Source organism: Phacochoerus africanus, chromosome 13 (assembly GCF_016906955.1).
Source record: "Phacochoerus africanus isolate WHEZ1 chromosome 13, ROS_Pafr_v1, whole genome shotgun sequence".
NCBI classification, from domain to species: domain Eukaryota; kingdom Metazoa; phylum Chordata; class Mammalia; order Artiodactyla; family Suidae; genus Phacochoerus; species Phacochoerus africanus.
Window position 1 is genome coordinate 21,836,765 of NC_062556.1, and position 275,225 is coordinate 22,111,989.

At 42.5% G+C, this 275,225-nt stretch overlaps 2 protein-coding genes and 1 long non-coding RNA gene across 3 annotated transcripts; 1 reads left to right on the forward strand and 2 right to left on the reverse strand.

The window, feature by feature from the left end:
- Positions 1–42,488: 42,488 nt before the first annotated feature.
- On the reverse strand, positions 42,489–193,965 carry GTF2F2 (general transcription factor IIF subunit 2). The gene is made up of 8 exons (XM_047755778.1): positions 193,707–193,965; positions 178,405–178,478; positions 167,883–167,901; positions 166,276–166,420; positions 114,280–114,361; positions 72,695–72,794; positions 60,658–60,801; positions 42,489–43,538 (listed from the first exon to the last, which is right to left on the reverse strand). Exons 1-8 carry the CDS (start codon positions 193,770–193,772, stop codon positions 43,419–43,421), a joined length of 750 nt encoding a protein of 249 aa, XP_047611734.1. The 5' UTR covers positions 193,773–193,965; the 3' UTR covers positions 42,489–43,418.
- Positions 128,690–130,332, forward strand: KCTD4 (potassium channel tetramerization domain containing 4). Its single transcript, XM_047755777.1, has one exon. It carries the CDS (start codon positions 128,875–128,877, stop codon positions 129,652–129,654), a length of 780 nt encoding a protein of 259 aa, XP_047611733.1. The 5' UTR covers positions 128,690–128,874; the 3' UTR covers positions 129,655–130,332.
- Positions 193,966–213,506: 19,541 nt separating the features above from the next.
- On the reverse strand, positions 213,507–217,254 carry LOC125113587 (uncharacterized). Its single transcript, XR_007131503.1, has 3 exons — positions 217,156–217,254; positions 215,018–215,293; positions 213,507–213,984 (listed from the first exon to the last, which is right to left on the reverse strand). It is a non-coding gene; the product is annotated as an uncharacterized LOC125113587 (long non-coding RNA).
- Between the last annotated feature and the right edge of the window lie 57,971 nt (positions 217,255–275,225).

Sequence of the window (275,225 nt, forward strand, 5' to 3'; positions counted from 1 at the left end):
AACCCCTAGCCTGGGAACCTCCATATGCTGCAGGTGCGGCCCTAAAAAGACAATAATAATAATAATAATAATAATAATAACAATAACAATAATAATAAAAAAAGTGCAAACGTGAGCTTCAACTAGGAGGATTTTGACATTTGGCTCTTCCCCAAGGGAGACGTGTGAGAGCAGCCAGGGACTCCTGAATGGCGCTGGAGGTTGGAGGGGGTGAGCGCACTCCACCAGCCACCACATCCCAAACTCAGACTCTTATTTTCTCTAAATCATAGCTAAGGCCCCGGAGCACCCAGCCCAGGAACGACGCATTTGATGGAAGGACCAATAGGGAATTTCAATAGGGCTGTTCTGCATGAGGGTGTGCCCGGATTGCCAGCTGGGCACTGTGCAGTTAGCCTTCTACTCTGTGTCTGCGTGTAGAACTTGGGAAGGTGAACATGGGAAAGCTGGGTTGGCTGGTTTGTTTTAAGGAGGAAACTCATCATTTCCTTCAATATACACTTATAATGAAATTCTGCACGAAGCCCTTCGTAACCCCGGCCACTTGCTTACCTGTCCAAGCTTACCTGCCTCCCTTTTCCGCCTGCCCTGAGCTGCCAGGGAAACCAGGGGGCATGGCTCTGACCCTCAGCATGAGTTCTCGCTCCTCAAAGGCCCGTCTCCATCTTTTCTACAAGGCAGCGCTGTGTTTTATCCTGGAAGAGGGTACCGACTCCTCCAACCGTTCCTGCCATCCGCACTCGCACTCCGGCGAGGTGACCGCCTTCCATTTAACCGAGGCCACCGGATTCCTGTCTGCGTCACTGCTACTCCTGAAAGCAGGGATGGGCTTTCCTCAGTCTCGCGTCTTTGCCATTGCCATTCCTTACAGATCTGCTGATGCAGTCAACAGTGAGCTTTCGCCCGTCCCTGAAGGGAAACCCCCGACCACATTTCTCCATGTTGCTCCTGTTTTCAGACACAGTCACGACATTTATATGGAGGTTCCCTGGCTAGGGGTAGACTCGGAGCTACAGCCGCCGGTCTAGACCACAGCCACTGCAATTTGGGATCGCAGCCTCATCTGTGACCTACACCAGAGGTCAAGGCAACGCTGGATCCCCGACCCACTGAGCAAGGCCAGGGAACAGACCCGCATGCTCACGGATACTAGTCTTAATTCATTTCTGCTCCGCCACAAGGGGAACCCTAAGAAGAGCAGGTATCTTCTGCCTGAAGGGCTTTCCACACAAACCACGGGTCCTGGCTGTCACGAAAGGAGCAAAGGTTAGGTACCTAATCTCCAAGACTGCAAAATGTTTTTCTGCCTTAATGATGAAATCATTCTTTTTCGGAGAGCTCTTCATGTCTGTGTGTGCTCAGCTTTCCCGAGTGTCCGGACTTAAGTGTATGTGATGCTCTTTGCATGTGCTGCTGCCTGATGGACTTTTTCTTATCCTCCACCATAGAAAAATGGGGGGAGGAAAAATGGGCAAGGGGTATAATCAGAGAGTTCACAGAAAAGAGACTCCACCTCACTCAGCAGACAAGAAACAGAAGTTAAAATTGCACTCTGATACTATTTCTGACCTATCAATTGCAAAGACAAAAACATTGTGCTCCCCCTCTGCCATGGAGGCGGCCGGGGAGCACCCCCCCCCCCACATCACAAAGGTGTAAAATCACTGGACCAAGTCCTTCCACGTCTAGGAAGTTATTCTACTTATAGAGTCACTGCAAATGAACTAATGTGTATACAGAGTTGTTCTCTGAAGTAGCATTTGCGACAGTGATGGAGGGCTGTTTGAATACGTTACGGCATCCTCTCAGTCCATTTAGGCTGCTATAACAAAGAATCATAACTGGGTGGCTTGAACAGCACAGCTGTCTCCCACAGTTCTGGAGGATGGCGCATAATTGGGTTCTGATGAGGGCCTACTTCCTGGTGTGTAGACAGCTATCTTCTCACTTTGTCCTGACTCAGTAGAAGGGTCAGAGAGCTCCCTGGGTTCTCTTCTCATTAGGGCACTAATCCCATTCCAGAGGGCTCCATCCTCATGACCTAATCACTTCCCGAAGGCCCACTCTTGATACCATCACACCGAGGTTAGGAGTTCAACATATGAATTTTGGGAAGGCACAAACATTCAATCCATAGTAGGCATTGTATAGATTAAAATATTCTGTATATTGAAATATATATCAACCATAAGTTTAAAGAACTCTTTATGAACTGCTGTGAAATGATCACCAAAAAATTTTTTTTTCTCTGAAAAAGCAAAGTTTAGGATAATATGTTTGGGGGAAAAAAGCTTATTTGCTAGGATAGGCATGGAAGGTCTCTAAAGGAGGCATAAAGGAGTTCCCATTGTGGTGCAGTGGAAAAGAATCTGACTAGCATTCATGAGAATGTGGGTTCAATGCCTGGCCTTGCCCAGTGGGTTGGGGATCCAGCATTGCTGGGAGCTGTGGTGTAAGTCGCAGATGTGGCTTGGATCTGGCGTTGCTGTGGCTGTGGTGTAGGCTGGTGGCTGTAGCTCCAATTTGACCTCTAGCCTGGGCACCTCCAACCTCCGTATGCCTTGGGTGTGGCCCTAAAAAGCAAAAGAAAGAGAGTGAGAGAAAGAGAGAAAGGAAAGAAAGAAAGAAAGAAAGAAAGAAAGAAAGAAAGAAAGAAAGAAAGAAAGAAAGAAAGAAAGAAAGAAAGAAGGAAGGAAGGAAGGAAGGAAGGAAGGAAGGAAGGAAGGAAGGAAGGAAGGAAGGAAGGAAGGAAGGAAGGAAGAAATACATAAAAAGGATACATGAAGGAGTTCCCATGGTGGCTCAGTGGTTAGTGAATCTGACTAGGAACCATGAGGTTGTGGCTTCTATCCCTGGCCTTGCTCAGTGGATTAAGAATCCAGCGTTGCTGTGAGCTGTGGTGTAGGTCACAGATGCAGCTCGGATCTGGCGTTGCTGTGACTCTGGTGTAGGCCGGCGGCTACAGCTCCGTTTAGACTCCTAGCCTGGGAACCTCCATATGCTGCGGGTGCGGCCCTAGAAAAGGCAAAAAGACAAAAAAAAAAAAAGGATACATGAAGATAGAACATCTCTTGAAGGAAACAGGAAATACCCCAGAAGGGAGACTCTTCACGGTGTACCTTTTGTGATATTTTTTCTTTCTTTCCTTTTTTTTTTTTTTTTTTTTAAGGGCCGCACCCACAGCATATGGAAGTTCCCAGGCTAGGGGTCTAATCAGAGCTACAGCTGCTGGACTATGCCACTGCCACAGCAACGTGAGATCCCAGCCGCATCTGCAACCTACACCAGAGCTCACAGCAACGCCGGGATCAACCTCTGATTTTTTTTTTCTTTCTATGGCATATGGAAATTGCTCAGCGATAGGGGTGGAATCGGAGCTGCAGCTAAGACCTACGCTACAGCTTGTGGCAACGCTAGATCCTTAACCCACTGAGCAAGGCCAGGGATCGAACATGCATCCTCATGCATACTATGTTGGGTTCTTAACCTGCTGAGCCACAATGGGAACTCCACCTTTTGTAATTTTGGAATCATGGGACTGTACCACCTACTCTTTAAATGAATGCAGCTTTTTACAATGCCGAGCCCCACACCACACCTACTGAGTCAGAATGTTTGGCATTTCAAAAGTCCCTCTGAGATTCTGCTGCCTCCTGGGGGTTGAGGAACTACGCCTGCAGCAGGAATATGGGCAGGAAATGACTTCATCAGATAACCGAATGGGAAACAGCCAACACAGCTGGCCTGCAGTTCCCGTCCTCTTGCTGGAACAAAATATAACACATCTGGGTGGAAAGGAGTCTTTTTTTTTTTGTCTTTTTGCTATTTCCCTGGGCCACTTCCGAGGCATGTGGAGGTTCCCAGGCTAGGGGTCTAATCGGAGCTGTAGCCACCGGCCTACGCCAGAGCCACAGCAACGCGGGATCCGAGCCGTGTCTGCAACCTACACCACAGCTCACGGCAACGCCGGATCGTCAACCCACTGAGCAAGGGCAGGGACCGAACCCGCAACCTCATGGTTCCTAGTCGGATTCGTTAACCACTGCGCCACGATGGGAACTCCCTTTTTTTACTTTTTTTTTTTTTGGAAAGGAGTCTTGAAAGCCAACGAATGCTTCCACCCAACGCTCAGGACCCTCTTGACCAAGTGCCCTGAGAGCCTGGCATTTCTGCAGGTGTGTCTTGGCCGCATTTTCCACATGCTATGTGAATGTGATAACATTTTAATCCAGCCTACACTTATATTTTGTGTGTAGGGTGTTGTTACAAGGTCACACAGGTGACTCATGTTGAGCTTTCTACCAGCTGGCACGCCTAAGTCTTTCTTCCTGACTGCCACCGCAAGCCAGGGGTGCCCCACACAGACACGGGTGCCACTGGGCTTTGGACTCACACACAGGGACTTGCATTGTAAAACTTTTTTTTTTCGTTTTTGTCTTTTTAGGGCTGCACCCGTGGCATATGGAGGTTCCGAGGCTGGGGATCAAGTCGGAGCTGCAGCTGCCGCCCTACGCCACAGCCACAGCAATGCCAGATCCAAACCGCGTCTGTGACCTACACCATAGCTCACGGCAACACCGAATCCTTAACCCACTGAACGAGGCCAGGAATCAAACCTGCAACCAATCGGATACTAGTCGGATTTGTTTCCGCTGAGCCATAACGGGAACTCCTGAAAGCTTTTTCTCACTTTGCACACCAGATGTTTCAGCATCTGATTTGTGCTGCACACGGTCTCCTTCTTAATTCTTCTTTCTTTTTTGAAATTCCACTTTAGATTTGCTAAAATAAATGAAAGATGATACCGTTTTGCATCAGTTTGGCAAACATGAGAAAAAGTAATTATTTCAGTTTCTAGAAGAAAGCATGTGGGATGATTACTGCGCGGTGGTGACGTTTTGAAATCTGAGTTCTAATTAAAGCCCCACCGATCTAACTGTGAAAACTGCAACATCTCAACTTCTCTAAGCTTTAGAATATTCATCTAGAAAACAGAGACTAATACTTAAACCTCATTGGCTGGCTCAGTAAAAGGAGGTTATCATAGGAGCCGCTTTACTGTGAGGAATTCTTTTTTTGGCTTTTTAGGGCCGCACCTGAGGCATATGGAAGTTCACAGGCTAGGGGTTGAATCGGAGCTACAGCTGCCGGCCTACAGCACAGCCACAACAACAGGGGATCCAAGCCATGTCTGCGACCTACACCACAGCTCATGCATGGCAAGGCTGGATCCCCGACCGAATGAGTGAGTCCACTATGCCACAACGGGAACTCCTTCCATGAGAAATTATTATTTTTTTTTTGTCTTTTTGCCTTTTTTAGGGCCGCTTCCTATGGCATATGGAGGTTCCCAGGCTAGGGGTCTAATCGGACTATAGCTGCCAGCCTACGCCACAGGAACAGCAAGGCCAGATCCGAGCCACATCTGTGACCTACACCACAGCTCACGGCAGCGCCAGATCCTTAACCCACTGAGCGAGGCCAGGAATCGAACCCGCAACCCCATGGTTCCTAGTCGGATTCGTTAACCACTGCGCCACGATGGGAACTCCCCATGAGAAATTCTCAAACACTGGTCTTTACTGTGAATCAGCTGCAAAATACGGGTGTCTGTTCACATTCTCTTCTATGTAGTCCTGAGAAAATGTTTCAGGAATATGTTTCAGTCCATGTGCATTACCTACTGCCTGGTCATCGTCCTCAAACACTGTTTTCACTCAAAATCTCCTGGCCATCACACATTCAAGGTTTGAGAGAAGGCTGGGAGCACAGATCTGTGGAGCAAACCCTGGATGGGGAACCGTGAGTCCCAGCTCTGGTGTTGGCCTAGACCCGCAAGGCCACAGAGCTGTCATCCAAAATGAGATGAGTCCTTGCCACCTTCTGTACATTTATACTTCCTGAGCCTTCAGAGTCTTTGCTTCTTTATTAAAAACTCTGAGGAGTTCCCACTGTGGCGCCGTGGGTTAAGGAGGCAGTGTTGCCACAGCTGTGGTATAGGTCACAGCTGCAGCTCAAATATGATCCCTGGCCAGGGAACTTCCATATGCTGCCAGTGCAGCCATAAGAAGAAAAAAATTAGGAGTTCCCATCACGGCTCAGTGGAAACAAATCTGATCCCGGCCTTGCCCAGTGGGTTAAGGATCTGGCGTTGCCATGAGCTGTGATGCAGGTTGCAGATGCGGCTCGGATCCTGCATTGCTGTGGCTGTGGTGTGAGCCAGTGGCTACAGCTTGGGTTCCAGCCCTAGCCTGGGAACCTCCACATACCTCAGAAAAAAACCCAAAGAAATAAAATAAAAATGTAAGCTTAAAAACAATAACAAAAAACCCTCTGCGCCATTCGGAGATTCGCATTCAGAGTTAACAGGTAGTAAGATGGCACATTAAAATGGGCGACCCTAATGCCTTCCTGGACTGTGTGAATCTTTTCTCTCTGTACTCATGTTCTTCTTGTTCCCAAGAGAGAGGATGGAAAATGCAGGGCTGATGCCAGTCCTGAAAGCTGGTGCCATTGCTCTTGGCCTGTTTTTGGAAGAAGCGCTGGGAAGGTGCACGAAATGCCACAGCCACAGCCACTTGGGATCCAGCTGTGTCTGCGACCTACACCACAGCTCATGGCAACATTGGATCCTTAACCCACTGAGCGAGGCCAGGGATCGAACCCTTGTCCTCATGGTTCCTAGTCGGATTCGTTTCCACTGAGCCACGACAGGAACCCCCTTGCTTCCTAATCTTGTAAGGGGCCAGGATGACCCCTGACCAACCACTCACTTTGTGGTGTAGATCTGGATTGTGTAAACTGTCAATAACACATCGTGTAATGGACAGTCCTCTGTCTCTATAACTGTGCCTTGACCGCTAATGGGTGGAACAGTCTGCAGAGCTTCCTGAGAGGCTGTTCCCAGGTCATGATACTCATTTTGGCTGGAATAAAATTTTCCATTTCTTTCTTAGATTGACTGATTAATGTTTTCGCTGACAGGACATTATGGAGAATAAACACCTCATTGGATAACGCTAAAGTCATCTCATGCAATAAATACTGTTGTCCTCTCCCTTCTGAGAATCTGAGGTCTAAAGAGACCGAGGTTTGGAGGGCTACAGAAACAGGGATTTATGATTTGAAAAAAGGAAAAATCTCCTAACGGCCAGGCATTCAGGCACTGACACGACTTGCTCACAAGGTTTTATGGGCTGATTAATGTGGCAAAGCTGGATATCATTCTGGAATTTTTTCACCTATCCCTTCAAAGAGGCCTGGGGTTGCATGAAAGTGCCAAGTGACAGATGGGGTCTTTCAGCCTCTTCAAGGTTGACAGCTCCTCCAGGCCTTATGATGTGGTTATGGAATATTGTCTTCTCCTCTTCTTGCTTGGGTCCCGCTTCAGTCTGTCCTGGTGTTCTTGGATGCTGCCTCCTTCCTACACTGAGCTTCTAACAGAGGCCAAAAACTGGGCCAAACTCATTCATTTCATACCTATCACAGGCGGATCTGGTTTTTGTTTGTTTGTTTTCGGGCAGGGGAGGGGCTCATGTGAAAGTTCCAGGGCCAGGGATCAAACCCATGCCACAGCTGTAACCAGAGCCACAGCAGTGACAACGCGGGATCCTTAACCTGCTGAGCCACACAGGAACTCCCACAGGCAGATCTTTTCATAGTCTTTTGAAAAGGTGACTCTGAACTTCAATATGGCTGGGCTGAAAATGTTTCAGAGTTGGGACATGTGGGAAACTGATTGAGTGAAGGGCCCCGAGGCCCGTCTGGATCCCTGTCCTTTGTAAAATGTGACTCGGTAGCTGCTCCATCAAGAGAGGAAATCTCGAGTTCCTGTTGTGGCGCAGTGGAAACGAATCCGACTGGTAACCATGAGGTTGCGAGTTCAATCCCTGGCCTCAATCAGTGGGTTAAGGATCCGGTGCTGCCGTGAGCTGTGGTGTAGGTCACGGATTCAGCTCAGATCCTGAGTGGCTGCGGCTGTGGCACAGGCCAGCAGCTGAAGCTCCAATTCAACCCCTAGCCTGGGAACTTCTATATGCAGCGGGTGCAGCCCTAAAAGACAAAAAAAAAAAAAAAGAGAGAGAGATAAAATTTGTTGCCCACCCCTCCCCCTCCAGTCTGTGACTTGCTTTGACTATGAGAACGTGGCAGGAGGGTCAGTGTGGCAGTTCCAGGTTCGGGCTTCCAGAGGCCTTGAGCACTTCTGCTCTCTCCCGGGGAGCACCGCCTCCAGCAGAACAATCCTGGCTATAGCTGCTGGGAGATGGGAGACCACGCAGAGGAGAGGTGAGTCTGTTCAGCTGAGATCACCCTAGAATGGCCAGCTGACCCGCCAGCTGACGCAGATGCATGAGAAAGTCCAAAATGAAACAAGACCAGACCTGCCCAGCTAAGCTCTGCCTGAACTGCTGAGCCACTAAATCTTCTGCTAAGCAAGTGGTGGTGGTTTGAAGCCATTAAGTTTTGTTAGTTGATTCTGCAGTCGGTTTATCGTGCAGCCTTATTTCAGTAATTGTTAACTGTTTCAGGAGAAGACAAAGGAATTAGAACTATGATAATTAGATTCCCACACTTATACCACCAGCCAAGGCTTCTCCCTTAAATTTCTGACCCATGTAGCCAACCACCACCCCATAGTACGCCCAGATGTCCTCCTCCTCTGGCCACAGCCTTCGCGAGCTCAGCAAACAAGTAACAATGCCATCTTGCCTGAGGTTCAGACTGAAACCCTGACCTCATCTTTGGCTGTTCTTTTTTTTTCCCTAGGGCCTTGCCTGCAGTATATGGAAGTTCCCAGGCTGGGGGTCTAATCAGAGCTGCAGGTGCCTGTCTACATGACACCCACAGCAAGGCCAGATCCGAGCCACATCTGAGACCTTCACCATGGCTCACGGCAACACCGGATCCTTAACCCACTGAGCGAGGCCAGGGATCGAACCTGCAACCTCATGGTTCCTAGTCAGATTCGTTTCCGCTGAGCCACGACAGGAACCCCTGGACTGGATTCTTAAAAGCAGCCTGCTCACTGAGTTCCCTGCTTCCAAAGTGACCCCTCTACAGGCTAATCTTAACGCTCGTCAGAGTGATCTTTCTGGAACAAGTCAGAAGATGCCTCTTCGCTCAGGACCCTTCAGTGACTTCCCATCTTTCTCAGAGTAAAAAGCCAAAGTCTTCACAGTGTCCTAGGAAGGTCTTCAGGGGCTGGGCCCTCACTGTCTCGACCTCATCACCTTCCCTCTCTTGACTGCCACACTCTTCCCACACCAAGTATTCCTAATGCAATTTGGGACATGCTTATACTGAAAAATTCTTCCTCTTTTACCAGAAAGTCAGATTTCACTGGGCATGCTGCACTTGACCGGGCAACCCTAACTGGGCATGCTTCCACTGCAGTTTGTGCACTGGCTGTCTCCTCTGCCCATGTGTTTTCCCAGCCAACCGCAGGGCTCATCTGTGACCACCTTTAAGTCCCCGCTCAAAGGTCATCTTGTCAGAATCAGAAAGGCCTTCCCTGGAGTTCCTGTCGTGGCTCAGCAGTTAACGAATCTGACTAGCATCCATGAGGACGCAGGTTCAATCCCTGGCCTCCCTCAGTGGGTTAAGGATCTGGCATTGCTGTGGCTGTGGTGTAGGCCGGTGGCTACAGCTCTGATTCGACCCCTAGCCTGGGAACCTCCGTATGCTGAGGGTGTGGCCCTAGAAAGACAAAAAAAAAAAAAAAAAAAGGCCTTCCCTGACCACCACACTTACACCTGCACCCCACCCTGGTATGTCCAACTCCCTTCTTTACTCAGTTTTCTCCAGAGCACTTATCACCACCTTTTTTTTGTTTTGCTTTTTTCTAGCTCTGCATCTGTGAGCATATGGAGGTTCCCAGGCTAGGGGTCTAATCGGAGCTGTAGCCTCCGGCCTACACCACAACCACAGCAAAGCGGGATCCAAGCCGAGTCTGCAACCTATACCACAGCTCATGGCAACACCGGATCCATAACCCACTGAGCAAGGCCAGGAATTGAACCCACAACCTCATGGTTCCTAGTCGGGTTCGTTAACCGCTGTGCCACAATGGGAACTCCTATCACCATCTATTTTTAACTTGCTCATTTATCACCAAGAGGGCAGAGGCTTGGCTTTACTTCGGTTTGCTCACTGCTATCTTCTGAGTGTTCAGAACAGTGACATTTAGCTGGCAGGTGCTGCATGCATGTGTGTCACAGGATTAAAAGAGTGAAGGGATAGACTACACATACTGTGCTCGACGTAGCCTGGACACGTTACTTTTCTTTTATTTGGGGGGGGGCGCTTTTTAGGGCCAAACCCGCGGCATATGGAGGTTCCCAGGCTAGGGGTCTAATCGGAGCCACAGATGCTGGCCTACACCACAGCCACAGCAACACCAGATCCGAGCCTCGTCTGCCACCTACACCACAGCTCAAGGCAACGCTGGATCCCCGACCTACTGAGCGAGGGCAAGGATTGAACCTGCTTCCTCATGGGCACTAGTCAGGTTCCTTTCCACTGAGCCACAGTGGGAACTCCCTCTTCTTTTTTTAATCCTTTCTACCCCTCCTCCCTGCCTCCCTTCATTTGCCACATCCACGGGGCATGTGGAAGTTCTGGGGCCAGGGATCAATCCTGTACCACAGCAGCGCCAATGCTGGAGCCTTAACCCACTGAGCCACCAGAGAACTCCTAATCCTTGTTTGTGAATAACTTGCTTCAAGTGTAATTCCTTTCTTTCTTTCTTTTTTTTTTTTCTTTTTGGGGCCGCACCTGTGGCATATGGAGGTTCCCAGGCTAGGGGTCTAATCAGAGCTCTTGCTGCCAGCCCACACCGCAGCCACAGCAGTGCCAGATCCGAGCCACGTCTGCGACCTACACCACAGCTCATGGCAATGCCGGATCCTTAACCCACTGAGCAAGGCCAGGGATCAAACCCGCAACCTCATGGTTCCTAGTCGGATTCGTTTCTGCTGCACCACAACGGGAACTCCCCAAGAGTAATTTCTTGACCTTTTGGTTTCCGAGTTTAGATTTCTCCTCTGAAGCCCAGGATCTGGCTTTCCGGCTGCCCTTCACTCCGATCTCTCCTCTCTCCGAGCCTTGTCACATCTCCCTCTCCATCCGCCCATACGATTATCTCACAATTTAGTTACATTAACATTCATGATATGGCTGGGTATTTTTCCAAACTGAGCTGCACAGTACAATTTTTAATTTTGCTGGAGTTAATATCTCTCACATTCCCTGCTGCTTCATTTTCTAGGCACTCGTCACTCATCCATCCCCCAAGCTCTCTGCAAGAAATGTAAATTTCCTCTTGAAACCTGATGAGCTCCAAGAACCTCCTAGCCCACTTTTTATTTTCTCGAAGGCCTTCCTGCTTCAGCCCCACCTGGTGTCCACACCTGCTGCCTGAGGTCACGTGGAGACTTCGCTCCCCTCAGCCTGGGATTCCCTTCACTCCTCACCTGAATCCTGTTCTTGGTGAAACTGCTCTCTAATGGCATATTAGGAGGCTGATTTTTTTTTCTCCATTTATAATGATTTTTATTTTTTCCATGATAGCTGGTTTACAGTGTTCTGTCAATTTTCTACTTCGCAGCAAGATGACCCAGGTATACATACACGTATGCATTCTTTTTTCTGAGATTCTCATGTTTCATCATAAGTGACGACATAATTCCCAGTGCTACACAGCAGGATGAATTTTTTTGAGACTTTGCTTGTATAAAAAACCCTTAGGCTCCCCTCACACTTGATTGATAATTTGGCTAAATTTGGACTTCTAGATTGGGAAGAATTATCTGTCAGATTTTTGACATTGTCCAAAAATCCATTGTTGGAGTTCTCGTTGTGGCTCAGTGGTAATGAATTGACTAGTATCCTGAGGATGTGGGTCTGATCCCTGGCCTTGCTCAGTGGGTTAAGGATGTGGTGTTGCCGTGAGCTGTGGTGTAGGGTGCAGACACGGCTCGAATCTGGCATTGCTGTGGCTGCAGCATAGGTTGGCAGCTACAGCTTCCATTCAGTCCCTACCTTGGGAACCTCCATATCCCGCGGGTGCAGCCCTAAAAGGAAAAAACAAAAAAAATCCATTGTCTTCTAGCTCCCAGTGTTGCTCCTGGGAAGTCTGCTATTCTAATCATCAGTTCTTCGCAGGTGACTTGCTTATCTTCCTTTCTGGGCGTTCTTAGGCGCTTCTCTTTGCTGCTGGTGTTCTGAATTTCCTTGGCATTTGTCTTTGTAATGCCTGACATAGTTCAAATGAGTATGTTTGTAATTTCTTGAGAATTTTCTTGAAAAAAATATGTATTTTCCTTCCACTTCCTCAGTTCTTCCTTTCCAGCTTTCTTATTAGTCAAATGTTGGGCCTCCTGGGCATGCTTCTCCGGGGTGAACTTCAGTGTCATCTGGGTGTCACAGAGCAGACAGGGCCAGGGAGGAAGCCAGGGCAAGTTCAGGGTCAGGAGGCTACAGCGTGACAGCAGCACGGCAGCGCGTCCCTGCTTCTAGTTCGTGACTCAAACGTGAGGAGCCCGCCTCGTTAGCACGGGGCTGAGTGCTGAGAGTCTGCAGGTAACGGGGTGGGGGACGAGGGGTGATAAGAGCACGCAGGGCAGCTTCTGAGAACAGCAGGTAGGGAACATCGGAATATCCTCGTCATGTTTGTTCCATACTTTATGGATTGAAACACTTTTTTTTTTTGTCTTTGTAGGACCGTACCCGTAGTATATGGAGGTTCCCAGGCTAGGGCCTGAGTCGAAGCTGCAGCTGCGGGCCTACACCTCAGCCACAGCCACAGCCACAGCCACAGCCACGAGGGATTCCTGGCCCACTGAGCAAGGCCAGGGACTGAACCTCGTCCTCATGGATTCTAGTCAAGTTTGTCACCGCGGAGCCACGACAGGAACTCCTGAAACGCATTTTTGCATATGTCACATAACATGGGTCAGAACCTCAAAATCGTGGCTGCCCCCGCAGAGTGCAGGCCACTCAGTCTCCAACCACTGAGTGGCAGTTCTGCAGTCCTCAAGAAGATCACCTGCTCCCTCTGTTCAAAGGTCTGCTTGTTGCTTACTGATTGTCTTTTTGTCATGGGAATGTGCCTGCTCCCCTGGTTCTCCGTGTGCTCTGCCCTGGCACAGTGTGTTGCGGGTTAGGGCAGCGAGGCTTGAGGAGGGCATAGGTTATTATCTAAGGACACAGGGCACTGTCAGGTGCATAGCCCCATACCTGCCACCTACCCCAGAGGAGAGTTCTTACACAGTGACGATTCCCAGCAGTGTCTTGTTACATTAGCCTTTCCTTTTCTTTCTAGATTTAAAACACTTCCCTGATGTATAAATAATTTCTTTAAAAAATCTGGAAGTAGCTACAATGTTACAGCAGGAAGTTAGCATTAGGAGACCAAAGTTTCAATTTCCCCCCATTATTTTGTTCTTCATTTATTGAATAGCAGCCTAGACTTTAATCTGTAGGTAGCATAAAGTTCTGTGCCCCCTGCAGGAGTCTAGAGCCAATAGTGCCATCATTCAATTGCCACTTTAAGGCTCCGCTTATTCTTGCAGCTCACACTCCTTCCCCATCTCCACACCTTGGGCAAATCACGTGTTTCTTAACAGCCAGATTTGTTTATTATTATTATTATTATTATTATTGCTTTTTATAGCCGCACCCATGGCACGTGGAGGTTCTCAGGCTAGGGGTCTACACCACAGCCACAGCAACGCAGGATCCGAGCCACATCTGCAAACTACGCCACAGCTCACGGCAATGCCAGATCCTTAACCCACTGAGCAAGGCCAGGGATTGAACCTGAGCCAGGATGGGAACTCCTTAACAGCCAGCTTTTAATTAGTTCTCTCTCTCTCTCCTTTTCCCAATAATCTAATGTAACTGTTAGAGAAAAATCTTGCTTTGTTTTGCTCTGACTCTAGTCTAGTGCTGCCCAAACAACCTATGGTAAAGGGCTGATTTCTTTACATTTCCACTGTAACTTTGTAAAATTTAATTAAATGTAAATTAGCAGAAACGTGAATTTTAAAATCTAAAGGAAATGGGAGTTTCCACTGTGGCACAATGGGTTAATGATCTCTCTTGTCTCTGTGGTGGTGCTGGTTCGATCCCCAGCCCAGCACAGTGGGTTAAAGGATCTGAAGTTGCTGCAGCTGTGGTGTAGGCTGCAGTTGTGGCTCGGATTCAAGCCCTGGTCTGGGAACTTCCATATGCCACAGATGTGGCAATAAAATTTAAAAAAGAAAGAAAAAAGAAATTGCTGCAGCCACCCCAACCTTCAGACACCACTGCCCTGATCAGTCAGCAGTCATCAACACTGAGGAAGACTCTCCAGCAGCAAATAGATTACAATTCCCTGAAGAATGTAGCATAATGACAGGTAGCGTTTTTTAGCAATAAAGTTTTTTTTTTTTTTGGCTGCACCAGCAGCACACAAAAATTCCCAGGAAGGGATTGAACCTGCACCACAGCAGCGACAATGCTTAACCTGCTGTGCCAAAGGAGAACACCAGCAATAAAGTATTTTATTTTATTTTTTTGCTTTATTTATTTATTTTTTTTAGGGTCAAACCCTCGGCATATGGAGGTTCCCAGGCTAGGGGTCCAGCCACAGCAATGCAGGATCTGAGCCTTGTCTGTGACTTACACCACAGTTCACAGCAATGCCAGATCCTTAGCCCGCTGAGTGAGGCCACATCCTCATGGGTACTAGTAGGGTTCATTTCTGATGTGCCACAACGGGAACTCTCAGCAATAAAGTATTTTAAAATTAAGGTATGTATGTTGTGTTTTGTTTTGTTTTTTGTCTTTTTGCCATTTCTTGGGCCGCTCCTGCGGCATATGGAGGTTCCCAGGCTAGGGGTCGAATCCCAGCTGTAGCCGCTGGCCAACGCCAAAGTCGAAGCAACGAGGGATCCGAGCCAAGTCTGCGACCTACACCACAGCTCACGGCAATGCTGGATCCTTACCCCACTGAGCAAGGCCAAGGGATCGAACCCGAAACCTCAGGGTTCCTAGTCGAATTCATTAACCACTGAGCCATGACGGGAACTCCATATGTTGTTTTTTTAGATATAATGCTACTGCACACTTAATAGACTATGGATTAGTTTAAAATTTTTCTTTCATTCCTTGTAATGATTCTGAGATTCATCCACGTTGTCGGATGTATTGGTGATTGTTTTTCCTTTATGTTGCAGTGTGGGATTTCCGTTGAAATTCTGGTGATGTTTCTAGTGTTTGGTTATTGTAAATAAACCTACTATGAACATTCATGTACAAGCCTGTGAGTGGACATATGTTTCATTTCTCTTGGGTAAACGCCTCAGTGTAGAATGGCTGGGCTGTGTAGTTGGTAAAGGTTTAACTCTAAACCCCTTTCTTTTTTTTTTTCTAGGGCTGAACCTGTGGTATATGGAGGTTCCCAGGCTAGGGGTCTAATCAGCTGCAGCCGCCGGCCTACACCAGAGCCACAGCAACTCGGGATCCCAGCCTCGTCTGCAACCTACGCCACAGCTCACGGCAACGCCGGATCCTTAACCCACTGAGCAAGGCCAGGGATCGAACCTGCGTCCTCACGGATTCTAGTCAGATTCATTGCCACTGAGCCACGACCGGAACTCCTGTATCATCCTTTTCATCTTCGAGCTCTTGTCTCCTCTACTAGATCCTAAGCATCCCTTACGGCAGGGAGTGCCTTTCATCCACTCCCATATATTCAGTTCTTTGGATAGCGTGGGTACTCAGCAAATGTTGGTTGAATTAAGGACTATCATTTGTAAAGCATGGAAAGGGTGAGCAGAAGGCTGTTTGAGAATAGGGAACGGGTAAATTACTTGGAGAGAAGAAACCAACAAACAAACAAACAAACAAATTGGTTACAGTAGATCACTCAGGACCACCTTCTTTGAAAAAGACCAAGGAGTCCCTGTGTGGCTCAGCAGGGTAAGGATCTGGCATTATCACTGCAATAGCTTGGGTTGCTGCTGTGGTACGAGTTCAGTCTCTGGCCTGGGAACTTCTGCATGCTGAGGGTGGGGCCAAAACCAAAAAACAAACAAAAAAAAAGACAAAGACCTTGCCCACCTTATGTGATGTGAAGTGTTATTTAAAGAGTGCCAAGATGTCCCGGTTCTCTGTACCCTAAAACAGTCCTCCCCCAACGGACCTGCTTGCAGATCTGAAATTCTGACGTTAAATGTTCGTCATATAGACACTGAGTTTCAACAATCCGCAATATCGCAAAAGAGGCACAATCAGGCATTAAGTGCTTCCTGATGGAAGGCCACACCACCTCCCATGAAGCGATTTTGTCGCAAAGATCACACCTGAATCTGACTGACAGGCAACAACCAACATCCTGCAACTTCAGGGGCAGTGGACGTATTAAACTACATTACCATGATGCCACTGCCAAGGCTGGACTGCGGGGCAGTCTAAAGGACAACTCGCCTATTTTATTTATTTTTTTAAACAAATAAATGGAAAAGGAGTGAGAAAGGGAAATATATATATATATATGTATATATATGCACATATATACATACATATATTTATTATTATTGGTTTTTTTTTGCTTTTTAGGGCCGCACTCACAGCATATGGAGGTTCCCAGGTTAGGGGTCCAATCAGAGCTGTAGCTGCCGGCCTATGCCAGAGACACAGCAACACAGGATCTGAGCCGCATCTGTGACCTACACTACAGTTCATGGCAATGCCAGATCCTTAACCCACTGAGCGAGGCTGGGATCGAACCCACAACCTCGTGGTTCCTAGTTGGATTCATTTCTGCTGCCATGACGGGGAACTCCAGAAAGGGAAGTATAGATTAAGAGACTAAAAAGATCAACCAATTGCAGTTTGTAGAACTTTTTTGGATCCTGATTGAAACCAACTGTAAAAAAAGTTATCAAAAAAAAAAAAAAAAAAAGGAGTTCCCATCGTGGCGCAGTGGTTAACGAATCCGACTAGGAACCATGAGGTTGCGGGTTCGGTCCCTGCCCTTGCTCAGTGGGTTAATGATCCGGCGTTGCCGTGAGCTGTGGTGTAGGTTGCAGACGCGGCTCGGATCCCCCGTTGCTGTGGCTCTGGCGTAGGCCGGCGGCTACAGCTCCGATTAGACCCCTAGCCTGGGAACCTCCATATGCCGCGGGAGCGGCCCAAGAAATGGCAAAAAGACAAAAAAAAAAAAAAAGTTGTGATATTGATGACATTGCATTTTTTAAAATTATTTTTTATTTTTGGGCATGGTGTGCAGCAACTCGACGTGGTCTCAGTAGTCTCAGTTCTCAGACTAGGGACTGAACCCAGGCCACAGTGCTGAATCCTAATCACTAGACCACCAGGGAACTCCAAGTTATTTTTCTAAAGAGTCTTAAAAAAAAAAAAAAATAGGAGTTCCCGTCGTGGCGCAGTGGTTAACGAATCCGACTAGGAACCATGAGGTTGCGGGTTCGGTCCCTGCCCTTGCTCAGTGGGTTAACGATCCGGCGTTGCCGTGAGCTGTGGTGTAGGCCGCAGACGCAGCTCGGATCCCGCGTTGCTGTGGCTCTGGCGTAGGCCGGCGGCTACAGCTCCGATTGGACCCCTAGCCTGGGAACCTCCATATGCCACACGGGAGTGGCCCTAGAAATAGCAAAAAGACAAAAAAAAAAAAAGAGTCTTAATCTTTCAAAGAATATTATATCTGAGTTTTGTTTCAAAGCAATAGAGGAAGTTGGTGGATGGTGAAATAGATGAAACAAGATTGTCAATGAGTTGACAATAACTGAAGCTGGATGATGAATATATGAAGGTTCATTATACTACTTAAATTTCCCATAATCAAAAGTTAAAAAAAAAATTGGGGAGCTCCCTGGTGGTCTAGTGGTCAGGACTTGGCACTTTCACCACTTTGCCTTGGGTTCAACCCCTTGTTTGGGTACAGAGGTCCCACATCAAGCCACTGTACACCGCAGCCAAATTAAAAAAAATTTTTTTTAATAAAAAAGACTGCCTTTGGATCAGCATTTGAGGGGGGCTCCTAAAGGCCTTTTTGAAAATATAAGCGCTTCCAACAGGCTGGCACATTAACACATCACAACCGTTAACATTTTTGCCCTTGATGGTTTCCAACAGCTTAAATAAAACGTCTTCCTCAGGTGGATGGATGCCGAGCATCTCATAATTGAAATGCTTGAAGGCTAAGTGGAGAGAGGCAGTTTTGCTTCCAAATATGTCTTTGCGGAAAGCTACCAAACACATTCCTTTGGGTATAAATGGAAGCGGAGTCTAGTTCTGCTATTAATTTATGGTGTGGGCATTCTCAGATGGCCGAAGTGGTAGGCACATTTATTATGAATTTGTTCCTTCTGAAGATATTAAATACAGCACAAAGTGCCATGTGCATCACGACGGAACCGCCTTCATTTATGTGGAGCGCTTCATGCCTGCATCTGTTATCACCCTTTCCTATCTTGTGATTCTGTTTTGCTCTCTCTATCCTGCCCTTTCCTACTCCCTTAAAAAAGACAAAGGCAGGGAAGATGATGACTTGGTAGGGATGCAGGGTGGGGAGGATAAACAAACTGAGAGTTAATACCTCAAATCTTGTGCCAAGGGCTTCGGAAACCAGCAGCATGAAAATACAAGAGAAGCTGAGTCGACTGTCGCTAGTCTAGCTCTCAAGAAAAATTTAATAAACTCTGCAAAACTTTCCCAAGAGAATTCGACTGGGTGAAGGGATTGTTATGATTTTGTTAAAATGTGTTCAGCCAATAACCATAAACCACTAGTTGCACCACTGACGTACAGATGAATGTGGGAAGGAATGAAAAATATCTGCAACTGGTTACAAAAAGGTATGTAGGTCAATTTTTCTTTTTGGGGAAGTCACACTCCCAGCTGCTGCATCCATAGTGTATGTCTAGAAAATGGACTTCATTGGAGTTCCTGTTGTGGCTCAGAGGTTAACGAATCCAACTAGGAACAAAGAGGTTTCGGGTTCGATCCCTGTCCTTGCTCAGTGGGTTAAGGATCCGGCGTTGCCGCGAGCTGTGGTGTAAGTCGCAGATGCAGCTCAGATCTGGCGTTGCTGTGGCTCTGGTTTAGGCTGGTGGCTACAGCTCCGATTAGACCCCTAGCCTGGGAACCTCCAAATGCCGCGGGAGCGGCCCTCAAAAGGCAAAAAGGCAAAAAAAAAAAAAAAAAAAAGGAAAAGAAAAAAAGAAAATGGACTTCACTAAATCCATAGGAATGTGGCCAAGGTACTTACAAAGGGCCCAGAAATGTTTGGGTGGTGTAGTTCCTTATGGCCACCAGAGGGCGTCCAAGCTTGCATCCTAAAAACTGCAAGTTGCAGTTCAAAACCCAGATGGACCCCATGACAGTTTCAACACTTAAGAGGTCACCTTCCTGGAAAGTGGCATGGAGAAGCAGGACTGACTTAGGACCATCAGTAGGAACTGGAAGATGGCTGGGCTAATGCTCACTGGGGGGATTAGAAGATCTGGACTTCGTCTCCATTTGCGGTGTGTTGCTATTTAGTCACAAGTTTCCTCTCAACTTGGCCACCTTCAATGGTTCTTAGAGAGACCGTGGAGAATGGAAATCCCAGAAAAGAGATAGCTACAGCCCAACAAATGGACAGGTATGAATGAGGGGGAGTGTACATCCACGGAGGAGAACAATGCTTGAAATGAGCTCTACCTAATCAGGAGAACCGTGTCATACGTTCTAAAGTTAAAAGTTCCAGAGTTCCTGTGGTGGCTCAGTGGTTAACGAATCTGACTAGGAACCATGAGGTTGCGGGTTCGCTCCCTGGCCTTGCTCAGTGGGTTAAGGATCCAGCGTTGCCGTGAGCTGTGGTGTAGATTGCAGACTCGGTTGGGATCCCGTGGTGCTGTGGCTCTGGTGTAGGCCGGCAGCTACAGCTCAATTCGACCCCTAGCTTGGAAACCTCCATACACCGCGAATGCGGCCCTAGAAAAGACAAAAAAAAAAGTTCCAAATAAATACTGGGATTCTTTTTATTTTCAAATACATTTCAGAATCTCTTTCATCTTATTTACTGTGATTCATTGTATTAATTATCTCTTGTTGGGTTACAAATAACACTCAAATGTAGTGTTTTTAAACAAGAGGAGTTCCCGTTGTGGTGCAGTGGAAACAAATCTGACTAGGAGCCATGAGGTTGTGAGTTTGATCCCTGGCCTCGCTCAGTGAGTCAAGGATCCGACGTTGCCATGAGCTGTGGTGTAGGTTGCAGATATGGCTTAGATCTGACGTTGCTGCGGCTGTGGTGTAGGCTGGCAGCTGTAGCTCCGATTAGTCCCCTAGCCTGGGAACCTCCATAGGCTGTGGCTGTGGCCCTAAAAAGCAAAAATTAAAATGAAAAAAAACCCAACAGGAAACATTTATTACCTTGCAGTTTCCATAGGTCAAGAATTCAGGTGTGACTCAGCTGGGGGGCCTGTTTCATGAACATGTTGTTGTCAAAATACGAGCTGAGTTTGCAATCATGCAAATGTCTGACTGAGCTGGAGGATCCACTTCCAAGAGGCTCATTCTCGTGGTAAAAGGCTTCAATTCTTGGATTTGGTCATAGGGCTATTCGAGCGTCCCCACAACAGGCAGCTGGTTTTCCCCACAGTGAGATCGAACAGAAAGTGAGGTAGAAACCACACTATCTCCAGTGGCCTATCTTTGGAAGTCAACACCCTTATTTCCTCAGCATCCTAAAGGTTTTGTGAGTCAGGCCCATGCGGTGCCAGAGGGGACTGACAGCTCAAGGGTGTGACCCTCAGGAGGCCAGAGGAGAGCCTCTTGGAGGCTGGCTGGCACTCACTTGGTTTTCAGTATGCATATTTAAACTTTAACTTTTTTTTTTTTTTTTTTTTTTTTTTAGGGCTGCACCTGCGGCATATGGAGGTTCCCAGGCTAGGGGTCACATCGGAGCTGTAGCCGCCGGCCTATACCACAGCCACAGCAACGCGGGATCGAGCCTTGTCTTGGACCTACATCACAGCTCATGACAACGCTGGGTCCTTGACCCACTGAATAAGGTCAGGGATGGTTGAACCCGTGTCCTTAAGGGTGCCAGTTGGGTTACTGCTGAGCGTGACAGGAACTCCCCAGAAAACAGTTTCTGAAGAGGTGTGTGTTGGTGTGTATGTTGCCCTATTGCGTATACGTATGACATCTCACAGTGTAAAAACTGATGTCTTAGGGGGAAGCTGTCTCCCTTCTGGCTGGGCATGGTTTCATCGCCTTCGGCCTGCATTCTTTCCAGAAAACAGGTTACACTACACAATGAAATTCAATAAAGTCATTCAGGGAGTCATGGATCACTTTGCCAGACTTTTCTTGTAGGATCTGCCACTAGCCATCCCTGACTAAGACCTGGAGTGGGTTCTTAAGCTCTCTTTTCACAAATGAGGGCTCAAGCAGAGAGGCTCTGAGCAGCCTCAGCACTGGCGAATGGCTGAGAACTCACGGTTCTAATTCACAGTGACTTTGAGTGACATTAAAAAGCTAAGAAACGCCAGGACAATCACTCAGCAGACACCCCCCTCCCCCCGCGCACGCGCTTCTGTCAGCAGCAGGGGCAGTGCCCAGGCATCTGACAGCTTTGTCATTGACCCCAGCACAAAACCGTGCTGCAACAGTCCGAACAGAGTGGCCCTGGCTTCAGAAACATACCTGAGCACAAGGCCCTCTGCAGGGACCTTTGGTGGGAAAGGGCCTGAGAAGGCCAGGCCAAGCCAAGAGCTTCGCTTTGTGTCAAGAAAGTCCAGCTTGGAGTTCCCGTTGTGGCGCAATGGTTAACGAATCTGACTAGGAACCATGAGGTTGCAGGTTCGGTCCCTGCCCTTGCTCAGTGGGTTAACGATCCGGCGTTGCCGTGAGCTGTGGTGTAGGTTGCAGACTCGGCTGGGATCCTGTGTTGCTGTGGCTCTGGCGTAGGCCGGTGGCTACAGCTCCGATTCGACCCCTAGCCTGGGAACCTCCATATGCCGTGGGAGCGGCCCAAGAAATGGCAAACAAAAAAGACAAAAAAAAAAAAGAAAGTCCAGCTTAACAAACACGCAGGGAATCAAGCTGCTTCTTCAGAGGATAAAGAATAAGGCTGAATAGAGGCTAAAGGCCAAAGGACTCTCTGAACACGGAGACCCTCCAGTTTCTCTAAGAGACCCCAACAAAAAGCCTCTGTGGGGAACGGGGGTAAACTAAGCTCCATCTAAACCGTCCACGTCTCGTGGTGGGAGCACGTGACTTCTGGAGTTCGAGAGACCCGAGCTTCATTCTCCCTTCCCTTCCCAGGGGCTGCGTGACCCTGGAAGCTTTACTGAACCTCTCGAAGGCTAAATGTATCCCTCTGAAACATGGGGATAACCCTTACTTTCCCAGGTAGTTGTGAGGTGATCTATCTCTCCATCTAAAACACATGACATTGCATGGGACGTTTCTCTTTAAAAAATTGGATGTGCAGTTCTCTTCATGGCTCAGCAGTTAATAAACCCAACTAGGGTCCATGAGGACACAGGTTCGATCCCTGGCTTTGCTCAGTGGGTTAAGGATCCCACGTTGCCGTGAGCTGTGGTATAGGTCGCAGATGTGGCTCGGATCCCACGTTGCTGTGGCTGTGGTGTAGGCCAGCAGCTACAACTCTGAATTGACCCCTAGCCTGGGGACCTCCATATACTGTAGGTGCAGCCCCAAATAGCAAAAAAAAAAAAAAAAAAGGATAAACTCTAGGAACATCAGGCAGAATGTGTGATGTCTCAAATTTAGGTCCACATGCTGGCATTTCAGGATCCCCAGAACCATGGCCAGCTTCCCACCTGATGGCCACCAAGCAGAGTCTGTTAGTTGAAAGTCCTGCCCCCCGCCAGAGCCCCTAATCAATCGTGCAATTCCCTTGTTTAAAAAATGTGAACAAATAAGCAAGAATCATCCAGAAAGTCTTCGGTGGAAAAGAGAAAGAGGAATTTCACAACGAACAGAGAAGAGACCTAATTCAGGGGACAGAAAAGAACCACAGCAAACAGTGCCTTCTAATTACTGTCCTGAGAGGAAGTGACAAAGATAGAGCATCTGTAAAATCAGCACACGAAGCTAGGAAACATGAAAGGGCAAAGAAGAACCGAGTTTTTGGAGATGGAAATCTTCTTAATTGAAGGATAGGAAGGTAAAGATGAGGAAATCTCTCTCTATATATATATATTTTATTTTTATTTTTTTTTTTTGCTTTTTAGGGCTGCACCTGCAGCATGTGGAAGTTCTAGGCTAGGGGTTGAATCAGAGCTGTAGCTGCAACCTCATGGTTCCTAGTTGGATTCCTTTCTGCTATGCCCCGACGGGAACTCTTTTTTTTTTTTTTGAGCCAAAATATTTTTATATTTTTATTTATTTTTTTTGTTTTTTAGGGCCATGCCCATGGCATATGTTAATTCCCAGGCTAGAGACCAAATTGGAGCCATAGCCACAGCAATGTCAGATCCGAGCTGCGTCTGCAACCTACACAGCAACACTGGATCCTTAACCCACTGAAGAAGGCCAGGGATCGAACCCGTGTCCTCATGGATACTAGTCAGATTTGTTTCTGCTGAGCCACAATGGGAACTCCCCTGAGGTATTAATTAATAAAGGAGACCACTTACTTCCTTTAAATCCTTTCTTAGGAAGTTACTTACGGATGAAAACAACAACAAGGAAAAGAGTGATGAGAGAACTCCCAGGATGACAGAGGGATAATCTAGTTTGGAGAAAGATGACTGACGGTTCCAAATGGGAAAGAGGAACTCTGGAATTATTGAGAACTTGAAAACACTTGAGGGTCAAGATATGGAGGGGAACCAAAAAAAAAAAAAAAAAGGCATTTTAAACTTCAGGAAAACAAAAAGTTGCGGAAGTCCTGGTTTAGATAAGAAGAGACTGGGGAGGAGGCGGCGGGATGCTCTAGGGACTGCTGCCTTTCCTCCTAAGTCCTCGGTGCTAGTTGATCTTCTCGCCTTACGCACAGTGGTGTGGTATCAATATTTATAGCTATGACAAGACACAATTTAAATTTTTATTTTTATTTTTACTTTTACAGCCTCACCTGCAGCATATGGAAGTTCCCAGGCTAGGGGTCAAATCGCAGCTGCAGCTGCCAGCTTACACCACAGCCACAAAAACGCAAGATCCGAACTGCACCTCCGATCGACACCACAGCTTGCCACAACACTGGATCCTTAACCCATTGAGGGAGGCCAGGGATTGAACCCTGACGCTATGTTGGGTCCTCAACCTTCTGAGCCACAACAGGAACTCCAAGGCCTAATTTTTCAAATGAGTTAAATGTTCACAGTTGTGTGGGTAGAAAGAAGGAGAAGCCTTTATGTAGGAGTGGATCCTACAGCAAGATTCTGAACCAAACAAAAATATGAACAGGCAGGAGTTCCCCATGGCACAGTGGGTTAAGGATCCACTGTTGTGGCTTGAGTCACTGCTATGGCATATGGGTTCAGTCCCTGGCCTGGGAACTTCTACATGACACAGAGAGCCCCTTCAAAGTCTGAGGAGAAAGTACAAAAAGTAAAAACCTGAGCTTTCTTAGGTAGAAATAAACCTGTTTTTGGTTATCGGCGAAGGGAGAGAGCTCACTGCGTGGATATTTGACGGTGGGTAAACAGGCGAGGGTGCGACTGCTAATCCCTGGTGTTTAAGGAAACGTGGCTCTTCATGCTGTTCTCGGAGTTCTCTTCGTGATGCAGCCGAAACGAATCCCACTAGGAACCATGAGGATGCTGGGTCGATCCCTGGCCTCGCTCAGGTGGTCAGGGATCCGGCGTTGCCATGAGCTGTGGTGTAGATTGTAGAGGCGGCTTGGATCCCATGTTGCTGGGGCTGGTGTGTAGGCTGGCAGCTGTAGCTCCAATGCGACCCCTAGCCTGGGAGCTTCGATATGCCAAGAGTGCGGCCCTATTAAAAAAAAAAAAAAAAAAGTGGCAGAGGGCCAAGCAGTGATGCACAGAGGTTGGTGAGGATGAGCAGATAGAAAAGGATCCCCAGGCCCCATATGTCTGGAGAGAGGCCACCAGCATTGCGGGACCCAAGTCTACTTGTCCACCCCCCAACCGGGAGCTTGTTTAAGTCCAGAGGCATTGTCAGCACCGCGGCAGCAGTTACTCTGTTGTCCTGCCCAGAGCGCCCGCCCCCAGGGTGCTGAGTGGGCCGTGGATGACAGCAACTGGCACACCGCCCATGTCCCGAGCATCTAATCCCAAGAGCAACTACCATTTTTTTTTTTTTTGGTCTTTCAGCCTTTTCTAGGGCCACTTCCCATGGCATATGGAGGTTCCCAGGCTAGGGGTCGAATCCGAGCTGTAGCTGCCGGCCTACACCACAGCTCACGGCAATGCGGGATCCTTAACCCACTGAGCAAGGCCAGGGATCAAACCCACAACTTCATGGTTCCTAGCTCCCCCTTCTGAGGCCCCAGCTTCTCACCTAGACACTGTTTCTTTTGTCGTTGTTGTTGTTGCATGGTCATTTCTCTTTTTTGTTTTAGGGCCGCACCCATGGCATATGGAGGTTCCCAGGCTAGGGGTTGAATCGGAGCTGTAGCCACTGGCCTACACCACAGTCACAGCAATGTCAGATCCAAGCTGCATCTACGACCTACACCACAGCTCACAGCATCCTTAACCCACTGAGTGAGGTCAGGGATCGAACCTGCCTCCTCATGGATACTAGTTGGGTTCGTTAACTACTGAGCCACGATGGGAACTCCAACCTTTTTTTTTTTTTTTTTTAAGGGCCGAACCTGAGGTATATGGAAATTCCCAGGCTAGGGGTCGAATTGGAGCGGTAGCTGCTGGCCTACACCACAGCCACAGCAAGATCTGAGCTACATTGTAGGAGAAAATGTCCCAGTAAAATGTAGGAGAAAATGTCCCAATAAAATGTAGAAAGGAGAGACCCCAGCCATGATGACTAAGCAAAGTCTAGCCAACTGCCCCAACCAGTCCTCCCCATGCATCTGCTTCTGTAAATTTGTTTCCGCATCGACTCCCTTGCCTGACGTCACTCCAGTCCAACTAGCCAAGCTTGGACCCGGAAGACGTAGCCCATAAAAGCCTTGGGAAACCCTTCTTCCGGGCTCAGACTCTGGAGAGCAATCTCATCTGAGCCCACCGGCGTAATAAACCTGAGTTCTCCAACTCTCCGAGTGCTCGCTTGGTTTCTTGCCGGGTAAAAGAGCTGATCCACTGCGGCCACAGAGCTACTGGAGCTGGTACGCTACAGCCACAGGGCTGTCGCCAGAGCTGATACGCTGCAGCACAGGGCTGCTGGGTATCTGCTGTAACATGTGTGACCTACACTACAGTTCATGGCTACACCAGATCCTTAACTCACTGAGCGAGGCCAGGGATCAAACCCAAATCCTCATAATTCCAGTCGGGTTCACTACCGCTGAGCCACGACGGAAACTCCCCAATAAAAACAATTTTCACCACCAGTCTCATCAACCACCACCACCTGCCAAACTCTCCCAGTCTCTCTCCTCTGCTCAACTCCTCCACTTCCAACAACTGTCACTTCCGTGTCACCGACTGCTGTCCCTGGACTTCCAGTCTCTAGTTCCGCACCTTCAACATGAGTGCCCTGACTGCAGTTCAGAGTCAAGTCCAAACAATTGCCAAGGCTTTCCCCTATCAATCCACAGTAAATAAAGAGAAAAACCACATCATTTCATTTTGGATCTTCCTTCTCCCTCCTCCCCTGTATAGGTTACAAACTCTGGCTCTTTCTTTCTGCAGAACATCTGTGTTCTACTGTTCCTGTCCATTTCCATCTTAGCTCTCAACTTTATCAGTGTGTTCATTTAACACGTATTTATCAGATGTCTCTTGTGGGCCAAGCGCTGTGCCAGCTAAGGGTCAAACACTGATTCCACTTGCCAGTTTGGTAGGGGGAGCAACCCATGCGTGCCCTCCCCACGTGGCCTCTGGTGTCCCCCTCCTCCCCTTGCCCGCTGGCCCGCCAGGCCGGGCAGTCTGAGCTTCAAGAGCAGATGCCATCGCACGAATCCTTCTCAAGGGCCTAGGAGTTTGAGCAGGGCCAGTACTGGATTATTCTCACATCTCTCGGTAACTTGTTACTCTAACAGCGCTTCTTAGAGAAGGAAATTTAAAACAGCAGCCCGACCAACCCTCCAGAGTCCCCTGGAGCATGTCTGCCAGCAGAGTGACAGGACACCATGCCGCGGAGAAGGAGGAGGTCAGAGCTCTGAAAGCGTGGGGATCTGGGAACCACGGACAGGACACGTACCAGCTCTGTCGGATTTGTAAGCCCAGTGTTTGGACTGAATTAGTCTCAGAATGTGATGACCTGCACGGCGTGAGCTTAGCTCTTTATTGATACGCCTCCGAGAAATTACGACATTGTGTAATGAGTGTTCGAGAAATGGGGCCATAAAGTACATCAATAAACCACTGCGTTTGTATCCCACGGGGGCAGAGTTGTTCTATTTTTTAAGGCGGTTTGAATGTCTAATAAAGTCGTTAACACCTGCGTGTTGGCTGACAGCCTGGAGTGCTCTCCCCTCGCAGGAAACTAGGTAAGGTAGGAAGAAGTGCAAATGCAGAGAGAGGCTGTCCCCAAACAGCTGGAGGCTGAGCCAAGGTTTCTGCCCCAGAGCCCCGCAACTTCCTCTCAGCCCCTCCTCAGGAGTTTTCAGGGATCCCCAACATTTTCTGAGATCGGGGTGGTTCACAGTGCGTCTGCAAGCTAAACTGAAGTAGCGCGATTAGGAGCTAGGTTTTCTTTAAACATTAGTTTGAATATTTCCACAGCCTGATTCCTAAAGTTTCTTTTAATTTCTTCCAAATTCTGGACCATGAGGCCTGACATAAACGGAGATTTTTGCCAGACCTCAAACTTCCCTTTACCCAGGTTAAAGAAAGCCTGATGGGAACCCCTAACTTCTCAGCCAGCACTGCCCCCCTTCACCTTACCCCTCTAGAGGAATGAGCTATTTCTTTTTTTGGTCTTTTTGCCTTTTCTAGGGCCTCTCCCGCAGCATATGGAGGTTCCCAGACTAGGGGTCGAATCCGAGCTGTAGCTGCCGGCCTACACCACAGCCACAGCAACTCAGGATCCGAGCCGCGTCTGTGACCTACACCACAGCTCACGGCAACACCAGATCCTTAACCCACTGAGCAAGGCCAGGGATCGAACCCGCAACCTCATGGTTCCTAGTGGGATTCGTTAACCACTGTGCCACAATGGGAACTCTGAGGAATGAGCTATTTCTGCAGCCAGGTGAGGGGATGGTGCCAGGTACCAGAAAAACTAGAGGAAGCCTGCAGGCCTGACTGATAGAACATCTAAATCTCCTTTGTCAGGTCCCCGAGCCAGACGCTTAGAAAGACAGCCCCCGGGCTGACCCCGCTGCCTCTCAGCTGTTTTCCACCACCTCGAGCTCCGAGGGCGGTTCGAGTGTTTTCAGCCCGCCTGCTGGACTGACTCTTCTCCCCGATTTAGATGAGCTTGGCGAGTCAGTCCTCCTGAGCTGTGGCAGCCCCACCCTCTCCAAACCCAAAGTAGATCGTGTAGGTGTAGCCCCTGCTTGGATAAATAACCGAGTTGTGAGCTTGGTTCCCAATGTGGATGGAAGGCAGCAAATAACTGCTTTCAGGAAGGTTTGTTCATCATTAAACAAACATGATCTGGAATAAGTTCTCCTATCAGGCTCATTCAAGGAGTGAGAAACTAACTACAGCATCAAAACAAAGATGTGCCCAGATTCCTTGTTCCCCAACGTGCGGAGGGTCCCCCAGTTCAGAGGCATCTACTTCTCTGTGTCAGGAAAGCGAGTGAAGCAGGGACCCAGGGAGAGCTCCAAACATCACACACCTTCTGGTTTTCCCCCACTCCGTGTACCCGTACCCGGAGCAGGCAGGGTACCACTGAAAGCGCCTGCCCTCCAAGGGGTGACCTGAAGACGTGTTTTCTCCATCTATTCTTAGTGCTCTTATCTCCTCAGACATGAGTCAGACCTTGACGAGGAAGGACACTGGAGCAGACGTTGAAGGAAACCGAGGGACCTAAAATCCCAAATGACTGGCCTGGTGCTGTGGAGGCTAAATTAAGGCATAGCCCACAGGGGGCCCGTCTCCCTGCTCCCACTGTTTACACTGCGACACTCACCCCTCCGAGGCACTTGGTAGGAAAACCGGCAGGAGGTGGGGGATCCAGGGCAGGTTCTCCCCCTGCGGTGGCCCCGACGGGGCAGGTGAGTGTCCCAGGCAGGTAAGGGGAGACCTGGCCTTGGGGCACCTGAACCCACAGGGTTGTAAACCAGTCAGCAAGGCTTGAGGGCCAGTCGATATTTACCTTTTCTTTATCTTACACTGAGTTGCTATTTGGCCTGTTTGATCGAAAACAATTGCCGTTCTCCAGTACTGCATTTTCCTAGGTCTTCCGCTTTCATCCCTGTTAGTGCTTTGGGCCATTTCCTGTGAAATGGCTAGAACTGAAAGATGGCAAGTGCGTGTTCCCTTTATCGTTTGGTGACCACTCTCTGGAACCAGATTCCACCATAAACACTTACTGGACACATACTATCGGCAGGCACTGAGCCACAAAAGCCGCAAACTCTGACCTCACCCTCCGGTGCTGGCAGGGAGGGGTATTCTCGTCTTTGTTGCAGAGGAGAGCAGGGAGGTCCCCTAAGGTGTCCATGTCCTACGGGCAGTGTGGATTCATTCTCCTGTTCTCAGGGCCAGCGGTGTGTGGGTGTGGTGCGTACATACCACCAATTCGATTTGCTTTCCTATGCCCAGGAAAACACAACCACCCTTATTTATTTCTGGGTTGAGTGTCTTGATGGAAATGCTATAAATTTGGATTGTGATGATCACTGTACAACTATAAATGTAATAAAATTCATTGAGTAATAAAAAATAAAAAAAGACCCCCCCCCAGTTTATTTTTCATAGGTGTAACTTAAAAAAAAAAAAGGTCTTGAGGAGTGCAACTGTTTCCAGACCTGGCTGATCATCAGAAATAACTGTGGAACTGCATTAATACAAAGAGCGAGAGCTCCCTTCCAGGGGTGTTTCGATTCTCAGGTAGCGCCAAGGACTCCGCACGCTGTGTGCTCGCCCCCCAGTGATTCTGGTGGCGACTAGATGGGCTTGAGAGGCGGTGGCGCTGGGCAGGAGCGCTCAGTGGCCCCAGCTCGGCCACAGAAAGCGGGGGTGGGAGTGGAGGCACGGTTCACCTCTCTGTGCCTTTGAAGTCTCTGGGTCTGTAGATTGGGGACAGAAGAACCGCTCCACTGCGATGTTCACAGCGCGTTGTCAGTGCACATTCACAAACGGTGTGAATCGAAGTAGCACCTCAACCTTCTCAGCCGGGAATCACGTATTTTTATCGTTGCTAATTGGATGTGTGAAATGGTCCTGTATTAGCTGAACCTGCAATGTAAGCACGTCACCCTTTTATCTTTACAGGAGAATCACAGGAACGTTAAATCTGGAAGGCCTTTTTCTTGTAATTTTCCCAGCCATTAGCCGGGGCCGCTGGTGAATCTTGGCAGGGCTCTCTCTTCAGTGTGGAACCTGAGGCACAGCGATACACCGCGGCGGCAGCGAGGACCCCCGAGGTCGCTTTGGCCGGAGGGCTTGGCTAGACAGACTGGCTTCCTTGGGAACCCCTCCTGTCCTTGTACCGGAGGGGGCTCTGTGGATGGGAAGCAATCAGATTCTTGGAGGAAATCAGGAGACGGGACCCAAAGTTAGGTCCCCGAGCTGCAAAGTCTGGAAGAGGGAGGCTGGAGCAGGAGACAACAGAGCGCATGCGGCAGCTCTGGGGGGCGGGGCAGGCAAGGCTGCGGAGCGCAGGGCGGAGGCAGACGGCGGCGAAGACCACGTGGCCCCCGAGAGGGAGGGAAGAGGGGCGGGTCCTTCCTGCCTTCTAGCCCGCCTGAGTGGGTTTCTCCTTACAAGTAAGGAGCCTGGAGTAGAGCGGAGCCGAGTCAGGCCTGGGCGACGGACAAGAGCAGGCAGGGGGGCCCGCAGCGGAGCGGCGGTGCTGCAACGCCAAGTCGTGAGATGGTCTTTCCCCGGGCCCACACGCCTGTGTGGTGCCTGCCATCCTGTCCCCAGCGGGAAGTCCATGTGTCCACGCAGCGTGTGCTGCGGCTGTGGCCCATGCCATGTGCAGAAGCTCCGAGGGGAAACAATAAACCCCTCTCTGCTCCTGGGATGGGCAGGAGCAACAGGCAAGCGCCGGGGGGACAGGGTGTAGAAATAGGGAATCTTGGCAGAGCCTCCTTGCCTGCCTGCGGCTCTCACAAGCGCCCTATCTTAATAAATCTATTTCTTGCCTATCACTTTGTCTCTTGCTGAATTCCTTCTGTGTGGACACATGAAGAACCTGAACCTCAGTGAGTCCAGACACCAGTACTGTTATTCCAGGCAATAACCCAGAAAACCACCACCAGGATCATGCTGAGATCTCCTGATGCCAGCTTGGAGGACTAAGATTCCCCCAAAGAAAGAAGAAAGCATGTCTGCCCCAATCCTGATTCTTATCTTAAAACCTGTTTTTCTCATTTTAGATTATAAAACTCCTGCAATGCTTCCCCAAAGGGGTGGGCGTACAGTCTTTAGGGCATTAGCTTGCTGTGGCTTCGCCTGGCAATACAATAAAAGCTATTTTTTCCCCTTCACGATCCCACCAAAAAAGAAATATGGAATCTTAACATCGGAAAGGACATCAGAGATCATCTTTGCCAACTTCTCCACATGTACAGATACCCTTTTCTGCTGAGCAGTGTCTCTCTAGCCCCTTCCCCTAAACCACAAGTTTCTCCATCCTAGAATACTGGGGATAGCAACTGCCTCAAAACACCTGGCAAAGGAGTTCCTGTCATGGCGCAGCAGAAACAAATCTGACTAAGAATGATGAGGTTGCAGGTTCGATCCCTGGCATTGCTCAGTGGGTCAAGGATCTGGCGTTGCCGTGAACTGTGGTGTAGTCGTAGATGTGACTCGGATCTGGCATGGCTGTGGCTGTGGCATAGGCTGGCGGCTACAGCTCTAATTCAACCCCTAGCCTGGGGACCTCCATTTGCCGCGGGTGCGGCTTTCAAAAGACAAAAACAAAACAAAATCTGGCAGAAAAAAATAAGTACTAGATGCAAGAGAGAACATGGAACCCCAGTTCTAACTTCCTGGCCCCTCTCGTTCTTTTCTAGCACATGCAATGGCCTCGCCTTGACTGACATATTCAGGTTTTTTTCATGGGGAATCAATAATTGGGCCCAATACAAAAGTGTTTTCGCAAAGTGTTTTCAGAGTTCCTATCATGGCTCAGCGGTTAATGAACCCAACTAGCATCCATGAGGATGTGACTTTGATCCCTGGCCTCGCTCAGTGGGTTAAGGATCCAGCGTTGCTGTGGCTGTGGCGTAGGTTGGCAGCTGCAGCTCCAATTCGACCCCTAGCCTGGGAACCTCCACATGCTGCAGGTGCAGCCCTAAAAAAAGACAAAAAAAAAATTAATACTGTTTTCCTTTCTTGTCCTTTTCCCAGTTGATTACTTGGTATCCATCTGCATTTAACCAGAGACGTCCACATGCTGAAGTGTTCTCATCTCAGTGTTCTAAGCTTGCAGGCAGAGGTTTACAGGCTTTTGGATGAATCTCTGTGTAGGTGGTTAACAAAATGCAATCTCAGAGCTGACTGATGCTGCTCAGAGCTCACTTGCCAATCCTGTCTGAAGGTGATTAAGAGTCTTCTGTTTTTGATACAAAGCTTGGTGAATAATAAGTACTACTTCAGAAGCTGCTTCTGAACCGGTCCATTTGCCCAAGCCTGGGCCCCCCTCTCCATCCCCGACTCACTTGTGGGGATCAGACTCCTCACCCTGAGGCATGAGACGTGAGAAAGTGGTTGTTGTGGGGCTGGTGACATCAGCTGACTCCAGTTCTGCCCTTAGCTTTTCCACAGTCTCAGGGGGACATGGTCAAGAACTGACCTTGTTCTTTCTTTTTTTCCCCTTCCTTTAAAAACAGTAGATCTCTCACTTCCACTACAGTAGGAAATAATTATTCAAAGTTGCTTTTTCATGCATTCGGCAAATCAAAGCAGCGATGGGTTTCTCCTTCCTCAGTGACACCCATCTTCCCAATCTACTGTGGGCGTGTCAACAACTCAACCCACTGTTGGCATCCTTGTCCCCTTTCGGCTGCACCCGCAGCACATGTAAGTTCCTGAGCCAGGGATCGAATCTGAGCCGCATCTGCAACCACGCCGGATCCCTACCCCACCTCGCCAGGCTGTGGATCAAACCGGCAATGCCAGAGAGACAAGCCAGATCTCTGACCCACTGCGCCACAGCAGGAACTCCCCACGGCTGATTTTTGGTAGACCCTCTTCCAGTGCGCTTAATTCAAGGCCTGCGTTGTTGCACCCCGGCACTTTCTTCCCTTTTGGAGCTGGAACTGACCCACTTCCTTCTCACCTCTCTCCCTGACAGAAGCGATCTGCACTCCCGGGCTGAGGACTGAGCCTTGCCCAGCTCCCCAGCGTCAGCAGTTAGGGTGGCACCTAGGGCACAGCAGGCGAAGTTCGTTAAATGTCTGAGGAAGTGCAGTCCAGCTCTCTCCCACACTGAGTCCTCCAGGGAAAGGTTCTTCCTTGATGGCAGGACTTAGGTATGCCTGACCCTACAAGGCTCCAAACGGAGGATTACATACCTTTGGAGTTGGCCTTAGCTTCGTTTAATTCAGAGCAGGCATGCTCTCCTTTTTAAACATATAAACATACACGTGTGTGTGTGTGCGCGCGCGCATGTGTGTGTGTGTGTGTGTGTGTGTGTACACATTCAAATATTCAAATCATTCGTATAGTCCCATTACCAAAGTAGGGCCATCTCTCAGGATCTGCAGACTGGTTCCAGGAGCCTCCTCAGATGCCAAAATCTGGGTGCCCAAGCCCCTTATAAGGCTGGTGAGGTACAAGGAACACTCCTACAGAGGACTGACTGTGTGCAAATAAAGACAAACTCCCCCCTTGCCCTTCTCCCTATTCTAGTCTCCTCCCTACAGGTAGCTGTTAAGAATTTGGTGTGTGTTCGTGCATCCTTTTTCTTGTGTTTATATACAAGTGTGTTCATGCAGAAACTACTTTTTTAAAAATTTTGTTATTTTCTACTGAGATGCATCTGACATAAAAACACTACGTTACGGCACATAACATCATGTGATAACTTACATCTTGTGATATATTTGCCACTGTAGTGACAGTTAGCGTCTGTATCACATAATTACCTTTTTGTAGTTTTATAACTAAGATGTAGTCTCTTAGCAAGTCTGGTGATTATTAACATAACAGTGTTCTTTACTCTAGGTCGTATTTACTCCCAGCTACAAGTCTGTATCCTTAAACATCACATTTCTCCTACCCCACCCCCACAACCATGGTAACCACCATTTTCCTGGTTTTGAGTTTAGCAATTTTTTTTTTCCCCCCAAGAGCCACACCAGGGGCATATGGAAGTTCCCAGGGTAGGGGTCAAATAGGAGCTGTAGCTGCCAGCTTACACCACAGCCACAGCGATGCAGGATCCGAGACTTGTCTTCGACCTACACTGCAGCTCACGGCACTGAGCAGGGCTAGGGATTGAACCTACATCCTCATGGATACTAGTTGGGTTTGGTTCTGCTGACCCACAACGGGAACTCCAGAGTTTAGCTTTTTTACATTCTACGTGTATGTGATATCATACACTATTTGTCTTTCTCTGACTTATTTCATCTAGCTTAATGCTCCAAAGGTCCATCCATGCTGTTGCAAATGGCAGGATTCCTTTTCTCTCATGGCTGAATAACTTTCCATTGCATAGACATATATACACCGTACCTTCTCTATCCGTTGATGGGTATTTAGGTTGTTTCCATTTCTTGGCTACTGCGAATAATGCTGCAATAAATTAATACCCTGTTTTCTTTCTTTCTTTTTTAGTATATACACTCAGAAGTGGGACTGTTGCATCATATGGTAGATCTGCATTTACTTTTTTGAGGAACCTCAATGTTGTTCTCCATAGAGGCTGAACCAATTTACATTTCTACCAACAGTGCACAAGTTTTCTCCACCTTCTCACCAACACGTCTCTTGTCTTTCTTGAGGACAGCCACTCTACCAGGTGCAAGGGGAAAGCTCACTGTGGTTCTGACCTGCCCTTCAGCTCACTGATCTGCATTTCCCTGATGATTAGTGATGTTGAGTATTTTTTTCATGTACCTGCTGGCCATTTGGATGTTTTCTTCCAGCTGCTCCAGATTTTTCACCTGCAAATGGTAAGTCAGGCCAACCTCCCACCAGTGGCCAGCCAGTTGTCAGCGAGGAACAGGGTAAGTAGAGAAAATTCTACTTATACTTAAGTCTCAGCTCTTAGCTAGGTCCTCCAGTCCAGCTAAGAGTTACTGGGCCTCCAAAGCCAAATCATTTGACCCCATTTAGCTTTTATTCCCTATTTATCTTTATTGGTTAGAGTTTGTAGTGGTGAGGGGTAAATGACTGGGACCTCCAACCTCTAACACGTAATTCACTGAGGCTGGTTTCATCTTCTGCTTTAATAGGACTACATTAAAGAAATGTGTTCAAGGGATGAATCAAAGTGAAAAGCATGATACAAGGAGGGAAGCGACTGGGTTGTTTGCATCCTTTTGAGCTTGTGGGTACAACTGAAGGAGGTGAGCCCTGCCCAGCTCCTCGTCTGTTCCACGTCCGTTCCACCTCCGGGCCCCTGACTTGGAGGTCAGGGTGCGATTACCTGACCTCCAAGTTCTGCCATCAGACTCAGGCTGGATTCAGCCTGCTCAGCCTCACTCCTTTGCTACTGAGTGCTATGGGTAAAAAGAGTGAAGGCGTGTGTGGGTTCTCATTCCAACCACCTTGAAAAAAAGGCTTTCCCTAAGGTCCTTGTTCTTTGTGTATTCTCTGCCTCTTGACTTGTATTAAACTCCCAGACCCTTCAAAACCCACTTCAGGAGTTCCTGTTGTGGCTCAGTGGTAACAAACCTGACTACTATCTGTGAGGACACAGGTTCGAGCCCTGGTCTCGCTCAGTGGGTTAAGGATCTGGCGTTGCCGTGAGCTGTGGTGCAGGTCACAGACGTGGCTTGGATCTGGCATTGTGGCGGTGGTGTAGATCGGCAGGTACAGCTCCAATTCAACCCCTAGCCTGGGAATCTCTATATGCTGCAGGTGTGGCCCTAAAAAGCAAAAAAAACCCAAAAAACCCCGAAAACCCCCCAGCGCCCCCAAACCCACTTCCGATACCAACTCCTCTAAGAAGACTTTCCTGATTTCCCAAAGATGTAATTAATCATTTTACACTCTGAGCTATTTCCATATTTACATTTTTTTTTTAAATGGCCACATCTGCAGAACATGGAAGTTCCCAGGCTAAGGGGCTGAATCACCGCTGTGGGCTACACCACAGTCATAGCAATGTCAGATCCAAGCTACATCTGTGACCTACGCCAAAGCTTGTGGCAACAGCGGATCCTTAACCCACCGAGTGAGGCCAGGGATCAAACCTGCATCCTCACGGATACTGGTTGGAATATTAACCTGCCAAGCCCCAACGGGAACTCACATTTTACATATTTTGTATATGATAAAGCTGAAACCAGTAAAGGACTTTCTATGTGTCACACAGTATACAAGGTAAACAATTTTGCTCTAAGTCACTGACTTTGTTTTTTTTTTTTTGCCATCTCTTGGGCCCCTTCCGCGGCATTCGTTAATCACTGAGCCATGACGGGAACTCCCTAAGTCACTGACTTTGAATCCAAGTAGCTCTTAAAACATTCTGCCCTATATTTCTACTGATGCTCTTACTACACTATGTTGCCATATATTTGCTTCCAAGTCCTCTTCAACACTGTTTCTCTCTCCTTTTTTTTTGGTCTTTTTGCTATTTCTTGGGCCGCTCCCGTGGCATATGGAGGTTCCCAGGCTAGGGGTTGAATCGGAGCTGTAGCCACCGGCCTACCCCAGAGCCACAGCAATGCAGGATTCGAGCCGTGTCTGCAACCTACACCACAGCTCACGCAACGCCGGAAGTTAACCCACTGAGCAAGGGCAGGGATCAAACCCACAACCTCATGGTTCCTAGTTGGATTCGTTAACCACTGCGCCACGACAAGAACTCTTTTTTTTTTAACCACTGAGCCAGGACACTGTGAGTTTCTGAAAGAAAAGACCTGTCTTACTTGCTCAGTCCCATACCTGTGGTCTTATGCTAATGAACCTTTGTGCTCACTGGACCATGGCAGAGCCCCTCAACTGTCACCAGCCAAGGCAGCATCTCTTTCCTAAGCCTGGGACTGAACACTCACTGGGCTCAGGGATGTATGCAAATCAGGTGCACTGGCCATCTGCATATTCATTCCTGGGAGATTTCTCATATGAATCTATAGCAAAAACAGACGTCATCCCACAAGTAAGAAACTCCAGGACCTGAACAAGGAGTGAAAACAAATCTCTAAAGGCAAGAGACTTTGCTACCCATGAGTTAGTGAGAAGTCAAGCATGAGCTATGTACATCAATTACATCTTGATAATAATAACAACAACAAAACACCACCTCTCAAACATGAGAGACTCTGAGCAGGTGCATTACAGCTTTGGGTATCCAGCAGCATAGCTCCCATTATCTGCGCGTAATAGTAACCAGGAGCCCGTGCTGCAGAGTGCTGCTCTGTGGTTTGAATCGGACTCTGCCTGGCTACTGCACGACCTTGGTCAGGCTTGGTAACCTTTCAGTGCCTGGAATTCCACATCAATATAACAAGGGTGATAAGAGAACCCATGCTGTGGGGTTGTTGTGGGGACTAAGTGAGTTAGCACAGTGCCTGGCACACAGTAAGTGTCTAATAAACACAAGCTATTCTGCCTGTTTAGTGACACAGGCAGAGAACTGGTGGCATGGAAGGCACGCGATCACCATCGTTACCCCTGGAGTGGGCACTCAATGCGTTTTCATTGAATGAATGAACAAATAAACGGCTAAAGCAGTTCAGAAGCTTTTGTTCAAGGAGAAATTAGAATGGCAAAAAGAAGTAAGGCTTAAATGTCATGAGGACTAGCCCAGTAAACACTTTAATTTAGCATTCTAGTAACGAGATCGATGTATCACCAACATCCACTGTATGTACTCATAACGATGACTCAGGCACTGCAGAAATCCTTTTGTCCAGGAATTATCAATGGTTGAATTATTTTCAATTAAAAATTTTTTTTTTGTCTTTTTAGGGCCACACCTGCAACATATGGAGGTTTCCAGGCTGGGGTCAAATTGGAGCTGTAGCTGTTGGCCCACACCACAGCCACAGCAACATGGGATCCCAGCCGTGTCTGCGACCTATACCACAGCTCACGGCAACGCCAGATCCTTAACCTGCTGAGCGATGCCAGGGATCAAGCCTGCGTCCTCACGGATCCTAGTCAGATTCATTTCCGTTGAGCCATGACAGGAATTCCCAAGGAAGTGTTAAAATTAAGTATGTACTACTACATTCAAATGCTTTAAAAACTGGAAATCCATGTAAAGCATAAATGGCGACAATGAATTAACTGAGATATTCTGACTGATTGCAACTCGTAGTTCACACTTTTGTGCCCACATGCTGTTATTATCCATCTACATTCTCTATTTCCAACTAGATTTTGAACACCTCTAATGCCTAGTACTCCTGTATCCACAATGTCTGGGATCAACTAATACTCGCCAAATAAACAGTCGCTGTGTTCTATGACCACATCACATTAAAGATTTAGGCCAGCAACATATTCCTTTGGTGTATTTATATTTATAAAACAATTAAAAACTCTTTTATCTTTAAGAGTTTTTAAATACATACCTCAACATTTAAAGATAGGATCTACTCTAAGAAGTCATTCTTTTTTTTTTTTTTTTTCAAAGGGTGATGCATGACTTCCGAGGCCACTTTATTATTATTTCCTTTTCTAGGGCTGCTTCCCACGGCATGTGGAGGTTCCCAGGCTAGGGGTCGAATTGGAGCTACAGCCACCGGTCTATGCCAGAGCCACAGCAACACAGGATCCGAGCCGCATATGCGACCTACACCACAGCTCACGGCAATGCCGGATCCTTAACCCACTGAGCAAGGCCAGGGATCGAACCCGCAACCTCATGGTTCCTAGCTGGATTTGTTAACCACTGCGCCACGATGGGAACTCCAAAGAAGTCATTCTTTAAAGCTGTAAAATTTAAGACTAAATGACTTGACAGCATCTAGTTTAAATTGGCAGTTAAAGCACTGAAAGAGTCCCTTTTATTTTTTTAATTTTTTTGTCTTTTTAGGGCCGCCCCTGTGGCATATGGAGGTTCCCAGGCTAGGGGTCAAATCAGAGCTACAGCTGCTGGCCTACACCACAGCCACAGCAACTCGGGATCCAAGCCTCATCTGTGACCTACACCACAGCTCATGGCAATGCCAGATCCTTTAACCCACTGCGTGAGGCCAGGATTGAACCCGCGTCCTCATTGGTATTAGTCGGGTTTGTTAACTGCTGAGCCATGACAGGAACTCCCAAGAGTCCTTTTAATTTACAGGATTTCTAACAAAATCAGACAGAAGTTGTTGATTTTCTGTACTATTTCTGCTGGGCTGTCTGTTAGATGTTACGTCACACTGTTGTATAGTGAACGGTGGTACCTGCTCAGAGGAAAGAAGGAGGAAGACAGGATGGGAGCATGTGAAGCAAGTAAGGTGCCAATGTGCTCTCTGGGCCCTCCTCTTAAGTACATTAAGTTTAGGAACCTACTCTGGACTCACACGGCAATGAAAACTGAACCAAAAAGATACTCGGCTTACCACATCCTGGACTGTCACACAAATGCCAGGGAAAATGACCAATGCATTGAGACAACAGCTGGCTTTGCAGTAGGTGAAGGTGGAATCTGAGGCAGCATCGCTTCAGCTAGTGCCCCATCCTCCTGTCACCTTTCACTGTGGATTCTTCACTCCGACGGAGCTCAAAGAGTCTACTCTAAAGGTGCACACCCTGTCTGGGTACCTCAAGTGTAACAGGGAGGAAAATTTCACCAAAAGGAACTTGACCTTAAAGGCGGGAATTTAATCTCCATCCTGTGGGTAAGGGTCGTTTCGGTGTCTGGATTCAAGCAGGGAAGCCAAAGACAATTTGGCTGCCATGCTGCTAACTGTTTTCCTGGTCTGGAGGTAAGATGTGTGGTTGTGGGCAGAGGGACTGATGGGCTCTTGAGAAAGTGTCCTCAAACAGTCACTCTGCCCCAAGCGCAGTCTCCCCCTGTGGCGGGATCAGTACGCATGGTAATATGTGCAGGAAACGGTTCTATATAACGGATATTATCTACCTCTCAGCACTAACGCTGAGGATTAGGTGAGATAATATTTTAGGGCATTTAACACACTGCCAGTCACTTTTTACTCTTATTTTCACTAATATGTACCAACAACGATGAAAACAGATTCAAAGAAAATGCGTTCATAGACTGTAAGGAACAATTGCAACTCTGCTGAAATTGAGAGCTGCTTCTGATACCATAGAGCAAACCTTGTTTACTTTTTAAAAGATGTATCAACTTTAGATGCTACTGTGGAAACACGTGATTTCAAATCTTTCTAAAGCTCAGCAACCATGATCTTATTACATTTTGTCAGTTAAGCTATCGCTAAGTGTGTGCAGTAGGTGAGTTTAACAACCTCATTTATCACACACGGCCTTCCTGTCCTCTTAGGACGTGACATCTTACCAGATGTGCATCTCCTTATCAGCCTTCCTCTCTCTCCATCTCACCGTGGTCCTAAGTTCAGGATTTCTGGCTGCTAAAACCATGTTTATCAGAGCAAGAGAGTCCTGAAATAAAGAAAAAGGGAACCCAGGTGGAAGGAGAGTCTCCTTCATGACCAAGAGCTACATTTCTGTACTAAACAAGAACACAATTTCAAAAAATCAATCAAGAATGGCACCAGTCTAGGAGTGCCCATCATGGCACAGTGGTTAACGAATCTGACTAGGAACCATGAGGTTGCAGGTTTGATCCCTGGCCTTGCTCAGTGGGTTAAGGATCTGGTGTTGCCGTGAGCTGTGGTGTGGGTTACATCCCGTGTTGCTGTGGCTGTTGTGTAGGCAGGCGTCTACAGCTCCGATTAGACCCCTAGCCTGGGAACCTCCATATGCCACGGGAAGCGGCCCTAGAAAAGGCAAAAAGACACACACACACACAGACACACACACACAAAAGAACGGCCCAGTCTACCACGTAGATGAGCTATCCTACTGAACAGGTAAGTCTTTAAGATACTGTCAAGTGTGATGAGGCACAAGGTAACCAAAATAAGATGGAGAAACCGGCTTTGTAGAAAATACTAAAGCATAGCTTTGAATGAGACAAAGCTCTGCCCTGGGAACTCTACCAGTCGCCAGCAAGTTCCATCTGGCAGGTGCTGTCACCACAAAAACAAAAGGTGGGTCAGGCAGAGGAGACACAGGTCTGCTCAGGGCAGCACTATCCATCCAAAAAGATGAGGTTTGGGGAGCAGATGTACACTATGAACAAGGCGTATGACAGGTGTCCTGAACTCTCAGCTCCGCAGATTTATCACACCATCCCCACCTGCTTTCTGCCACTGAGCTGTGAGGAACTGGGAAGTGAAAGGTAATGGGGAAACAACATTTGGTTCCCGCACCACAACGAGGCAGAGGAAGACCACTGGAGGCGGGTGGAGAATGGGAACACCCTTCTCCATTGACCTGATTTTACAGTGGGAATGCAAGGACAAAAGTTTTCTTAATGCAGTGGTACGCAGCCTCCGCATTCTGGTGTGCCATTGCTAAAAATCATGTAACATGGGAAAAACATCGATCTCAACGCAAAGATTATGTCCTTGGTTTGTTTTAGTTACTTAACATTTAAAATTGTTGGCATTTGCTGCTTTTTGGTTGCAAGCATACAGAAGCAGCTGATAAACTGAACAAGTAAAAAGCAACTTGCCAGTGTGTTTAGTTTGCTAAAGCTTCTTCTTTTTTTCTTTTTTTTTTTTTTAAGTGCCGCACCCACGACATATGGAGGTTCCCAGGCTAGGGGGTGAACTGGAGTTGTAGCTGATGGCCTACATCACAGCCATGGCAATGTGGGATCTGAGCCGCGTCTGCAACCTACACCACAGCCCATGGCAACACAAGATCCTTAACCCACTAAGTAAGGCCAGGGATCGAACCTGCATCCTCATGGATTCTAGTCAGATTAGTTTCTGCTAGGCCACAACAGGAACTCTTAAAAGCTTCTTTTGTTTTGATGGTCTTGTTACGAGGTATGCTTTTGGATTGCCTAATATATAATATTTTGTGCTGGAAAACCTTTAACCATGGACATGTATTGCTTTTACTTTAAATTAATTAAAAAAAGAAAGATAAAAGAAACATTTTTATTCCCCAGGAAATGACATGAACCTGTCTGTACACATCAGCCTTATCCCTCCAATCTTCCTCTAGTTTATAAACAGCATTTGTCAGTCAATACATGTCTCCTGAATGTGCAGTAAAATTTGGGGTCAAAGACAGTCTTTTTTTTGGCTGCGCCCGCAGCATGCCAAAGTTCCCCGGGCCCTTAACCTGCTGAGTCATGAGGGATTCCTAAAGCCAGTCTTTGAGAAGCTTATAATCTGGATAGACTATATACTAGAAACAGTATTTAATTTCTAATTATTTTAAGAGCCTCCCCAACAAAAAAAAGGAAGAAAGTAAGACCGAGTGACCATGACTTTTTCCATTTCTCATGTCACTGGGGTAAACTAAGCTAGTGACGAAAACTGCTGTCTTAGTACAAACACAAATGCTATCCTTTCATTAACGTGTGTGAAGATGAAACACAACCATCTGTTAAAAAAAATAAAGACAGCTTCATTCTTGGACCATTTCAGAATAAGGAACTTTGGCTTTTTAATTCCTTTTGAGAGTCTGTGGCTGACTGCTTTTCTCCTGCTATGCCATTCTCTTGGCACAGAGAGAAACAGGGACGGGGAGGCATCTCCTAATTTTACATTTTAAAAGTAAACATTTAAAAAGAAAAACCTTCTTCAACCCCCAACCTCGAACCCCATCATGAATAATCTGGTTTAATACAAGTTAAGTCTATAAATAAATGTGTTCTTTTGCCTCAAAAATCAGTTAAGCAACTTTACAAGAATTCTTGTTTAAAAACTTTACCTAGAGAAATTAAAGTACCAGTCATTCTCCCCCTACACAGACGGTGCTCAAGTCTTCAGGTACCAAGGCCGCTTGCCTATTATTATTAGCGCGTCACCCTTGAGTTGTTCTGTTAACAGGCGGGCCTGAGTCTTCTTAATCACTCTTTTCTTCTGCTTGATAATGTCTGTACTCTGGCTTCAGCTCCCATGTGTTTTTGTGGATCCCTTTTACATTCTGAATACCGATTTCTTTTAAGATTTCCTTCAGGTACGACTGGAAAACAAAAAAAAAGTTTGACAGATGAGATTATGAAAGCAGGAGACAAAATTTAAAATAAAATGATAGGAGTTCCCGTCGTGGCACAGTGGTTAACGAATCCGACTAGGAACCACAAGGATGCGGGTTCGATCCCTGGCCTTGCTCAGTGGGTTAACGATCTGGCGTTGCCGTGAGCTGTGGTGTAGGTCGCAGATGCGGCTCGGATCCCGAGTTGCTGTGGCTCTGGCGTAGGCCGGTGGCTACAGCTCCGACTCGACCCTAGCCTGGGAACTTCCATATGCCGCTGGAGCGGCCCAAAGAAATAGCAAAAAGACAAAATAAATAAATAAAATAAAATAAAATAAAATGATACACCAAGTCACATTTACAAGTCATAAAAACTATGATCCAGAAAGCTTAACAAGATTTCTTAGAGTTCCATTGTGGCTCAGTGGTAACGAACCTGGCTAGTATCCATGAGGATGAGGGTTCAGTCCCTGGCCTGGCTCAGTAGGTTAAGGATCCGGCACTGCTATGAGCCACGGTGTGGGTTGCAGACGTGGCTCAGATCTTGGAGTTGCTGTGACTGTAGCATAGGCCAGTGGCTGCAGCTCTAATTTGACCCCTAGCCTCGGGACTTCTGTATGCTGTGGGTATGGCTCTTAAAAAAAGAAAAGACAAAAAAAGATTTCTCTGCAAAGAAGTTTACCAAACTGCATCGTTTGATTTTATACGTACAATATGTAATAACTGCATTAAATATATGATCATTGCATTAAAGGGGTTGGAAATCCTGAATGCCAGCAACCTTGAAAGCTTAAAAAAAAAGTCTAGATGAAAATATACTAGAGGAATTCCCTCTGTGGTGCAGTGGAAATGAATCCAAGTAGTATTCATGAGGATGCGAGTTTGATCCCTGGCCTCACTCAGTGGGTTAAGGAATCCAGCATTGCCATGAGCTGCAGTGTAAGTTGCAGAGTGACTCAGATCCCGCATTGCTGTGGCTGTGGCGCAGGCCAGCAGCTATAGCTCTGATTTGACCCCTAGCCTGGGAACTTTCATATGCTGTGAGTGTGGCCCTAAAAAGCAAAAAAAAAAAAAAAAAAAAAAAAAAAGAAAAAGAAAAAAAGGAGCAGGAGCATATATTTAAAAAATGACATATATCTTTGGGACATTAATATTCTATGAAGCAAGCACATGACAGATACTCAGAATGCTCAGTTCTAAGGTGAATTCTCAAACTCGCTATTAGGCCACTTATTTTTCTTGGGTAATAAGGTAAGTTATCATGTGGGTTTACTATTATTTGTATCTGGGCCCAGCTTGCCGAGAGAGGGTGAGGCATAGTAAGACACATTAAAAACCCCGGCGGGCGTGGCTGTGGCTTTCTTGTGCTTGGCCAGCACAGGAGAGGGGAGTGACGATGGAGGGCAGAACTCACCCTGCGGTACTTTAGGCACCTGACAATTCAGTGTGGCCCAGAGGACTACATCATGGAAAGGAAGGCTATTCAACAGATGAAACACCAAACCCCACCTTTGCCTGCTGATGCCCGAGGTGAAAAAGCACTGCATCATAAGCTGACCCATACGAGTTACAGTACCTCCTTTTTGGAGAAGAGAGACAAAAGTTCACCATTTAACACAATTTCTTTTGTGTGTGTGCTGCTTCCAGTTACAGGTACGTTACACTGACTCATCCCACTGATAGAAGGTGTGATTTTTTCCTATTCATTGAAATGAGGCACTAATTGGATAACTAGCTGAGAGCATTCACCTTGTTTAAGGCAGTGCCTTTCTTGAGTGTGGTGCTAGAGAGACTACGTGCGTCCGAACCTCACGGGAGCCTGTGAGATCAGCCTCATTTCAGGTCCCGTCAATCAGAATCCTGGCGCCAGGCCTGGGAATCTGCATTTCACAAGCGCCGCCCCCCCCCCCCCCCCCCCCCCCCCCCCCCGAGCCTGGCTTAACGGAAGTTCCGGAGCATCTGTTTCAAGGAGTCTTCTGGCTCTAAGACTCTAGGATCTTTGGGTCCTTGAAGTGCCACTCGTTTTCTGAGCCCGACAACATCTACCACCACCTGACAGTGACTGTACGATGCTCTATGGTTGATAAAGTACTTTCTTTTAAGGGCTCCCGTGCAGCACTGGAACTACATATGGGCCCCTCAAACAGCCCCCGCTGGCTCAGCGCTCACCTGAGCCGCTTCCCCATCCGGGCAGCCAGGCCCCAGCAGGTGGCAGCAATGAATCGAAGGAGGCCTGGATTTCCTCAGGAGGAGGCCGGCCTGCCTGCCTGCCTCCCACGTCTTTGGTAGCTGGCTTCATAGAAGGACCCCGGTAAATGAGTAAGCATATTACTCAAGTAAGCTGCAGACAACCAGGTAATATGGCACGCCTGCCATCTGCTACTTCAGATTGCATTAAAAAACAGGGACTCTGTTCATTAATTACTTTCTAATTAAACATGATTCATAAATGGAAAATGATGGGCTAGGCTTTGATTTTCAGTTGAGGTGCCAGAATGACTTCTTTGTAAAATTCCGAAGAATGGTTTATTGTGAGAATGGCGAGACCCTGGGCACCAACAATCATACTACTGTGGAGGCACTGCAATGGGTCAAAAATGAAGAGAGCAAGTGCCACTAGCACTGTGGTTGCCTGACAGATGCTCTCTCCACTTCAAGTCTAGCACACTCATTTATAATGTGGATACAGAAGATGAAAAGCCTAGAAACGGTTAAATACAAAATATTAGGAGTTCCCCTGGGGCACAGCAGGTTAGGGATCCCGCTTTTTCACTGCAGTGGCTTGGGTCACTGCTATAGCACAGGTCTGATCCTTGGCCTGGGAACCTCCACATGTTGTGGCACGGCCAAAAAAAAAAAAAGTCTTAAGTGTACAAATTCAGCTGCCTTCATGTATAGTGCATTCTCATTTTGGTGAAGTAGTATAATGAGGCTATGGAGTTTTTGGGTTTTTCATGAAGACACCACTCTTTTCTTCTTCTAAACAATAAGAATGGAATGAGGGAGTTTCTGTAGTGGCTCAGCAGTAATGAAACCGACTAGCATCCGTGAGGATGCAGGTTTGATCCATGGCCTTGCCCAGCGGGTTAAGGATCCGGCGTTGCCCGGTGGCTACAGTGCCGACTGGACCCTTAGCCTGGGAACCACCATATGCTGCAGGTGTGGCCCTAAAAGGACAAAAAAAAAAAAAAAAAAAAGGAATGGAATGAGAGAGTCACAGTCTCCATCTGCCAGGTAACATGATGGGATGAGGGCCACCATATCCAGGCATGGTACAGAATTCTGTTTGCGGGGGAGGGAGGGACAAGCTTCTGAAGTTTGAGAATGCTCCAAACTGCGACCCAAGACCTTTCAACTACAACTAAATGAATTAACTTGGCACAAAGCCTTAGCAGAGAAAGTGGTAGTAATAATGGAGAGAAACAAGGTCAGGAAAACCTTGAAAGGAGGTCACAGGGGAACAGTGACATCATGTCATTTCTGTTTAAAACTTTTCGGACTTCCCCTTTGGCCTACAGGTTACATTCCAAACAGGCATCCAGGGGGCCTCCTTCCCCTGGGCTGCAGTTGCATCCCTGAGTATGCAGGCCTTTGGTTTTCTTTCTTTTTGTTTTTTTTTGCCTTTTTGCCTTTCCTAGGGCCGCACCCCCAGCATATGGAGGTTCCCAGGCTAGGGGTCGAATCGGAGCTGTAGCCGCCGGCCTACACCAGAGCCACAGCAACGTGGGATCCGAGGCATGTCTGCAGCCTACACCACAGCTCACGGCAACACCGGATCCTTAACCCACTGGGAAAGGCCAGGGATCGAACCCACAACCTCATGGTTCCTAGATGGATTTGTTAACCACTGGGCCATGACGGGAACTCCAGGCCCTTGGTTTTCTTCCACGTGCTCTTCCCTTGGCCTGCATGCTTACCTCCTTCCCTTGAATCTCAACGCCTCATCCTTTAAGATTTAGTACAAATGTCACACTCTTAAGAGAAATTTTTCCTAACAGTCCCACCTCTTAGACCTACATTTCACACTACGTCCTCCAGGGAGAGCCTCAACCACCTAACAACACGAACCCGTGCTCCCACTGCAGGGCCTGCCTGCACATCACAGAGGTGCAGGCGCTTACGCTGAATGGATCATGCGTGCTTGCGAGTACCAGAAGGCGCTAAGAGGACTTGTGTGTGTTTGTGGAAGGGGGGACAGTGTGGTTGAAGGGAGATCACTTCGAAGGCCCAGAGGCATCAACCTGCTCACTCTAGCTGTCTTCCGTTTTCATCTAATTAATACACATGGCAATGTCCCAGTCTGAGAAATAAATTGATTAAACTGTATTACCTGAACGTGAATGACGCTAACTACTTAAAAAATCTGTACTACAGTGCTAAAATACTGTTTGAAATAAAGCCAACAGAGGTGGAAATTTTAAAGGCTCTAGAAGGACTGAAAATTAATTGGTTATCTAACTTTCCTTTTAAGAAATTTCTATCTTCACACAAATATTTATTTTAGCACCAGGTAGTGGCACATAGCCTGCTTTTATCCTCACAGAGCTCACAGTTTAAGAACAGAGTGAGTGCAGGGCAGACAAAGGCATATAAGCAGGAAGCCATACTGAAACAGAAGCACAGAACTAAGGATGTACATGCAGGACACGATGGGAAACTCGGGAAGTGGCACCTGACCCAGCCGGAGTCAGGACGCTGGATTCCCGGAGGATGTACATTTGGTCTTTTGAACTGAAAAACAATTCTGTGCAGGGATTGAACCAAATCAGTTCTCCTTCTCTTTCCTATTCTATCCACTGATTTTGCAATTTAATTTTTTGCCTGACCACTTGTATTTTAAACAAAAGATTCTAGAACTGAGTAAATCACCCACCCTTCGGTCACAGACGATCAGAAAGATTTCTCATTGCTGGCAATGGGCAGTTTTGCAAAACAAGATCTGAAATAATAAACTGGCACAGGTCCAGCAATTCTTCCTCAAAGGGATGTGTGGGGGAGTATTTAAAGCCAGTCTGAATGCAGAGGGGAAAATGGATAGAACATTACTGCTTCCTTGCAAGGAAAAGGCAAAGCACCTCTTTCTGCAGCTGGGAGGTCGAGTAGGATGTGGTTTGATTTGTGGGTCAAGATAAAACTGTGGTGGCCAAAAAGCCAGAAATCCACAGATCAAATTCCTAATTTCTCCCCCAAGATCAAGACAAACCTATGTAGAGTCATAAGGCACAGGAACCCCCTATTCTGGCCTCTCTTTTTCCTTCCTGCCTTTACAGCTGCCATTTCTCATATCTTTTGTTCTGTCAACCAAAGGAAGGATTTATCTGCATTTGCTTTGTCAGTAATTTTAGTGTCAAGCATTCACATACATAATAATAAATTAACTATATCTAAATTTCTACAAGTTGATAAAAAAAATACATCTTTAGCAGAGAGCTGATCACCAAATATAATGCTTTAGGTAAGCTAATGCTACAACCTTCCTAGACTTCTCATCACAAAATCTTCCCCAAAAGGTTGGACTGAATATGCATTTTGTAAATCCATACCAAAGATGGTGCTGATTAACGCAGGCACCAAAGGGAAACAAACCGCTAAATGCTTTTTATAAAGTGAGCCAGCAGCAAGGGCACTCATTATCAGTCCTGTGATAATTTCAAAGTTATCACTTCATGTTTATGTGTGTTTTGTGTGATTGACTGTGACTCCTTTAAGCAAGGTTAACAGAATAGAGGACTCACTGATGAGAATCTTAGTGGCTCCAAGGCACAACATTCTTTCATTAAAAAAATAAACAAATCACACATTATGCATAAGCTGTGCGCCAAGGCAACCTATGTTTTCACCCCTTTAGGCAGAGAGAACCATGAACAGGGGAGGGAAGATGATGCCGAGGACTCCTCTGGAACATGGGCCATCTCAGCATTCTGCTCCTCTTTCCCTTCTGCTTTCATCTCTGTTGTTCTACGATTCCTGCCCTATCTTCCTCTCAGGGTCCCACAGGCTGCATTTCTCCCTTTGTAAAACTCCAGGAAGCAGAGAGATGATGGCTAATGAAATGGCCAAGCCACAAACCCTACCCACTGCCCAAGCCCTATGTTATGGCTTAATGCAAATTCTAAAAAAGAAATGTATTGCTGCATGAACACTTGTGTGCTGGTGAAGCATCTCACTTTTAGTACACTTCATCTATCCAGCTCTGGCACTTCTTCTTCTTCTTCTTCTTTTTTTTTTTTTGTCTTTTTGCCATTTTCTTGGGCCACTCCCACGGCATATGGAGGTTGCCAGGCTAGGGGTCGAATCCAAGCTGTAGCCGCTGGCCTATACCAGAGCCACAGCAACGTGGGGATCCGAGCCGCATCTGCAACCTACACCACAGCTCACAGCAACGCTGGATCCTTAAGCCACTGAGCAAGGCCAAGGATCGAACCCACAACCTCATGGCTCCTAGTTGGATTCGTTAACCACTGAGCCATGACGAGAACTCCTAGCACTTCATTTCTATGTTTGTATATTTCAGATAAAGTGTACTTCCTTTCGGACAAAACTTGATTATTTTTTTGGCCATGGCATGCAGTGGCTTGATGATGTGGGATCTCAGTCCCCAGACTAGGGACTGAACCCAGGCCATAGCAGTGAAAGCCACCAAATCCTAACCACCAGACTACCAGGGAACTCCCCAAAACTTTTCATTTTAACTATCTGTTTAAAGACATGCTTTCTAGACTCTATTAGTTTATTTCTATGCTAAACATAACTTAACCTTGGAATACTCATGCTATTCCAAAGCTGGGATATGATGGCTTCTAATTGGGGGAAACAAACATACAAGCAGACATAAAGTTCATGTTAAAAATGTTAACTAGGAATAATACGACCAAAGATACCAAAACTTAATAAAGATAAAAAAATCTTACTGAAAGATAAATATAAATTCTTGCATTTAGAACCATGGAAACTACCTATTAGTACCACTGTTGTGTAGTTTAGAATGTACAAAAAAATAAGGTATCAATTGACATAGTTACTATTAGTCCACTTGAAGATACTTCTAGAAATTAAATGGCAAGCAAAGAGAATCTTTAGGTATGTATTTTACCATAGAACATTTTTATTTTATTTTTTTTTATTTTTTAATTTTTTTGTCTTTTTGCCATTTTTCTTGGGCTGATCTCGCGGCATATGGAGGTTCCTAGGCTAGGGGTTGAATTGGAGCTGTAGCCACCCGCCTACGCCAGAGCCACAGCAACGCGGGATCCGAGCCGCGTCTGCAACCTACACCACAGCTCACGGCAACACCGGATCGTTAATCCACTGAGCAAGGCGAGGGACCAAACCCGCAACCTCATGGTTCCTAGTCGGATTCGTTAACCACTGCGCAATGACGGGAACTCCCTACCATAGAACATTTTTAGAAAATTAGCTGGCATACTCAATGATGAAGCATTATGCGCCCTTAAAATATTTGGAACAGACAGGAAAACTTTATCTCAGTAGTACATAAAAGTTTTTGCTGGCTAAGGATTACAAAAGGATTGATGACAATGCAGTTCCTCAGCTCAAACAGTTATTACCAACTGACCCAGCAATACTACCCCCAAGAAAAATAAAAACACACGTTCACACAAAAACGTGTACATGAATGTTCACAGCGGCTTCAGTACAGTAGCCAGAATGCGGAAACAACGAAGGTCCTCCTATGTGTGAACTGATAAAGAAAATGCTGTCCATCCAAATAAGGATATACTATTTGGCACTAAAAGAGAAGGAAGCACTGATACATGCTACGACATGGATAAAACCTGAAGATGCTCTGCCTAACAAAAGCAGCCAGTCATAAGAGACCAACCACATATTGCATAAATCCATTCATATGAACAGTCAGGAATGGGCCCATCTTTAGAGACAGAGAGCAGATTAATGGTTCTCTAGGGCTGGGCGGGGGAGGGGTGTGTGTGTGCAAGGGAGTGACTGCTAATAGGTACACAGTTCCTCTGAGAGGCGAAGAAAATGCTCTAAAATTGATTATGTCAATGGTCATACAGCTACGTGAATATATTAAAATCCACTGAATGGTAACTTGTACTGAAAATAAGGTTTTAAATTGATAGGAAAAGAAAGGAGACCTTTCCCGCTCATAACAAATAAGATAACACCATTTTTTATTACCAAATTGCTACCGGTAGAGTAACACTTCCAATTCCCACTGATTAGCGCTGTGGATCAGCCCCTGTGTACTGGAAAACAGATGGAATTAGGATCTCTGACGCGGGACATCCGAGAAAGAACGAATGGCTCTAACCTGCAGTACAGATCTGAAGGTGGCACAGCCTCTGGTATCTCAACTCCCCTGCTGAGTTAGAGAAACCGGAAGGCTTCAAACACTTATCTAAATCCACAGAATAATGTTTTTTCTAATGCAAAGAAAATGACTTCTTTCCCAAGATAATTCACGTAAGGGTGGCAAGCTTAAAAAACGTCCTTCCTTCTAGCTTGCTCAGGGACTAAAGAAATCAAGAGAAGACAGTTAATGAGCTTAAACACTTACTTTTATGTCCCTTTAAAATCAGATGAGACTTGGAAGGGCAGAGAAGGTGATTTTATGGGTAATAACATTTTTCAGAACAAATATAAGTTCTGTGGCCTACTGCTTTAATTAAAAACTCTACATAGGAGTTCCCGTCGTGGCGCAGTGGTTAACGAATCCGACTAGGAACCATGAGGTTGCGGATTGGATCCCTCGCCTTGCTCAATAGGTTAATGACCCGGTGTTGCCATGAGCTGTGGTGTAGGTTGCAGATGCGGCTTGGATCCCGAGTTGCTGTGGCTCTGGCGTAGGCTGGTGGCTACAGCTCCGATTCGACCCCTAGCCTGGGAACCTCCATATGCCGCGGGATCGGCCCAAGAAATAGCAAAAAAGACAAAAAAGAAAAAAACAACTCTACATAAAATTTTTACGTCAAAGATGCCCTGGAGTTCCTGTAGTGGCTTAGCAGGTTATAAACCCAACACAGTGTCCATGAGGATGTGAACTGACCCCTGGCCTCGCTCATTGGGTTAAGGATCCTGTGTTGCCACAAGCTGAGGGTAGGTCATAGATGTGGCTTAGGTTTGGTGATGCTGTGGCTGTGGTGTAGACTGGCATCTGCAGTTCTGATTCAACTGCTGGCCCCCGGAGAACTTCCATATGCTGCAGGTGCAGCCATTGAAAAAAAAAAAAAAGATGCCCAATTTTGTTTACTGAGAGCCTATTTCAGATATCACTTTACCTACATAATATCTCATGTAAAATCTGGACTCAATTGGTTACGTTAGTAAGTTCATCTCCAATTTTACCTCATTAAGAAATAAGGTTAAAAAGAAAAAAAAGTAAAAAGGCTGAAAGGAACCATGTAAGTTAAAGAGAAAATATTAGTATTTCACAATAAACTTGGTAGTAAATTATTAGTTATTAGAAACTTCTGTTCATAAGGAAAGCATTAAAATTTCATAAATGTGTTTAAATTTTACCATTTATATTCCACATAGTTAATAATTTATTTTAGTATGACACTTCATATCTAAAACTTTTAATTAAGACTCAAATTCATAAGATAGCAACCATAGCCTAACTGATTACACGACAAATAATTTCTTTTTCCTTTTTTTTTAAGGCACTTGTGGTATATGGAAGTTCCTGGGCTAGGGACTGAATTGGAGCTGTAGCTCCAGCCTACACCACAGCCACAGCAACGTCAGATCCGAGTCGCATCTGCAACTTAGGCTGTAGTTTGCGGCAACACTAGATCCTTAACCTTCTGAGTGAGGCCAGGGATCGAACCTGCATATTCATGGACACTAGTCTGGTTCTTAATCTGCTGAGCCACAACGGGAACTCCATAAATAATTATTTTTTAAAACTGAAGTCTCACAAAGGGCTGTCATTAATTAACCCCCTCTGCTGGAAAACTGGCAATCTTTTTAGTTTTAGTAGTACCACTCAAAAATAAAAACTTCCAGCTATAGGAAAAATGAAGACAGAACTGAGAGGGGACTATGGGAACAGAAAGGAAATGATAAAGACTTAGGAAAAATAAAAAGAGAAAAGGAATCAAGTAAAAAAAGGAAAGCTACGTCAGAACAAAAGACATTATAATAAAAATAATACTGATTTAGTCATAAATATGGGAATCAACTTCAAACATTAGAAATATCTATTTTTATCTTGAATTAGGAACGAAATGAGCTAAGATAAAATTTAGACTCCATTCTCTATGTACCTGGCTTACATTAATGATGATGATTCTTAATAATACAGAAATTTGAAAGAAGCCTGCCTGAGAGAAATTAGCCTTTTCCCCCCTCATTAAACAGGGTTCATTGTCAGAAAAATATTTTCCTTGCTTGTCTTTTTTTTTTTTTTGTCTTTTTAGGGCCACACTTGCGGCATAGGCACGTTCCCAGGCTAGGGTCCAATCCGAGCTATAGCTGCAGGCCTACACCCCAGCCACAGCAACGAGCACCACGTCTGTGACCTACATCACAGCTCTGGCAAGGCCAGACCCTTAACCCGCTGAGCGAGGCCAGACATGGAACCCGCGTCGCGACCTCAGGGATGTTAGTCAGATTCATCAACCACTGAGCCACGACAGGAACTCCTTGTTTAAGCTTACTGTGAGTCGAGTTTCTCTTTCTTGTAGTCTCAACCAATTCGCAGATCTATCAGAGCATACACCTGTAGATAAACTTTTATCTTTTGACAGGAGAAAGGCTCAGTAAATCAAATTCTCTAGCCATTTTATCCTTTAAAAAAGCATGTCTTCTTTTATCATACTGATGCTAAATCTCACTTCACTTATTTCAATTCAAGCCTTTATTTACGTATGCCTGGAAACAAACTCTGAGGATTAGGTTAACATTACCTAACTGCAGCACTGGCTTTATTAAAAAAGGCTACTTTGTGCAAATAAACAACAGCTCGTTGAGCAATATTCTGTGCTGGGCAACCTGAAGCATGGGCATCAAGCTGCTTCAAAAATCAAAGCCATGCAAATCTTTGCTTCACTGTCCTTGTTGGTTTGAGCTTACTTTTATCAAAGTGTGCAAACTGTTCAGTTATATGCTCTGAATCAAAAAGTAAACAGCCCACTGGATCAACATGATTAGGGACTGCTGATTTAGAAGGCGCCATCAACAATTAAAGATAAACTTCCCTGAATACTGACCTGAAACTGAGTGCATTTAGAGCGCAAGGAAATGAGAGGTTCACTTAAAATCAGCGCTGATTTTCAATGTCACTTTTAACAGAAAAAGTGTGTGCTTGAAGAAACACTGGTAAACGGATGCTGTGCTGCAGAACAGTAGCTGGGGCTCAAGGTGGCCTGGCAGTGTGGTGATTCAAAGGAGCAATGACAGTGTTTCCAATGGTTTGTATTTTTGAAGGAAATGCTGTTAGGCTTCTATTTTACAGATATAATAAAATATAAAGAAAGACTAGACTTAACACATTTAAGGTGAAAGAGCAAAGATTGTCAAAAGAGAAATAATTGGTTTACTCTGATATTTCACTTCCAAGGGGGAAAAAAAAGCCAAAATTTAAACTGCATAAAAGCACTCCTTTAAATGGATACCGTGTTTCTGACTTTTTAATCAGTTACCAGAGCTTGGCCTTTTAAAATTGGCTCATTTGCCCTTAATGAGTATCTTTAATTCTCTGATTGCTTATGCAAGTCACATACTGGAGCAGAAGAGAAAAAACCCGGCCCTAAGGCCAGTTTCCCTAATCAATCATTTTGCCTGTAGAAGTTAAAGTCTTTAGGAAGAAGAGTGTAGAAGGGAAGGAACTGGAAAACAGAAGACTCTGGATTCACTCAGAACGTCCAAATGACATACTAAAGGTCAGAAAGCAGATGGTAACTTAGGAATATACCAATAGTGTTACTAACAAAAAGAATGTTATATACTTCATGGTTAGAAATGTGGGGGCCATCAGAAATTAGAGAATGCCATTAAATGCAGCTACTCAAGAACTGATTACACCAATAAGACCTTTTTTCTTCCCTTTTCCACAGGGCTCAAAAACTTCTTTAATAATACTAGTAATGAATATTAGTAAAATACTCTGCTTTGACAATGCAGCTTTCATAAGCATTAATTATTATGAGGATCCTGAAAACGAGGTATTTTTTAAAACATATTTATAAAGTAGCTTATAATCATAAAATGTGGACCTACTGGTAAATTTTATATTAAGCTTGTCAATTAAATACTAATAATGTATTAAACATTACATGTATTTAAGTACCAAGTGGCTAAACGGCAGGGCTGGAACCTGAATGAGATCCTATTACCCCAAGTGCCACACGCTTAACATTATACCAAGAAGTCTCTTTTCTGGCTCTCTGGTCTTCAGGCTGCACTGGGTGCCTTCATTCTCTTGGTGTTGCTCAGACAAAATCCAATTAGTAAGGGTACCAGTAGACGACCGTTAGCGCAGACTGACCTCTGAACCTTTAAAGGGGGTAGTAAAATACACAGAGGAGAGATGGGCTCCAGCCACTTTCTGGGTCAATGGGCTTTGCCAGCTCAGTTCAAATGTGAGTGGGAGGTGGACAGGAGGAGATGAAACAGGAGAGGGAGAGAATCGCAGATTGAGAGCTGCAAAGACTGGGAACGATTATCCAGACCAACCCCTTCCATTTCAGATATGGAAGCGACTTCTCCAGATCCCACTGAGACAGGACTGGAACCCATGCTGACCACTTCCTGCCCTCTTCTCTAGGCAAGGACAACTGTAGCTCCGGCCTTCCATGCTTTCTGGAGACTGACCCTCTGTACTCCATGTCTGCCTCAAAGCACGTGAGGCCTATCGAAATCCGTCTGAGGAAAGTACGGCGGTCCTTTAAGATGGAGGATGTGACCACTTGCTTTATCTCCAATCAATCTGTCTAATAGTTACTGAATTTCTACTATGTTGTGTTGTGGAATGTAGGACTATTTAGGTATACGAATAATATACAAACCTGCCTTCAAAAACTTTATGCTTGCTGAGGCAGTTTAGTCCTTTGATGATAAAACTATTTTAATTTAGTTTCTTTCTAGATCAGTGGTTCTTTTTTTTTTTTTGTCTTTTGTCTTTTTTTGTTGTTGTTGTTGTTGTTATTGTTGCTATTTCTTGGGCCGCTCCTGAGGCATATGGAGGTTCCCAGGCTAGGGGTCCAATCGGAGCTGTAGCCGCCGGCCTACGCCAGAGCCACAGCAACGCGGGATCCCAGCTGCGTCTGCAACCTACACCACAGCTCACGGCAACGCCGGATCGTTAACCCACTGAGCAAGGGCAGGGACCGAACCCGCAACCTCATGGTTCCTAGTCGGATTCGTTAACCACTGCGCCACGACGGGAACTCCCTAGATCAGTGGTTCTTAAGCTCTGCTCCCTAGAAAAATCCACACACTTTACCTATATTCAGGAAATTACTGGATCTGAAGAATCAAGATTGAGAGAAATATCAGTTATTCCTTTTCTTTGACGCAAAAAGAATAAACTTTAAAAACAGTATGTCATTCCATATTAAGGCAAAGAAACTGCTTCCCCTGGAACTGTCTGAATGTTCCTCTACAAACATTTTCCCATATCTAATTTTGTGTGCATGTTAAAATTCACGAGAATACATTGTTTGCATTCAAAATTTGTAGAATGGCCTTTTCATGCATATATAAAACACAAAGATAACCTTCATTAAAATCAGAAGAAACAGAGCTTAGCTTATGAATTATTCTATTTCAAAATTTTTATCTAGCTTGGAATGAATGCTGTTTCTAAACCTTTGATGCTGAAGGGAGTGAAGTCATTAAGATGAGCTGATAATACTGCTGAAAGCATGAGCACTTTCTCCTCTGGTTAAAAAAAAAGGTATTTGGATCTTTTAGGATTCAAATCTCTTAATGAAAAAGTGAAAGGATGTAATATACCAATAAAGAAATCTCTACAGAAGTAGGAAACTGTATCATCAACACTGAACTTTCAGAAATCATTTCCTAAAGCTTCGAACAAATCAGAAAAAAACAAAACAAAACCACGCTGTTTATGTTAAAATATTTTATAAAACTGGTTTTCTTGTTATATATTCTGAAGCAAATAAATGGAGCAGTTACAATTAACCTATTCTTGAGTATTCTGGCTACAAAATGATAAAGGAAAATGGAAAAAAGGATAGAAAATAAAGGGGTTTCCAACTGATTTTTTTTTTGTCTTTTTAGGGCTGCCCCTGCAGCTCGTGGAGGTTCCCAGGCTAGGGGTCAAATTAGAGCTGTAGCCATCGGCCTATACCACAGCCACAGCAACGGGGGATCCAAGCCAAGACTGTGACCTACACCACAGCTCACAGCAATGCCGGATCCTTAACCCACTGAGCGAGGCCAGGGATTGAACCCGCAACCTCATGGTTCCTAGTCGGATTCATTAACCACTGAGCCATGACGGGAACTCCTCTAACTAATTTTTTAAAACTGTTATGTTATAGGTTTTATTCCGTTATAATTCAATTTGATACTCTGCTAACTTTAGGTGTGAGAAAGTTAAATAGGAGGAAATGTGACTCAAAGGCTGGAGAAAGGATTCAGATCTCATTTGTTACCAACATTTTAAATGGATTAGAAACACAATTTATTAGCAAATAGGCACAAGAATCTGGATAAATGATAAGAACAAAAAAATTTTTTTTTCTTTTGGTCTTTTTTTGCCTTTTCTAGGGCTGCTCCCGAGGCATATTGGATGTTCCCAGGCTAGGAGTCCAATCGGAGCTGCAGCCACTGGCCTACACCACAGCTCACAGCAAAGCTGGATCCTTAATCCACTGAGCAAGGAAGGCCAGGGGTTGAACCCACAACCTCGTGGTTCCTAGTTGGATTCGTTAACCACTGAGCCACAGATGGGAACTCCAAGAACAAAAACTTTCTAAAACCTTAATTTATTAAAATTTTCCTTGAAAATGGAGACTAGGCCAACCCAACCACAATCTCAGTGAGCACTGTGAAGCAGTACAGCTCAAGTTTAAAGGAGCTAATGTTAGTGCTATGTAGATGCTGATTAAATTAAAAAAAAAAAAAAAATCCACAGATAATAGTTCACAAAATGGGAAGAGACCAGTATGGCTTTTAAAACAATGTGATTCTATGAGGCACAACCTTTACCTCCATTCCCTCCAAAAAAGCTGAATTGTGTAGGGATGGAGGGGAACAAAATACAAGAAATGATACAAATAGACTTCGGGCTTAAGGTCAAGGATCAATCAAAAGGAGGACAAATCCACCTTTTTCCAGATGAAACTATCGGTAGTGAATGTCTTTAAAGTTTAAAATAATGGGCACTGTTCCAGCTGCTCCTAGACGAGCATCACCTTCTGCTCAGCCAACCGTGACCCGGCCTGGCCTCCACCATTCCTTTGAGGCTGCCCCTGCCAGAGCACAGCTACACATGGAGTTGCCCATGAGAGGCACTGATCAACTGCTAATCGAGTTTTGTTGTTTAGAATGTGTACCCTGGTGACTTTCCACTTGGAGCTCATTTTTAAAAGTCACTTTTAGACAGAAACGAAGAGACATTTTTCAAAAGAGGTAGTGCACAGGGCCAAAAGGCTCATGAAAAGATGCTCAACATTAATAACCATTAGGGAAATGAATGTCAAAACCACAATGAGATATCACCTCACACCAGTCGGGAACAGCTATCATCAAAAACAGTAACAAAAAAACAAAGCCCAAAAACCAAAAAATTCCAAAAAACCTAAAGCCCACAAATAACAAATATTGGTGAGGGAACCCTCCTACACTGTTGGTGGGACTGTAAATTGGTGCAGTTGCTGTGGAAAACAATATAGAGGTTTCTCCAAAAACTGGAAAAGAACCACCACATGATCCAGCAATTCCACCACTGGATATACACATCTAGGGGGGAAAAAAAACAAAACTCACCAACTCAAAGGATATGTGCACCTCAATATTCATAGCAGCATTATTTAATTTTTCTTTTTATGGTCGTACCCAGGGCATATGGAAGTTCCTGGCCCAGGGACTGAATGTGAGTCACAGCTGCAACCTTTGCCAGATCCTCTAACCGACTGCGCCAGGCCACAGATCGAACCTACATCTCCACAGTGATGCAACCTGCCCTAAGTCAGATTCTTAACCCACTGTACCACAATGGGAACTTTTTTTAAACTTCGTATTTCATTTTTTTGGAGTGGGGGGTAAAGGAGAAAAAGATAGCTTTATTGCTTTGCCAGGCAAAGGGGGCCATAGCAGGTTAGTGCCTTAAAGACTGGCCCCCCTTTTTAAAAAAATAATTGCCAAGATGTGAAAGCAACCCTAGGTGTCCACCAACAGACGGATGGATAAAGATGTAGTGTCTATATACACACAGTGGAATACTGCTTGGCCATAAAAGTGAAAGAAATGTTGCATCTGCAGCAACATGGATGCACCTGGAGAGCCTTACACTAAGTGAAATAAGGCAAAGGGATAAAGACAAACACACTACGTTATCACTTATATGTGGAATCTGAACAATACAACAAATTAGTGAAGATAACAAAAAAGAAGCAGACTCACAGATACAGAGAACAAACTAGAGGCTACCAGTGGGGAGAAGGGAGAGGGGAGGGGCAATAGAGGGGGAGGGAGTAAAAAGGACAAACAATTAGGTGGAAAGTAGGCTACAAGGACATACTGTGCCACACAGGGAGTATAGCCAATATTTTATAACACTCTAATGAAGTATAACCTTTAAGAATGAAACAAACAAGCAAAAAACCACAGGTACCATTTTTTTTTTTTTTAATGAAAACGAGTTTCTAGCACAATGCCTGGCTTACAGAAGGACACAATAAATATGAATTGAATGAATGAGCTTTCATAAAAAATAAATAAATAGATTTCACAACAATGAAGCTAAAGTTACCAAATAAATAATTAAAAATAAAAACAAAAAGGAAAGACAGAGAAAAAAGGCTACATTCAGACATCTCTTCTGTGCTGGAGTAAAACCTGGCATCAGTGTGGGTGTGAGTGAACTCACTGACAAGGCACTTCTCAGGAAAGCCGTATGAGCGAAGGGTCAGTGTGAGCAGATACATACCACAGGCTGTTTCGTGATGTCCACCAGGTCCTTCAGGTTGTAATATTGGTGTTTCTCAAAAGCCGAAAACAGCATGTCTAAAACATATTGCTTATCAGCTCGGGCTCGTTTTCCATCTTCTTTCTTTTTCCTTTCATATTCAATCTACATGCAAAAAGAAAAAGAAAAAAAAGAAGATGACGTCAATCCAAGACGCTCCCTCTGAGACGGAGCCCTGTCTCTTCAGCCGTTCACACGACTGTGAGACGTTCAGTCATGAGGCAGCAGGTCCAAGAGCAGCGTTTGGAACCGGGGGCTCACTGCTCGCAGGGCTCCTCTCACCTTTCAGGCTCTAAGAAGGTGTGCATGCCCACTGGAAACCATTTTCATTATTTCCTAAAGCTTTAGGGAATGTGTCCATTTCCCCCTAAACAGCCTTCTTTGCTGAAATTATATCAATGCAGCATGGCTACTGGTTAGTACGATGCTGATCACAAGGTCTAACTGCAATTCTTTGTTTCTGATTACCCACAATACAGTAAAAATAGTTTATCTGATGGATACAGTTTGGTAGGTAACATCTTTCAAAACTGGAGTTTTCTCAGGGCAGGAAGAGGGCTAAGGGGCAGGTGGAACGTGGAACCGGTTCTCTAGGAATGAAACATTGGGAAAAAGGAAAGAACAAGGGCTGTGACAGAAGCCTGTTTCTCTCTAAAATTGGTGACCTACCTGAACTTGTTTCTTCTGGAAAATGAAGCAAGCACGGGCAAAGAACGTGTAAACTGTCTGCTAGCATTACCATCCAGAGATACGTACACTTGTAAAAAAAATTACCTTCTTACTGAAAGCGTGCAACTTACATTCATGTTAGTTGATTAATCTTTTAATTCTTAAAGAAAATATTATTTTGATAAAGCCTCAGGAACTTGTTATAGGACATAAACTGCAGCAGCCTACCTGGTACATAAAGCATCAGGGGGCTAGGTGAAAGCTGCCAGAGAATAATCTTCTGTGCATCAACTGGAATTACTATAATCTAGAGACCAGCTTCAAAGACAGTGCAATGCCTGTCAAAACCTATGATTAAAATTATGTACAAATTCTAGCCTCATAGTTAGGCTTATTTTCTGTATTTTTTTTTTTTGTCTTTTTGCCATTTTTTGGGCAGCTCCAGCGGCATATGGAGGTTCCCAGGCTAGGAGTCGAATCGGAGCTGTAGCCGCCGACCTACACCAGAGCCACAGCAACGCGGGATCCAAGCCGCGTCTGCGACCTACACCACAGCTCACGGCAACGCCGGATCGTTAACCCACTGAGCAAGGCCAGGGATCGAACCCGCAACCTCATGGTTCCTAGTTGGATTCATTAACCACTGAGCCATGACGGGAACTCCTCTCTGTATTTTAACAATAGAGATTTAAAAAGATAAAGTCTAATTTCTACTGGTGTTAAGAGTTAAAAAAAAAAAATATATATATATATATATATATATTTTACTTTTTAGGGCTGCACCCTTGGCATATGAAGTTGCCAGACTAGGGGCGGAACTGGAGCTGCAGCTGCTGGCCTATACCACAGTCACAATAATGCCAAATCTGAACCACATCTGCGACCTATACCACAGCTCACGGCAACACCGAATCCTTAACCCATTGAGATAGGCCAGGGATCAAACTGGCATCCTCATGGATACTAGTCAGATTCATTTCTGCTGCGTCACAACAGGAACTCCCAAAAATATATTTTACATGTAATCAGAAATTTTCAAACTATAATTTGCAAGAGGAAACTTTGACAACAATGGGTATCTGCCTTTCGATTAATAAAATTAGGAGATGTGGAGAAAGGACCAAATTAAAATGTCTTAATTTTTGTGATATGTACACCTTGGGAGTAAAACTCAAAATCCATTTCTCTCCATAACATATGAAGCACGGATGATGTACTCGGTATTGCACTAAAATATGGGGAAAATAAGATACTCTCTTTTAAAAGACACTCCTTAGAGCTTGTGCATTACTAGGTATACCGAGGGTCTTGGGCATTTTAAACGCAGTCAAAGTAACAGTAACAGCAGTAATGTAGTAAGCGAACCACGGAGCTCCCCAGGCAAGACTAGGATGCTGAAAAAGTGTGCAAATGTACAGCACAGATTATATTGTTGGGGAGGAATGAAATCCAGCCAGCCTCAAGATTTTCTGGGTGGGAAGAGCCTGAAAGAAAGCAACTATGGGCAGCTGCGAAGGAATTATTAAAGAGCAGAGTGACTAGAAGAGCTGGATTTAAGACTGGAGAGGAAGAGACCAGAAAAATCCATGACCAAGGGGAAAATTCATGCCTGCTCAATGTGCGGAAGATGGAAAAACAGGTGAAAAAACATGCACATTAAGGACAAAGGCAGAAGTACAGAGTCTGCCCCAATTCTTCAAGAAAGGAGGCTGTATGGATAGCCAAGAGCAAAGGCTTGGACCTGAGGGCCACTCAAGGGAGAATTTTCTTTCTCTTGGGTCAAAAGTAGGACAGAACTAAGAGAGTGTCTGTATGTGGAGAAACAAAGTATGATACACCAGGACAAAACCCACAACTCCAAGCAGGAGGGTCTTTGGACTAAAAAGAGGAATGATATCATGGAACACCTTAAAGGGATTCATATATATATACACACACACACATATATATACACACATACATATACATATTTATATATATATATATATGTCTTTTTAGGGCCACACCCATGACAGTATGGAGGTTCCCATGCTAGGGGGCACTGGTCTATGCCACAGCCGCAGCAACACAGCATCCGAGCCGCGTCTGCGACCTACACCACAGCTCATGGCATCGCCAGATCCTTAACCCACTGAGTGAGGCTAGGGATAGAACCTGCATCCTCCATGGATGCTAGTCAGATTCATTTCTGCTGAGCTTCTACTCAACAGGAACTCCCAAGAGATTAATATTTTAAGTCTTGCTTTGTGGACCAATGTCTGAAATATGTCATATTTTTCTCAGTTTACAACTGTACTTAGTTTGCAGCCTGAAAGTTCAGATTTTTAAAAAAAACTTTTATTTAAAATCTAACTTTAAATTTAATTAAAAAAATCTTGGTTTACATGCTTTGATCTCAAAAATACCACGCTTAACACTGGTGCTTTCCTACTTTAAATTAGAGTGACAAGAGACTAGAATTGTATGCTTATTTTCTGTATTAACCATGTCTATCAATGGCTCAATAACCCAGGGGACAGGGAAGCCTAATTTTATTTTTTGACTAGTGAAATAAAAACATTTAGAAGTGTAATCTGAGAACAGACACATAAACCCCCCCCCCCCAGCAATGACAAAAATGGAAATATTCTTTCTTAAAGAAATTTAATTCTACATTTATTTAAAAACAAAAAAAGTAAACTGGAAACATCTCTTTAATGCCCTCAAGGTCTGTGCCTATAGGATTACCTACAGAAAAGATTGTTGTAAAACAATTTTTTTTTTTTCAATGGCCACACCCACAGCACATGGAAGATCAAGGACCAGGGACTGACTCCGAGTCTAACTGTGACCTAAGCTGCAGCTGTGGAAATGCAGGATCCTTTAGCCCAGCGCATCAGGCTGGGGATCAAACCCATGCCTCCGCAGTGACCTGAGATGCTGCAGTCAGATTCTTTTTTTTTTTTTTTTGTCTTTTTGCCTTTTCTAGTGCCTTACCCTCGGCATATGAAGGTTCCCAGGTTAGGGGTCTAATCAGAGCTGTAGCTGCCGGCCTGCACCAGAGCCACAGCAACGGGGGATCCGAGCCACGTCTGTGACCTACACCACAGCTCACGGCAATGCTGGTTCCTTAACCCACTGAGCAAGGGCAGGGACCGAACCCGCAACCTCATGGTTCCTAGTCAGATTCGTTAACCACTGTGCCACGATGGGAACTCCTGCAGTCAGATTCTTTTTTTTTTTTTGTCTTTTTGCTATTTCTTTGGGCCGCTCTCAAGGCATATGGAGGTTCCCAGGATAGGGGTCGAATAGGAGCTGTAGCCACTGGCCTACGCCAGAGCCACAGCAACGCTGGATCTGAGCCGCGTCTGCAACCACACCACAGCTCACGGCAATGCTGGATCATTTAACCCACTGAGTAAGCACAGGGACTGAACCCGCAACCTCATGGTTCCTAGTCGGATTCGTTAACCACTGCGCCACAACGGGAACTCCTGCAGTCAGATTCTTAACCCATTGCGCCACAGTGGGAACTCGGTAAAACAAAATTTTTGAAGTAGAGCACTACAAAAAGTTAAATCTTTTTTGATAATGTCCAAGACTGGCTCATAACCTATATTCTGTTCTGTGGTGTCAGGTAGCTCCAACGTTTGTGTAATTATGAAAATGGATTGAAATGATTTCCGTGATCATTAAGTTACTAATAACTAATCTTACACTCAAGACAAAACTAAGGTCCCCGAGGTATCTTTTCTTTTTTAAGCCAAACAGTAGAAACGGCAATCTTATTATTACAATTACAGCTTTGTACTACAAATAAAATTAATTCTACAAATAAACTACCAACGATATTAACTAGTCTACCTAGGAGAAGAGTACTGTTTTGAGATAATGCTACTTCTCATTTTAGCTCTTTGGGCATTTAGTTTTGCACTGACTTTGTAAGGAAATAACACTCAAAGTAGTCCGATATCTAACTTGTTAGCAGGATATTAGTAGGATAGTTAGTAGGATATTAGTAGGATAGTTATAGGACTAGAAATAGCTTTTATATTACATGAATTTTAATTACTGATCTTACATCAGAACCCAATGACCATATACTACTACATAATCTGCTGCACAAAAATAAATGTCAAGTTGGAAAGAACCTTATTACAAATTTTTACAGTCCAAGAAATCCATCACATACCATTTTACTTTCGAAAGAGAAAACAAATTATTCAAGACTAGAATGCAACCAAATGCTGAAAATCCACTGTGGATGTGGTATAGAGCTGTTCACTCGTCATTATTGAAACAATAATCACTGACTAAAATTATAAATGCCACCCACTGCTAATTAAAATATTATAATACAGATGTCTGTAAATTTCTAGATTGTTGTTTGCAGAAATACTTTGATTGCTTTGTCAAGGCAGCCTTTGTGGAGGCTTTTATTTTAACTTTTGAAGTGAGCACGACAGCCTTGAATATCACGGTTTGCATTTTAAATTCTTATGAAAGATTCCCTCACCCCCAAAGCTTCTATTTCTGCCTAGTGTGTCGTTATCTCTTGGGAGGAAATTAATTTTTTAGAGTTGATCAGCCCATGGTGTGCAAATTCAAATGGACAAAGCATGCAGTATTCTTACTCTATGCCATGTATTACAGTGGGCAAATACTGCTGAAAGGCCTTTAGACACAGTCCTGCAGGCATCTATTTTCATCAGTAAAAGTCTAAATTTATACATATACATAGAAACAAAACAAAAAGCCAAACAAACAAACAAACAAATCTTAGTTCCCAATAATCTTAGTTCTGAAAACTAACACAGGTAGTTGCCATGCAGAAGAAAACAGAGCATGCATTAAATAAGTTTTCCTTTTGGTTCCTGGGGGTTTACCTCAAGCTGGTACATAATAGTTCTATTCCCTCTACCAATAGTTTTCTTTTTTCTTTTTTTGCTTTTTTTTAAGGCCACACCTACGGCATATGGAAGCTTCCTGGCTGGGGGTCAAATTGGAGCTGCAGCTGCCAGGCTAGGCCACAGCCACAGCAATGCCAGATCCAAGCCTTGTCTGCAACCTACACCACAGCTCACACCAGCAAGGCCAGATCTTTAACCCACTGAGTGAGGCCAGGGATTGAACACACATCCTCATGGATAATTAGGTTCATTAACACTGAGCCACAATGGGAACTCCATTTTTAGAAAAATCAAAAAAAATTTTTTTTCTAGTTCAACTTTTCTAATTCTCTATCACTTTCAGATTAAAGGCTCTTGATAGGAAAAAAGGGAAAGAGAAATCTTTTTTTCAAGCTGGCTAAGGGGGATGAGGGTGGAGGAGAACATAACAGAGGCAAGAAGATACTATTTCTTTTTAAAAACCTTAGGTCTAGGAGTTCCCATCGTGGCTCAGTGGAAATGAATCTGACTAGTATCCATGAAGATGCAGGTCTGATCCCTGGCATCACCCAGTGGGTTAAGGATCTGGTGTTGCCGTGAGCTGTGGTACAGGTCGCAGACGTGGCTCGGATACCTTGCTGCTGTGGCTGTGCTGAAGGCCAGCAGCTGCGGCTCCCATTCGACCACCAGCCTCAGAACCTCCAAATGCCGCAGATCCAGCCCTAAAAAGAATCCCACCCCCCTCCAAAAAAAACCCCAAAACAAAATACAGTCATCAGTCTCATATTTAGGATGTCTAGTTTTTTTGTTTTGTTTTTTTGTCTTTTTTTAAGGGCCCACACCCGTGGTTTATGGAAGTTTCCAGGCTAGGTGGTCGAGCTACAGCTACAGAGCTATACCACAATCACAGCGATACCAGATCCGAGCCACATCTGCGACGTACACCACAGCTTGTGGAACTGCTGGATCCTTTTACCCATTGAGATAGGCCAGGGATGGAACCAGCATCCTCGTGGATACTACTAGGGTTCTTAGTTGAGTCGCAACAGGAAATTCAGTGTGCTTAGTTTTTAAATGAACTGCAAACTGTGATAGCTTCAAACCAGCAATAGCTAATACAACTTAACATATGACACAGAGGTCAAGGGTCACTATGTTAAATTATTTTCAACAAGCCTTCGGCTCCTGGCCTTGGAGGTGGTGGTGGCATCAGGGGGACCTGCAGGCCATGTTTCCAAGACTCCCTTGCCAGCAGCTAGTTTCCAGCTGGGGCTCTGCCAAGGGGAGAAGGAAAGAGGAGGAAGGGCTGTGGGAGCGCCTCTGGCAGCAGCATCCTCATCACTGGTAACCAACCCCTCTGACCCTCGGCGATGCCAGCCCTCCTGTTTTGTGCTCCATTTTGTAAACACCTGTAATCAATTCTCTACTTTAAGTCCCGTTCTGACTGAAATATCTAGAGTTGCTTCCGCTTCCATGAGCAAGACTGAGTGAATCATCATCAAAGATGGGGAATCACAAGCCGTATTAAAAATGACAGTGATGAAATTAGAACACTCCCTAACACCATACACAAAAATAAACTCAAAATGGATTCAAGACCTAGATATAAGACCAGACACTATAAAACTCTTAGAGGAAAACACAGCCCAAACACTCTCTGACATAAACCACAGCAACATCTTCTCTGATCCACCTCTTAGAGTACTGACAACAAAAAGAAAAATAAACAAATGGGACCTAATCAAACCTCAAAGTTTCTGCACAGCAAAGGAAACCCTAAACAACACAAAAAGACAACCCACAGAATGGGAGAAAATCTTTGCAAATGATGCAACTGACAAGGGATTAATCTCCAAAATTTATAAACACCTTCTGCAGCTCAATACCAAAAAAACCAAACAACCCCATCAAAAAATGGGCAGAAGATCAAAACAGACAGTTCTCCAAAGAAGACATACAGATGGCTGAGAAACACATGAAAAGATGTTCAACATCACTCATTATTAGAGAAATGCAAATCAAAACCACTCTGAGGTACCACCTTAACACCAGCCAGAATGGCCATCATCAAAAAGTCTACACACAATAAGTGCTGCAGAGGGTGTGGAGAAAAAGGAACACTAGTACACTGTTGGTGGGATTGTAAATTGGTGCAACCACTGTGGAAAGCAGTATGGAGATGCCTCAGAAAACTAAACAGAGAACTACCATTTGATCCAGCAATCCCACTCCTGGGCATCTATCCAGAGAAAACCACGACTTGCAAAGACACATGTACTCCAATGTTCACTGCAGCACTATTTACAATAGCCAAGACATGGAAACAACCTAAATGTCCATCGACAGAGGAGTGGATCAAGAAGATGGGGTACAGGAGTTCCCGTCGTGGCGCAGTGGTTAACGAATCCGACTAGGAACCATGAGGTTGCGGGTTCGGTCCCTGTCCTTGCTCAGTGGGTTAACGATCCGGCGTTGCCGTGAGCTGTGGTGTAGGTTGCAGATGCGGCTCGGATCCAGCGTTGCTGTGGCTCTGGCGTAGGCCGGCGGCTACAGCTCCGATTGGACCCCTAGCCTGGGAATCTCCATGTGCTGTGGGAGCACCCCAAGAAATAGCAAAAAGACAAAAAAAAAAAAGAAGAAGAAGAAGATGTGGTACATATACACAATGGAATATTACTCAGCCATTAAAAAGAACGAAATAGCAGCATTTTTTGCAACATGGATGGACCTAGAAACTATCACGCTAAGTGAAGTCAGCCATACAATGAGACACCAACATCCAGTGCTTTCACTGACATGTGGAATCTGAAAAAGCGACAGACTGAACTTCTTTGCAGAACAGATACTGACTCACAGACACTGAAAAACTTATGGTCTCCGGAGGAGAGAGTTTGGTGGGTGGGGGGATGTGCCTGGGCTGTGGGATGGAAATTCTGTGAAATCAGATTGTTATGATCATTATACAACTACAGATGTGATAAATTCATGTGAGTAACAATAAAAAAAGTGGATGTGATAGCTTTATATCCTAACAAGTTCAAAATACAATGTATCTGTATTTATTTTAGCAGTAAAAAGAGAACAATGGAAAACATTCTAAAAACATGACATTTGGAATCTATCTTCTATATCTGCCAAGTCAATATTGGATCAATGTCACTCTGAATATGAATTAGAGGTCAGAACTTTGATATCAGCAAAAGTGGCATCTTTGATTGACCTAAGAGAGACTGTCCTTTTGCTTGAGGAATAATGGATGCAGCAGTACAACAACAGTGACTCCTGCAGTGGAATTTAGGGAAAAAAAAATTATAATATACAAATTTGACTAAGTCAAAGGAAATATAGATTATACCCTAACTGAGGTCTGAAAAGGCATGACCAGAGAAACTGAAAGAAGTAGTAGCTCCTTGAAGACAGAAATTTTATCTATTTGGTTCACTAAAAGTAGGTAATTTCAGGCACAAGGCAAGCATTAAAAAATTGTTGTTGTGGAGAGAAGACATGTATCATGTAACTGTGGTAGGACACTGGCATGGCCAAGTGCCAATACTCTTCCCTATCCATCCCAACGGAAAAGTTCTACTGCCCACTCGGACAGTTCAGACAATACATGCTCATGGTGACAACCTCAACAATTCGAAAAGATTTCATCAAGAAGAACGCTAGGATAAAATCACTCTAGCACCTACCATAAAAAAATAACAGTGGTTAGAAGGACTGAACAAATCCTCATTTTTGGACATTTGTTTCCAACCTTTTCCTATCTTAAACAATAGAGAGAAACGTTACCATATTATACTCCTTTGGGCACTTGTCTCACTGAGATAAATTCTTAGATATAGGACTGCCAGATCAAAGGCTGTACCCTTACATAGTGCTTTGGACACAAATGACCACACTTCTCTCCGTGAAGGTATATTTTTTTATAGCCTACAAAAAGTGTGGTCTTTTTTGTCCTCACTGCAAAACCAATGTATACAAGAGTAGAAATGGTATACAGTAGCCTGGCCTAAAGGGAAGAAAAAAGCTAGTCCGGGGCTACAGGAGAAGCCTACTGATGAAGAAGAAAGGCAAAGAGAATTAAGATTTATCCTACTTTACTCCTCTATTCCCACTTAGCTTGGAGAAGTTGTATATATTCTCTTCTAAGAGTAGAAAAGACTAGAATAGAAGAGGACAAAGTAGTACACGTCTAGCTACTTGTCTCAACCAAGAAACATCATAAAGATCTGTCTCTTGGATTATCTGATACTTATGATGTTTGCCCCCACTTACCCTGCGTATCCCCTTTAGTTTACTTTTCTCCTGAAGCATCACCAGAGGCTGTAAAACAGAAGCCTTGGTGGATGCAGCTGAATTTTGACTTGCTTGATTTATAATCCACACAGGGTAGCAATTCTTAAAATCTGTGTCTTCAGAAGGAGCACACGCACTCCCGGTCATCACCGTTCCTGGCATTTACCTTCTTGAACTTCAGGATCTTGTTCAGGAAGATGCCTGCTTGGCCCTGGAGGCATCTGCATTTGCTACCCCTCACATAAAAGCACTATGAGAATATCAAATACCATAAAGTAGCAGTTTGGCAGATACCATTCTGCGTCACTTAATAAGCCTGGAACTTAAGGCTAGTCTTAAAGGGAGTTTATTTCTTCCTAAACTCAGTATCAAAGGGAATCTTAAGCAACAAAGTAGGACACAAGGCACCAACTGTTATTTGCTACTTGACTTAAATGAGGCTTTCTTTTACTTTCAGAAAATCATCACATTTCTCCTTACATTGCCTCTACTTCAAGACCCAAAACCTTCAGCCCTCTTAGCACTGCTAATGCCTGCAGCCACACAGTATAGTGGTTCATTAAGAGTAAGGCTTCTTCTCACAGATTGCGAAAACAAACTTATGGTCACCAAAGGGGAAGGCAGGGAGGATAAATTAGGAGTGTGGGATGGACAGATATACACTACTATACATAAAACAGGTAGACAACAAGGATTCACTACAAAGCACTATATTCAATATCTTATAATAACCTCTGATGAAAAAGAATAAAAGTATATATGTACGTATAACTGAATCACTCTGCTGTAAACCTAAAACTATCACAATATTGTAAATTAACTATACTTTCATTTAAAAAAAAAAAAAAAGGTAAGGCTTCTAAACCAGACTGCTTGTTTCAACACCTGGACTAGTTAATTACTGAGCTGTGTGACCTCAACTAAGCTAACCTGTTTGTGGCTCAGTTACCTCCTCTGTGAAACAAGGAAAACAGAAGTAGTCAAAGTAGTTAGAACAGTATCTGGCCAAAGGTACACACAACATGTATACAATATATTTGTGTACTATGTTATCTGTGTATGTATAGGTACACACACACAGAATATACTGTATATATTAGATATAATAAATGTAAGATATGCTGCAATAAAAAATATTTAAGTATAGATAGAATGGCAGTCCTCACTTTGCATAGTAGTGTGAGTCCATAAAAATGCTTGTGAAAGCTGAAACTATGCAAAACAATCTTAATAATCAATAGGAAAAATTACCATCGTTTCATGACCTTTAAAATTTTCTGTCGAAACAGTAAAAACTCCCAGTTCTAAAGGTATAGAAAAAATAGTAAAGCTAATATTTATGATTTTTCCACTACAGTTGATTTACAGTGTTCTGTTCATTTCTACTGTACAGTAAAGTGACCCAGTCATACACACGTACATATTCTTTTTCTCACATTATCCTCCATCATGTTCCATCACAAGTGACCAGATATAGTTCCCTGTGCTATACAGCAGGATCTCATTGCTTATCCATTCCAATGCCATAGTTTGCATCTATTAACCCCAGACTCTGAGTCCATCCCACTTCCTCCCTCTCCCCTCTGGCAACCACAAAGCTAATAGTTTTAAGGATACTGATTTAGGAGTTCCCATCGTGGCACAGAAGAAACAAATCCAACTAAGAATGATGAGGTTGCGGGTTTGATCCCTGGCCTCGCTCAGTGGGTCAAGGATCCAGCATTGCCATGAGCTGTGGTGTAAGTTGCAGACGTGGCTCGGATCTGGCATTGCTGTGGCTGTGGAGTAGGCTGGCAGCTACAGCTCCAATTGGACGCCTAGCTTGGGAACCTCCATACGCTGTGGGTAAGGCCCTAGTAAGACAAAAAAAAAAAAAAAGGATACTGATTTAAAACATTAGCAACACTGAAAAATGAGGTGTTTTATTTCTTTGAAACACTTTTTTCAAGAGGCATTTGAAAAGTGGTTGCCCTCTTCTCAGAGTGACTTAGGTTACAGAGTGAACTTTCTTTCTATGCTTGGCAAATGGTTATATTATTCCTCACTTAGTCTAGATAACGCAAGCACCTGACAGCACGGGGTGTGACTGCTGAGGTCCTTTCAAAACCTAAGAGTCTGTGATAGTCAAGATGGAATAGAATAAAAGAAACATGAAGACTTACATTGTATTGATGATTAGCAACAGGTTTGTAATTGGTTGTCACGACTTTGTCCAGTTGTTGTGAGAGCCTTACAGGTTTAGAAGATTCTTCTATTTGTAATCTGAAAAACAGAAGGCACTGTTAACAAACTTGTTTATTACAGTGAAACTTTATGAATTATTCCTGTTGTTTTTCTTATTCAAGATCTAGTACTTAATATGAAAGGAAGATACTGGCCTTAATTCTTCAAAAACACACTCAATATGTATGACTCCAATATAGAAATCAGATCATAAACTAAACACACAAACCATTTCATTTTAATTCTACAACGTCCTTCTAAATCTACACTATACAGTTAAACCTAGGTAACTTTTAAAATGAAGAAGCTAATCAGTTTTAAATTCCTGGAAAAAAAAATCTTCATGTAAAAATGAATTAAATTACAGGGTCTAAAACTAATGAAGGTATTAATTCAAAACTTCTATTCATTTGGTAAGAGAGAAATATATGATAAAAAGATGACACACCTGCCCTCAGGATCCCAGCGGCTAGCAGCTGCTTTGCTGGACAGTGCAGGCAAATAACATTTCCATCATCACAGAAATTTCTACTGGACAGCATTCGTCTACAACTATTAGAGGACTCTAGCCAACTAAACTTAAAAAATAACTAGAATTCCCTTGTGGTGCAGTTTGTTAAGGATCTGGTGTTGTCACTGCAGTGGCTTGGGCTGCCGCTGTGGCATAGGTTCGACTGCTGGCCTGAGAACTTCTACACGCTATAGGCGTGGACAAAAAAAAAAAAAAAAATTAAAAAGTAACTAAAAATACCACTTCTGCAAAAGAGCTATAAAATAAATATATGACACTACATACAGCAAAACATAACATTTTTAACTAGTACACGTCTGAGAAGATTTTGTTTTGGACTAAACAGTATCATGCCCAGTGACTCACATTCAATTATTTCTTTATTTATGTGTATATGTATCTGCACCTGCAGCACGTGGCAGTTCCTGGGCCAGGGACTGAATCTGTACCAAAGCAGCAACCCAAGCTGCTGCAGTGACAACACTGAATCCGTAACCTGCTGTGACACAAGAGAATTCTTCATTTGCTTCTTATTTTTAAAATTAGATTAATTCTTTTGGTTTATGAGCGCAGCAAATAAAACAAATTTTAAGAGGAAAAAAGCACAGCTTTCTAAAGAGGCTATTTTTAAAGGACAGAAGGTATCATTTGTACCTTTAGACTTCTCATCAGCAAGATATCAGAATATAAGACTATATTCAAAGCACTACAGGAAAAAAAAATTGCCAAGCATGTCTAAGTAAATTATAATCGAAGAATGAGAGTAGAAGGAAAGTATCTTTGTACAAAAACAAAGTTGAACATTCATAGATCCCCACAGGGAGAACTATTCAAGGACTTCCTTCAGTAAGAAGTAAAGTGAACCCAAAAGAAACCAGTGGGATATAATAGTCATAGCAAAGAAACTGAAAACCATGTCATAAAACTGCATACAAAAAAAAGTGTTGTTTTTTTTTTTTTTTCCCTAAAGAGAGTGGAACTAACATGAAAGATGAGAAGAAAGAAATCAGAATGAATGCATTTAAGATTTCTGCATGTTTTCTAAATTTCTGTTAGGCATCTTATCACTTTTACCATGAGATAAGGAAGTATACTTTCATAAAGGAAAAAGAAATATCAAACTAAAAGGTTAGTTTGAAAGCCATAAAAAATTGGTCATTTATCATGTATTACTTCTTTTAATGGGACTTCAAATTCTTTAATTCAACAGAATAGGAACTAAAAATAGTTTTCATCTGAAATTTTTTCAAAGGGAATAAAAACAAAGGTACCTGCTTATACAACATTCTTACGATTTAATTCCTTGGATGAAGTCATTTCTGTTTATTTCTGCCTATTTTTTGGTACATAATACCAAATTCCTCAGAGGATATTAGATATCTACCAATTGTTTTTCTTTTTTTCTTTTTTCTTTTTTTTTTTTTTTTGTGGCCACACCTTTGGCATGGAGAAGTTCCTGGGCCAGGGATTGAACCCACCTCCACAGCAGCGACCTGAGCCACAGCAGTGACACCAGATCCTTAACCCGCTGTACCACCCGAGTACAGTCATTTCTGTATTAAAATATAAATATTTTAATTCTTCCAATTATTTATAAGTCATATATATTCTTTAAATACATAAATCATTACTTTATGAAGTATAAAAAAAGTACTCTAGAAATGTCTTTAGAAACTTACTGTATATGTAAACATAAATTGTATGTGCTTTGTTTTTCATGTGCTAAATAAACTTTCTATGAACAAGGAAGACGGCACTAGTTAGACTTCTAGAAGAGAGACGTCCACCCAAAGGTGGACTTGGGCTTACAACCCTTCAATGGCCTCTTAACTGTTCTTGGGGGACACACAAGCTCCTTTCCATGACTGCATGTCCCTCTGGGATCTATTCTGTGCATATCTCTCCAGCTTAATACACCCTTCTCCCACGTCTGCATCCAGCTGCAGCTGTGCTACAACCAGACTTTAGAAGGGCCCTCTTACTGGAAATCATCTGTCATATGCTTACTGGGTACCTATCTCTGTGAAGAAAAAACTGGCTCTGGTGGAAGACAACTGTTAAACAAATGTTTATCTCTAACCAATTATCTGCAGGACTAAGGAGGGACGGGGTTGGTATTATGACTACTGACCGTGTGCTGCAAAGAAGCAGGACAGTTCCTGTTTATAAAGAGGTAAGGCAAAAAAAAACTGGCCAGAAATGACTCCACCGAATTGAGATGTCTCAAAGGGACTAAGAGATAAACCTTTAGAGAGAAAAAGTGACTGAAAATAGATAGAAGAATGTTTACAAAGAAGTAGACAAACCAAGCATGTGTAATGCTTTGAGCTAAAAAACCAAAAACCAAAAAAACAACACTTAACTAAGTGGCAGTCTGTTTCTGAACACCTCTCTGTGTTCTAACCTTAGCCCTATCCCTTAATGCAATCACTTCTCAGGGGTCTGTTCTCTCTAAATGATAATCTACCTGTTATGCTGCCACTAAATTATCTTTCCTGTTTCAATCACCTCACTCCACAATTCAAGCAGGGAGGCATGAGCTAGCTTCCTCCTTCCATGCTAAATGATTATTCCATTACTTCACAATTTGAAAATTCCTTGGGGTTTCAGTTTGTTTAGGGAAGTATGTCTTTATAGACGGCAGCTTATTCTTGTCATGCTCTTGTACTAGAATTTATTTCCAACCACTGCATCTTGATTCAGGATTATGTGGCATACATTCCTTTCAATTCTAATGAAAGAGTTCTAAAAGCCAATTTTATCATCCATTGAGTGCCATGCCATTTGCATCCTCAAAGTATTTAGTCTTTTAAATATATAAAGGAAAACAATGACTTAACTTTTCAAAACTAAAGAGCTCATATAAAATTTAACCTTTTTATTATAAATTTCGAAAGTCAATTCCAAGGGTTTTATTTTAATTAAAGGAGGCTACCTTATGATTCAAAACTCAAAAGGTTAAACTATGGACTGAAAATGTAACACATTTTTAAAGAACTAAATCTCAAAATACTTTAATTAATCTGAATAGTTTAAAATAATTTAGCAGGGTTCTTTACTTAACACTAAATAATTCATTTAACATGATCTCATGAAGTGTCAGAACAATTTGCAACTCCATTTCACCACCCAACAATGTACCAAATTCAACAGCCCTGACCTCAACATGGCTTCAAAGTCAAAATATGGTTTAGCTGGGCTTGTAAAAAAACAACATAATTTGGAAATACTTGGTTTGTACAGCTGAACAGCAAACTACATCCCAAAGTTTCAGGCTGGACTCTGAGGAAGCTAAAAGTTTTACTATCACAACCATTAAAAAAACGGCTCAACTTTTTCGGAAAAATTTAAAACATGGTGTTATTTTCAAGAAGTAGTAATAGGGAGTTCCCTCGTGGTGCAGTGGGTTAAGGACCTGGCACTGTCACTGCAGTGGCTCAGGTGTCACTGCTGTGGTGCAGGTTCAAACCCTGGCCCAGGAACTTCCACATGCTGTGGATGTGACAAAAAAAGAAAAAGAAAAGCTCATTGAGTTTATTTCAAAATTAGCAGTTCTCTTATAATAACTATAAACAGACTATAACCTTTAAAAATGGTGAATTTGGGTATACTTTGTTTTACACCTGAAACTTATGTAATATTGTACATCAACTGTATCTCAAAAAAAGTAATTCTCCTTGATGCTCATTAATCTTTCAACTCGACCAATTCTACACACGCACAAGCACAGGCAAAGAAGAGCACTTTCTCCTTTGTAAAACTGACAAAAAGATGCCTATTAAGTCAAATATCACTGGTCAGTAGGCTATAAATCCTGGTGCACAATCATCCTTCTTAAAGTTACTTAAAAAGATCTTCATTATACTTTACTAAGATTCATGTGCTATAGTGGGAATTCAATTCTCAAATTCTTTAGTATATTTTCAAAATTAAAATTCATTAAAAGTCAAATTCTATTGCTCTAAGCTGTTGGCAGATTGGGGAAGAGAGGTCTACAAATTTTAGTCAGTAGATCCTTCATTTACCTCGGTGCTAAGTACAGTGCCTCTTATGTAAAAGTAATTCAATAAATATCAGTTAAGCAAATGAACAAATGACACCTTTACTGGACAACTAGATCACAAAGGAAAGGCCAAATCCCATATTAACAAATGCCTGATTTTATACATGGCGACTACTCTCTTGCCCAAGTGAAACACCCTGATACTGCCTTGCTAATCTGGTTATCGACTATAAAATTTAACCACAAAAACAGTGACGAATGTTTCCATAAGCAACTGCCAATGTAGAAGTCATTTTATAATGTAAATATCATTATTTTAGCTCTCATCTATCCTTTGTACTCTAGCTGCATTTGACTGCAATTTATGCTATTCTTAAAATGACAGCTTTCACAAAAGAAGGTCAATTTTCTCAAGATGTTGATTTCATTTTTGAAAGAGAGAGAGTAAAGCAGTGAAGGAGGTAAACACTGCCTTCCAAGGACAGAAGGAGGCTGACATTTGCAGGGCGAGAGAGAAAAGTCTCCCAGCAAGTAGAAACAGGAACTTCCTGTGACGAGAGCACACACGCTTGGCCCAAAGTCAGACAACGAAAACTGAAGTTTCAGAAGGCCCAGCTTGGGAGCAGGAGGACAGAAGGCTGGGAGAAAGGCCAGGTGAGGTAATACCCAGGTGTGTGCTGAGCTGACTGACTAATGCAAAAAAATGTTCTAATGATGCCTAGTGTTAAGACATTTACAGCAAGTTTTACCAGGACAAAGAGAGCTTCTCAGAGGAATAGTAACAGTAGTAAATGTTAGTCAGAATGTGGATGCGAAAAAATTTTAACATTTGCAATTGATAAGTAATCAAAATATATCTGGCAGGACTACTAGAATAATTATAGATATTACATATTAAAATTAAGTAATTTAAGTATCTCTTACAAATATTTGCTAATTATTTGTAAGCTTCATGAGAACAGGGACCTTGCTCATATCCCTAGGGCCTAGAAAAGGCATGCAATTTAAATGTGCTGAATAGATAAGAAAAAAGGATGAGAGGAAGAAAAATTTTAGGTTGCATTTATTTTAGGGTTGCACCCATGGCATGTGGAAGTTCCCAGGTTAGGGGTCAAATTGGACCTGTAGCTGCCAGCCTATGCCACAGCCAAAGCAACGCCAGATCCGAGCTGCGTCTGCGACTTACACCACAGCTCGAGGCAACACCAGATCCTTAACCCACTGAGCAAGGCCAGGAATCGAACCTGCGTCCTCATGGATCCTAGTCAGATTCGTTACCACTGAGCCACAACGGGAACTCCTCGGCTCCTGCATTTAATCAGGGATGGTAATTTGGTTGTCCAATCATAAGATTTACAGTAATAAATGCTAACACTTGAGATCTGGCATTTAAGAGAAGAGAGTGTAAAATAAATTAAGGTTTAATTTTCACTCTGTAGGAAATACCCAATAAAGGAAAAAAGTCCATTATCTACTTGCACTGTCCAGTGCAGTAGCCACTAGCAATACACAACGATTTAAAGTTAATTGAAATTAAAACCCCAGTTCCTCAGGAACACCCATCATCGTAACTGTTCACACACTGGGTAACACATACACATATAGAACACCCCTGACCCTGCGGGTCGTTCTACTGGATAGCGCGAAAGGATCACAAACGAATGTCTACACGGGTCTGTAGCACAGCAGAGAGTAACAGGGAGAGATGGGGGCTGCGGAGAAACAGAAACAGAGCTGTGGGCAGCAAGCCCTCAGCACCAGCTGACTGTTACTCTGCAGGAAAGCAAGACCATGACCACCAGGTCTTCCAACTGCGTAAGAAAACGCAGAGTCAGATTTTTATGTGAAATCATTTATTAAACACTGCCAATATAATACAATTTTTTAAAAGGTCAATCCTCCTCTCTCCCCAAGCAAAACAAAAACCCCTCAAATCCAAAAAACACAAATACTAACCCTATCAGGCCACTAGTTAGCAGCCCTCTGATCTATACACCTGTATCCCAGGGGCCTTTTGTTTGTTTGTTCGAAGCAAAGCAGCAGCAAAGATTTAAGAATTATAACTAGAAACAGGAAAGCCATGACACAACTGCATCATAACCAACTGGCATCAAGACCACGCGGATTTGTGGAAGGACCAGCAATTTTCAACTGCCATCCCACGCCGCCATCCTGAGATCCATGGGCTGGCTGATGGGCTCGCCTAGACTGCTCTTAGGGGAGTGCCTTTCAGCTGGTGCTCGGACTAAGAGTTGACTATATCTCCTATATAATACGGCAAGCTGTTTGGTTTTGGCTTTTTATAAAACTAGCAATTTCAGGATTCAACCTCACAGCTTCCTCTTAAGGAAAGACTTAACACTGAGTTGAAGTCTTCTGCATGAGAATAGTATAATTCAAATTGCTAATTAAGTCCCAGTATAAGGGTGACTTCCTCATGATCACAGAGCTTGTCAGAGGCAGAGAGGGGGAACCCCCCCCACAAGATTCCTTGTCCCGTGCTCTTCACTTACATCACTGCTTCGTAAATAATAATGAAGCAATCCAGATGTCTTTTCAATGTGGTAAATATATACTATCTCAATTAAAATTTTTTTTTTAATTTTTTTTAACATTTTTTTGGTCTTGCCTGTGACATATGGAAATCCCCAGGCCAGGGATGAAATCAGTACCACAACAGCAACCCAGACTGCTGCTGTGACAATACCGAATCCTTAACCTGCTGTGCCCCAAGGGAACTCCATGCCCATTTAAACTATTTATAGCTATTTAAGAAAATATATTATGTCCAAAATATGCCCATTATGTTTGTTAGCAAGTTGTCCAGAGGAACCTACACCTAGCGACGGAATGCTGATGTGCAATGGACTTTGTTAATTCATTAGAAATTAACAGACACCCACAAGGTTTCGGTACGTACTGAATAAGGTAAAATAAATCGCAGTGTAATAAAGACATTTTATAGGTGTCTTGGTATTCTTTTTTAATTGCTGCCTAATTTTTATTTTTCACTGAAACCCTGTAAGACTGTCAATCCCTTAATTTTCACTTCTCCAGGAAGAGCATAAACCATCAACATTCCAGAGAGTTATTTAAGCTCTGTTGGCTAATGACAAAGAATTTCTGCTCAGTAGACCAAAAAATAATTCTCTTACCTGATGCCCAGAGCATTTTTACTATCTTAGGTAGCTTTCTTTCCTCTCACATTCTTTCCTTATTATCCTGAACTTGAAAGCATGTTCAGTGGATACATGTAGCCTAAGCAGTAGCATCACTTCGCAGTCACCAATGCTCTGGTTGCAGGCAAGTACTACAGATGCCCAAACGGGAGCAAGGCGGTCAGGGAGAAGCACACACAGCTGGTTCTTGTGAGTTTTGTGCAACAACCAGTATCTAAGCTTTGCACTGCCTGAAGTGTTCAAGTAATTATAAATTTTGGTCACTTGCAACTTATCCATTGCAATGTGTTTTTTCTTTAGTCCAAGTCAGGCATAATTTCTTCACCATCTCATTAAAGCCAATTGTTTTTCACCCTGGCAAGTTTGGACTGCAGTGTGAGTGTGTGTGCAATGGGGAAGGGGAAGAAGCGGGGCAGGCAAAAAGGAAAGATGCGGCAGAAGGAAGCAACAGCAGTTGACATAAAAAACCCTTTACTGCTTATGCTTTTCCTGTTAATCAAATCGCCCAGTCAATATTTTAGCACAGGAAATAAAGTAGAAACACATGAGGAAAAAAAAGTTTAGCTAATCAGAGACCATTTATTACTTCTCAATACATGACTAAGTAGCTACTCTTTCTATGCTAGAAATGAAATTACCATAAATTCCAATGGATGATGAATGACAAAAACACAAGTTTTATCTTTAAGAATTTTTCTTTTCTTTAATTTTACGGCCGCATCCGAGGCACATGGAAGTTTCCGGGCCAGGAATCGAATCCAAGCCACAGCTGCAGCTGAGGCAGGAGATAGATGGGCTCCAGGACAGACAACGGCAACTAGCCTCTTATACTTCCTGAGACAGGAGCTAGGTGGACTCCGGGAAAGACACTTACTACCAGCCACCCATCTCTACTACAAGACAGAAATGACAACAGGCATAAGGCAAATAACTGCTACCCGCCTTCTGTGAACTTGTTAGACAATGGTGATGACGGGATCAGAAGAGGGGCCGAGCCTCGCTGGGGCAGAACAAAGAAGTCACGTACTCCCCATCCTTAGCATCAGGGAGACCCCCAACTACGCATGCGCAGAGAGATGCCTCTGGGTCAAAAAGGGAGGGGGTGCCAGGCCATAATAAGTCTGGATAACCTTCCCATCATGTTCTGCTTTGAAATCCATCTTGGCCAAAATGTGTGCACACAGATTGGGGGAGGGTCACAGATCTGGTGGGGGTGAAAGATAAAACAGGTTAACTGGCCCAAGGAAGACAAAGACCCTACAGAAGTCATTTAAATCACCTCTCTGGTGTGCGCCTCATTCAGGGGGATGCCCGCACCCTCTCCTTTGGCTGTGTATTACAGCTTTACTTGTGCCTCAGAAAAACAGAATAATACTCTGTATTTCTGTGCTCTCCCACATGTTGTGCTGTGTTTCTAACAATAAACTTTATACCTGTTTTCGCAGTCACCCTCCTTGAAACATTCTCGCTTTCAACAGGAGCAAGAATCAGGCTAATTCTACTTCTAGCCTCTAGCTGGTTTAGTGGCTAGAATTCCTGGTTTTCATCCAGACTGCCCAGGTTCAATTCCTGAGCAGAGAATTAGGATGTCACTTTAAGCCATCACCCACTGCTGGCTCTCCGAAATCACAGCAACAGCAGATCCTTTAACCCACTGCATGGGAGACAGCCGCCGGTGGGACGCGCCTCCACGATGACCTGAGCAGCTGCAGTTGGATTCTTAATCCACTGCACCACAGTGAGAACTCCAGAAACTTTTCACTTTATTACCCTTATCCATACTCGGAGAAAAGTAGAAAGCCTAAATAATTTGGTATGATTCCTGGGGGATGAAAGCTTATCTATCAAAAGGACTAGAAACAGTATTTTTAATTTATACGGTCAGTCCTCTGTATCTGAGGATGCAAAACTCATAGATAACAAGGTCTAGCTATACCACATCATTTTACTATTTTTTAAATGTAAATTTTTTGTTTTTGGACATCCTGCGGCATATGTCGCTCTCAGGCCAGAAATCAGATCTGAACCTCAGTTGTGACCTATGCTGTGGCAATGCCAGATCCTTTAACCCACTGTGCCGGGCTGGAGATCCCTGGCCTGGTGCTGCAGAGACACCACCCATCCCGCTGTGCCACAATGAGAACTCTTTATACAAAATGGTAACCATGAATTTTGGTGCCCACAGGGGATTGTGGGAGTCCTGGAACCAATGTGGCTACCCAGGGACAACTGTATTCAAAAAAGTAATAAGAAATATCTTCTGTATTCAGTTTCATGCTAGTAATTTTGCATTAAAAAAAAATTGGAGGAGTTCCTGTTGTGGTGCAGGGAAAATGAATTCGACTAGTATCCATGAGGATGCAGGTTCCATTCCAGGCCTTGCTTAGTGGGTTGGGGATCTGGTGTTGCCATAAGCTGTGGTGTAGGTTGCAGATGCAGCCTGGATCTAACATTGCTGTGGCTGTGGTATAGGCTGGCAGCTGCAGCTCTGATTCAACCCCTAGCCTGGGAACTTCCATATGCCTTGGATGTGGCCCTAAAAAGCGCGCGCGCGCACACACACGAAAAAAACAACCAAAAATGGAGAGTAAAGCAAACTATGGCACACAGAATGACTCTGAATAATGCTTATCTTAGAAAGACAGTACCTACCATATCATGGTATGGCAGGGTCTGAACCCAGACTCTGGTTTTAAGGTCCAGTTATATATACCACTAGGTGTTACCCTGGTTAAGTTAATCAATCTCTTTAACACCTTGGTGCCCTCATGGGAAAAAATGATTATAATAATAGAAATAGGAGTTCCCGTCGTGGCGCAGTGGTTAACGAATCCGACTAGGAACCATGAGGTTGCGGGTTCGGTCCCTGCCCTTGCTCAGTGGGTTAACGATCCGGCGTTGCCCTGAGCTCTGGTGTAGGTTGCAGACGCGGCTCGGATCCCGCGTTGCTGTGGCTCTGGCGTAGGCCGGTGGCTACAGCTCCGATTCGACCCCTAGCCTAGGAACCTCCCTATGCCGCGGGATCGGCCCAAGAAATAGCAACAACAACAACAACAAAAGACCAAAAAAAAAAAAAAGTGAGATAATATTACAAAACGCTTAGTAACTAACACTTTATAAAACACCAGTAGGGGAATTCCTGTCATGTCAGCAGTAACAAACCCGACTGGTGTCCATGAAGATGAGGGTTCGATCCCCAGCCTTGCCTAGTGAGTTAAGGAACTGGTGTGGCTGTGGTGTAGGCTGGCAGCTCCAGCTAAGATCTGATCCCTAGTTTGAGAACTTCCATATGGCATGAGTGTGGCCCCCAAAAGACAAACAAACAAACAAAAACACACATACTGGGGGGAGGAAGGGAAATTTAGGGGGATGGGAATTAGAGATATAAACTATTGGGTATAAAATAAGCTATAAGGATATCTTGTACAACATGGGGAATATAGGCAATACTTTATAACAACTATAAATGGAGTGTAACCTTTAAAAATTGTGACTCACTATACTGTAAATCTCTAACTTATCTAATATTATACAGCCATTACATTTCAGGTGAAAAAAAGCAAAAAACAGAACAAAAACCCCCATTTAATAACCGGTCTGTCCCACAGTATTGTATCCAGTCCATTTTAGCTACTATTATACTTACTGTAATCACTGAAGCACCCTCACTAGACAGAAATGCATGGAAGTTATTTGAATAAACATGACTTCTAATAATTCTCTGCTTCACTGATTAGATTTTAAAATCAAGACTCATGGAATCTGTGCTCATTCTTTTTTCTGATGGAGAATATTGGATATTTGGCTACGACAGATTAAAAGCACTTTCTCTGATCTCATCTGTTGTTTTCAAGGATAAGAAAATTTCTTTCTAAATGCCACTCAGCTGCAGGTAAAATGTGTAATGCTCATGGAAATGCTAATAAGAACTAATTATACTTTAACCACAGTACCAAAAGACGCATTAAAAATACGGTAGCTTACAGTTTGGGGTAACTATTCAGATATCAGATTTTAAATATTCCCTGAATTTTAGATGTAGTCAAAATATTTTTTGGAGTTAAACCTTAGGGCATTCAAAACCAGTCTCTCATCTATGACTTTAAGCAGCAGTGACTAGAATGTGTGTCTAAGTTTTACAAAAAAAAAAAAATGCATTTGAGCAGAACATTAACTCATAAACCTAAAGCTAAAACTAATTTAAAATTAAAACTATTAAAAATTAAATAGTCTCAAAAATTATCTTTCCCCATCATATTAAAACATAATTCAAGGTGCTTATGTATATTTCTTCCCAAAAGATAGGGTCACATCCAGACAAACCGCACAGTGGTTTGCAACCAAAGAAAACTTATTCCTCTCTTTTCCTTCATTGCATCTCTTTGATTGAGGCTAGTATCCAATTTTTCACCTCCTTGACCTTTTTGGCTGATTGTATCTAGATTTTCTATATAGCTCTAGGTTATTCCATATGCGTTATTTTACCTCAATGGCCATATAGGCTAATGCATTCAGAGAAAATTAAACAGTAAAACTTGGGCTCCTTTTTGCCCACAATCTTTAGGGATTAGTTTACATTTCTATATTCTTTAAATACTTTGTCCAACACTTATCTACACCACCCTCATAAACTTCTGTGTGAGGTGGATCCACTTGGACAGGATTCAGAGAGCTTTCTGACATCACCGGTTCGCTCACAGCATTCAGAGGTCACCATCCATCTCTTCTCCCCATCCCTTCCCCCCATCCCTTCCATCAACAGAAGGTGCGTTCTGCTGAAGTACGATTTCCAGGGATTCTCGCTGCTTATACTCTCTGCCCATCTAGGGAAGTGACTCCTGTCTCTGCTTCCCTGTGGCGCCCTCACACACCACAAGAGCCCACAGAATCCCACAGAGACCTGTGAGCCAGAGGGACGACTGGGTGAGAGAACACGAGCCAAGCCCTCAATATTCTCAAATCATATCATACACATCTCGATTAAAAATATTTTAATAATCAAGTATTTAATAGAATGCAAAAGCTTTTTCTCTTCACTAAGGATTGACATGTATCCAACAAAAAGACCAAAAAAAAAAAAAAAGGATTGACATGTACCCCTTATTTTATTTATTTATTTATTTATTTTTTGTTGCTATTTCTTGGGCCGCTCCCGCGGCATATGGAGGTTCCCAGGCTAGGGGTTGAATCGGAGCTGTAGCCACCGGCCTACCCCAGAGCCACAGCAACGTGTGATCTGAGCTGCGTCTGCAACCTACACCAGAGCTCACGGCAACGCCGGATCGTTAACCCACTGAGCAAGGGCAGGGACCAAACCCGCAACCTCATGGTTCCTAGTCGGATTTGTTAACCACTGCGCCACGACGGGAACTCCTTTATATATATATATATATATATATATATATATTTTTTTTTTTTCCTTATTTTAAAATTGAATTTGGTTTGGGGAGTTCCCGCTGTGGCGCAGTGTTAACAAAGGATCCGGTGTTGCCTTGAGCTCGGCTGATTCTGATGTTGCTATGGCTGTGGTGTAGACTGGCTGTGGTGCAGCTCCGATTCAACCCCTAGTCTGGGAACTTCAATATACCACAGGTGTGGCCCTAAAATAATAATAGCAAAAAAAAAAAAAAAATTGAATTGGTTTTGAAAACTTACAAAAGTCTCACACAGGTTTTACCCTTGTGGTCAAATTCTTTAAAAATAAAAAGAAAAACTGCTAAAAATTACTGTTAATAAAATTAACTCAGTTTCATAACAGAAACATTAATGCTCATGTGTTTACTACACTGATAAAATGCTGAGAGTAAACAGTAAATATACTAAGATTTTCTCTTTTCACAATTTTGTCCGTTGTGTTACCAGTCCTCTCAAGAGACATTCAACCCCTACTTCTGTAAGCTCCCCAAACTTCTAAACCAATGACTGATAAAAAGGCTTCCTCTTTGTTATCATTTGATGGAGAATTCTGAACATTGACATGAAGCTGGCAACAAGCAAATTTTCTCTTACACAGAGCCTATGGCTAGATTTATTAAGAACTGAATATATATCATTTTATTAGTTTAATAAAATAATTTTTTCTTGCTATTAGTGGAGGGAAGAAAGCATTATATGCTTTTCCTAAATATAACATTACCTGGTTCAATTCCAACCTAGACTTTTTTAAAAATTAATTAATTAATTAATTTATTTTTTTGTCTTTTGTTGTTGTTGTTATTGTTGTTGTTGTTGCTATTTCTTGGGCCGCTCCCGCAGCACATGGAGGTTCCCAGGCTAGGGGTTGAATCGGAGCTGTAGCCACCGGCCTACCCCAGAGCCACAGCAACGTGTGATCTGAGCTGCGTCTGCAACCTACACCAGAGCTCAGGGCAACGCCGGATTTTTAACCCACTGAGCAAGGGCAGGGACCGAACCCGCAACCTCATGGTTCCTAGTCAGATTCGTTAACCACTGCGCCACGACGGGAACTCCCCTAGATTTTTTTTTATAGCTGGTCTTAATATAAAGACAAAAACTTAGCACATAGGAAAGGGGTTTCTAAACAAGATGTGGGCAGAGACAGTTCTGATGCTTTATAGAATTGCAGGCTTTATGAGTTATTTTACTTGCATAGCTAGCTCTATTTAAAAGCAGCTTTACCTTCCAGTCACTTATTCTATAGCTTATAACTCCTAGAAAAGATGAGGGACATTAGGCTATTCTTCATGTAACTCTGGTTAGTCACAGAAAGACTACCACTATGAGCCCAAAATAAATTATAACAATGGTTTTTGCATCATCAACATTCATGGATGATTTTACATAGACTACTTATGGCCATGGTGCATATTCAAGAAGGATGGACAAAATCATTTTATTTTGCTAAACTGTTGATGTGATGATCTGGGCCATTTATCTTTTTTTTTTTGTCTTTTTGTCTTTTTTTTGCCTTTTTCTAGGGCCGCTCCCGCGGCATATGGAGGTTCCCAGGCTAGGGGTCGAATCGGAGCTGTAGCCACTGGTCTATGCCAGAGCCACAGCAACTCGGGATCCAAGCCGTGCCTGCAACCCACACCACAGCTCACGGCAACACCAGATCCTTAACCCACTGAGCAAGGGCAGGGACCAAACCCGCAACCTCATGGTTCCTAGTGGGATTCCTTAACCACTGGGCCACGACTGACGGGAACTCCGAGGGCCATTTATCTTTTTAAATTTTGCTTTGGCAGACATCTTTGTTGAGGCTGAATACCAGTAGGAAGCATAAACCCCTACATTATTTTTTCCAGTTGCTGCTGCAATTTTTTTTTTTTTTTGGTCTTTTGTCTTTTTAGGGCTGAACCCTCGGCATATGGAGGTTCCCAGACTAGGGGTCTAATTGGAACTGTTGCCACTGGCCTACATCACAGCTCATGGCAACGCCAGATCCTTAACCCACTGAGCAAGGCCAGGGATTGAACCCGCAACCTCACGGTTTCTAGTCGGATTCATTTCCGCTGCACCATGACGGGAACTCCTGCAATGGTTTTATACAAAGCTCTTTTCCTGTAGTAAGAGCAACGTTTATGTTCATGGAAAAAAATCCAAGGCGACGTACTCAATCAGCAACTGACCCTACAACCTTAGTCTCCCGGTGCAATCCATTCAGCAACTGAGTTAGGCAGGAAAAAGTGAACACCATACGTACGTACGTCTATGTACATACGTACATTTGAATGAACACATTCTAAAATATGCCCATGTTTCTTTAGGTTCAGTATTTACACCAAGAAAGAAATTAGAATTTGAACTTGCTGTTTTTTTCTGTAGATTAAAATAAGAACATAGATGACTAAAGGAAAGCAGGTTTCTGTGAGTTTCGTTCACACACAAGGTGGGGGTTAATACGGTGTGTGTGTGTGTGTGTGTTTGGTCTTTTTTGTCTTTTCAGGGCCGTGTGTGTGTGTGTGTGTGTGTGTGTGTGTGTGTGTTTGGTCTTTTTTGTCTTTTCAGGGCCGTGTGTGTGTGTGTGTGTGTGTGTGTGTGTGTGTGTGTTTGGTCTTTTTGTCTTTTCAGGGCCGCATCCACGGCATATGGAGGTTCCCAGGCTAGGGGTCTAATTGGAGCTACAGTTGCCAGCTTATACCACAGCCACAGCGATGCCGGATCTGAGCTGCTGCGTCTGCGACCCACACCACAGCTCACAGCAACGCTGGATCCCCAACCCACTGAGTGAGGCCAGGGATTGAACCAGCAACCTCATTGTTCCCAGTCAGATTCGTTTCTGCTACACCATGATGGGAACTCCTCTTTTTTTTTTGGTCTTTTGGTGTGCGTTTGATAAAAGCGATTTAGGTGTGAAATAAACTTAGTGGTTTAAAGTGAGGCTTTGTACGAACCTTCCTACACTGCTGGGGTGTGTGTGTGTGTAAACTGGTGCAACCATTATGGAAAACAGTATGGAGGTTACTTCAAAAATGAAATACAGAACTACTTTATGATCCAGCAATCCCACTCCTGGGCACATGTCTAGAGAAAACCATAATTTGAAAAGATACACGCACCCCAATGTTCACTGCAGCACTATTTACAACAGCCAAGACATAGAAGAAACCTAAATGTCCATCAACAGTGGAATGAATAAAGAAGATGTGGTACATATACACAATGGAATATTACTCAGCCATAAAAGAGAACAAAATAATGCCATTTGTAGCAACATGGATGGACTTAGAGATTATCATATTAAGTGAAGTAAGTCAGAGAAAGATAAATATCATATGAGATCACTAATATGTGGAATCTAATAAAAAATGGTACAGAAGAACTTGCAAAATGGAAACAGACTCAAAGATTTCAAAACCAAATGGTTACCAAAGGGAAGTGCTGTGGGGTAGGGAGGGATAAATTAGGAGGTTGAGATTAACACACACACACACACACACACACACATATATACACTACCATATATAAAAGAGACAACTAATAAGGACCTACTTATAGCCCCAGGAAATCTACTCAATACTCCGTAATAACCCAAATGGGAAAAGAATCTGAAAAAGAATGTATAACTGATTTATGTTGCTGTATACCTGAAACTAACACAAAATCGTATATCAATTATAGTACAATAAGATTTTTTAAAAAATAAAGTGAGCCTTAGCATATTTTGAAACAGATGGCACAGAAATAATTTTTATATCATTTAAGAGATCAGATTCTTGAAACTGTGAATTCAACCACCACAAACAGGCTATACTGTCTTCTCCAAATAACATATATTAGAGAATGTGTATTTTCTGCAAGGTACATGTTTACACCATGTGAAATCCGAAGAAAACACATTTTAAAAATGAAAATAGATTTATGTAACTGTTAGATTCAGTAGTTACTGAAGAAACTTAGAGTGGGTGTGTAGGAGGGAAAATGAATGAGGTAATGTAGTTCAAAGAGGCTGACCTAATGGAAATCAGACAATTAAAAGGCTGGAAAAATTACTATGATGCAAAATACTTTCCAATTTTCATATTTATTATCCTATAACTTGAGGGCTTACAAACCAGAATTATTTTAAATGGTTTGAAGCTAAGCACCCAAGATTATTAAGCTGGCCCAAATGCTAACCTCTGATCACTTTCTTTTACTCCTAAAAATATTTAGGTTAGGGATTAAATAAGCTGCTTAGGATGATAGATGCAATGTTTCTCTAGCCAGTCCCTGTGATATATACTGCAAGTATGAATCATTTTTCCAAATTAAAGTGTCTATGATCCTATGACTATGTGATGGGTGCCAAGAGAACACAACAGTGGAATCAAACAACTTCTATTCAGCAAATTTAAAAATACCATTCTGCAACATTCCAGTTGCCTCTGAGTAGAAATCAGAAATATTAGCTGCATATCATGTCAAACTGTAAGAAGCTACCCAGGCGTACACCAACCAAGACACTGTTGCCATGGTGACCAAGCAAATACAGCAAATGGCTACTTCATTAGTGAATCCCTGAAAATATAAATGCTGGGAAATATCTGGCAGGATATGGCCATCACTGGGAGCTGGGATTCGGAGAGAATTTCTGAAAAGATAAGGTAAATTTTCATATGCTATTTTGGCAGCCTTTGAAAAATTAATTAATGAGAGATTTTGGTTCTAACTTGAACCAAATGAAGCGGGGAAAAATGAGAACAGTGGTTAGGCTCAAGAGAGGGTGCTCCATTTAGGAGCAGCTGCTGTGGTACTGATATTGATATTAAAGAGTGAGAGTCACTTAGACTGTCATTTAGGACGTCGAAGGGAGAGAGGAGGACGCCCTATTGACTCACTGCTTCAGACTTTTCACTCTGAATGGGGTTCTGGCCCATATGGTTTCACTTTCTCTCCATCAAGAACAGAGGGGTAAGAAAGACTATTTTTGCCTATGTTTCAATGAATTCAGACTTTACATTCAACGAATTTAGACTTTACATTCAAGAATGAAAATAGAAGCTAAAAGTTCCTGATGTGGCGCAGCAGAAACGAATCTGACTAGCAACCATGAGGCTGCAGGTTTGATTCCTGGCCTCATTCAGTGGGTTAAGGATCCAGCGTTGCTGTGAGCTGTGGTGTAGGTTGCAGACGTGGCTCAGATCTGATGTTACTGTGGCTGTGGTGTAGGCCGGCAGCTGTAGCTCCAATTAGACCCCTAGCCTGGGAACCTCCATATCCTGTGGTATGGCCCTAAAAAGCAAAAAAGAAAAAGAAAAAGAAGAAGAATGAAAATAAAAGCTAGATATGAATTTCTATAACATAGCAACAAAAGATTAATGCTAGAATTAGATCTATGTCAAAGAACTTAAGTTATCTTGCACTCCAGTCTCATAGAAATAAAGGCTGCAAACTAAAACACCCAAATGCTTTTATCTTTTCTTTATGAATTTACAATGCCTCTCAGAACTTTTAACTGACACCATATAGGAAGGAACTAAAGACATGTTTATCTTTTAGTATCTCCTAAATGTTAGTTGTACAAATATTATATTGATACATCATACTATGTTCATTACATAAATGATGCTAGTTATAGTATGACTTTTGATTAAAAAATTTATTATAGTTAATGTACAATTATTATGTAAGTTACAGGTGTACAATACAGTGATTCACAATTTTTAAAGGTTATACTCCATTTATAGTTATTATAAAATATTGGCTTTATTCCCCTTATTACACAACATATCCCTGCAGCTTATTTTATATCTAAGTTTATAACTCTTATTCCCCACCTCTATCTTGTGCCCCTTACCGCTTCCCTTTTCCCCACGAACAACCACTAGTTTGTTCTCTTTATCTACAAATCTGCTTCTTTTTTTTGTTATATTCACTAGTTTGTTGTATTTTTTAGATTCTACATATAAGTGGTATCACTTAGCATAATAACCTCCAAGTCCATTCAAGCAGCTACAAATGGGAAAATTTCATTCTTTCTGTGGCTGGGTCAACTTTCTAACTCCTACTAAATACTAGGCAACTCTCTGCTTGTTGTCATCCTTTTTTTGATTGGCCTAAACATCAAATTTAAAAGTCACATTCGCTAGACACCTTGGTTTATCCTCCCAGATTTTGATTAGGATTTTGTAATTCTATCCTCCTTAGCCCAGTGACTCATACACACTACAACACAGCAGACTCTGCCCTTAATTCCTATTTGAATGGCTTTTTCATCAGCATTGCTCAAGACACACAAATTAAACTGGAATTACCTTGTTATGCCAAACCAAGCTATTAGGAGTCAGTTGTTAAAACACGGAAACTCCAGGAAAGGGCTCACTGTGAAATGAAGATTAATTCTGACAGCAATAAGGAGACTGAAGCAGGGCAGGAGAGACTGGTGTCAGGGAGGGCAGTGAACGAGGCTGAAAAGAAGCTGTGCAGCCAGCCCCAGGGAGTGGAAGGACAGAGCAGCACGTGAGTCCAGTAAGTGTACGTATGACACTGAATTCAAGAGATTCTGGAGGAGAAACCAATATGAAAAGGCCCAGTGTCAGGTACTGGAGGAGAAACCAATATGAAAAGGCTACCGGCTATTGCAGGAGTAGGCAAGACAGCTGGCTACCCACACAAAAGAGCTTCCAGAACTTTTGAGGATCCCCGGGCATTCGCCACCTTCTTTTCTATCCTCGCACCTTTTCTGTCTGGCAAAGTTCTCCCTGGGCCATCACCTCCCCAGCAAAGCCAGCCTTAACTCCCGAGGTGGCGGCTCTGTTTCTCACGTCCTCTCCTCACAGCTCACAGCTCTCACCGGCGGAGGGCGGTATTCCCACAGGCACCTGCCAGGGAGTGCTGAGAGCACCACGCTCAAGAAGGAAAAACAGTCCAACGGGCCTCAATTCTATCTCACCTAATACATTCAGACTGTCCATTACCTGTCAGGGACCACCGTAACTACTGAGCTGCACTCCTTTTAAAGTTCATTAGCAAAAACTAGAACAGAAATCTTCAATGAAAACAAATGAAGGCAAGATTATCAGAGAAGAAACCTGACTCAAGCAAAGGTTTCATGATACTTGCTTTTTAAAATAGTTTTGTTAAGGTATATGTGACAAACAATAAACTGCAGATACTTAAAGTGTAGAATTTGGTAAGTTTTCACATTTGTGCACACCTGCGAAACCATGTGATACTTGTTTCAGAAAAATTGCCCAGCCTTACAACTTAGGTTCTTCACATTGCATTTTTGTTTTCCCCATGGAGGAATCAATAAACTCAAACTGAATTTTTTAATGGAACAATGGCTATGTACATATGTATTATGTGTGTGTATACATATATACACACATACAAACACTACGTTTATGTATTTATATAAAATCTTCTATATTTCATATGGTAATGAAATGTTTTTTAAATGTCAGTATACATCTGCAGGCAATATAATTATATACTTAAAAAAAGAGAAACAACTGAAGACAGGTTAGAAATAGTGCAAATACACGAAAGAAGCTTTCCTCTATTCCAGCTATATATTATTTTTAAAGGGAAAAGTAGTTACAATAGCAACAAAAATATAAATACATTGGGCAACTCTTACCAAAAATGTTCAACTATTACAAAGAAAACTACATTTTGTTACTGAAAATATAAAGAAGGCCTGAATAAAAGGAGAGAACAACTGTGTTTCTAAATAGGAAGATTAAATATGTTAAGAAGCTGATTCTTTTCAAATAATTTTATAGGTTTAAAATTAGAATTTACTGGAATTTTCTGAATTTGCACAAAAAAATTATTCTAAAATTGACATGGAAGACTGAACAGGTAAGAAGAAGTTAAGGGAAACATTTTCAGTATGACTGGGTCACTGTGCTGTACAGCAGAAATTGACAGGACATTGTTAATAAACTATAATAAAATTTTTTAAAAATTTCTTTTTCAGGGACCTAATTAAACTTAATAGCTTTTGCACAGCAAAAGAAACCATAAAACAAAAAGACAACTATAGGCTGGAAGAAAATATTTCCAGATGATGCAAATGACAAGGGATTAATTTCCAAAATATACAAACAGCTTATACAGCTCAATATCAAAAAAAAAAAACAACCCGGAGTTCCCATCGTGGCTCAGTGGTTAATGAATCTGACTAGGAACCATGAGATTTTGGGTTTGATCCCTGACCTTGCTCAGAGGGTTAAGGATCTGGCGTTGCCGTGAGCTGTGGTGTAGGTCGCAGACGTGGCTGGGATCCCAAGTTGCTGTGGCTGTGGCTCACGCTGGTGGCTGTGGCTCAGGCCAGTGGCTACAGCTCTGATTGGACCCCTAGCCTGGGAACCTTCATGTGCTGGGAGTGCGGCCCTAGAAAAGACAAAAAACAAACAAACAAACCCAAAAAACCAAAAACCAATCAAACAATGGGCAGAAGACCTAAATAGACATTTCTCCAAAGAAGACATACGGATGGCCAACAGGCACATGAAAAAATGCTCAATACTACTATCAGAGAAACACAAATCAAAACTACAATGAGGTACCACCTCACAGCAGTCAGAATGGCCATCTTTTAAAAGTCTACAAATAACAAATGCTGGAGAAGGTGTAGAGAAAAGAGAATCTTCCTCACTGCTGTGGGAATGAATATAAGTTGGTACAGCCACTATGGACAACAGTATGAAGTCCTCAAAAACTAAAAACAGAATTACCATATGATCCAGCAATTCCACTGCTGGGCATATATCCAGACAAAACTGTAATTCAAAAAGATACACACACCCTTTTGTTCACAGCAGTACTATTCACAATAGCCAAGACATGGAAACAACCTAAATGTTCATCAACAGATGAATGGATAAGGAAGCTGTTGTACATACATACAAATGGAATACTACTCAGCCTTTAAAAAGAACAAAATAATGCCATTTGCAGTAACATGGATGGAACCAGAGATTTTCATACTAAGTGAAATAAGTCAGAAAGAGAAAGACAAACAGCACAGGACATCACTTTTATGTGGAATCTAAAATACGACACAAATAAGCCTATTTATGAAACAGGAACAGACTCACACACATAGAGAACAGACTTGTAGCTGCCAAAGGGGAGGGGGGAGAGGAAAGGATGGACTGGGAGTTTGGGGTTAGCGGATGCAAACTATTACATGTAGAATGGATAAACAACAAGGTCCTACTGTATAGCACAAGGAACTATATTCAGTATTTTGAGATAAACTATAATGGAAAAGAATATTTAAAAGACTGTATGTATAACTGAATCATTTTGCTGTATACTTGAAACTTACACAGCACTGTAAATCAACTATACTTCAATTTTTAAAAGGTTAAAAAACATTTTCAGAAAAATAATGGGGATCATAATACTCCAGGCATTAAAATATATTAGAGTTCCCATCGTGGCTCAGTGGTTAATGAATCCGACTAGGAACCATGAGGTTGTGGGTTCGATCCCTGGCTTTGCTCAGTGGGTTAACGATCCGGCGTTGCCGTGAGCTGTGGTGTAGGTTGCAGATGCGGCTCGGATCCCGCATTGCTGTGGTTCTGGCGTAGGCCAGCGGCTACACCTCTGATTCAAGCCCTAGCCTGGGACCCTCCACATGCTGCAGGAGCAGCCCAAGAAATGGCAAAAAGATAAAAATAAATAAAAGAAAATGAAATATAAATAAATGGCAATAATTAAAATGCTACATTTCTGATCTAAAACTACAATGCTGAAGTAGAAAAGACTGCTTAGAAACAAATTCTATGATGTGCAAGAATGAAATTTATGATAAAGTGGTGTCACGAACCTAAGCAAATAAAGTGCTCACAAGAGGAAAAGCTCCACCCTCCAGGATATGCCCTAGAGGGCAGGCTTAAGAGACATCTGCAGTGAAACAGGAACCGATGGCACACTTTTAGAGCCAAGGTTCTGTAAGGCACAAAAGGATGCATGATTAAAAATAAGTCTTTCCCCAGACATCCAGATCTTCTCCCTGGAGGTAACCACTGACACAATTTCTCATGTATACTTCAAGATGCATTCAATGATACTTCATTTCTAAAGAAGCTGAGTGGAAATGTTTGGCCTGTGCTCTAATAACTACTATCTTTGGATAGCTACTATCCTGTTACTAGCCAATGTTATTCTTATGGAAAAAATTAATTGTTGATGGGGTATTTAAAAGAAATAACATACTTAGATTTACTCATAGTTTCCAGTAATTTTACCTTACCATAAATGTAAAAACATAAGCCAGTCATTTAAAAAACAGACATGTGAAATAGTTTAGATTATAGATGAGATACTGATCAGGTTAAACACAGCATTATATTATTCCTGTCCAGAACCACTTATACCAGAATCATCGGGCTGCTTGTCAACAATGCATTATGTCATTGTTAACAATGCATAGTCCCAGAATAAGACCTACTGAGTCAAAAACTCTGGGGACTGGGCCCTAGAATCAACACTTGTAATAAAGTTCCCAGGTGATCGATACACACAGGTAGAAGCCTGACAGTGACTGGGTACTACATAAGCCCTGTAAACACAGCAACCTTGCTTTTTTTCCGTATTTATTTTAGGCATAGTACTGAGGATAATGCCTAACAAAGAAGGTATCCCATTGTATATGCTGAAGGCTTAATGAAAAGATATTGGAGCTTAACTGCTAAGTATCTTGATATATTGTTAACCTCAACTGATTCTGAAACTCCATACTTCATCCATGAGAGTAAGCAGAGAAACAGCTTTTAGAGTTCATTAAGTTGTATGACTCAGTTTCATGGCAAAGCACTTGGAAAGATGTCAGAGAATTTAATTAGCAATACTTTATTGTGTATCTGAGCTCCAGAGAGATGGTACAGTGTATCATGTACCAAGGACCAAATGACCCAAAAGAAGGGTTCCAAAATGAGATATTCTACCTATTTTCTATTTTATGATTTATTAAACACAGTGACATCTGTCCCAACCAGTACCAGAAAAGAAGCAAAAAAAAGAGCATCTCAGCAACCAAAACAGATGTCACAAGGCCAAGTATGACAGCTCTGAGCACTTGACTCATAGGCGAGCCCATTAGACCTTCACTCAGTCTATTTGGTCTTCTTTTACACACATTATTCACTCTAATAGAATTTAAAAACTGGTTTCCTAGCTCACAGGAAATTAAAAACACTAAATCAGAACGAAGAGAGGGGTTGCAACCGACAGTAACACAATCAACATGACAAAATGATAGCTGCTAAGAGAAGAGTGAAGAACTACATAAAATAATCAAAAGAACTCACAAAGCACAATACTCTGTGGCCATTTTGTGACAGGGTAACTAACCCGCTCTTCCTCATGGTGTCTGGAGGCAGCCAGCACATAATTCAAAAACAAGCATTCATGAGAAAAAACATGTTAAAAAGAAGGCTAACTTACGTTCCCAATAAATTCTGTACATGAGATATGGATATAGGTGTAATGTGTAATATATTTTAGAAAGGTTTTCATTCATTAAAGCTAATTTAAAATTTTTAATGTTACAAACTTTTAAAAAGAATTTCATAACAGCTTTTTGGTAAACTATTAGAGACAACTCAGTCCTCTGGATTTCCAGGAAGAAAAAAAAAAAAAAAAGATAAAAATGTACCAAACCAACAGAGGTAACTATCAAAACAAAATGTCCTTGGGAAAAAAAAATTGTTATCTCTTTGTTGACATGGTCAGCAACAGGTATTCCTATTTTCTTTTTTTCTAAAATTTTATATGACTTTTATTTTTTCCATTATAGTTGATTTACAATGTTCTCTCAATTTCTACTGTACAGCAAAGTCACACATCCTTTTCCTCACATTATTCTCCATCATGTTCCATCACACGTGACTAGATATAGTTCCTGTGCTAAACCAGCAGCATCTCATTGCTTATCCACTCCAAATGCACTAGTTTGCATCTGTTAACCCCCAACTGCCGGTCCATCCCACTCCCTCTCCCTTCTCCCTTGGCAACCACAAGTCTGTTCTCCAAGTCCAGGAGTTTCTTTCTGTGGAAAGGTTTGTGTGTGCCGTACATTAGATTCCAGATATAATCCTATTTTCTATATCTGAAGGAATGTTAACATATCCTGTCATCTAGTCACCACTTAGAATCTACATGGGGGTTATTTCTAGAAAAACCTATGATTATTTTGATCTTGAAGAATAATATTTTATGAAAAAGAAATATTCAAATTTACTTTACAAAAAACAGTGCTATTGAAATGCACTAAAGATAACACACATAGAAGTATAAACCCCCAGCAATTTAATGGGCTGCAATAAAATGCCATATGGCATTCAATGTAATTATGTAATAAGTATTGAAAATTCTGTGAACAATAGCATTTGGCCACACTCGCCCCCTCCAAAACTGGTGTGTGTACCAGACAGTACTGATAAACAACAGATTTGTAAATTAACATTAAATATTTCACATTCATGTAAGCTTTACAAAGTGTACATCTGTGTTTTTTCTGTACAGCAGCATCATTTTAGACTATGCAGTAAAGGCTTTTCAAAGGCTAGACAACTGAATGTAGTTCATGAAGTAGATCTATTGCTTTTCTTTTCAAACTCACAGAATGTTGCATAACAAAGCACAAACTTTCTAAAGTGAGCAACTTAAGAGCAGGTAAAGAGTCTTACCTTTTTGTTCGCAAGTGTCTGGTACATAACAGGTGCTCAACATTTACTGAATAAATGGTTTTACATGGACTTGTGAAGTTTAGGCTTTGAAACCTCTGCATTATGATGTAAAGACTGATTTTGAGGGGTTAAAACCTCTATATTATTCACTCTACATTATTAAGTTCTGTTTCAAAAGGTAATGGAATCTTTAACTCCCTGTCCAAGCTATAGTACATAGAGTGTGTCATGCCAAGGACAAGCCATTTTAAAGACCAAATGATTTCTCTGAGATTTTAAAATATGGACTACCTGTAAATATAGCTGAATTCAATTTTATGAGAATTCGAGAAATAAAAAAGTATTAGAATTTAACAAAGAAAATAACTCTGTTAATCTTAAAATAAATTTCCAAAATGTAAGAGGCTAAAGAGATTATGAAAAATATCCACTCACGCAACAAACATTTATTGGCCATTATCTTGTGGCGGACACTATGTTAGGTGACGAATAGTGTAAGTCGTAATGAATAATTAATTAATAAAGATAGTGCCGCACAGTAGCAAGTGCTGAGGGTACAATAAAACTGGATAATGGTGTAGCAGGTAACAGGGAGAGGCCATACCCCTTCACCTGGGGGTGGTCAGGAAAGGCCTGAGGAGGTGACATATGGCCTGAGAACTACATGATGAAAGGAGGCTGACCCTTTAAGATCTGGTGAAAGACTTGGGCTTTGGCTGAAAGAGCCCTGAGACAAGACTGTTCCAGTTCTGAGGGACTTTTTAGTGGCCATTCTGGCTGCTGCCTAGGGAATGAGAGAGGAGTACGATGGAAAAGAGGTGGAAGAAGCTTCAGGAACAGATCACGTAGGTTTTCTAAGGCCGGATCATGCAGGATTCCTGTAAATTCTAAATAGGAGAACGTTAAGATGGGATCTACTCTAACGACTCTGATGCTGTGTGAAGGACGGTCTATGGGGAGAAGCAGGGAGCCACAGTCAGGAGGCTTCCCTGACAGGTACCCTCGGAAGTCACACTGGGCCTGCACTTAGAAGGGCCTTGCACTTGATTTAATGCAGTGCCGTCACCATTATGAAATTCTTCATGATTTACGAAAGAAGGGCTGTATTTCCATTCTGCATTGGTTCCTGCAAATTACAGTCAGTCCTAAAGACAGGTGAAGAAGGCACCTGAGAAGAGTGTAACAGCATTGGTGATATGTAGCAGGTCAGGGTGTATAGTGTTGGTACAGCTGACAGAACCTGAAGACAGATTGCAGGTGTCTTGTCAAGAAAAGAGGACTCAAGGATAACTCCCAGGTTTTGTACCTGAGTTAACCGGGTAGAAATGGCAAAGACTGGGGGGAGACCTGTAAGAGGGGTGTGGGTGCAAGGTGGGTAAAAACCAAGAATTCAACTTTGGACATGTGAAGTTAAGATGCCTCTGAGATATCCCAGTGGTGCTATCAAGGGGAATGGTGTGTATGTGTGTACGTATGAGTATGTATGTGTGTATGTATGAGTATGTATGAATGTGTGTATGTATGTGTGTGTATGTATGAGTATGCATGTGTGTGTGTATGAGTATGTATGAGTATGTATGTATGTATGTGCATGTGTATGTATGTCCATACGTACATGAGGAGAGAGGGCTGAGCTGGAGAGACAAATTATGTTACCATGAATACATTTTTAGAGGGGATGTGATTACTTAGCAGGATAGTGTAGGGGAGAAATAGTTCAAGAGAGAGACAGGACCTACACAGACTACAAAGGCAAGAGGAAAACCAGAGGTCACAGTAACCAGGGGAGAAGAGTGTGCCAAGGACGGAGCTTTGAAGGAAGCCTAGGAACTCCCTCCGAGTGACATTTCCTTAACTAGTGATTCACTGGATTGTCTGCCTCTTCAGTCTAACACTGAAATACCCTATAATCAGCCCTCTGCCAGGCTGATCTATGTTTCCTAAAACACTACTATTGATTTATCTCAAATTATGCTGTGCAGTTCCACCTAGAATCTCTCCCTCCCCATCTCTATCTATTCAAACTCCATGGCTCCTTTTTCTGATGTCCCCAAATCAATATTTTCTGAAATCTGATGTTTACTACCTGTGCCAACCTCTCATACTGCATATAATCACATAATATTCTAAATATTACCTAATACTCATCTATGATCCGCTTCTCAAAAAAAGTAAGCTCTGGTTGCTCTATGTCACATGGCTTAGTATATATTAGATGCTCAATAAATATCTGTTGAGCAAAGGAGTAAAAGGTGACACTCCAAAGCTACGAAATATGGGGAAGTGATAGACGTAAACAAATTAACTTGGCATGCAAAAGCATAAAAAGGCATGACTCACTGTGATCAAAGTCCTGGGCAGGTTGTGACACAAAGCCCAAGCCTCATTCCTTCCTTTCTTCATTCAACAAATATTCATTGCACACATAGTAGGTGCCAGGCCTCTTCCAGTCATTAGAGATACACCAGTGAATAAGGCAGACAAACGTCTTGCCCTCATAATACTGCATTTTAGTGAGAACACAACTTATTGGCATATTTTGTTTTGTATAAGCTTATTACTAAGCTCACATCTTTCTCTCCTGGTTTCCCGTATGTCTAATATTTTTCAGTTTGAAAAGTTTCTCCCCAAACATCATCATCATCATCAATTCCATCTCTCCAGTTTTCCTCAAATACATAACACATTACAAGAAAAGGGCTTTAGACATTCTGAGGCTTTCAAAGCCATACACACACATATGACATACATATGACAACTTTAATACTAGGGTTATTAAAGAGAACTAGGTCTTCAAAATGGCACAACTACTAGTTCATCAAAACTACTCAAAGTATTATAAATTTCACATAAACACCACAAAACTAAGATAAACTCCAAAGACATAAAATCACTTAACATCCCACCTCTCTCTTGCAGATATATGGAACTTTGAAATTAAAATAAGTGATGCTAGCAAAATTTATTTTTAAGTTGTAGGATCTGAAATTAGATAAAAATTCTAGGAGTGCCCACTGTGGCGCAATGGGATTGGCGGCACCCTGGGAGCGCTGAGACACAGGTTCAATCCCTGGCCCAACTCGGTGCGTTAAGGATTGGCATTGCCGCGGCTGTGGTGTAGGTTACAATTACACCTCAGATCTGATCCCAGGCCCGGGAACTCCAAATGTCACGGGGCAGCCAAAAAAAAGTGTAAAAAAAAAGTCTTAGTGAAGCCATTACATATCTCATACATAAATCCATAAGTCTTATTTTATAACAAAACAGAACCACAGTGCTAACAATACTAGTTGTGGGGCATCAGGGCAATGACCACCCAGTAAAAGGGGGAGAGGGAGAGAACAAACTCCCTTTCCTCTTCCTCCTGATTAGCCAGGCAAGGTTTTGAAATTAAGGCCAGAAGAGCCAGTCTGCCATCTAACGCACTGCAATCAATCAGATCTTGGTTCAAATTCTAGCTTTGAGATTTACAAACTGTGAGCTTGGGCAAATCACAACTTCTCTGTGACTCAATATTCTCATTTGTGAAAATGGAAATAAGACTTAAAAAAGTAACTAAAAATAATAAACATCTAATATAATATGATGCCATTTACAAGTGGGTGACACCTAAAGTCAATTCCCCATAAGCAGTCTTTTTTTCCCCCTCCTTTTTAGGGCTGCACCTGCGGCATGTGGAAGTTCCCAGGCTAGGGGACGAATCAGAGCTGCAGCTGCCCGCCTACACCACAGCCACAACAATGCCAGATCCAAGCTGTGTCTGCGACCTACACCACATCTCACGGCATCACCGGATCCTTAACCCACTGAGCAAGGCCAGGGATGGAACCCATATCCTCATGGATACCAGTCAGTTTCGTAAACTGCTGAGCCCCAGTGGGAACTTCTAAGCAGTCTTTTAAAATCTGTAAACAGTTATTTTCTTTCTCTGGTTATAAACTAAAGGGTTCTTTTTTAAAAAACTCATGTTTTCTTTATAATACATCCTATGGCAAATGCATCAGAGTCACAAGCAAGAGGCACAGTAGATAAGACATTCATGAGTGAGGTTTTCTTATAATTTGACTGACAAACCACTAAGAATATTTAAAGCCTGATCACCCCACAGTTTAAATTAGTAACTCCTCGTAGTAACAGTAAGTTAAAGGCTTGATTAACATACTGATTCAATGTACTAAATGAGATCCTTGTTCCCTAATAAAGGATCATGAGGTATCCTTCCTTAGTTTTCAAGTGCTTCAGGGAATCTCAGGCGAACGCTAAAAATCCAGTGCCTGCAAGGATCAGGCAAGCAACTTAAATTTTAAGCTAAGTGGTAAGAAAATAGGACATGAAGGCCTGAGGCAAACCAGAGAGCACAGCGCCTTGCCGGCTGTGTGCGCTCAGCAGCATAGAGCGGTGCCACACTGAGGTATGTTCACCTCAGAGACAGCAGAGACTTGTATAATTATTGTGACCATATCCTATCAGTAATATTGGCAGTAATGTCTTAGTTAATAAATTACGCAAATTACCATGATTTTCTGACAGATAAAACTAAAAGCACTCGAGGAAGGATTACCTTTAAATGTTTTTTAAAGGCACCATATGGGCAAAAGTTATTGATGGTCCTGATCCTGCCCAGGGACATCTGGCCACGTCTATGGGTCACATTCAGCAGCAAGTTTTCAATTCTCAGGACAGATCTCCAACAAATACAGCGCAGCCAGGTCTACCCACCTGGGCCGGGAAGCGGAGATGACTCACCTGGTGATGAGGCCCCCCGATCACCGAAAACGATTACTCAGTTTTGGGTTTAGGGCCAACCTACAAATGGTATAATTTCTATGACTTTTCTTCCTTTCCCATGAAAATCATCTACCTACTTAATACCCTGAACAGGTAATCTGATGGCTATTGCCTCACATTTAGTAGTCACAGGTTTAAAATAAATGCCCAGTTTGACTTATATCCATCATTCTTAAAATGTATTCAGAATTGATAGAATAAAAAGGATCAGAACAGGAGTTCCTGCTGTGGTGCAACAGAATTGGCGGTGTCTCTGCAGCAGCCGGACATAGGTTTGATCCCTGGCCCGGCACATTGTGTTAAAGGATCTGGTATTGCTGCAGCTGTGGCATAGGTTGCAACTGCAGCTCGGATCTGATCCCTGACCTGGGAACTCCATAAGCCATGGGGCAGCCAAAAAAGACAAAGGGAGAAAAAAAAAAAAAAAAAAAAGGATCAGAACAGGATAAAAAGTAGATGCCTAAAGACACACATTACTAAGGGGAAAAGGAATGAAAAAAAGAGATGCTGAGATAATAAAGATAAACTTTCCATACTTCACAGTTTTGCCTAAGGTTAGCCCTGCTGATTTTCAGCTGTGAGTGAACAAAGAGGAATTGTGTACTGAGGTATTTTTAACCTGCAAAGCTGCGAGGCTTTGTACAAACACCACCACATGCCAATACCGTTTCTCAGGACCTGTAATTTGAACCTTAAATACAGCTAAATACATTTTCAAAAGAGTACTAATTCCAGAGAGATTCATTTATCAAGGTATACTGTAAATCCTTTAACTTTGACTGATGTTTGGTCAATTACTCTATTAGCATTTACTGAACATAAAGCTGTTGGAAGAGAGATGAGTGAGATTACAGTCCCTGGCCTCAAGAAGCTCACTACTGAGTAGAGACATAAACAATAATAGTAACAAGTAAAATCAAAAGCGAAATGTGGGGAGTTCCCGCTGTGGCTCAGTGGGTTACCAACCTGACTAGTATCCACGAAGTATCCATGACCTCGTTCAGTGGGTTAAGGATCTGGCATTGCCGTGAGCTGTGGTGTACGTGGAAGGGGCGGCTCGGATCTAGTGTGGCTGTGGCAGATGCAGCTCTGACTCAACCCCTAACCCAGCAACATCCATATGCTGCAGACATGGTCCTAAAAATCGGGGAAAAAAAAAGCAAAATGTGAGTAGTGGTTTATTAGAAAAAGTACAGCAGGAGCTTGGTGGAGAGAGATGGCTGGGGAGGTCTGCATTTGAGCTGAATCTTAAGGGATGGACAGGAGTCTGACAAGCAGAAAACCAAGGCAGTGGGACATGAATGCACAGGGGGAAGATGGAAAATTATGGGTTTTGCTACCGCGCACCCTTGAGTTGTCAGAAGCCCAAGGAACATCAGGAAGGCAGGCTGAAGAGACGAGGAATTCTAAAGACGAGAGGTTTAAGGGGAGACAGTAGTACCCAGATCCTGAAAAAAATCTCTCTCCTCCTCCTATCTTAAGGCAAAAACATCTGAGGACTTGAGCAAAGGATTATATAAAAACTGCATTTGTTGTTTAATTATATCGATGGCTTAATTTTTTACATATATTCCCAGTAACTTTTTACAATGCTTTGGAAATCCTTATTTCATCAGAACAGTAAATCTTCAGAGCAGTCTACAGCTCAAGGGCTGTGGGGACCGCTGCTATGGCTTTTCAGAGGAAAAGGGGCCATCTTTACTGTCATTCTCTCTAAAAAGTCTTCCTTGTACCAAAGAGCATTCCTCATGAGGACCTGCGGCAGTCCTTTAAAAAAATTCTAGATAAAACACACTGACTAGTTTTCACGGTAGTTTTATCCCACTAGTCTTTTCGCATATATACTACAGCTAACTACTTATAATACATTGTAAAACTGCTGTACTTTTTTTTCTTTTTCAGCTGTACCCGCAGCATATGGAAGTTCCTGGGCCAGGGATGGAATCCGAGTCACAGGTGTGATCTACACAACAGCTGTAGCAACACCAAATTCTTAACCCACTGTGTCCGGCTGGGGATTGAACCAGCACCCCACAGAGATAAGCCAGATCATTAACTCACTGCACCACAGTGGGAACTCATAAAACTATTGTACTTAATAAAGACATCCAGCTTCTCTCACGTAATCCTTCGCCTTTAAGTGGTAATTAAAAAGGTGCAGTTCAAGGGGAAAGGATGTGAGAAGGGCATACTTAAGCAAAGAAAGCTAGCTGCTCTCTTGGGTCAGCTCTTTAGGACGTCCTGTTCCCTGGCCATTAAAAAACATCTTGGATGAAAAAGATTCGTAGCCCCACACTTAAAAAAAAAAAAAAAAATCACACATCTGGATATCTCAGGAGAGCCAACAGCCAAAGTATCACAGCCAGAGGGGATGATGATAAGACTGTTTCCAAAGACAATGTGGGAAAATTTCAAGATTAGCATCCTTTACAGTTTCCATAAAGATTCCGAACATCCAGTGGAAGATTCATAAATTAAAAATCCATGGCTTTCTGATCTATTCATGACAGTACGCACATTAAGGAGTCTTTGAGGGCAGAGAAGAATAGATGAAAAATCTGTGAAGAGAAGGTTAATTCTGTTCTCTGCATCTGAATCTGGATACTATCTAGGAACTTTTTTTTTTTTTTTTTTGCTTTTTATGGCTGCACCCATGGCATATGGAGGTTCCCAGGCTAGGGGTCAAATCACAGCTACAGCTGCCGGCCTACGCCAGCCACAGTCACAGCAACTCACCAGATCCCAGCCGCGTCTGCGACTGGGACACCACAGTGCACAGCAATGCTGGATCTTAACCCACTGAGCAAGCCCATGGATTGAGCCCGCAACCTCATGGTTCCTAGTCGGATCCATTTCTGCTGCACCACAACGGGAACTCCATATCTAGGGACTTCTAAACCACTCTGTTAGTATTTTTGTTATGAAAAGAGGATTATTATCATGGACTCATAAAAAAAAACCTTCAGATTTTTTTTCTCAGTTCTAGTTCTTTTTCTGCCCTATTTCCAGTTTAAACATATTAAACTAATTTATCCACCTCCGGGCAGGGATTCAAAAAGAATCCTTGGGTGCAAGTCTCTTTTATCGTGAAAACTAAGACCAACTGGATGGGGCTGGGAACACCTGCAGCAGAGTTTTAGGACAGGAGTATGTACTCAAGTAGCTGTCACAAGCAAAATAGTTAATATTTACTTACTCTGTGTCAGACACATCATCTATTACACAGTATTATTCAGTCGTTATCGTAACAGTAAGGTAAATGCCACCATCACCTTCTACAGATGAGGAAACAAATGCACAGACAGGCTGTGTACTTTGCCCACAATCATACAGCCAGTCGAAGGGAAAGCCAGTCTTTGAAACCAGCCAGTCTGACTTCAGGACCCAACCTTTAACCATTTCACCCCTATTATTAAGACATCTTCCCAGGTCCAGAGTTGCTTTCTAATAAAAGCCCTGATCCTCTTTCAAGAGATAAGATCGTCATTCCTCATCTTATCTCTCTAACCCTAGCACCCACCTGCCCCTTCCCGGCTGAGGAGCAGCCACAGGTTTTGGATGGAACTGACCCACATAAGCCATTTCCACGGCGGGCCCGAAGCATGAGTTCATGCTTCCCTCTTCACTGACACATTCACTGGTTTTGGGATAAACCCAGAAACCATACTGGTCCATGGAAGGAAGTGAAGGGTTCTGTTTAATGGCTGGCTGAGGACAAGGTCACTTAACTCCTGAGGCCCCATATGAATAAAGAAGCATAAAATCCCGGGAGCTGCGAGTAACTGTCTTGTCATAGGCAAGCTGGAGAAAGAGAGACCCATGAAATTTAGAAACAGAGCTAGAGCACTGGTGACATTGAGAACCTCTAGATAAAGCCATGGCTAAAGGCCACAGTACCACTGGATTCAATTTATTTGAGTCAATGAATTTCTTTTATCTTTAAGCCAGTTTGCATTGGGTTTTCAGATACTTGCAAAGAAAGCATCTAACTAATACAAGTATATTAAGCATTAACCTCAACACTCGCCAGAAACTCTGTTCAATAAGACTTGTTTCAAATAATATCATCTGAAAGCTAAAATCCAGTACTACATTTCCCTGATCATAAAATTATCTTTACTGAACTCTGAGTTGCTTCCATGACTTCAACTTTTATTGAGGATTAACAGAAAACCGTATTTCTATACAACTATTTTTAGTTTGTTTTCCTGTTTAATAAACTTTACATACAAATGTAAATCACATTACATAAATACACATTTAAACATTAACACAGCACTATTACATGCCCAACTCCGTGACTCCTGGGAAGCCCCTAACAGTTGATGTTCAGCCATAACGGTTTTTATTCTAGATTTTCCAGTATATGTTTCCTAATTACCAGAACTTTCACGACTTTACTCCTACTGTTTAGTTCTCATTTTAAGTTTAGCATTTTAATATACCAGGCTATTCACAATAAAGGTGATCTTACATCCCAGTTTATCCCTCTGGTCAGGCCCACTTTCGTTCTTAAAAGTATCCTGTTTTGAAACAGACTCACAGACATAGAGAACAGACTTGTGCTTGCCAAGGGGAGGGGGCGGGGGAGGGATGGATAAGGAGTTTGCAATTAGCAGATATATGCAGAGTGGATAAACAACAAAGTCCTTCCATATAGCATAGGGAACTAGAGGCACTATATTGTGATAAACCATCATGGAAAAGAATATGAAAAAGAATGTGTGTGTGTGTGTGTGTATATATATATATAAATATATATATATATATATATAAATATATATAAATATATAAATATATATAAATAAATACATATAACTGAATCACTTGGCTGTTCAACAGAAACTAACATAGCATTGTAATTCAACTATACTTCAGGAAAATAAGAAGTTTTTAAAAGCATCCTGTTTTAACAACATTGTAAATCAACTATACTTATAAAGGGACATAGCTATAAGATAATCATGCTAATATGTAAAATAAATCATTTATAAAATAATTATTCTTTATAAAATTTACATACATGAAGAAAAGTAAAAATTCCAAGGACTAAATATATTCAAAAACTAGTTCAAATGTGGAGAAAAGAAAATGCTTCAGTGCTGTTACTGCATTAAGCAAAAATTTTATTTGTAGAAACTTTTCTAGGTATGAATTTAGTTCACCCACAAATTACATAAAGAATGAGAGCGTCCTTTCCACTTCCCTTTAATAATAAAGTCTAAGCTATCTTTGACCATAAGAAGAAGCATCAGGAATCTAGGCAGGTATAGTGTGATAACCTTTCCCCAGGAGAGAATATGACCCACAACATGCTTCCCACTGTCTGGGGTCTCAGCAGAGAAAAGAAATGCTGACTCTTCTTTTCTCCACCCCTCTACAGCCAATGTTCTGTTTCCAAAGGAAAGGCTTTCCTTAGGTTTTTGAAGAAAACCTACAAAACACTGAAAGAATGAAAAACAAAAACTTCTGAGACAAGTATTTTTAGATGACAGTGATATAAACATGCAGAAGTTAAAAAGCCATTTATTTTCCTATTACTAGGACTTTCCTATAAGAAAACACATATTAGGGTGATTGTCTTATATATCCCTTTACATTTAAGACAAGTACAATGTGAATTTTAAATCAGGTGCCTACATAATTAATCATTAATTACTAAGGAAAAATTTAAGATGGGTAATAAAGTTACACTTAATAAAACAATACAAATTAAAGTTTAATTAGTACATCAAATATGAGCTATTTTAAATACATTTACCAATTTAAGATAAATTTCCTCCTAATAAAATATTCAGATCTGTTTAAATTAACATCAGATAAAAAGAAAGTAACAGAAGCACTGGATTTTTTTTTTTTTCCATTTAGGTTTTCTTGGTGGCTATATATGGATTCTTGCAGAATTTTATATTATGTGATGTGACTGGACAAAAAATTACAGCACAGGATTTTTTTTCTTTCTTGGCTTAAATTTCGCTGACTTAAAGGTTTACATATTTCTTGGGTTTACTGCAATACTATTTTCTACCTTTATCTAAATGAATGACAGAATCTTACAAACTAAAAGAATCTTATTTACATCTGATTAATATGGGAGTTATAATTCTCATAACATTTGGCTAATTTATACGCTAAAATTTAATAACAGAAAGCTAGAGTAAGAATTAATTACTAAAATTAAATTCCCACTAAAGTAACACATCATTCTTAGAGTATCGTCTATAAATATATACTTTGTATATACCCATTTACATTCCTAAGAGTGTTGTTCAGCTGCTAACTGCTAAAATATAATACAGTAAAAACTCACTGATTAAAAGAAAAAAATCTCCCCGATGAAGTCAAGGAAGGAAAGGTCTTCTTGGATATTAACAGCTTTCTCTTCTAATCCTCTATAAGTGGAAGACTATTTAATTCTTCGTATTTTGAAAAACTCTTTTATTTTTGATGAAACACTTCTGTATTTGTTTTACAATCACTTTCTTCTTCTCAAAGCAAGATGTGTGTGAAGTTCCCTGGTGGCCTAGCAGTTAATGATCCCGCACCGTCACTGCTGTGGCATGGGCTCGATCCCTGGCCTGGGAACTTCCATATGCAACAGGGACGACCAAAATAAGTACATAAGTAAGTAAATAAATGAATAAACAAAAGGGAGTTCCCGTTGTGGTGCAGCAGAAACGAATCCGACTAGTATCCATTAGGACGCAGGTTTGATCCTTGCCCTCACTCAGTGAATAGGGGATCCAGTGTTGCTGTGGCTGTGATGTAGGCCAGCGGCTGTAACTCCAATTTGACCCCTAGCCTGGGAACTTCCATATGCTGCGGGTATAGCCCTACAAAGCTAAAAAAAGAAAAAAAAAAGGGGTGTGTGTGTATATGAACTGAAAAATTAGGTCCAGGTTTCAAGTGCAGTTCTGAGATTTAAAAAAAAAAAAATTAAAGAAGCTGAATAATGCTGATTCCCATATTTTGTACTTAGTTTTGCCATTTCTTTCTATTTCTTTCCATTTCAACCCCACAAACACTTCTGATAGCTATTATCTATAATACTATGCTAAGTGCTGAGAATACAAAAAGGAAAGAAGGGAGGAAAATTGAAAGGAAAAAGAGAAGAAAAATAAAGCTTATAGTCCCTGTGCTTAAGAAGTTAATAATCTTGTAGGAGATGCAATTTGGTGCATATAAATAGAAGAAAATATAGACATTTATACACATCATTAAAGAAGAACAAGTATATGGGAACACAGGCAAGGGGGGGGTGGCAGATGCTGACGAGTGGGGAGTGGAATGATAAACAAAATAGATGAGATCCAACTTATGACTCAGATTACTTTCCTATTTTGATTACCCATCAGTAGTCTTCTTCCAGTTTAAATACTTTCTGCTTCTAAGTTTTTATGTCAACTGTCAACAAGGCTTTAAATTAAGCTATAAAGACCTCCCCACCCCTTTCCCCTCATCAGTTCCCTGCACAGGACAGTGGGAAGGCAGTCTGAGGACTCGCAGCAGATGTGCATCCACCACACAAGAGCCACCACTATCAATCTGGTCCTAGAGACATCCTGACCCACAACCATGAGACGAGTTTATCAAGTCCTACCGACTCTACTTCCAAATATCCTCAAAACCCAGATTCTCAACCCCCTTCTGCCTAGAACCACCTTGTTTGGTCATTCTGATATTTTGTACCTGGCCTATTGCATCAGTCTCTAGCTTATCTCTCCGATTTCCATCTTTATACTACAGCCAGAACGAGCCTTCCAAAACACAAATCCCTCTGCTTTTCATCCGGCTTAAAATTCTTCAGTGCCTAACAGTAGTAACACACAAGTTCAAATTTCTTGCCACAGCATAGCAGACCCTTTAACAAGTAATTTAACACGCATATATGACTCTTTCACATGTCAAACCTTTCCTCCTACCATTTGTTCACTCAACAAATATTTACTAACTACCTACTACATGCTATGAACTATTCTAGACAACTTGGTGTGTGTGTGTGTGTGTGTGTGTGTGTGTATGAGTGAACAAAAATTGGTGCACATAAAACAAAAGGCAAACCTCAGGAGCTTAAAATCCACCAGGGCAAAGCTGGCAATACATATAGTAAGTCAATTATAGTATATTAAGTGATATGTGCTATGAAGAAAACACACCCACAGAAGGAAATAGGGTGGTGGGAGTAGACCTTATTGGAGAAGCAGAATTTGAGACGACTTGAAAGAGGCGAGGCAGCGAGCCATGCAGCTGCCTAGAGGGATCATTCCAGGCAGGAGGATGGCCGGTGCAAAGGCCCTAATACGGCAGTGCGCCTGTGCTCTGTGCTCGGACCGAGGAGGTCAGTGTGGGTGGAGCAGAGTGAGGGAGGGGAGCGGGGAGAAGACTCAGATGGGGAGAAGGGGAAGGGAATGGTAGGTGATCACAGAGGTCCTGGGAGACAACTGCAAGGACTCGGACTTTGTTTGAGTAACACAGGAAGCATTGCAAGTGACAAGTAAGCAGAGGTATGGCATGATTTGACAGATTTTAAAAGAACTGCTCCGGCTCTTGTGCTGGCAACAGACTCCAGTGGGGCAAGGGATAAGCAGAAACTGCTAGGAGGCTACTGCAGTGATCCAGGTGAGACACAACAGCAGCTCAGGTGGGTGGTGAGAAATGGTCAGACGGCAGGTGTGTCATATTTTGAAGGTACAATCAGTAAGATTTTTTCTGACATACTGGATGGCTGTGAGACAGGAGTCAACATCATAACCAGTGTTTCTGACTGAGAACACGGGGGAACAGAGCTGGCATCGGGTCGGATGAGAACGACTACTGGAGGGGCAGGTTGGAGGAGAAAGACTGGGAGTTCAGTCTTCAACAAATCTGAAATGTCTACTGGACATCCAACCAGGCTTTTGGATGTATCAGTTCAGAGTTCAAAAGAGGGCTGGAGCTTGTTTGTTCTCTCTCAAACAAATCCTGCGTTCCAGGCTCGCAGAACTACGCACAGGTCCCTGATGGTTTCCCCAAGTCTTTATGTCGGCATGTCTCTTTAGAAATTGTTCTTATTCCTTTTTCCACTTGAGCAAAACAAAATAACAAAACAACAACAACAAAAAAAAAAAACAAAAAAACTCAGCCGTCAAGACTGATGTCACACAGCATCTACTGTATGAAACTCACATGATTATCATCTCTTGAATCATAACCTGGTTCCTTAAATCATTTAAGTAACTGAAATATGTAATGGCTGCTCTTCCTGCATACTCCAAAAGGTTAAACAATCTTAATGTCTTTTTGGTAAGGAAAAAGCAGCCATTTCATAAACACAGCAGGTGACCTGCCTGATTTCATCATCAGAAATCTTTAGAAACCTTTAAAGAAATTAAGACCACAGAAAAATATCTAGGCAAGCAGCTCAGTAACCAGATTTGGCAATTTCCAATTTCAGGAGTTACTTGAAAAAGATAAATTCTGAAAAAGACTTGTATTATATAATAAACTTTATAAGCAGAAAACAAAGAGAGAAACATCTTTGGCCTGTGTTCCAAAGTTATTTACTGTTATAAAAATTTTTCATTTTGACTGTCATCCTTTTACTTGCCCTAAGGAGGCACTGAAATTACAGGAATTATTGGACAAGAAAACCAGTCTCCTTGTTTCATTCCAGAGAGACAGACTTCCAATCTAATCGAGAAAAGGGGAAAAATTAAAAAGATGTGAAAAGGAGGCGTTCCCGCTATGGCGCAGTGGGTTAAGGATCTGGTGCTGCCGCAGCTGTGGCTCGAATTCAATACCTGGCCAGGGAACTTCCACACTGAAGCTGATGCAGCTCAGCCAGCGTGGATCTCCACAGAGGCTGCTGCCAGCACAGGAATGATGCGCTCCCCACCACCAGTTCTGAGCTGGAGCAACAATCTTCTAAAACCGAAGCTCCATGAGGGCAGAGGTGTTTGTTTTGTTCACTATTTTCACACAGTAACGGCAGAGTAAATGGAAAAAATGTGCAATTCTAAGCTATATAGGGTTAAAATACATTCACTATAAACTATAAAAACAAGTATAATACATTTCGTCAGGGTTTAAAAAATTGCTGGCTCTTTCAAAGTCATAACGTCTGAACTATCAAGAATTAGCAACCATAACCTTTAAGTATTAATTCCAAGAAGTTAACTACATACAAGAATAAGGGAGGAGGGACCCTGAAGCAAAATTTCTAACAAAGTAATGTTTATAAAAAGTTCTTTGTAGATCAAGAGAAAAAGATGGTACTCTAGCAACTAACTGTACTTGCTTTTTACAGTACAGTATTTTAGATAAATATTCATCATGGGAAAATTATAGCCTTTGAAAATAAAGCAGTACAAAGATTTTATTACATGTCTTTAGAGAATCAAGATTTCTAAGGAAAACTAGAAAAAAGAAGTTTAAAAAGTTTGATTCCAGGTGATATTAACACAGTAGCTTAAAATACCCCAAATTAATAGCCCAGGTTCTTAAAGTTCCCTTGCCAGAAAGTACTACTTGTTTTTGTTTTTTTTTTAATAACTGAAGTATGATTGACATATAATATTAGTTTCAGGTGTATAAGATAACAATTCAATAATTGTATACATTGCGAAGTGATCACCACAATAAGTCTGGTTAACTTCCATCAGCATATACAGTTACGAAAATTTTTTTTTTCTTATGATGAGAATTTTTAGGATCTATTCTCTCAGCAACTTTCAAATGCGCGATACAGTGTTATTAGCTACTGTCACCACACTGCATGTGATATCCCCCTGACTTATTTTATAACGGGAAGTTTGTTCTTACCTGGTTTTAAAATCAAACAACCTTTGAAGAAAACACTTTCAACAATAATCACAGTTTTTATGCAGTCAACAGGCAATCTAATATGTGTATGTCAGTCCCAAGAAGGAAATACTGGGTATTATTAAAGTTAAAAAAAAAAAAAAGCACCAACCTCTTTAGTCTCATGTAGTTTTCACTGGCGGCAGGTCGGCATTCTGCTCTTTGTACCACTATTCCTTCCAGGGACAGCTTATCTTGAATGGAAAGGAAAAAATTAACAAAAGTATTCAGAGACAACATTTTTTATTTTCAAGATGAAACTTTGACACACTAACCGCAGTAACAGTGATTACCATCAAATATAATTAATAAAAATCAAAGACAGAAATAGATTGACTTTTACAGTAGTATCACTGATCAGAATAGAGAAAAACCTTAATCTTGGCTAGGAAAAAACTAGGCTCCTGTCAAGTTTATTGATTGGGCTGCTGCAGCCCCTTGCCAATAAAAACTTTTATACACTTCGCTCTTTCTAAAGGCAGACAGCGGCTTAAAAGGGCATAAAGTCAAACCAAAAAATGTGAAGGGTGTGGAGGCAAAATCGTCTTTGGCAGAGAAGTAAGTTTTGAGAACACTGCTAGTCTATAGCACCAAGTCAAGGATATCGATTTCAGATTATATTAACACAGTGGCTTAAAATATCCCAAACTAACAGCCCAGGTTCTGAAAGTTCCCTTCCAAAGAAACTCTTCTTTTTAAAAAAAAAAAAATAATTGAAGTATAAATGACATGTAACATAACATTAGTTTCAGGTGGATGATTCAATAACGGTATACACTGGGAAGTGATCACCACAATAAACAAAAATGTGCAAAAGAAAATTCCAGAATATACTGTAACTAGAACAGCCAGCCTAGAAAATACTGTGACCCTAGGCAGGTCCCAGTCTGGTTTATACCGAGTACCGGTTCTGCCTGCCAGTTGCTCTGACTTCTATTTTCCAGCCAAATGATTAATAAGGGTGTGTCCAAACTAGAGCTTTAACTGCTGTGATTATCTGTCCAAACAGAAAGGCAATTTCCCCACCATTAGTAAGAACTCTTATGGTGACCCTAACATGAAATCTAAGAGAAACAAAAAAGTTACACCTACGGCGTGCCTACCAGGCACCACATCACTTTAAGGCCTCATCTTCCTTGATAATACATATATGACTGACCCATGACGGCACCACCTTTACTGCATTCCGGAAATGCATGACCACGCTTCAAAACAGTTACGGTTCAGTCCTACTTCTGGGAGAGTTCACCCAGATTTCAAGAAGAGATTCAAGAAATCCTTTGGCTCATCAGCAATGCATTTATGATTCATCTCTTCAGAGTGAATGACCTCATGCATTCCACTACCATTAACTAAAATGCCTACTATGTTAAGGATACCATCTAGGCACTGCAGAATCGGAGGTGACTAAGACACAGTGCTATCCTCAAGAAGCAGAAAGTTCACTGGGGAGATAGACAAACTGACCAGAATGCAGGATGCACATAGAAACATGCCTATATGATTTATATTAGAACACTTTTCTTACGGTGACTTTCTCAATTTTGTCTTCAAAATCTAGGGACTCATTATTATAGCCCTAAGTACTAACAGAAAACACTCAGTAACTCTAACAGTTTCAATGCAACATATGCCACCAACCTCAGGTACAGGCTGACAGATGACTGGGAAGAGCAGTGATGACAAGCATGTCTACCTAACACCAAAATACGCCAGGAAGGAAATAATAAGGTCGTGATTATTTTATATTAAATTTAAGTTTAAATATCCAAAAATAATTTCCTCTCATTAATGAATTAAGATTAAGATTAAAATTTGAATCTTCTTAAAGCAAAAACAAATCTTACATTTGAGTGTGCCTCTCCAGAGAAGCTGAAAGCTTTATCCCATCCAGCAAAATCCAACACTATCTACTGTTGCTGTCAATAACAATGACAAGATTTGGGAAAGACTCCAATGCATAGTGTCTTAAATGCACGGGGAAAAGCTCGCCATTGAAACATAAACGAATTCTTTTTTCAAAAAGAAATAAATCTAGAATACTGTCTCTGAAAATAACTGAGTTACACATCCATGTGTTTATTAATATTGAATACTAAAGAGCTACCTTTCAACACCACCTGCGAGTGTTCCCCACTTATTCAGCGGTACCTATTCCCTATGGTCAGGATGAATTTACTTTCTACTTAAAGGTTTCTGCTGTCAACGTTCTGCACATAATATCCAACAGGGTAAGAAGCATCCAAAGCCTCCACACATATCAACTTGGCCACCACTCTCATCACTATGCTTCAATCTAGGTCACTCACACAAAACAGTAAAATTCACTTTCCCAAATCATAAGTTCCTCTCCATCATACCCCCTTTTCAAATCTAAAATAGCTTTCAAATGCTTCCAAGTGAAAGGAAAAGCCTTCATCATCAGCAATGAAATTTTCCACCAAGTGGCTGCTCTTAAAAAACCCCACATCTCTGTTCACTTCTCCCTTCCCCCCTCTTCTTAAATACACTTTTGGAAAACCAATTTAACTTATAATATAGCCCCTAAGCAAGATTTAAAGCCTTCGCACACTTTAAAATCTCACAGGAACATGTTTTCATACTCTTTCCACAAAACTGTATTTCTTCAAAACACTGCCTAAGATTTCACAGGAAAGCTATTAAATATTATACTTCAAGGCATTTGAAAGCACCCACTTGCCCACCACTGCTATTAATTACAGATCATACTCATTAATATACTTTTACTCTGACTTAAAACAGTTTGAAAGACTGTGGAAAATATGCTCATATATTTATCAAATATTTACTGAGTGCCTTTTACGTGAAAGGTAATGCAAAAACATATCAGGAATAACAAAAATAAGTAAAACTTGGCTCCTCCCCTCAAGGGCAGAGTCCAGAACAGACACTCACAGACGGTCTGTGGCATATACGCTTAAAAAGCATTGAAGGATCACCAGAGTTTTCAATGCGGGTTTTATCTACTGATAAAACTCTATCACTAACTATACTAGACTAAGCTAAAACTTACTATACTAGAAACTAGAACTGAAAAAAAGGTTGAGAAAATCAACGTGAAAAAGGCAAAAAGCCTTGGTATTATCATGACAAATAGTTTTGATTTCACAGGCCCCTTAAAGGGTCTTAGGGACCCCTCTACCCAGTGGTTTCTATATCACACTGTGAGACGTGCTGGTCTGGCAGGATGATGAGACAGGCATATATAACCCACTAGAAGCATTTTGATAGACCTCCACTTAACCCACTTCTAGGTTAGCAAGGCTCTCGGTTCCCCTCTTAAATACGGTGTTGGATGCCCACAGCTCACTATATACTAGTGGGTATTAGGTTCATCTCTAGCACCCCCACACACTTCTGCTCAAACTATGCTGGACCTTGTTGATGCTAGTTTTACTCTGTCAGTAATTATGTGATTTGATTATTTATTACATAATCCCACTAACTGTGAGTTTTCTAAGCAAACTAGGTTTAATGCTTTGGTAAGACTTGATATAAAGGTAAATTGCTAACGATTTACTGTCAAATTAGCACTCGAGACACAACCAGAGACTAGGAGAGAAACAAGTCTAGAATGATTCTGCATTTGTACTGTTTCACCATGTCTGAGTTCTTGCTCCTTTTAAAAGAAACCAAAATTGAACTCCTAAAGTGAATTAAGGGTTGAATTTTCACAAGAAAGAGAAACTGGATGCTCAGTCAGCACTGTATCCTGAAAGCAAAGGGCCCTGTCCTGCATGTACACTGGCGACTAAATGTACATGTTTAAAGCAGCAGGAACACATACTAATATCATTTTATGACTCCCTACCTTCGAATTTAGCTGACCAACTATTGGTCCTTTCATAAAGGCAGTGAAATTCTACTGTACTAAGTAGAATTTGTTATGGTTTATTAGGGTTATAATCTGCCTAGAGAGGCATACAGTATTGGGTTTAACACACACACACACACACACACACACACAGAGTATGTCTAGCTGGGAATTAAGAGCTCTGATAGAGAAAGCAGTATCTGCCTTCAAAAAAAACTGGGTAGGATTTAGACTGGGAGATGAGGCAGAAGGGCACTGAAGGTGGTGGGAAAAGCGTAAACAATGGTTTTTCTGGTCTCTTCTTTGTTTCTCTGTGTCTCTCTCAGAATTTTAAACTAAAAGACGCATAACAGAATCACTCCACCTCAGAAATCACTGGAAGGACGCTGTCACAATGCGTTGAAGAGAAGCCCATACGCTTATCCAACTGAAACCCCTGGAATGGCCTGGTTCCTATTTCCCCCTAATCTTGGTCATTTGATCAACTCTTCTTTAGATTCTGGCAAATATTCCAGGATCTTTTCTCAATTTTCTCATCTCCCCTGCTTTTTTTTTTGGTTAGACTGGTTTGCTAATTGGTTTCTGCTACTTGTAACCCAAAGAATCTTCATGAGTATGAACACACACTTTTGGTGATGGCATTTTATTGATCTATATCCTGCTACTTAGTTTCAGGAAAAAAAAAATGGAAGTTTTAAAGGTAAGTTACACAAAGTGCATCCTATAACCAGAATGGGAGCCTTCTAGTTCTGATTTTGTCACTAAATAGCAGTGTTGCCTTGGAGAAGTTACTTCATATCTATTTGTATAATGAATCCAACCTCTCTTTCACTATGAAAATAAACAAAGGTAGCCTTCCTCTCTGGTTGGGAATGTTTTATTATTTATTAGTATTTATCTTGTTTGCTCTAATATGTTCTAAAAGACCTGGATATAACTAAATTTTGAGTATAAATTACAGAAAAACTGTTTCTTGGAACAACAATGAGAAAATGTTGAGAAGCTGCTGAAGACCTGAAAATATACAAACTTCTGTTCTAAACTGGACCCTCCTACTCTTAAACTCAATTTGAGATACACTCGATGTTGAAGAATGCAAGACGAATAACTGACTGGCACTTTTTCCAAGTTAAGAGCATGGCTGGTTTGGACAAGTTCAAGTGATAAGTAAGCAGGAAGAGTGCCTATTAGCATCGGCATGTAAGCGATGACGGCAGGTGTGTTAAGATGATGGTGGACATCAGGACGTGACAGGTGTTCATTTCCACAAGACCACTCTGGATCCAGTTCAACAGGGAGGCCTTTAAGAGCACTTCCAATCTGAGCTAAAACACAAAGCTGGAAACAAGATTTCTGACTGATCCTTGAGACTCTGAAGCTACTTTCTTGATTCTTATGTAACACCTGTGTCTATCATCTCTGGAAAAGTAGAGACACAATATTTCAGCAGAGCAAGAACATTTAAAAGGTAAGCCATTTTTAATATTCCTACCAGTCTCCATTGTTCTCATTTAAAAATTTTTCCTACCAGTAAAATTTTGCCTGAGGTTCACAGGGTAAAGCTGATTAAAACAAGCTACTTGGCAACTTAACAAACCAGTTGGGCGAAGGTGCAATCCTTATATTATTAAGCAGGTGTTTCTTACTGTAATCAAATTTGTGTAATGATGTTCTGATTTCTATTTAATATTCAGGAATTTTAGGAATAAAGATGATGTTCAGGTTTTAGTAAACCTACAGAGTCAAGCATTTGATTATTTACCTCGAAAGCAACAAAGTGAGTAGGTATATAAGTATTCCCCTATATTATCTGTTTATGTAACATGTTTTCTTACAATGATATTCCAATTACAAACATGCCTAATTTGCTGGGAACTCCCAATTTTAAACCAAATGCTGAAACCGTAATTTGAGGACTAGATTTAGGATGAGAAAACATTTTAGCTTCCTCACTCAAAGCACCACTCCTCAACTTTCCCCTACGGACTGGGAGAAGAAGGTGCACCTACATTCCCACACAAAGGATGTGGTGATGCTCACCGAAGAGCATCTGCGCATGACAAGACTGGCTGCTTAGGAGTGGAAAGAGGAGTGGCTACCTCGGGTACAAATCAAAGACGGAGGCCTCAGCTGTACAAACGAGTCTGGATTGTCCTATAAGTCTATGGAAGCCATAACAAACTTTTGATCAAAGAAGTAACTTAGTGAATATTTTAAAAACAAACATTTGTGGGTTTTAATGTTTACAAAGCAAGTTCACAAGTTATCACTCCTCCCATACTTCACACAAACAACAGTACCCTTTTTGCTTGTTACACCACATACATGTAATTAATCAACATAAATTCTCAAATAAAGATGTGGGCATGATGTTGTGATGCTGTATAAACACACAAAATTTCTAATCTCAAAGATGCTTTCAAGAATAGGAGGTTGACTGAAACTCAGGAATAAAATACAGCTTTATACAAAATACGAAGTAATGCTATGTTGTAATAAAAAATGAAAAGAGACAGGAAAAGCAGAGGACTGTAATAGTTTGTTTTAGTCAAACCTTCATCAAAGGGTGTTAACCGGCTCTGGCTGTTGCACTTGAAATTAGAATTTAAAAATGGCAAATGTGACTAAATGGACAGAAAAACAAATTCTTCAGGAAAGATTAAATCTCCCAGAAAAAACAACTTTTACTATAGTACTATATTACCGTTACAGAGTACCAAACACTGTGCTAGATGTGATGAGGAAGAAAAACACAGACCCCCACACCCAGAAAGCCTGTAATATAGTTGAGGGATACAATATTAATGAAATACTTCTAGACGAGCTAACAATACATTTTTTAAATCTACTGAATATGACTCAGGTTTCTTCATTTCAACCTCAGTAACACCTGTTCTTTTTACCATGTTTAGTAATAGGAATAATACCACCTACTAGTTATGACTTTCAAGATACTTTAATATACAGTGATCCTCACAACTACAGAGTAGAAATTATGCCCCCATCACTCAGAACTCCACTGAGCTAAGTTCACTTTCTAAGCTCATTGATTTCCTTAATACGGTAGTTCTTCATCTCCGCTTGCTCCTAAGAATCACCTAGGGAGCTTTTTAAAAACCACTGAGCCCACTCCCAGAAATCCTGCCTTAATCGCACTGTGTGGGCAAGAGGTATTTTTATACCCTCTCTATATGACTCTAATATGCAACAGCCAGGGTTGAGAACTGCTGCGCGCTCTCTCTCTCTTCTCCTCACCCATCTTTTCCACTATCTATATCTCTGTTAACTGTATTTTCTGGTGGTATGGGGTAACAGCTTTCAGAACTACTCAAATATTTCATCAAATCTAAGATACCATCAACTGCAATATATGCCATTATTTCACATGCCACAAGAAAGACAAAATACTACCATGCAAATTTTATAAGCCAATGATTTTAAGACATATCCTGATTTCAGAAATGCCAAATGTGAAAAAGTGTGCAATATGATAGAGTTCCCCTTCCCTGATTTATAATCACTCTACTCTACTCTGTGAGTGAGAAACTCCATTTCCTCCTCTGAACCATCATCTTCTGGCCTGCTGGTCCTGCCCCCCGGCACCCCTATCCCGCACACAGCATCTCATCACTAAAGACACAAGGAGATCTAAAGAGAAGATGATAACAGGAACAGTGGCAGGGGACAGCATTTGGGAGCAGAGACACTTTTGGTCACAGATTTCATAACAACATTAACTTTACAAGTTTTCAGAGTCATGTCCCTCATGTGAGATCATAGACAACAGTTATTAACTTAAAATATCTTCCGAAAGAGAAGGCAAAATTTTGTTTTGCCAAATAGCACTATAAAAATGAGTTCTATACAATAATATAATTTCAGTGTTCATTTGATGGCTCATAGAAGTGCTCTGCTCATCTGGTTACAATAAAATTTTCCAGTGAATAATAATGCATAGTCTGCAATTCAAAAAAAAAAAAAAAAGAGCAGACTCATTTTTAAAAACTTAAATGACTTCTACTTACAGGATTATGAAACACAGGTTTCCCCTGAAACTTTCATCTCCCAAAGCACATTTAAAATATGAATGAATATGATTTGTAAATTGTTTTCAAGATGACCTCTGTAATGAAAATCAAAGAAATATGCAAAGGAATTTTGCTGGGACTTGTTTAATCGTTGTTTTTGTTTGTTTGTTTGCTTTTTAGGGCCACACCTGCAGCATATGGAGATTCCCAAGCTAGGGGTTCAATCGGAGCTACAGCTGCCAGCCACAGCCACACAGGATCCAAGTCATGTCTACAACCTACACCACAGCTCACGGCAATGCCAGATCCTTAACCCACTGAGTGAGGCCAAGGAACGAACCCACCACCTCATGGTTTCTAATCACATTCGTTTCTGCTGTGCCACGACAGGAACTCCTAATCAATCATTTTTATTTGGATACAAAGTGCTTTAATCTTTTCTACAGTCAAGTGAGGCTTAAAAATTTGCCTATGTTAGCAAAGTTTCCTGGGCTTCTTTGAAGACTTAGTTCAACACTACAAAACACTTACAAGTGTATTCATCTGACTGGAATTACACACCCACATCACGTTCCTGCCAGATGCTATAGTGAGTGAGTCTCAGGGGCATTCAAGCACTTTGCATAGCTGGTGAGAATCTGTGGTCAATCACCTCCATTAGGTAGCTGAGGCAGGACTTGTGCTGATGCGACAAGCCCAGTAGTAGACAACATCTAATGCAGAAGCATTGTATTTCAAAATGAAACTAAAATTTTGACATTCAAATAGAATTAGATTAACACAGAAAAACCCTTGATTCTTAAAATATGTTAAAACATTACACGGTTACTTATTTTTATTTTTTTATTTTTGTGTCTTTTCTAGGGCCTCACATGCAGCATTATGGAGGTTCCCAGGCTAGGGGTCGAATCGGAGCTGTAGCCGCTGGCCTACACCACAGCCTCAGCAACCTGGGATCCGAGCTGCGACTGTGACCTACACCACAGCAACACCGGATTCTTAATCCACTGAGCAAGGCCAGGGATCGAACCCACAACCTCAAGGTTCCCAGTTGGATTCATTAACTACTGAGCCACAACGGGAACTCCTATTTTTATTTTTTAACAACAAAAAAAAAGAGGCTAAAGCAACATGATTATAGCTGACTATCAAAATGAATGCTCCGCACATTCAATGCTATTGACAGGATGCTATGAAGAAGAAAGCCACGCATTAAAAAGAAAAACTTAGCTTGTGAAAGGCATAGGAAGGTCAAGCCAAAACGGAATCAGAGGACATGAAAGTCAGATGGCTAAATGGTAGCCAGATTTTGGAAAATGAACAAAGATATCATCACAGAATCAAGTAGACAGGTATCACATTCAAGTGAAGAAGAAAGACATAGATCAATAAGCCTTAAAAAATGTGGCGAGGAGTTCCCGTCGTGGCGCAGTGGTTAACGAATCCGACTAGGAACCATGAGGTTGCGGATTCGGTCCCTGCCCTTGCTCAGTGGGTTAACAATCCGGCATTGCTGTGAGTTGTGGTGTAGGTCGCAGACGCGGCTCGGATCCCGAGTTGCTGTGGCTCCGGTGTAGGCTGGCGGCTACAGCTCCAATTCGACCCCTAGCCTGGGAACCTCCATATGCCGCGGGAGCGGCCCAAGAAATAGCAACAATAACAACAACAACAACAACAAAAAAGACAAAAGACAAAAAAAAAAAAGCGATAGCTTCTTTTTTTTTTTTTTGCTTTTCTTAGATTCGTTTCCGCTGTGCCATGAGAACTCCAGGAGAGAGCTTCTTGGTAAGGTTCCACTTCCTTCCATGGCAGGGGAATATCTCTGGCATGCAAATGGAGCAAGGACATATTATGATGATGTCCTGTGTCAATCATAGCGGTGACAATGACCTCGTTTCCCATCAATGGTTGGTAGATAGATGGGAATTACCACTGGCCTGGGATGAGTTCTGCCTAATGCAGACAGTGGAAGATTAGCGTCACCATGTAGTGGAAACATTTTGCTAAAATTTGGTTTGGCATTAGGCCTAACCAATGATATACTCATACCAAGAACCTGACAATGGCACTGTTTAAACCCTCAGAGTTGGCTATCATCAACAGGAACACAAATAACGAATGTCAGTAAGGATGTGGAGAAAAGACAACTCTCATACACTGTTGATGGGAATGTAAACTGGTGCAGCCACTGTGGAAACCAGCAAGGAGGTTCCTCAAAAAACTAAAAATAGAGCTATCATATGATCTAGCAATTCTAGTCCTGGGTATATACATGAAAAAGTGAAAAGATAATGCATCCCAATGTTCACAGCAGTATACTATTTACAATTGTCAAGATATGGAAGCAACCTAAGTGTCCATCAACAGATGAATAGACAAAGAAGATGTGGTAACACACACACACTGGAGTAGTACTCAGCCATAAAAAAGAACAAAGTTTTACCACTTGCAACAACACGGATAGAACTGTAGGATATTATAATAAGTGAAGTCAGACAGAAAAAAGACAAACACTATATGATAACATTTATATGTAAGAACTAAAAAAAAAAAATTAAAAAAAGTCAGATAACACCACATGCTGGAAAAGATGTGGGGAGACAGGAACCCACAGGCACTGCAGTGGGAGAATGCATAGACAGAGCTGATCTTAGGAGTCATGTGGCAATTCTAATTGAAGCAGAACATGGCCAACAAGCCCTGCTCTGGGAATCTACTGCACAAACTTTCAGAAACATGCTTGAAATTGTTCATCTCAGCAAGGAATTGAGGCAACCTGGGTATCCAATACTATGCAAGCAAAAGCAACATTTACCGGATGCAAAAGTGTTGAAATTATTATTGTGCCATCCAGAAGTGGTGCAACAGATATATATACAGCAGCATGAACTAATGAAAAAAAAAAGCTGAATGAAAAAAAGAAACAGATGTATAGATAAACATATGAGAAAATAAATAAATCTTCAAAGTTGGCTAAAGGGCTATTTTATGTGTGATTACAAATGTCTATGACAGACACTTTGCTTTGTTTTTGTCTTTTTAGGGCCACACCTGCAGCATATGGAAGTTCCCAGGCTAGGGTTGAACTAGAGCTACAGCTGCTGGCCTGCACCACAGCCACAGCAACGCCAGATCCGAGCCACATCTGCAACCTACACCACAGCTCATGGCAACACTTAACAGTGCCAGGCATCAAACCCGTGTCATCATGGATACTAGTCGAGTTTGTCACCACTAAGCCCCACTGGAACTCCTATGACAGACACTTTTTTTTTTCTTTTTTCTTTTTTTTGTCTTTTTGCCATTTCTTGGGCCACTCCCTCGGCATATGGAGGTTCCCAGGCTAGGGGTCCAATCGGAGCTGTAGCTGCCAGCCTACGCCAGAGCCACAGCAACAGGGGATCCGAGCCGCATCTGCAACCTACACCACAGCTCACGGCAACGCTGGATCGTTAACCCACTGAGCAAGGGCAGGGACCGAACCCGCAACCTCATGGTTCCTAGTCAGATTCGTTAACCACTGTGCCACGACAGGAACTCCATATGACAGACACTTTTAAAAAATATATCTTTCTGCATGCAAAGCAGATGAAATCTTCAGGTCTAGTGGTCGAGTGGATCTAAGTGAGCTAACCTGTGAAGGGCAAGTTAAGCCCCTCTGCTGAAACCATAGAACTGATTAATTCCAGTTCGTGCTGGCAGTGAGGCAGAGAAACAGTCACATCAGCTGTGGATGTTTGCCCTGAAACACTTATCAGCACCATTTTTACAGTTTTTAGGGCCATGTGGACTTGAATGACACAACCCCTCCCACCCACCAGCCCCCAAAATAGGCAAATATAAGCTTAGACTAAAAAGTAGACAACCTGGCTCTCCCCTAGGGGGCATATGTACAACCACAGCAGCAATGATCAAGAGTCCTGCAATTTCTGTAAAAGGCAATCATCTTGCTTTAATGGGGATGGAGGAGTAATGCAGAGATGGTGGGGCCTACTTGGTACCATTTTTCTTTCTTAAGATTGCAAGTTGGGAGCAAGAGGACATAAATGAAAAGTCCTGTTTTCATTTAGAAACTATCAGTTTCTAGAGAGGCACTAGCACAAGGCTTCTATCACACTACTGTTGCCAGGCCACGGATGGCAAACAAATCATATGGGTCAGGTGTGCAGGAGCCAAGAACACCAGAGTAATGACTAAAGTAAGAAAAAGCAGTCAAGGGTTAGAGGCACATGATGAGGTGGTTCAGGGCCTGTCAAGGCAAGCCAGCAGAAACAAAGAATCAGTAGTTTTGAAAGACAGGAAGCACAAATCAGAAGTGAGCAAGTTGGCATGTGGTCCTAGGGTGATGGCTGAAGAAGTCAGTGGTCCAACTTCTTGCAGTCTTGCCTTCCGCCCCCTCTCCCCCATGGAAGCCCTGCCTCTAGCAGCACCAGCTTTAAGGCTTCCCCACGAAGGCATCTGGAAATGGGCCAAACAGTGTGTAAGGAAGCAGACTAAGCCTTACAGAGAATGCAACTATACCACTTTAAACATACAAAGAAAATTCCAGCATAGTCTCCACCACTACCAACAGTTATATTCTATTGATTCTGATGCTCCATAAAGTTCACTAAAAGAGGACTATACCTGTAAGTGAAACTGGCATGCCCTCACTGACTTTGCTATTACATGCTGCTATTCTTATGCACTATTTTTTTTTTCTTTTTTTGTTTTTTTTTAGGGCGGAACCTGTGACATACGGAAGCTCCCAGGCTAGGGGTTAAATTGGAGCTGCAGCTGCTGGTCTATGCCACAGCCACAGCAACTTGGGATGCGAGCCACATCTGTGACCTATACCACAGCTCATGGCAATGCTGGATCCTTAACCCACTGAGTGAGGCTGGGGAACACGCATCCTCATGGATACTAGTCAGCCTCCTTATCCATTGAGCCATGATGGGAATTCCTGCAAATAGTGCACCGACTATTAACATAAGAATTACATGAATATATTTTTAGGTTGCAACCCCCCCAAATCTTTTCAATATTTCAGAAAAAAAAGATCCATAGGTAAGACTTGATTTCAAAAACACAAAATCAGCACATCTGAAATTGTTACAATATACAAGCAAACTCTTCTCAAATGATGCAGTATTGAGAAGAAGCTTTAGACTGTTAGCTTACTATTAACAGACTATAAAGTTCTGGATAAAACACTAAAAACTCTCTAGAAAGCAACCTTATCTTTGGTGAAATTTTATCTTTGGTTCGATGTCACAGTCTCTCAGCAGAAACTCAGCCCTAAAAATGCTATGCCTCAGATTTCTAGTTTAATTTCAAAGGAATTTCTGACAAATTCGAAACAAAAAGACTCAATTCAAAAAGTGCTATAATTAAAAATAAAATGTTTTTTACCTGAAGAAAATCTAACATTGTTTAGAGAAAATACAAGGCAAGCATTTTTAGAAGAATCTGTACCAATATTTTATCAACGCAAAGTTGAAAAAATTATATATATATATCTTTAATGTAATAAAAACATAAATCAACTTAACAACATCTAAAGTCCAATTCTGAGAACAATGCAGTTCCTCAGAATAATTCTACAGGTGGAATACAAGTGCAAGGGGGACGATGTTCTCATTTCTTACCACTGGGCCTTTAAATTCTAGAAATGAGAACTCAGACCTCTAAAATGCTTTGGAAGCCAGTTACAGGGGAAGGAGGAAAAAAAGGAGGAAAAAAAAACATACACTGTTCTAGCTCCAAAAAAAAAAAAAAAAAAAAGCTAGGCTTTGGTCTTTTCTCTCTCTCTCTTTGTGAACAATGAAAACAAACCAACAAAAAAATAGCAGCAAAAGAAACGAAACGAAACTAACTTGGCCCATGACACTATTTTACAGCAGGTATTTTGAGTCTGTCTCTCTGCTATCTTCTCGAGAGAGCATGTGCACACACGCGCGTGCACGCACGCACACATGCGCGGGCGCACACACACAGTTACGGTATTTTCCACAGCATTCTGTCTTTGTTCAGCAGTGAGGCAGGTTTAGGATGAAACAAGCTTATACATTTTCCATAAGAAACCCCTCCCCCCAGAAAAGATTATTGCAAAGCCTATTTGATTTTTATCTTTAGGGTTAAAAAAACACCCCGAAAAACAAAGTGACAGAACGTTTTGTTAAGAAAATTTCTTCTTACTCGCTAAAGACCCCCCAAAGCAGAATTGCATGGAAATCCAATTAAATTCAAGTATAATGTCACAAAAAACAGGTTTAAATATTCTCATTTGTGTCTCTTAACATAACTAGACCACTGTGAAATGTGTGAATTTCTATAGGACAGAAAATTCCATACACCCAAGTCTTTTCTCTTTGGGTTTCCTATTTATGATTTCCTTTAAAAAATGATACTAATGCAACATACATCATTCTCCAAAAGATGACAGTATTATTTAATATTAAGCCTGCCTGATTAATAACTTAAAAGACATTTAGAAGTGGCTAAAAATTCACACTTAGCTGGAGAATTAAACATTAGTAACTGCTTAAATGCCAACAGAAATTCAATTTACTGAGTAACTTTTATTACTTCAAAGAATACACATGAAAGTCTTTTCACAGCAAGTTCCTTCCCTGATACGGTTAAATGCAAATTATCTTTTTTCCGCCTTACTCCAGAATGCTCCTGCACACATAGCTGATACGCCACCTACTGCAAAACCGAGCTGACAGCGCAGGCGATGCTGCCAGCATTTCCATTCCATCACCAGGCTGGGGCTGAATAAAGGCGTGTTTGTGTGGTAGTGTTTCTTTTTTAAAAATCTCAAAGCCAAGAAGAACAAGCTGCAATTGCATTTTCGAACATGGAGCGTAAAATAAACAGAAGAGAAAAAGAAAAGGAGTATGAAGGGAAACATAACAGCCTGGAAGACGCTGACCAGGGCAAGAACTGCAAATCCACCCTGATGACCCTCAACGTTGGTGGATACTTATACATTACTCAGAAACAAACACTGACCAAGTACCCAGACACTTTCCTTGAAGGTATAGTGAATGGGAAAATCCTCTGCCCGTTTGATGCCGACGGTCATTATTTCATAGACAGGGATGGGCTCCTCTTCAGGCATGTTCTAAACTTCCTACGAAATGGAGAACTTCTACTGCCCGAAGGCTTTCGAGAAAATCAACTGCTTGCACAAGAAGCAGAATTCTTTCAGCTCAAGGGACTGGCAGAGGAGGTGAAGTCCAGGTGGGAAAAAGAACAGCTGACACCCAGGGAGACTACTTTCTTGGAAATAACAGATAACCACGATCGCTCGCAAGGACTGAGGATCTTCTGTAATGCTCCTGATTTCATATCAAAAATAAAATCTCGTATTGTTCTCGTATCCAAAAGCAGGCTGGATGGATTTCCAGAGGAGTTTTCAATATCATCAAATATCATTCAGTTTAAATACTTCATAAAGTCCGAAAATGGCACTCGGCTTGTCCTGAAGGAAGACAACACCTTTGTCTGCACCTTGGAAACTCTGAAGTTTGAGGCCATAATGATGGCCTTAAAGTGTGGTTTCAGACTGCTGACCAGCCTGGATTGTTCCAAAGGGTCAATTGTTCACAGCGATGCACTTCATTTTATCAAGTAATTACCTGTGTCATGAACAAAGGCAACAAGCATGCAGCCAGCAAGCTTCGGAAAACCACAGCATCAGAGGCATCCCAAATAACGTGCCCAGCTAGCTCTGTACTCAGAGCCCTGCTGCTAATCAATTACTGTGAGCTAACGGTATGTAAATCCTATTGCTAAAGATGTCCTTCTCTAGGGTGTTCTGCAGATCAGACTCGTACACTTAAAGTGAGAACAGTGATCCTCTACATAGTGTAAATAAAGACTGAATGCTTTTGCTATTTGTTTATTTTTCCTTAAGCTGTCGTTCAATCAGAATGTCTTGGGTACTTGCACAATGAACAAGCATCATGTACGTTATCTATCGTGCTTTTAAATAAATGGTAACAAAATATTTTTAAGGGACTATAAGATTTAAATCCCTTCTATTTATGGCAAAAATCTACGAAGAAACTGCACTGGCAAAATTAACCATTGAGAGCAAGATAGATGTGCAGATCTACTAAAACAGAACTGTGGTGAAACCAAGTGAGACTGTAAGAAGGTATTAAAGCTGTGGATTTCATTTTTAATGGTAGGCACCAAAAGCTTGTTCCTAGTTCCTGTATTTCATACTAGAATTATAGCTGAATTGATATATTGTTGAAAATTCCTAGAAAACTGCTTGACGACAATAAAAAAATGAAAGTGCTACTAACTTCTCTGCGTGTATTAATAATTAAAAAAGTTTACATGTGTCACTTTACCTTTTGATGACTTCACACAGTATTATGCATTGATGTGGTCAACTGCCAGGCTACAGTAATCCTGGCTGGACTCACAAGTGACAAAAATCAGGCAATTCATTTCTTTGCAGGCTGAGCTCCAATATAGCATGGATAACTTAGTCACAACAGAGAACATGGCATGAGAATAATAAAGGAGTTGATTTTCAGAATCATCCTAAATATCTATTGATTTTTCATGTTCAAAAACATCAGATGAGCATCACTAGACATTCTTCTTATGAAGAACTTTACTGATTTTTTTGGTATCTCTTTTAATGCTAAATCTCAGACTCAGTGAGTTCTGTCAATTTCTTTACTTCATGCTGAACAAGAAGTTATTTTTAAAAATAAGTTTTATATATGGCTACCTCAAACAATCCAGAAACTCAACTTTAAATGTGAGTGCATTGTTCTCCTTCCAAAGAACAGCTAAGTCATTTATTTCTATGCAACTTATCTTCATTGGCTTCTAAGAACAAATCACATCTTAAATTTGCTCCTTTAAAATTTAACCATTAAAACTGGTAATAACAATTTAAAAAACTGGTAATTAAATCTTTAACAAAATATTTCTGAAAATCTTGACTGAGTTACACAAATTGGCATATGGCATATATGCCAAAAGTGTGCTTACAAATAAAAACTTAGAATAAATTAGCAGCAGAGCCACTATTCGTTCTCAGAGCTATAACTGACTTCCCATTAACAACATCTTAGGTAATACAAAAAAGTTGGCTGTAAGTACTACAAGAAGTATTTTAAAACTCACTGTACAAAAAAGTCCTTTAAATATCCACATTAAAAACAAAAACCTCCACATCAACCACACAATCTTCTTTCTGTATAACAAGAAAACAATGTTTCTATTAGAACATCAAATTATGTTATGTGTTTAAAAATGGCTTAATCAGGATTTAAAGGAACTATGAAAACAGAGGAAAAAAAGTAAAATCGATTTTAGCAGTCACTATTATTGAACTGTTTATATACCTCTCCAGCTTATGAGCTGACTTTTCCTTGGCATTTGGACTTTGTAATGAAAAAAAAAAAAAAAAAAAGGTAGTGATTTAATGTCAAAGCAAGATTTTCTCTAACAAGGTTTCATCACAGATAATAAAAACAGCCCTGACAAATCTTTTTACAGGAGATACAGTTGAACAAATCTCCTTAAAGCATTATAAGTAAGGCTTTTGCATCAATTCACAAAAAGAAAATTTAACTGTCAAAATTATTACTGGTAGAAACCATTACTTAAAGAAATTTGTCCCTCATTTTTATGTACACCTCTAAAAAATCATTTCTGGAATGCATTTAATTCCTCTCTCAAACTTTTGATAAATTATAATATTCTAAAACAACTTAGTAAAAGGAAATATGGCTAGATTGATTACTTCTGTTAACTTTTCACAAATGTATCTTTTGAAACCTACAATCACTTGTATTTATATGTTCAGGTGCCTAAATATTTTTAATATAGAAAATACCTACTTTAAAATTTTTCACTGTAAAAAAAAAACTTAAAAAAACTTTCCATTCAAAAAACACAAAAAATTGTACAAAATGGCAATTATAAGTCAGGGTGAAGCTGTCATAATATTTTTGTTTGCAGTCAATGAATTTCTTCCTCAAATCTTTTCTCATAAGCAAATACTGCTCCAAAGAATAAATCCAAAAGTGACTATATTCTTTTCCAAAAGGAAGTTAAGAAATAAAAAAGAGGCTACTGTACTTGCCATGAGCCAAACACATACACTCGTGTATTCGGAATTATATCACACAGTGATTCTAGTATTGCTCTTGAAATATGAAAAACAAACACATAGCTTATGGTATACCGTATTTCTAAAATGCACATGGATGGCAGTGTGCAGAACAAATGAAGTGAAACATTTAAGAGACTTTTCAAATAATATAAAAAAGATGACTACCATTGCAGACTGAAGATCAAGATACCAATTAAGCTTGTTGTTATTTTTTTTAAAAGAAAACTGCTTATATTTCAAATGCTATTTTTAAGATGATAAAAGGTAACATTTATTGTCTTATTACATGCCAGATACCAAGCTATGAACATACATTATCTCAATTAATCCTCATGGTGACCCTAAGAAAGGTACTATTATTATTTCCTTCTCACAGATGAAGAAAAAAACTTAGAGGGCTAGGGAACCTGCTCAGATCACAGAGTTAATGAGAGGTAAAGGTGGAACCAACATTTGGAACCCAGTTCCACAGACAACAGGAACCATGTCGGCTTTCAAAGACCAATTATTTCTCTAACACCTACAACCTGGCACAAAACAGGCATTCGTGAAGTACATGCTAAATAAAAATTACCAAAACATAGGTTTGCCTCACCTGATAAAAAAAAATCTTACAATCCAGGTGTTCTTAAAATGTTGAGAAAAAAGCTGAATTTGGGGAAAGCAAATAATATTTTAAATGTCATGTCGTGTCATTTGAAGAACATGATATGAGTCATCTCACAAGAATAAAGAATATCCTAAATTTGTACACTGGCAAATCTAGTTTCCACATGTCAGGTTTGCTGAAAAGGAGGGTTACTTTTTGTGATGTGTACAGTCCATAGGACCGGATGTGTTATGAGGGAAAAACACAGCACACTGAAATACACAGGGCTCTGGAGTCAGACTTGGGTTCAAATTCAACTAACTTCTACTAACTTGCTTACATGACCATAGGCAAGATTTTTCACTTCTTTGAACTTCAACATCCTCACAGTAAAATGGAGATAATGATGATTAGCATTAATAAGGCTTAAATTAAATTCCAAATTACATGTAAAATGCCTCACCCATCACAGACTTCCCGTAATCACTGGTTATTATCTTATCCAGCATAAAGGTATCTTCACGACATAACCATGAGTAACAGGCACAAAAATGCACATTAACATTAATTAGGCTTTCAACTTAGGAACAGAATAGAGAACTTTCAACAAATGCATGCTTAATACTGTGATGAATACTATAAGATACAAGAAGCTACTTTAAAGTGCTACAGGCAAATACAGTTTTCAATTTTACTAGTTTAAAAATACATATGATAAGTTTTTCCTGGGACTTTTAATCTTCTAGCTTCATGTACAAAAATCTGTAAGAGCAAAATAATCATTGCAGCTGTTTTATCAGCAATTTAAAATCAGTCAGCAATACTACATGTGTAATCACACTCCTAAAGATACCCCTGTCTAGTAAATTATGATCAAATGCCTTAAACTGCAATGATGTCAGTCAAGGTTAAAATGAGAGCAACTGAAACATAACTATCTTTGCAAATAAACAAAAATATAATATGGACTATCCAAAACAGCATGCAACTTAGAAATTATTTAGCTTTGAAATACATAACAGCTACTTCTATAGTAGACTTATCTTCCTAATCATATTTTGCTTAAGCTAACAATAAAATTAATTTTTTCTGTGAACAAATACTAAGGGGATAGTGATAAAGGAAGATGCACTGGGCAGAGGGAAATATTTAAGACGAAATTTTAAATTTGCCTAAAATAATTCATAAAGAGGTAACTGTATTTCTACTTCTTTTCTTTGCAAGGATACAAAATAGTTTAAGAGTTTCTATCAAACAAAAATCACTGATATAAATCTTATAAACTATTATAAATGACTTACATTTAAATTTTTCCAACAATGCAAAACCACTGTATTACGCATTCTGTGCATAAAATATGGCTCTAGATTTATCTAAATCACTCATTTTAGAAAAAAATATTGAACTGGATATTAAAGAGCTGGACAATTACACTTATTACCTGTCTTAAAAAACTGTTCCCTAGCATAAATCAAAACACTATTAAACTAACAATACAGTAGGTTTTTCGAAACTGAGGATTCCAGATCATTCAGTTACATTTAAAGCAAGTTTTACTAGTTACTTTTTTTTAAAAAAAGATCTAGTTAATTCTGCAAATTCCTTTTTGAAGACGGTCCAACTTTTCAAAAGTAATTTTGATTATGGTCCTACAGAATCTTTAGCACATATTTCTGTACATCATTAAAGTATAAAATTGAGCAAGTCTACTTTTTAAAAAAGAATGCCACCCTACTGATTTTGCCTCATTATAAAAGAGGTTTATTAACCATTTTTAAAGGTTCTTAAAATTTTGCTGAATGACAATAACTTTAATCTCAATGGTTGCTTGAGTTTGATAATCTACTATGATTTAATGTGGTTTTACAAAGAACTACACCATTTAGCACTTTCTTTAGATACCATAACATATGATGAATTTTCATTTATATTTATTTTTAACTTTAAATTAAAATTAAGTGGGAATGCAGACATCCATGGTCCTATATCCTAAAAAAACTACTTTGATTTTTGCTTATTTTTTCTACCCAAGTGTAGATATTTTAAAAGAAACCACTATAGAAAGAAAAAGGAAAGATTACATATAGCTGCCTGCAGAAATAATTTTTTTTTTATATTTTGGCCCCTTCTGTGGCATGCAGAAGTTCCCAGGCCAGGGACTGAACTTGTGCCACAGCAGTAACAACAATGGACCCTTAACCAGCTTAAGCCACCAGGGAACTCCAGAAATAATTATTAGTAAAGGTTGATGATTACTGGAAAGAATGACCAAGAGAATCTAAAAGTAACAAGTAAATGATTTTTAAAACAAAACTAGATGGAGCATGATGGAGGATAATGTGAGAAAAAGAATGTATTTATGTGACTGGGTCACTTTGCTGTACAGCAAAAAGATGACAGAACACTGTAAACCAACTATAATGGAAAAAATAAAAATCATTTAAAAATAAACTAAAAAAATGCAACCACAGGCATTTCTGATATATACATGTTCACCTGTTATAACACAGTCAGAAAGTAACACATTGGTATTCAATATAAAAATATTCAGCTACCTTGAGGAATTCCTGTCGTGGCTCAGCAGAAACAAATCCGACTAGGAACCATGAGGTTGCGGGTTCGATCCCTGGCCTTGCTCAGTGGGTTAACCATCTGGCGTTGCCGTGAGCTGTGGTGTAGGCTGCAGATGAGGCTTGGATTCCGCATTGCTGCGCTTCTGGCGTAGGTCGGCAGCTACAGCTCCGATTCGACCCCTAGCCTGGGAACCTCCATATGCCGAGGGAGTGACCCAAGAAACCCTGAAATCTGCTACCCTAGATCCTCCCAATCTTTCATAAAATTAAATAAAGAAGGACAGAATCAATGCCAGTGCTTGGTCAATCTTTCGGGACTGAACACACACCTAAGTTGCTAATAATATCTTCTGCTTGCCTTCACATTAATGAAAGACCTCTTTTAAACTTTATTGTAAGCTAATACAGGCAAAAGCAATTCATTTTCTTAGACCTGTATTTTATTTATTTTTATATTCACTTATATATTTTAAATATGCATTCTATACCTGCTAAAGTTGTTGCTTTTTTTTTTTTTTAAGGCCACACCTGTGACATATGGAAGTTCCCTGGAGAAAGGGCAAATTGGAGCTGCAGCTTCAGGACTATGAGCCACAGCTACAGCAACGTGGGATCTGAGCTGCATCTGCAACCTACACAGCAGCTTGTGGCAATGATGGAACCTTAACCCACTGAGTAAGGCCAGGGTTGAACTCACATCCTCATAGACACTATGTTGGGTTCTTAACCCACTAAGCCACGATGGGAACTCCTTAGACCTATATTTAAAAACATATTTATACTGGATACTTATTTAAATCCATCTTTATAGCTTAAGACTCTTATACCTTTAAAAGTCTATTGCTCATCTCTGTTCAAAATCCTAACCTATACAATTACGGGCTCATATGTGCAGAATAATAATTAATAACAACAAGAATAATTAACAAATAAAAGTACAATAAAGATGAATAAAAGGTTAGTAACGTTTACTGAACATTAAATCATGCCAAGCACTTTGCTAAAAACACTTTGTTATTGCTACATCTAATTCACAAACGGAGAAAGTTTGGCAAAGAAGTGTGTCAAAGGCTTCAGAGCTACTAATGAGAGACTGAGAAGGGTTTTCATTCATCAGTCAGGTTCTAGAATCCACTCTCCATTATTATCACATACATTCTGTCAACCCAAATTCTCCTTCTAGCTTTGAAAAGTAGAAAATTGCTTTTTCCTCCATCTACGAAAAACAGTGTTCATCAAACAATTTTATAATATAAACATGATTTAGGGGTGAGATGCCTATTAGCTCATCGGAAAACTATTTATAAGAATATGAGGAAGAAATGTTTATATATGTAAGTAAATAACACATTTTAAATTGTCTTATAGTTATCCACTCAAAAATTCCCCCCAAACCTCCCTAGGCCAAGTCTTCTGACTCTGATTTATTATTTGAGTATCACTTTTGTTTTTCTGATGATGATACACAGCAAATACCACATAAGAGACTGGCAATCTACCAGTGCAAAAATACACTTCTTTTAAAGAAAAGGTCCTGTCTTCCACATGTGACTACACCCTTCTGAAAAAAATATTAAGACTTACATGAAAAATTAATTGAATAATTTTTATTGAATAAAAATTTATTAAAGCAATACTTTAAATGACTTATCATTTTTACAGGATATAAGCAATACTGACCAAATTAAATCAGAGTTTATAATTAGGACAAAATGTACTATAAAAATTAGATTGAGACATCAAAGGAAATAACAGAAGAGGGGAGAAAAGAAAAAAGCAAAGTATGGTTCAATAGGCAAACCGATTCTTTCACAAAAGCATTTAGTATACAGTTTAAAAATAAACACTCGTTGGAGTTCCCGTCGTGGAGCAGTGGTTAGGGAATCTGACTAGAAACCATGAGGTTGCGGGTTCGATCCCTGGCCTTGCTCAGTGGGTTAAGGATCCGGTGTTGCCATGATCTGTGGTGTAGGTCGCAGACGCGGCTCAGATCTGGCGTTGCTATGACTCTGGTGTAGGCCAGCGGCTACAGCTCCGATTCGACCCCTAGCCTGGGAACCTCCATATGCTGCGGGAGCAGCCCTAGAAATGGCAAAAAGACAAATAAATAAATAAACAAACAAACACATTACTTTCCTATAACTCTTTGAGAAGTAAAAATATATAATACATATATCATTTATTTTCGATATATATAAAATTATAACTATATGTAAAAAACAGACACAAAATACCAGGCCTAAAATGGAGACTAAAATTCTACAATGGAGCTGAAAAGAAAATTATGCAAATTTTGTTAAAGTCACCCATAAATCCATTTTGAATAAAAGCGACCCAATGTTGAAATCTAGACAGAAATGAATGAAAATAGGTAATTCAGGAATAAAATGGCTTGATCAAAAGAACAGAAGAAAAACACAAATCTATTTATACAATTGATACCAAGGTTAAAGAGCAGGGGAATGAGTTCCAGAATGGAGTATTACTCTTAATAAAGCCTTAATAAAGTGAAAATACAATGCATGAAACTTAAGGAATTATGTTTTGAGGGAAATAATTTCCTAGTTTTCAGTAAGAAAGAATCAACAGACTGTCAAAAAGTGAAACCTGGAGTTAAAAAAATAAATGACTCCAGCCCTTAAGGTTCCCACTTCACATATACTCCCTCCACCTTCCAACTTCAGAAGCTCCTGGAAACTCCAATTTCTTATGGAAAAGAAGCATTTACTTGACATTCAACAAATCTTTCTTTTCTCTTTCTCCTGTGAATTCAAGAAAATTAACTACACTTGTTCTATTCCCTCGTAATGGTGGGCTCAGTTATTCAGATCAAATCTCCCACTAAAAACAACTATAAAAAAGCTGAATAAAATCTTGAAAGTATCAAAAAGATTACAAGATAGTAAATAATCACCACATTCTAAAGACGGAGAGCAACAACCTCTGAAGTCATGGGCTAATTCAAAGAAAACTAGATCCTTTTTTCAGACAGACTCCCAAGGCAAGTGAGGGGGACCAAAAATCAAAGTCCAGAGCCTGCACAAGGTGGAAAGCCTAACAGAAGTTCCTACTGCAAGAAATTAAAATCCCAAAAGACTAGACACACCGGGAGTTCCCGTCGTGCCTCAGTGATTAACGAATCCAACTAGGAGCCATGAGGTTGTGGGTTCGATCCTTGGCCTTGCTCAGTGGCTTAAGGATCCGGCGTTGCCGTGAGCTGTGGTATAGGTTGCAGATGCAGCTCAAATCTGGCATTGCTGTGGCTGTGGTGTAGGCCGGCTGCTACAGCTCTGATTCGACCCCTAGCCTGGGAACCTCCATATGCCGCATAAGTGGCCCAAGAAATGGCAGACAAAAAAAAAAAGACTAGACACACAGGATGAGAGTAAACACGATGTGGGGAAGCCCCCCAACATTCTATCATTTAAAACTTGCCCACTCAGGGGAGTTCCCGTTGTGGCGCAGCAGAAGCAAATCCGACTAGTAACCATAAGGTTGTGGGTTCAATCCCTGGACTCACTCAGTGGTTCAGGATCAGGCATTGCTGTGGCGGTGGTGTAGGCCAGCAGCTAAAGCCCTGATTCGACCCCTGGCCTGGGCACCTCCATATGCCGTGGGTGCGGCCCTAAAAGGCCAAAAAAAAAAAAAAAAACAACTTGCCCACTTAGTCAGACTAATCAGTGACTTCGATAACTATTTAAGAAAGGAAGAAAACCAGTCCTACATAAATTCTTCTTGGTAACAAAAAGGTCACCTTCCCAATTCATTTTATAAAGACAGTAAAACCTCAATATGAAAACTTAACAAAGACATTAGGAGAAAGAAAAATCATGGGCCAATTTTACTCATGAATATAAATGTAAAAATCTTAAATGAAAGGCAAATTGAATCTAGCAACATTTAAAAGTACTCTAAGTCAAAGTGAAGTTGAGCTTATTCCAAGAACAGAGGTTTGATTAGAAATAAAATCATAAATTAACATAATTTTCCACATTAATAGATAAATTGTAGGAGTTCCCGTTGTGGCGCAGTGGAACTGAATCTGACTAGGAACCATGAGGCTGTGGCTTCGAGCCCTGGCCTCGCTCAGTGGGTTGAGGATCCAACATTGCCATGAGCTGTGGTGTAGGCCAGCAGCAACAGCTTCTATTAGACCCCTAGCCTGGGAACCTTGTTATGCCTTGGGTGCGGCCCTAAAAGGACAAAAGACAAAAAAAAAAAAAGAAAAAGAAAGATAACTTTTATAATCATTTCATTATATACAGAAAAACTAGGAGTTCCCGGCATGGCTCCTTGGAAACCAACTAGTATCCATGAGGACGAGGGTTTGACCCCAGGCCTCACTCAGTGAGTTAAGGATCCAGTGTTGCTGTGAGCTGTGGTGTAGGTTGCAGACAGGGCTGGGATCCCGAGTTGCTGTGGCTGTGGCATAGGCTGGCAGCTGCAGCTCTGATTTGACCCCTACCTAGCCTGGAAACTTCCATATGCTGCAGGTATGGCCCTAAAAAGACCAAAAAAAAAAAAAAAAAAAAAAAGAAAAGAAAGGAAAAAGTATTTGATAAAATTCATTATCCATCCACTGACAGACTTAGCAAACTAGGAAGAAAAGGGAATTCCCTTAACTATGAGTTAAGGAAGTGTGGAGAAGAGAGAAAAGCAACATTTATTACTTGCCTAGAACTCTGAGAAATGAGATACACTATATATGTATATAGTATACATACAGTGAACTATCAAAAACAACAAACTAAAAGTTACAGCAAAGATACTTAAAGATGAAACATTAAACAGAAGTGACCCCATCATTACCCCAAATAGTACAAAAGCAAGAAAAAGAAATAAAAGGTACAAAATCTTGGGAGTTCCCGTCGTGGCTCAGTGGTTAGCGAATCTGACTAGGAACCATGAGGTTGCGGGTTCAGTCCCTGGCCTTGTGCAGTGGGTTAAGGATCCAGCGTTGCTGTGAGCTGTTGTGTATATGGTGCAGATGCAGCTCAGATCCCACATTCCTGTGGCTGTGGTGTAGGCTGGCGGCTACAGCTCCGATTCAACCCCTAGCCTGGGAACCTCCATATGCCGCGGGAGTGGCCCTAGAAATGGCAAAAAAAATTTAAAAAAAAAGGTAGAAAATCTGGAAAGAAAGACACAAAACTGATTATATTCATAGATTTTAAATTATGTTATTATAAAACTTTAAAAAATCTATAGATAAACCAATAGTATGAGTAAAGGCAGTTTTGGCAAGGTTGTTGGATATAAAGTTCAACTGTATTTCTATATGTCGGCAACAAAGAGATGATAATTTTTTTTTCTTTGCTTTTTAGGGCCACACCCGCAGCATATGGAAGTTCCCAGGCTAGGGGTCAAATCAGAGCTGCAGCTACGGGCCTACACCATAGCCACAGCAACTCGAGATCCAAGCCACGTTTGCAATCTACACCACAGCTCAGGGCAATGCTGGATCCTTAATCCACTGAGTGAGGCCAGGGATCGAACCTGCATCCTGCATCCTCGTGGATTAAGCTGCTACACAGATTCAATACAATAACCCCCTCCCTACCCTCAATCCAGACAAATCTTTTGTGGAAAATTTCAAGCTGATTCTAATTTATATGCAAATGGTGGAGGAACGACCAAGAAACTTCTGAAGAAAAACAAGGTAGGAGGGGTAGTTGCGGTCCTGGATAGTAAGAGCTATTATTGAGCTAGGAAAAGAAAAACAGTGAGGTTCTGCATAAGAATAAATGAACTAACCAATGGAACAGACAGACCTGTGCTGCAATAGTTACATACGGCAAAGATGGCACCATGCAACAGTAAGAAAAAGATGGTCTTTTTTAAAAATATGATACTCGTTCATATAGAGGAAAAATAAAATTTGATTCCTATCTCACACCAAACAGAAAAAAGAAATCCAGATAGATTACAGATCTAAATGTGAAAGACAAAACAAAAAAGCTTCTGGAAAATGATACAGGGATACCTGGAAGCTGAAACACTTCTTAAATGAGACACAAAAAGCATAAACCAGAAAGGAAAGGACTAAGAGTAAGCTGGACTGCACTAAAGGCAATAACTTGTTTATCAAAAGACACCTTTAAGAGTGAGAAGGCAAATTCAAAGTAGAAGACATTTGTAACCCATGGAACTAAGGGGTATGTCCAGAATACTTAAAAAATTACAGGAGTTCTCTTACAGTGCAGTGGGTTAGGGATTTGGCATTGTCACTGTAGCAGCTCAGGTTGCTGTTGTGGCACAGGTTTGGTCCCTGGCCTGGGAACTTAAGCCTGCCACAAGCATGGCCATAAAGAAAAAATTACAACTCAAAAAGTCAACTCAATAAGAAATGAGAAGAGATCTGAGCAAGCATTTCATAAAACAGAAAATCCAAACGGACAATAAACACATAAAAGGGGTTCAACTTCTTTAGAAATCAGGGAAATGTCAGAGTTCCCGTTGCAGCTCAGCAGAAACTAACCCAACTCGTATCCATGAATATGCAGGTTTGCTCCCTGGCCCTGCTCAGTGGGTTAAGGATCTGGAATTGCTGTGAGCTGTGGTGTAGGTTGCCAACTCAGCTTGGATCTGGCGTTGCTGTGGCTGTGACGTAGGCCAGCAGCTGTAGCTCCAATCTGACCCCTAGCCTGGGAATTTACATGTGCCACAAGTGTGGCCCTAGAAAGTAAAAATAAATAAAAATCAGGGAAATGTCACATCAAATCACAAAGATAATACCAGTTAACACTGGGGGGGGGCGGGGGGGGGGAAGGACAATACCACTGGGGAGGGACTGAGACAAAAAGGAAAAAAGAACTCACATCCACTGCTGATGGGACTATAAACTGGTGCAACTTCTTTGGAAAAGAGTTTGGCATAACCAATAGAAGTGAAAGAACACCTTGTGACAAGACAAAGTTCACACTCAGTTCATACCTTTCAAAATTTATGTACCAGGGCATGCATATAAAAATGTGATGGCAGCACTGTTGATAAGCCACACATATTCAGTAACAGTAAAAATGGATAAACTGAGTTAAATACACCCTGTGGAAAACAGCCGAGAAAATGAATAAACTACAGCTATACACAACATGGATTAGTCTCAGAAAACAATGTTCAGTGAAAAGGTCATGCCAAAAAATAGTGCATACACTACAATTTAACGTTAAAAAACAGGCAACTATTGCAGAGGAATGATGGCTTAAACGCTAAAATTACAGGGGGAGGAGTGATTATCATCAATGTTCACAGTAATGGCTACCTCCCTGGAGGAGGGAAAGAGCTCTGATAGAGGAAAGATACCCAAGAACTTCTGAGGCTGGACATGTCTTATTTCAGCTGCTTATGTTAATGCATTTTTTTCAGTATTTGTTAGTATTTTTTAATGTTTTTAAAAATTATCTATAAAGGGTAAAGAGTACACAGGATCTCTGTGTTAGCTTTTACAACAACATGTGAATCTACAATTATCTTCAAAAGTTTAAAGTAGGAGTTCCTGTGTGGCTTGGAGGGCTAAGGTTCCGCCGAGGTTGTCACTGCAGTGGCTCAGGTCCTGCTGTGGCACTGGTTTGATTCTGGTCTGGGAACTTCCACATGCCATAGGTTCGGCCAAAAAAAAAAAAAAAAGTTTAAAGTTATTTAAAAAACAAAACAAACCACAATTTCTCTTTCTCTACTTTTCTTTCTGTCTTTATGTATCTTTATGATGTACAGTTGGAATGATGCTCACCAAATGACAATTATTTCTTGATAGTAGAATTCTGGATGATTTGAATGTTCTTACACTGTTACAATGTTTTTATAACAGGCATCGCTCTTTTTATAAAAATAACAAGGCATTACTTATTTTTTTTAAAAGGCAATATAGTACAAATGTTATACTCTTAAAAGTTAAAAGACACTATTAAAAAATTAGAGAAGACCTAAATTAATGAAAAGACAACTATGTTCATGGATCAACAGACTTAAAATTATCAAAATGACAATATTCTCTAAAAGAGACAGTCATGAAAAAAAAAAAAAAGGAAGCCAGAGGACTCTCAACTTCACAATTTCAAAACTTAACTACAATCCTACAGTAATCAAGACTGTGGTACTGACATAAGGCTAGATATAGAGAACAATGGAACAGAACAGAGAATCCATTAAAAAAAAAAAACTGCTGATCAACTGATTTTCCACTACGGTACAAAGACAAATCAATAGGGAAAAGAGAGTGTTTTCAAAAAATAGTGCTTGGACAACTGGATATCCACATGCACAAGAATGAAGTTGGACTCCTACTTCATACCAAATACAAAATTAACTCAAAGTGGATTGTAACCTAAATCTAAGAGCTAAGACTACAAAACTCTTTGAACAAAGCATAGGAGTAAATATTTTGGACCAGAGTTCGGCAAAGCCTTCTTAAATATGACAACAAAAACAAAAGCAACAAAAGAAAAAACAAACTGGATTTCATCAAAATTAAAGTTTTGTGCTTTAAAGATTACCATCAAGAAAGTGAAAAGACAACATACAGGGGGAAGTGTTTGCAAATTATATATCTGATGATCTCACACACACACACACTCTTACAATTCAGTAATACAAGACAAGCATGTTTAAATATGGGCAAAGGATCTGAAGAGACATTTCTCAAAAACAAACAAAAAACCCCACAAATGGCCATCAAACAGGTGAAAAGATATTCAATGTCACTAGTTATCAAGAAATGCAAATCAAAACCACAGGGAAATGCAAATCAAACCCACAAGACCAAGTCGCACTCATTAGGTAACTATAACAAAAAGACAGACAATAAGAAGTGTTGATGAGAATGTGGAGAAATCAGAAAGCTCCTATACTGCTGGTGGGATAAAAAGAGTACAGTTGCTGTGGGAAAGGGCTGAGCAGTTCTTCAAAAGGTTTAACATAAAATTACCATATAAGCCAGCACTTTACTTGTGGGCATATATGCAAGAAAAATGAAAATTTAAGTTTGCGAAAAACTCATACACAAATGCTCATACCAACACTATTCATAATAGCCAAAAAGTGGAAACAATTCAAATATCCATTAATTGATGAATGGATAAGTAAAACATGGATTAGCCATAGAGAAATATTCAGCAATAAAAAGGAATGAAGCAATAAAAATGAATGATTAATGCTAAAACATGGATGAACTTTGGAAACAGCATGCTATGTGAAAAATGCCAGTCACAAAAGACCAAATATCATGTTATTCCCCTTATATGAACTATCTAAACAGATAAATATATGGACACAAAAAGTAGATTAGTGGTCACCTATGGGTTGGGAGATTGGGGTGAAAGTAACAGGTGACCACTAAAAGGTATGGGGTTTCTTTTTGAAGTGATAAAAATGTTCTAAAGGCAATTGTGGTGATGGGTGCACATCTCTGAAAATACACTAAGAAACAATGAATTGCACATTTAAAGTGGGTAAAGAGTGTGCTAAGTGAATTATATATCAGTAAAGCTGTTCTATTAAAAAAGGCAATATAATACAAATGCTTTTGCATTTATAAGACCACTAAATACACTTGCTTACAGACAAAATAGGGAATTATGTCAAATTCAGATACTCAAAATGTACTTTTCTAAAAATCGATCAATAACTGTATTATATTCTAATCTATTATGTCACCAGTTACTTGTTTTTAGACATCAGGTTTGTCCAATTCAAGTATTACTAAAAATGCTGGGTTGGAGTTCCCATTGTAGCTTAGAGGAAACGAATCTGACTAGCATCCATGAAGATGCAAGTTCAATCCCTGGCCTCGCTCAGTGGGTTAAGGATCCAGTGAGCTGGATGTGGTGAGCTGTGGTGTAGGCCAGCAGCTACAGCTCCAATTTGACCCATAGTGTGGGAACCTCCATATGCTGAGGGTGCATCCCTAAAAGAAAAAAATGCACACTTAATGCACACTTAGGGCACACTGCTTGGAAAAAAAGATCAAAAGAAGTAGTTGAAGATACAGTTAAGATACATATTTTTAGCTTTTGCCCCACCCTCCACCTAAAACTGAGCAATAGTCAATCTCCCCAGTTAGTTCTGGAGGTTTTTAGATAGACTATATAATATACTAATCCTCCCAGAAAAATAAATAAAAACTAAAAGTATAACCTTAAGTGCCAAACTTCCAGAGGATTACTTAAAATAATACAAAGTCAGTTTTGCAAAAACATCTATGGTTCTGCAGAAATGGTACAATTGATTTTCAAATAAATCTGACACCCTAAACAATTTAGACAGCACTATAGTATCCTCCACAATAAGGCAGACTGCTTTAAAATGGAAATTCTAACCAAGTGCTATCAAATATGCATCATCTGATTAGATCTAAAGCAGATTAAATGTGTTTCCCCCCCTTTTTTTTTTCTTGGCCCCACCCGCAGCATGTGGCCAGGGATCTAATCTGAGACACAGCAGCAACCCAAGCCCCTGCAGTGACAACACTGGATCTTTAACCTGCTGTGCCACAAGAAAACTCCCTAAATGTGTTTCTTACCATTCATAAGACATCACTACACCCAGGTAACAATCTGCACAGACAATCAGACAATGTATCAACCAAGACAATTAAAAAACTGGCTCCAAATGAGGGCTAATGATTAACATAACGGAAAGGATCTTAAACAGAATTATAAACACTAGTATAGCTCATTCTTTTCACTGAAGGGTAATTGCATGGAACAAATGATCATAAAACGTGAAACCCTTCACAAAACTACTCAAAGCAAATTAAGTTTTAGAATGACAAATATTCAAGTGCTACGGTATGAGAAGTACTGTGTAGTGTCTGAATAAAAGTAATGAGAGATAATACTGAAAAACAGTCACTATTCGTGAATGAGGCACTAGAAGAAAGCTAACAGTTGTCTTTTGAAAATTATTATATCCCCAAATGATCAAAACATTTCTCATTCTTCAGTATGAGCAATAAGATGAAATAGAAATGTATATAAAATATTTACAGCTACATGACAATTAACTTCAAAATGATAATCTCTCATGAAAAAAATGGTAGCCCTCTCAAAAGGAGGAGCCCCTTCAGAATTGCGTAACACTATCTGACAAATGCCAGGCATTAAATGTTACTTCTCTCTCCCTTTCTTCAAACCTTCATTCTAGCAGCACTGTTCAGTCTGATGTGCTCTGCACCACGGCCCCGACCTCCTGGGCTGTGAGGATGGTACCAACCTTTAACACTCCAAAAGCATTTTCCTCAAGATTCACATCGTGGCAGGAGTTACCATTTTCCTTCAGCAAAGTAGGGGAAAGCAGGCATCACCAGAGCTCGATTTGCTCTGTGATGTGTACCAGATCTAGTCCCGAGTCTCCTCACTCCGTGCCTCATCCTTTATACTCACAAAGTTCCAAATCCATCCTGCTCTCACACCTCTGCACATGCTGTTTCAGAAGACAACAGGCATGCTTTGCTTGGTCAAGGAAGAACCCCCAACTAATACCTCAGGTCTTAATTCAAGGATAGGCTGTCCGTGAGCCTTCTCTCACTGATCCAGGATAATTTGTTGCATCTTCTTTCTTGTTCCCAGTGAACCACCTCCACTACTCCCCACCACTTTTCAGATACTAATTCTTTTAATTTTTTTTTTTCGGTCTTTTTAGGGCTGCACTATGGCATATGGAGGTTCCCGGGCTAGGGATCGAATCGGAGCTGTAACTGCTGGCAATTGGATAGCCACAGCAATGCAGGATCCCAGCTGTGTCTGTCTGCAGCCTACATCACAGCTCACAGCAACGCTGGATCCTTAACCCACTGACCAAGACCAGGGGTTGAACCTGTGTCCTCATGCATACTAGTCAGATTCATTTCCACTGAGTCACGATGGGAACTCCCAGATACTAAGTCTTTGAGGACAAGAACTGTGTGTCTTATCATAATTTTTCATTTTCAGGGCTTGGTATAATAAGTATCCCATAGTAGGTCATCATAGTAAATCTGCTTAATCCACCTCGAGTTATTTTTCCTGTCAGAATTCTTAAGGATCATGTGAGAGTAATGCAAAAATATTTTGTAGTACTGTACAAATGATGGATTTTTATAGACTAAATCTTTTAGATAGTGAATCACAGTGCTCCTCATCCTAAATCACAGTTGGGAAAAATAAACACCCCGTCAGTCTCTACTGTCGAATTTCTTAATTCCCTAATCAAATAAACTGATTCCATCCCTAAGATGGGCCTGGTAACCTTCCGGAATATTATCACTCCAGGAATGTTTTCTTTTAATTTCCCCTAACTTCAGATGGAAAGGAAAACTTGTAGTTCTATTATAGTTTCTTATTATTTGCTTCAGAGGTGCAAAAGGAATAGTCTCGCAGGACCCCCCTCCCCAAATCACTTAAAACCTGATTCTTTCAAGCTTCCGTCCAGACTCCTGTAGCAAAAACTACAGAGCACATTATCATTCTGTTCTGTGTTCAAAGAGATATAACTTGGCTTTTTACTCATCTCTTCACTTTTTTTCCTATTCTTTCAACAGCAGGAAGGACCTAGACACAGAATATGAAAACTGGTTTCTATTTCTCAAAGGTATTCAAAACAATTTTGCTTCCTCAAAAAAAGGGGACTAATCCAAATGTTTTCTGAGACGGGGCAAGTAAAATAAGCATGTAAAACAACTAAGCAGGAAATAAGGAACAACGATTACTATCCGGGCCTTCTAGAGAAGAAATGCCCCAAAATCTCAGTATTCACTAAAAATAAAGCAAAAAGCAAGCCAAATATAACAGGCCTGCAGGCTGGACCCAGTTTGTTACACCGGCAGTATTTTAGTAGCCGTAACCCACGGAAATTTGTGAGTTACATTTGTGAGTGCACTGCTGAATCGGAGGATCTTTAAGTACTTCCTCCTCTACCTTTGAAATTTAACTCAAAAAAAAAAAAAAAAAAGGGCTATGAGAGCCATATTTTCCAAATTAAAGCTACAGGTAATGGCAGCTGCACCAGGCCAGAGTTTGCTGGTCCCTATTTTACTTTAACGATGAATCATCAACCTTGAATGTCTTGTCCTAAAACATCTTTAGCCTAGTACCTAAACCTCTACCTTCAGTCTACAATTCTTTATCCTCCAGATATACTCTCCTTGGAACTGTGCAGCAAAGCCACCATCTCCGAATGTCAGAATTACCTTTATTAGTAAAACGAGGTCTCTTCTAACCAATAATCCAGCACCACCACAATCCACCACGACCCCGACACCCACACACAAAACTCCTATTCAGAAAGGGTCTGAGTCAAAAGGCATCACCTTCTCTACTAATAATGTGAAAAGATTAGCATTTAAACAGCACTCCTTCTAATTCTGTAAGTTCAGCCAATACGGTTCTATTGGCTGAAGTAGCTGAGTATATACTGCTCTCCAATGAAGCACACACTACGGGACAGACACGATCTTGTGCTGTAGAATCAGGGTCAGGGTCCCAATCAAATGTCATAATACAACCCACAGAGTCAGCTTCTGGAGAAATCCAAACCAAGACAAAGATAGTAAACTATAATTCTGAAGTTACTGTTCTGTACTGCTAGGGTGGGCGCTGATCCAAAACGACTGGTGTCCTTCTAAGAAACGGTCACAAAGAGACACAGCAGGGGGGCATGGACACAGGGGATGATCACGTGAAGAGGCAGCAAGGAGGCAGCCATCACACACCAAGCAGAGAGGCCTCAGAAGAACACAAACCTGCTGCCAGCTTACAACTGAAGTACTTGCCTCCGCAACTGTGAGAAAAACTGCTGTTTAAGCTCTCCATCTGTGGTATTTTGTTACAGCAGCCCTAGCAAACCAATACAATGTGATTTAAATCTTTTAAGCCAACTAAGAGATCTGGTTGCTGGATTTTTAGAAAAACTTCTTTTCTCCTTATACTTTGCTTTCTTAATAAAATTGTTATTGAAATATAATCTACATTTAAGAAAAGTATACAAACCAGGAGTTCCCATTGTGGCTCAGTGGTTAACGAACCTGACTAGCATCGATGAGGACACGGGTTTGATCCCTGGCCTCGATCAGTGGGTTAAGACTCTGGTGTTGCCATGAGCTGCGGTGTAGGTCACAGACATGGCTCAGATCCGGAGTTGCCGTGGCTGTGGTGTAGGCCAGCAGCTGCAGCTCTGATTCGACCCCTGATATGGGAACCTCCATATGCCCTAAAAGACAAAAAAAAAAAAACCAAACCAAAACAAACAAACAAAAAAAACAAGAAAAGTATACAAACCATAAGTTTACAGCTTTGATGAATTTTCACAAAGTGAACACATCCACGTAGCCACTGCTCAGATCACAACGGAAAACACTGGGAGCTGTGCTTTTTGAATTCATGGATTCAATATTCACTTTTCTATACTATGTTCTCTACTCTTGACACATCCTGAGTAACTTTGTTTACTTCCTAATACAGATTAGTTTTTAACTTTTAAACGTAAGTCTTATACGGACATAACTAGTACTGCTTAGAAATACTGCGGTATCAGAAACATTAGACTTCTTAAGGACAAATGTATTAAAAACAACTGACCAGAGTCATGATTCCGGTATTTTACTTATTTATTTTACTTACTTTCTTTTTCTTTTTTTTTGAACAGGCAGAGACTGTGGGTTATCTTTGTGAGACACAGTCTGGTAAAACTTATCATCACAAAGACTCCCATTAATTGTTCTTTTTCCCACTTAACATACTTTTAATATTTTTTTCTGACAAGACTTCGAAACAAGTAAAGGCTCTGTGGAAAGGGAATGTCAGTGGAATCAGTGATGCAGTTAATTTATTTGAATTTCTTTTCACAGACTTTCTAGTCTTGAAATTGTTTCCAACAAATGATAGTTCTTTTCAGCTAATGAGGTACTGTGTATTATTTTCCCCTTGCAACTGTCTTCCTGAGTAAATTATATTCTAATGGAGAAGTTCTATGGCTTTGAAGTAGTTATTTCAAAAAGCTGGAGAATACAGAGAAACTGCATAAGTGAAAGACCAGGTGAGTCCCAAAGAGACCAGGGGCAGAATGTGAGAGTTTTATTGGAATCCTAACACAGCTCACAAAGGAGCTGGAGAAGTCCAAGTGAAGAGAGGGGCAAGGATGAAAAGGGTGGGATTCAAAAAAAAAGAAAAAAAGAAAAAGAAAATTAAATTTTAAAAAAGGGTGGGACTGCCCTTGGGGACTGAGGGGAAAAGGTAATACATGCCCAGTGAAGACAAAAGCAGTGTGGCCGGTCATCCTGGTGGGAGCAGAGACAGATGACGAGGATGACAGGGGCCGGTCGCAATGATAACAGGCAGCTCGCGGGGACAGCAGCAGACAGTGATTAGCGGAGAAAAGGCAATGTGTGCAGTGGCAGAGCCATGAAAAAAAAAAAAAAATGGTGTGCCTAAAATGACATCGTGGCTTCCTATTTTAAATCTTTCCGGAGTTCTCTTGTGGCTCAGTGCAGGTTAAGGAGCTGGTGTGTCCCTGCAGTGGCTTGGGTAGCTGCTGTGGTGTGGGTTCGATCCCTGGCCAGGGGACTTCCATGAGTCACAGCCAAAAAAAGATTTTTTAATGAAATAATATAATATCTTCCTGAACCTCCATCTCAGGATATTTGGGTCTATTAAAGTCTGCATTACATGTGGTATCCTTAGGAATCATACTCGGATTTAAAGTCTCTTGGATGCACAGACCCTCCAAGAGAGAAGGCTGAAGATCAAAGAACACATCAGAACTTTCACAAAAAAGCTAGCATAAGTAGACAGAGTCAGTCGTGAAGTAGGACATTAGTTTAATAGGCTTATAATACCGTATCTGGGCCATGATTTTAGGGGGATGTGTGCCAAGGAAATCCCTACAAAGACATCATTTTCATTCTCCGAATCAAGGCAGAGCTACAGTTTACCATCTCTATTTTGGTTTGGATCCTCCAGAAGCTGACTCTGAGACAAGGTTTTAAAGTTCAGGTAGTTTACTGGCGAGGCGATCCCAGGAAACACTGGCAGAGGACTGGCAAAAGGAGAGAGGAAGAGGAAAGGAGTGAATGAAGTGCTGAGTCTAGAAAACTGGTACCAGCTGCACACAAGAGGACAACTGTTCTTTACCCCTGCCCAGAACTCTGCCAGAGGTGTGCCCAGGGCCACGCCACCTGAGGGTTAGGGGAGCTGGGTATTGACCCACCAGCTCCTGTCAGATATTGGTTGAGGGCTGCTCCCAGAGTGAAGGTTAATACCCTGGCATTTCTGGCCAGCCCTCCAGGCCAGCAGAGAGAGCTCTCAGGCAGAGACACCGATGCTGAGATTGAGAAGTCGGCCACATGCACAGAAACAGCAAGGGCTGAGGGGCTGGGGGAAGACACTGAGAGCATCTACAGCACTGACGCCACAGTCCCGGAACTACGGGAATCTGCCCCTAACTTGGGAATGTAAGAAACATCACCCTTCACCTAGAAGATGCAACAGAAAAAAGGACTGAGAACTGCTCTAAATCACCGGACATTTCCCTCTGCTCAACAGCAGAGGTGCCCCTCGCAAACTGTCGAACTATGATAAAAACAAGTTTCGAAGGGAAAAAAACATCTGCCAGATCCTTACGGCCATTAAATATGCATAGTTCCATAAAAGAAACCAAGCTGTAAACAACCCTGGGTGGCGTGCTTTTGTCTCTAGGAGCAGAGAAGGCCACAAGTTCCAATCAGAAAAAGTTCTCCAGAAAGGCTCTTTAGAGGAAAGAGGAAAAAAACTGAAGACAGTATGTGTCTGCAGGGTTCTGCCCCTTCTTCTTTTGGGACAGCTCATGGTACAGCATAAGCAAGAAACTGAAGACTGATACACATACATAGAGTTCTTAAAATAAATTTTTTAAATGACTGCAGCTGAATCTCTTTTCAAACACAGTCTTTGAGAGCAGGCTGGCTCTCCATCAGCGTTTCACCTCCGGCCAGGCCACAGCTGTCTGTTTCTAACAGCTGGTAAGAACATATAAGAATGAGGATTTATTTCATAACATAAAAATGTGTACCAAGTCATTCTGCATTAAAGACGTGAATTGACCTAACTTTCAAGAAGTTTAACTTAAACTCAACTTGGATGAGATTGGTTTCTCTACTTTTCTTGATCAATGTCTTTAATTTTCCAAGAAACTGATATTCAAAATTGAGGTTTGTATACAAATTCTATGTGTCCCTATTGTTTACACTGAGATACACTAATACATTCCGTGTTCAGTAACTAAACTGAATTAAATAGCATTTTTCAGTCCATTCATCATACATAAATTCTTATACTGCTTCTATTTCATCATTAGCTTTTATTTTAAAAATTCCTTAGAGTTTGGTCATATTGCATTGACACGGTTTTTTCTTTCTAGATATATCTGTTTGTTAACTTTATGCAATCTGAAAATAATCTATGACATTCGGTAAACACAGCTTAAATATTTCTCCCACCAACACTGTTACGCATTTGACATCAGTGGCTTGGTACAGCTCTAAAAATGATTTTCTATTCTGTCACTTCTTTGTCAGCCAAATTCCTCAAACAACTGCAGAAAGACTGCTTTATGCCTTAGCAATAATACAAATGACTCGATGAATTGTATTTTCCCCCGTGGTACCTTTACAAGTGGATGTTGCAAGCTGTAAAACTGCAAACCACTGTGATTTCAGATACAGCTGGACCATAAATCATAAAACAGTGTGTAAAAAGGAAAAAAACAAAATCAAGAAACACTGGAATCTCAGCATTAAGCAGGTCCCACTGACTACATTTATGATGATATTTTGGAATTACTGTTTTTGCATTTTTTAGGTACCATAATGGTACTGTGGTTATGAATTTTTTAAAAAAGGAATCCTTACAGAGACAGGTACTAAATATTTAAGGACAGAATGATACGCTGAGATTTCCTTTAAAATAACCCTGTAAGGTACGCAGGCAGTGGCTGGGGTAGAGCTGAAATAAGACTGAGCAGACACTGAGAGACAAGTTGGACAACAGGTACTTGGAGTTACTTTTGCATATGTTTAAAATTTTTTCCACAGTGAAAAGTTAAATAAGCTAAAATATCAAAAGCAGTCTCCTGAAATCCCAGAAACTTCTTCTGCCATAACAAGAGAAGAAAAAAGGCAGAAGAAGGAGGGGCGGGGAAGAACAGGAGGAGAAAAACAAAAACAACCACTGGAGCGGGGACCAGGTTCTGGTCACTCCTGTTGGCTCCATCAAAAAAAAAGGCATTTATTTTATAACTTTAAGTAATCAGTAGTTATAGCAAATAGTTTGTCCACAAAAAAATAAGAGCTTCTCTTACACTAGACTGAGTTTCTCATCTTTGGCACTACTGACATTTGGGACTATGTAATCCTGAGTTGCGAGGGACTGTCCTGTGCAGAGCACCCTGTTTGGTGGCATCGCCAACATTAGATGCCAGGAACACCACCCAGCTCTAATAGGCCAACATGTCTCCAGACACTGCCAAGGCTGTCTCCAGGTGGAAACCACTGCACTAGCTAATACATACACATAAATAGACATCTAGAAAGTGGTAGGTTAAAAATACATTCATAACCTGCAGGCAATGATAGGACAGATTATTTTTATTTCTTCAGGACAAAAACCCAAAATAGGGAATTTATGAAGGAACTGAGGTTTATAATAAGTGAAGTGAAAATATATATGACATTGATAAAATCACAGTGATATACAGCCTTATAGAGCCTTAGGAGATAAAATGCAGCAGGGCAATGAGGGGTGCAAACATATATATGAAAAAATCAAAATTGCATCTTTTTGTCTTTTTAAGGTCACACCTGCAGCATATGGAGGTTCCCAGGCTAGGGGTTGAATGAGAGCTGTAGCTGCTGGCCTATGCCACAGCCACAGCAATGCCAGATCTGAGCCATGTCTGCGACCTGCACCACAGCTCACGGTAACGCCGGCTCCTTAACCCACTGAGCAAGGCCAGGGATCAAACCTGTGTCATCATGGATGCTAGTCAGGTTCGCTAATCATTGAGCCACAACAGGAACTCTGAAACCGTATCTTTTTACAAAAGTAATTGTTCTTAAATCACTGACAGCATGTTAAAAAACTGGGTAGGCATAGTATATAAGGCTTGTTATTTTACTCTACTTCAGTGTATGTTTGAAATGTTCCAAAATAAAAAGTTAACTTTTTGCCTTTCTATTTCTTTCCTTTCTTAATGCTGCCTTTTAGAAACGAAATTGATTCTGCATCTACACTTTGATGATTCAGGGCACAGGTTTACAAGCTTCACGATGCTGGTCAAATTATATCCTGTGTGAGCCCCACATCCCTCATCAACCAAATAACAACGGCACCAGCCTCACAGGCTTGGGTCTGAAGTACGGTGAACAAACCAAGTGCTCAACAGGTTACTTACTTCTGTTAGCTCTCACTGCTTAATGACCAGGCGTAAACCTTAATAAGAAGTTCCTTTAATTCTTCTAAACCAAACAGTTATAAGAATATGAAGTAACAGAAGGCACTCTTTGCATCGCAGCAAAGGTAACCAAGAAGAGAGTTCAAGTGTAGGCTCCAAATCCTTTCTGTTGTGAGGCAGCTGTTCGCCACGTAACAGTTTGGTCAGCACTGGGCACCCTAGAGTGGGGCTGGCAAAGGTGTGGGAAAGGACGGGACTGCTGCTTTACAAGAAAGCCTTCTCTACGCAGTGTGTCTTTGTAATAAAGAGTGCGTGTCTTGTTTTTTTAAAGCAATAAGCCAACTTTAAAGTCTGAGCTGCTTCTTTCCGTGGGGAATTACTGTAATAGTACTATTACCATATTAACAGAATACAGTTTCAAGCAATAAAAGTGCATAAAGGCAACCAAGTAATGAGTTACATGGCAGAGAAAGAAACACCAGTTTACATGTATCTTCTCCATTTTAAATTTTGACAGAAGAACCATTTTAAATGTTGCTCAAAGAACTGGAGATCATTCACACATGCAACCAAAAACCTGAGTGAGGTCTGAATAAAATTACTTGAAAAAACCAAAGAAAATGAGTTTTCAAAAATTAAAATATTTTTAATGAAAACTGTTGCAATGACTTAGTTTTAATATCTCAAGTAATTTACACTGTAAAACTGATTTTACCATGCTGTGTTTGGCTTATAAAGAAGCCAGGTTCTTGAGTTCCTGTTCTGGCTCAATGGATTAAGACCCAGTCATGGTGTCCATGAGGATGTGGGTTCAAACCCTGGCCTCGCTCAGTGGGTTAAGGATCTAGCGTTGCCATGAGCTTCGGCATAATTCTGAATGCAGCCAAAGGTGTTTCTGAGGCTGCGGTGTAGACTGGCAGGTGCAGCTCCAATTCAACCCCTATCCTGGGAACTTCCATATGCTGCTGGGTAAGGCTCTAAAAAGAAAAAAAAAAAGAGAGAGAGAGGGGGGAAAAAGAGACCAGGTTCTTTCTAAGATCTTAAGTACACAGGAATCAAAACAAAGAACCAACTTTAAAACCTAGAAGCTATAGTAAATGAAAAGGCAAAAACAGAAGCATGCTTATACAGCCTGTCCTTCCCCTCAGGCATGATAAAAACTTTGGAAGTTCTTCCCAACTGCTTTACAAACCAAGATGTGATAGAAGTTGAGCATCACAGATAGAAAATACAATAAAGGTAAAAACTTGATGCTCTCTGACATTCTCCATAAAGATCACAAAGATATACAGAAAACAGAGGTCCAAAATAAATTTACTTAAAAGAAATCACAACCCAAACCTCAGTAAAATTTAGGAAATAAAATTTATGCAGAATTCATGAACAGAACTGGAAATTTAGGTTACAAGAATGACTAAGACCGGAAAAAAAGAGAAAAGTACCAAATATGCCTATAGTCCTTGCCATTAAATCACAGATCAATTCTTCTGAGGAATAATACCATAAATATTATCAAAGTCATACACTGCCAATGTGGTTTTTCAATACAGATGAAGAAGAACAGATATAACAACATTTTTACTACCAAATAAAAAAATGCATGGGTGGTAAGGCTAAAACAGAATTCAAACATCTTCCTTCATCTTTATAATGCTCTTTACTGATCTAATGGTATTTCCCAGCACCAAACTTGGGACTGAATTATTCTCTCACCAATAATTACTCTGATCACACGATTTATGTTAAAACTTCAGGAAATTTTTAAAAATTTATGTACTAAAGAAACAGAAGAAACAAACAAAAAAGGCTTATGAAGATACACTCTACACAGAAAAATCTTTATTCGGTCTTAGCGGTGAACTTGTGTAATTGCCAGAAATATGGATGAGACAGCTTAAACCATCTCTGGGGAACTTTGTGGGTTTTCTCCAGTTAAATTGTGAAGCTTTTCTTGTAAGCAACAGCGGACTCATCACCATGAGTCACAAAACTACAAGCTACCTCCAAGACAATTTACCTCTGGAAAGGGAGGTGGGTGGGACCAGGAAAAAAGAAAATGGAATGTCAACCGTATCTAAAATATTTCCTTAAAAATACATATGGCAAATGTTTAGAGTTATGAAATACAGCTGATGAGCGCAGGTTACACTATTTTCTACACTAATCCATAGGTTTGAAATATTTTATTATAAAAAACTGAAGATTTAATCCTAAATGTTAACACATTTCATTTGTGCTCCCACACTTTATTACCCTCACACTCCAGCTTTTTCTTTTTCTCCTCTTCGCCCTCACACTGGATTATTACAGCTACAGTACACAGCAACCACATGTTGATGCAGGCGCACCTCAACACGAAAAGAGTATCAACATGCCTTTTACTTTCTTTCCAGGCACTGAACAAAGGAACAGTTTCTGTTCCTAGGTTTACTTTTCCAGAGCGTAGACATGGTTCAGAGGGTTAGCAGTAAAACTGAACCTCTGTGGTCAGCCACAAACTTCAGTGGCAGTTCGGGAAACACACAAAACACTCGAGTGATACATTTTCATCTTAGTGCCGTTCATCCTCAGAGTAGAAGACTGTCAGAAACTGATGTGACCCCAAATGTTTGGCAGCACGGCTGCTGCTCAGAGTAATAAGCAAAAACTAGAGCTCCCTCACTCCGTCCACACGGCTGCTCCCCTGGGAAAGCTGGGGAGCCCGTGTGGTCGCTGGGGGGGGTGGGGTTGAGACGGCTGCCTCGGGGAGGGCAGGGAGGCCAGAGGCAACCTAGAGCCGCCAAAGAATTCCTCAGAGCTGGGTGCACACCATCTACCCGGGTGGACCTAGCAGCATTTCTGTTACCATTTAGAGACTGTTTGAAAAATGTATTGCTAGTTCCCGTTGTGCTCAGCAGGTTAAGAACCCGACACAATGTTTGTGAGGATCCCTGGCCTGGCTCAGTGGGTAAAGGATCTGGCACTGCCGTGAGCTGAGGTGTAGGTCGCAGACACGGCTCAGATCCTGAGTTGCTGGGGCTGCGGTCTAGGCTGGCAGCTCTAGCTCCGATTCGACCCCTAGCCCAGGAACTGCTATATGCTGCAGAGTGACCCTAAAAAAAGAAAAAAAAGTATTTCTAAATATTAGGAAATAGAGAAAGCTAGTCACACATTCTCTTAGATCTTCTGCTCTCTCATCTGCATCCACAGTTATCTGAAAATGCTATTAATTACTCCTCTCTTTTCTAACTATTTGTAAGAGGCAAAAATTTTCTTTAGATGCCTCTACCAAAATAACGTATTGCTAGACATTGAAGGCACCAGTGGTTATGAGAATTCACCTTGTCTTTCACGTTGGACATTAATGAGATTTGCAAAATGTCACTCTTCCCACTGATTTTTTTCTGAATATTTTATGGTAACACAATACATAAAGGGGTCCTGACACCAAAAAATTTAAGAACCACTGTATTACAGTGACACATATAAATTAGAATGGGGGAGTTCCCGTAGTGGCTCAGTGGAAACAAATCTAACATTCATGAAGACGCAGGTTTGATCCCTGGCCTTGCTCAGCGGGTTAAGGATCCAGCACTGCCGTTAACTGTGGTGTAGGCCAGCAGCTACAGCTCTGACCAGACCCCTAACCTGGGAACCTCCATATGTGGCAGATGTGGCCCCTAAAAAGAAAAAACGAAATTAGGATAGATAAGGCTAAATAAAAGCTCAGAGCTTCCCGCTGCATGGCAACTAATAACATGCAGATGGTGATAATTTATACCACAGTATAATTCATGTAAAAGCAGTGATAAGGAAAACATTCAACAAAGAAGAAAAAAACTGTAATTTGAATGCTAATAAGCACAGAGATATACATAGCACTTACTTCAAACCTCTGGAAAGTATATAACAGATATCTGATTTTCAATACATGGGGGAAATGTACCAAGCATGATTATAATGTGCCCAGTGGTTAACCAAGTGTCACATCACACAGCCATTGAACTAATCCAATTAGCAAAGAGAAAGTACAAGAATCACCTGTGCCAAAATAAAAATATAATTTAATATTCAATTTTGAACCTCAAGCGTCCTAAGAAAAAGACTTAACTTTGAAGGAAGAAAACCCATCCTTTTGTCACTAACAGGCCATCTGACCTAAAACCACTCTACAGAGTACCTTTAGAGTACTAGTAACTCCAAGGAGAAAACTAGAGAAAATAAACTATTTCAAGCTTTAACAAGCCCATGTGCTATGTCCTCAATTCTACATTAGATGCTCGAGATAAGCATGAGACATGGTTTCCTGCCTATAAGGTTTAACCCCGGGGAAAAATGAGTCATGTAAGCCTTGCTGCCATTCAAGTCCAGACAAAGGAAGAATCAACATAGGCTAGAGCCATAAAAGGAAGGATGGTTCTAAGTAAAAGGCAAAGGAATCCCTGGCAGAGGAAAACAAGGGAAAAAGCAGAGGCGGCTGTGTCAGGAAGCTGTTGTAAGAGATAAGGGCAGGAAGCTGTTGTAAGAGATAAGGGATTCCTGCAGAATGGACCGGAAGATGGCAGGGAGGACGGGTGAGGTTTTCGGAGGATTTGGGATCAAGTGGCATTGAGAAATGTGTATGTGTGATTTGTACTAGAGGAATGACCAAATGGGCAACTGACTGACTGTGAGAGCCAGAGGAGGCTAAAAATCACTACGGCCAAGAGAAGAGAAGAATGATGGATCACTGAGAGAAGTGTGGGTGTACAGAGAATGAAGGAAGGCAGGGGTAAGACATCTGAGCCTCAGGCAGTGAGAAATCGAAATGGCTTGTCTGTTAAGACAACTCAAATGGGACTGGCCATCAGATGAGAGACTAGACCTCTGTCACTGCTACTGCGCTGGTCCAAGTCTCCGTCATCTCTCCCCTGGATTAATGCGACAGCCTCCAGTCTGCACCCTTGTCCTCAGGGTCTCTTCTCAACTGGCCAGAGTGAGCGCTCAAGATTCACCATACCATTACCCTGCTTAAAACCCTCCAGTGGTCCCCATTTCACTCAGTAGAATTCAAAAGCCTTAAAACGGTTCACAAATCCCCTTCATGATCTGCCACCACCAACCCTCTTGTCCCCGGCCTAACAGTCTACTCCTCTGCCCCTGCCCATCTGTTCCGCCCACGGTGACCTCCTTGCTACTCCAAAAACACGCCAGGCTTGCTCCCACCTTATGGCAAATGTTTCTTCTGCCTTGAAAACACCTAGCTGGCTAACTCCACGAGGCTACCTTTTGTGCTTCTTTCAAGATTTAGTTCAAATTCCACCTTCTCAATGGGCCCACATCTGCCCACACTATTTACTATGTCAGGCCCTACCCTCAACCTAGTACTTCTGATCCCACTTCCTGCTTCTTTCCCAGAGAACTTACTCCCTCCTAGGCTGTGATATAATTACTTGTTATGTTTACTATTTGCTGCTATCTCCTCTTACTAAAATGTAAGTACCATGTAAGCCGAGAGATTTTGCTTGCTAAAATATCCCAGGCCTAAAAAAAAGAGGGCTTGCAAAAAGCAGGCACGAATATCCACTTTTTGAATTAATGAGCTGCTATAAGCAAAGTCACCTTGTCTCAATCAGCTCTAACCTGCCCATTTCTTCCAATACTTTCTAACTCGATAAGGGTCTCATCATTCAACCAGGTAAGCCAAAAAAGCTTGGAAGCCATTCTGGATTTCTCACTCTTCCAGCTCCCCCCACCCAGTCAATGCTTCACTCGCTGTCAAACGTCCTCCAATGTTTCCAGAACAGGATCCCACTTTTCCACTGTCACAGTACTGGTACACAGTTTTCATCTCTAAACCAGACTATAAAATCCACAACTGGACTTTTTTGCTCTGATCGAACCCAGACCATTAAATGGGTTTTAGATGGATGACGGAGTGTAGCAGGTAGGAGAAAGCTAAGAACAGGATACCTGAAAGTCAGAGAAATAAATTCTATCTTCATTTTCTTTTCTCCTACTGATGCTCATGTGGTCATACACTTATAGATTCAGTTCAAATATTCTGACTTCTGAAGCCTTTCCCAGTTTCTTCAGGCAAAGAGCATACTTTTTTTTTCTCTTTTGCACATAACTCTAATAGAGCACTTCCCGTAGCAATTATTTTTTCACACGCCAACCACCCAACTGGACAGGAGTCTAGTCTCATCTTAGCATAGAGCCTAGCATCAAAAATATCTATTGAATAGATGAACAACTTTTAATCTGGAATTGGCAATTATAAAGTAGAAAACCTACGTTTTAATAAAGGTAGGGGTGCAGAGGACAAAAGTTACCAGCAAATAGTATATAAAAGTACTAAACTGAGGACCCAAGGGTGGGAGTGGAGGGGAATAAAGGCTAAGCGCATGAGACATTTCCATGTACATAAAGGTGGAGAGGTAAGCTAATAGAGATCTCATGAAAATAGTTAATAAATAGATTATTTAGAATTTCATAGAAAAATTGGGAGGTGAAAGGGCTAACCTTAATAGCCCTTAAAAATGAAACACCTTCTCTGAGACAGGAACACTCAATTAGAAACAAATGAATTGTGTTCATAAAATGCTCATAAGATACAGATGGTTTTAATTAAGGAGAAAGCATTGTAAAATGTATCATTAAGTCCCCTCTAATCCCAACACCCAAAGACACTCAAATATTTTGAAAAGGGGTCTTTCAAAAACCAGCAGAAGTATTTTAACTGAGGAAATAAAGTTATTAAAATTGGAGTTCCCATCGTGGCTCAGTGGTTAACGAATCCGACTAGGAGCCATGAGGTTACAGATTCGATCCCTGGCCTTGCTCGTGGGTTAGGGATCTGGTGTTGCCATGAGCTGTGGTGTAGGCCCGGCGGCTACAGCTCCAATTAGACCCCTAACCTGGGAACCTCCATATGCCTTGGGTTCAGCCCTAGAAAAGACAAAAAGAAGTAGTTATTAAAATTGAACTCAAGTTTTAAAGTTACTAAAAATCAAACTACACTGACCTTAAGTGAAGGTTAATTTTTTTCTTATAAAATTCCATTTTATAGACTTGTGTATTAGTAAAAAGAAATAAAGAGACCAGAAAAGCAAGTTTTCATAGGAAGGTATGGTTCTATGCTTGAGGGAAAATGTAAAATATTCAGAACCATGTCTGCCTCATGCATATTCCAATGTAAAATCAGTGGCTTGCTTGCTGTAAAATGACTCGGTTACTTATACCTTGGCAGGTTTACGATAAATCAAGCTAACACTAGAGTGGTGACTCTTCAGCTTTTTTGGGTCCCTGATGCCTCTGAGACCCCAGTGAAAGCTATGGTCCTGTCCTATAGAAAAACATGCAGACGCCTATACAGAGCAAACATTTTAAATATGACAGAGCAGGCACAGAGCCTCTGCTGGCTACTTATGACTTCCTAGAGAGCCACAGGACCTAGCTGTAGAACTGACACCTGAATAAGTAGAAAGAGCAAATGATGCAAGGCTCCTCAGAAAAGGAAATAAACTGTTAACAATTCTAGAGCTTTTTTTCTTGGTTATCCAGGCAATCAAAAAACACTGAACATAAAAATCTCTGTTGGCTGAATTTTATCAAGGTATAGCTAAAACGCATGCACACACCTTAAAATAAATTTGAAACCTAAAGTGTTCAAAAATAAGATCTAGTATTAGAGTTCCCTTGCGGCACAGCAGATGTTGTTGTCACTGCAGCGGCCCAAGTCCCTTAGATCCCTTCCACGTGCTGTGGGTGCAGCCCAAAATTTTAAAAAGAGTAATTGAAATAAAAATAAGATCTAATACTAATAATAGTAATAATAGTTATTATAGCATGTACTAGGTACTGAGTGTTACTCTGTTTTAAATATATTCATATTTATACATTAATGTAAATATTATTACCTGCATGTTAGAAATAAGGAAATCAAAGCACAGAAAGGTACAAAGAGAGTTAAGGAACAATGACATGAGACAGACGTGACTGAGATTAAGAAGCAAAGGCTTGCCTCAGAGAGTGCACCATCTAACAGCCACTTTAGACCTGCACTTGCATCATCGCAGGGCTACGAACTGAGAACATATTGTCCAAACTCCAGGAGAAGGATGACAGTCTTGATCTTTTTCCATATTCCTGCCAAGATAATCCGCCCAACACCACATTCATTCTGGAGTACACTATACCCAGCCATGTGAAGACAAAACGTTCAAGAAGAGCATCACGCTAACTGAAGAAGTCGCGAGATTAAAAATGAAAGTGTAATCTTAAGGACCATAAACCTTAGATTTCTAAACCACTATCTTTTGTATAAGTAGCAACAATGAACTACGTTTTGGAAAAATTAGCAACTTATTAAGACATAAAAAATCTGAAATAGGGTACCTTTTTCTACAAAGGAAATGAAAGTTTCCCTCCCACAAACTCTTCCAGGCCCTGCTTCCTTTTCATCATCTTGGTGCCGTGCCTCTTCCACTCCAGGGACGACCACAAAAGTATAGAAAACTGCACAGGTTCAAAAGGACTTATTAAAACCTATCAATTGCAAGGCAAATCTCAGATTCCCTGGGTGCGCCTATGCTAGGCCCTGCACGATGTAACACACAATAGATACTCGCTGAATGGTTGAATCTTCTCCAGGACAAAATGCGTATGTTTAACATTTCCTACTTTCCATAATACCAGACTACAAATTACTAGGGCATCAGAATAATGTAATAAATGTTATAAAACAAATCTTTTACCTTAAACCACATGACAGAAAAGTTATAATTTACCGCTTTTAAAATCTACATCCAAGGGGAAAAAAAAGATTTTTTTTTTTCTTTTTTTTTGGTCTTTTTAGGGCTGCACCAGTGGCATATGGAAGTTCCCAGGCCAGGAATCACATCTGAGCCACAGCTGTGACCTACCCTGCAGCTGTTGCAATACTGGATGCTTAACCCACTGCACTGGATTGGGGATCAAACCTGTGCCTTAGCAGCCACTACAGAGACAACACCAGATCTTAATCTCCTGCACCAGAGCAGGAACTCCGAGACGAGTATTTTCTGACATCAGTTTACCCATCTGTTGGCATTCCAAGACACCAAAAAAAAAAAATTATCTGAGTATAGCAGACCCTTGAACAACATGGCTTTGAACTGTGTGGGTCCACTTATGTGTGGATTTTTTTAAATAGCAAATCCTACAATACTACACAAGCTGCAGTTGTTGAATCCCAGCACACAGAACCTCGGATATAGAGGAATCTCAGATGAGGAAAGCAAGACTGTAATTTATATGTGCATTTTCAATTGTGTGAGGGTTGGTGCCCTTAATCTTCGAATTTTAATCCTCGCAACAATAATGCCCTTAACATATTTCTTAAGGTTTTCTTTGTAATGTTTAATGAAAATACAGCAAAACCACGGATCTTTTTCTTTACACAACCAATCAACTTTCTTTTTTTTTTAATTTTTATTTTTTTACAGCCACACCTGCTGGAGAAGTTCCCAGGCTAGGGGTCGAATTGGAGCTGCAGCTGCCGGCCTACACCACAGCCTCGGCAACACCGGATCTGACCGGCATCTGTGACCTACAGATCAGTTTTCCACAATGCCAGACCCTTAACCCACTGAGTGAGGCCAGGGACCTAACCCACATTCTCACAGACACTAAGTCAGGGTCTTAACCTGCTGAGCCACAACAGAAACCCTGAATCAATAAACTTTCTAAATTAGGTATGAGAAATTAGTTCTGAACCATAATTTGAAAAGACACATGCACCCCAATGTTCACTGCAGCCCTATTTACAACAGCCAGGACATGGAAGCAACCTAAGTGTCTATGAGCAGGGATGGGTAAAGAAGATGTGAGATACATATATATATATATTTGATTATTAGCCATAAAAAAGAATACTGCCATTTGCAGCACCATGGATGAACCTAGAGATGATCATTCTAAGTGAAGTAAGCCAGACAAAGACAAATACCATACAAAATCATTTATATATGGAATCCAATAAAAAATGATGCAAAAGAACTTATTCACAAAACAGACTCACAGATTTCAAAATCAACCTTACGGTTACCAAAGGGGAAACGTAGGGAGGCAGAGATAAATGAGGAGGTTGGCATTAACATAATACAAACTACTACATATAAAATAGATAACTAACAAGAATCTCCTTCACAGCACAGAGAAATCTAATCAATATTCAGTAATAACCTACATGGGAAAAGAATCTGAAAAAGAATGGATATATATATATATGTTTGACTGATTCACTTTGCTGTACACATGAAATACAACATTTTAAGTCAACTATACTCCAACAGAATTTAAAAAAGAAATTAATTTTGTTAAAATGAGGTGACCTGGCCTAAAAAGACAAAAAGGGGGGGTGGGTGGCCTGCTGCTTTCATAGTCATATTCTAAATTTAGTCAAGGTTATACTCTTGCAAAGGCCTCAAAAAAGTTCCCTCTATATTTAATTCACAAACTGAAACATGTGCTCCCTATTTATTGAGCTGTTAAAGTATTTGAGAGCAAACACACAAAATTAAACAAAACACTTTAGCCAGAGCTTCTTGATCGATACCAATTAAAAGTTAATCGCTATGCATTACAAACTACAGAAAGCACCCAAGAGCCAAAATCCAGACTAAAATATTCCCCAATATAAAGCAGTTTTTGGTTTGTTTTTTGGCCGGGGGGGGGGGGGGGGGGGCGCGGGGGGGGTTGCCTGCACCTGCAGCATATAGAGGTTCCCAGGCCAGGGGTCAAATTAGAGTTGTAGCTGCTGGCCTATGCCACAGCCAAACAGCCACAGCAGATCCAAACCGAGTCTGTGACCTATACCACAACTCATGGCAATGCCTGATTCTTAACCCACTGAGCAAGGTCAGGGATCGAACCTGTGTCCTCATGGATGCTAGTCAGATTTGTTTCCACTTAGCCATGATGGGAACTCCTATTTTGCTTTTTTTAAAGGGCTGCACCTGCAGCATATTGAAGTTTCCAGGCTATGGGTCGAATCAGAATTGCAGCTGCCTACCCCAGCCACAGCAACAGCCCAATCCAAGCCACATCTGTGACCAACACTGCAGCTCGTGGCAATGCCAGATCCTTAACCCACTGAGAAAGGCCAGGGATTGAACCCACATCTTCATAGATATCAGTTGGATTTATTTCCACTGAGCCACAATGAGAACTCCATGAAGCAGTATTTTTTTTAAACACAACTTACAGTTGCTAAATATCAATTTACCAAAACAGGCACAGATGACCTTATCTTGGCAAAACTCAGAATACTGTTTCTTCAACATCCCAGAAGACAGCTTGATGCACTACACTCTTCCATCTGCTTTGTTCTATTTCTTCATGTCCCACAGAAATTAAACCCTTTGTGTAACAGCCAAAATTCTATCAACCACAGGAAGGTATACTTAGAGCAGAGAAATACTACGATACGAATGAGAGGTAAACAGAACGATAGGTGGGACAGCCCTGGTAATGGCCTTAGAGTGTATGCTGAGCCAGGAAGTCTACACAACACATACAGGAATTGCATTAAATAATTCTATCCCTACTTACCTGATGAGCTCTCAGTAAACACTGTTAATGTCTGTCCTCCAACACTTTGCAAGACAAATGGATGTTCTCTAGGAGCACTGACTGAAGCTGGTTTTCCGCCAATATCATGAATATTTGCAAGTTCCTCATTCAAAGTAAATGACACCTAACAGACACATTAACCAGAGATTATTACAATAGACTTTTGTACTCAAAGTATCTGTACCGAAGTTCTGATTATAAATCAAATACTTTTTAAAATGTGAATCTTTTCCAGTCACTTTACGAAGCATTTAAAAGAAAATTTTCAAAAAATCTTTAATAATTACCCATAAAAAAAGAACCTACTCCCATTTGTCAGAATGATGGGGCTAGTCTACCATTATAAAGACAATTTTCAAATATTTTCTCTGGTCTATGGATGAAAAAATTCCATTTATAAAATAGAAACAACTTTTTTTCCAACCATGTCTGAGGTCAGGGAGCCATGTCTTGCTGTGTTTATACCCTTAAATAAATTAGATAAATATTAGATGGGTGGGTAGACAGATTGACAGATCGATCCATCCATCCATCCATTCATCCCCTAGCAAACTGCACAACACATAGAAGGAAAATAGTATTTGCTGAATGAGTGAACATTTTAAGAGTATTAAGAAAGCGACTGTACTTGAAGCAGGGGGAAGGGAGCTATTTACTCAGAAAGCTTAAAACACTCCCATAAGCAGAGGATGTCTTTCTTTTTTAGGTTCAAAGACTACTGTATGAGCACATGGTGCCGTTTTTTGGTTTTGGTTTTTGGTTTTTTGTTTTGTTTTGTTTTGTTTTTTGTCTTTTTTTGTCTTTTTAGGGCTGTACCTGCAGCATATGGAAGTTCCCAGGCTAGGGGTCAGTAGGACCTGTAGCTACTCGCCTACGCCACAGCCAGGTGGAATCCAAGCCATGTCTACAACCGACACCCCAGCTCACAGCAACGCCAGATCCTTAACCCACTGAGTGAGGCCAGGGTTCGAACCCGCATTCTCATAGATACCAGCTGGGTTCATTCCAACTGAGCCATGGCAGGAATTCTCAGTGCTGTTTTATTTGTGAATACTTCAACAAATCCAAGTAAATATTTATACAAATAAATCAGTGTTGAGGTTTAGAATAAAAAGACACAGTAGGTGTTCTTTCAAAATGACTTTTACTATATGCAGATCTCCCTGAAGTTTCCATCAAAGGGATTTATAAAACTTAAAATACTGACCTCTAATCATGAAGAAAGATTAGGAAGTACTATTTAAATAGCTCTCTACTATGTGACAGGTATCACAAATTATGACCTGAACTTAATGAGTCAAAATCTAAAGCCTTCAAAATTCCAAATCAAATGCAATACTAATTTTCATAGTACAAAGAGAGGGGATATTTAGGTCATAGTAGAAAAATGCTAAGCATGAACAACTTAGAAAGGACCCTATTCATTCACACAAGAGTGGCATTTATACTACGTGTTCCCAACCATCAGCCACCAGTTTGATGCGGAGTTTTCCAGAATGCAGACACTGCCTTCTCCTTACTACTACCAATGCAGAGTAAAATAATCTGGCATTTTAAATGTAAAATTTCCACGGAAATAATCTTACCTCAGTCCTTCCTTGATTCCTGGAAGGAAAGAAAAAAATATTTTCAATTATTTAATTTCGTATTTTTTTCAAAAGTCAGCTAAGACCTAAAAGAAAACACTACTTCATATCTACATAAAATATTACATTTACAGCAGAGATTAACCTAGTATTTACCCGTAGCTCTCCTGAATACTACCCTATCGGTAATCCTACAGGAAAAACAAATTCACACTAATCCTACATGAGTATTTTAGATATTATGAGTTTGTGTCTCTTAACACTATTAAAACCTGTCCTAATAATATTTTATCCAAATAATGATCTTGTTACAATTCTTATTTTAATTTCTGAGCATTTTTACATTCAGCCACATGGGAACGGCATCTTTAATACCAGACATATAGTACGTCAACAAATTTTACTGTTTATTGAGACTTCCCACCGTGGCTCAGCAGAAATGAATCTGACTGGTATCCATGAGGATGCAGGCTCAATCCCTGGCCTCACTCAGTGGGTTAAGGATCCAGCATTGCCGTGAGCTGTGGTGTAGGCTGGTGGCTACAGCTGTGATTTGACCCCTAGCCTGGAAACTTCCACATGCCCTAAAATTTAAAAAAAAAAAAATTATTTTTAGGAGTTCCCACTGTGCCACAACAGGATTGGTGGTGTCTTGGGAGTCCTGACCCCCAGCTTGGCACAATGGGTCAAGGATCCAGCATTCTTTCTTTTTCTTTTTTTTTTTGTCTTTTTGCTATTTCTTGGGCCGCTCCTGAGGCATATGGAGGTTCCCAGGCTAGGGGTCGAATCGGAGCTGTAGCCACCGGCCTATGCCAGAGCCACAGCGACGCTGGATCCGAGCCGCGTCTGTAACCTATACCACAGCTCACGGCAATGCTGGATCGTCAAACCACTGAGCAAGGGCAGGGACCGAACCCTCAACCTCATGGTTCCTAGTCGGATTCGTTAACCACTGTGCCACGACAGGAACTCCCAGCATTTTTTCAGTTGCAGTTTGGATCTGATTCCCTGGCCTGGGAACTCCATGTGCTTACAGGGCGGTCAAAATAAAAAAATAAAATTTTTATTTTGAAATTACAATTTTCCCAGTTCCCATCATGGCTCAGCAGTTAACGAACCCAACTAGCATCCATGAGGACATGGGTACGAGCCCTGGTCTCGCTCAGTGGGTTAAGGATCTGGCATTGCCATGAGCTGTGGTGTAGGTCCAAGACGCGGCTTGGATCTGGTGTGGCTATGGCTGTGGTGTAGGCCGGTGGCTACAGCTTCGACTGGACCCCTAGCCTGAAAACCTCCATATGCCCTGGGTGTGGCCCCGAAAAAAAGGCAAAAAAAAAAAAGAAAAAAATTATAATTTTCTCTGCTTTAAAAACAATATATGCCCATATAGAAATAATTTTATTACAGACAGGTCAAAAAAATTTTACCTTAGCCATAAGTCTACTGTTACCATCTCAGTAAATATCTTTCCACACAACTTTTTTTTTTGCTTTTTAGGGCCGCACCCATGGCACACGGAGGTTCCCAGGCTAGAGGTCCAATCAGAGCCACAGCTGCAGGCCTACACCACAGCCACAGCAACATACAGCACAGCTCACAGCAATGCCGGATCCTCAGCCCACTGAATAAGGCCAAGGATCAAACTCGCATCCTCATGATTCTGAGTTGGGTTCCTTAACCACTGAGCCACAAAGGGAACTCCCAAGACTATAGGTCTTTATCCTCCAGAAGGTCCCGGTTTAATGAAAAAAAGATGAAAACAACTATCAACAGGATACTAAATTTAAGACAGAGGTACTACTGTCATGGAAATGAAGGCGAGAAAGATGGAAAAGGATAAACTGAGCGGGGGATGAGGTCAACAACACAGGGCAGAGTTTCTGTTGTGACTCAGCGGGTTAAGAAGCCGACTAGTATCCATAAGGATGCAGGTTCAATCCCTGGCCTCACTCAGCAGGTTAAGCACCCGATGTTGTGGCCGCTGTGGCTGTGGCGTAGGCTGCCAACTGCAGCTCTGATTCAACCCCTAACCTAGGAACTTCCATATGCTGCAGGTGTAGCCCTAAAAAAAAACCAAAAACAAACCATGGGGACACTCCAGGCTAAAAGAATCCAACTAAACACCAGAAATGAGAAAGTATCTAGCACAGTCTTTCTAACATCAGGGAATGGTAGGCTGGCATCAAGCAGTCAAGAGCCTTTTAGGCCAGATTAAGGATTCCAGATTGTTCTCTCTCTCTCTCTCTCTTTTTTTTTTTTTTTTTTTTTTGCTTTTTAGGGCTGCACCCGAAATATATGGAAGTTCCCAGGCTAGGGGTTGAACTGGAGCTGCAGCTGCCAGCCTATACCATAACCACAGCAACTCAGGCTCCAAGCCACATCTGTGACCTACACCACAGCTCACTGCAAAGCCAGATCCCCAACCCACCGAGCGGGAGGCCAGGGATCGAACCTGCATCCTTATGGATACCAGTCAGATTTGCTTCCGCTGAGCCACAACGGGAATTTCGGATTCCAGATTCTTAAACAGATTTGTTTACTGTAGGATCTCCCAGTCTTTCATACATTAAAAAGCAATATCAATCTTCTTTTTTGTTGGGAAACATCTTGAACAGAGGTGAAAAATTTTAAGATTTCACATAAAAATATGAATTTCTAGCTTCTCCTACAAGGCTGGAAGATCTGGCAACAACGTGCCCCTGAATCAGCACAACAACAATCAACAAGTACACATAGTCAGGCACTGAGTTCACTATAGTCCCTTCCTTACTGCTCCTGAACTTGGCTTCTAGAGGAATTTAATTTCGCTACCCTTGAGACAGAGGCATTGTGAGGCAAAGCAAAGGCAAAGATGCAGAAGGCACTTGCATAATTTTTACTGAATTGAACTGAGGCTAATGCAACAACCCACATAAAAAGTAATGAAGGTTTGAACCAGGCAGTGGTAGAAAGCAAAGAGGAGTGTGTGGCAGAACTGACAGAGGAGGAAATGACTGGGAGTGGGCGACACCGGAAAAATGGATTAAAGATCATGCTGACATTTCCAGCCAGTGATTAGAAATCACCCAGATGCAATCAGGCATCACAGGAAGAGAGGACAACTTGATTTTCATACACAGTTGACCCTTTAACAACGCGGGGGGTTAGGGTGGACCACACCCTCTGTACTCATGGCTCCATATCCATGGATTCAACCAAAAGCACATCATGTGGTACTGTGGTGGGTACTGAGTGAAAAAATCCATGCCATCAGGGGACCCATGCAGTTCAAACTCTCCTTATTCAAGGGACGGCTGCATATATTATAACAGCATCTTAGCTGGAATAAGAGATGAGTTCTGGATGAGTTAATTTTCTAGAAGAAAAAGTAATCCTTGAAGGCTTAAAACTTATTTTAAAAGGGTTACATATTTGTTTGTCTTGGTGCATGAATGTATGAAGTACACATGACCTTTTGTGGTTCTGTAACTAAAATATACCCTTTTTAGGAGTTCCCGCTGTGGTGCAGTGTGTGAAGAATCCGACTGCATGGCCTGGGCCCCTGTGGAGGTGACCTACACCACAGCTCACAGCAACACCAGATCCTCGACCCACTGAGCGAGGCCAGGGATTAAACCTGCATCCTCATGGACACAAGTCGGATTTGTTCCTGCTGCGCCACAATGGGAACATCCAGAGCCTAGTTTCTAAATCCCATTTTCCTCTAGAAGAAACCAGAGCTCCTTAGAGAAATGACTGACTCCAGGGTTCAGACAGAAATGCACAAGATGAGTATAAAACATCTTTCCATAACAAAAAAGAAGGATGAGGACATGTCCAAAGGACAGAGAACTTACACTACTGAACTACACTAAAAATGGTTAAGATGGTAAATTTTATAAGTGTTCTTCACCACAATAAACAAAGACCATGGATGCCAGTTAGAAGGAGCTTCAATTGGCTAAACTTTAAACAATTTGAACATTAGAATAAATAACAAATTGTGACCCACTGAATAAAACTGGAATCCATGTTTTCATTCTAACATAGGTAAGTGGAAAATTTGATGAGGAATGGGTATTTTTTATTACATAGTCTCAAAGTACCACCCCACAGAATACTTAATAATTGGAAAGGGGAAAAGAGTAAATTTACCATGAGAAAGCTTAAAAGACACTCCTTAATCAAATGACCAAAGTTACCACTACCAGCAATGCAACAAATGAAAACACGCAAACCTTTTTGGAATGCAAGAAGAATTCAGCTTCACCTCTGCGATATTCTTGCCAAAGATGCATAACCAGAATCTAATCATGAAGAAACATCAAACTCAAATTTTATAAGATAATCACCTTGAAAACATCCATAGTGTTGATGTTCAGACAGTATACAAATCAAGGAAAGACTTTCAAGTGTTCCAGATGTAAGGAAACTAAAGGGAAGTGAACTAGAAGGTAACACGAAACTGTGGAGTGGATCCTTTTATTGTAAAACGCCACGGAGACAACTGGTCAACCTTGAGTGACATCTGAAGATGAGGCAGCAGCACTACTTGAGGTTAGTTTACTGGTGTGGAAGCGTGAACCATGACTGCCCAGGAGAATGTCCTTGTTTGTAGGAAAATGGTTGTGTTTTTCCTCCAGTGAGGTATACACTCTAACACATTTTGAGTTTAGGAGCTATTCCTAAGGGAAACCTGACTGCTTTCCCTAGAGATTTAAATATTATTCATTAAAATAATACCAACAATGAAACGATTAATGTGGCTTTCAATATTTCTAACTTTATAAAGATCTCTTGTTAACATCAATGTATTATACAATAGAAGATATCAACTTAATTACATTCCTAATATGGGTGTGTGTAATGAAAAAGTTCTTTATATTGTTCTTACAACTTTTCTGTTGCTTGAGACAAGTTTAAAATAAAAATACTAAATAATTTTAAAATGTACCCCATTTACTTACTTAATCCTTTACTAAGAAATTTGAGTATGTTACTCATTTTTCTCTATAACAAACAATGCTGAAACGTATATCAATCTTTGCATCATTAACTTGCTACTTCCATAGGATTAAGTTTCCAGAAATTGATGGAATTGCTGGGTCAGAGGCATGAATATTTTATTAGCAATATTTCTAAGCTTCTCATTATCCTAGTTCCACTCTGCTGGATGAGTCTGTCAGTGTCGCTTTGTAAGGGCAGCACCAGGAACTGAACAGAATGCATGCGATGCGAGTTAACTGGCAGAGAAAACAGTGGCATTATTATTAGTCTCCTTTGCCTTGAGCAGTAATGTGTACCTGTGCCTATGTGTGTGTTTTATATGTGTGTGTACGTGTGTATGTGTATGTAAATGACCACAGACACACAGTTTGCCAGACTGCCTTTCAGAAAGTCTGCACTTATTTAAACCTACAACAGTATAAGACTGTTTTAAACTTGGTCAAATTTTATATCAAAAAATCATCTCATTGATTTTTTTTGTATATTTCCTATTATTAGTGGGCTCCCATATGACCTTGAATGTGAAATGTGTTTAGAAATAAAGCTAGAAATTAATTACTTCTCTGAGAGAAGCTGTATTAGCGTAGACTCTGTGCGATTGTCAGTAAAATATGACATATACACATTTTGAAAACGGAGGTTTTCGGAGGCAGGATGGTGATGTCGATAGGCTGGGTTTAAATTAAACAAGCTAAAGCAAAACTATAAACTAAAATGCAGTACACATCAGATGTCCAAAGGTATAAAAATAATCCAGGTACAATGATTTAGGAACATGACACGAACCGCTTGATGAAAATGGCCCAAATGTTACCCGCTGTTAAAATAGCCTGTGACTCCCATCTTATTCTTAACTGGACTCTCCTTTTCTCAGATATAAACAGAACCAAAGTGGGAAAGAGCTGCACTCCTAGCTGCGGGTTTTCTCCCTCCCCTCTGCCCCTCCTCATCCTCTACTCTACAGCTCTGATTCCAGGAACAATGGAACACACAGCCACACCAAGTGCCTCTTCCCAGATTCTGGCCTGCGGCCCAGCAAGCTGCTGCTGCCTAACTTAGGGAGATCTGCCCAGGAGGAGAGATGGCAGACACGATGCACGGTCTGCTGCCTGTCCTCTGGCATGACAGCAGGTGGACACTCACTAAGTATTTTACATGCACTGGACCCATGAGGTATTAATACACCTCCTTTTAACAGAAGAGGAAACAGAGAGGGTAACAAGCAACCTACCTGAAGTCACACAGCTAGTAAATGACAAGATCCAGAGAAAACCCAGAGCTAACTGACTGCTGAGTCCACACCCATAACCAGTATGCCTTTTTAAAACCTTAGTTGTCTTTCACTTTTTTACCGAAGCATATACTTTTTTAACCACACAGACAAACCACAAACTGGTTAATCTGCCTCTAGAATAAAGTTGATTATACATCTGGGTTTTATACATCACCTGGTCTTAAAAATATTTGAAGACGGTTTCATATTCTTTGCCCTACATCTTCTCTCAACAGCCAAGCTTCCTCACAGGAACCTTTTTCTCATTGTCCTAGTCTCACGCCACTGAATGAACTTACTTGTCCGTGTCTTAAGTGCAGCACTAAAAACTGAACACAACGTTTGCACTGTAAGCTAACTGGCAAAGACAAAAGAGTGGGGTTATCATCCCACTTCACTCCAAACAATCTACTACTGGAGCCTTCTGTTTACAGCCACAAAATCTTGATGACTGAGGTCAGCTGACACCCACTAAAGTCTTGGTAACCTAGTCAAATGCACTGCGAAGCCATACCTCACTCATCCTACACTTGTTTTTAATAGTGAATCTCGTGATTCAGTAAGAAGAATGAAAACTGAGTAAATTAGAAACAAGCAAAGTGGCCAGGAGACCTACTCCAAAATGAGCAATCTTAGGGTATTAATTACCATAAAACTGTCCTAATTAAAAGGATCTAGACCTTTTACAAAGCAAGATTATGCTTCATGTTAGGTAGAAAATCTGCTAGATCTTTCATCTACATATAAAATACGCATATACACATCTGTTAATAAATATTAAGGGCAACCACAGAGTTTATTACCAAAACCAAGAAACTCTGGAGAGTGAAAGAGGGGCCATTATTAACAACTGCACAGGAAAAACCTGCAAACCAGGGCTGTAAAACATGTAAACTGGCTGCAACCTGGGGGTATGGCCACCCGCTGCTTTAAACTAAGGATGAGCTTGAAATTTTCTTCCAAACAAAGGGTATTCAAGAAAATCACAGCACATTCATTTTGCTTGGTTACCTGCTAACTTTAATATTTACTTCAGGCTCAATGCAGTACCTAGGGCCTGCACAGATTTCTATAAAGCTTAGCTCCTTTTACTCTCTTTCTTGTACTAGCCCCCTCCTCCCCACATCAAAAGAAAGATTTTACATTCCTCACCTCGGTATTTTCTTTACACAGAGGTTTTCAGAAATGCAATATTCATGGTAGAGCAAGGCAGGAAATCTAAACTCAGAAGGTTAATTAAGTATCTGTCCAAAGTCTAAATGACAGTAAGTGACAGGGCTGGAACTGGAACCTGCTGGAGTTTTCTTACCACTCAAAGGCATGAACTCAAACCCACTTCTGCTACAAAATGTGTAGCCATTTCTCAAGAAAAGAAGATATTACTTGTTTCTTCCTAACTTTAGAACTTTGGACATAAAAGCATGCCTGTCTCCACAAATACCTTTTAAAACAAAAAGAAGAGTTAAAAGCTATGTAAGGCAAAGGCAAGTAAGATAAAGAAAGAGATACATGAAGGTATCAAAGTTTCTTACTTTAAAGACATGACATGATCTGAGAACACAGCATTGCTCCTCCAAAGAACAAAACCCAGAGAGTGTCTGCCAAATCCTCCACCGCTGACTGGCTTTAATGAGGAAACTTTAAAACGATCTCCCCAAAAGTATAAGCTTTGCAAAGAGACAGAGGATATTTCAGGCAAAAAGAAGAATAGGCTCTATACTGTGAGAGAGCAAGAAGGCAAAAGGTAAGCCTTAAAAATACCACTCTAATTTTGTAACTATCTCACTTTTAAAGTAGAGCCTAAGGAAATAAAAGCATACAATTGTTACTAATTTGTCACAGCCGTTTTCATTTACTGGGTCAACAAAAAGTCACTGAGTGTCTCCCATGCCAGGCACTGCTCTAGGCCCTGAGGATGCAGCAGTCAGTTCAGACAAAAATCCTGAGCTGTGGAGCTTCTACTCGAGCAGGAGAGATGGGCCATACACAAACAAGCAAACACACACCAAGCCAGGTGAGCAGAGCACAAGCTGGGTAAAGGTACAGCTTCATGAAAGAATGGTGGTAAGTGCTACAGAGGGAAAAGAGGAAGGGAGACAGCACAGGGCGCTGAGGAAAGGCCTCGCTGCGCTGCTATCAAATCAGAGACTTTGAAGACGAATGGCAGACACCACGGGGATTTCTAGAGGAAATGTGCTCCAGGGAGAATGAGCAGAGGAAGAGTAACTATTCAGTTTGAGATGCTTCTGAGCATCCAAGGAGAAATAGGAAGCAGGCAGTCAGATATGAGTCTGGTCATCAGGGTAGAGGACCAGCTTGAGATATATCTTTCCTTATTATTTTCTGGGCCTGCGCCCACATCATATGGAAATTCACAGGCCAGGGATCGAATGTGAGCCAGAGCTGCAACCTATGCCACAGCTACAGCAACATTGGATTGGCAGCCCGCTTCGCCACCGGAAACTCCTGAGACATACCTTTAAACGTCCCCAGGAGGCTGTGAAACCAGACAAGACCTCCTAGGAAGTCACTCAGAAGAGAACCTAAGACTGAGCCTTGCGATCAGATAACATTTAGAATTTGAGAAGAAGAGAAGGAGCCAGTAAGAGACAGAGAAAGAACAGTCAGTGTGGGAAGAGGAGAAATCAAGGGAGTGGTGTCCCAGAAGTGAAAAAAAAAGGGGAGGTGATCAAAATGGAAGTGATCAATTATGTCAAATTCAGCCGAGGTCAATTAAGAAGGGCTGCTGGAAAAAAGAAAAATCATTATAAAAATAAGTGCATAAATAAATAAAGAAACGTAAGGGCTGCTTGTTGACTCTTAAAGAATATGGACATGGTAGATTATAAAAAAGGACTACAATTTTTTTTGCCATGATTCCCACCAAGAGGTGGAGTCCACTCCAAGTTACATTTACATTTGGCAAACGTGATGCAAGCGTCAGCCTTTAAAGTGCTCGTGCACTGGGGCCTCCCTTTCTTCGGCAACTAGGAGCACTTTCCCCATCGTGAGAAGGAGCAGGCTGGAGATGGAACACAAATGGCCACTACCCCAGCTGACACGAAGCCAACCATCAGACACACAAGTGAGGCCATTCTAGCCAGCAAGACCAGCCAGGTCCGCCCCAACCAGAACTGTCCAGAACGGGCCCACAGAATTATAAGCAAATAAAATGGTTTTGTTCTAAGCTGCTAAATCTGGGAGCAGTTTGCTACAAGACAAAAACTAAATGATAAAGAGGAGGATATTGGTAGTAGATAAGAGCTATTTCAGGAGTTCCCGTTGCAGCTCAGGGGAAACGAATGTGACTAGCATCCATGAGGACACAGGTTCGATCCTTGGCCTTGCTCAGTGGGCTAAGGATCTGGCATTGCCGTGAGCTATGGTATAGGTCGCAGATGTGGCTCAGATCCCACATTGCTGTGGCTGTGGTGTAGGCTGGCGGTTACAGCTCCAACTGGACCCCTAGCCTGGGAACTTCAACATGCCGCAAGTGCAGCCCTAAAAAGCAAAAAAAAAAAAAGGCGATTTCGGTGGAGTACTGGCTGTGGAAATCAGATTAGAATTGGATTAAGGATGAATGGACAGGAGTTCATTCACCTGTGGCACAGCAGGTTAAGGATCTGGCATTGTTACTGCTATGGCGTGGGTTCAAACGCTGGCCTGCAAACTTCCACATGCCATGGGTGTAGCAAAAAAAAAAAAAAAACGAATGATGGGACAAAGAGAAGGGAACACAAGGCCTGTGGCTGACACCAGCTGACCTACAGAGGCTTCCCTTTCAAACAAGGCCACTTCCTCAACCAGGAAACAACACTCTCACATTGCTTACCAGGGGTTCCCTACCCTCATCAAAAGCCACTACAAATAAGTATGGTGGCACAGTGGCAAAATCCTTCTGCTGAAGCACTTAACTTGGTGCATCTAGTTATGCCAACTCAAGCATGCCTCCTCAAAGATACACAGAAGATGGAGGGATGAGGGAACTATATACTCTGCTACCTCACTGCCAACAGGCTCATTAGAGAAGAGTGTGTGTGTGTGTGTGTGTGTGTATATGCATGTGTGCTCGCTCGCTCTCTCACGCATGCACACAAACCAATCCTCATAGGGCAACTAACCATCTCTTGATAAGCCTTGGTATGCTCATTATTTCTTATTTTCCAGGTAAATTTTCAGTCTCAAAAAGAACTCCCAATTACATTTAAAAGCATTTATTTATAAAAAGCTTTATAAAGTGTCAAAAAATCATAAACAACTTACTTGGCAATCCGTAGTTTCCCAACTTCACCTCTTCCAGGGGCTTTAGCCCACTGCTGTGACAAATATTTAGGAACCTAAAACAAAACAAATGCTGATAAGACTATGTTTTGGATGCTAACAATCTTTTTAAACATAAAGTTATATATGGCTTCTATTCTTACTTTCTGGTCTGTAATAACTGATCATTAAGTAGCAAGCTCCCATATGTTTTGCACTAAAGAGACACAAAGATATGTAAGAAAAGATTTTTAGCTCTCAAAGTGTTTAAAGTCAATTGAATTGATGACATAAAACTAAAACTGGTCATATAACTTAACGATGTGTTGGAGTTCCCTGGTGGCTCAGCAGGTTAAGGATCCAGTATTGTCAGCGCCGTGGCTCTGGTTACAGCTGTGGCACTGGCTCAATCCCCGGCCCAGGAACTTCTGTATGCAGCCAAACAAATTTTTTTTTAATTTAAAAAGACAGGAGTTCCCACTGTAGCACAATTGGTTAAGAATCCGACCACAGTAGCTTGGGTCACCATGGAGGGGCAGGTTCAATCCCTGGCCCGTTGCAGTGGGTTAAAAAATCCAGCATAAATTGCAGCCGTGACTTAGATTCAATCTCTGGCCTAGAACTTCCATATGCTGCAGGTGCAGCCATAGAAAATAGATAAATAAGCAAAAAACAACAACAACAAAACCCCAAAAAACAACCAATGCTGAAGTGTTAACTTATATTCCCAAATGAGTACAATAAAAGGTGCAGCCAAAAAAAACAAAAAGTGCAGACATGAGAAAGGCTACTAGATGAGGTTTCTCGGAGAAGCATAACACACTGACATGATATTATTTAGAAACACTCCTGAGCTTAAGATGATTTCAAAAGTCACATTTTATTATGAATAAGGCTGGAACTCTGACCAATAAGTTATTTGATCTGCTCAAATAAATTACTCAACATATAGCTAACACTTATTTGACAATACTTACTCCCCCCCCCCATTTTTTCCTTTTTACAGCTGTACCTGTGGCATGTGGATGTTTCCAGGCTAGGGGTCGAATCGGAGCTGCAGCTGCCAGCCTATGCCACAACCACACCAGATCCGAGCAGCATCTGTGACCTACGCCACAGCTTGTGGCAACACTGGATTCTTAACCTAATCCACTGAGCAAGGCCAGGGATCCAACCCACATCCTCGTAGATACTAGCTGGGTTTTTAACCCACTGAGCCACAAGGGGCACTCTTTAAATAACACTTCACCTCACATAAAGTAGGCAGGTTCTTAAGTCTTTTGTTTGCTTTGTTTTGGTTTTGGCCACACCCTCAGCCCGTGGAAGTTCCTGGACGGGGGTGAACTCGGTGAACTCGCACCACAGCATCGACCAGAGCCACAACAGCAAGTCCCCCTGACACTACTATATGTACTTTTCCTATATTTACACATTTAATTCTCATATTTCTATGAAGCAGGTATTGTTAATTACTCCCATTTTTACAAACTATGAATCCAAGACACCCAGGGATTCTAAAATTTAGCCAGAGTTATATATTAGCAAATGATGGACCCAGGATTCAAGTCCAGGCAGTCTGATTCCAGCATTTATGTTCTTAACCAATACACTGTGTTGAGTCTGTAATTAGATACATGCAACCAGAAAGGTTTTAATTCTTGGACTTCCCATTGTGGCTCAGTGCTAACGAATCTAACTAATACCCACAAGGATGAGGGTTTGATCCCTGGCCTTGCTCAGTGGGTTAAGGATCCAGCATTACATTTGGCTGTGGTGTGGGCTGGCAGCTGCAGCTCTGATTCAACCCCCAGCCTAGGAACTTACATATGCCACAGATGCAGCCCCAAAAAACAAAAACAAAAAAGAAGAAGAAGGAAGGTTTTAATTCCCAAAAAGTTTAAGGGAATATATGCTGAATGCCTACTAAGTACCTTATCTCTCTTCTTCTAAGAGGTAGTCTGAACTCTGAAATCAGTGCATACCTTTAAGGTTACCCTATTTTGAGGAATGAGATACTACATATAAAGCATGAAGCCGTAAGTTTTTCAAAATGTGTGAGTCGGGAAGGGGGGTGGACGGGCGTTTGTGACTGACACGTGCACACTGAGGTATATAAAATAACTGGCCAACAGGGACCTGCTGTATAGCACAGAGAACCCTATCCAATATTCTGTGATAATCTGTGTGGGAAAAGAATCTGGGAGAGAATGGATGTGTGTATATGTGTAATTGAATCACTCTGTTGTACAGCAGAAATGAACACAATTTAAATCAATGATACGTCATTAAAACTTTTTAAAAAGGAAAAAAAAAGCTTGATGCATAATGCTTCACATAAAGCAAGTACTCAGAGAACATCAGGTGTCACTGGAATTTCCCACAGTACCCGTGGAATGATAACATGAATGTATAACTGAGAGAATTTCCAAAGCTGGAAACAAAGAAACGAATTCTACTTAGTAAGATTTTATTTACAAAAGGAACCACCTGACTATCAGCCAAACAAACTGCAGTGCTTTGGACATAGTAAAAATTCAAGAATAAAAGAAAATTCTTGTTCATTCTTTACACTGAAATATACCGAACAGCTACTAGGTGTCAGACAATACGCTAGAAGTTTGGACCACCTCTCATCTCCTTCTCAGCACACTGGCTCACTTCTTTGGAAGTCTCCCCCCTTGTGTAGCGACACGGCTGAAGCTGCTTCTGAAGAGCAAGCTCTCTCCTTCCCCAAATGCCCAGCAAAAATGCGATTGTGTCCCATGGCTCTGACTGGGTCAGGTGTCCTTCCTTGGGCCTCTTACTGAACCCAGAGATCCTGGCACTGGCCACAGTTGAGTCAATGATACCTTCGGGGAGGGCGGGTCAACACCATTAGAACCACAGAGACTGAAAAGGGGAAGCAGCGGTTTCCCCAAAATAAACTCAGGGTCCTGTTACAGCAAAAAGATCCTGGTTAGTCAAAGAAGCAAAAGTGCACAACGTTACCTGTCAAAACTAGACACAAGGTCTAAAACTGAGCTGGACAAGTACGTTTACAACCTCAAATAAAACCTGAATCCTTGGACTATGTAAATTATTATCTCTTGTCTCAACCTTGAAATACTGTCTAACAAGTTAGCCTTTGCTTCTGGCTTTGTCTGGTTTTTAGCCCCAGGGAACGTACCTGACAATTACTCTAATGCAAAGAGAAAAACGATGTTCTCCAGATAGCAGCCTATTCTACCAATCAATCAATCACAAGTTCTATTTCCCTCACGAAGTCCTTAGTGGAAAGACAGTAGCTTTTCTTCAACACATTCCCAATTACTGAGGCAAATGAGCCCTATATTTCGATACTGTAGTCCTTCTCATGATCACTAGCAGTAGCCCTTTCATAATCTGTATTTCCAAGAACCTTTCTGACCACCATCTCCTAACTTCCTGGCCCTCTCCTCAGCCCACCACGTCTTCCACCCCTCAAATCACTGACTCTGACATCTTTACACGGTCCCCTGTCTGCTTAAGTCCTCACTTCTCTCTTTGATGGAACTACATGTCACAGTTCATCCTTATAACCATTCCCTTGCTGCTAACTCTCTCCATCATACTGGCCTGGAGTGACCCAACCCTGACAAAAGCCAATCTATACTACTACTACTATTGGATTAATTAATCTATTGTTTTATTTGATTGTATTATTCCTCACACTTGTACCTGAGCAGCTGAAGAAAAATAATCTTGCTAAATGGTCTCCCTTGAAACACAGGCTACTAACATCAAGTAAGCCCTCCAAGATGCCAGGCCATTCAACTCCCTCTCCCCGGGCAGTTTTTTTTTTTTTTGCTTTCTTTAGGACTGCACCTGTGGCCTATGGAAGTTCCCAAGCTAGGGGTCGAATCAGAGCTGCAGCTGCCACCTATGCCACAGCCACAGCAATGCAAGATCCAAGCCTCATGTGCAACCTACACCACAGCTCACCTCAATGCCAAATCCCTGATCCACTGAGCAAGGCCAGGGGTTGAAGCCCCATCCTCATGGATACCAGTGGATTCGTTTCTGCCATGCCATGATGGGAACTCCTCCCTGGGCAGTTCTCAGCAGCAGTGGGAAAGCCACTGCAGAGAGGTCATAGGTCTTCCTCACTCCTCAAACCTCTAACGCCTTTTCCTATCTCTTCCCTTGGTGCTGATAACCTGACTTTCTCTTCTACTGAGAAAAGACGAACAATCAAAAGAATACTTCTAAATCTACCACTTAGCCACACATGCAGAGTAAAAGGCCCACGTGTGGCTAAGTGGTAGATTAGATGTATTCAACAGTTGAACCAATGGCCAATCCCTGCACTGATTTTTTCCCTGTAGTCTACCCTTTCTCTCCACTCCCTTCTCTACGTAATTATTCCCTCATCAGAACAATAATGATGGTGATGATAATGATGCCGTAGCTCACACTCAGAGTGCTTTAAAATTGGCAGAAGACTCTAAGACAGCCCCCAGTGATCACCACCTCCTGACATCCACGCTCTTGTGTAACCACCTCCCCTTGAGTCAGTTCAGGACCTGTGACTTGCTTCTGAACAATACAATATGACAAAGGTGATGGACGGAATGTTTCTTCGGTGATTAGGTTACATAAGATCGTGACTTTCTTTTTCTTTTTAGGGCTGCACCTACAGCACATGAAAGTTCCCAGGCTAGGAGTTGAATCCAAGCTGCAGCTGCCGGCCTATGCCACAGGTGGAGCAAGACCAGATCCAAGTTACATCTGGGACCTACACCTCGGCTTGCGGCAATGCCTTACCCACTGAGTGAGGCCAGGGATCAAACCTGTTCTTAACCTGCTGAGCCACAATGGGAACTCCAAGATTGTGACTTCTGTCTTGCTTCTCTCATGGTTTTTTCAGTTTGCACACTCTGATGAAGCAAGCTGCCATGGTGGAGAAGTCCATGTAGAAGAAACTAAGGGGAGGCTCCAGCCGATGGTCAGCTAGGAACTTATTTAAACCCTTGAATTCTGCCAACCACATAACTTTGGAAACAATCTTTCCCCAGTCACAACTTCACAGAGACAACATTGGGCCTTAACCCCTGAACCACAACAGGTACTCCTGCCAACTCCCAATTTATATGTCCAACTGCCTACTTAAACTCCCCATCTGAATAATCAGGAGATAATTAGAACTCAAAATCCACACACCAGAACTCTTACTTCTCCCTCATAAACCTGTTTCTCCTGCAGTTTCCACACCTCAGGGAAAGTCAACTCCATCCTGCCAGGCACTCAATCTGAAACCTTGCAGTTACCTTGAATAGCTCTGTTTTTCTCACATTCCACATCCAGTCAAGTGACATAGCCTGTCGGCAACACCTTAAAAATTATATCTAGACTCCACCTTTTTCTCACCAATTCGAGGGTATGTTCCCATCTAATCCAAGCCACCATCATCTTTTGTACAGTGATTGTAATAAGCCTCTAAATTTCCTTGCTTCCTCTCTTGTCCACGTCCACTTAATTCTCAATGCAGCAGCCAGAGTGACCATGTTAAAATCTAAGTCAGATGATACCGTTCTGCTCAAAGCTCTTCAGTTTAACAGACATCTATGTTCCAGGTACTTTCCTAAGCACTTTAAAATTTTATTTCATTTACTCCGCATAACAATTCTATCATCCCATTTCACAGATGAAGAAACTAAGGCACCAAAAAGTTATCTGTTCAAAGTCACAGTTACTAGCGGTGAAGTCAGAATTCTAAGCTAGGCAGCCTAGCCCCACAATCACCACACCACGCTGCCTCTCTCTGTGTGGCTACTAGCTTCCCACGTCACTCACTGCAAAAATCCCTTAATGTCTTAGATGATCGATCCCCTGTGATCCATGGCCTCATCTCCTACTTCACTCGACTCTAACCACACAGACCTGTGAACATTCCCAGCGCCAACGGAGGGCCTCTGATTCACTGTTACTACTTTTTGTTCTTTTTTGGCATGGCCACACCCGCAGCACGTGGAGGTTCCCAGGCTAGGGGTCTGATTGGAGCTACAGCTGCCAGCCTATGCCACTGCCACAGCCACAGCCACAGCCACGCCGGATCCAAGCTGCGTCTGCAACCTACACTGCAGCTCATGGCAACGCCGGATCCTTAACCCATTGATTGAGGCCAGGGATCAAACCTGCACCCTCATGGATACTAGTCAGGCTCCTTACTGCTGAGCCACGATGGGAACTCGTAGGGATTCGCTGTTACTTCCATCTGCAACGCTCTTCCCCCAAACAGCTGAAGGGCACTGCATAATTGCACGTAGGTCTCTGATCCAGGACCACCTTATCAGGGCCTCTTTTTACTGTATTTAAAATGGCATTCCCAGCTATTTTCTTTACCTTTTATCCTGATTTATTTTTCTTCAGCGCACTTATCACCGGCTATATATGTATCTGTTTATTGTCCATTCTCCCTCCCCATCACAATGTAACCTGCCTGAGGTAGATATCTTGTCTGTTTTGTTTATTGCCTCAACCCTAGCATCTAGAACAGCCTGGCAGGAATCCCGTCGTGGCTCAGTGGTTAACGAACCTGACTAGCATCCACAAGGACTCAGGTTCAATCCCTGGCCTCACTCAATGGGTTAAGGATCCAGCGTTGCCGTGAGCTGTGGTGTGGGTCGCAGACGTGGCCCAGATCCCACGCTGCTGTGGCTCTGGCGCAGGCTGGCGGCTACGGCTCCAATTTGACCCCTAGCCTGGGAATCTCCATATGCCTCGCGTGCAGGCCTAAAAGACGACAAAAAAAAAAAAAAATAGCCTGGCACACATTAGGAGCAGAGCTATATTTTAAGGACTGGATATTGCTAAAGAAACATTAGCTAATGTTAATGTAATGCCCATAGTATTATTAGGATAAATCCAGGATACAGAATTTAATTTTAATAAATCTCACTGCATTCTCAAAGTGAAACCGAATTTCAGAGATCTACCTTAAGGGGGGGAGGGAAAAATGCCAATAGTAGAGTGGAGCATTTTCCAACCTGCTGCTGACCCTCACATGCTATTAAGATAAAGGAAACAAATGTTCTGGAGCCTTCGAGCTCTTGACAAGAACACAGTTCTTCAATGTATTAACCAGGTCAGCTGATTCTGTGTTCAAACTGCTGGCGACTACAGTCAAACAACAAGGAAATAGTTCTAAGTGAAGTAAACATCTATCAGACACTAAAACAAATTTAAGAATCAAATTCAGGAGTTCTCGTCGTGGCACAGTGGTTAATGAATTTGACTAGGAACCATGAGGTTGTGGGTTCGATCCCTGGCCTCACGCAGTGGGTTAAAGATCCTGAGTTGCCCCATGAGCTGTGATGCAGGTTGCAGACACGGCTCGGACCCCGAATTGCTGTGGCTGTGGTGCAGGCCGGCAGCTACAGCTCCGATTAGACCCCTAGCCTGGGAACCTCCATATGCCTCAGGAGCAGCCCTAGAAAAGGCAAAAAGAAAAAAAAAGAATCAAATTCAGTACAACAACTGTACCTAATACAGGCAACTAACAACTGAAAAAAAAAAAGATTATATTCCAGAAGTTAATTGATAAAAACAAGTTAGGAACTCACACTGCACTGTCATCATTATTATAATAAAACTGTAAGTTTCCAGCCAGGCCCACCAGCTTATTTAATTCAAAAGGTTGCCAAAATACTATACCCTTGTAATGAAAAACAGTTGTATACAATGAGGCTAGTATGTCAGTCCTCAAAATCCAGCTCTTTATACCAAGAGCTCATTAAGTTGGCTGCTGTATAGCAGAAGTTAACAGAACCTCGTAAGTCAACTATAATTTAAAAAATTTTAATAAAATAAAATAAAAATATCTTTGGAAAAAAACACATTAAGTTAGGAAAAAGAGAGGGAGAAGGAAAAGGAAAAAATAATGGTATACATGGTTCCAAAGCTCCATAATACTTTTTTGGGGGATAGTTGATATTTTTAATTTAAACATCTTATTTTATTTTATTTTGCCTTTTAGGGCTGCACTTGCAGCATATAGAGGTTCCCACGCAAGGGGTCGAATCAGAGCTGTAGCTGCTGGCCTACACCACAGCCACAGCCACGCTGGATCCTTAACTCACTGAGCAAGACCAGGGATTGAACCCGACTCCTCATGGACACTAGTCGGGTTCATTACCACTAAGCCACAACAGGAACTCCTGTATTTTATTTTAAAATAAAATTGTATATATTTAAGGTGTAAACATTATGATTTGATATGCAAAGTGATTACTATAGTCGAGCTAATTAATATATCATTTCCTCACATAATTACCTCTCTTTTGGATAAGAACATCTGAAATCTACTCTTAGTAAATTTCCCCCAAGCCCTCTTGTGGACACGTCACTTCTAAGATATCTGTGTGGTTTCCACCGGCTCCACATTCATTAAAGGAAATCAGATGGAGACAAGATAGCAGGTACTACAGGGGCTGTTTTCTCAGATTTCCCAAGACCAAGGAAAGTGGAGAAAATGGCTCACTTAAGCCTTACTTCCTCAGGGAAACAAATCTTGACCTCCTAGGCCAAGTCAGGTTCCTTTCTTATTCACACTCACAAAACTATATTCCTTGCTTCACTGTCCTTAGGACTAGTATTTTTTTTTATTACTCAATGAATTTATTACATTTATAGTTGTACGATGATCATCACAATCCAATTTTATTTCCATCCCACACCCCCAGCTCATCCACCCACCCCCAACCTGTCTCCTTTGGAAACCATAAGTGTTTCAAAGTCTGTGAGTCAGTATCTGTTCTGCAAAGAAGTTGAGTCTGTCCTTTTTTCAGATTCCACATGTCAGTGAAAGCATTTGATGTTGGTGTCTCATTGTCTGGCTAACTTCACTTAGCATGGTAATTTCTAGGTCCATCCATGTTACTAAAAATGCTGTTATTTCGTTTCTTTTAATGGCTGTGTAATATTCCATTGTGCATAAGTACCACAGCTTCTTTAGCCACTCCTCTGTCGATGGACATTTTGCATGTTTCCATGTCTTGGCTGTTGTATATAGTGCTGCAATGAACATTGGAGCACATGGGTCTTTTTGAGTCATGGTTTTCTCTGGATAGACGCTTCTTAGGACTAGTATTTGATTGGTGTCTGTCTCCAGCAGCGGACTATAGATACTGTCTGTTCTGCTCACCATAACATGCCCAAAGCTTAGGCAATGACTGGTGATCACTGACAGCTTGTTGGATTAAATCAATCCACCTACCCATTCACTTAGGCTACAGACTAGTAAAGTCAACCGTGGCCTTGAAGCCAAGGTGCCAAGGTGATATATACAAACATTACCCCTCTAAGCTTGTTCGCCAACCTTGAGCCATTAAATATCTAGTTCCCCAACTACCAGTCTCCAAAGCCCTGTTCCTCCCAGAGTACACGCCAATTGATGGCACTGTACCGGCCTGAAGTGACACCCATTTCCCCATTTAGGACTGAAAGCCTTCGTCCCCCAGCTGCTGGGAGTGTGGCCTTCAGCTGAAACACCCTTTGAAACTGCCTCTACGGAAGAGATGCCCATTAGCCAGGCTTATGCCCTCTTCCTGGGACAAACCACGGGCAATAAATAGCACAGGGTATAACTCACCCCAACTAAGGACAGCCTGACAGCTCCCCATGGAATCCTGGTCCTCAGCCTTCACTGACACTGCCTCACACTCTCTGCCCAATTCTGCTTAAGTCCTTTTCCTTCCACCAGTGACCATCCCAAGAGACCCATGACAAAGGCTTGCATGCCAATCTCTACCTCAGAACCTGCTTGCCCAGAAGCCCAATCTAGGGTTTTACTCAGGCAGCTTTTACTCACATGTTTTCTTTTCTTTCTTTTTTTTTTTTTTTTTTTGGTCTTTTTGCTATTTCTTGGGCCGCTCCCACGGCATATGGAGATTCCCAGGCTAGGGGTCCAATCGGAGCTGTAGCCACCGGCCTACGCCAGAGCCACAGCAACACGGGATCCGAGCCGCATCTGCAACCCACACCACAGCTCACGGCAACGCCGGATGGTTAACCCACTGAGCAAGGGCAGGGACCGAACCCGCAACCTCATGGTTCCTAGTCAGATTCGTTAACCACTGCGCCACGACGGGAACCTCACATGTTTTCTTGAAGGTCAGCATATGGAGCTGAAAGACCCAAAGTCACAGAAACAAAGTCCCTCACCTCTGTTATCCAGGGAGCTAGCTCATTAGAGAGACCGGAGGGGGGAAAAAAGACATTTCCTATTCCTGGCATAAGCTTTCAGCCAAACAGACCTAAATTTGGATTACTGTTTCAAGCTTGGGCAAGATAATGAAGCTCCCCAAGCCCCAATTTTATTATCTGAAAAATATAGATAATTAGTACCTTACAGGTTTGCTTGGTAAAAAGTTCCATAGGTTTGCTTTGTAAAATACTTGGGACATTATAAATCTAAGTTCCTTTTTCTCCTGCAAGGCTTTGGGGGTATCACCCATCCCAGTTTCATCTCTCCCTGGCATGTAGCTTTCTCTTTGGCCACCAACGTTCAACTGCTTATCTGTCTGTGAAAAAATAAAAGCTGAGCTTGGTAGCAGATGAGCTGTGGAATGGACACAATATTCAGGGGGGACAGTGTCCACCCCTCCCGTCCTCATCCTCTCCATCAACAAACAGCAATCAAAACGCTTTCAAGAGGAAGGATGACTGGGCTTGAAACACATCTCTTTGCTGGCTAGAAAGCTGCTGGCTGGACCCACGGCAGCCCGTCAATACCTCCACCTGTCCATTCCCTCCACTCCAAAAAAGATAGCATTTCTTATAACTCAGGCTCTAGTACGATATTCATTACTCACAAAAAGCCCACCCCTGCTAAAAAGCCAGCAAGCTTTATCTCTTCCTCTTCCCCATCATGTAACCTACCCTCCAGCCAACCATAAGTAAAGAACATGACTTTTTCGGAAGTCTAAATATCGGAAGCCAAACAACAGAACTGTGCTAAAATACTTTTAAATATCGTTTTAACATCATGATTTGGTACAGGGTGTGCAGAAGCAGTGTGATCAGTTGGCAACCTAACAATGGTGCAGCCTGAGCAACAGGAACAGGGTAATGCAAACAAGGGACCAGCTCCCTGACAAGGTAAAAATTGTGGTTGCGGTTTAGCAGGTGACATCAATTGTAAAGTTAAACCCAATCATATCTATTGCCTACCAAAACTTATTTAGATCATCATTCTCTTGTAGATTTAAGACATTCAGGAGTTTCTGCCGTGGCTCAGCTGGTTAAGAACCTGACATAGTGTCCATGAAGATGCAGGTTCAATCCCTGGCTTCGTTCAGTGGGTTAAGGATCTGGCAGCTGTGGCGCAGATGACAGATGGGGCTCAGATCTGTTGTGGCTGAGGTATAGGCCAGCAGGTGCAGCTCCAATTCAATCCCTAGCCTGGGAACTTCCATATACTGCACGTGCGGCCCTAAAAAAACAAAAAAACAAAAACTCTAAACCCCCCAAGTGGCACTTCATTGGGCCAGAACAGTACAGGTACTGTATATTCTGGTACACAATCTTCCACAACATCTATCTTGTCCTGAACACACTCTAGTTCTCCCCAGCCCTGCTGGAACTTTTCTCCACAGGCTCTTCTTAAGTGTCACCTTTCCTGTAAAGTTTTCACTGTTCCCACCAGACAAACAACTTTATTCCTGATGAAAAATCCTCAGAGAGGAGTTCCCTGGTGGCCTAGTGGGTTAAGGATCTGGTGTTGTCACTGCTGTGGCTCAGGTATGATCCCTGGCCCGGAAACTTCTGTATCCCTCTGGTGTGGCCAAAAATAAAATAATACTCTCAGAGATCCGGTATGTCTAGCCCTTACTGTATTTATCCTTTTCATTCTTTTTTAAAAAATACATTTCATATCTTTACTTTTTGTAATTTATTTTCATTTTTTAAAGTTTTATTGAAGTACATGTTGTGATAATTTCTGCTTTAAAATTAGAGGGTTTTTTTAAATGGCCACACCTGCGGCATATGGAATCTCCCACGCCAGGGACTGAATCCGAGCTGCAGCTGCTAACCTACACCACAGCTGCAGCAACACTGGATCCTTTAACCCACTGTGCCATGCTGGGGATCGAACCCTAGCCTCAGCAGGGACCAGAGAGAGAAACTGCAGTCAGACTCTTAACCCACTGCACCACACAGGAACTCCTGCATTTATCCTTTCCTATACCTATCTAGCGATGGAATTAATAAAATATGAACAAGATGACCCATAAAGAAGAAACACATATTTTAGCAACAAATGATCCTCAAAGATCAGAACTCAAGATACTGTTTATAATTAGAAATACTAATGTATACAGAAAAGATTTAAAATCACATGTAGTTCTAGTCACAAATTCTAACTGGGTAGGAATGAGGACAGGAGTTCCAGCCATACCCCAGTGGGTTAAGAATCTGACTGCAGAAGCTCTGATCACTGGAGAGGCACAGGTTTGATCCCTGGCCCAGAGCAGTGGGTTAAAGGACCTTGTGTTGCCACAGCTGTGGCTCAGATTCAATCTCTGGCCTGGGAACTTCCATATGCCGTCAGGTGCAGCCATAAAAGAATTTTTTTTAATTAAAAAAAAAAGACTCTTTCTAAATAGCATATTTTATTTTACTACCACACAAAGAAAGCTGAAAATAAAACAATTTTATACTCTAATTAAATTGATTCCCATAATTCAGAGATGAAAATCCAAATATGGAGTTTCCACTGATCTAGCTTATCTCTGTGGAGGTGCCAGTTTGATCCCTGGCAGTGGGATCCCTGGTGTTGCTACAGCTGTGGCATAGGTTGAAGCTCCAGCTCGGATTCGATCCCTGGCCTGGGAACTTTCATATGTCGTGGGTGCAGCAGGAAAAAAAAAATCCCACACCAGATGCTAACCCTGGGGAAATGAAACAAGTTCAAACTATCTGACAGGCGTGCAAATCAAAACTCACTGCCTTCTTGGACTCCTTTAATTAAAGCAGAAATAAAAGTTGTCAAAATGGGAACATGAACAGATTTTAGAATACAAAGTATTTCCTAGCAATTCTTATCCTCTTTCAGAGGCAAAGTTTGTCAAAGGACAAAAACGGGTTAAAAAAAAAAAGGAAAAAAAAAAGAAAAACTTCTTTCACACCCTGGAAAGATGCAATAATTGCAAGCCTGTTATTTTCTTTGATACCTAAGTTTAGAAAAAGAAATACTACATGCCAAACTGATAGGAGGAAACAATGATATTGCAAGAAATAAACAAAACATTACAACTACCTTCACGAAACAGAACAAATCAATGTGGTTTGAGCTGAGGTGTTTTTAAAGTGATAAAATGTAGTCTAATGGCCAAATAGAACACTAAAATTTCTTAAGCTCATTTTCAATTAATTACATCCTTTCACATCCTCCTTTACTCAGTCATCATATCCTGACAACTTTCGCGGAAGAAATTTCCCTAACCTCTCAGACCTCACTATCAAATGCCTATGAGCCTGTGACAATTGTCTAATTTTAACTAGTTATCTTCCCCTCAAGCTTTTTTTTTTTTCCTAAAACAATCATGAGCCTCCCTGTTTTACTTAAAACCCTCCAAAAGGTCCCTCACTTCTGGTAGAGTTAAGACATCTCCATCTCCCAGTGTGACATTATGAGTATATGGTCCCAATCCTCTCCTCTAGGCGCAGTGATCTCTCTGTTTTCCAGGACACACCATCTTACTGGGCATTTTCCCTCCTGGATTTTGGTTCCACTCGCCATGGTATACTACAGAGATACCATGGGTGGCCTCGGTTCAACAAACCAAATCTCTGGAAGGCAAACACCATTTGTTGAGCATTTTATGGTGCTCCAAGCCCGAACACAACATCTCAAGCTTCACCATTTTTTTAAGCTCTAAGTCTCCAACAGAGATCTCCTCCCTAATGATTCCCCTCCACCTGGTAGGCAGGAGAAAAGAGACACTTATTCCATCATTTTACATGGTACTGATAAAGCTGTGACAGGTCAAATGAATGCCAGAGCCTAAAGCTAGGCTTGACGAATAAGAGTTCGCTCATTCATTCATCACCTATCTACTGAACTATTACTATGTGTCAAATACAATTCTGAGTGTGACAGGCAAGGATCCTAGTCTCCTGAAATGGTACTGTGTGTGTGCTGATCAAAGGGAGGTAAACAACACTGAACAGAGACACACTTAAGACTCTGACAAGTGCTCTGAAGACTATAACACAGGTTTAATATGCTGGTGAATAAGAGAGATTTAAGACAGATAAACAGGAAGGGCGGCTCACATTTAACTGATGAGAACTCAGTCATGTGATCAAAGTCTAAAAAAATTTAGGAGTTCCTTCTGTGGCGGAACAGGATCGGTGGCATCTTGGGAGTGCTGGGAAGCAGGTTCGATCCCAGGCCCAGCACAGTGGGTTAGGGAGCCAGCATTGCTGCAGCTGCGGTTCAGGTTGCAACTGCAATTCGGATCTGATTCCTGGAACTCCATACGCCGCGGGGTGGCCAAAAATGAAAATAAGTAAAAAGTAAAATAAATGAATACATTTAACAAACCAAAGATTTCCCTACATCTCATTTCAGTTTCAAAGACTGTCATCATCACACTTTGAACACACATGCCTTATGAAACCCTCCTAAGAGACAACACTCTCCAATATGCAAAAGTAAAGTACAAATACTTTGCTAAGGGCTAAGTGCTCTCTTTACAAAAAAAAATTAATTGACAATTAGTTTTTAGGAGACCCAGTTGTACTCTAAAAGAACTCTCCAGTCCATGACCTCTTCTTCCTTGAATTCAGAGCTCTCTCAGCGCTCCTGAGAACTCCATAAGAGCCATCAACCTAAAAGAACACTTTAGGGGTACGAAGGGGTCAGTTCTACCCAATGGCTGCAAAAAAAAAAACTGTACAAGAAGCAGACACCCAACTTCCTCACACAGACTGATAACTAAAATCAATTTCACCAAGAAAAGACGCAGAAATTCTTCAGTATAGGGTAAAATGCATCGGTCACATTGAGAGAACATCAAGACAGGGTCCCGAAAAAAACAGGTTATGGGGAAAGGAGATCCATCACAAGCAGGTTCAGACTCCTAATTGGCTAAAAGGCTTCGGGCGTCCCTCAACTAATTTCCTTGTCTGCAAACGAGCGTAACAAGGAATCCTGCCTCTCAATAAGCGAAGATCTAACGAGACGACCGTAAAGAAGTTTAAAAGGTACACGGGGTGGGACAGTCTCAAGTCACTTCAACTACTTTAAAGAGGAGCACAAGCAAGATCCGCCCAAACCTTACCTTGACCAGCCACACTCCCGTGTTCTGTTTGGCGCCCGTGAGGTCGAGTTCCCCGCGCTCAGCCATGGGTCTGTCGCCAGCGGAGGCGTACAAACCTGAGCAGCGGCCCCAGGAGCTGGGTGAACTGCGGGGCGAACGACCGAAGCACAGGGAAGGCCGCGAATGAGAAGCTGTGAAGAGTCGGCGTCCACCGACCGACCGGGATGCCGGGTGCCCGAGGAAAAGAGGAACACGCCGCCAGGAGCCGAGAACTGCGCCTGCGCGCCGCTACCGTCACTACGGCGCGCTGCTGCGGACAAATTTCCTGAGAGGGAGCCTGCTTGAGTGGGCGTGGCTACTGCTGCTGCTGCTGCTGTTGGCTGTGCCAGAGTGTTTAAAACACAGGAAAGGATGGGCGGAAACGTCAGCAATACAGATCAGTAAAGATCATGTAAGTGTAACTGAAAATGGAAGGTGTCAAAACAGACAAATGGAGTTCAGAGAGACAAAGGCTGTCAGTATATGTCCAACCCTGGCCATGGTGAGAGAGACAGCATTTGGAGGCCAGGGTAGTAATAAAGTGAATTAGCACAGCGGTCTCAATTGAAAGGCTACCCTGCGCACCTCCATTTAAACAAGCAGAGCACAACCCCTTCAGACTCCAAAACCCAAAGCCCTGTGATTAGATCAATGACAAGGGACATGTAACAGACAAATCTGATTGTTACACTCCCCTGCTTAAAGAGTCTTGCCTCTAGAACAAAATTCAATCCTCTCCACACAGGCCCTGTAAGTTTCATCCCTGCCACTCAATTCACCAGACATCCAACCACACTTAACCCATCAGACCTCTCCAGACACATCAGCATGCTCCTCAATTATTTCAGGGCCTCTATACGCTGGATTCCCTTTACTCAGATGCCCTCTTCTTCCTTTACCCTTATTCTCACCCTTGAATTCTGATTGGCAGACTCCTACTTAGGTGTCAAGACTAATGGAAATCTCACTGCCTCTGAGAGCTTTTATCAACTCCCCCAGAGGAAGTTCATTTTCCTTCACATCAGAAAGAAGGGTGTGATACTTACCACAATGCACTATTATATACATGTTTACATGCTGCCTTTGCTTTCTAGACTCTGAGCTCATCCTAGGCAGATAAAGTGTTTTATTCATTTTTTATTAACAGCATCTAACACAGTGCTGACACCTTGTCAGATTTCAATAGGCTTTGGCTGCTGAATGAACATGTGCTGGAAGAAACAAACAGTAAGATATTGTAAGAATGGCCCAAAAAAATGTGCTGAATCCCTCATCAGAGTTATACACATAATTTAAAAAGTTCCGTGTCCGTGCAGCATAGGGCTGGGAAAAGCTGTCAAGTCTTTGAGATTAGCTGGGAAAACCAATAGGAAAAAAAGGGAGACCAGGCATGTATTGAAAGGGAAGATTGCATTCTTGTGTCACAGCTTGGGAAACAGCCTCAAAACATATAAAGGACAGGTGGATAACGAGACTGCCTTAAGCTTTGATCAAATAGAAGGAATAAACTGAAATATGAGACCATGAGAGAAGAGGATTAACATAGCCTAGATCACCCTAGTAATGAGCTTTAAAGTAAAACATAGGCATTAATCTATAGTTTATGGGAATCCTTAAAAGGTGTGTGTGTGTTTGTGTGTTTACAGGGGTTGAGAGAGAATAAATGACTAAAGAAGAAGGAACACCTAGAGAAGAAAAGAAAAAGTGAGGATATCAAAATGATTATATAAGGAAGAAGAAAAAAAAGAGCAATTGATTCAGCACCCCATCCTCATACACTATAAAACAAAGAACACACTTCTCCTATCTGTCCTTTTCCAATCTCCTGTCAGCTTGAAGAGGATGCTTACAAGCTGTGAGAGAAAGAGGGCTCCATGAAGCAGACTCACAGGTTTACTCTGGACACCAGAATAACAGATATTGCAGCCAGATCCTTCACCCTCCCAAGGGCCTACTGTAGCCTGATATAGATAATTTGGGCCTGATCCAGCTTTATGTTCCTTCTGCCATGATCCCAAACCCTTAATATCCATCCTCACACAGGTTCCCTGGATTTCTGCTTGTGGTCACTTAGGCAGATCCAGTGCAGATACTTTAGGTATCATTACTACCCAATCATGCCATCAGTGGTCTCTTTATACTGGAAATAGAGTCATTGGCATCTGTTTTATTTATTTATTTTAATTAATTAATTAATTAAACAAAGCTACAGTCATCAAAACCATATGGTCCTGGCACAAAGACAGACATATAGATCAGTGGAACAGGATAGAAAGTCCAGAACTAAACCCACACACCTACAGTCAACTAATCTATGACAAAGGAGGCAAGAATATACAACGGAGAAACAACAGCCCATTCAATGTGGTGCTGGGAAAACTGGACAGTCACATGTAAAAGAATGAAATTAGAACACTTCCTAATACCATACACAAAAATAAACTCAAAATGAATTAAAGACCTAGATATAAGACCAGATGCTAAAAAAACTCTTAGAGGAAAACTCAGGCGAAACACTGTCCAACATAAATGACAGCAACATCTTCTCAGATCCACCTCTTAGAGTAATGACGGTAAAAACAAAAATAAACAAATGGAACTTGATTAAACCTAAAAGTTTCTGCACAGCAAAGGAAACCCTAAACAAAACGAAAAGACACCACACAGAATGGGAGAAAATCTTTGCAAATGATGCAACTGACAAGGGATTAATCTCCAAAATTTATAAACACCTTCTGCAGCTCAATACCAAAAAAACCGAACAACTCCATCAAAAAATGGGCAGAAGATCTAAACAGACAATTCTCCAAAGAAGACATATGGGTGGCCAAAAAACACACAAAAAGATGCTCAACATCACTCATCATTAGAGAAATGCAAATCAAAACCACTATGACGTACCACCTTACACCAGCCAGAATGGCCATCATCAAAAAGTCTACAAGCCATAAGTGCTGGAGAGGGTGTGGAGAAAAAGAAACGCTAATACACGGTTGGTGGGAATGTAAATTGGCACAACCACTGTGGAAAACAGTATGGAGATTCCTCAGAAAACGAAAAATAGCATTACCATTTGACCCAGCAATCCCACTCCTGGGCATCTATCCAGAGAAAACCATGACTCAAAAAGACCCATGTGCTCCAATGTTCATTGCAGCACTATATACAACAGCCAAGACATGGAAACAACCTAAATGTCCATCGACGGAGGAGTGGCTAAGGAAGCTGTGGTACTTATACACAATGGAACATTACTCAGCTATTAAAAGGAACGAAATAACGGCAATTGAAACAACATGGATGGACCTAGAAATTATCCTGCTAAGTGAAGTTTGCCAGACAATGAGACACCAACATCAAATGCTTTCACTGACATGTGAAATCTGAAAAAAGGACAGAATGAACTTCTTTGCAGAACAGATACTGACTCACAGACTTTGAAACACTTATGGTTTCCAAAGGAGACAGGTTGGGGGTGGGTGGATGAGCTGGGGGTGTGGGATGGAAATCCTATAAAATTGGATTGTGATGATCACTGTACAACTATAAATGTAATAAATTCATTGAGTAATAAAAAAGAAAGAAAGAAAGAAAAGGAACACATACAGATGGCCAATGGGAACATGAAAAGATGTTCAGCTTCAGGAGTTCTCTTGTGGCACAGCATGTTAAGGATCTGGCAGCAGTCACTACAGCAGCTTGGGTCACTGCTGTGGCGCAGGTTCGATCCCTGGCCCAGGAGCTTCCACATGTCTGGGGCATGGTAAAAAAAAAATCAAAAAACAAACAATGTCAAAAAAATGCTCAATGTCATTAACATCAGAGAAATGAAAATCAAAACCACAAATGTGATATCACCTCACACCTGGTGGAATGGTTAGCATCAAAAAGCCTACAAATAACAAACATTTGGGAATTCCTGTCATGGTGCAGTGGAAATGAATCCGACCAGGAACCATGAGGTTGTGGGTTTGATCCCTGGCCTGGCTCAGTGGGGTAAGGATCTGGCATTGCTGTGCTGTGTAGGTTCCAGACGTGGCTGGGATCTGGCGTTGCTGTGGCTGTGGTGTAGGCCGGCGGCTATGGCTCCAATTAGACCCCTAGCCTGGGAGCCTCCACATGCCATGGTTGCAGCCCTACAAAAGACAAAAAGACCAAAAAACAAAAAATAAAAAAATAGCAAACATCAGCAAGCATATGGAGGAAAGAGACTGTGGGTAGGAATGTAATTTGGTGCAGCCACTATGGTAAACAACATGGAAGTTCTTCAAAAAACTAAAAATAGAAATACCAGCAGAGCCTCCTTGCTGCCTGCCTGCATCTCTCACAAGTGCCCTATCCTATTTCTTGCCTACCAAAATAAACAAACAAACCAAAAAAGGAGTTCCTGTTGTGGCTCAGTGGAAGTGAATCTGACTAGCACCCATGATGAGGATGCAGGTTTGACTGATGGCTTTGCTCAGTGGGTTAAGGATCCGGCATTGCCTGAACTGTGGTGTAGGTCACAGATGTGGCTCAGATGGTGCATTGCTCTTGCTGTGGCCGGCTGCTGCAGCTCCTGGGAACTTCCATATGCTGTGGGTGCGGCTCTAAAAAGACAAAAAAAAGACAAAAATTTAAAAAAAAAGATGAATGAATACTACTCAGCCATGCAAAAGAAATTCTGCCATTTGCAACAAGAATGGACCTAGAAGGTATTACATTTAGTGAAGTAAGTCAGACAGAGAAAGACAAATACTACGTTATCACTTATATGTGGAATCTAGAAAATAAACAAATGAATATAACAAAACAGAATCAGAATAACAGATATAAAGAACAAACTAGTGGTTACCAGTGGGGAGAGGGAAGGAAGGAGGAGAGAGATGGAGGGGATTAAGAGATACAAATTTATGTATAAAACAAACAACAAGGATAATATATACAGCACAGGGAAATACAGCCATTATTTTGTAATAACCTTAAATAGAGTATAATCTATAAAAATATTAAATCACTGTGATATATCTGGAGTTCCTGTCATAGCTCAGTGGCTAATGAACCCGACTAGCTTCCATGACGACACAGTTCAATCCCTGGCCTCGCTCAGTGGGTTAAGGATCCGGCATTGCCATGAGCTGTGGTGTGGGTCGCAGATGCAGCTCAGATCCTGAGTTGCTGTGGCTCTGGCGTAGGCTGGCAGCTACGGCTCCCATTCGACCCCTAGCCTGGGAACCTCCACATGCCCCTGGTGCGGCCCTAAAAGACAAAAAGACAAAAAAAAAAAAATAAAAAAGTAAATCACTGTTATACATCTGAGACTAATGTAATTTTTTTTTAATTTTTGCTTTTTTTTTTTTTTTTTTTTTGCTGCAGGTTGCACCGGCAGCATTTGGAAGTTCCCAACCTAGGGGTCCAACTGGAGCCATAGCTGCTGGCCTACACCACAGCCATAGCAACACCAGATCTGAGCTGTGTCTGTGACCTACACCACAGCTCAGGGCAACAGCAGATCCTTAACCCACTGAATGAAGTCAGGGATCGAACCTGTGTCCTCAATGATACTAGGTGGGTTTGTTTCTGCTGTGCCACAATGGGAACTCCCTTAAATTTTTTTATTATAGTTGATTTACAATATTCTATAAATTTCAGCTGTACAGAAAAGTGACCCAATTATACACACACACACAGACACACACACACACATCCTTTTGTTCATATTATCCTCCATCATGTTCCATCACAAGTGATCTGACATAGTTCCCTGTGCTGTACAGCAGGAATTCATTGCTTATCCACTCCAAATGCTATAGTTTTCAAATACTAACCCCAAGCTCCCAGTCCATCCCACTCCCTCCCCATCCCGCTTGGCAACAAGTCTGTTCTCCATGTCCATGAGGTTGTTTCTTTTCTGTAGATAGTTTCATTTGTGCCATATAATAGATTCCAGATATAAGTGATATCATATGGTATTTGTCTTTCTCTTTCTGACTTAGATCGCTTAGTATGAGAGTCTCTAGTTCCATCCATGTTTTTGCAAATGACATTATTTTGTTCTTTTTTATGGCTGAGTAGTATTCCATTGTGTACATGTACCACATCTTCTTAATCCATTCACCTGTTGATGGACATTTAGGTTGTTTCCATGTCTTGGCTATTGTGAATAGTGCTGCAATGAACATTTACAATGTTCTATCGATTTCTGCTGTATTTTTTTTCAGTGAAAGTTTTGTCTGGATAGATGCCCAGGAGTAGGACTGCTAGATCATAGGTAGTTCTACATTTAGTTTTCTGACATACCTCCACAGTGTTTTCTACAGTGGATGTAAGACTGATGTAATTTTATAAATCAACTATACTTCAATTTTTTAAAAAAGGACAGTTTACTAAGTGATCACTCAGTTCAAGAAAACAGAACAAAAGTCACTCATAAACACATACAGCATTGCTCCTTCTGGGAGATGAGACAAGACTCCGAATGTTCCAGCATGATGGATGACATAATTCAGTTGTATTGCTTTTGTTAAGTGTCTTATGTCTGATGTAACATATGGTTACTGTGTCCTGCTAGAAGCCCTCACTCTCAGTAAGACAGTTTAATTGCCCATTAGGGATTACTCTTGGAATAAAGTGTTAAATAAAGCATGAGAAAATTTAATTTGTCATTGCTGCAAGGAAATCCAATTTTTTTCATATATGATTTACCAAAACATTTATATTATACTTTACATATTAAATAAGAGTTAGGAAACAGCACTGAAATACTTGATCAAAGTGCCCAGATAAAAATCTCAAATAACAGTAAATCTTAAAATATCATATTAAACAGATGGATCCTCACTAGCGTTCAGATTTCAAAGCCAGGAAAGCCATGCGTGCTGAATATCAATGAGGAATTATGTCCATAGTCCTAATAAGATCAAAAGCTGGGGGCTTCCTTATTAAGGGATCAGACTTGCTACCCAAATACAAAAACATCAGGGTAAGGACAGTTTTTACATGCAGGGTGAGGTGAAAATATTAGCTGAAGCAAGGATGTGCCTCCCCCATCAATGGGTAGAGTCAAGAGAAGTTCAGTGTAAGGCTCCTTTCTATAAGTAGAGCTCCTGCAATAGCTTTGTCAAATGCAATTTTTACTTTTCCCTCATCTAACAACTGAGTTGATGATGGTGCTGCTCCATATCGTTGTTGGGGACCTAAGGTTCTTCTATGTTATTATTTCACCATCTCTAGAGTGTTGTCCTTGTCTACATGATGGACCACAAAGTCCACATTCTCAAACTAGCAGGAAAAGGGAAATGGGGAAAAGAATTGGGAGTTCCTGTCATGGCTCAGCGGTTAACAAACCCGACTAGTATCCATGAGGACACAGGTTCAATCCCTGGCCTTGCTCAGTAGGTTAAAGATCCAGTGTTGCCGTGAGCTGTGGTGTGGGTCGCAGATGTGGCTTGGATCTGGCATTGCTGTGGCTGTGGTGTAGGCCAGCGGCTACAGCTCTGATTCGACCCTTAGCCTGGAAACTTCTATATGCCATGGGTGCAGCCCCAAAAAGACAAAAATAAAAAAAAAATTTTGGTGTTTCCGTCGTGGCTCAGTGGTTAACAATCCCGACTAGTATCCATGAGGACACAGGTTCGATCCCTGGCCTTGTTCAGTAGGTTAAAGATCCAGTGTTGCCGTGAGCTGTGGTGTAGGTTGCAGATGCCACTCGGATCCTGCGTCGCTGTGGCTGTGGTGTAGGCCGGTGGCTACAGCTCCGATTCGACCCCTAGCCTGGGAACCTCCATAGGCCACAGGAGCAGCCCAAGAAATGGCAAAAAGACAAAAAAAAAAAAAAGGAAGAATAAAGAATTATATATTGCTTTGGCCAGATCTTCAAAATATATACATAATTTTTTTTTTCTTTTTTCTTTTTTAGGGCCATACCCTTGGTATATGGAGGTTCCCAGGCTAGGGGTCAAATTGGAGCTGTAGCTGCTGGCGTACACCACAGCCACAGCAACATGGGATCCGAGCCACATCTGCCATCTACACCACAGCTCACGGCAACACCAGATCCTTAACCCACTGAGCGAGGCCAGGGATTGAACCTGAGTCCTCATCCATACTAACTCGGTTTGTTAACCACTGAGCCTCAATGGGAACTCCTATATACATAATTTTTTGGCCACACTCATGATGTGCAGAAGTTCCTAGGCCAGGGATCAAACCTGCACCAAAGTGATGAAAACACTGGATCCTTAAACACTAGGCCACCATGGAACTCCCAAAATATTTATTTTTTCATGGCAGCATTATTCACAAGAGACAAGAGGTGGAAGCACTCAAGTGTCAAAGAATAGATGAATGGATAAACAAAATGTCTATACACACAGCAGGGTATTATTCAGTCTTAAAAAAGGAATCAAATTCTGTTACATGATGCAACATGGATGAACCTTGATGACATTATGCTAAGTGAAATAAGCTGGTCACAAAAGGATAAATACATGTGACTCCATTTATATGAGGAGTCTAGGGTAGTCAAATTCATAAAAACTAGGTAGAATAGTGGTTGTCAGAGGCTAGGGGGAGGGGGAAGCTCGAGTTGTTTAATGAGTACAGAATTTCAGTTTTTCAAGATGAAAAGAGTTCTGGAGATGGATGATGGTGATGATTGCCCAAAAATGTGAATGTACTTAATGACACCAAATAATACACTTTAAAAATGGTTAAGATATTACCTAAATGGTAAATATTATGTACATTTTACTACAATTTTTAAAAACACCTAAACTCTTTTTTTTTTTTTTCTGCTTTTTAGAGTCATACTCATGGCACACGGAGGTTCCCAGGCTAGGGGTCAAATTGGAGCTACAGCTGCCGGCCTCCACCATAGCCACAGCAATGCAAGATCTGAGCCACGTCTGAGACCTACACCACAGCTCACAGCAAAGCTGGATCCTTAACCCATGGAGGGAGGCCAGGGATTGAACCTGCAACCTCATGGTTCCTAGTAGGATTCATTTCTGCTGTCCCACGATGGGAACTCCAAAAACACCTAAACTTTAAAAAAATTTTTTTTTTATTTTGTAGTTTGATTTGGAATCCAAATAAGGGCTCTACCCTGTAACTGGCTGAAATTGTCATGGTCCTAACACAGGTTGGAAGGAGAATTTTCAGACTCATAGTGAGGTGAAGAGAAAGAAGAGTTTAATTGAGATCTAAAACACTGCTAGCACTGTGGGGAAGCTTCCTGATGTTCAGGGAAAGCAAACCCCTATGGAAGCTGCTTCTTTTCATAGCCAGAGAGTAGGGGAAAGGGCAGTGTGGTTTTATTGATGAGCTGGGAGTCTGAAACTCTCCTGATTCCTTTTAAGGGCCTGCTTAAGTACACCATCCCTTTACCAAGAAAAGGAGAGCTTGCTAGAGCAAGCTACTTTTTTTTTTGGCCACCCCAAGGCATGTGGAGTTCCTGGACCAGGGATCAGATCTAAGCCACAGTTGAAACAATGCTGGATCCTTAACCCACCGTGCCAGGCCAGGAATAGAACCTGCTCTCAGCACTCCCAAGATGCCACAGATCCCATTGAGCCACCGTGGGAACTCAGGCAGGTTACGTCTTTTATCAGAAGAGAGCCAGGCCTGTCATGAGCATCATCTCCAGGTTTTGTGTTTGAGCCAATATGCTGCAGCTTGAATTCCATAGAGATGTCCCCTAGTTCTCATTCCCTCGCTGTCTTTCTGTCTCTGTCTCTCATTGTTAAGGAAATTAGATTAGGGAGTTCTCTTGGGAAGCAGTGGGTTAAGGATCTGGCTCAGTTTGCTGCTGTGATAAGGGTTCAATCCCTGGCCTGGGAATTTCCACATGCAGTGTGAGAGGCCAAAAGCAACAACAACAACAACAACCACCACAAACAAAACTAGATTAGTTTTCCTGTACACTTTTCTACATTCTATATATTGCTCATTCCATCTCCAAGTTATTATTTATGATGTTTCTCCTTCTCTTTTATTTCCTACAAACTGCTGGTTAGATCTTGAGGCATGATCAGAATAGGGCTTGATTTTGGTGGAGGTGAAAATGATTTCCTTCATATAAGCCCTTGTGTACTTCCAGCAGAGATATATCATGTCTAGTTTCTTTATTTTTGAGATATTGGCAGCCATTGATGAGTACTGCCAAGACCCAGTAATTCATTAAGGATTACAAAACAGTTATATTCAAATTCTATCATTCCTTCTTTGGAAAAGCTTTCTCAACATCATTCCCATGAGACAGAAGATAAAAACCTGATCCTGGCGCAGACCTGAGAAAAGGCCACATAAGGTTTTCATCACATGAAGCCTGGGCAGTTGGCCAATGAATACTTGGATTCCAAAATGCATCTTGAGTGCTGGAGTAACGCTTCAGGGAGGCCAGCTCTCAATCCACCTGCTACTCTGATTCCCAGACTTGCATCCTCTTTATTCGTCAACCCCAAAGCCATAGTCTTTTTTGTTTTATTTTTCCCACAACATTCTTTGATCACCCAGCAAGAAGACCCTTCATGACCCATTAAAACTGGAGCTCCCAAAAAATCTTCACACACATGACTGAAAAAGGATTAATCTCCAAAATATATAAACATGTCATAAAGCTTTATATCAGAACAAACAACCCAATTAAAAAATGGTCAGAAGATCTAAACAGATATTTCTCCAAAGAAGACAGACAGATGGCCAAAAAGCACATGAAAAGATGCTCAACATCACTAATTATTAGAGAAATGCAAATCAAAACTACAATGAGGATTTCCATTGTGGCTCACTGGGTTAAGAACTCCACACAGTCTCCATGAGGATGTAGGTTCAATCCCTGGCCTCATTCAGTGGGTGAAGGATCCAGTGTTGCCCACAAGCTGCACTGTAGATCACAGATGCAGCTCGGGTCCCGTGTTGCTGTGGCTATGGCATAGGCAAGTAACTGCAGCTCTGATTAGACCCCTAGCCCAGGAACTCCCATCTGCCACAGGTGCAGCTATAGAAAGAAAAAAAGAAGAAGCAGCAGCAGCAGCTCAAAAAAAAAAAAAAATTTACAATGAGCTACCACCTTTACCAGACAGAATGGCCATCATCAAAAAGTCTAAAAACAGTAAGTGCTGGAGAGGGTGTAGAGAAAAGGGAACCCATCTACACTGTTAGTGGGAATGTAAGCCTACCAGCATGTAAGCCAACCACTATGGAGAACGGTATGGAGGTTTCTTAAAAAACTAAATATATAACTACCGTCTGATCCAGCAATTCCACTCTGGGCATTATCCAGGGAAAACCATAATTCAAAAAGATACAGGCACCCCAATGTTCATCAAGGCACTATTTACAGTAGCCAAGACACAGAAGCAACCAAAATGTCCATCAACAGAGGACTGGGTAAAGCAGATGTGGTACATATATGCAATGGAATATTTCTCAGCCATAAAAAGCATGAAATAATGCCATTTGCAGCAACATGGATGGACCTAGAAATTATCATACTGAGTGAAGTAAATCAGAGACACATGTGACATGAGATCACAAATATGTGGAATCTAGTAGAAATGAAATAGAGCTTACAAAACAGAAACAGACTCAGAGATTTCAAAACCAAACTTACGTTTACCAAATAGGAAACGTGGGTAGGGAGGGATAAATTAGGGGGTTAGGATTGATAAATACATTCTACTATATATGGAATAAATGGATAATGGGGAAAAAATACAGTGTCATGAAAATTAAAAGCCACTAAATGAACAATTCTAAGGTTTCTGAGTTGGAGTTCCTGTCACGTCTCAGCAGAAACAAATCTGACTAGCATCCATAGGTTCGATCCTTGGCCCCCATCAGTGGGTTAAGGATCTGGCATTGCCGTGAGCTGTGGTTGTAGGTCACAGATGTGGCTTGGATCTGGTGTTCCTGTGGCTGTGGTGCAGGCCAGCAGCTATAGCTCTGATTGGACCCCTATCCTAGGAACCTTCGTATGCCACTGATGAGGCCCTAAAAAGACAAAAATAAATAAATAAATACATAAATAAAAATAAAGTTTCTGTGTAAACCTTTGGAAAAATTATCTCAAATATGGTAAACTGCAAACTTGGGAAAAGCAAAAACAAACAAACAAAAACCCCAAAGTCATCAAGGAAGCTCAGCTATCCATTTATTCTCTTAGTCCTTCATTCAGTAAATACAATCAAAACCTGCTCTGTGGTAAAGCACTGTCCTCAGTGCGGGGATGCAATTGAAAATACGAGAGATGCAGTCCGGCGCCTCACCACGCTTACGTCCAGCAGGTGACAAAAAAGCCAAGAAAGAGAAGGAAATGGAGCAGCGAATGGAGAAGAGAGAGCCTGCAAACACTGTCATCACAAGGCAGCATTCACAACAGGAACTTTAATGTCAGACCAAGCTGGGTTTGAAACCTGCCTCTTCTTTTAGTATTCAAGACGTATCCTTGCAGCCTTGAAAAAATGATTTAATCTCCTGGGTCATCAGTTTCCTTCTAATAGCAACCTCACAGAGTTGTTATTAAGGTAAAATAAAATAATGTAATTCCCTTTTAAAAAAATTGGAGCTCTCAAAAAAAAAAAAAAAAAAAAGGAGTTCCCATCGTGGCGCAGTGGTTAACAAATCCGACTAGGAACGATGAGGTTTCGGGTTCGGTCCCTGCCCTTGCTCAGTGGGTTAAGGATCCGGCGTTGCCATGAGCTGTGGTGTAGGTTGCAGACGCGGCTCCAATCCCGCGTTGCTGTGGCTCTGGCGTAGGCCGGTGACTACAGCTCCGATTGGACCCCTAGCCTGGGAACCTCCATATGCCGCGGGAGCGGCCCAAAGAAATAGCAAAAAGACAAAAAAAAAAAAAAAAATTTGGAGCTCTCAAATTTGCTACCGGCTAATTGCCTAATTGTTTTTCTTTTTACATATAATGGATTTCTACAGCATTAGCCTCTCACATGTCCAGAAAGAAAGGCATTGTCTTTACTAAACTAAAAGCATCAAGTGCTGGGAGTTTTCTCGTGGCTCATCGGAAAGGAATCTGATTAGTATCCCTGAGGATGCAGCTTCGATCCCCAGCCTTGCTCAGTGTTAAGGCTCTGACGTTGCTATGAGCTGTGGTGTCGGCTGCAAATGTGGCTCGGATCTGGTGTTGCTGTGGCTGTGTTGTAGGCCACCAGCTACAGCTCCGATTTGACTCTTAGCCTGGGAACCTCCATATGCCATGGATGTGGCCTTAAAAAGACAAAAAAAAAAAAAAAAGAATCAAGTGCCAAGTAACTCCATTCAATTTGCGCAGAAGTTTGGCTCTGCTGGGGGTTAACTAGGCTGGGTCACAAGTTGGCTCTGTAAGTAGCTGCCCTACGTGGACACATTTCTCAGCAATGTCTCGGAACAGTAAACAAGCCATTTGTTTATTTTCCCCTGGGAGGACAGAGCTGATCAAGATGGAATGAGTCCTGAGCAGAGTCAGGGTTAGTGAAATTTCTGCTTCATTGCTATTTTATTTTTCTGACTGGAAGGCTCAGATTCAACTCTAGCAGAAGAGAAAGCCCTTAGTAATTACTTATTTTATATCCTTTTTTCCTATACACCCCTCATTAATAAGATAATCAGAATCTGCCTATTTCCTGAATCCAAAGAGCTTATGCAAATTATACTTTAAAATTGATTTTATTATATCGATTCTTTTACATTTCCTTCCAGCTTACCAAGACTTTGAGCCAGGAATGCTTTGTTGTGAAAAGCATGTTTAATTACTGTCCCTGGGGTCGAACATGCTCTTTGTAAATCATGAATCCAATGGCCAGTGAGAACCCAGATGAAGAACAGACAATTAGTCTCAGAAGAGTTATAATTGAGCATTTGTTATTTAGCTCTAATGCAGATTTGTCTTCAATAAAGTTTCTCTTCTATCATCTTCTAAATGAAATGATGACTGAATCTTTAGACTGGGCTTATTCATTTACTGTACGAGGCTTCTTTCCAAGAATCTCTTCCCTCAATGACTAAAACGTTCTCTCTCTCTCCCCGGCCCGTGCCTGTCTTTTCAGCATCAAGCTTGGGTCACTGATGATTTACAAAGCGCACTGAACAGTACTGATTTTCCGTACTGGTTTTAGGGGTGGGATTGGCAGGTGGTAGAGAGACAAAGGCCAGGGCAAAAATTTTTATCCACATCCAGACAGATTTAACCAGTATCCTCTCGTGTGAAGAGGCAGACTAGTACGTTGCACCTGCGATAGGACTATTTGAATTTAGATGAACTTTCTATGTAATATTTAAATTCCACCAGGCAAGAAAAAGGAAAACTAATACTTCTATTGAGAGAATGCCAGAACCAGCTACTATGGGACCTGAGTTACTGCCTGTCTTCTCAGGCAACTCCTACTGCTGCCATTTGCTTTTCTCTGGAGAGGTTTTAAATATATCCCAAGAGAATTCCCACTGTGGCTCAGAGGTAACGAACCTGACTAGTATTCATGAGGACTCAGGTTCAATTCCCTGGCCTTGCTCAGTGGGTTAAGGATCCGGCATTGCTGTGAGCTATGATGTAGGTTGCAGATTGGGCTCAGATCTTGCGTTGCTGTGGCTGTGGTGTAGGCTGGCAGCTGCAGCTCTGATTTGACCCCTAGCTTGGGAACTTCAATATGCTGTGGGTGAGGCCCTAAAAAGCAAAAATTAATTAATTAAATTTAATATATTCCGGGAAGTTCCCATTATGGCTCAGTGGGTTAAGAACCTGATACAGTGTCGGTGAGGATGCTGGTTCAATCCTTGGCCTCACTCAGTGGGTTAAGCATCTGGCACTGTTGCAAGCTGTGCGGTAGGTCGCAGATGTGACTCAGAGCTGGCGTTGTTGTGGCTGTGGTGCAGGCCTCAGTTGCAGCTCCGATTCGACTCCTCGCTTGGGAACGTCCATATGCTGAAGGTGCAGCCCTAAAAAAAATAATAATAATAATAAAATACAATAAATCCCAATTATTTGATACGCCTTCCTCAAAACATGATGCCTAGTATCTCTCCCCCTCAATAGAGTGACTCACTTCAAACAAAAAGAATGAGATGAGAAGTTCCTGTTGTGGCGCAGTGGAAATGAATCCAACCAGGAACCATGAGGTTGCAGGTTTAATCCCTGGTCTTGTTCAGTGGGTTAAGGATCCAGCATTGCCATGACCTGTGGTGTTGGTCGCAGACCTGGCTCAGATCCCATGTGGCTGTGGCTGTGGCTGGCAGCTGTAGCTCCGTTTCGACCCCTCACCTGGGAATCTCCATATCCCATGAGTGTGGCCTAAAAAAGCAAAAAAAAAAAAACCAAAAAAGAATGTGATGAGAGTGAAATTACATGATTTCCATGGCTAGGGTAACAAGGCCATCTTTCCACCTGTTCCTCTCTTTCTCTCTCTCTCTAAGCAACCAAATCAGTCATTTTACTTAGTATACACACAGTCCCCGAATACTCATTTGTAAATCAACGATTATAACACAATCCAATTTAAGAAATCTCTAGGAGTTCACGTTATGGCACAGTGGAAATGAATCTGACTAGGAACCATGAGGTTGTGGGTCCGATCCCTGGCCTCTCTCAGTGGGTTAAGGATCCAGTGTTGCTGTGAGCTGTGGTGAAGGTCGCAGACACAGCTTGGATCCTGTGTTGCTGTGGCTGTGGTGTAGGCTGGTGGCTACAGCTCCGATTCAACCCCTAGTCTGGGAACCTCCATATGCTGTGGGTGCAGCCGTAAAAAGACAAAAGACAAAATAAATAAATAAAATTAAAATAAAAAATCGCTACTCTATTGAATAAAACAAAACAGCTGCTACCAGAGAAAAATTCAGTTGGGTGTGTTTTATGATGAAAATACTAAAGGGAAGTTTGAAATTTATGGTTTAGAACCTCGACATTCAAAGTGTGGTCCCCAGACTAACATATCAAATCACATCACTTCAGAGCTTAGTGAATAAAGCAGAATTTAAAGCCCTACCCTAGACCTACTGAATTAGAACCTGTCTTTTAAACATCCCCAGTGATTCACATGCACTTGAAGCTCTGAGAATGGAGGAGGGGCGGGGGTGGTTAATTCCCACATTCATTTCTTCAAATAAATATTCCTTGACTATTCACTGTACTGATAAAGCAGTGAACAAGGCAAATCAGAAACTTTCAATTCTTTTCGAGCTCTGAAGTTTTACATTTTTCAAATCGAAGTCCTTGACAGGTAGAATTATTTTTCTCTAGCTTTTCTCCTACTGTCACATGATGACAGCATCACGACACTGCCTAGAAAGAAAGACAGGTGCCGGAGTATGCCGGGAGGAGTGTGTGTGTGTGTGTAAATTCCTTCCAGATCGGAACTTGACTTACCTAAAACTGGCGTAGAAGTATGTGCATATACATTAAAACTCCCACTGCTGCTGCTGCTAATTTGTAACAAATTGCCTCCTTAAGGATTCCAAGGTTCTCTGACGTGACTTTCAAAACTGCTCCACAAATCACTGGGAAATTTCCCGGTATTCTGGAAACACTGAGATTCTGACAGCATGCCAGGCATCCAGTGCTGTGTCTTGCAAAGTTGTATTTCTAATAATAACGGGCCTGGAGACAGTGGCAGCGTTTCCTCTATAATAACAAAGCCAAAACTTGCTATTTGCCACCAGCCATGGGTCTAGAAACATTTTTATGTTTCAAAGTCCACTGTTAGGACTTTAGGCAGTAAAACAGAAAATGGAGAGGAGAATAAAAGGACAGAAAAAAAGAAAAAGGAAGACAAAGCAAAAACAAAAGAAAGTAAGAGCAGTACAGTACACCGGGACCAGCCTCTGTTCCTATTCAGTGTTCCCAGGCGCCTTGGGCTGCCTGCCTTTGGTCCACCGCCTTCATTTAGCAGCCAGTAAAGAAAAAGCTAAAGCTGTTATTTTAAAATGTCATTTCCTTTCTCAGAGGTCAGATTTCCAATATGATTCCTTTTTAAAGGTTGAAGGGAAAAATTGATTTGTAACACAAAATTGTCAAATTTATAAAGTCTCTCCTTTTTTTCTATTTTTTTTCTTTCTTTTGGTCTTTTTAGGGCCACACATGAAGGTTCCCAGGCTAGGGGTCGAATCAGAGCTGTACTGGCCGACACCACAGCCACAGCAACGCCAGATCTGCGCTGCGTCTGCGACCTACACCATAGCTCACAGCAACGCCGGATCCAAAACCCGCTGAGCAAGGCTGGGGATCGAACCTGCGCCCTCATGGATGCTAGTCAGATTTATTTCCACTAAGCCACAATGGAAACTCCTAAAATCACTCCTTTTTTAACCCTTGCAAATAGTATTCCTCTTTCAATGCATATGAGATGCAGGGTGCTATTACATCTGGTCCTGTAAAGCTACATAAATTAAACCACATGGTTCAGATTATTTGCTGGGGGAAAATTTTTGTTAAACTAATTGTCCCGCTGTGTCTCAGTCCTTTCAAGTCTTAATGAGCGCCTGACACATATTAATATCTAGAACACATTAATAAATATTTGCGAAATAAATAAATGAAATAGAATTCAGAAAGACAACAGAAAATGTGATTTAGACCCCATCTGTCAAGGACTCAGCAGTTGGTTACATGACCAGTCACCACCTGCTACCTCAGCAAGGATATTTTAATGAAAAGGGATAACACTGATTTATATCCTTTGGTTTCAGTTTGACTCCAGGATTGCTCAATATTATGGTCTTTGGGAGGCAAGACTGTTAAAAGCAATGCTAGATGAGGCAAACATATAATGGTCAAAAGGCCATGGGGCTGAAAAATCCTCCCAAACCAAGCATTCTCATAATGAGCTTGGTTTGTGGGTTTGGAATTATAATGAGGAGCAGGCAGTGTTTGAAGCCCTAAAGACCGTGTGTGTGTGTGTGCAAGCAATGCCTTCAGAAGCACACTTCACAAAAGCACATGCTTCAAAGAAGCTAGCTGAGTGTTTTATGTCCACGACATGCTCCTTAGTAACTGCCCTCATTTCTCCTGTTTACCTCTTTTCTTACTGATCTGAAGGATGCAATTAAAATCCCAGTGAGTTGTGGTTTCTGCTAGAGAGAGAAACAGTACCTGACCCCATGTGATCTGCTGCACGAATAGAGACCAGGATTTCATCTTCGAGCAATTCAATTTGGGGTGGTTGCTAAGGAGACTATTGGCATCCCTGTGTCCTAGGTGCCATATTGCTTGGAAAGAATTACAGCAGCATCGCCTGTTACTTTCCCAGAGAGAAAACCTGAAAACTCAGAAGAGCAGCCAACATTTTAAAATTCTGCTGGTTCTGATGTTTGGAGTGTCTCTGGCCTTGGAGTATAACTTGTGAACATGTTGGCATCTAAATGAGTACATTCTCAGAAATGACAGTGCAGCCTTGCTATAGAAAACAGAAGCATGAGTGGTCTGGCTATGGGTACCAAAATCTCTGGCCCAACCTACAGAACAGACCTGGATGGTTTTTTGTTCCTTTATTGTTTTGTTTTGTTTTTTTCTTTCCCCCCCTTTTTTTTTTTCACAGCTACTTACTCCCCCAAAGGTCAGAGTCAGAGACTACAATTACGTTCAAACTCTTTTATTGTATTTTACTTTTTTATGTTATTTAGGCTACACCTGTGGCAATGTGGAAGTTCTCAGACCAGGGATCGAACCCGTGCCACAGCAGTAACCAGAGCTGCAGCAGGGTTGACACTGGATCCTCAACCCATTGAGCCATCAGGCAACTCCCCAACACTGTTTTTTTTGTTTATTTGTTTTTGTTTTTTCTAATTTTTTCCCGCTGTACAGCATGGGGATCAAGTTATTCTTACATGTATACATTTTTTCCCCACCCTTTGTTCTGTTGCAATATGAGTATCTAGACATAGTTCTCAATGCTACTCAGCAGGATCTCCTTGTAAATCTAATTGTATCTGATAACCCCAAGCTCCCCATCCCTCCCACCCAACACTGTTTTTAGCAAACCATATGGCCCTGGGCAAGTACCTTCCTCTCTGACGTTCAGTTTCCTTATCCTTAAAGTAGATATATAGTGATCCCTATATGTTCATGGGGATTAAAGTAGGTAATGAAAACATGAGGTCACAAGCTACTTGCAAATTGCAAAGGATGTGTAAGTTTCTGTGCCGGGACATTAGTTTTTGTACAAATCCACATTAGCTCCAGCATTCTTTTTTTTTGTTTGTTTTTTTCAGGGCCACACTCGCAGCCTATGGAGGTTCCCAGGCCAGGGGTCAAATCAGAGCTGTAGCCATGGGCCTACACCACAGCCACAGCAATGCCAGATCCAAGCCATGTCTGCCATCTATGCCACAGCTCATGGTAACCCACTGGATCCTTAACCCACTGAGTGAGGCCAGGGTTTGAACCTGTGTCCTCATGGATGCTAGTCAGATTCGTTTTGGCTGAGCCACGACGGCTAGCATTGTCAGTGCTACAATGACCGTTCAAAATTGTCCCCAACAGGACTAATACGGCCAGGCCATTTTCCCCCCTGTTAGACACTGAATGTTTGTGTTCTTCCCAAATTTATGGTCAAAGCCTTAATCCCCATGTGAGGTGAGGCCTTTGGAAGGGTATTAGACTGCGACGTGGTTATGGGGGTGGCACCCCGAGATAGGATGAGTGTGTCCTTATAAGAAAAAGAGCAGAACGCTCTCTCCACACCGTGTGAAGACACAATAAGGCCGCCATCTGCAAGTCAGGAACAGAACTCTCACCAAGAAGCTAACCAAGCTGGCACCCTCATCTTGGACTTCCAGCTTCCGGAACAGTACGAAAATAGTGTCTGGTGTATAAGGTACCCTATCTGTGGTATTTGTTACAACAGCCGGAGGAGTCTAAGACCCCCGCCATCGATCAATTATTGGACGTGGGCTGCCCCAGGAAGGGGCGTGACTTTTGTCTCTGCAGCCCAGGTACGGCTTGTAGGGGCTGATGAGCTGAAAGCCGTCTGTGGGCACACATCGCAGTGGACGCACCATCCCGGTCATCTCTGCTTCCTCCCCAACAAGAAACCTCATTCCATCCAGATAGCTTGTCGGGCAGAAATAACAAGCTCATTACTGACGTCTCATTTCACGTGTTCATCTCTCTTTGGCTCCACTCCTCACCTCTTTTGCACAAATCTTTTAAAACTGTGGTTCTTAATTACCTTTTCATCTGCCTCTACCCAGGGATACAACGCACATCTACGAGCAGAGGAGGCTTCTGCAGCTGCGATCTTCCCCAGGTGGGAATGGTGGGCTGTGGGCTCATGCTTCCTCTCAGGGCAATATATGACGACTGTGGAACAAAAAACTAATCACATCCATTCTGCGTGAAGTTTAACTCTTACTTTTTTTTTTTGTCTTTTTGCTGTTTCTTGGGCCGCTCTCGTGGCATATGGAGGTTCCCAGGCTAGGGGTCTAATTGGAGCTGTAGCTGCCGGCCTGCACCACAGCCACAGCAATGCAGGATCCGAGTCGTGTCTGCAACCTACACCACAGCTCACGGCAACGCTGGGTCCTTAACCCACTGAGCAAGGTCAGGGATCAAACCCGAGACGTCATGGTTCCTAGTCGGATTCGTTAACCACTGCGCCACAACAGGAACTCCTAACTCTTACTTTGAAGTCTTGGGATAACTCACTTTTTTTTAAGTTGATATATCATTGATTTACAATGTTGTGTTAGTTTTAGGTATACATCAAAGATAGATAAATATTGTTTTTCAGGTTATTTTCCATTATATCTTTCAATATATTATAATAACCCATGTTGTTTATTTACTTTATATACTGTAGCCTATATCCCAAACTCCTAATTTATCCCCCCCCCCTTCTTTCCGCTTTGGTAACCATGAATTTGTTTTCTATGTCTCTGAATTTATTTCTATTTTGTAAGATCATATGCATTATTTTTTTTTAGATTCCACATATAAGTGATACCATAAATATGTCTTTCTCTGTCTGATTTAGTATAATTATCTCCAGGTCTTATGTACTGTTACTCTTATGTAATAAAAACAAGTGGATTTAAGCAGATGAACCTCATGGTAAGATTTACAATATAGAAAGATTTCTCAAGCTAGGATGTGGACCAGTGAAGAAGGCTAGGAGCATAAGGTTGTAGAAGGAGTTCTAGTCAAACACTGGAAGTGGTAACTACAAGTTTACTTCCTATTTCTTCTTCCTTCAAATTCCCACTAAAAGGCTGCTGCCTGTATACAAATATATTTAAATATATATATATTCTATTTTTTAATATTTAAAGAATAGAATAACAACAAACAGGGCCATTTCGAAAGCTAGAAAATAGATGAAAGAGGGGAGACTTACTCAACAGTATGGAGAAAGGTGCCATCCAAGCGCTTGGGGAAAGAGACTTCTCATCACCGAGGAATGTGCTCAGCTGCAAGTAATGGAACATGTAACAAGCAGAGGCTTCAGTATCCAGGGTTTATTTTTCGCATATCACAGGTGGCACAGAGAACGTGGTTTCCAGCATTGGTTCACCTATGCCAGGCTCTATCTTTCCACTCAGCAATCTTTAGCTTGTTGACTTTCCTCTGCCTCGTGGTCCCAAGCTGATCCCTGCAGCTCCAGGTAACTTGTCTGCATCAAGAAGGAATGGATGAAGGAGAAGCCTTGTGAGAGTCACATCCATCCTTTTTTCTTAGGAAAACAAACATTTTCCTAAGTCTTTCCTGCTGCCTACCAAAAAATGGTTCTATTTGGTCCCTGTGGCTACAAGGGAGGCTGGGAAAATATGTCATCTGTTGCTGGGCACATGGTTGTCTTAAAGGGAACTGATGTCCTATTGGCAAAGAACAAAGGCGTCCTGGATGTCAGGTAGGTATCTGACAGTGTTGGCCGTATACACCCACGAAACGTGAGTGATTTGCCTAAAAGACATCAGGTCCTGCGGAGAGATGACAGGCAGGCGGACATCCTTGAAATTTGTTCAAAACCTGTTGCCAATCCAGGTGGGCACCTCTGCAGATGGTCTCCTCCACCCATCTTACCAGCACTCAGCCCTTCCTGCTCTCTCTACTATGGAGACAGGACCTACTTGCTAAAGAAACTGAAAGAAGAGAGACTCGGGATCAGGGGACACTAGGCTCAGCTGAAGGAGAAAGTGAGGATCTGGACAGAAAGGATGGGGATTCGGGGGAAGTGGGCATGCGGAGGGATGAAACCCCCAGGAGATGGCCCTGCTTCTGGAACACTAGCACCTGTGTACCACCCAGGCAGGGTGCCCTTTCTGGAAAAAGGGAAAAAAACACTTTTTTTTTTTTTTTGGTCTTTTTAGCACCGCCCCTAGGCATATGGAAGTTTCCAGGTTAGGGGTTGAATTGGAGCTGCAGCTGCTGGCCTACACCAGAGCCACAGCAATGTGGGATCCGAGCCGTGTCTGCAACCTGCACCACAGCTCATGGTAACACGGGATCCTTAACCTACTGAGTGGAATCAAACCCGTGTCCTCATGGATATGAGTCAGGTTTGTTAACCACTGAACCGTGACAGGAACCCCCACATGCTAACATTTTTTATTTTTATATATTTGTTTCGTCTGCTTCTTAGGGCCACACCCGTGGTGTATGGAGGTTCCCAGGCTAGGAGATGAATCAGAGCTACAGCTGCCAGCCTACACCACAGCCACAGCAATGCCAGATTCTTAACCCACTGAGCAAGGCCAGGGATTGAACCTGCAAGCTCACGGTTCCTAGCTGGATTCGTTTCCTCTGTGCCACGATGGGAACTCTGTAATATTTTAAAATTTACCCTCTCGACAAAAATTGTAGTGTCCAGTGCAGTGCTGTTAACTATAGGCACACAGGGATACAGCAGATCGGTAGAATTTTTTATCAAGCGTGACTGAAACGTGCTGCCATTAAACGACTCCCAGCATCTCCTTCCCCTGAGTCCTAGGCAACAACTGTTCTACTTTCTGCTTCTACGACTTCTGATGAAACAGCTTGATCAAAGGCTTAAGATTTTAGCAAGCCAAATCAGGCCATGTTGCAAAACAAGACGTGGTGAAACAGGCTATTTAGACTGTGTTCTAGAGATGTTCCGGACGAGCAGTTCCAACAACAAAAACAAAACTAGGGTTGAAAAAATCAAATTCTTTCTCTTTGGTTAGGACAAATTATTACAAAATTCCTAATGTAATGGCCAGTAAAGGACCTAGATGATGGGGTGAGGGACCGAGAGCAAATCATCCAGGCATTTGTTTCTAGTCCTGAAATGTCAGTGGTCAACCTGAAGCTCAGACAAGCTTGGCTGAGAATAAACCTGGCTTCTCTGGGTTCAGGAATTAAAACTGTGTGCCTAGGAAGAAACAGAAATAAGAAGCAGGCCATAGGTATGGAGACGGATACATAAACATCGTTATAATAAAAAAATGGATTTCAATCCATAGTTTTACTACTTCTTATGATGTGATTTCTTTTGCGTTTATGATTCCTACTCACCTCGTGCGAAACTTACAGCATTTAAGCCCCATTAAGACATGTTAAGTACTTCAAAATGGAGTCACAGGTGCCAGCATGAACTTCCGTATTAGCTGTCTTGAATTATCTGCTGGAGGAATTCGAGCGTCTTAGAGTGATAAACTAAGAATATTAGTTTAGATTAGAAGTGTGGGAGTTCCCACCGTGGCGCAGCAGAAACGAATCTGACTAGGAACCATGAGGACTTGGGTTCGATCCCTGGCCTCCATCAGTGGGTTAAGGATCCGGCCTTGCTGTGAGCTGTGGCATAGGTCATAGACAGGCTCAGATCCTGTGTTGCTGTGGCTGTGGTGCAGGCTGGCAGCTGCAGCTCTGATTCGACCCCTAGCCTGGGAACCTCCATATGCCGAGGGTGTGGGCCTAAAAAGACAAAAACAAACAAACAAAAAAACAAAGTGATTTGTGAATTGAATGTTGGCTACTATTTTGTCTCTCTCCAGATCTTCACTGTTGGGCTCTGAGATAAATAGTACTCCTTTATCCTGTTTATTAGGAGTATTCTGATCAGTTTTGTAATCATGGAGCTATTATCTAAATATTTTCCTTGCCTTTAAAGTAATTACTGCATTTAAAGAAATCTAAAGAATCAGACTTGCAGACAATTTAATTGACTAAATTTGTAATTGATGTTTGAATGTTTGGAGAAAACTCATTTGCAAAATTATGACTTTGATTTATTATTTGTGTAAGTAGTCTGTGAATAAAAGGGACATTAATTATTGAAACATTAATAAATTTGGAATGAGCCTGGGTACAAGTAATAATGAGTATTCCTCTTCAGGAGGGAAAACCCTAGAGACAGTTCAACACAGCGAGCCTTTGAATCAAAGGTTGACACAAAGAAGCCAACTTTCTTTTTTTCAAGTTTTATAATTAACAGACAATACAGTGCACATATTTAAGTGTACAGTTTTTTCCTATGTATGCACTTGTAAAGCCAAGATAATAAACATTTTCGATCACCTCAAAATGTTTTCTCTTGTTCCTTTGTGCTCTGGGCTCTCCCTCTCCCCCTCCCCCTTTCCCCTCAGGGCCCAGGCAAAATTAACCTGCTTTCTGTACCTACAGATTAATTTGCACTTTCTAGAATTTTATTTATTTTTATTTTTTTTAAATTTTTGTCTTTGTCTTTTTTTTTTTTGTGCCATTTCTTGGGCCGCTCCCGCAGCATATGGAGATTCCCAGGCTAGGGGTCTAATCGGAGCTGTAGCCGCCGGCCTGCACCACAGCCACAGCAACATGAGATCTGAGCTGCGTCTGCCACCTACACAACAGCTCATGGCAACGCCGGATCCTTAACCCACTGAGCGAGGCCAGGGATCGAACCCGAAACCTCATGGTTCCTAGTCGGATTTGTTAACCACTGCGCCACGACGGGAACTCCTCCTATTTATTTTTAAATTATTATTTTTGGCCACCCCTCGGCATATGGAGTTCCCCGGCCAGGGCTGACCTACGCCACAGCTGCAGCAATGTTGCATCCTTAACCCACTGTGCCAGGCTGGGGAGTAAACCCACACCCCTGCCACTGCAGGGACAGTGTCGATCTCGTTGCACCACAGAATTTTAAGTATGTGGAATCACACAGTATGTATACATTTGGAATAATAGAAATAGAGGGCTATGAACATTCGTGTACAAGTCTTTGTGTGAACAGATGCATTCATTTCTGTTGGGTAAATACCAAGGCTGGAGTGACTGGGCCATATTGTGGGTATATGTTTAACTTTTTAAGAAACTATCAAGCTGTTTTCAAAATGCTTATTTCATCTTGTATTCCTATCAATATCATTTGAGAGTTCCAATCGATCTACATCCTTGCGACTTTTGGCATGATAGCCTTTATACTTAAAGCCATGCTAGTGGGTGTGTAATGGTATTTCACTGTGGGGTGTTTTTTTTTATCTTTTCAGGGCCGTGCCCATAGCACATGGAGGTTCCCAGGCTAGGGGTTGAATCTGAGCTGCAGCCACTGGGACTACACCACAACCACAGCAACTCAGGATCCGAGCTGCATCTGCAATCTACACCACAGCTCATGGCAACGCCAGATCTTTAACCCACCGAGCAAGGCCAGGGATTGAACCTGCATCCTCATGGATGCTAGTCAGATTCCTTCGTGCTGAGCCACGACAGGAACTCCTCATTGTGGTTTTAATCTGCGTTTTCCTGATGACTAATAGTGTTGAGCATTGCTCATGTTCTTATTCATCATCCATATACCATCTTTTGTTAAGTGTCTGTTCGAATATCGTACCCATTTTTCAACTCGGTTTTTTGGTTTTTTTTTGTCTTGTGTTACTGAGTTGGGAGAGTTCTTGGCATACAAATCCTTTGTGAGGTACGTGTTTCGTGAATTTTATCTTTCACTCTATAGCTTGCTTTTTCACTTTCTTTTTTTTTGGTCTTTTTGCTATTTCTTTGGCCGCTCCCGCGGCATATGGAGATTCCCAGGCTAGGGGTCTAATCGGAGCTGTAGCCTCCAGCCTACACCATAGCCACAGCTATGCCAGATCCGAGTTACATCTGCGACCTGCACCACAGCTCACAGCAATGCCAGATCCTTAACCCATGGAGCGAGGCCAGGGATCGAACCCACAACCTCATGGTTCCTAGTCGGATTCGTTAACCAGTGCGCCACGACGGGAACTCCTTTTTTTTGCCTTTTTTTTTTGCTTTTTCACTTTATTAATAGTGTCTTTTGAAGAGCAAAAGTCATTAATTTAGATGAAGTCCAACTAGACAGATTTTTCTCTTATAGTTGATAATTTTAGTCTCAAGAAATCTTTGCCTATGCAAGATTTTTAAGAGTTTCTCTTATGTTTCCTTTTGGAAACTTTATAGTTTTAACTTTACATTAGGCATATGGTAAATTTTTGATCAGTTTTTATTTATGATATTAGGTAAGAGTAAAACAACTTCTTCCTTCTTCTTTTGCATATGACAATCCGATGTTTCCAGGATAATTAACTGAGATTACCTATTGCTCATTGAATTGCTTTGATAACTTTGTCAAAAATCAATTGACCTGGAGTTCCTGTCAAGGCTTAGTGGAAACAAATTTGACTAGCATCTATGAGGACGCAGGTTCCATCCCTGTGGGCTAAAGGCCTGGCATTTCCATGAGCTGTGGTGTAGGTCGAAGACATGGCTTAGATCTGGCGTTGCTGTGGCCGTGATATAGGCCAGCAGCTACAGCTCTGATTTGACCCCTAGCCTGGGAACGTCTATATGCTGCTGGTGGGGCCTTAAAAAGACAAAAAAAAAAATCAATTGACCTATATGTCATAAATGACCATATCTCTATTCTGTTCCATTGACCCATAGGTAAATCTTTATTTATTTATTTATTGTCTTTTTGCCTTTTCTACTCACGGCATATGGAGGTTCCCAGGCTAGGGGTTGAATCGGAGCTGTAGCCACCAGCCTACACCAGAGCCACAGCAACTTGGGATCTGAGCCGCGTCTGCAACCTACACCACAGCTCACGGCAACGCCAGATCCTTAACCCACTGAGCAAGGGCAGGGATGGAACCCGCAACCTCAGGGTTCCTACTCAGATTGGTTAACCACTGTGCCATGACGGGAACTCCAAATAGGTAAATCTTTAATAGCTCACTGTTTTGATAACTGTAGTTTATTGTAAGCTTAAGATCAGGTACTGTAAGTCCTCGTCTTTGTTCTTTTACAGAATTGCTTTGGTTATTCTAGGCTCTTTGCACTTCCATCTGAACTTTAGAAAGAGCTTGCCAATTTCTGCAAAAACACCTGCTGGGATTTTGATTGAGGTTTCATTGACTTTACAAATCAGTTTGAAAGGAATTGCCTTCTTCATAATATTGAGTCTTCCGATCAACGAACATAGTATATTTCTCCATTTATTTATGTCTTTAATTTCTCTCACCAGTGTTCTGAGTTTTCAATATACAGGTCTTGCACACCATTGACAAATTTAAGTATTTCGTATTCATGACATGAGCATAAATTGTATTGTTTTAAAATTTCAACTTCTGCACATAGCTAGTACATATAAAAACAATTCTTCTTTTTTTTTTTTTTGGTATTGAACTTGTATTTCGAAATCTTGCTAAACCCAATAAGCTGGGGCATTTGTGGGGCTTATGTTACATATTTTTCCTGTTCTCAGGAATCATTGTCCAGTGCTGCCTGAATGCTGAATGTCTGATAAACATCGTTTTGTATATCTTTCTTTCGTTTTGTTTCAAGTGGAAGAATAAATCTGGTCACTGTTATTCTACTGTGGCCAGAAGCAGAGGAAGTCAATCAAATTTTTAGTGCCCCATTTTTTTCTTTTTTAATATCTAGACTCACAGCATATGGAAGTTCCCTGGCCAGGGATTGAATCTCAGCCTCAACTGCAGCAACACTGGATCCTTTAACCCACTGTGCCAGGCCAGGGATCAAACCTGTACCTCCACAGGGACCTGAGCCACTGCAGTCGGATTCTTTTTTTTTTTTTTTTTTTTTTTTTGTCTTTTGAGGGCCACATCCACAGCATATGGTGGTTCCCAGGCTAGGGGTCTAATCAGAGCTGCAGTAGCCGGCATACCCAACAGCCACAGCAACATGGGATCCAAGCCTCGTCTGGGTCCTACACCATAGCTCACAGCAACGCTGGATCCTTAACCCACTGAGCGAGGCCAGGGATTAAACCTGCGCCCTCATGAATGCTAGTCAGATTCATTAACCACTGAGCCACAAAGGGAACTCCAAGAGTAAACTTAAAAAAAAAAAAATTTAAGAGATCTGGGGATAGGCAGGAGATAGAGAACCGGACACAATAAAATATCAGAAATAAACATGTTTTAGGGCTTCTCAACAACTGTATTGGAGACAGACGATAATGAAGCATTACCTTCAATATTCTATAAGGATACAATTTTAATGAATAGTTCTATTCCTTTCCAAATTATCAGTTAAGATTTGATGATGAAATAAACCGTAGCCATCTTTACATTTCAGCCATGTAAAGTTTCAAAGAGTAACCTCCCATGCATCTTCTTTTTAGGAAGCTACTAGAGGGCATTCTCCAGAATTGTCTAGTAATATACCATTAAGAGGAAACACACGAGCTCAGGTAGGAAGGGACCCAACACAGGAGAGCAGGTGTTAAAAGTCACACAAGGACAGCTCTGCATGGGGCTTGAGAGACTAGTCCATATTGGAAGAGGAGGATGAAGGGCTACTAGAGGGAGAAATTCAAGAGGGAACAAAAAGCTCTCGGGAGCACTGGCTCAATCTCCCTTCCTATTCCCCGAATCCCTGTCCTTTATTCCACTCCCTTTCCCAGTAACACACCCGCAGCCTCTGCTGTAAGGTCATCTTGCCCCACTGCACCAAGACCTACAGAAGACCAGAGTCTCAACTTACATCCTTGCTGTATGTGTATTAATGGAAACGCGGAAGTACCAATCTAAGCTGAGGTAAGCAAGGTGTTCAGGCTCTAAATTTAAGGATGCACTTGGGGAGTTCCTGAATCCGGCTGGTAACCATGAGGATGCAGGTTCGAGTCCTGGCCTTGCTCACTGGATTAAAGATCCTGCGTTGCCATGAGCTGTGATGTAGGTCGCAGATGCAGCTCGGATCCCGTGTTGCTGTGGCTGTGGCGTAGGCTGGTAGCTGCAGCTCCAATTCAAGCCCTAGCCTAGGAACCTCCATATGACTTGGCTGTGGCCCTAAAAGGGAAAAAAAAAAAAAAGGAAAGGATGCACTTAACCTTAAATGCAAGCTCAGACCTCAGTGCTTCCCCAAATCTAGTTCCCCAGGGATGGATGTTGACCGTCTCTCACTACTGTGTCTGTCGCACTGTCTTCTGTCTTGGGGCTGTCTTTACTCTCCTGTCTTCTTGTTCCCCTTTACAATGGGCTGAAGCATAATGGTAGGCAGATGCATTTCCTTTAAGGATTTATATTGTCACTGAGGAGGATTCTATGGGGCCTTCCTGGGACAGGACTCTCCCCTCAAGTCCTCCACCTGCCTCTTGTTTGTAGAAAAGCTTTAGCCTCCCAGGCTTCCCATGAATCACAAAAAGCTAGCTTAAGAGTTAAAGATTGGAAGAATATGAACATACAGTAACAAAAGACAGCAGTTGGGCCTGGAGAACTGGTAATAATTTAAACAACAGATCAGCCATATAGCAGTCACAGAATCTTTAGTTTCTCCCCAAAGGACAGAGATAAGAAGACCTGATGCACAGTCCTGAGTTGTTTTGCAGGTACTAAAACTGCCACCAAGAGAAAAGAGTTAACTGCATGATGACCAGACTGAAGCCGTGACATAAGCTTAAGCAGTACTGAATCTGTGGACAATTCCAGGAACCGGCATCAAGAAAATAAGAGCAAACTGACCCTGGAACAGAAGATTCATTGCACATAAAATCATCAGGGTAACATTAACCAGATCAACGCACAACCAGTTTTGTGATGATTATAGACCTAACTGAGCTTGTTCTACAGGTAGCCCCCTGGCCTGTATGTGGCTGAAACTCCCCTAACAAGGAGGATGGTTTTGGGGGACACAAGTCCACCATCTTCCCAGGCTGCCAGCTTCTTTTCTTCTTTTTTGTCTTTTTAGGGCTGCACCTGTAGCATATGGAAGTTCCCAGGTTAGGGGTCCAATAGGAGCTGCAGGTGCCTGCTATAGACATGCAGGATCCGAGCCATGTCTTTGACCTACTCCACAGCTCAGGGTAACACTGGATCCTTAACCCACTGAGCGAAGTCAGGGATTGAACCTGCATCCTTCTGGATGCCAGTCGGGTTCATTAACCACTGAGCCATGACAGGAACTCCCCAGCTTCTTGAATAAAGCAACTTCTCCTTGTTTTACCAACAGCTTGTCTCTCAAATATTGGCCTTCTGAGCAGCAAGTAGCCAAACCGAAATCCAGTTTTGGTTCTGGCCAGTAACACTAACGTTTTCGTATTTAATCAAATTTAGGTCTTTTTTTTTTTTTAAAGTTCTATTAGAGATTTCTTTACATGTGTGTGAGGCTGAATTTTAAATTTTTTTCTTTTTTGGCCTTGCCCTCAGCACGCGTAAGTTCCCGAGCCAGCGATCAAACCCGTGCCACAGCTACAAATGGAGCCACAGCAGTGACAAGGCCAGATCCTTAACCCACTGAGCCACCAGGGAATTCAGACTGAATTTTAATTTTAATTAATTATTTTTCTTTTTCTTTCTTTCTTTCTTTCTTCCTTCCTTCTCTCTCTCTTTTTTTTTTTTTTTGTCTTTTTTGTTGTTGTTGTTGTTGCTATTTCTTGGGCCGCTCCCGAGGCATATGGAGGCTCCCAGGCTAGGGGTTGAATCGGAGCTGTAGTCACCAGCCTACGCCAGAGCCACAGCAACACGGGATCCGAGCCGCATCTGCAACCTACACCACAGCTCATGGCAACGCCAGATCGTTAAGCCACTGAGCAAGGGCAGGGACCGAACCCGCAACCTCATGGTTCCTAGTCGGATTCGTTAACCACTGCGCCACAACGGTAACTCCTCCTTCCTTCCTTCCTTCCTTCCTTCCTTCCTCCTTCCTTCCTTCCTTCCTTCCTTCCTTCCGTCCTTCCTGCCGTTCCTTCCTTCCTTCCTTCCTTCCTTTCTTTCTTTCCTTTCTTTCTTTCTTTCTTTCTTTCTTTCTTTCTGTTTAGGGCCACATCTGTGGCATATGGAAGTTCCTCGGCTAGGGGTCAAATCAGAGCTGCAGGCCTGTGCCACAGCCCCAGCAATGCCAGATCTGAGTTACGTCTGCGACCTACACCACAGCTCACAGCAACACTGGATTCTTAACCCACTGATCGAGGCCAGGGATTGAACCCACATTCTCATGGATACTAGCTGCGTTCTTAACCCACTAAACCACAATGGGAACGCCCTGAATTTTAATTTATCAACACTGCCACCTCAAAATTTCACATGCAAAACCCCCTCCAAAATCACAGGGATTGTGACAATTATTTGTGATCCATGCATAATAAAGAACAAGAAAGGTAGGAAGAAGAAAAGAAAGTGGGTGGAGAAAACTGAAGTTTCCAAAACATGTTTTGTTCTCATTAGCCAAATGAATTATACTGTCCTCTGAAAATTTTCTACTTCCAAGATTTGAGGACAAAATTATTATTTTTTTTTCAAAATTTTCTGAAGTGACTATGGCTGAAAGGCATTTGAAAATACTAGAAATGGAAGCACACATGTTTCCTACCTCTGAAAATATGCAGAAAGCACTTCCAAGCAGTGCACTGGGCTTCAGGGTGTGAGACTGCTGCAGAGAAAGTGAATTAGCTTGATTTGCTGATCTTCAAGATGGGGAGTTAAAAATAAGTCTTTACTTTGGTCAATTATGCTTAGAGAAGAAGGAAAGCTTTATACTGCCGTGGTACCATCCCCCAAAGCCAAAAGACTGTTGGCAGAGCTAGAAGAAAATTCTTGCTACTCTTCCAGCTTCAGCTGAAAGCAGTGATGACTTAGGATTCCTAATGTGCAGTATGGTGACCATGAGAGTACCCCGGTGGCTGAGCACGCTATTCTGCATTGTAAGAACTTTTAAGGAGGCCATTAAAAATTATAATACTAATTTAAACATTTTGATAACATTTGAGATTCTTAAATCGCAGAGGTCCATCCTAGGATGGTTATATTCAGCTTTGATCTGACCTTTGTCGAAATATTTGTTTGTGGCCACCAAGCATTCAGCCAGTTTGGGTATCTGTTGACTCTATCGGTCAGGTATTTATTTTACAGGTATTAACATGTTTTCTCCTCATCTGCCCTGCCCCACTCCCTCCCCCTGCCAATTTGCCTTGTTATTTTATATGTGTTTTGGTTCTGGTTAAATTTTATTTATTTTATTTTATTTTATTTTATTTTATTTTATTTTATTTTATTTTTGTCTTTTTGCCATTTCTGGGGCCGCTCCCACAGCATATGGAGGTTCCCAGGCTAGGGGTCTAATCGGAGCTGTAGCCGCTGGCCTACGCCGGAGCCACAGCAACGTGGGATCCAAGCTGCGTCTGCAACCTACACCACAGCTCACGGCAACGCTGGATCCTTAACCCACTGAGCAAGGCCAGGGACCGAACCCCCAACCTCATGGTTCCTAGTCAGATTCGTTAACCACTGAGCCACGACGGGAACTCCTCTGGTTAAATTTTAATTTAGTCCACAGGTTATGGGATATTAAGATAGAATGTGATTAATCTAGAAGGAGAATAAAGTTACTTTAGAAAGAGATACAGGGACTTTTGTGACTTTGGGCTTCCCATCTCGGGGAGGAGGGGAGAGATTTAGATTAAGCAGATATTCTGTTGTTCAGAAATTTAAATATGAGAAAGTTGAGAGACTGAGTAGCGGCAGTTGTGGACTGTTGCAGATACTGACTCTCCACACCCATTCCAACCACCTGCTGGCAGGCTACCTGCAACGCAAGCGTGAGAAACTAAAATGACATTCCCAGAATCCTTTGCAGCTAGGTTCTAGATATATTTTGGCTTCCCTGATTAGATGCCCAAATGAAATATTGACTTGGAATGAAGACTATGGGAGAGAGAAGCAGGCTATGAATCACCTGTTGGGTGTTTTTTGTTTTTTTGTTTTGTCTTTTTAGGGCTACACCTGAGACATATGGAGGTTCTCAGGCTAGGGGTCTAATCAGAGCTATAGCCACTGGCCTCCGCCAGGCCAGGGATGGAAACTTCATCTTCACGGATACTGGTCAGATTTGTTTCTGCTGAGCCATGACAGGAGCTCCGACAAGCCAGTTATTTTTAAAATGTCTCTCAAATTTGGATATCTGGGTGTTTCTTCATGGAATAGTTTTAAAAATATATATATATATATAATATATTTATATTACATATCTTATAATATATATATATAACTCATATGTTGCAAAGAATTCAAACACAGAAGTCTTTTAAATAGAAATAAAAATTGCCTCTTCTCTAACACCCTAAGCATAAATAGCAAATTGTTTTGATTTTTAGAACTTTTTAGAACTTCAAAATGTTGCTTAAACATAATTTGTTTGTTAATTCCAGGATGCATGGGTAAAAGTTTAAGAAGATTTCCTACTTTGCTAGGTGGCTGAAATAACATTAGCACCATAACATTAATAATAATTTAATATTATCGAACATCTAGTCCACATTCAGTTTCCCCTGATTGCTCCAGAAATACTCTTTAGAGTTCATTTGTCCATACCAAGATTCATTCCAGAATCTGACATTTGTAACTCGTTGCTACGTCCTCTGTCTTTCCAACCTAAAGGATTTCCAAGGTAGAATGGCAAGAAGTAGCATGGTAAGAAAGCACCAGTCTGGAAGTTCCTGTTGTGACTCAGCGGTAACAAACCTGACTAGTATCCAGGAGGATGCAGGCCGGATCTCTGGCCTTGCTCAGTGCATTAAGGATCGTGCGTTCCCATGAGCTGTGGTGCAGGTCGCAGATGCATCTCAGATCCTGTGTGGCTCTGGTGGTGCAGACTGGCAGCTGTAGCTCCGATTCTACCCCTATCCTGGGAACCTCCATATGCTGCAAGTGAGGCCCTGAAAAAAAAAAAGAAAAGAAAAAGAAAAGAAAGCACCAATCTTTAATGTTGACCCTGGAAGTCTGTCAAGAAGAAACATTTGGCTGATGTTCTGAGGGCGCAGAGGTCATTCTTAGGGCAGCAGGAGCGCCCTCACCACTGTGGACCAGGACAGGTGACTCGGGACCTGGCTGTTCAGGTACATCGCCTCTCTGTGCTTTGATTTTCTCTTTTTCCTCTTTTTTTTTTTTTTAAGGGCCGCACACATGGCATATGGAGGTTCCCAGGCTAGGGGTCTAATTGGAGCTGTAGCTGCCGGCCTACACCACAGCCACAGCAACACCAGATCCTTAACCCACTCAGCAAGGCCAGGGATTGAACCAGCAACCTCATGGTTCCTAGCCGGATTTGTTTCTGCTGTGCCACGACAGAAACTCCTGATTTTCTTTTTCAATGCCAATAAGAAAGTACCTACTCCCAGGGTTTTGGTAAAAAAAAAAAAACAACAAAAAACAAAAAAACAAAAAAAAACCCCTCATCATTGATCTAATATGAAGTATTAAATACACATATATTTGCTATAAAAATTACATCTAAAGCAGACAAGGGGGAATCTCAAGCAACAAGGAATTAGATAACGAATACTAGACTCACACAAAGGAAGAGAAATCTGTAGTCTGAAGGTCTTTTTTCTTTTTCTTTTTGGCTACATCCTGGGCATATGGACATTCCTGGGCTGGGGATCAAATCCAAACTGCAGCCACGACCTGCAGCAATGCTGGATCTTTAACCCACTATGCCACAGTGGGAACCCCTTTTTTCTTTTGATTTCTTTTTTGAGGGTTTTTTTTTTTTTTTTTTTGCTTTTTAGGGCTGCACCCGCAGTATATGGAGGTTCCCAAGCTAAGAGTCAAATCGGAGCTACAGCTGCCGGCCTACACCACAGCCACAGCAACGTGGGATCCCAGCCCTGTCTTTGACCTACACCACAGCTCACGGCAACGCCAGATTCTTAACCCACTGACTGAGGCCTGGGATCGAACCTGCAACCTCATGGTTTCTCGTCAGATTTGTTTCCGCTGTGCCATGTCGGGAACTCCCACAAATTTTTTTTCTCTCAGTGTTTTCTTTTTCATATCACAGTGGCAGTAAGTGAGAGTTAGACCAGATAAGCTAATGGAACACAATGGCGTAACATCACATCATAGACCTGACTGTAGTGGCGGTGAATGGACAGCCGTGACGCAGGAGAACAAACACCGAACAAGGTTCAGGTTTTACAAACTTTCTTTCCTATCAGCTAAATGTAAGGCTGTTACATTTAAAGGAGGCTGCAGTTTGGTTTGAGATTTATTTCATGTCTCTTTTATCTCCTATTATCTCATGTGTTCTGGCCCTAGAGAAAGGAATCCTTTATCACTCCTTTCATTGTAAACAGGCTAAAAAGCCTAAAAATGAGACCTATTTAATGATGACTCTTGGACATTTGTACTAGGTTGAATAGCATCCCCCCAAATTCACCCAGAACCTCGGAATGTGACCTTATTTGGAAGTAAAGTCTTCGCAGATGCGATTAGTCAAATTAAAGGTAAGGTCATTCTGGGGAGTTGTGGCGCAGTGGAAACGAATATGACTAGTATCTGTGAGGATGTGGATTCGATCCCTGGCCTCGCTCAGTGGGTTAAGGATCTGACTTTGCCGTCAGCTGTGGTGTAGGTCACAGACATGGCTCAGATCCTGTGTGGCCGTGGCTGTGGCTCTGGTGTAGGCCAGCAACTATAGCTCTGATTCAACCCCTAGCCTGGGAACCTCCATGTGCTACAGGTTCGGCCAGAAAAAGCAAAACAAACAAACAAAAAACCCTAAAGTGAGATCATTCTGGAGTTCTTGTGTGGCTCAGTGGGTTAAGGGTCACTGCCGTGGTGTGGGTTTGACCCCTGGCCTGGGAACTTCCACATGCCGTGGGTGTGGCCAAAATAAAATAAGAAAATATAAAATGAGGTCACTCTGAATTAGGGCAGGCCCTCAGCCAATGACTGATATCCTTATAAGAAGAGGGAATTTGGGGGGTTCTGGTCGTAGCGCAGCAGAAAAGAATCCAACTAAGAACTGTGAGGTTGCAGGTTCGATTCCTGGGCCTCGCTCAGTGAGTTAAGGATTCAGTGTTGCCGTGAGCCGTGGTGTAGGTCGCAGACGTGGATTGGATGTGGCATTGCTGTGGCTGTAGACCGGCAGCTGTAGCTCCTATTCAACCCCTAGCCTGGGAACCTCCATATGCCACAGGTGTGGCCCTAGAAAAGACAAAAAAAAAAAAAGAAGAAGAGGGAAGTTTGGACACAAACACACTGAGAAAATGCCATGCAGGGCGGGATGTTCCATTCCAGTTTACAGCGGCAGCCTACCCGGTGGCACCTTGATTTTAGACTTCTGGCTGCTGGAGCTGTGAGAGTATGCATTTCTAGTGTTTTAAGCCATCCAGGTTTGTGGGGATTGGCCACAACGGCCCCAGGAAACTAACACAACCTTGTGGTGTCATATGTTAGCGGGCTTTGGGGAGCCAACTTATTCTAACCAAATTTCACCAGCTGCTTTCCAAACTCAACTTTCAACTTATCAATCTACAGCGGGAAATGGCTGGCAGGATAATATGCATTCCCTCGGGGAGCACCAACCTGGTACACAGGCCTACATTAGAAGTCAGAATGTCAAGGGAGAAACTAATCTTTATTCAGCATCGGATATGTTTCAGGCACTGTACATGCCACACATGAAGTTCCAACTGTGATAAGGGCTTTGAAGAGAGAGAAACCATGGCCTGGCGTCAGGGGAATTGAGGATGTGAAGGAGATCAAGGAAAGAGAACCCGAGGAAAAAATCTGGAGGAAGAACAGGAATTAACGAGGGGAAGGGGCTGCAGAAGGATGGCAGGTACCAAAACCTTACATGTTCCAGGAACTGAAAGAAGGGCCAAGGTTGAGGCAGGAGGGACAGTAAGAAGTGAGATGGGCCAGGGCTTCCCGGTGGTGTTCAGGTTTGTGCCTTTCTCCCAAGGGCAGTGAGGAGGTCTTAAGGTTTGCTGTACAAAGGAGCGATCTGATGAGATCTGCATTTGTGTTTATTTATTTCATTTATTCATTTTTTGGCCGCACTCACAGCACATGGAGGTTCCTGGGCCAGAGACGGAACCCTCACACAGCAGTGACAATGCTGGATCCTTAACCTGCGGAGCCACCAGGGAACTCTGGCCTACACCACAGCCACAGCAACGTGGAATCTGAGCCGCATGTGCGACCTACATCACAGCTCACGGCAATGCCAGATCCTTAACCCCCTGAGAGAGGCCAGGGATCGAACATGCATCCTCATAGATACTAGTTGGGTTCATTACCTCTGAGCCACCACAGGAACTCCTAAGGTTGTGATTTTGGATTCAATTTTTATCCTTACCACCCCAAATGACGCACGTTTACAAGATCAGATTTGTAATGGGCTATGATGATATAACATTCTATCTATACACCTGAGTGCAGTGTGAGTGAGGTCAGAGAAGCAGAAAATAAACATTCATCAATGGACCATAAACATCCTTTCGGGTCAAAATATATACATCCCAGACATTCTTTTGTGAGTGTACTGCCATTCATTTAACTATTTTCTTATTTATTGGTATATAATCTCTCTCTGCTATTTGCTATTACGTCAGCACCTTGAATGTATATCCAGATATACTTCTGAGACATTTTTCTACAGCACAGAATCTTAGAAGGAGGATTTCCACATCTAAGAGGAAGTATATTCAAACACTGATAGATCCTGGCAAACTTCTCAAAAGAGTGTGCTGATGCCATAATTCTATCAATAGATCACACTTTCACACATCTCTCAGCCTGGGTATGATACTACTCTTTCACACATTATCTAATTTTTCATAATTTTTTCTGATTACAAAAGTTAAATGTGAATTTCTACCGTGGCACAATGGCTTAAGAATCCCACTGCAGCAGCTCAGCTTGGGAGCTGTGGAGGTGCGGGTTGGATCCCCAGCCTGGTGCAGTGGGTTAAATAACCCAGTGTTGCTGCAGCTGTGATCTACACCGCAGCTGTGGCTCGGATTCAGTCCCTGGCTGGGGAACTTCCGTATGCCATGGGTGCAACCATAAAAAATAAAATAAAATATTAATATGCATTTCAGAAGATGGAGAAAAACCCTTTCACTTGACCCATCAAGGAAGGCACTTTGCATGTTGGAATAAGATGCCCGGATTAGCCGCCTGGGGTGAGGAGGCATAATTCTGCCTTGGGATGTTTGTGTGAGACACTCCCTCGGGAGGCCGGGCTCCTGGCTTTGCAGGGCCTGCATTTCAGAGTCAGCCTGAGCCAGAAGTGAATCTTCTGCCTTGCAGAGTGGAGACTTTGAAGCTGGCAGATGAGATGAGGACTTTGAGAGAAGTCTCCAGAAGCCAGTGACAAGAAGCCTGGGCTGGAAAGGGCCAGGGAGGTAAAGCCCCAGACGCCGGGCAAGTAGAAAGGATTTTGGAAGCGAATGTACCCTTTCCTAGAGTTCACAAATTCCATTCTTTTTGTGTCAGTTGTGCCGCAAAATACATACTTAACCTTTTATTAGAGATTCTGTGAGTTGATGAGTTCTGGCCTTTCTCCCAGGAAGGCAGCTGTACAGATTCCGTGAATTGTTTCAACATAGTAAAGAGAAGCCAGAAGAGCCAATTTCTTCCTCCTCCCTCCCTCCCTCCTTCCTTCTTTCCTTCCTTCCTCTCTCTCTCTCTTTCTTTCTTTTTGCCACACCTGCAGTACGAAGAAGTTCCTGGGCCAGGGACTGAACCCAAGCCACAGCAGTAAAACGCCAGATCCTTAACCAATAGGCCACCAGGGAGCTCCTACAAGAGCCAATTTCTGATGGCAAGAGTGGAAGAAGGTGAGGAAAGGTTGCCACTGATGGATAAGAGAGCCCATCTGCTTGCTCTAGGTACTGTTTTAGGGAATACATCTAAATCTGTTTTACTCTCCCTTCAAAACCCACGGGAGCAAGTGAAGGGGGAGAGGGGGCCACATAAACGTAAGACTGGGTCCCAAGGTTCTAGTCACGCCTCTGAAAAGGGGTCTGGGAATCCTAGCAGATGGTCCCGGAAGGGTTCAGGCATTTGTGCAACTGTGCAGAAAGAGATGACCCAGGATAGCTGGGTGTCCTCAGAAGACGAAACAAGAGTGATGGGTAAAGCAGCATAAGAAGGCTGAGAGCCACTGGGGAAGCTGGGCAACCTGGGGGCAGGGACGGCCGGCCTCCATCTGGGCAGGTCAGGGACGTCTCCGCAGAGAGAGCAGCACCGAGCTGAGTCTGAAAGATGCGAGGAGATTTCCATGAAGACCAGGCTGTGGAAGGGTGAAGTGGCCCCTCGGGCTGTGGTGACAGATGGCCACAGGCTGGATGGCTTATACAAATAGAAATGTGTTCCCCCCGCAGTTCTGAAGGCCAGGTGACCCACAGCAAGAGGTCAGCGGGGTCACACTTCCTCCGGAGGTGCTGGGGAGGCTCCCGTCCTTGCTCCTTGCACCTTCTGGCGGCTGCCGGATTCCTTGGCTTGTGATCCCATCGCGCCAGGCTCTGCTGCCATCTTCACGTGGCCTTCTCCTCTTTTGTCCCTTTTAAGGACTCCTGTCATTGAATTGGGGGGCCACCTGGAAAGCCCAGCAGGATCTCATCCCAAGATACTCATATCAATTACAGCAGCAAATGAGGTAACATCCACTCACAGACTCCAGGGCTTAGGATGTAGACGTCTTTTGGGGGGGCCACCACTCAGCCCCTGTCAGAGGGCACTCCGTTCAGACACCTCGGGAAAGAACACAGACTCTTTGACAGGAGGTCCCTAATGATGCTGACCCCACTCCCTTCAAGGCCCTACTTGCCCTGACCTCAAGGGGGTGATTAACTGCTTTTATTTCCGCAAATGAAAGGTTTTTCCATGCCTCCATGCTTTTGTACATGCTGCTCCCTCTTTCTTTTTTTTTTTTTTTGGCTTTTCTAGGGCCGCACTCATGGCATATGGAGGTTCCCAGGCTAGGGGCTGAATCAGAGCTACAGCTGCAGGCCTACCTGACAGCCACAGCAACGTGGGATCTGAGCCACATCTGCGACCTACACCACAGCTCACGGATCCTTAACCCACTGAGCCAGGCCAGGGAGCGAACCTGCGTCCTCATGGATACTAGTCGGGTTCATTGCTGCTGAGCCACCAGGGGAACTCCCTTTTTTCCATTTTAATGAATCAGGTTGGAAACTCGAAGGAAAATCAGTAGGATAGAACAGTTGTAGGGAGCAGACTTAAGAGGTGAGGCAAACAGGCTCTATGGTTCCAAATGTTCATATTTTATCACTGAAAGCTTCTTTTGGATAATCTAGGTACGTTCTGAAGGTCCTTTTGCCATTTTGTCTGGCTCTATGTAAGTTGCAATTAGGTTTTTTTGTGTGAAATGTGAAAAGTTCCTCTCTGAAATTTGATTTCATGTTTTACGCATGATAGCAGCTGCTCTCAAAAGTGATTTACTTTTGAGTCAATGAGACGTTTGTCTCTGAGCACATAAGTATCCTAAAGGTTTATTTTGTTTTGTGTCTCAGGAGAAGTAAGTGGGGCAGAATGAGCTGGATATTCATAAGGCTGCAGATAACTTGTTTTGAACGCTCTCAGTAGACTGGAGAACTTCAACCGAAGTGGGGAAATGGTTGAATTTCAACGGGAATTGTCGACATGGAGTGAATGACAAAGATGCCAGCCACACGATCAGCGTCCTCGTATCTCTCTTTTATTGCCTCATTGTAATTAAAGCCTAAAGTGAATTATGAGCATATACAAACAGTTTCTGCCTTGAATTTACGCCTGGCATGGTGTGAAACTGTGGTGGGATGACTGCTTTTGTATTATGCATGTTATAAAGGAGAGCCTTTAATATGTAATATGGAGTTCCTAAGTGGTAAAAATGTGTCTCTCAACACAAAGGCAGCTGAAAAAGTGTGTTGCTTATGAACGATCGTAAATATAGACAAGGAGAAATTAAGAGGCAGAGAGGAAAAAGAAGCCATGGTGGGCCAGACACAGAATCGGTGTAGGAGTTCCCTCGTGGTACAGTGGGTTAAGGATCCAGCATTGCCACTGCAGCAGCTTGAGTCATTGCTGTGGTGCAGGTTTCATCCAAGGGCACAGCCAAAAAAAAAAAAAAAAAGATGTAGGATATCTGCTACATAATCAAAAACATCTATTTGGGGGGGCTGTGGTAGGCAAAATTCTAAGATGATCCTCCAATAATTTTTTTTTTTTTGGTCTTTTTGCCATTTCTTGGGCTGCTCCTGCAGCATATGGAGGTTCCCAGGCTAGGGGTCAAATCAGAGCTATAGCTGCCGGCCTACACCAGAGCCACAGCAACACAGGATCCGTCTGCAACCTACACCACAGCTCACAGCAACGCCGGGTCCTTAACCCACTGAGCGAGGCTAGGGATCAAACCCACAACCTCATGGTTCCTAGTGGGATTCGTCTCCACTGTACTGAGACGGGAACTCCTCCAATAGCCTTGCATAAACTGTCCCCTTTGAAGGTGGGCAGGATCTGAGAATATGGTGCCTGTCGCTCCTGTGATGGCAAAGCTTAAGGGATTTTGCCCATCAGCTGAATTTAAGTTAATCAAAAGGGAAATTACTTTGGATGGATCTGAATCATATGAAACTCTTGAACGTGTTGGATTCTCCCACTGGCCTTGAAACAGCCCCCATGAGTTCTATGAACGCAAGGAAATGAATTCTGCCAGAAAAAAAGTTAAGGCTGGAAGAGCACCTGGAGCCTCAGGTGAGACTCCATCTCAAGGCACTGATACCTGACTGCAGCTTTGCAAGATCCTGAGCCGAGGACCCAGCCATGCCAGGGCTTCTGATCCACAGAAACCATGAGGTGACTTGTATTCTTTTAGGGTGCTGCATCCAGGTGATCTGTTACACAGCATCAAGCTAACTGCTGGGGTGTGTGCGGCTACAACCGTCCCCAAAGCAAACACAACCCTCCCTGCCAGGGACACAAACAAGGATGTGTGAGTAAAGGGTAGTACTTTTCACTTAGCTCCTCCCATTGCCCCTTCATCAGTGAATGTGATTCTTTCACTGTAGCCCCTCTGCCATTATGCCTGCAGGGAAGGGAAAGAGAATTCTGGGAGGAAGAGACAATGACAGGAGGGAAATCCCTTCCAGGCAGGCAGGGAAGGAAAAACAAATCCCCTCGGGTTCTGAGAGGAGAGACAGAGGAGGAAGAAGGCAGTGGCGGGGGCTGGGGGGCAACCATGTGGTCTTGTTCCCCCAAAGTTGGGGGAGGGAAGAAGGGTTTTTTTGGTTTTGTTTTTTTGCTTTTTAGGGCTACGCTCTCGGCATATGGAGGTTCCCAGGCTAGGGGCCCAATAGGACCTACAGCTGCCAGCCTACACCACAGCCACAGCCATGCCAGATCTGAGCCGCACCTGTGACCTACACCACAGCTCACGGCAACGCTGGATCCTTAACCCACTGAGTGAGGCCAGGGATCAAACCCAAGTCCTCATGGATACTAGTCGGGCTCATTAGGGCTGAGCCACAAGGGGGACTTCTGGGAAGAGGTTTTAAATAACCAGAAAAGTTGGGGGGAGATTTCGGAGTAAAGGATGCTGCTCCTCTCTCTTGGGGTAAATACTGGGAATCTTCAAGTGCCCAAAGAGAAGTGCTGACTTCATCATGCCCCCGCTTGGGTGGGAGGCTGGAATGGATCTAGGCAGAGGGACGGCCAGAAACAGGACCTTCCTCCTCATCTCACACCGCCCTGCCCTGCTGTGGCGCATTTGGTCCCACCTGCTTCTCTGGAGACACAAAACAAAATAAACCTTTCAGATGTTTATGTGCTTGGAGGCAAAGTTTTTTTTTTGTTTTTTGGCTTTTTGGTTTTTTTTTTGGCTGCCCTAGGGCATATGAAGCTCCCATTCCAGGGATCAGATCTGAGCCATGGCCACGAACAAAGCTGCATCTGTGGCATGCTGGATCCTTAACCAACTGTGCTGGACTGGGGATTGAACTTGCATCCCACCAATCCCAAGACGGTGTCCGTCCTATTGTGCCACAGCGGGAGCTCCAAAGTATTTAGCTCCCCCTCCTTTGAGTGTGTGTGTATGTGGGGGGGGTCACTCTGAGACACATGGAGTTCCTGGGCCAGAGATCATATCTGAGCTGCAGTTGCATTCTATGATGCAGTTGCGGCAACACTGGGTCCTTAACCCAGTGTGCCAGGCTGGGGATCAAACCTGCATCCAGGAGTTCCTGTTGTGGTTCAGTGGGTTAAGAACCCAACACAGTGTCCATGAGGATTTGGGTTCAATTCCTGGCTTCCCTCAGCGGGTTAAGAATCTGGCATTGCCACAAAGCTGCAGCACAGGTCGCAGGTGCAACTCAGATCCTGCGTCGCTGTGGTTATAGCATAGGCCTGCAGCTGTAACTCCAATTGGACCTCTAGCAATCAACTATTACCAAAACAAAAATCTGCAAAAGAATATATATTTATATACACAAATGAATCACTTTGCTATACACCTGAAACTAACACAACATTGTAAATCAACTCTATTTCAATTAAAAAAATTCAATGGGCTGTGAAACTTTATTTAACCAGATGTTGGTTAATTAGTGTTGAAAGGTGAGCTGTACGTGGAGGTAAAATATTGGCATTCAGCTACAAGGGCAGCATATTTAGCTCATCCTGCTTAAAGTTGGCTCGTTTTTATCACAACAACTTTCAGAGCATCTCCTACTCAGAGTCCACAAACAGATCTCCTTGAGTTTCTTAGGAGTTTCTTAGGAGGCACAATGAACCTTCTCCACGGACTCTATTTATAAAGGCCTCCAACCATGCAGCGGGGTGAAGGTGCCTCGTTTTGCCTGCTGTTCCACGGGTGGTGAAGAGGAGGATTCCGTGAATAAACTGCATTATTTACTGCCCCGGGGGCAACGATTGCTTAACAACTTCTCAGATGCAACCAAGAGATATTTGCCAATTAATGTAAGTTAAGACCAGAATAAATTTGAGGAATAATTTCCATCAGGACCCATGATTGTTTTTCATCATTTGACGTTAGAGACCATGCTAAGTCCTCTGAACCTTTTTTCCTTGACTGTAGATGACACACGACACCCCTGGGCTCTAGAACCTTTGGGGGCTCTCTCCAGTGTCAAAATCCAATTCCAATATCAGGGATACAAAGCATTTTACAATTGGACTCCACCTACTCTGCTGGCTCCATCTGAGACCCCAACATGGAATCAGTGCGCAGGACCCATCGGGTGCCCTGTCACTCCTCATCTGGGAGGCTCTTTTAACGCCTCCTTGTTTCCGGCAGTGTTAGACAATGAGAAACGGCCCTGCCACTCGGGGAGATGTCTTGGTGTCACTTCAAATAATGAATTGGTTGAGAGTGTAGGCAAAAATGACTGTGCTTGCAAACCCAGATTTTGGACATCGGAGCCAAGCTCCTTGTCTTCTGACCTGTATGTGAATGTCAGTGTTTTTTTTTTTTTCTTTTTAGGGCCACACCCTTGAGGCATATGGAAGTTCCCAGGCTAGGGCTCAAAACGGAGCTGCAGCTGCTGGCCTCCACCACAGCCACAGCAACGGGACCCAAGCTGCGTCTGTGACGACCTATACTAACGGCTCATGGCAATGCTGATTCCAGACCCACTGAGTCAGGGATCGAACCCACATCCTCATGGATACTAGTCGGATTCGTTCCACTGCACCACGATGACGGGAACTCCATGGATATCAGTTTGATTCTTATGTGGTCACTGGCAAATGGATACCTGCTCAGCTCACAAGGATCCCCTGCTTTGGGGAATTTCCATCCCAATCCACAAGTCTCAGAAGGGGACCCCTGGCAGTTGTATTTGTTTCATAGGATCCACAGGGTTTTGTTTGTTTGTTTGTTTTAGTGGCTGCACCTGCAGCATATGGAAATTCCCAGGCATGGGATGGATCTGAGCCACAGCTGCAACAACACTGGATCCTTTAACCCACTGCGGTTGGCTGGGGATCAAACCTGCACGTCCACAGCGTCCTGAGCTGCCGCAGTGAGATTCTGAACCCACTGCGCCACAGTGGGAACTCCTGGACTCACAAATTTTAGAGCTAGTGCTTAAAACCCTGTAAAGGAATCTCTTTTCTAGACATTTTAAATGGGGATCCAGGAAGAACTGGGCTATACACATTAGGTGGCTGGGGCTGTAACTTAAAAATTTAACAGTTGTGAAGCAGCCACCTTCACTGCGAACCTGCAGAGGATGAAGAGGAAACACATCCTCAGAGAGAGGAATATAAGCAACCTACATGGAGAAGCAGAGGTGAGAGATGGAGAAAGAGATCTGGCAGCTTCCTGGCCTTAATTTCACTTGCTTCCTAGGCCGGCCACATTCCTGTTCTCAAGGTCCATGAAATACTCTTAAGACAAATCTTTGCCCTTTCATTTCTTTCTTACTCAGCTGCCAATTAACAGCACACTAGGCTCATTTACTGGTTTTAATTACTTTTTCACCATCAACCTCTATTTTCTCACTTCAATCCCACCACCGAATAGCAATCCATTGTAATCACAACACAAGTTGTTTATCCATTTTCCAATGGATGGACATTTAATTTGCTTCCTTTTTTTTTTTTTTGTCTTTTTAGGGCCACACCCACAGCACATGGACATTCCCAGGCTAGGGGTCAAATTGGAGCTGCAGCCGCAGGCCACAGCAATGTGGGATTCGAGCAGCGTCTGCGACCTACACCACAGCTCACAGCAATGCCAGATCCTTAACCCACTGAGCGAGGCCAGGGATCAAACCCATAACCTCATGGTTCCTGGTTGGATTTGTTAACCACTGAGCCACGAGGGGAACTCCCCTCCCCCCTTCAAATTTAATTGGCTACAACTATGGCATATGGAAGTTCCAGGGCCGGAAATGGAATCTGCAGCTGGGACCATGCTGGATTGTGAACCCACGGCACCAGGCTAGGATGGAACCTGCACTGCAGCAGAGACAATGCCAGCTCCTTAGCCTGCTAATCCACATCGAGAACTCCTAGGTTGCTTCCTTTTTAAAAAATTTAAAAAATTTCTTTCTTTGCTCTTTCAAAGAAAGCTGCTAACAATACCCTTGCATATGTCTACAGTTGCACACAATTAAGAATCTTTAGGGAATATTCCTAGGCGTGGAATCGCTGAGATGGAAGTTATACACATTTAACTTTACAAGATAAAGTCCAATTGTTTTCTTTCTTTCTTTTTTTTGGTCTTTTTTAGGGCTGCACCTGAGGCATATGGAGGTTCTCAGGCTGGGGGTTGAATTGGAGCTGTAGCCGATGGCCTACACCACAGCCATAGCAAGCCGTGTCTGCGACCTACACCACAGCTCACGGCAACGCCGGATCCTTAACCCACTAAGCAAGGTCAGGGATTGAACCCCAGTCCTCATGGATGCTACTCGGGTTCCTTAACCACTGAGCCCCAGTTGTTTTTAAAAGTCACTGTACAAGCTTATCCTCTCACCATCATTAGCAATCAATAAATAACTAATAATATTTACTGAGCATTTACTGTATGCCAGGCAATAGGAGTTTAACATTGCCCACTCTTGCATTCCTAGAATAAACACTACTTGATCATGATATATCTTATTTGTAATATACTGTTGGATTCAGATGGCTAAAGTTTTATTGAGATTTTTGTATCCATGCTCAAAAGTACAAATGGTCCAAGTTTCCTTTTCTTGCCCTAATACTGCCTAGGTTTGAAAACAAAGTAATACCAGTGAAAAGAGGTTATCCCTCTTTTTCTACTTTTGGAATGATTTGTATAAATGGTTTTTTTTTTTTCTGTTCCTCAAAAATCATCAAAACTCAACAGAAAGACCATTTAGAGTGAGCCACTTTTTCAAGGGTAAGATTGGGTTGTCCTTGATAACAATGTCAATTTCTTCAAATATTACAAGTCTTTTCAAATTTCTTTTCCCTCTTGTACCAATTTTGATATTTTATGTTTTTTTCAGAATGTATCCCTTTTATCTAGGTTGCCAAACAGTTACTCATTTTATTATTATTTTAAACCTGTTGCGTTATTTTTCTTTTCTAGTCTCTGATTTCATTGCTTATTGTCTAGTGGTTTCTCCATCAGTTTAAAAAACCGCTTTTAGTTTTTTGATGTTCTCTGTTTAATTTCTGCTTTTATTTATATTGATTTCTTAGAACTATGGGTGTGACTTGTTTTTAGATTTCTTAAGCTTATTTAGTATTCTGATTTTTTTTGGGGGGGGGCGTGCCCAAGGCACGCAGAAGTTCCTGGGCCAGGGACTGAACCCCCACCCCAGCTGCAACCAGAACCACAGCAGGGACAATGCCAGATCTCCATCCCTCTGAGACAGGAGGGGACTCTAGCATGTTCGGTTTTGATTGTTTCCTATTTTTCTGCCTGGAACATCTTCCCCCAGAGTTCCACAAAGCTCACTCCCCTCCTTCCCATTGCTTTTTTTGGGGGGGCCACGCCCGTGGCATGTGGAAATTCCCAGGCTAGAGGTCAAATTGGTGCTGTAGCTGCTGGCCTACACCACAGCTCCAGCAATGCCAGATCCCCGCTGTGTTTGCGATCTACACCGTAGCTCATGACAACGCCAGATCCTTAACCCACTGAGCAAGGCCAGGGATCGAACTCGCATCCTCATGGATCCTAGTCGGACTCCTTACTGCCAAGCCACTATGGGAACTCGCCCCATTGTCCTTTAAATGCCACCTTCTCAGCAGCCTTTCCTGCCCATTCTATTCAAACTTGCAACACCTCCTGCCTCAACAGTCCCCTTATCAGCTTTATTTTTCTCTGCAGCACTAATTACCATTAACATAGTTGATATTTCCTTTCTTTATTATTTATTATCTATTTCCCTGCATTAAAATGTGAGTTCTTTTTAATGTCATTTGCAGCAACATGAATGGACTTAGAGAAGTAAGTCAGCAGAAAGATAAATATCATATGATATCACTTATTGTGGAATCTAAAAAAATGATACAAATGAATTTAGTTACATAGCAGAAATAGATTCAGACATGGAAAACAAACTTATGGTCCAAAGGGGAAAGTGGGGGAATAAATTAGGAGTTTGGGATTAAAATATACACACTAAAATAGATAACCAACAAAGATCTACTGTGTAGCACGGGGAGCTACATTCAATATTTTGTAATAATCTATATTCAATATCTTGTAATAACCTTTTATATATACAGAGCTGAGTCACTTTGCTATATACTTGAGACTATCACAACATTATAAATCTACTATATATATATTTTTGGGGTGGGTTGGGGAGAGCATGCCCACAGCAGGCAGAAATTCCCAAGCCAGGGATTAAACCCATGACACAGCAGTGACAATATCAGATCCTTAACCCAGTTGAGCCACCAGGGAAATCCTAGATCTTATTAATTTTTTTAGACTCTGAGAGTCTCTAGCGTCTAAATGGTGAGTTCATTTTATATCTCTCTGGCTTTTTTTTTTTTTTTTGGCCATTTTATATTTTCTGTACTTTAATTTTGTGGATTTATTTCTCCTCTCCAGCCTTCTACTGGGTAAACTGAATTACGACCTTTAATTATTTCCCTATCACTTTCTTGCACAAATAAAATCTCTTGTCTTTGCCCCACATGAGACAAGGAGGACACCACATTCTCACTTTCCTCTGGTTGGTCTCCAGCCAACCCTGCTTCTTTCCCCAACATGCTGGCTTTAGTTCTAGGTTATAATCACAAGAAAGAAAAGAGCCCTTTCTCTTTCTGAGAGTGTCCCCCAGCACAGCTCTCCAGGTCCACACACTTTTTCTCTATAGCAGGTATTAGTAGCAAGATTCTATATAGTTTACTTCTTTATTATTTACTACCTGTCTCCTCCTATTAAAATATTAAACACTTTTACTTACTTATTTTTTTTAGGCCCGCACCCGAGGCACATAGAAGTTCCCAGGCTAGCGGTTGAACTGCTGCAGCTGCCGGCCTGCACCACAGCTGCAGCAACAACCAGATCCTTTACCCACTGAGAGAGGCCAGGGATCGAACCCGTGTCCTCATGAATACAGTCAGGTTTGCTTCCACTGAGCCACAAGGGGAACTCCAAATGTTAAACACTTTTAATTTTAATAAATTTATAGAACTGTTCCATTATTATTGTAATCCAGTTTATCAGGGCAGGGCTGGACTGGGAGAAGGAGCCAGCTACCTTTGGAAGTTTGCCACTTTCTGAAGTTCTATCTTTTTGCTTAGGCCAGCTTGAATTGTTCTCTTTTTTTTTTTTTTTGCTTTTTAGGGCCACACCCAAGGCATATAGAGGTTCCTCGTCTAGGGGTCCAATTGATTGGAGCTGTAGCCACCAGCCTATGCCACAGCCACAGCAATGTGGGATCCGAGCCGCATCTGCAACCTACACCATAGCTCACGGCAACACCAGATCCTTAACCCACTGAGCAAGGCCAGGGATTGAACCTGTGTCCTAATGGATGCTAGGCAGGATCGTTAACCACTGATGCCATGACAGGAACTCTGCTTAAATTGTTCTTGATATTTGCAGCCACAGAGTCCTAAGAGCAGCACCTATTAATCTGCATATCACAGCATTTAGTTGTAGGCACCAGGTTTTGTGGATAGAAAATTATTCCGGAAGGACATAATGTACTCTTCCTTCTAATTAGTATATATTCATGGATTTAAGAAATTTGTAAAGAAAGCACACAAGGTTATTAGCATACCCCTTCTCTGACATTTTTACTCTAAAAAAAGCCAAGGGAAGAAATTATGGAATTTTCTAGTTCTTGGGCCACAGCTCTGCTCTGAAATAGTCACTGAGTTTTGAAACTCTCCTCCCTGTTTCCTAGAGGATTGATATCAAACTTCTGGGTAATTACTGAAAATAGTTGAATTTGGATCTTAGAACTCAACTTTTCTAAGCCATCATTTTCAAAAGTATCACAGCAAAATAAATTAATGAAAACTTAAGGACAAAAAATGTATAAGGAGGAGCCTATGCCTGATAGTGACAGGATGGTGATAACTAAGAATCAAGAAGTGTTAAGGAGTCCGTGGCTCAATGGTAATGAACCCGACTAACATCCATGAGGATGTGGGTTCGATCCCTGACCTTGCTTGCTCAGTGGGTTAAGGATCTGGCATTGCCATGAGCTGTGGTGTAGGCTGGCAGCTGCAGCTCTAATTGGACCACTAGCCTGGGGATCTCCATATGCTGTGGGTTTGGCCCTAAAAAGCAAGATTAAAAAAATTTTTAAGTGACTCCTTTCTCTATGAGAAGTACTGACATGAAAGATACAAAAGGAATAAAATATGTCCCCTGCTTTTGGATGGCTTTCAATCCAGTGAAGAATGCATACATGCATTGTGGTAAGCGGAAACCTAAGACATCCCCCAAGACCCCAGGCCCTGCTGTGCACACACCTTCTCCCAGCTGGTAGATCACAACGATAGTCTAGATACTGCTGTGATTTTGAAGATGTAATTAACATCCTAATCAGCTGACTTTAAAATAGAGAGATTTTGGAGTTCCCGTCGTGGCGCAGTGGTTAACGAATCTGACTAGGAACCATGAGGTTGCGGGTTCGGTCCCTGCCCTTGCTCAGTGGGTTAACGATCCGGTGTTGCCGTGAGCTGTGGTGTAGGTTGCAGATGCGACTCGGATCCCACGTTGCTGTGGCTCTAGCGTAGGCCGGTGGCTGCAGCTCCGATTCGACCCCTAGCCTGGAGACCTCCATAGGCCGCAGGAGCGGCCCAAGAAATAACTAAAAAAAGACAAAAAAATCAAAAATCAAAAATAAAATAAAATAGGGAGATTTTATCCTGATAGACCTGACTGACCTCATCACATGAACCCTTTAAGTCAGTGTTTAGAGGTCAGAGACAGGGGAAGTCAGGCTTAAAGTGTGAGAGGGATCCAACCTGAGGAAGATTCTTCACCAAAGATGGAGTCAACCATGTGGCAAGGAATGTGGGTGGCCTGGAGAAGCTGGGAGTGACCCCTGGATGACGGCTATAGAGGAAAGAGGGACCTCAGTCCTACAACCACAAGAAATGAATTTGGCCAACAACCTGAATGATCTTGGAATGACTTTTTTTGCTGGAGCCCCCAGAAAGGAACACAGCTGGGCCAGCACCTTCATATCTGCCATGTGAGACCCCGAGCTGAGAATCCAATCAAGCCTGTCCAGACTTTTGATCTATAGAACTGTGAGCTCATAAATGAGGGTTGTTTTAAGCTACTAAGTGTCTGGTGATCTGTTGTACAGCAATAAAAGATTACTACATGCATGAAAAGAGAATAATAATAATACAAGAAAGCTTTTGTGCCAGACATGTTGCTGTGTCACATGCAGAGCTGTATCTGTCTCCATGTCAGCGACTATGTGGGCAGATAACATGGAAGATTCTGGAGGATATTTTGAGAGTCTGTGTCGTTGCACAGTTAAGAGCTCAGGCTTTGCAGCCGAAGTGACCAGATTTAAATCCTGACTCCACTTCTCATAAGCTGTTGGGTGTTTCAAAAATTACATAACATATAAGAATATTCTGAAAAGTAAATGAATATAAATACTTATTAGAACAGCTAAAATCAGAGTTCCTGTTGTGGCTCAGTGGAAATGAATCTGACTAGTATCCATAACGATGCAGGTTTGATCCCTGTCCTCAGTCACTGAGTTAAGGATCTGGCATGGCTGTGAGCTGTGGTGTAGGTCGAAGATGCGGCTTGGATCCTTCGTTGGCTGTGGCTGTGGCATAGGCCAGCGGCTACAGCTCTGATTCAACCCCTAGCCTGGGAACCTCCATATGCCACAGGTGTGTCCCTAAAAAGACAAAAAAAAAAGAATGCCTAAAATCTGGAGAAGTTCTCTTGTGGTACAGTGGGTTAAGGATCTGGCATTATCACTGCAGTGGCTGGGGGTCACTGCCGTGGCATGGGTTCAACTCCTGCCCTGAGAACTTCCACATGCCTCAGGTGCAGCCCCCGAAAAAAGAATGGTTAAAATCTGGAATAGTGACAACACCAAATGCTGGTAAGGATGTGGAGGCACAGGAACTCTCATTCATTGCTGGAGGGAATGCAAACATGGCACAGCCATTTTGGAAGATAATCTGACAATTTCAACATAATTTTACCATATGACCTGGCACATGCATACCCTGGTGTCTACCCAAAGGAGCTGAAAACTTAAGTCCAGACAAAATTCTGCACATGGATATTTAGAGCAGCTTTATTCATAATTTCCAAAACTTGGAAACAATGAAGATATCCTTTAATAGGTAAATGAGCAAACAACCTGTAGTACTTTCAGATGACATAATATTATTTGGCACTAACAAGAAATGAGCAATCAGGTCCTGCCAAGACACAGAGGAGCAAAGTTAAATGCATTTATGTCATACATCTCTACAAACCTGTAGAATGTACAACACCAAGAGGGAACAATAGGGAGTTCCCGTCGTGGCGCAGTGGTTAACGAATCCGACTAGGGACCATGCAGGTTTGGTCCCTGCCCTTGCTCAGTGGGTTAACGATCCGGCGTTGCTGTGAGCTGTGGTGTGGGTTGCAGACGCAGCTCGGATCCCGCGTTGCTGTGGCTCTGGCGTAGGCCTGTGGCTACAGCTCCGATTCGACCCCTAGCCTGGGAACCTCCATATGCCGAGAAGCGGCCCAAAGAAATAGCAAAAAAGACAAAAAAAAAAAAAAAAAGAGGGAACAATAGGTAAGCTGAGGACTTTGGGTGATTATGATGTGTCTATGTAGGTCCATCTTTGGTAAAAATTATACTATTCTGGTGAGTGATTTTTTTTTTGTCTTTTTGCCTTTTCTAGGGCCCCCCCTGCAGCACATGGAGGTTCCCAGGCTAGGGGTGTAATTGGAGCCGTAGCCACCAGCCTATGACAGAGACACAGTAATTCGGGATCCGAGCCATGTCTGCAACCTACACCACAGCTCATGGCAACACCGAATCCTTGACCCACTGAGCAAGGCCAGGGATTGAACCCACAACCTCATGGTTCCTAGTCAGATTCGTTAACCACTGAGCCACGACAGTGATGTTGATGAGGAGGAGTATGCACGTGTAGGCATGTGAACGGCAGACTGGCCCTTGCCATCTGCTTCTATAAGGATTAAATCATGAGCCACTGCAGGACTCCCTGAAAGAGTTTAGGGTGGAGATTGGAAGTGAGGCACTCTGTGCTCTGCGAAAACTGGTAGAACATTTTCAGAGAGTTAGATACTTTCAGGGGATTTTTTTTTTTTTTTTTTGGTCTTTTTGTTGTTCCTTGGGCTGCTCCCTCCGCATATGGAGATTCCCAGGCTAAGGGGTCGAATCGGAGATGTAGCCGATGGCCTACACCAGAGCCACAGCAACTCGGGATCCAGGCCACATCTGCAACCTACACCACAGCTCACGGCAACGCGGGATCCTTAACCCGATGAGCAAAGCCAGGGATCGAACCCGCAACCTCATGGTTCTAGTCGGATTCGTTAACCACTGAGCCACGACAGGAACGCCCAGGAGATATTATGAGTCCAATTCTTGCATCTCCTCGTATCTAGAAAAGCACTAAAACCCTTCGTGGTGACTGACATCTGCTCCTCGTGACCAGAGCAGCCTTCAAGAGACCAGCAGCCACCTTCTGCAAAATGTGCGCCTGACTGCGTGGACCTCCCCCTTCACCAAAATCCCATGTACACAGACCTCCCCCCACTTCCTGCGAGAGATTTCTCAGCGCTATCCAAAATGCTGCCCCCCAGGCTCTAGTCCTCATGTTACCCCAAATAAAACTTACCTTGCAGCTCTCACGTTGTGCATTTGTGTGTGTGTGTGTCTTTTTGCCATTTCTTGGGTCACTCCCTTGGCATATGGAGGTTCCCAGGCTAGGGGTCCAATCGGAGCTGTAGCCACTGGCCTGCGCCAGCGCCACAGCAACGCGGGATCCCAGCCACGTCTGCAACCTACACCACAGCTCATGGCAACGCTGGCTCCTTAACCCACTGAGCAAGGGCAGGGATTGAACCCGCAACCCCATGGTTCCTAGTTGAGTTCATTAACCACTGCGCCACGACGGGAACTCCTCACATTGTGCATGTTTTAAAAAGTCAACAGGTATTGTGGGAAATCTTGGCACCTTCCTCTCAATTTTGTTGTAAACCTAAACCATTCTAAAACGAGAGTCTCACAAAAGGAAAAGTAAATGAAATAATGTTTACAGAAGGCTTAGGCAGTGACAGAATAGACAAAATGGAGACACACACACACACACACACACACGTATATATTTATGGCCACGCCCAGGACATATGTTAAGTTCCTGGGCCAGGGACTGAATCGGAGCTACATCCCAGACCTACACTGCAGCTGTGGTAACACCGGATCCTTTAACCCACTGTGTCGGGCTCCGCAGCTATCTCAGGCCCTGCGGTTGGATTCTTAACCCACTGTGCCACAGCAGGAACTCCCTCTACATATATACCCATCAGTTTGTTTGGCTGCACAGGTGGCATGTGGAAGTTTCCAGGCCAGAGATGGAACCCGTGTTACAGCAATGACCTAAGCAGCTGTGCCACAAGAGAATTCCTATACATACTTGTTTTTCAAGGGGTATTAATTAAGTCAGATGCTCAATAATTACAGTTTGCTAAAAGAGCCACAGACTGCTCATCAAGAAAGGCACTGTGTGCTATAATGGTTCTACAATTGAGTTCCCCCTCACGCACTGTATTCAGTGTTCCTCAACAAACGATAGGCTCTGAGAAATCCTGCAGTACAGAAACCTGTTTAACTTTAACTTGGTCATTTTTTTTATTTTTTTATTTTTTTTTGTCTTTTCAGGGCTGCACCCGCAGCATATGGAGGCTCCCAGGCTAAGAGTCAAATCAGAGCTGCAGCCACTGGCCTACACCACAGCCACAGCATTGCAGGATCCAAGCCGTATCTGCGACCTACACCACACCTCACGGCAATGCCGGATCCTTAACCCACTGAACGAGGCCAGGGATTGAACCTGCAACCTCATGGTTCCTATTCAGATTTGTTAACCCACTGAGCCACGATGGGAACTCCCTAACTCCTCCCTAACTTGGTTATTTGATGGCAGAACCCTTCTGTCAGGAAACATCATCCATGACAACAAACTTCTGTGGATCATTTATTCATCCAACAAGCACTTAGCACCCACGATGCAGCAGGCACTCTGCTGAGGGCTTCTTGGAAGAGTCAGATCTCCCATTTCTTCACACTTATCACACCAGCAGGGGAGCCAGACACTACTCAAATAATCATCAAACACATTAAAAACCGCAATAAGTGCTATGAAGAAGGGTAGGGAACTTGAGAGAAGAGCATTTATACTGGGAGAGGGTTGGTGTTAGGTTTACAGAGGGAGGAAGGCGTGAGGCCTAGTTGGTGAAGCAAAAGAGATTTTTGAAGGCATCAGAGGGGCACAGGCTGAGCTCAGGATGGCGCCAGCTCTGACTGTGAGGAGGTGCTAGGCTTGTAATCGATCAGTGGCAGGGATCAGTGGCTGGAGTTCATGGCAGGAACGACAAAGGAGGAGGAGGGGGAGGTCAAGGGAAGGGTAGGTGGGGAGGGGGAGGGGGTCGAGTCCCTGGCGGAGGGCAGTGAATCCTTGGAGCTGGTTAATCTATGCTCCACATTCCGGGAAAGGGCGTAGATCTTGCGCTGGGCTGTACCCAGGTCTGCAGCAGGTCTCCAAGGTGACAGCCACATTCGGGGGGTGGCGTCTGTCTCCCTTCTCCTGGGAACCTCTCAGTTGGGAAAGATTTTTTTTTTTGATGAAGCAAGTCTTTAAGATGGATAGAAGCCAATTAGGTACTGAATGGGGAGAAATCGAAGCAGAAATTCTAGGTATAAATGCCTTCCAAAGTCTGCAAACTGCACATGTGGGACATCAACAATATTTATTAATTTGGGGAAAAAGATCAAGATTTCAGATTTGGACATGATGACCTTGAGATGCAGAAGCAGTGACATAGGAAAAATACATTTGGTCTCTGCTCCTGGCTCCTGGCACAGAGCTTCTAAAACCCTTACAAAGAAGCCTCACAAAGTATCTTTGTTATTCATAATAAATCCTTTCACTTCACTGGAGCTTATGAGAATCCACTGACTCTTGCAGGATGGGAATGGTTGCCAGAGGAACTAACCTTGTGACTTGAAAGTGGGAACCTTCAGCTCCTCATCCTGCCTCTGGGGAGGAGTGTGGGGCTGGAGATTGACTTAATCATCAAAGGCCAATTAATCAATCACGCCTATGTGATGAAGCCTTAATAAAACCCATAAATGACAGGGTTTAGAGGAGTTCCTGTCGTGGCTCAGTGGTTAATGAACCCACCTAGCATCCATGAGGACTTGGGTTTGATTCCTGGCCTCCCACGGTGGGTTAAGGACACAGCATTGCTGTGAGCTGTGGTGTAGGTTGCAGATGAGTTACTGTGGCTGTGGTGTAGGCCAAGTGGCTACAGCTCTGATTCGACCCCTAGCCTGGGAACCTCCATGTGCCTCAAGTGCAGCCCTAAAAAGACAAAACAAACGAACAGGGTTTAGAGAGCTTCTGAGTGAATACATGGAGGTGCTGGTGAGAGAGAAGGGGGCAGGACACAACCATTAAAAGAATGACATGACTCTATACAATAGAAGCCAAGACATAAAGAAGATGTGGTATATATACAGAACGGAATATTACTCAGACATTAAAAGGTAAGAAATAACAGCATTTGCAGCAACATGCATGGACCTAGAAATTGTCATGCTGAGTGAAGTTAGACAGTGAGACACCAACATCATATGCTATCACTTACATGTGGAATCTAAAGAAAAGACACAATGAACTTCTTTGCAGAGCAGATTCTGACTCACAGACTTTGAAAAATTTACGGTTTCCAAAGGAGACAGATTGGGGGGTGGGGGGATGGGCTGGGGGGGTGGGATGGAAATGCTATAAAATTGGGTTGTGATGATTGTTGTACAACTATAAATGTAATAAAATTTTTTAAAAATTAAAAAAAAAAAAAAAGAATGGCATGACTCTTGAGGATATGATAGAAACTGGTTAGAACCAGCTATGCCCAAGATGGCGGAAGACTGACATCCAGTAGACCCTGAGTCTCATTATATGCTCACTGTAATACATTGGGATATCCTAAGTGACACACCCAGAGGCGCTGGGACAATTCTGAGGCCAACCAAGAAAGGCCAAAAAGTGGGTGGTGGCCCAGCTCCTGAAAATCCCCGTCCTCAAATACTTGGAATAATCCTCCTTCTCATTAGCCTATGAAATGACTTAATCCTGTGAAAATTAATTACCTTCGAAGGAAGCCCGGGTTCTCTGGCCTTCTGAGACAGCCCACTTTCTAAGTAAATTCTCTCTCAATAAATCCACGTCTTACCTATCACTTTGTCTTTGACTCAATCCTTTCTGCACCAAGACGTGAAGAACCTGAACTTCATTAAGTCCTGAGAGGAGTTATGCGGTTTCATTTGGAAGATTGTGGGTTCGAGTCCCATCTGAGGCGTGACTGGGTTTGTCCCACTTGAGGTGCAGATTTGTTAGGGAACCACGGACCGGTTCAATTTGGCAAGGAGACGGATGTGGTTGATGGCTACACAGCAATGCGGATGCACTTACTGCCACTGAACTGTATACTTAAAAATGGTTACATCTACGCTCCTAGATACAGGCTGCTTTTATAAGAGACACAATACAGTGGCTTAAGCAAGTTTTAGGTTACATGTATTTTAATCACAATAAAAATTCATCCAAACACATGGGCAATTCGTTATTCAACATCTTTCCCTGGAGCTAGAAGATAAGCCCTGTGTGCGGGAGACCTCATCCATCTTTTTCACTGCTGTGTGCTCACCATCTGGTACAGTGTCTAGTACGAAGGAGTAACTCCATAAATATTTGTCCTTTGAATAAATGGTCCTGGGAGTGGGATCTGGGGGCAGAGTATGCCTCAGGAAAGCACCTAGGAAACATGGGCAGGGGATGGCAAAATTTGCTTCTGATAATATTCAGTTACCATAGTGCCTGGGTGTTTGTGAACACATATCTTGATTAAATATAGAAAGAGGAAAAATAGATATCATGCTACCTATAGTCACATGCTTTTTTTTTTTTTTCTTTCTTTCTTTTTAGGGTTGCACCCACGGCATGTGGATGTTCCCAGGCTGGGCGTTGAATCAGAGCTGCAGCTGCCAGCCTATTCCACAGCCATAGCAACATGGAATCTGAGCCGCATCTGCGACCTACACCACACCTCATGGCAGTGCTGGATCCTTAGCCCACTGAGCAAGGCCAGGGATCAAACCTGCGTGCTCATAGATGCTAGTCAGATTTGTTTCTGCTGAGCCACGACAGGAACTCCACCTATAGTCACATTCTTAATCACTCGGGCCTTTGCAGGAGAGCATTTCCTCCAGGTAGAGCCTTTTAAAATGATGATGATTTTCTAAAATTAAATTTTAATTAATTTTTTGGTCACACCTGCAGCATGTTGAAGTTCCTGGGCCACAGCCGTACCCTGAGCCACAGCGATGACAAGGCTGGATCCTTAACTCCTAGGCCACCAGGGAACTCCACAAAATATTATATTCATTGAGTTTTTATAGATAGCACAAACAACTAACATGTGAGCCTTTTAATTACAGAAAACAAAAGAGGATGTTCCCGTTGTGGCGCAGCAGAAACAAATCCGACTGGTATCCATGAGGATGTGGGTTTGATCCCTGACCTCGCTCAGAGGGCTAAGGATCTGGTGTTGCCATGATCTGTGTATAGGTCGGAGACAAGGCTCAGATCTGGGGTTGCTATGGCTGTGGTGTAGGCCGGCAGCTGTAGCTCAGATTCAACCCCTAGCTAGAAACTTCCATACGCCCCATGGGCGGCCCTAAAAAGACAAAATAAATAAATACATACATAAAAAATAAAAAATTCATATGCCTTTTGACCTAGCAAGCCCACACCTGGTAATCTTTTATACAGAATTAAAATCACTAGTTCATAAAGACATATATTCATGGATACTTATTGTAGCATTATTTGCTGTGACAAAAAGTTGGAAACAAGGCCTAGGGCTGAATGATTTCTGGCATATGGATATCATGAAATATTATTCAGCCATTAGAAAGACTGAATTAAATCTAAATCAAGAGACTTATTTTTATGAGGTACTGTTCAAAGGATTCTTTTTTTTCCTCTCTATGCCCGAGGCATGTGGAAGTTCCTGGGCCGGGAATCAAACCAGAGCCACAGCAGGGACCCAGCCACTGCAGTGACAATGCCAGATCCTAACCTCCTGCACTACAAGAGAACTCTATGAGGTCTTGTCGAATGAGAAGAGAAAGATACAAAAATGTACATACACAATGGAATACTACTCAGCCATAAAAAAGAACAAAATAATGCAAGTTGCAGCAATGTGGATGGAACTAGAGGCTCTCATACTAAGTGAAGTAAGTCAGGAAGAGAAAGACAAATACCATATGATATCACTTATATCTGGAATCTAATATATGGCACAAATAAACCTATCTACAGAAAAGAAACAAACTCACGGACATGGAGAATAGACTTATGGTTGCCAAGGGGGATAAGGAGTGGGATGGACTGGGAGTTTGGGGTTAGCAGATGCAAACTATTGCATCTGGAGTGGATAAGCAATGAGATCCTGCTGTACAGCACAGGGAACTATATCTAATCACTTGTGATGGAACCTGATGGAGGATAATGTGAGAAAAAGAACATATATGTGTATGTGTGTGTGTGTGTGTGTGTGTGTGTGTGTAACTGGGTCACTTTACTATACAGCAGAAATTGACAGAACATTGTAAATCCACTATAATAAAATTTTTTTAAAGATGCAGAAATATGACCTCACTTTTGCAAAGTGTCTCCCCAATGATAAAAAGCCTCCAAATCTCTGTATGTGATTCTCTGAGCATGGGGAAAAATATGGGAGAATGCATACTTCATTAGTGGTCTGGTTTGTGTGTGTGTGTGTGTGTGGTGTGTGGGAATGATTGGTGTCGGAGGAGAGGGAGAAAAGGGGAAAGGAAGGAAGAAACCAAGTAGAAGAGAAAAAAGAAAAAGCACTGCACCAAAATACTAATAGCACATGATACAACATCTATGTAAAATTACATGTGATATAGAAAAAAAATGAAGTTAAAAATTATACAGGTCCTTCCTCATGTCAAGGCTGCTCTTTAGCTTCGATTCCATCATCTCTGAATGCTCATGGCAGAGGGAGAGGCAGCGTTAAGCAATACTGACCTCTAAAAGACATCAAGACTCTTGATCATGGCTGGTTTTCCTCTCTCTGACTGTAATGGGGGAAGGGCCTGCTGCCTGGTATGTGAGGAATCAAATTACTTATTTTTCTTAAGTTGTCTATTTTATTTATTTATCTGTCTGTCTGTCTATTTACCTACCTATTGTCTTTTTAGGGCTGTAACCGAGGCATATGGAGGTTCCCAGGCTAAGGGGCAAATCTGAGCCACATCTGTGACCTACACCACAGCTCACAGCAATGCTGATCCTTAAGCCACTGAGTGAGGCCAGGGATCAAACCGCCATCCTCATGGATACTAGTCAGATTCATCTCTGCTGAGCCACAATGGGAACTCCAAATTACATATTTACAATAATAGAAATTAAGGTGGTCCTGAGGATCTTACAAAGAAGCTCCCAGAGGTAAAAACCCGAAAATTGAGGAAGGAGGAAGAAGTATGGAGAAAGTTTTGGAGGGTAGCATCTTTTATTCACTCTGGGATCTGATACAGATCTAGGGAGTGAGAACAACCTTCACCAGGTGTTCAGCTATATGATCTGTGAGACAGGAAGGAAGGTGCATAAAGAGGAAAGGCAGATGATGCGGAAAAACTTCAGGTGGTGGTGGCTCAGGGCTTGCAACCTGAGGTCAAGTGTCCTTGGTTCAAATCTGCATGTTCTGGATATAGGCTGCTTTCATCCGAGACACAATACAGTGACTTAAACAAAAAACAGTTTAAGTCGTTTTCAAGTAATAATCCTGATGGTTAGTTGAAGGCTGGTCTGGTGGTTCCAGGGCAATGCTCACTACCTTCATCCTGCTGTTCTTTCATCCCTTCATCCTTGCAAGGGTAAGGACCATTCATCATTATATTTGCCTTCCAGGCTGCTAGAGGGAGAAAAAGAAAAGGGGAAGGTGTGCCCCATAACTTCCTTTTTTTTTTTTTTTTGTCTTTCTGCCATTTCTTGGGCCCGCTCCCACGGTATATGGAGGTTCCCAAGCTAGGGGTCGAATCGGAGCTGTAGCCACCGGCTTATGCCAGAGCCACAGCAACGTGGGACCCCAGCTGCGTCTGCAACCTGTACCACAGGTCACGGCAACGCCAGATCCTTAACCCACTGAGCAAGGCCAGGGATCGAACCTGCAACCTCATGGTTCCTAGTCGGATTCTTTAACCACTGAGACACGACGGGAACCCCTGTGCCCCCTAACTTCTAAGGGCTACACGAGGAAGTTGAACACATCCCATTGGCCAGACTCTAGTCATAGAGCCACATCTAGCTGCAAGGGAGGCTGGGAAACGTGGTCTGTGGCTGGTATATGAGCAGCTGAAACTTCCATTACTAAAGAAGACAAATATTAAGGCAAAAACCTAGGAAGGAATGGTAGAGTGAACTCTGAAAGAATACAAAGGAGCCCTGATCTAGCCTGGATGCAAGGGGGCTCGGTCAGAGAATTGAATTTTTTCAGCAGAAATATAAAGGACTTGACTAGATGAAGCAAGGAAGAAGGTTCCAGGAAGAGAGAAGAGCATGCAGGAAGGAGAGACACAAGGCATGTTTGAAGACCTGAAAAAAGACTTACCTGAAGCAAATACACAAATCAGTTCTCTTCCCCAGGATCTGAGGCTGGCTAGTGAAATATATCCTACGTGCACACCTATGGTCTAAAAGACCCCATTTTATTTTTTGTGGCTTGGAAATATCCCACTGCAGTTCATCTGGCAGTCCAGAGAAAGCTGGCACTGATAATGGGAAGGTCTAATTATTCCTCATATAGAACCCAGGTAAATGAGTAAAGTCTTTGAGTGTCTCCTTAGAAGCAATGGACAAAGTTGTGTGCCTGCTTTGTGTTATGATTTTAAGTAACATTAGGACATGGGTCCTGTAATTTCTGTCTGTAATATATTGAAATTTGGTGCTTTGAAAATCATTTGCCTTTTTACATGAAAGGAACACACTGGCAGTTGGGTAATGAATCCACCTTGCCATGTGGGAGGTGAGAGCAACAATAATCGTTGACTCACGGAGACTCATTTCCATACACTGCACAGGCAAATCAGTTTCATTTACTTTATAATTTCACCTCCTTTTAAAGCCCTGTTAAGTGTGAGTCACAGTCAACTTGAGGATCTGGAATTGGAGAGAGCCTAGTGTAAAAAATTCATGCAATCTTTCTGCACTGTTTACTCCCCTTTTCCTTATTGCAACTGGGTAATCTTTTTTTTTTTTTTTTCCCATTTTTAATGTGTTTCTTTCCTTTGCTTTCCCAAGGACATAACCTTCACCTTAGCGGAGGTGTGTATGGGATTTGAAGGAGAGAAAAATCTGTAAATCTGTTATGGGGAAAGAAGCAGAGAGAAAGACGGGGTAGGTTTGAATTTTTGGCATGCAGAACCAGGCTTTGGCAGCTAGGCTATTGTCATGAATGTGGATTGTGTATGTGAGCATGTTTGGAAGATGCAGGAAGCAGGCCCTGGTATCATGTAGAAAAGTGAACTGAAATATAAATATAAAAAAGATAAACGGGAGTTCCTGTAGTGGCGCATTGGAAATGAATCCAACTAGGAACCATGAGGTTGCGGGTTCGATCCCTGGTCTTGCTCAGTGGGTTAAGGATCTGGCGTTGCCCTGAGCTGTGGTGTAGGCTGAAAGCTGTAGCTCCAATTCGACCCCTAGCCTGAGGACCTCCATATGCTGCAGGTGTGGCCCTAGAAAGCAAAAAAAAAAAAAAAAAAAAAAAAAAAAAAGATGAACCTAAGGAGGATCACCAGATAAAATATAGGATCCCCCTTTTAAATCTGAGTTTCGGGTAAACAATTTATACTTATTCGACTATGTGTTCCAAGTCAACCCCTAAGGTCTAGGACAGAGAGGTGTGTACTATTACACAGTAACAGGAAATTAAGATGTAAGGGCGAATCTAGGGCATGCTGGTCATACTGATCATTCAAACCATGAAGCCCTTTTCTCTATTTGAGCAGAGCCTGCACTCAGTGTAGAATCAGAAAGCACCAGTTCCTTGCTTTCCCAGCCTTCTTTACATATACATGAGGGCACCTGCCAGGCAGATACATCTACCCTGACTTTGACTTGAAAGCTGGTATTTGGAAGAAGCAGTCCATTCTGGTGATGGGTGATGACAGTGACCTTGGCAGCAACCAGTGTCCAGTGCTGTTGTCAGTGGAGGAGGCTGAGGGGTCCAGTGTCCATAGCAACAGCGGCATCTCTAAGGCCTTATCCTGAGCATCATTCCTGGCTGCAGGGCCTCAGCTCCTGCTCTGATGCTCCCCAGGACCCCGCAAGTTACCAATGTTTTTCTGATGAGGTCTTTTGCTTCTTTATGTCAGAGTCGATTCCGTTCCTTGCAGGTGAAAACTGTTCTGACTCCTGTTCTGACGGCCTGATGGGGATCATAAGGACCAGTGTCCATTTGGTCTGCCAGGTGCTTGTGCTCTCCGGGTCTTCAGATATTTACATTTTACTTATTTATTTTTTTCGTCTTTTTGCCTTTCCTAGGGCCACTTCCTGCGGCATATGGAGGTTCCCAGGCTAGGGGTCTAATCAGAGGTGTAGCCGCCGGCCTACGCCAGAGCCATAGCAACTTGGGATCTGAGCCGCGTCTGCGACCTACACCACAGCTCACAGGAACACCAGATCCTTAACCCACTGAGCAAGCCAGGGATCGAACCTGCAACCTCACGGTTCCTAGTCAGATTCGTTAACCACTGCACCATGACGGGAACTCCTACATTTTATTTTTTTTATTAAAAAAATTTTTTTGTCTTTGTTTTTTAGGACCACAGTTGTGGCATATGGAGGTTTCCAGACTAAGGGTTGAATTGGAGCTATAGCTGCCGGCCTACACCACAGCCCGCAGCACCACTGATCCTAGCGGCATCTGTGATCTTCGCTGCAGCTTTCGGCAGTGACAGGTCCTTAACCCACTGAGTAAGGCCAGGGACAGAACCCACAACTCATGGTTTCTAGTCAGATTCGTTTCCACTGCACCACGACAGGGACTCCTATTTTTATTTTTCTAAAATTGCAGTTAGGAGTTCCCATCGTGGCACATAGGAAACGAATCTGACTAGGAACCCAGAGGTTGCAGGTTCGATCCCTGGCCTCACTCAGTGGGTTAAGGATCTGGTGTTGTCATGAGCCGTGGTGTAGGTTGCAGATACAGCTCAGATCTGGCATTGGCAGTGGCTGTGGTGTAGGCCAGCAGCTGTAGCTCTGATTAGACCCCTAGCCTGGGAACCTCCATATGCCGCAGGTGCAGCCCTAAGAAGCTAAATAAATAAATAAATAAATAAATTCTTTATTAAAAAATAAAAAAATAAAATTGCAGTTAGGAGTTTCTATTGTGGCTCAGTGGGTTACAAACCCAACTAGTACCCACAAGGATGTGGGTTTGATCCCTGGTCTCCCTCAGTGGGTTAAGGACCTGACATTGCTGCAAGCTGCAGCCAAGCTCACAGATGCAGCTAGGATCAGCGGTGCTGTGGCTGTGGTGTGGGCCAGCAGCTGCAGCTACATTCGATCCCTAGCCTGGGGACTCTCGTATGCCATGGGTGCGGCCCTAAAAAAAAAAACCAAAAAACCCCCACATAACATAAAATTTACCATCTTAACCATTACTGAGTTCAGTAGTATTCAGTCGAGTTCACACTGCTGTAAAGCAGATCTCTGGAATTTATTACTCTTGGAAATCTGAAATTCTACACCCATTAAATAAAAATCCCCTTTGTCTTCCTCTTTCTCGCCCCTTTCTGTTTCTATGAATCTGACTCCTCTAGGAATGTCAGAGAAGTGGATTCATACAGTATTTGTCCTTTTGTGTCTGGCTTATTTCACGCAGTATAATCTCCTCAAGGGTCATCCACGCTGTAGATGGGACAGGGGTTCCTTCCCTTGAAGGCTGAATGACACTCCAGTGTTTGTAGAGACCACACTGTCTTTCCTCATTCATCCACCAATGGACACTCGGGCTGCTTCCAGCTCCTGGTTATTCTGAAAAACACTGCTATGAATTTGACAGTGCAGATAGCTCTTCAAGGGCTTTTAAACACTTTGACTTGCTCCTGGGGGCAACCATTTCATCTGGGTATCACAGAGGGCGCTGCTGAGGTTCAGCTCTCCAAAGCCTCCCTTTACTTCAGCGTGGCACCCGTAACACCTAGAGTGTAGCTGAGGAGCTCGGTGGGTGGAGAAGTAGTTCTGCAGCAAAGACCTGTGTGGGGAAGGGCACCCGGGCCTGGGCTGATGGGGGGTCACAGACAGACCCCGGAGCGCTAGGGGCCCCATGAGGGTTCACAGCCCAGGGAGGCTGCTGGGCTGGGTCCAGCTGAGACCAGAGTCGCCATGGATTTTCAGTCTCAAATACCAGCATGACAGGCAGCACTTCAGGGGAAAAAAAATTTCATGTTTTTCTTTCCCTTTTTGGCTGCCCCACAGCAAATGGAGTTCCTGGGCCAGGATCAGATATGAGCCGCATTTACGACCTATACCGCAGCTGTGGCAACACCAGCTCCTTTAACCCACTGTGCCAGGCCAGGAATGGAACCTGCGTCTTGGTGCTGCAGAACTGTCGCACCACAGTGGGAATTTCCCGAGTTTTTTATTTTTTTATTTTTAAAATTAAGAGTTGATTTACAATGTTGTGCCAATTTCTGCTGTACAACAAAGCGACTCAGTCATATATACATTCTTCTTTTTTTGATATTATGTCTTAATATAATAAATTAAATGATATTAAATTCCCCAGCTCTTCCCAGCCCTCATAAGGTTATAAAAATCATGGAAGCCAACTCCTTCAGGAAGAGCAGCAGAGGGCACGGTGAGCTATTTCAGAACCACACGGTTACCTACATGGATTGTCAAGTAACTGCAGAAGGGATATGGAAGAGTTACTTCTGTGCCTGGTGAGGTGTGGCTAAGGCAGAGGAGGAAGGCTGGTTCGGTGAGAGATGAAAGAGTTAATTTTTTGTGACCCTGATCTCTTCCCCCACCTCCCAACTAACACGGTGTTTTTCAGCCACACAGCACTGCTCCTCACTCCCAAACCGCCCCCACATCACCACTCTGCAATACCCTCCGGAGTTCCGAGCAAGCAGTTCCTCCGCTGCTGTATGCGTCCTGGAGAAAAAAAATCAATGGTTTCCAAGGTGCCTCGGCTTTGAACCCTGTGGGCTTCTGTTCCTTCAGTTCTCTCGGTGTGGAATGCTCCCATCTCCACGTGAAAAAAAACACCTTGCCCCTCAAAAGGCAGACTCAATGCCCTGCCTGGGAATTTTAGGGAGACCTGTGTTCCCTTGTGTGTTCCCGCTCCAGGCTGAATCGACCACAGCAGCTTCCCCCTGCCTTTGAATTTGAGGTGATGTGTCTGCCTGCCTTGCTGGGCTGTGAGCATGCTGAGGCCAGGGGGCACATGATTTTCACAGTTAGACCCCTGCTCCTGACAGGAAACTAAGCGGGACACTGCGGGGCCTTCCCAGGGACAGACACCCCCCGCCCCCGCCCCCAGGTCCCCTGTCTCTTGTTGGTAGAAAAGCTTTAGCCTCCTAGGCTTTCTCCAAGTTCCAGAGAGCAAATTTAATCAGAGAAGTGAGACAATGTAGAAACAATGGAAAACAGTCAAGCAAGACAAAATAATGAACAGTTTGGCCATAAAACAAAATCGAGAACCTTTAATTCTCCCTCAAGGGATATAGATAATATCCTGAGCCATATCCTTGAGTTGTTTTGCAGAGATGAAAACCCCCACCAGTCAATTTTTGCTGACCCAAAATTAACTTCTGATCCTTCTGACCTGGAATCAGAAGGCTGATGATGTTCACCCCTGAAATACAACCCTGTCACCTCACCATCTACCAATCAGAGGAATGTCCATGAGCTGAACATGTAGCCCTCCCTGCTCTGGCATTGCCATGAGCTGTGGTGTAGGTCATAGACATGGCTTGGACCTGGCGTTGCTGTGGCTGTGGTGTAGGCTGGCAGCTGCAGCTCTGATTTGACCCCTCGTCTGGGAACCTCCATGTGCTGCAGGTGCAGCTCTTAAAAAAAATAAAATTAAAAAGAAAAAAGGCTAGTTCATGCTGCATTTACTGGAAATACAAAGCCAAATCCCAATGTGTTCTGGAAAAGAGGGCTTTTGATAAATGGAGCCCTGATTCAAGGACGTGCATTAATGTGAAAGCTGATGAGACAGAGGATGTATATTATCTGGGGTACATCCCTGGTCGGACCCAGCAGAGTGCCTGGTGCACCCAGGTGATTAACGTGGGTTTGCTGTGTAAATGACTGATAAAGTGATGGTCCTGGAGGCGAGGGAGAAAGATTTGAGGGACCCTTTAGAAATCAGTCTAACAGAGGAAGTCCTATCAAAAGGCTTTCTAATATTTTATGGTATTGGCAGCACCCAGAAATTACTTGAAGTCTGTAAAAACACTCACCTAAACGGAATCACTCAACCATATTAACTGTCTTCTAATAGCCACAGCGCTACCAGCTTCCAGACAGTAATGGCCCAGCTGGTTTAAATGGGTTTCCATGGTGACAGGCATGCTGTGGTTTCCATGGTTACATTCCCCAGTCCCTCACAGGAGTTAGATATATATATTTGAAATTTAAAAGGATTTTTTTCCTTTCTTTGCCAGCCTACACAGAAATCCAGGGCTCCAAGGTCTGGGATGAAAGTTTCAGTGACCTCATGGCAATGATATCTGTGACAGTTCTGTCTTTCTCATTCTTGCTGAATGAGGAAACGAGGATTCAACAGGGAAATATTGTGGCACTAGAGTGAAATCTCTGCATAATGAGCCTGAGCATTTTGCTTAATTAGTGGAGGAGGAAGAGGGGCGAGAGAACATGTGATCGCTCGGATAGGGCTTCCCCGGGCAGGCGGGGAGGTTTTCCAAAAGGCGGAGGGTCTTCCTCGACGTTGGAGTCCTTTTAAAGGGGTCGCTCCTCTTTGCCATAGCAGCGCCGAGTCTCCTTGCATTGATCTCCTCACAGTCCTCATTTCAAACCAGCCCTCTTGGCCTGATTTGGCGAAACCAGGCATCTGTCACAAGGCATCAGCGCCAGTCAAGACAGTTGGTTGGATCTGGGGTTTCTTGGTAGAAGGAACCTATGTGGAATTCTAGTGCCTCCTTGTGGCACCTCTAACATTTCCAGCTCTGCTTCACTCTGGAAAAATGTGCAGCTTTTACTGCTAGTGTTTAGGAAGCAAAGATAGTCTTTCTTCATGTATTAATGCATCCATCCATCCATCTGCTCAACCCTCTCTCTTGCTCACAAACTTTACTGTGTCTTTATCAGATTTCAGCTAGGCCCTGGAAATAATACTAATTTAAAAAATAGGCCGCTGCCTTCATAGAGTTCACAATCTAGCTATAAGGAGGAGAGAAAATAAGTCAACAGCTCTTAATAGTCCAAAGAATTATGGAAAATGACAGAGGTGGGGGCCACTGGCTGGGGAGCGGTTTAAGCTGTCAGCTAGAAGACAATTTTGAGCTGGACGTTCAAGGATTCTGTCTTAAAAAGATGGAAAAAAAAAGGACAATATTTCATCGAACAGGGGTTTCTTTTCTTTCTTTTTTTTTTTTAGAACCTCACCCGTGGCCTGTGGAGGTTCCCAGGCTAGGGTTCGAATCAGAGCTACAGTTGCCATCCTACACCACAGCCACAGCAACACTAGATCTGAGCCGTGTCTGCAACCTACACCACAGCTCATGGCAACACCAGATCCTTAACCCACTGAGCGAGGTTAGGGATTGAACCTGCATCCTCATGGATAATACTAGTCGGGTTGGTTACTGCTAGGAATGAGGTTTTCTATCATCAGAATAAACCAGAGTATGAGTGTAGTAACACCTGTCTTTATTTGTGTTCATATGCTTGCTACCTTCAAAGCAGCTCTGCAGGTACAAAGACTTAGTGCTGTTGAAAAAAACCTGAGAAGGTGCTGTCAACATTAGACTCACTGCAACATAACATCATCAGGGGACAGTTGGGGGCACCCAGAGCAGAGATGACTGGTACATCCTGGAAAGCTGTTCACTAGACAGAGGGTAGGGTGGTGTGTGTGTGTGTGTGTGGGTGCGTGCACATGCACAGAACAGCACAAATACAAGCAAGGAGGAAGGCACAGAACACCTCACACCCTCTCCAATGGCGAGGGCTTTGTGAGCCCATCAAAGAGACGATGGCTTAATGCAAAGGCTATGGAGTCACTGAATGATTTTAAGTAGGGGAATCATACAATAAAACTTATACAGAGAACAGGTCATTTTTATGGCATCGTATTCATAATTAAGGTTAAGAAGGACTCTGGGCTGTGGACTGAGTGACTTCATTGATGGTGGTGCCCATTCATGGAAAGAGATAACAGTCTGGGAGGAGAGGCTGGAATGTGGCGGCTACACCTACTGGTTTCTTGTGTTCTCCCAGCAAGATTCTTTTCTGCTACAAGCATATTTTGATTTCAAGCAAAAAATGAATTCCGTGTTGGTCATGGGTTGGAAGTGCCTGCGGAATGTGGCAAGTGGAGATGGCCGGCAAGAAGGAGATTTGGGGCTACAGGGAGCAGTCTGTCTAGAGGTTTAGCTTTGAGGGTCCTGGGTACCTCGAGGGAAAGCAAAGTCATAGGCAAAGAGAAGAATAGGAAAAGACAGCTTTGAAGAATGTCGGGGAGTCCCCGTCATGGCTCAGTGGTTAGTGAACCCAACTAGCAACCATGAGGATGCAGGCTCAATCCCTGGCCTCACTCAGTGGGTTAATGGTCCCCTGTTGCCGTGAGCTGTGGTGTAGGTTGCAGATGCATCTCGGATCTGGCATTGCTGTGGTTGTGGTGAAGGCCAGCGGCTACAGCTCTGATTCGATCCCTAGCCTGGGAACCTCCATATGCCAAGGGAGTGGCCCTAAAAAGACAAAAAGACCAAAAAAAAAAATAATAACATCTGTATTTGAAGGGTAGTTAGATAGTAAGACACCTATGAAGGCCTGCAGTGGGTGTATGGGACTGTTCAGCCACTGCCCCTACACTGTGTCTACTGAAGGAACTGCCATGTTGCTTTGAATTTATGCCCTCTACCTAATCCAGCCTAGTGGGCTCCTCACAAAAGCTAGGACAGGAGTGCCTTTTCCATTCCAACCACAGTTCACTGATCCAGGGGTGGGCAGCTGAGGTGACCCAAGTTGAGCCTGAGTCCTCCTGAGGAATTATTATTATTAATATTATTTTGTCATTTTGCCATTTCTTGGGCTGCACCCGTGGCATATGGAGGTTCCCAGGCTAGGGGTCTGATCAGAGCTGTAGCTGCCGGCCTACGCCACAGCCAGAGCAACTCAGGATCCTAGCTGCGCTTGTGACCTACACCGCAGCTCACAGCAACACCAGATCCTTAACCCACTGAGCAAGGCCTGGGATCGAACCTGCAACCTCATGGTTCCTCGTCGGATTCGTTAACCACTGAGCCATGACAGGAACTCCGAAATTATTTCTTTAAAAAGAGATAAAACACTCTTAATACACAGCTACAGCACTCAAATATCCTGGCCTGGGGACTGAGGAGAGGCGCATTTAGTTTGCCCTGTCCCCAAGGAGGAGGTGAATAGCTGAGCCCCCCTCACTCCCAACATAGACTGATGGTCCACATGCGGAGGTTCCACATATCAGGATCCAGACACCAGGGCTCACTCTGCTCCAAAGAAGCTCCAATGGGAGTTCCTGCTGCGTCACAGTAGCTTCAAAATCCGACTGCAGCAGCTCAGTCATTGTGAAGGCACAAGCTCAATCCCTGGCTGGAGCAATGGGTTAAAGGATCTGGCCGGTGTTGCCGCAGCTGCAGCATAGGAAGGCAAGCCTTCCCTCCTTTGCCTTATGTCTACCCATAAGACACAGAGCCCTCTGGCTGGCAAGGCAAGGCAGGTCTGCTGGTAAACACCAGCAAAATGTCATCATTGTTCCATATAAAGCAACTGCACTAAGGTCTCTGATACCTCATTCTGGAGCACCCTTGAGGTTAGTTTCGGGAGGTGTTGCTGAAGCCCAGGGGACATCTGGGGACAAGCTCAAAGCTCCATGGGAGGTGGAATTGGGAAGCTGATGGCGGAGGAGGGCCTGCCAGCAGCCCAGCATCCTGCAGCACGCTCCCAGGGGCTGCTACCCCTCCGCCTCAGGTCTTTGGGTTCTGGGAAAGGAAGCGGTAAGCCACAGGGACAGCACAGACATGGGCCACCAGGGTGCAGTAACCAGGGCCCAGGGGAGAGCCGAAAGAGGGCCTGGATGTCCTCCCTGGGATTTTCATGCCGAAATGAAAGAAAGAGCCAGTCTCCTTGGTGTAGTTGAAGCTGTAAAATGTCAAGTTCAAAGTTGTTAACAGCCAAGCTCTCCACCACGCAGAGAAGACCAGCCTGCAGGGACTGAGACGGACGACACAGAAACTCCGCTGGGAGCAGATGCAGAACCAATCCCAGGGCTGGAGATGCAGATGCCAGGGGCCCCTGAAGCCTAGAGCATCCTCGCTTTTCCTGAGTTCTCTGTTTACTTCCTCCAGCCTCTGAATGGCTTGGGGTTCTCCAACAACCCCCTTAGCCAGACTTGGATTTCTGCCCTTTGCTAACAAGAGTACTGACTAATACTCTGGTCTCGTCTAATGGTCTAAGAGACTTAGACCAAGCATAACCAGTAGGAGACAAAGCTGGACAGTGAGGGCACAGAAGGGAAAGAGTTTCAGGATTGGAGTCAACAAAGCTGGACAGTGAGGGCACAGAAGGGAAAGAGTTTCAGGATTGGAGGCAACACTGCAGAGAAGCTGAAAAAGAGATTTAGCCTCAAAGAGGTCATTGAAAATCTTACTGATAATTTTAATGGACTAATGAAGAATGCCAAATTGAAGCAAGTTTGTTTTTATTCCATGAGAGTACAGGGCTCATCAACTGAGGATATGAATTTCTTTCTTTAAGTTATAATTTAAAAATGACAAAATCAAAAAGTACAAAAAAATATGTAGTGAAAAACAAGTCTTTCCCACATTTTATTACCCTAGTTATTTTACTTTTCTTCTCTAGAGGCCCAGAGGCAACGGTATTATGGGTTTCTTGATTACCCTTACAAAGATTCTAAGTAACACACACACACACACACACAATTTTCCTTCTTCCTTTCCTTCCTTTTCTTTTTTTTTTTGTTTTTTTTTTGTTTGTTTGTTTTCGGTAGCACACTATTCAGCACTTCAGTGTTTTCACTTAATAACTTTTGGAGATGGTTCCGTGTCAGGATGTACAGAACCAACTGGTTCTTTTAAACAGCAGTTATGTTCCATAGACTAAAAGCAATAAATTTATTTATAATCAGTCACCTATTGATGAGCATTATTTTCTTGCTATTACAAACAATGCTCAATTAAAAATGACATAGCATTTCACAAATGTGCGAGTATATTTGTGGGATAAATTTCTAGCAGTGGAATTAAGGTTTTGTTACATGTAATTTTTATGACTATTGACAAACTGTCAAAGAGGCCACATTAATTTCCATTCCTCCCCAGCGATGTGTGAGAGAATGCATTTCCCATCAGCCTTGCCAACACAGGGTGTTTAAACTTCTTTTTTTTTTTTGACTTCTGCTAGTCTGTTAGTTGAAAAGTGACTTCTCATTATAGGTTTTTTTTTGGGGGGGGGGGAGTTCCCATTGTGGCATAGTGGTGAACGAACCCGACTAGGAACCATGAGGTTGTGGGTTCGGTCCCTGCCCTTGCTCAGTGGGTTAAGGATCTGGCGTTGCCGTGAGCTGTGGTGTAGGTTGCAGTCGCAGCTTGGATCCCACATTGCTGTGGCTCTGGCATAGGCCGGCGGCTACAGCTCCCATTAGACTCCTAGCCTGGGAACCTCCATATGCCGAGGGAGCAGCCCAAGAAATCACAAAAAAAAAAAAAAAAATTTTTTTTTGGCTGTGCCCAAGGCATGTGGAAGTTCCCAGGCCAGAGATCAAACCTGTGCCACAGCAGTGACCCAAGCTGCTGAAGCCACAACGCTGGATCCTTTAACCTACAGCACCACAAGAGAACTCTCATTGCAGTTTTTTTTTCTTCTTTTTATAGTTGCAACTGCAGCATATGGAAGTTCCCAGGCTAGGGGGTCAAATCAGAGCTGCAGCTGCAGCCCACACCTCGGCCTCAGCAACACCATATCTGAGATGCATCTGTGATCTATGCCACTGTGTGTGGCAATGCTGGATCCTTAACCCAGTAAGCAAGACCAGGGATTGAACAGGCATCCTCACAGAGACCACACTGGGTCCTTAACCTGCTGAGCCACAACGGGAATCCCCTCTTATTGTAGTTTTAATTTGCATTTGTTTTGTATAAGTAAAGTTGAGTTTCTTTTCATATATTTAAAAATCATTTCATGAGTTCATATCCTCTGTCTATTTATCTATTGACTTGCTGATTTTTTGTTTGAATTCTTCGTATTGACTTTTATCAGCTATTCAAATATAAGAAAATCAGGCTTTTGTCTGTGATAAGTTGCAAATATTCGTTTGTTTTTTTTTTTTGAGAAAATCATTTTATTTTTCCATTTTTTAAAGTTTTATTGAAGTACAGTTGATTTACAATGTTGTGATAATTTCTGTTGTATATATGCTTTTTTTTCCCCCTGCATTGGCAGCATATGGAGGTTCCCAGGCTAGGGGTTGAATTGGAGCTGTAGCCACTGGTCTACACCACAGCCACAGCAACTCAGGATCCGAGCCTCAGCTGTGACCTACACCACAGCTCATGGCAACGCTGGATCATTAACCCACTGAGCAATGCCAGGGATCAAACCTGCATCCTCATGGATCCTAGTCAGATTCATTTCTGCTGAGCTACGACGGGAACTCCATATATATGTTTTCTTGATGGTGCTTTCCACACAGAATTTTTCTTTAATATATTTCAGTTTATCAATGTTTTACTTTAGAGCTTCTGGATGTTACCCTTAAGCAGCCCATGCCCATTCCAAGATTATTAAAATAAATTCTCTATTTTCCTCCAGTATTTTATGCTCTCTTTCTTTGGCTGTGTCCCTGGCATGTGGAAATGGAAGTTCCCAGGCCAGGGATCAAATCCAAGCTGCAACTGCAGCAACACTGGATCCTTAACCCGCTGCACCAGTGCAGGAACTCCTATGCTTTCATTTTTTTATTTTTGTTTTTATTTACTTATTATTATTATTATTATTTTGTCTTTTTGCCTTTTCTAGGGCCACTCCCATGGCATATGGAGGTTCCCAGGCTAGGGGTCGAATCGGAGCTGTAGCTGCCAGCCTACGCCAGAGCCACAGCAACCTGGGATCCGAGCCGCATCTGCAACCTACACCACAGCTCACGGCAACGCCGGATCGTTAACCCACTGAGCAAGGGCAGGGACCGAACCCGCAACCTCATGGTTCCTAGTCGGATTCGTTAACCACTGCGCCACGATGGGAACTCCTATGCTTTCATTTTTTAGATATAAATACTTAATATTTCTGGAATTTGTTTTGATCTACAGTGTGAGATATAGATCTAACTTATCTTCTCCCGCACATCTATCTAAGAGTCTGAACACCATTTACTGAGTAATTTATTTTCCCCCAGCTGATTTGAGATGTCTTCTTTGAATTTAAGTCTGTTTCAAAACCTCCTAAGACAGACAAGCTTTAAGCCCATTCCTGACCTTGGTTGTCCTTGAAGGAAAGTTCCGTTGTTGCTTTGTTTTTACATATGGCAGAGACTTGAGCCGGTCTGCATGTGGAGGGAGAAGGGCAGGTGGTGCAGATGTGCAGGGGAGGCACAAATGGGCCAGGAGGGGAAAAAGGCAATTCAGGGCAGCTCCAAAGAAGCTGATGGAGGCTCACCTCCAGCAGGCGTGCCTGCTGGGAATTTTTCCAGCAGGTGTTTTGCACGACACGAGCCCACCCCTCAGTCTGTCAATCTCCTCGTGGCCTCTCTACTTCCCCATCCGGTCTGGAGTTGGTATTCACCTCGTGCATTCCCTCCTGGGATTCCACTTCTTTTTAACACTGCAACTTAGATCAGTGCCATGACTTGCCTTATCTTGCTGGTCCCTTGTCAGTGTTTATTTTAAACCTTCTAGCCCTAGACTTCTTCTCAGCAAACCACTCGTCTCCTGGGTGGAATGCAGGGTGTCTACCTGAAGTCCATGGGTGGGATTCAAAAGGTTGGAAAACTGAAATTACTTGTAAAACTTTGCCTATTGTGGAGTTCCCATCGTGGCACAGTGGAAATGAATCCCACTAGGAACCATAAGGTTGTGGGTTTGATCCCCGGCCTTGCTCAGTGGGTTAAGGATTGGCATTTCTGTGAGCTGTGGTGTAGGTCGCAGATACGGCTTGAATCTGATGTTGCTGTGGCTCTGGCGTAGGCTGGTGGCTACATCTCCGATTGGACCCCTATCCTGGGAACCTCCATATGCTGCAGGTGCAACCCTAAAAAAAGCAAAAAAAAAAAAAAAAAAGCCTATTGTGCACAATTTTAAGAGGTAAAACATTCAGAGTGCTCATCACATTCTCAACATGCCTTAAAGTTAAAAAAAAGAAGAACAAACCAACCTCAATTTCAGTAAATTGAATGTGCCAAGGAGAATCTCCCTCAACTTTCTGAACTTTACCTAAAACCAATCAATACCTATAACCACTCTCATTTCTTTTTTCCTATTTCTGGAGGACGTGGGATCACTCAAGGCCAACCGCTACTTATCACCCTTTAAATCCAGCCTTTACTCATCACCCTTTAAATCCAGCTTTTCAGCTAGATTACTTTCTCTTAGCTCCCCAGCTCTCCCTCCACTGTCCCTCCTTTCAAACCAGTCCTTTTCACTCCTAAACACACACAACAGCACCACTGCCACTGGACCCCCCAGGTTGCTGTCTGCTTTGTTCTCAGCTCACCACTGGCAGGTCCTGCTGCCTCATGTGTGATCTGTGGGTGTTCTGTGTGTACCTCTGTCCTGTGCTTGGTGCTCTGTGTTATTACAGCTATTTCTGTGTATCTGTCTTTCCCTTTAGGCTGTAAGCTGAGAACCATGTCGTAACCAGAAACCAGAACAGGAAGCAGTTTTCTAGGTAGACACACCACAGGTTTGTCCAAATGTAGTACTTTATTTTCCCTTTTATTTCTTTTCTCTCATATTACCTAATATTCTATTATCTTTGGGGGGCTATAATTGCACTGAGTTGGTCTGAATGACTCCTGAACCCTTTTCTACCTTATAATTGAGAACTTGAAGCTCATAGTCTAATGAGTATAATTTGTATTATTATTGCCTAAATTAGTGTCATTACTGCCCACACTGAAGCTTAAATGCTTGTGAGGCAAAACAAACAAGCTCCTTCAGACCTAGTGACCTATGTAAGGAAAAATATCCCACTTTTTTTCTCTTTAGAAGGATACATTTATATACCATCTAATTGTCATGTACAGGAGGCCCACAGCACTATGGCAATATATCTGATGGCTAATTTTATTTTATTTTATTTTGGCCGCCTGCAGCATGCAGAAGTTCTCGGGCCTGGGAGGAACCTGCGCCACAGCAGTGACAGTGCTAAATCCTTAAGCCACTGAGCCACCAGGGAACTCCCCGATTGCTAATTTTAAAAAACTAAGTATTAACGAACTACCATCACTTGACAACACTTACTTGAAAAAAAAAAAAAAATCCATTTCTAGATACTCCGTATCAGGCTTTTTACTGATGATGTTTTTTGTTTTTTTCAAAAATTTGCCTGCCCGGAAGATATTTTCTTTGGGTAACAAACCCTCCAGTTTCCCACTGGGAACCATTACCCACAGAGACAAGAGCCCTCAGATTGTCTGATGAATCCAGTGGGCCATCAGTGCCCTCAACCAATGACGATGGCTAATGAGAGTTGCTAACACTAGGCCTCATTCTGGGCTTGAAGTCAAGGTGAATTTGCTTCCTACCTTGTTATATTAGTTTCCATGGGTTGCTACAAAAAAACCTACCACAAATTTGGTAGCTGAAAACAACACAACTTCTCTCTCACAGTTGTTGAGTTCAGAAGGCCAGAATCAAGGGGTCAGAAGGCTCTAGGGCAAAAGACTCCTTTGCCTCTTGCAGCTTCTAGCATCTTGTAGATGTCCTTGGCTTGTGGCAACATAACTTCGATCTCTGCCTCTGACTTCCAGGGGCCTTCTTCTCCATGTCTCTTTGTGTCTTAAATCTCCCTTTTTTTCTCTTGCTCTCTCTCTTTTTTTTTTTTTTTTTGGCTGCACGCAAAGCATATGGAAGTTCCTGGCCAGGGATCGAATCTGAGTCACATCTGCAGACTCTGCCACAGCTGTGGCAATGCGGGATCCAGGTGCTTAATCCACTGCGCTGGGTCGGGGACTGAACCAGCGACAAGCTGGATTGTTAACACACTGTGCCACAGTGGGAACACCTCCTTTTCCTTTCCCTTGTAAGATTATCAGTCACGGGATGTAAGGCCCGACCCAAATTCAGGGTGATCTCAGCTTGAGATCTTTAATTTAATTAATATCTGCAAAGACCCTTCTTCCAAACAAGGTCACATTCTGAGGTCCTGGGTGGACACGCCTTTTGGGGACCACCATCCAGCCATGACACTTGCCTCTGACACTCTTCCAGACCCAGCTCTCCAGGTGATCAGGAGATGAATCTGAGAATCTCCCATTCCCCTTCCTACTTCCACCTAGTCTGTGATTTGGTAGTCTGGGCCCCAGCTTTGGCTAACCTCTCTTGAGGAGGGCTGCCTCAGATACTGGACGCCTTCTATCAAGATACATGATAAACTAGCACTGTCAGGCAAGCTTCCTCACTATTGATTGGGTTGAAGCTGCCAATTCTTTTTATTTTTTCATTTCCCTCTCTTCTTTCTTCTTGTCTTGTTTGTAAATGGAAAGGCTAAATAAATCATTTTGAATTGTACTGTGACATATATTGCAGCAGAATGTGGTGAATAAACTGTGACACTCTCATTTCTCATCTACTTGGTGCTAAATGTACTTCTTGATGTCAGAGAAAGGTATGGAAGTAAGTAAGTAAGGGACAAGCAGTGGTGTCTTATTGGGCAGAACCTATCCAGGCCAAGTCATCTCTAGAGCAGGTCAGTGTGTGCTCGTTCCCTCCCTACATTCCTCCACCCCCTGCCACGCATGTAAAGATTCATAACCATGACAACTGAAACAGAAGAAACCTGATGGAGAGGGGATTCACACTGGTGGAGCTGGTGTGAATAGATAGGCAGATGGGTGATATCCCATGGGGTAAACAAATACTGGTTCTCTCATTAACAGATTGATGGGAATAAAAAAATGAGATGGGGGCCACTGCAAGCATGGGATATTTGATCCTTCGTAGTATGTGGTCCTTTGTTTCCAGTTACAGCGCTTTCACTTTCTTTTCGGGAACTACCCTTCTAAGTTCTCAGCCTATGCACAGGTTTAGAGAGGGTTTAAGTCACCCTTGGGCTCCATAGGAGGAGATGTGAACCAGCCTGGGCTACTGAGTGATCATGTGATAGATACCAGGGTGAACAAGGGACCAAAGCCAGTCCCTTGAGGCAATCGTATCAGTCCTTGGCCATTGTTGGCTGGAACTAGTGGGAAGGAGAAGCTTTTTTTCACTGGTTGCTCAGCTGGTAGGAGGTCACTTCAGAGGGGCTGCTATCTCTGTCACCATCTGGGAAGCCCACCTACAGATGAAGTCCACGCAAAGGAAGGCAGGGGAGGGACAGGGACAGAATCCTGGCGACGTGAGCTGGATGTCCAGATGCAGTTCTACCCGAGCCAGGGCTACTTTCTGAACTTTTCGTTACATGAGTGAGTAAATTATCTTTTGTTTTTGCTTAAGCCAGTTTGAGCTAGGTTTCTATCACTTGCTGCCAGGAGTCCTGATAAATAGAGAACTTTTCTGAGGTCAAAAGAAATGAGGGGGAGTTTACAATAATGATAACCACCACTCATCGCTAGATACTGTGCTAATTGCTTAAATGTGTCATTTCCTGTAATCTTCATAATACCCTGTGAGGTATCACTGCCCCCATTTTAAGAAAAATTACAGCTGAGATAATTACAGATAAGTTACAATTAAGAAACTTTCTCAAGTTTACACAGCTAGTGGCAGGGCCAGGATTTGATTCTAGGCTGCTGTCTCCAAAGTTTATGCTCTTGACTAGTATAACTCCTTTATGTTACTCAAGGCTCTTAGCTGCAAACAAAGCAATGTATCTGGCCAGTCTAAGCAGGTCCGGAAGCTATATAACCAGGAATGGGTCCAACCTCACCGCAATGCCCCAGTGTCATCATACCACATCACAGCTCTCCAACAAGGCAGCAGGTCACATCAGTGATGCTTGGGACTGGGTACCAGAAGTGCCACCTCTGCTACTGTTGAAAGTCTGGCCACTTCCGCCACCATAAGATGATTCTGCGAATGACTGTTTCTTCACTGTCCTCGCCTTGGAATCCCAGTCCTTCATGGGTGTATCTGACTGGCAGAACCCAGGCCACATACTTGTGCTCTAGCAGCAAAGGAGGCTGGGAAATGAGTTTTGGCTGCTATCCTTTGAATCAAGAGGCTCAGTGGCCATGATAGCAGTCTGATTTTCTTGAGTCTAGAAATTTTAATATGCCATGTTTAGACCAACCCAAGTTTGGTTCTTATAGTTTGGAGTATACTAGAGTTTTCTGGGGAGCTCACCAAAACCCGATGCCTGAGCCAAAACAAAAACCTATAGATAGAATCAAAATCTCTGATAATGAGGCTAGGATACCTACATTTTCAATGAGCTCCCAGGGAATTCTGAGGAATGTCAACGTCTCAAAAAAAATTGACCTAAAGTTTTTTGTTGTCTAAACTGGTCCACACCAATGTTTGTTCCAACTATCATCTCTCATCTCTCTAAACCTAGTTATTACTGAATTCTGGTAAATGCTGAACTAAAGATGAAGTCATTCTGGGTATAGATGTGCACATATCGGAAAGAATATAAATGTGATTTTTAAAAAGCTCGTTATGATTAGCTGGTAAAAGTAAATATCTGAATCTATCTTTTCATGTTATTTTCTCAAAAGCATCACAGTATAATAGGTCAACTGACATCTTATGAATTGATAGGGTGAGTCCTAATCTGGTCTTTATTGACAACTCAGTTTAACTGGCAAACATTTTTAGTTCTAAGAGTCTCAGTTTCCAAATACGACAATTTTATTAACCAGTGTACAAGGCCACTGGGAAGAAAAAGACTAATTTAAGACTCTAATAAAATGAAGACTGAAAATGTCCACAATTTCTAGATTAATTTTCTCACCCATGTCAAATTAATTATGTCTGTACCTGCTGTGAAAAGTAGGAACCTTAGATTAATAATTTGTCAGGTGTGGAGTGTGGATGAGGAATTACAGTATTATGTTTTCTTAGGTGGGAAAGACATGTTGTTGTCAGCCATTACCCAAAAAGATAAAAGTCATCAAAAATTACATGCATAGGCAAATCCATTTCTTCTTTTGTGCCCAGTAATAAAAGGAGTAAGTTTATTTTCACCTCAGAGAGTGACTGTACAAAGAAAAACTTTTAGGACGAAATACTTTATCCTACAGCCTACTAAGCCAACATTACTGCAACCTAAGGAAACCAAATGAAAGTTCTATAAAGGGCTACACAGTGAAAAGGAGGTGATCATACACTTGAAAATGAGCTTTGAAATGCTTTTCAATATTGTAGCACAGGTCCTTGATATTTTTCAATCTTAATTAAAACCGCCTACCTTTGCTGTTTGTATTCTTTTATTTACAGCCATTGTTATTAGCAAATGCAGAAACTGATATCTAAACGTAAACTTGCTAGCTTCTGTGGTGCTTTTTTTTTTTTTTTTGCCTTTTCTAGGGCCGCAGGCTAGGGGTTGAATTGGAGGTGTACCTGCCAGCCTACACCAGAGCCACAGGAATGCGGGATCTGAGCCTCATCTGTGACCTACACCACAGCTCACCTAAATGCCAGATCCTTAACCCACTGAGCAAGGCCAGGGATCGAACCTGCAACCTCACGG

Bases quoted from the DNA above. Each gene is read 5' to 3' on its own strand.
- GTF2F2 (XM_047755778.1), bottom strand. From the start codon at position 193,772: ATGGCTGAGCGCGGGGAACTCGACCTCACGGGCGCCAAACAGAACACG. The intron at 60,802-72,694 runs GTAAGTCTTCAT...TTTTGCATGTAG, and splicing joins TTGCTAATCATCAATACAAT to ATTGAATATGAAAGGAAAAA. The intron at 43,539-60,657 runs GTATGTATCTGC...TTTGTTTTCCAG, and splicing joins ACATCACGAAACAGCCTGTG to TCGTACCTGAAGGAAATCTT.
- KCTD4 (XM_047755777.1), top strand. From the start codon at position 128,875: ATGGAGCGTAAAATAAACAGAAGAGAAAAAGAAAAGGAGTATGAAGGG.